This window comes from Emydura macquarii, unplaced genomic scaffold (assembly GCF_026122565.2).
Source record: "Emydura macquarii macquarii isolate MOO-44397 ecotype Brisbane River unplaced genomic scaffold, CSIRO-AGI_Emac_v2 contig_3278, whole genome shotgun sequence".
In the NCBI taxonomy this organism is placed as follows: Eukaryota; Metazoa; Chordata; order Testudines; family Chelidae; genus Emydura; species Emydura macquarii.
This window is the reverse complement of record NW_027133415.1, coordinates 535,630-795,892: the sequence shown is the minus strand read 5'-3', so window position 1 is coordinate 795,892 and position 260,263 is coordinate 535,630. Positions and strand designations below refer to the sequence as shown.

General features: G+C 47.0%; 8 protein-coding genes, 2 long non-coding RNA genes and 1 other non-coding gene across 18 annotated transcripts; 9 read left to right on the top strand and 2 right to left on the bottom strand.

Annotated features, from left to right (window-relative positions):
- Positions 1 to 17,484: 17,484 nt before the first annotated feature.
- Positions 17,485 to 57,153, top strand: TGFA (transforming growth factor alpha). Its single transcript, XM_067532346.1, has 6 exons — positions 17,485 to 17,883; positions 31,602 to 31,655; positions 45,074 to 45,191; positions 45,720 to 45,869; positions 48,757 to 48,866; positions 51,841 to 57,153. Exons 1-6 carry the CDS (start codon positions 17,844 to 17,846, stop codon positions 51,846 to 51,848), a joined length of 480 nt encoding a protein of 159 aa, XP_067388447.1. The 5' UTR covers positions 17,485 to 17,843; the 3' UTR covers positions 51,849 to 57,153.
- Positions 57,154 to 64,620: 7,467 nt separating this feature from the next.
- On the top strand, positions 64,621 to 124,386 carry LOC137142889 (uncharacterized). The gene is made up of 4 exons (XR_010917033.1): positions 64,621 to 64,669; positions 93,261 to 93,327; positions 122,099 to 122,190; positions 123,827 to 124,386. It is a non-coding gene; the product is annotated as an uncharacterized lncRNA (long non-coding RNA).
- Positions 124,387 to 137,181: 12,795 nt separating this feature from the next.
- FAM136A (family with sequence similarity 136 member A) lies at positions 137,182 to 141,044 on the top strand. The gene is made up of 3 exons (XM_067532350.1): positions 137,182 to 137,358; positions 138,128 to 138,268; positions 139,922 to 141,044. The coding sequence occupies exons 1-3, from the start codon at positions 137,272 to 137,274 to the stop codon at positions 140,108 to 140,110; spliced, it is 417 nt and encodes a 138-aa protein (XP_067388451.1). The 5' UTR covers positions 137,182 to 137,271; the 3' UTR covers positions 140,111 to 141,044.
- Positions 141,045 to 143,247: 2,203 nt separating this feature from the next.
- SNRPG (small nuclear ribonucleoprotein polypeptide G) lies at positions 143,248 to 146,240 on the top strand. Of its 3 annotated transcripts, none has more exons than XM_067532351.1 (4): positions 143,248 to 143,383; positions 143,870 to 143,892; positions 145,510 to 145,634; positions 146,045 to 146,240. In XM_067532351.1, the coding sequence occupies exons 1-4, from the start codon at positions 143,352 to 143,354 to the stop codon at positions 146,093 to 146,095; spliced, it is 231 nt and encodes a 76-aa protein (XP_067388452.1). In that variant the 5' UTR covers positions 143,248 to 143,351; the 3' UTR covers positions 146,096 to 146,240. The 3 variants fall into 3 exon arrangements, with proteins under 3 accessions (XP_067388452.1, XP_067388453.1, XP_067388455.1); XM_067532352.1 differs by lacking the exon at positions 143,248 to 143,383 and adding an exon at positions 143,494 to 143,585; XM_067532354.1 differs by lacking the exon at positions 143,248 to 143,383 and having other exon boundaries at positions 143,870 to 143,930.
- Positions 146,241 to 147,911: 1,671 nt separating this feature from the next.
- PCYOX1 (prenylcysteine oxidase 1) lies at positions 147,912 to 156,534 on the bottom strand. The gene is made up of 6 exons (XM_067532356.1): positions 156,386 to 156,534; positions 154,267 to 154,473; positions 153,238 to 153,412; positions 152,034 to 152,245; positions 151,459 to 151,611; positions 147,912 to 150,854 (listed from the first exon to the last, which is right to left on the bottom strand). The coding sequence occupies exons 1-6, from the start codon at positions 156,483 to 156,485 to the stop codon at positions 150,196 to 150,198; spliced, it is 1,506 nt and encodes a 501-aa protein (XP_067388457.1). The 5' UTR covers positions 156,486 to 156,534; the 3' UTR covers positions 147,912 to 150,195.
- Positions 156,535 to 157,646: 1,112 nt separating this feature from the next.
- Positions 157,647 to 180,042, top strand: TIA1 (TIA1 cytotoxic granule associated RNA binding protein). Of its 3 annotated transcripts, none has more exons than XM_067532362.1 (13): positions 157,647 to 158,262; positions 164,924 to 165,020; positions 165,448 to 165,546; positions 166,061 to 166,115; positions 166,288 to 166,320; positions 167,607 to 167,694; positions 171,655 to 171,730; positions 172,895 to 173,003; positions 173,813 to 173,908; positions 174,006 to 174,090; positions 174,659 to 174,782; positions 175,375 to 175,517; positions 176,832 to 180,042. In XM_067532362.1, the coding sequence occupies exons 1-13, from the start codon at positions 158,237 to 158,239 to the stop codon at positions 176,953 to 176,955; spliced, it is 1,155 nt and encodes a 384-aa protein (XP_067388463.1). In that variant the 5' UTR covers positions 157,647 to 158,236; the 3' UTR covers positions 176,956 to 180,042. The 3 variants fall into 3 exon arrangements, with proteins under 3 accessions (XP_067388463.1, XP_067388464.1, XP_067388465.1); XM_067532363.1 differs by lacking the exon at positions 157,647 to 158,262 and adding an exon at positions 158,879 to 158,897; XM_067532364.1 differs by lacking the exons at positions 157,647 to 158,262; positions 164,924 to 165,020; positions 165,448 to 165,546; ... (1 more) ...; positions 166,288 to 166,320; positions 167,607 to 167,694 and adding an exon at positions 169,793 to 171,181.
- Positions 157,648 to 157,718, top strand: TRNAG-CCC (transfer RNA glycine (anticodon CCC)). Its single transcript has one exon. It is a non-coding gene; the product is annotated as a tRNA-Gly (tRNA).
- Positions 180,043 to 182,464: 2,422 nt separating the features above from the next.
- On the top strand, positions 182,465 to 204,953 carry CUNH2orf42 (chromosome unknown C2orf42 homolog). Of its 2 annotated transcripts, XM_067532369.1 has the most exons (10): positions 182,465 to 182,543; positions 187,785 to 187,811; positions 188,159 to 188,993; positions 191,719 to 191,829; positions 193,282 to 193,386; positions 196,551 to 196,655; positions 199,545 to 199,652; positions 202,545 to 202,645; positions 203,112 to 203,274; positions 204,329 to 204,953. In XM_067532369.1, exons 3-10 carry the CDS (start codon positions 188,171 to 188,173, stop codon positions 204,535 to 204,537), a joined length of 1,725 nt encoding a protein of 574 aa, XP_067388470.1. In that variant the 5' UTR covers positions 182,465 to 182,543; positions 187,785 to 187,811; positions 188,159 to 188,170; the 3' UTR covers positions 204,538 to 204,953. The 2 variants fall into 2 exon arrangements, with proteins under 2 accessions (XP_067388470.1, XP_067388469.1); XM_067532368.1 differs by lacking the exon at positions 182,465 to 182,543 and having other exon boundaries at positions 186,099 to 188,993.
- A 1,414-nt stretch (positions 204,954 to 206,367) lies between these two features.
- On the bottom strand, positions 206,368 to 225,789 carry LOC137142893 (1,5-anhydro-D-fructose reductase-like). Of its 3 annotated transcripts, XM_067532370.1 has the most exons (11): positions 225,721 to 225,789; positions 217,067 to 217,234; positions 215,915 to 216,031; positions 214,585 to 214,662; positions 213,070 to 213,186; positions 212,828 to 212,934; positions 211,752 to 211,839; positions 211,468 to 211,551; positions 210,481 to 210,569; positions 208,227 to 208,287; positions 206,368 to 207,030 (listed from the first exon to the last, which is right to left on the bottom strand). In XM_067532370.1, exons 1-10 carry the CDS (start codon positions 225,787 to 225,789, stop codon positions 208,248 to 208,250), a joined length of 957 nt encoding a protein of 318 aa, XP_067388471.1. In that variant the 3' UTR covers positions 206,368 to 207,030; positions 208,227 to 208,247. The 3 variants fall into 3 exon arrangements, 1 of the variants encoding a protein (XP_067388471.1); XR_010917035.1 differs by lacking the exons at positions 210,481 to 210,569; positions 211,468 to 211,551; positions 211,752 to 211,839; ... (4 more) ...; positions 217,067 to 217,234; positions 225,721 to 225,789 and adding an exon at positions 208,500 to 208,706 and having other exon boundaries at positions 208,114 to 208,287; XR_010917034.1 differs by lacking the exons at positions 210,481 to 210,569; positions 211,468 to 211,551; positions 211,752 to 211,839; ... (4 more) ...; positions 217,067 to 217,234; positions 225,721 to 225,789 and adding an exon at positions 208,500 to 208,703 and having other exon boundaries at positions 206,885 to 207,030.
- LOC137142895 (uncharacterized) lies at positions 209,101 to 226,164 on the top strand. The gene is made up of 3 exons (XR_010917036.1): positions 209,101 to 209,244; positions 224,602 to 224,712; positions 225,367 to 226,164. It is a non-coding gene; the product is annotated as an uncharacterized lncRNA (long non-coding RNA).
- A 13,101-nt stretch (positions 226,165 to 239,265) lies between these two features.
- On the top strand, positions 239,266 to 245,996 carry FIGLA (folliculogenesis specific bHLH transcription factor). The gene is made up of 6 exons (XM_067532355.1): positions 239,266 to 239,445; positions 240,011 to 240,241; positions 241,530 to 241,682; positions 243,617 to 243,853; positions 245,221 to 245,269; positions 245,862 to 245,996. The coding sequence occupies exons 1-5, from the start codon at positions 239,326 to 239,328 to the stop codon at positions 245,239 to 245,241; spliced, it is 762 nt and encodes a 253-aa protein (XP_067388456.1). The 5' UTR covers positions 239,266 to 239,325; the 3' UTR covers positions 245,242 to 245,269; positions 245,862 to 245,996.
- Positions 245,997 to 260,263: the final 14,267 nt, after the last annotated feature.

The window sequence follows — 260,263 nt, the reverse complement described above, 5'->3', positions numbered from 1 at the left end:
GTTATACGTGTATTTTGGTGGTAGGTAACTATTCCCCCAATCAAAAATGGAAACTCTGACTTTTACTTATGTAGGCACCTGTTACCCCCCATCCTGATTTTTCACTCTTGCTGTCTGGTCACCCTAGCACAGTGCAGCATGGGTGTGTTAGCACAGCTGTGAGACCCAGGTCCAGCAATTGTAAATCCAGGTTTGCGATGTAGTGTGGACACTCAAGCATGGCCTTGGAAACACTGAGTCCACAAGCCCGGGTCCCACAGCCCCAGGCTTCATGTGCAGTGTAAATGTACCCCACGTCACAATCGAGCCCTTACTCATTTGCACGACACATTTCGTTATCTGGGTTTGTCAGAGTTAACATTGTGTAAATCAGATGCTTCAGGTCTTCTGTAAAGAGTTCATTAGAAGAACTCTCACTTAGGTGGGTGCTGTCATAATGGTGCAGGGGGAGCCAAAGTAGTGGGGTTCTTGAGTTCCCCCTCTCCCATCACCATCCAGACCAGAGATTCAATTGCATACGTTCCAGAGTTTTTGAAGTCTGGGGTAACTGTCAGATGTGTATTTTTACTACTACTTCTCTACTTCATTGTTCTTATTTGTATTCCAGGGGCACCTAGAGGCCTCATTGTGCTAGGCACTGTACAAACACCTAGTGAAAGAAAATCTCCACCCCGGGTAGCCTACATGGTAAGCATGGTAAGCATGGTAAGGCAAACAGAGATGGGAAGTGAGTTGCCCAGCGTGACACACCAGATCCCTGGCAGAGCCAGGAAGAGAACTGAGGTCCGAGAGTAGCAGTCGAGGGCCTGCTCGATTGGACAATGCTGCCTCCCAGTCCCTCCATCCAAGAAACATTAGTGACATCTCTGATCTCAGTGGGAGCGCCCGCTTTCTGAGCACCTTTGAAAAGCAGGCGGCTCAATTTTAGGTACCAAACTATGGATTTAGGAACTGAATTTTACGCACCCAGGATTGACAAAGGTTGGGTATCACCTGCAGCGCAAGGAAATTAGTTTCAGCATTCCAAAGCAAATTGCAGAGCTTCCTTCAGCAGTTCTCTGCTGCACTCTAGGGGCTCGATTCTCACTTCCGGCTCCTGTAGGCCACTCCAGCAGCTTAAAAGGGCCTTGAAAGTGGGTGTGAATTAAGCTGGAGATCTGGCTAGCAGATACATGATGGATATTCTGTGTGGCAGGGGCGTCTAGCATAGAACACATCAGGGGGAAGGAAATTAGTCCACAAATACATGAACACAGCAATCTTTCACTGACAGTAGAAACCATGCCAGAAGATTCCCATCAGTCAACCCAAGTGACTTTAAGGGCCAGACCTCCTCTGGTCTAAGTCAGTGCAGGCCAGTTTAGACCATCTTGGGATCAGGCCCTAAATACTTATGAGGCTGCAATTGACTAGAGCCCGGATGTTTTCTATCAGCACCACCATGAGGTAAAGGCAGTGTAACCAAATGGACAGAGTACTGACTTGGTTTCTGGTCCCTATTCTGCCCTGACCTGCTGAATGATCATGAGCAAGTCACTTCCCCTCCCTGTGTCTCCGTTTCCCATCAGTAAAATGGGTGGAATGATACTGCTCTCCTTTGTAAAGCACTTTGAGGTCTATAGATGGATTTTGTATAACTATTTTGGTTAGGGCTGTGATTTTTTTTTTTACTAAGATAGTTATACCAGTGCAATCGCCAACGTGAACCCAGTTGTACCCGTAGAAACAGGCTTTATAGTGAAATAGCTTATTCCCCTTCCCAAACAAAAAAATTCAGTTTGGGTCAAACATAATGTTTCATTTAGAGAAAACTGAAACATTTTGTTAAAATATTTTTGATTCTTTTTAAAAATAAACTGAAAGGAAAACCTGAAAATAAAAAGTCCTTTTGAACTGACAAATCTAAACATTTTCATTTTGAAAATGCCAAAACAAAACACTTTCATTTCATTGAATTTTTGTTTAGGTTTCTTTCAACCTAAACCATTTGAAGAAACTGACAGAAATTTGCAAAATGTTTTGGCGTAGCTGAATCTGAATTTTTTGCCACAAAAACTTTTGGCTGGAAATTGTTTTCCCGCCTGTGGCTTGGTTTACTGACTCGTATTATAAATTGGGGTGTGGAATACCCCCCTTGTTCGCTGAAGAAATTTGAAGTAATCCATTATGAAAAACTATGGGATGGGTATTGTTTTATTAATGTGTGTCATTCCCATTAATTAACTGGATTGTGTATTAATTAATCTCGATAGGAGCCAGGCTCATGCCGATGTGGTGAAATTCACCCCTGCACAGAGGGACCTGTACAAGACACGGTGAGTTTCTACACTAAAAAATTAATTCTACCCAGCTAAGTTGCTCACAGGTGTGAAAAATCCTCATTGACCTAGCTCCCAGTGTAGACAGAAAAATTCTTCCATCACCCGGCTACCACCTCTTGTGGAGGTGGATTAACTACAGTGACCCCTCCTGTCACTGCAGTGAATGTGCACACTGGGGAAAATAAGTGTTTCCAGCTGAACTTTCATTCAACCAGAAATAAAATACTTAATTCCATTTTTGAGTTTGTTTTACCATTTTTTTTAATTTTTAAATGAACTTGAACTAAAATTCAGAATGAAGTCAAGTCAAATTGGAAAAAAAAAGATGAAAATGTCCAAATGGAACATTTCCATTTCTTTCAGAATGTCTCCCCCCACCCCTCAGATGAATCAATTGAGCACATTTAACATGAGTTTGCAGCATGTTTCGGTCAAACCAAATCTGCATTTGTTGCTGAAAAATGTTGCCTGGCTCTAATGCTGAGAATACAGCAACTGAGAATTAGGCTCCAGGCCCCCGCACTGGGGATAGAATGAACATATGTGTGCAGGGCAAACTTCTATGGCCTATATCACGCAAGTGGTCAGAGTAGATGATCATAACTTCTGGTCTTAAAATCTCTGATTTGTGTAACAGAACATGCCTTTGCACACCGGCAGATGGCACTCTTCCCACACCAAGCTCCTCTGTGCTGTTCAAACTCAGGAGTATCCCATCAGTGCCAGGTTAGCAGTGTTTCACTGGATACATGGGTCTCATATTCCCCTTTCAGGCATCTGTTACATGGAGACAGACAGGCATTAACACAATTCTTTCTGCTTGTCTTAAGCTCCCAGAGAAGACGTGGTTCATTATCGCCTCGGACCACTGAAAGCTCTCAGATTTCCAGCCCTGGGAAACCACAGCCACTAAGGACAAGTCTGCACTACAAAATTAAGTTGACCTAAGTTACGTTGACGTACAGCCACTGCAGTAATTAAATCGCCTTTGCGTGTCCACGCTACGCTCCTGGTGTCGGCAGGGCGTGTCCTCACTGGGAGTGCTTGCGCCGATTTAACGGTCAGTGCGGGGCATTGTGGGACGGTTCTTGAAAGATAGCAACAGTCGATGTGAGCAGTGCAGGGTCTACCCTGCCACTGCGTCGACCCAACCCCATCGACCTAAGCTCTGTGCCTCTCGCAGAAGGGGAGTTATTAAGTGAGTGTACTGGGCAAGTGCACAGTCCCATTGATTTCAGTGTGGACTTAGGCATATGCTTAGGTGCTCTGCCGAATCAGTGCTTGGCTGCCCATGGGACAACTGCTCGGCGGTAGGGCGGGGAGAGCTGTTTTTGCTTCCAACAGAGGGTGCTTCACGGAGAACATCCTGCCAGCCCGCCCCTCTTGATTAAGCATTCAAACTCATGCCCATCCACTCATGGATACATGGCACTTCTCGTCCAATTGCCTCGTCCACTTTGCAAAACTAGTGGAATCCCCACTTTACACCCGGGGAAGCGGAGGTACAAAGAACAGAATTGCCTTGCCCAAGAACATCTGTGGGAAAGGTGGAAATAGAAACTAGGGGTCTTTTTCTCTAGCCATTAGACTTTGCTGCCTGCCTCCTGTTAGTAAGTGAAATATAGTATCAGAATAAACAATGCATGCAAAAAGCTTGAGAATATAATGGCTTAATCTGGGGGCTCTTTTGCTCTCAGTGAGGTGTGTTTTTAACTGGGTCTAATACCTTTCATTGCTCCGTGTGGGTCCCGTTGAAGTGAAATAAAGCACGCAGCATTGAAAACCCGTCTGACACTTCCCATTCCCCTACTCATGCTCTGAGAAGCTTCTTGCCCCATTCCATAGATCAGAGCCTCCTACTCCTTTGTGATTCTCTGGCCTGAATCTTATCCAGTCTGTTATCATAGTTACTAATTTGTGGATTAATGAAGCAATATGACACAGGAAATCAGTTATCTGCAGGGAACATCTGGCTAAGTAACAGCACTGGGTGATTAATGCCATACTGGGGTGTGCTGAGATACCATGCTGCAGCAGCCATGTAAATGCAAGGGAACTAGTATTCGAGAAACAGGTTTTTTTCACTGGGAACATGTACAGTAGCTATGAAAGTAATAACAGTAAAGAAGTAACATTAAAGAAGAGGGCTTTAAGGTGCGGCTTGACAAAGCCCTGGCTGGGATGATTTAGTTGGAGTTGGTCCTGCTTTGAGCAGGGGGTTGGACTGGATGGCCTCCTGAGGTCCCTTCCAACCCTTATCTTCTATGATTCTAACCAAAAAAGCCCAGCATTGCTCTGTCTGGCATGATCAATCTTTTGTAAAGCCATATTGTATTTTATCCCAATGACCGTTAACCTCGATGTCCTTAACGACTTTCTCTTTCAAACTTTTTTCCAAGACCTTGCATGCTGCTGAGGTCAAACTAACAGGCCTGTAGTTACCCAGATCACTTTTGTTCCCTTTCTTAAAAATAGGAACTATGTAAGCAATTCTTCAGTCATACGATACAGCCACTGAGTTTGCAGATTCATTAAAAATCCTTGCTAAGGGGCTTGCAATTTCATGTGCTAGTTCCTTTAATATTCTTGCTGGAGATTATCCGGCCCTCTCGATTGAGTCCCATGAAGTTGTTCGAGTTTGGCTCTTACCTCTGATGTGGTCATTTCTACCTCCATATCCTCATTCCCATTAGCCACCCTACCACTATCCCCAAGATCATCATTAGCCTCATTAAAAATGGAGGCAAAGGATTTGTTTAGATATTTGGCTGTGCCTAGATTATCCTTTACCTCCACATCCTCAATGCTTAGCAGTCCCACTTCTTCTTTCTTTGTTTTCTTCCTATTTATATGGGTAGAGAACCTTTGACTATTGGTTTTAATTCCCTTTGCGAGGTCCAACTCTACTTGGCTTTTGGCCTTCCTCACTTTGTCTCCACATGTTCTGACCTCCAGAGATATCTTTCCTTGCCGATACCTCCCATCTTCCACTCCTTGTAGGCTTTCTGCTTTCTCTTAATCACCTGTCTGAGATGCCTGCTCATCCAGCTGGGTCTACAACTCTTGCCTTTCCCCCTTCCTTGGCAAACTTCAGATAGTTCCTGCAACTTTGACTTGAAGTCATTCCAAGCCTCCTTCTCCTTGAGATCCGGGAGTTCTTAGGTCCAGTCCACTTCCCCAACTAATTCCCTTAATTTTTGAAGTTAGCCCTTTTGAAGTCATACCCTAGTCACAGATCTATTTTTGTTTATCCTTCCAGGTAGTTTGAATGGAATGAGCTCATGGTCACTCGAACCAAAGTTGTCCCCTACCACCAGTTTTTCTTTGAGGTCCTCACTACCAAATCTAAAATGGCATCCCCTCTGGTTGGTTCAGTAACTATTTGGTGAAGGAATCTGTCAGCTCTCACATCCAGGAAAATCTGGGCCCTATTATTACTGCTAGCACTTGTCCTCCAGTCTATATCTGGGAAGTTAAAGTCTCCCATGATCACACAGTTCCCGGTAGTATTCACTTCATTAAAAGCCTTCAAGAGGTCTCTATCCATGTCCAAATCAGATCCCGGTGGTCTACCTTACCTGAGCATCTTACTACAGCCATTAGTTCATTGACCTTCTTCTTTAGCTCAAGCAATGGAGACTCATGCTTTTGGCTATGTCGGTACTGGGCTTAACCCCACTGCCAGCCTTCTAAGTGTGGTTGGCTACCCTTAGTCATGTCCCTCTGTACCTCAGTTTCCCCATCTGTGGCATGAGAATCACAAGGCTTTGTAAAACGCTTGGATGAAATCACCATGTAAGAGCTGTTGATTTCTATTTTATTGTTAACAATCCTAGTGTCTTTTTTCGTCTCCCATTTTCTATGGTTCTATGGCAAATGAAATGGAACAAGTTACTTTTGGGGGAGAGGGGAGGGAGGACATTATAAAATTGGTGCTCAGGAGAAAGCTGCCCCTCTTCTGTTCATCACAGGGGCCTGGCTGTCCCAGTGGGCCCCTGATTCAGAAAGGTAATGAAGCATGTGCCTGAAAGTTTGAGCAGCTTTGTGAAAGATGGGCCATTACTCCTTCCATCTGGCTGGCTGGCTAGCTACTTACATGTATCCATCTGGCCTCACACCACTGTAGTGTCTGACTATTGTCTCTGTGCATAATTAGTCTTTATGGCCCCAGTCTAGAAAAGAATCTATGCTTAATTTTAAGGATCTGGGTAGTCCTGTTCACTTTAATAGAACTCGTGCTTAAACGCTCTCATGATTTGGTGGATCAGAGCTTATATATGTACTGTTCTCTCTCTCTCTCTCTCTCTCTCACACACACACACACACACACACACACGTATTACTCAGAATTAATTATCTTTTGGCAGAGGATTTGATTATTTATTATGTGCTTAGGAGCCCCCGTGACAGACCAGGACCTGATTGTGGAAGGCACTGTAAAAAACACACCACAGAAAAGCCAGTACCCTGACCCAAAGATCTTACAATCTAAGTAGATCTTACTCCCCGTTTTTGCTTGTCTACAGTTTAATTTATATAGAGCTCACCACATTCTTCTCTTGGGCACTGAGGATGCTAAAAGAGGCCCTGCTTCAGGAAAGCCCATAGCCACCTGCTGATCTTCATGCGCATGATTGTCCCATTGACCTTCGTGCTTTCCTGAATTGGGGCCCTAAACTATTCCCAGCATGTGTATCTTGCTGCTGCCTGCACCTGTGATCTGCATGTGAAACCACCAAAGAATATATATTTTTTTTTTAATTAAAAGTGGGGGCACTGTGTAAGTCTACTTAGGACCCAAACTTTCCTTTCCTGAGGTAAAGGAAGGCCAGCCTTACGCAGCATCCCAGGAGGTTGCATCTTGAGTTCTCCAACCGCTTGAGGATGTGTTTTTGAGCTTTGCAATTGAGCATGCAGATAGATTTTCCGCTAGATTTCGGCAGCTCCCGTCTTGCTGGCAGCCTGCTGAATAGTTTACATAGCTATTCAAAGGCTTTTCTTGTTCTGGTCCCTGGCTCCTGGAAACCCTTGAAGAAGGGCTCCTTTCAGAACCATGCATTTCCTAGACAGAAATTGTCATTTTTCAAACACAGCCTCCCTTCTCTTGGCCTGGAGCCTTTCGCCTCCCAATGTATTGACGTCAGGCGTCTTTTGTGATGCTCTGCAGAGTTTTGTGGTCTGGTTTCTTTTCAGTGGTTTTAAATGACTGCCTCTGATGTAGCTGGACCGCGAGTTTGGGCGCAATTGCTATTGGCTGCCCCTAACCCTGGCACGTTCTAAAAGGAGAGTGTTGAATTTGCACCTTCATCCCAACAGAGCTGTCGGCTTGAGAAAATAATCCCTTTTGTCAAAGGATCGAATAGGTACAGCGAGATTGGTGACACAGACTCTCGGTATTTGATGTAATATACAGGCTTGGGCATATGTGTTAAAACCACCTTCTGGTGGATGGAATGTCAGAGCCATGCACAGGTGTGTCCAAGCCCCCGTACTGTTACAGTTAAGGAGAATTCTCTTTTAAGTATGACAGTGGCCTTTTTTTTTTTAAACCAGAAACAGATGCACCTGAGTGTCATCCCTCCTTACCATGAAGTCTTGGGTAACCATAGTGTGTGGAATAGTGACTCAAGAGGTCATCTGGTCCATCTCCCTGTCCTAAGGCAAGATTAAATATACCTAGACCATCCCTATCAGGTGTTTGTCTCACCTATTAAAAAAATCTCCAATGATGGGGACTCCACAACCTCCCTAGGTAACTGGTTCCCTTGCTTAACTATTTTTATAGTTAGAACATTTTTCCTGATATCTTACCAAAATCTCCCTTACTGCAAATTAAGCTAGCCAATTTTTGCAGCACATCTGGATATGAGTGATGCTGTCCCCATTTTACAGATGAAGAAACTAAGTCTGCCAAAGTCTGGATCGGAGGTGTGGAATTCCTGGCTCCCAGTCCTGCCTTCAGGGTGCCAGGTGGTGTCTGTCTATCAAAAAATAAACAGCCTGGACAAGTACCCCAGGGTGGTACTGGGGGCAAAAGGATGCTATGAGTGCTGTTGAGCAGATGAGATGCAGACCCAAGGTTCAGAGAACTGGAGCAATTAAAACAACTCCAAATGTTAGCAGCAGTACTCTGTCCAAATGGTAGCTGAGTTTACTCCATCCTCCCTGCCCAAATTCCTCCCGTTACATCAGTTCTTCTCCATGGCCTGTCCTAAACTGCTGTATAGCATTGCTGCACAGTTTCCAATGGTACATTCCAGCCCAGAAGGACTGTATTTCAGTCGTGACTGCAATGTGATGCTTGGCTGTAGATGTCTGTCGATCGATCTCCATAAACACTCATCCATCCATTGAAAAGGCAGCGTAATCATGGGCGTATATATAGTTTCCTTTCTTGTGTGCATCATCATCAGTTGCTCCTAACTTTGTCAAACTAATTCCTGCCAGGCTGAAATTTTCCATTCTTGGTCACAGCCCAAGAGTGAATTTTGTTTTGAAACTTTGAGCAAAATCATTGCAGTGTTGCTGAGTTATGTGAGCATGCAAACAAAACCCAGCTCTCTCCGTCAGTTCCAACTGAAATGTTTGCACTCGCATGTTGTTCCCAACTCTGCTCACTGTTGTTCTATTTCTAAAAACACGGGCATGAGACGCCGAGAGGGTCAGGCCGTGCTGTGCGTCTGCAAAACACGCCGTGCTATGAAAGTGCACTCACAGTCGACTTGGTGCATATCATTAGGTTGGCTCCAGCTTTGAATAAGCTCTTCATTGATCTCGGGAGGGCGTGCTCCATTCCATTGCAAACAAAAACGCTGCCGATCCCATTTGCTTTACAGTGCTAATAAAGAACTCTGTATCTGCTTCTGAAACCAAAGCATGCAGCTCCTGATTCACTGCTACATCACTCTAGTCATGCCTTTGGCGTCAATGTGCTGACAGCAGCTTCAACCAGAAGATCACAGTGGCGAAACAGAAGCTGAACTGCTTACAACTGGTATATAGAAAAAAACATGTGGCTAAGTTTCCAGCCAGAGTCTTGGGTCTTCTCTCAGCTCTTATGGGGTGACTTTTTTTTCTTATGTTGAGGCCCCAAGTGGTGCACAGACTTTGCCCTGGTCCCCTGCATTGCAGTGACTTTCATCCCTTAAAATTGTCCACGAGGTCTTCAAAGGCACCCTGAATGAAATGCAGCTGCACGGCAGCAAAAGTTCTCTGAATCTTGTCTTCTTTCTAGCACCGTTTGGACTTTGCAAACAGATGCTTCCAATGGGCAGGTCAGATGTTTGTCTCGCCCACCTCGACAACGTCCCTGGCGATTTCTTATCCGTGCGGCTTACAAAAAATGCAGTCGTGCCACTGACCTGTGAGTTGTTTGGGAAATTCTCAGAGCAGAGAAATTCATCACAAAGTGCAGAATAGGACCAATACAGTGGCATAACGGAGGGCCTGATCTGGAGAAGGGCTGAGCGCCCTCCAGTCCCAAGTGAAGTCAGCGGACACTGAGCACCTTACAGGCTCAAGCCCAAAGCAAATTACTGATATAGAATAAAGGAGGGGCAAAAAATCTGCTCCCGGCCTGGGAAGTTAGTGAATGATTTAGAGCCAGCTGGAGGAAGGACACAGTGATTATAAAGGAGGCTAAGCTGTGGTATCTTCTTCTGGCCCCGACACCATGTGAATGACACCAGATTAACCTCCTCAAGGGTCTGTCTACACTGCAAAAGGAAAACCCCACGGCGATGAGTCTGAGAGCGCCGGTCCACTGACTCGGGCTTGCGGGACTCGTGCTACAGGGCTAAAAGTAGCTGTGTAGATGCTGCTGCTCAGACTGGACTTTCAGGGTTTGGGCTCCAGCCCCAGTGAGAAAGCGAACATTGCTCTGTTTAGCCCTGTGAGCCAGACTCAGTTGGGCCGGGCTCTCAGACTAGCTGCCACAGTGGTTTTATTTCTCATGTGGATGTACCGTTAGTCTCCGTTAAACTCTGTGGACCAAAGTCAGCGTATCTGTGTCAGTGACGTGTGTCTACGAGTCTGCAGGTAGTGTCTATGAGTCCGTGGTTGTCTAAAGCTCTGGCTATACTAAGGGTGCTGCTGTGGCCCCGATCTTGTAGACTCAAGCGGGTCAGAGAGCGCAAATAAGCACCTTGACCCTTTTGGGGACTGCTGCAGAAAAGCAAATGCCATCTGAATCTCCAGTGGTGTGTTAGTCTTTGAAAAAGCAAGTGCGGCACTCCGAAAGATCCCAGAGATTGTCTGTCTGCAATGGCCAGGGTTTTCCAGTTTCAAGGGTTTCCCTCCTCCCCACCCCGCCACCTGCTGAGTAAGTTCTCCGAGCACACCCAGACATGTTGCATATGCCGAGGGCTGGGACTCCCTGCCACACAGGAAATGGTGCCCAGGCCCAGCTGGCAGAATGAATTCCTACCATTCCAGTGTGTCTTAGTCACATGGTGTATCCTCCTGGCTCCTTCCTTTTGTGCTGGGAAGGTGGGTCAGGTGACTCATTCCTGCTGGAACAAGGTCAGGGCAAAGACAGATAAACAAAGCTCCAGCCTGCGCCCAGCGTTGTGACCTGGTTCCTTTCCCCTGCGCTGGAATTAACTGGAGACTGAAGGCCTGTGTTTAACCACAGGGCCTGATTTTCATGTGCACAGCGCCCTGGACACCACTGTGCTGGTGTAAAGGGCCCTGAAGTGGGAGCCAGAGCAATGGAAAGGGGTCTCGGTGGAAAGGCCCTGTATTATGAGTGTCCCACTAGCCTGTGTTGTGTGGGCAAAAGATCCCAGCAGCACAACCCCACTGACTCACCCATGTGCCGCCAACCCGGCACTGCTAAGGATGGAAGAGATTTCAATCTTCATGGTCCATCCAGAAATGCTGGAGAAATGCTATACAGGGAGCTAGGTAAAGATCTTCATCCGTTGTGTTTATCAAACAGATCATTGAGATGACTTGATTACAGTGCCTAAGTATCTTTATGGGCAGACAATACTGGGTACTAATTAGCTCTTTAGTCCAGCACAGAAGCTGGACAAATTCAAAGAAAGAATCAGCCACCAGTTTCTGATAGTGAGGGTGATTAAGCATGGAACAAACCACCAAAGGAAGTGGTGGATTCTCTGTCTTTTGATGTCTGTCTGCAACTCAAGACTGGATGCCTTTCTAGCAGATGTACTTGAAGTCAAACACAAGTTTGACTGCAAATAGAGGTAACCAGGTGAAATTCTATAGCCTGTGTTAACAGAAGATCAGACTACATGATGTAATGGTCTCTCTGGCCTTAAGATCTATGAATGATCTACAGTGCTTTGATATCCAGTATAGAGGAGAGTAAATGTGACAGACAATTCATTCAAAGGCAACTTAAAGTGATGGGAGAGCTACACTGCATGAATCTGGTCCAAAGACTCTAGTCCATACATTTTTAGGGCATTGCTCTGTGCTTTAGCTTCATGAACTGCCCTGAGTTTAATGGAGATGACATGGCTTAAAATGCTGCACCATCCCTTGAGCATTGAGGTATTTAGCTCAGAAGGAAAAAGGCCAATATACGGATAGGCCTATGGAATGGAAATATGTCCTCATAAATAGACAATGCACAACACAGCTACTGCATAACCTGACCTTTGGCATAATATTTAACGTAACCTAAAATCATTCATTAAAAAATAAATAGGGGAACTTCTTAAGACTCCATTGGTTGCTGTAGATTGATTGATTTTTAGTCAAGGTGCACGCCCAAAAAATCTAGCAGGCTTCAATTTGTTTTTATGCAAAAAATTGTTTGGAGGATGGGGGGATGAAAAAGTCAGTGTTTTTGCTTTTCCTCATTTTCACATTTATAATCCAAAATAAACACACGGCTGGAGTCTTTTATGTTGGGCAAAAACACACAGACCCCGTGTTAAATACTGCTTCAGTAGAGGGTATAGATGGACTTTTTCTTTTACTGCCACATCAGAGTATTTTAGATGCAGATTACAGGGATTTGTCTTGTGGAGGATAGGTGGTTTATCAATGGCTATTAGCCATGATGGTCAACGATGCAATCCCATGCTTTGGGTGTTCCTAAACCTCTGACTGCCAGAATCTGGGACTGGACAACGGGGGATGGATCACTCGATAATTGCCCTCTTCTGTTCATTCCCTCTGAAGCATCTGGCACTGGCCACAACCCCCCTGCCATTAATTTGATATCTTCTCATATGTGCCAAGAAGCAGAATAACATCACTGCTACCTGCACATTGGTAAATCCCCTCTAATCAGGTTTAAATTGTTAGGGCATCCACCCATACGAGTGAGCAGAGAGCAATGTAGACAGAATCTTGACTTCTGCATTGAGGAATGCAATGGGACTGTAATTAGCACAAGATTGTAGTGAGTCCCCTTACTTTGGGCATAGAGTAATTGTCACCCGATAGCTACTTTCTGGGAAATGTCCCAAGATGACTGTCTCCTTAAAACTCTACAGAGCAAAGGAGCCACTCCTATTCATTTCGGTATCCCGTTCCCCAATCTGTGAAATGGGGTAATGCTACTTTTCCTCCACCTTTTGGCTATAACTATTCTATGCCTTTCCGAGCAAGGAATTCCTCTTGTTAGTTGTATGTACAGCTGCTAGCACAGTGGGGTCCAAAACTCAAATGGGGCCCGTAGGTGCTACTGTGATAAAAATAACAAATCTCATCATTATAAAATAGTTTCCTTGCTTTTTAAACTCTCTGGGGAGAGCCATGGACTTCTTAGACACGATGGCAGCAGTTAGTTTTGGCCTCAATTTTGTCAGCTCTGAAATGGAACAAACCTTTGAGCTAAATCAGCCCATTGCCCTTTGATTCTCTCTTACCGGTTTAAAAAGTAGCTGTTCTAACTAAGAAACAGAACGAATCACTGACAAAGGCATGAGTCTGTGGGGAGAAAGTTGAGCAGGCTTCTAGCATTTCAGTTAAGACTTGCCAAGAGCTGGGGGGAACAAGTAAATAATTGTCTGTGGTTTTATTACAGTAGGAAACTGTAAAAATCCAAATTAAACGTACAAACTACCTGGACAAGCTCAGGTAACGGGCTACAGCGCCTTGAAAGTCTTGGTCTCTGGTTCAAAGGCAACCCAGACTGGTACATAGCCAAACTCAGGCCATCGGCCGGCTGTGCAGAATCCTACGTGCACTAAGTCAGTAGTAGGAATGCGTTCCTGTCAGAAACACCATCTCCGAGCATGGCAGTTCTAGCAGGAAGACCACAGATCTGGGCGTAGGCCGTGGAGACTGAGCGTCACTCCAGTACTACTCGGGATAGCATGTGCACAGCCACTGTCCTCGCTGCTCAATAAAGGGAGAATTTCAGTGGTCACGGGTGACAGGAGAGCTGGGCTTTCTTGCCCACTCTGCCACTAACCTGCTGGGTGACTTTGGATAAGAGCTTGCCCCTGCCCACCCCCCGTGCCTCAGTTTCCCCTTCTATAAAATAGGGCAACTGATACTGACCTTTTGTAAAGCACCTTGGGAGCTGTGGATGAAAAGTGCTGGGTGAGAAATAAGTGGTATGATTTACACACACGGAGAGTGCAGCTAGCTTCACAAAACTTTAAAGCCCCATTCACTGTATCATTCCCATGCTCTGGAGGGCGGCTGGGGGGCTGCTTTCCTCATCACTGCTGGTTATCAAGATAGCTCCCCTAGCCCGCCCCACCAAACAGCCTGGCTAATCTGCCCTGATTCACTCAGTATTGCTCAGTGATTCTGAGACGGCAGCAATTCCTTCCACAAATGAATCAGTCCAAGAGGCAGTGATGACAGTGGAGGAAGCCTCTGTTTGCAAATAAATGTGTGGCAAGCGACATGTTTGTGGAAGCCGGGGGTGGGAAGGAAATGGAGGGGGAAATAACAGAACTGTCTTTGCATGCATTTTAAGTGATGTTGCCAGCGTGGTTCTTTGGGATTGTCAGCCTGGGGTTGGAAAGTGAAGCATCTCTTGGGCAATCCAGTGTGGAGACATTTCATGTCACGGCACCACCAGGGAATGATCTCAGTGGCATAATGATCATGCCGTTATCAGTGTGACCACACAGAACATGATACCGCTGGGGCTTCCTTTGGCTCGGTAGCCTTCACAATCACCCCACCAGTCCCAGGTCTCCCGGTGACTTGTGGGGGTTTACTAAAGGAAGAAATGGAGCATGGCAATGTACTGATGACATTTTAAAAAACAAAAGACGGCCTAGGACTTGGAAAGCAGATTCTTGCTCCTGGAAGCCATACGGCCAGCCCCTGACATTCTAAAATTCTGAGTCAGGCCCTGCAAATCATGAGATTTCAAAAAGAAGTTGGGGGGAGGGAGGATGATTTGCCATCTAGTTTCTGAGACTTTAGGGTTCACATTTCCTGGCTTTTCCGCCTAGCCCAGAGACCTAGAAACCCTCTTTATTCTCTATTGCCATGAGCGTTCAGGAACTTTTGTAATCACGTGACTTTAGGGGCTGAGGCATTAAGAAAAACACCAAATATCATCGCAAGACTCGTAAGAAAATTGTAGTAGTTGGTAACAGCGTGCAAGGGAGGTTTCACGATGCCCTGAAGAAGGACCTGGTTTCACACAAGATGAGAGAGGCCAGCATGGCCAGAGGAGAATTCACCCTCCAGGGGGGATGGAAGATGGGAAGCAGTCACCACTTCGGCTATGTCCTTTTTTCAGCCAGCACCATCCAGTCTGAGGGTAATGCAGGCAACCTCCAGGGCTCCCTGATGGAGGGGGAGTTGCAGCCTCTTTGCATTGGTACAGTCTCTCCACCCAGCAAGTTTTCCAAATGGACTTCGCTGCTGGAATGTAGTGTAGTGAATTTGTCCCGGGCTGGCTTTGCTATTTACCCCGCTTCACAGAATCCAGCTGACTTACGCATGAAATGCTAGACAAACCCAGTCTACGTGGTGGGGAGGCAAGTTTTAAAGGTAGCTTGGGTCTACGCCGTTCAGAGCTTTGTCGTGAATTCCACCCAGCCGTCAACTGTCAGCCTGTTAAAAAAAAAAGTGAAGGATGTATTGCTGCTAGATGGCTCATCGACCCAGCAAACAATGGTGCAACCAAGGGGTGGAATCTGAAACTGGACAAATTTAAACACATTTTTAACCACGAGGGTCATTAACCACTGAAATAACGTACCAGCAACTGGAGGCTTCTCCATCACTGGCAATTTTTAAAGCCAGATGGGACGTTTTTCTAAAAGCTGTGCTCTCATTCAAAGAATAATTAATTCAGGGAATCCCAGGGCCTGTTTTATACCGGAGATCAGACGGGGGCACATCTACACTTAAAATGATGCCTTGGCACGGTTGGACTGATCTAGCTGTGCCCCTGTAGCGCTTTAATGAAGACAAGCTGACGGGAGACAGCTCTCCTGCCGGTGTAGTTAATCCAGCTCCTGGAGAGGCAGTAGTTATGATGGCTGGAGAAATTTCCGCAGACATAGTGCTGTCTACACGGAGGGTTAGATCAGTGTAACTACATCGCTCAGGGGTGTAGACCAGACCTCAGTGATCACAATGGTCCCTTCTGGCCTTATAAGCTGTGAAATGTCATGTTTTTGCCAGCCTGCCTGACACAGAAGGAATGCAGCTGCTTTCTGGCCTAAACCTGAGCTTCCAGGTGGCTTTCGTAGCTAGGGCCAGCCACAGCCCATTGCATTAGAGGTAACAACGGCACGGATCACCAGGGTAAGAGCTGCCGCTGAGAGGAAGGGGTGTAGTCACTCGGCCAACCCTAAGTGAAAGAATGTTCTTGTGGCTAGTGATGCAATCTGGGTCCGTCTGTGATACATACAGATACACAAAAGGAAGGGCTGCTCCCTGGTTTCCGCCTGGCCCCCACCTCCTGCAAACTAACCTCAGCCCAGATGGCAAAGCCCTTTCAGTATGGATTTGGAAGAGTTCTTTGCAAAGCTGAATGAAAGCTTCCCAGTAAGGCATGCTTTCCTGAGCCAGGCTCACATTGCATTTCCTATTTACAGTCGACGGATTCAGTATCGGAAGCTACCGTTTGTGACTAGCGCCTCTTTGGCTTTGAAACACTTAGCCACCTTAGACGTGTAAGCTTACATCTCATCATCTTTACTATAGATTTGTATCACAGTAGTGCCTGGAAACCCAGCCAAGGTGAGGGTCCGGTTGTGCTAGGTGCTGCACGTTGGGTAGTAAGAGACCGCCCCTGTTCCAAAGACCTTACCGTCCACACAGACAAAGGAAACGAGTCCTGTATTACAAATCTCCCCTCCACCCCACCTGCGCACTGTTATGTGGCGGCTGGTTGCCAGAAGTGGCTGCATGTCCGTCACCCTGCCTGTGTGTTGCTGTGAAGCCCTTTGGATGAAGAATACTTGGAAGAATCTGGCACAATCAAACCAGTCAGTTTTGAAAGTATAATTCTGCAATGCCGCCGGCAATGAGCACAGACCAAACGAATGCATTCGAGTTATTACTGCGCTGAGTTTGCTAATACATGGATATACAGATGGCTGTTCTGGTCTTTGGACGATATCTCAAGGAGGAGGTATTGATCCTGACTCCAGATTTGTCTTTATTTCTATGTGAATGGTTAAAAAAAAAATGTAAAATCCAGTTTTTACATTTGTATTGGTGCAGCTCCATTCACAGAGGGTCAGATTTCCTGGAAAGGGGCCTTGGGGACCTGCCATTGCCCACCCTCCGACCTCTCCAAATGCAGGGCGCTGCGGGCGAAAGGCGGGGAAACCCTCTCCCCAAGGGCGGTGGGAGTTTGTCTGTGGACAGGCCGGGCGCTTCGACGCAGAAACATCTCCCCGCGGAGGGGCGGTCACCCGGCCGGGTCGAGGAGCAAAGGCGACGAGTGCCTTAGCAATCCCAGCTGGGTCGGGCTGGCCGGAGCTGAAACCAGGGCGAAGAGGCATGTCAGTGCACGGGAGAAGGGAGCGAGAGAGAGAGATCTGGGGCGAGAGATGTATCCCCCCCGCCCCCGGCAGCGTGTACAGGCAGGGACACTCCTCCCCGCCCAGCACCCGCTGCTCCCATGCGGTAATGGTCACAGGGCCCGTGGGAGGGAGGGCGGGAAGCGAGCCACTGGGAACCGAGCCCGGCCGCCCAATAAAAAGCTCCACGGGCGGAAGGAGCCCCACGTGCTGCGCCGAGCAGAGACGGGACCGGACCGGACCGGACGGTGCTGCCCTGCCTCGGCTCAGTGGGTGCTTTCTCGCCCGCTCCGGCGGCCGGGCCCGGGCTGTGGGTCTCTCTAGCCCGCTGCCCCCCAGCCGGGGGTCTCGCTGCGCGCCAGGCGCTGCGCGCTGCCCCCTGCCGGGGACTCGCCGGGCGGGCGATGGTCGGCTCCGCTCGGCTCCAAGCGGTGGAAAGGTGAAGGCGGCCGCCGCCTGCATTTCCGCCTGGCGCGGAGGCGGCAGCAGCAGCAGCAGCAGCGGGGAGCCCTGCCCACCTCCCGCGGGGACCCGGCGGCGGCCAGCAGAGCGGAGCGCAGCGCAGCGGTCAGCGGGGGACGCCTGCAAAATGCTCAGCTCGGCCGGGCGGCTGGCCGCGCTCGCTCTGGGTAGGTGGAACCCGGCCGCGCTGCGCTGCGCGCTCTGCTGCGCGCTCTGCCCTCCGCCGGTTCCCTGCGCGCTCTGCCCTCCGCCGGTTCCCTGCGCGCCCCTCTGCCACTTTTCTCCTCCCCCCCCCTTGCCTTTGTGTCCTTCCCTTTCTCCCCCCCCCCCCCCCCCCCCCCCCCCCCCCCCCCCCCCCCCCCCCCGTCACTGGCTCTCCCCATGCCGCCCCTCACTCCTTCCCCTTCCCTCGGGCACGTCCCGTCCTCCTGTTTGTTTTGTCCCCTCTCCCCCGTCTGTCTGTCTGTCTGTCTGCTTCTGCACAGATCCCCTTGCTCGGCTCCGGCAGGGAGCCATAGACACCTAGACTTGGGCTTCTTTCTCTGACACCCCCCCCCCCCCGCCTGTCCAGCTGCTGCCCCTTTAAGAAAGGTGTGGGTGGGGAGGATTACCTGCATCCAGGGGATTTAGGGGGGGTCGTTCTATAAGCAGGAGGACAACATTAAAACCGTCCTGGGCGTGGGGAGAACCCGAGCCTTTGGGGTGTTCTCCTCTGGGGCTCGTTTCCCCCCACCCCGCAGAAAGCCCGGCATTTCCAGAGCTGGACCGGGCCGCTTGCTAATCGCCCCCCCGAGAAGAACCAACTTGTCTCAGCCCAGCTCCATTTACATTACCCCCACCCCAGGACCCTGCAGACACAGCCGCACCCCCAATGTGTGTGTCTCTCTCGGCTGGCTTTTAAGACTCTTCTCTCTCTTGTTTGCTGGTGAGGTTTCTGTTCTGGTGGTTGAACAGCAAGGTTGTAATGTCACTTCAGTGTGTGTGTGTGTGTGTGTGTGTGTGTGTGTGTGTGTGAGAGCGAGCGAGCGAGTGCCCTGGTGATTTTCCTCTGGAGTTTGTTCTTGTCAACACGCAGTTGAGTGAGACTGTAACCAGGCAAATGCCTTTAGGTATCTTTTGCCTGCCTCTGCTGCAGCTTGTCACTGGCCTGTTTGCTCCTGACCGAGTCTGGTTTGCACTAGAGGATTAGCAATACTAGTTTAAAATGTCAACCGGTGTCTAACCAGGGCTGGGCAGCTGCTGGAGAATTAAAGACCATGACCCGAAGTTTGGGGGGGGAGAGTGCCCCAGAAGAGACCTGAATTATGTTTCCCATGTGCAGTGGGAAGATGTATGAATGTTTCCCTTGTAACTGAAAGAAAGCACCTGTGAAAAGTGGAAAATTAAGGTCCCAATCCTGTAAAGGCTTAACCACATGAATGTTTACACTGCACAAGGAATTCCAAAAGAAGTCACTGAAGCCTGATCCTGCTCTTTGTTGGACTAGTGTCGATTGAGAGTAACTCTGTTTAAATCAGCAGAGTTACACTGGTATAAAAACACGGAGTAGAATTGGATGTTCTAGTTCCCATTGTCGTCAATGGGAACTCTGCATGGGTGGTTTCAATGTTATACTGCTAAAGGGGGCAAGGAGTCGTATTTTAATAGCCGGATCTGTGTTCTTTGACTGGGCCCAGTCTCTCTGCGGGTGAGAGTTCACCGTGGCTTGTGTACAGAAAGTGAAAATGTGAGGAAATGCACTGGGGGGTTGGTCCCTATGTGACTAAAAAACCTTGTAAGTTAACGCTTCTCCAGTGGGTAAGTCGCCTTACCAGCGACTACCTCCTGAGCGGAGTGGGTGCCTCAAATGTTTGTAGAGCTGTGGCACCTGCCCTCCTCTGCTGCAGGTCGTTGAAGGCTGGGGGTAGTAAGTGTGTGCACAGAAATCCCAAAAGACTGGAAACCAGGCTCTGGGCTGAGTGCATCCATCGCCTTCTCTCCTTAGTGGGTCTGTACGCTCCGAAACTCCTTGCCTGCTGTAGGGAAGGCATTGTCATGGAAATCTTGCTGATCTCACACTGGGCAGAACTTTTCAATGAGCTGTTGCTGTTTACTACTTGTTTGAAAAACTGCTTGTCAGGAGTTGAAATAACTTCTTTGCTCTGCCAGCCAGAGAGTTATGACTTCTAATTTGTATTACCCTAGCACTTAGGAGCCCTCGTTGTGAACCAGACACCCAAAGATGCTAGGCGCTGTACAGACATTGCCTCGGTTTACTTAACCGTGTTGAGTTCTTAGATTTTCTTCCTTACACCGGTGTAAATGGTGAAGAACTCTATTGAGATCAGTGAGGAAAATCAGGCTCGGTAGCCTACACCCACTGTCAGATTTTGATATCGCTTTTCAGTGGCAAATCAGGAGTAATTCCAGCAACTTTTGGTTTTACTTTTGTGTAACTGAGACTTTGCCTACAGGAAGGGTTTTTGCGCCAGTGTCGCTGTATCGGCACAAAATCTTTGCAGTTGAAGCCACATCAGTGCAGTGAGTACACTGGGAATCTTCCCCGAGGGCAGCCCGGCCCTGAGTGCAGCTTTTGGACTGTGGAGAGCTACATCTGCACAGAATGTGTGTGTGTGTGTGTGTGTGTGTGTTTAAATTAGCCAAGTGGTAAAAGTGGGGCTTGATTTTCTTCTGACTTCAACTGTGGTTGGTTGGCAGTAATGGCGTTATTGCTGATTTACGCAGGCTTGAGAGAGAGCGAAATCAGGACTGCTGTTCTGAGCCTGAATGCCATCTTCTGCAGAGGACTAAACTTACCAAGCTCAGTTAAAATTCTGGGTGCACGCTGAGGGGTGTGTGTGTGTGGGGGGGGGGGGTTGTTTTGTTTTTTGTTTTTACCTTTCTTCTGGAGAATCAAGTGTTGACTGGATGGGCCAGTGGTCTGATCCCATCTGTCAAATTGTGGTTTGGTGGTTTTTCAGAGGTGCTGATCGCTGGCAAGTCCTGTTGGCTTCGGTGTGAGCTGTAAGTGCTCAGCCCTTTTGAATGGAAACCTGCCCTGTGTCGAGTTCCCTCTTTATGCAAACATACAGATAAAACATACACGTCTCAGAGAACAGCCTTAGAGAAGTGGAAGTTCAGACCAGGTGACTGGTATTGCTAGTTAGATTGTGGTAGCTCTGGAGCAGGGATGGCCATCTAATGGATCATTTCCTTTAAAAGTGGAAGAGGAGGAAAGAGTTGGAGGGGGGGGGGGGTCTTAAAACATTTGAGAAATGAAAATCTTATTGGTCTGAATTTTTCTAGCTGAAGAAACTCTGTTGCTTTTGTTAAAAGGGACTGTGACCTCTTCTGTTTCAAATAGAAAGGCTTGATTCAGACCAATGAGACTGTAAAACACCCCCCATAATCATTGCCTGTCGCGCATGCCATGTGTGCTGCTCCAGTCCACAGCATGCTCTCATGTATTGTCTTTGCTCGTGGTGGCCAGGAATTGCATCTGCACCTGCTCTGAAAAAGCTTGTCTCTCCAGAAACGGGTTAGCGTTCATTTATCATTCGTAATTACAGCTGCTGAAAATGGGGCTGTGTTCTCTGGAGCGTGAAAATAAAAATAGAACAGAAGTTAAAAAGAAAATCAGAGTTCAGTAAATCTCCCTTCACCCCAGTGCATTATTAGCAGAATTGTCCTTACGGATATGAAGGCCGAATGTCAGAGCAGCGGTTCTGGGGAAGCACCCCGTTGGTACGTGCAGAGCAATGGAACTTCAGAGAGGTGCTGGCAATTCATTGAGTAGTCAAGGAGTACTCGGAGTTAATATTTTACCTGGAGTCCTAATTGCAAAACAACATTCCACCCTGTGCCTGAGTTCAACTAGAGCTCAGTTTTCTTGTGAGGTCCTGAACACCTTCAGCTTCCCCTGATCTAAATAGGAAATTCAGGGTATTCAGCATCTTAGAATCATAGAAGATTAGGGTTGGAAGGGACCTCGGCGGGTCATCTAGTCCACCCCCTGCTCAAAATCTTGCATGCGGGAGCTCTGGCTAAGCTATGGAAAGATGGGCTGTTTGAAAAGGAACTTGAACTGTTTACCAGGATATTATATTCAAAGCATTTGAGTTCTCAGGCAGGCGGAATGTAATTCTTCACATCACAGTCTGCCTGTGGTAGAGGCTTCCGCACCTCTGCTCTTGTGAAAAGTGCTGTTTGTTCCTTTGTCCACTGAAAGAGCCTTACAGTGCAAGTTTACGTGGCTCTGCGGGAGAGGCTGAGAAATATGTTTGTGTGCATAATACGTTCTGGGCGCTACAATTCGAATTGTGGACTGAGATTCATAGAATTCATTCTAGTCCGAATTCGATCAGCTAAGCAATCTCCAAAATCCTACTGTCAGTTGTTGTCTTATAGCATTACCAAAAACCTGTTCAAATAAGCAAGAGTTTTAGTATTGTGTTGCTACTTTATACAGTGCCTTATATTTTATTTTCCACCTCTTTATTGATGCGCACTTTGTGTAGCGATTGAAATGTTAAATAAAAAAGGGCACACAATATATTAAGGATATGTTTATAAAGGGTTAATAGGTGTTATGAGTGTGTTCCAGAGCAGTATGTGCTATAGATGGTTATAAAGCCATCAGATGGTGTCTTATAAGTATTTATAAGCACACAGTTGTAAGCAACCTATTGAACTCTATAACAATTTTATTACCCTTTTGGTAACCTTTAATATAAAGTGTGTCCAAGAAGAGTATTAATTAAAGCCAAATAGGTTCAAAAGCTAATTGGAAAAATTAAACAAACTAGTCCATAGCATTTGAGTAAAGACCTCCTTTTTGGGAGGGGGGGAGGATGGGAGCGCACTCTCTAGTCTGAGACCTATGTCCTGTGTTAAATTCATTCTCCTTCAGGCAGCTCCTTGAATAAATATTCATCACATTTAAAATCATGAGCAAGATCATTGCCCGCACCTTGTGTGAAGTCAATGGAGCCTGGCTGAACTACTCTATTGGAGGATCTGGCCCCCAGTTCTTTAATGGCAGCAGGGTGAGGTCCGCAGAGGCAGTTCTCGGCGCTGCCCTGAAGACCCAACCAAAGCTCCCACGGGCTTCAAGCGTCCAGGATCCAGATCGTGTATGAATTCGTGCTGATGCAGCCCGTTGTTTCATTCTAACGCTCTGGCTGTTCTGGTGAAATTGGCAAAGGCGCTCTCGTCAGTCAGGGGACACCCAGAACGCCAGCTCTCTTGCTGCTGCTTTGCATTTACCTTCTTATCCCAAACTTCGGTGAGAATTGAGAAAGCTAAGGTACGCAGATCCCTAAAGGAAGAGCCTGAGAGAGCTGCTACGTTCAGAATCCTGCGGATGGGCACCAAGCAAAATCTCCGTCTTGGAAGAAAAGAGTAAATTCTATAAAGGATTGTGGTGCTGTGGCAGGACCTCTGGGTTATTGGGTCTGACCCAACGCACACTGAAACGAATGAGAGTGTTTCCACTGGCCTCCACAGACATTGGATCGGATCCGTAATTGGCATAAGCTGTGACGTACTTGATCTGGTGCTGAGTGAGTTCAGAAAGGTCTTGAGCATCTTTTGGGAATGAGGCATTGACTTCCAGTCTAATCCTTAGAATTGAACACACACACACACACACACACTTGTGAGTAAGGAGCAAACACATCACTTTTAAAAGATGGGTTGTTTTCTGTGCCCCAATACTACAGCGATGGGCACGTTAGCTATGTGTAGATTGGAATGCTCATTACAACTGAAGAGCCAATCCCATTCCACGCCAGTACACAATGTGCTTTTAGCTGAGGTTTTTTCCAAGCTAGGGAGGGAATCATTTAGCCACACAATTCCCAGGGGAGTTGCTTGGTTTACAAAATCTCAACCATCATAAGCAAAATTTTGAAATTAAATATGCTAACATCATGTCCACATGGAAAGAACTCACCACAATACAGAACATGAAGGGCCAGTTTCTCACTTACACTAAGGACTTAGGGTCCTTTACACTAGTCTGGCCACGTACAAGAAATGAAAGAAGGTGTAGGTTTGGGACTTGGAAGTGGACCTCTTTAAAATGGTCTTGCTATGTCTTCTGGAACTTTAACTTAAGAACAGAAGAATGACCATATTGGGTCAGATCCATGGTCCATATAGCCCAGTATCCTGTCTTCTGACCGTAGCTGGTGCCAGATGCTTCAGAGGGAATGAACATAGCAGAGCAATCGAGTGATCCATCCCCTGTCGGCCACTCCCAGATTCTGGCAGTCAGATGCTTATTAACACCCAGAGCATGGGGTTGCATCCATAAGTCCATCAGTGGCTAATAGCCACTGATGGTTATCTTCCCTGAACTTTATCTAATTCTTTTTTGAGCCCAATTATACTTCTGTTCTTCACAACATCTCCTGGAAATGAGTCCCACAAGTTGACTGTACATTGTGCGAAGAAGTATTTCTTAGGTTTGCATTTAAACCTGCTGTCTATTAATTTCATTGGGTGACCCCTGGTTTGTGGAGTTTGAAGGGGTAACTAACATTTCCATATTCATTTTTTTTTTCTCTACACCATTCATCTTTTTATAGACCTCTACCATATCTCCCCTTAGTAATCTCTCTTTGAAACTGAACAGTCCCAGTCTCTCTCCTCATGTGGAAGCTGTACCTTTTCCCGTTCTAATATCTCTCTTGAGGTGGGGTGACCAGAACAGCAGGTAGTAGTCAAGGTGTGGATGTACCATGGATTTATATAGTGGCATTAATATGTTTTCTGACTTATCTATCCCTTTCCTAATAGTTCCTAACATTGTTAGTTGTGTGGGGTGGTTTGGTTTTTTTTTGTGTACACTGAGCGGATGTTCTCTGAAAACTATCCATGACTCCTCCAAGATCTTTCTTGAGTGGTAACAGATCATTTAGACCCCATCATTTTGTATGTATAATTGGGATTCTTTTCCATTGTACATTACTTTGCACTTTATCACCATTGAATTTCATCTGCTATTTTGTTGGTCAGTCCCTCAGTTCTGTGAGATCCTTATGTAACTTTTCACATTCTGCTTTGGACTTAACTATCTTGAGTAGTTTTGTATCATCTGCAAACTTTGCCACCTCATTGTTTATCCCTTTTTCCAGATCACTTATGAATGTTCTATAGTACTGGAACCACTACAGATCCTTGGGAGACTTTGTCTCAACTCTGCTGTAATCCTGGTCTTCTATATTTTTCACATTCTCATTTAATGCTTATGGAAGGAAACCATTTTGTAGTGTCAGTGATTCTGCTACTTAATGAAACTTCGTAACTAAAATTACATCCCTAACACACCATTGTAGGAATGCCTGTAACTGGTTTCTTTCACTTACTGCTGTGTACGCTAATACATAACTGAACAATGCACTTTCAAATGAGTAGTATCTTGCTTTATATTTTTATTAATCTGTGGATCCTTGGGTCTTAAATCTAACAGACACTTAGCTTCAATCCCTTTCTGGGTTATTTGCTCAGCCACTCCTTGCTTGCAGGGATGGTCTTTGATGATGGATTGCTAAGAGGTAGAACTGCCGCCCAGTCTCAATTTATTGCAGGGCAGATTTAATGAGGGGTTGTTGTCTGCTTATAATTAAAAGGACAGGGTGTTAATATCATGTTGCTTTACACGGGAACAGTAAACATGCTGGAATGACACTGTTTCTAGGCGGTATCTGCATCTTCATCTTGAACTGGAGACACAAGGTCTGGTCCAACTTCCATTGAAGTCAGTTGAAAGACTCCTGGGCCCAGAATCCCCAGAGGTTTTTTTGGCTCCTAACTCCCATTTAAATCTATGCAAGTTAGGAGCCTAAATACCTTTGTGCATGTTGGCCCTGCTGATTTTAATGGGATTTGGGCTGGACCGGTGTGCTGATGATCTGCTCACCCTATGTCACACTAAAGTTCAAATAGATGGGCTAATGTTTTAATGCTCTACCCTTAACAAGAGGCAGTGAAACATCAGGTAAGAACTAGAGAGAGTTTTTCCTCCCTGTTACTTAAGCTGCATATATTATTATTAATCTCCTATACTTCCAGAGCAACCATTGCTTTAAAGGATCCTAAAGTGCTCTACAAACTCCTTGCACACAGCAACACTGAAACGCAGCGACCTCTGGGGTAGAAAGCAGCAATTGTCCAGCAATGGTGTGCAGTCTTGGAAAGAATGCAAAGGATCCTTAAAAAATCCTTCGTGCTGCATGAGGGTTAATAACAATTTTCCCAGTGAGTTTTGCTAGCAGATACGGGCCCAAATTCAGAGCAGAACTGGCGCAGAGGGAGTAGAATGTACCAAGACCACTTTCAAAAAGGCTTTGGTCTGGCATTTGTTCCAGGAATTAGATGATTGCAGAGGGAAAGCTGGGTTGGGGAGATCTTTCCAAACCCCTCCCTGCTTGCAAGATTTCCATGTGACGAGTGTAACATGGACTGTAGCACTATTAATTTATGGAGGGTTGTTCAAGGGCTAGTGTTCCTTGGTCTGTCTCGTAGTCTCTCTTTTTTTAAATAAATAAAAGGGTTTGGAGTCCTCTCAGTCTCCCCTGGGACTCCACATAATGAGTGTGTGTGAATCTTCTCTCAGAACTGTTCCACTCGGACCAATCCCCACCCGCTGTGGTTTGTTCCTGAAATAGGTTTTCCGGTGTGGGACCTGGGCGCAGCTCAGCCATGGCAGGATCTGCTTGGGAGCTGAGCCCTGACTCGGTTTCTTGCATGGGAACCTGGCTCACTGTCCATAGCCAGCCCGCAGTGCCTCTGACTTGGCTTGGCAGAAGGTTGGCTAGGTTGGACCTGTGCTTTGTAAATGCTAGGGCTTGTGAGGGGGCTGACCCAAAGGGAGTAAACCATTGGTGCAGGAATAGCCCATTGTTCACCATGTATTACGCATCCCCCATCTGTGCTTGATCCACGAGGAGATGGGTCTGTTACAGTTCTCTGCGTGGGAGCCTGGGGCTGCAACAGGCTCGTATTCCCCATGGATCAGGCACAGAAGGGAACATGTAATGCACTGGCCAATAGATTACACAGGCGATGCCCTTTCCTGCAGATGTGTTCAGAAAAATAATGTATCCCATCGTGCTCTAGTCCCACCATGTTTCTTACTGGTCTCCTCCTCCCCTACATTGCTCTGCTTCTTCTCACAACCCCAGTCCACCAGCTCTCCCTCCATCTCTTATCAACCATCACCTCTTTATCCTCTCCTTCCTTCCCAAGGAGGTGGTGCTCTTGGCTTAGAGGACAGGCCCAGTTTTTCAAAAACGCCACCGTCCTCCTGAAAGGCAATGGGATGTGGGCTCCTAAGCCATTTATTTTCTTTTTCTGATAGGCCTTAGACTTGAAAAGAAATGCAATAGGAAGATAACTCAGGCCAGCAAGTGGCTTCCTGCAGTTTACGCTGAATGCCTTCTGGAGAGACGTGCGTGATTTCTGAGTGGTGGCTGCGTTTGATTCTCAGTGGCGGTTTAAAGTCCGCTTGGCTGTTTTAATAGTCGTTGGCCGCAAGGGAGCCGTGCTCTGTGGTGGTGGCAGAACCTTTCTAATGAGTTACGCCGCTGAGCCTGTGTCTGCACTGGAAACACTGCAGCTTCCCCGCTGTACTGCAGCAACGGAAGGAGTTCTTCCATTCTGTAGTCAAGCCACCTCTCCAAGAGGCAGTCGTTGGGTCAACAGACTTCTTCCATCAACTTAGCGCTGTCTACGCTGGGGCTTAGTTTGGTTTTACTATGTCTCTTGTGGGGTGTGGGTTCTTTTTCCCCCCTACCCACCCCTGAACGGCATAGCTAGGCTGACCTAACTTTCTAGTGCAGGTGCTTCTTTGAGCCTCAAGCCGTGTGTGTGTGTGGGGGGGGGGGGGTCTCCCATAAATCAGTGAATGATGGCTTGGGGTATTCATCTGCACTCACTTGAAATGGGAAGTGTGATAAATGGATGCAAATAGGGAACCTCTTTGCACCACCAGCGAGCGCTAAGTCATCTTAACATGTGGGATTCCTCCTACCCCCCTCAAACGTCTAGATTAGGACGTGTGCTCTGATGGTTTCACCACCCGAGCGATGGTCTCAGTGCATCCCTCTTGGCCATGTATCTATGGCAGGTCGTCAGTGAGGACTGACCCCTTCAGAGCCGGAAACACAACTGAAGTTACTCCTGTGGCTCAACTTGCAGCGACTCGTCCCTTTGAAGGCATAGGTCCTGGGTTCAATCCCAGCTAGCAACCCGTGGTGAGGATTTCATGTTGTAGAACTCAGCCTCCGTCCAGGGGAAGCTGAACATTTTTCAAAGGAGATGAAGGGTGTTAGGAACCAGATCCTGTTTGAATTCAATAGCCTGTTAGGCTACTTTGAAAAACCCGGCCTTGTGACATTCTATCTAATGCCGATGTCCCATCTAGGTGACTATGGGAAGGAGTCATGGTGCCACAGTAGACTGCATTACAGCTACCACGTTGCACGCACCTAAATTCAGCACCCTCGGTGCCGCGTGGTCGCACATGTCAGCCGTGGTTTGTTCTCGGTAACCTAAAACCACATTTACTCAGCTGCCAGGCCTCACTTGTGTGAATTGCTGACCTCAAGCAATCACAGGGTGACTGAATCCAGGCTAGTGAACATATTCTTTCAGATGCGGTGAGAATAAAAACCTAACTCGTGGAAGGAAGTGGAAAAGTCATCCTTTAACGTGAACAAGAAAAAGGAACGTGTGGCCCAATGGAGCCCTGGCAGATCTGTCATTCAAAATCCTTGCTGAGGAGTATGTACATCCTCCGGTTACCAAGAGGGACTGGGTGTTCATGTGGATGACAAGAATGTTGAGCGTTAGAATAGCGCTAAGCGCATGCAGTCTGCCTTGGTATATTTTCATCCAGGTGCTGCTCTAAAGGGAGGTGTTAGGCCCGATTCAGTAAAGCACACACTTAACTCCACGCTCTCATTGGCTTCAGTGCAACTTGGGCACATGCAACAAAAATCAGCGGTTTAGACAACATGCTCTATGAGGCAAGGCTGAAAGAATTGGGCCAGTTTTGTCTGGGAAAGAAGACCGAGGGACAGAGGTGGGGGAGCCATGCTAAGGCTTCAAATATAACAACCTTTCACATAAAGAGATCAATTGTTCTCCATGCCCACTGGCGGAGGACAAGAAGTAATTGTCTTAATTTGCAGCAAGGGGGTTTAGACAGAACATTCTTCCTAATAGCCAAACTCTAAGGATGGATGAGCACTGGGATAGGTTACTTCGGGAGGCTGTGGAATCCCCATCACCGGAGGTTAAGAACAGGTTAGACAAACACCTGGCGGGGGTGGTCTAGGTATAGTTGGTCCTGTCTCCGTGCAGGAGGCTAAACTAATTGACCTCTTGAGGTCTCTTCTAGCCTTCCATTTCTATGCTCCTCTGCGTCAGTGCCGTCCTGAATTGGGATAGATTTCTGAATGGTGGCTTAATTTAGATCTGGCTTTGGGGATTTATTTTTCAGTGGATGTATAAGGGGCATCCATACATAAACTCAGAGTATCCATAATGTAACTTGAAAGTATATTGCAAGTAATGCAGCACCATACAATTAGATAGAACCTGCCCCCTCAAGACAGATGAGTTAGAAGCTCAAATTTCCCCCTCTCTAACAATTCCCCAGCTTCCCAACCCTGCTCAATTTTCCAGCAGCTGGGGGGGAAAAGATGCTCTTTGCAACATGCCTTGAAAGTAATCCTCTTTGGGGAGCTTTCAGATGAAGAGGGGGAGAGAACTCCAAAGCGCGTGTGACGTAGCTCCAGTCTCAACCTGGCAGCTAAATGTTCACGAGGAGGCACCTGTTTGCAACATTCCCAGCGTATCTGACTTGTGTGTTCATTGAAGACCAAACTCACCCAGGGTTATGCGTCCTTTGAACAAGCAAGAGGCATGGAATGGCTACTGGTCAGAATCTTGGTGGGTTTGACCTAAAACCAGCAGGATTAGTTGGCTTAAGTTGAGTGTCTGGTTTAGGTTTGGGATTTGTTGTGACCCAAGACTCAGGAGGGGAGGGGATTCAAATGCTGCATGGATCAAAACCAGGAAAAGGTTAGAGAATCCTACAGACTGGAACAGTTGAGTTTCACACATGGCTTTGCTTAATTAGGAACCTCCAATCTGAACCCCTCCAAATTTCAGGAAGGGGTATTTAAATCCAGATCTCTGGATCTCAGCTTGCTGTTCTGGCCTTATTTCCAGGAGAGAACAAAAGAGCATCCGAATCCTTTTTTATTTTAAATTAAGGAATCTCCCAAGATGGGTTGTTCTTGCAAGATTCAGTTCCAAGGAGACCCATCTGTTAATCATGTGGGATTCCCTACTTAACCTTTTGCCAAATGAACGGATCTGGTGAAATAGACACCATTTCAGGCTGGTGTTTCATGGCAACCGCTCGAAAATTATGTAAGCCATCCAAACCATACCCCTCTTCATCCTCTGGCCTGTGATATACAGGAGATCAGACTAGATGAGTTGGTGGTCCCTTCTGACTTCAAACTTGGACTCTAACCAGCACCTCTAGCTGAACAAAATCTGGCTCGAACAACTGTTTCCCTGGGTCAATAATTCCTTTTATTAGAGCAGTGAAACCTGGCTTTAAGTTTCCACTGTGCCTGCAGTTCTAGAAAGGTTGAATCTAAATTAATCCGAATTTGTTTTCTGGATTTGCTCTTAGTTCTGCTTCTGGTGGTCAATTTCCTCCTCCTAACTGATGGCATAGAAAAAAGACTGACCTTCAGAATAGTGTGTCTGTCTGTCTGGCTTTTTTTCTTTAAAGTCTCTTAAAACAAGGACTGTTTCGAATCCTTCCTTTACATTCAGACCCCTATGGCTCTATAGGCGTCCATTTAGGATAGGGCTTACATTGTTACCACCATTCTGCCTTTCTGACACCCATTTTGTTCATTTTTATGGACCGTTGTTGTTTACAACTGATAACACAATGTGCTGGAACGCTGCTTATCTGAACAGACTTGGGGAGTGTGGAACGTATGCAGATACACAGGGTTTCGCATAAAGAAGGGCTTTTTAATTTTGCATGGTGGGGAATTTTTGGGTAAGACCGCTTAAGGTACACACACAGCTCTTTGAGTTTGGATAGATGAGGTGAGCCACAGGTTGGAGCAGGGAATTGGGAGTCCGGACTCCTGGCTCCTTTTCCCACCTCTGCAACTGACTTGTCCATTGACTGTAGTGGGCCCTGGATCAAATCCTAGCTGTGCAGTCTTAGACAAGTTGTTGTTTAACCTCTCTGTGTCCGCTTCCTACTATCTAACTGGGTCTAATACCAGTTATTCTATCTAACTGGGTCTAATACCATACCATGCCAGGGTACTGATGTAATATTTGTAAATCTGCTTTGAGATCGGAGGATGAAAGTTGCCATGGACGTTGAAAATATATATTGCTGCTCCTACTATATGGTTTGTTGTATTGATGGATGTATTTTTTTTCATGTGTGGATCAGGTGTGTATGTATGCATACTTGGATATCTTGGGTGTATGTATGTATGTGTGTACATACGATGATCCCTTCTGACTTTAACAGCTTTTGGGACGTGTGTGTGTGTGTGTATGTATGTATGTGTATGTGTATGTGTATATATATGTGTATATATATATATATATATATATATATATATATATATATATATATATATATATATATATATGTGTATATATATATGTGTATATATATATATAATTTTTTTTTTATCTCCTTTTAAAACCTAAAGCTCTCTTGGACTCTGACCCTGCAGCTAGAAACGGAAAAGTCTTCTGTGTGTTTCTATTTTGATGGCTTGAATCCACTGTTTGCTTGTTGCATTGTTTATCTGACCTGTATCTTGAAATTTTTCCCTAGGTATTTTAATAGCTGTGTGCCATGCCTTGGAGAACACAACATCTGCCTTGACTGGTAAGTTGACTGCTGTAATATATTAACCTTAGGCTTTGCATAGTAATTACTATTGTAATCTTCTGCATCCAGAGCTCTGAACAGTCGGGGCTGAATTAGCTCTCTCAGCCGCCACCACTGGCTTTCCTAATCCTACCCGGTGGTGCCCACAGATGTTGTCGTCATGCCTGTGCTCTGTTTGCTGGCCCTCTCCAGCTCAGATGGCACTTTCCCCGGCCTTCGCTGATCAGTAACGAACCGCGGCAGTTCTGTTCTGCCAAGTTCCATTCGCTTTGTCTCATGTTTCTTCAAGGCCTCTCCGATTTTTCTTTTCAGGGCTTTGCACGCTCGGCTGGTGCTCTCCGGTCTGGCTCTCTGAGCTTCTGCCTGGGTTATTTTTTCTTTTAATCCTCACTCTCCTAGGAAGCACAGTCTAGTTACTAGCCCTGTTCTAGCTGTGCCTCTAATGCTGTGACCTATGGCATGTTACTTAACATGTTTGTGCCTCTAAGAAGTACATAATACTTGCCTTCCACATAGAGGTAACTTTTTGTAAAATCTTCTGCAACCCTCAGATGAAAATCTATGTAGCGGTAAAGTAGAGCCAATTAGAATTTCTTTAAAACATTCGATTTTGATTGGGTTTTTTATTAAAATAATTTTAGCAATAATCCCCTCTCCACCAGCACTTTTTTTTTTTTTTTTTTTTTTTGGACTCTGCTCTACTGAGCTGCACTGAAATGGCTCGTGTGTGTTTACTCCTCTTCTGTTTTGGAATCAGAACTGCTCAACTCTGTGATCTAAGCCTTCTACAACTAGTGGAGGTTTCTCTTTTTTAGCTCAGACAGTAGTGGCCGGCTCCTTCAAGAGCCAATCGATTGGGAGTCCTAGCCCGGCTCTAACTGTGAAACTCCAGGTGTCTGTGGTGTGCAGCTTAGAGACAGCCAAGCTATAATTCGATGGCCTTTGGATTTGTTACGCAGTGAATGTTCACACCTACATGAAGGTGGCAAGCTGAACGGGGAGATGGAGGGTAAATGAGATGTCAGGCAGGCTGCACAGAAAATCAGATGCTTGGAGAGTGCGTCGGACGGAGGGGTGATGTTTGTGCTTGAAGGTGCCAAAAAAAAAATAAAAATCGTGGCATGGTTATCTTACGGCATGTAACGCTTGCCTCTTCCTCTGAGCGTAACTTGATTCTTGTTGAACGTCCTGCCTTTTAAATGCATTCATCTTGGCCAGGTTCATAAGTGGATTGATCACGTGTGTGATTCGGTAGGGCTGGTTTAAGAGAATTGTGTGGAGGAGAGGTCATGTCTTTTCTCGGCCTTGCATTCTATCCTACTGAGCTTTAAGCCACTGAGAGAGCGATAAAGGAGAGAATTCACTTTGTGGGCTACCTACCAGACAGAATAGAATCTCCCTGCACTCCAGCTTGTAATCCAGTGCCGACTTGGAGAAGATGTGAAATAAGGTCCTCTCCAGGGTGGGTGCTGGTTGTAACCATGAGCAAACAATACTGTTGCTTGCTATCTCTTTGGGGGCCTCTCTCTTGTGTTAGTACACCTAGCACAATCCCAGGTGAGGCTTTTGAGAGCTGTTGCAGTGTTAATTACAGGGTCTAGGCAGAGCCTCGCTGATCAGTGTGAATGGCATGCTAATTGCCCCATGTGTAAATGATCCCTTGGGATGTGGCCTTATTCCATGGTATCTGTGTCTGGGGCAGGATGGGGCAAGGCGGCTATTGGGTTATTACCTTCTTTTACACGAATGCCTCTTTTAGTGGGCTGGCTAGTGTGTGTGGAACATGACTACACTCTGCTGGATGGAATCAGAACTGCTCAACTGCATGTCATAGTCCTTATACTGCTAACAGATTCTTCTTCGCTCAAGCATTACATGTCTGTGTCTATCAGTGCTATGCAGGATTTGTTAGACTTACATACTGAAAAATGCTTAGGAAGTGTTATCTTAGACCAAGAAGAGGCTATCCCCTAGCTCTGGAAGGGCTGAGTTGTCAAGTTCATGTCCGGGTCTGAACTCCCTCCAAGTTCCAGTGGAGAGTTGGATCTGCTGGGTCCAGTGTTGCACCGTAGACCAGTACAGCAGGTTCGTGAGAGAAGTGCTGTGCTGGAGGGACACGGTTGTGTGCGCGCACACTGGAGTTCTAGGGAACGTGAGATTTTTTGCAAGATCTACTTTGTCTTGCAAATAGGTGGAACGTGGGCCAGCCAGACACCAGTCCCTGTGTGTGTGAGATGCGATTGCTCCATAGCAGGGTTTCCAAATTCCCCACAACTTCTCCATTCCATTCTCTGTCTGGCATCTCTCCCATTACGCACTGGAGCTGATCTCAAATTAGAAAGCTCACCTTTGTTGTGGAGGTTTGTGCATTACCTGCTCTGAAATGGCTGTGCCCTGACTCCTAAATGCTTCATTCTCCTTGTACTCGCAGCATTTTGATCACATTTCCTTCAGTGGAGCTGCCCTTGATTTGTACTGGTGTGAGGGGAGAGTCAAGCCCTACATCACTGAAGTCCTCTTATTTCTCAGCTTGGTTGTTTCTTGTCAATTTGAAAGGAAGCGTTTGGTGCCGGTTCAGTTAGTTGAATAAACAGCTTCTTTTCATTCCAGGCAGGCTGAATGGCCCATTGATAGGAATGAGCTGTGACTCCTGTCCTTGACAATGCCGGGGCTGTCCGACCCAAATCAAAACTACTTTTTTTGGGGGAAAGGAGGGGGGTTAATTCTAATCATTGGCCCTTTGCAGTTCTTTGGGCGTATGTGTGGTCTCTTCCTTTCCTTTTGCAGGGTCCCGCAATTCAGATGCGGCAGGGAGAACTTTATTTTGGAAGTGTTTGAGTCCACTATTGTGTCTCTCCCCCCCCCCATTTGTAGCATCCTTGTGTCCTCTTGTACTAAATGCTTGATCCTGAGTCCATTGAAGTCGGGCAAAACTCCCATTTTAAACACTTTGGAGCAGGCAGTGTTCTCTCATTCCCATGTTTGTACAGCACCTAGCACAACGGGGTGCTTCTTGGAGCCTCTAGGTGCCACCAGGATGCAAATCATTCATTTGGTACAGATACTCAAGAATCACTTACCTCTGAATGACCATTCATAACTCTGGTTTCTATTCTATCCTATTCAGCACTCTTTGTACGACCCCCGTTTATCATAACGGGGAAATACACCGTGCAAAGGATGGACATTGCTTCTTAGAGGTCACTGCAGTGAGATGCGGTGACTGTTGTTGTAAAAGATGCCCTCTCTTCCCCCACATTTGTGACTGCCTCGCCCTAATCAGTAGGGAGTCTTGTATGAGCTTAAGTGGCCGTTGTGTCTTGGTTTTTTTTCGTTTGTGGTTAGCCTGACTTCCCTAGGGGGGGACACAAGAAGCCGTGAAATGCTTTAGAATAAATAGTGGCACAGAGATCAGAGCCCGGAGCTAATCTGAGAGGTAATATCTTTAGCAGACAGGCACATCCGAGCAAAATTCCAGCCTTCTCTAACAAAGGTGGGGGTGCAGGAGGATATCCCATAGTTATTGGAGTCGTTCATTGTCTACACAATCACTGCAATCTTGCTTCAGCTGGTTCAGGCGGAGACCAGATTTCCAGCATGAGGATCAAGTAGATTTTCATATGGAGCGCAAGCAGTTGGCCCCAAAAGAGACCAACCATCCATAGATCCCACTCGCCTGCGATTTGGGGCCAACTCCAAAGGTTACCATCTAACAAAGCAACAGAGAGAGCCCCTTAGAGCTTGAGACAACATGGTGTGTAATAGATAGGGGAGCTGGCAGACCTGGGTGCACCACCACATCTCAGTGCCTCTGTTGGCCCTCCCACGTTGTGTGAGCTGTGTGTAAGCTTCTTGGCGCAGTGTCTGTACAGCACCTAGCACAATGGGGCTCTGATCTTAGCTGGGACCTCTGGGTGCTCTTGTGATGCAAGTAATTTAATGTGGGGGAAATGCTCTCTGGTGCCTGGGCAGTGTTTGGTCAGAAGGGGAGATAATCTAGGCATGGAAGTGTCAATCCCCTGGGCTTGAATTCAGCCCCCATTGTGGGCTCTGCCTTGAGGACAGAGAGCATTGTACGTGGGATTTAAGAGGGTCTGTCTACACACCAGCGGCCAGTTCTTCAGACTTGGACTAGCAGGGCTTGGAGTAGCACTCTAAAAAGAGCTGGATAGGCAGCGATTTGAGGTTGGAGCTTGGGCTGGAGTTTGCCCGTCCCTAGGTTTCACCCGGGCTGGGAGGCTCGCTATTGTAGCCTGTGTAGACATAACCTTAGGGTGAAATTTCACCCAAAGTGCCATTTTCAAAGGTGATGTAAGAGACTTGAAAGTCAATGGCCCCTAAGTCGCTTCTGAAAATGAGACTTGTCATCCTCAGTCACTTCGGTGCTTTGGAAAAATTCCACCCTGAATCAATAAACTCTGCCACAATAGTAAAGGAACGCTGTAGGGGCAAGAATTTTGTACCACGCCTGCACTACTAACTCTGCCTCTGTTTAGTGAAACTGCAAGAAGCCAGTAGATTAGATTTTTAAGATGCCTTCAGAGGTCTTATGTGGGCAGTGGGAACAGTCTAGTCGCTTTCACCTGGTGTACCCTCAATTTCTAGTCAACTTCTCTTTCATTTGCACTAAACCAGGTCTGCAGTGTTTGGGCTGCAGATGCTCCAGGGCACTATTTGGTTTAAAACACATGTTGCCACTTGAATGCAAGAGGAAGATTTTATTGAAATATTCCCCCTCTCTTTTTTTAAAGTAAAAGTTTAAAGGTCTCTTTCCCCTGAACTTAATTTTCAGGTAAAATTCAACTGAACGTCTTTCATTAAGTGCTTTAAAAAAAGAAACCACTCCCAGCCCTCTTTTTTTTTTTTTTTTTTTTTTTAAATCAGCATCTAAATGTTGGCTGTAAATAGTTTAGTATTTGTAGTGCGGTAGCACTAGGAGCTCGAGTCATGGATCAGGCTTGTGCCAGGTGCTTTACAAACACAGAACACAAAGATGGTCCCTGCCCCAAAGAATTTACCGTCTTAATTTCAAATTATTCCAAATATCTTTCTAAATTCATGAGTTTAAATTTCTGAAGAAGCCCTACAAACCATTTTTCAGGGTAATGGATTTAGTAGCCTAGTTCAGGAGGCGTGTCAATTAATGGATTAAGAACAACTCCTAGCTGCTATGTAGTACTTTTCCTCCATCGTTCTCAAAACATTTTACCAAGGAGGTCTGTATCAATATCCCTATTTTACTGAGGGAAAGTGACTTGCCCCAGGTCATCCAGCAAGTCAGTGGCAGGGCTGGGAATAGAATCCAGGTCTCCGAAGTCCCAGTTATTACTCTGTCCCCTAGCCTACACTGCTTCCCTCAGAAGTTTGTTCTCATGAACATTCTGGTCTGGTTTGTGTTACATTCCCGGATCAGGGACAGTCTTTTAAAAGCTAGTGTTTTGTTAAACTTAATATTAAAAAACGCACATGTAGAAATGGCACAAGTGTCCCTGGTGCTCGGTCCTTCCAGAGCTCTCCCCTTTCAACTGCTCAGCAGCCTTCAAATCCTTGAAGGGACAAAGCACCACTAAACCTCACCCTGACGATGCTGTTGTGAGTGCTACACTTGCCCACTTTGGATTTCGGGTTAGAGTCCGAAGGGGATGCTGAACTGAAATTCCCAGCCTTGGAAAGTTTGCTCGTCCCTTGTCATGGGTCAGCAGAAGCTGTGCATGGCTAACAGTGATTGCAGTATGCCACCACCATCACAGGGGGGTAGAACAGCTTCCTGCGTTGCAGGACAGCCGTGAGCAATGTAAGTGCGCACAAGGCGTTCGGGGGTTGTTTTAATTCATTTACTGGAAGCCCAGGAATTGGAATATGAGCCCGATTCTCCTATTGGATTTTTCCCACTTGTGCAACACAACTGATTTCAGTGAAGCTGCTCCTGGCTTACACTTCTCTACAGGAGGGGGGAATCAGGCTCTCTGTTTTCAACAGGCTTGCAGTGTTTTCGGGTACATTTCAGCCGCTAGGAAGTCTTGCAGCCTCACCAAAAAAAATATTTATAATACTTTGATTGTACCCAGAGAGTCGGAAATCTCGCTTCATTATAAAAAAGTCAGTGTGGAAATCAGTTTCCCCCTACCAGAGACGCAATTTGCACTGGTGTGGGTTACCCCGGTTTGAAACCAGTGTGAACCACGCTGCCGCCTACACTAGAGGTTTGTGCTAGTGCAGCTATACCAGCAGCTGGGATCTTAGCACGCACGAAGCCCAAGAACCAAATTCTACTTTCAGTGGGAGTTGAAAACAGGGTTTAGCAATAGCTGGCTCAATGGATTGGCCACGGGATTCGGCGCGAGGGTAAGTGAGTGTAGACGTGCCCAGGGAATATGCAGAGCGAGGCTAAATAGACTTAGGCGTAATCAGGTAAGGAAGGGGATAAAAATACAGCAAAGATTAAGACCGTATTAGATAAGGCAGCTAGTAAACATTGGCTAAGGGGTGAGAGGAGATTAGAAAAGCTCTGCTTATACAGAATACGCTTTTGCCTCCCTGTACTTTTCTCCTGACATAGGATTTCTTCTGTCCTATCATTTGTTCTCCAAAGAGGGGGTGTGGAGGAAGTTTTCTCCTCCCCGCTCCCCACGAGGCCAAAGTGGCGGGTAAGCATCCAATTCCTGTTGGCTGTCAGTCAGGCACCTTGAAATTCTCCCTCAGGACTAACCGCCCCTAACCTCCCCAAAGATACGCGTTGCCATGTGTACACGTGGTGGTCCCAAAGTGAATCTAGGAATGACCGGATCGGGTCAGACCAAGGTCCGTCTAGCTCCGCATCCTTTCTCCAGCAGTGACCAGTACCAGCAGACTGCTTGGAATAACCTGCTCCTAGGGAAAGTTTCCTCTTGACTCCCAATAGTTACAGGTGGGCGTGTGTCCTGAAGCATGAGGGGTTGTGCTTTCCACAGCCTCGGTGTGTATTTTTAATATTTATTCTTCTAACTGGGTATACAGTATGGGAGTCCCTGCCCCTGAACTCTTTCCTAAGGCATGAAATCGAACATTTTGTAATATCTGGGAGTGAACAGGAGCAATAACCTGGTTTCTGCAGTGGAAGCCAAAACCTTCTGTAGCAGGTTCTGCCGTGGGTAGTGTTTGTAGCAAACTCAGTCTGGTGTCTGAAGATGGGGTATCGGAAGCAGTGTGGCCTAGTGGATAGAGGCCTGGACTGGGGCTTGGGAGACCTAGCTTGAATTCCTGGCTCGGCCACTGGCCTGCTGGTTGACCTTGGGCAAGTCACTGAACCGCCCTGTGCCTCGGTTTCCCCATCTGTAAAACGAGGACAGTGATGCTGATCAGTGTTGTAAAGTGCTTTGAGCTCTGCTGATGAAAGAGCTCTAGGTATTACTATTGTCGCTTCCAGAGGCTGGGGGATATGTAGATATTCTAGATAAAATCTGGCCTTGCTGAAGTCGATGGGAATTTTGCCTTCTGATATTTTTCCTCCCGGTTTCTCCCTGGGGGGAGGGGAATGCTGCTTTCCCGGTCGTTCTCAATTTGGGTGCCCAATTGGAGGTGTACCATAAAGAGGTCTGAATTTCAGAGTGAGTGCTGAGCACTTTCTGAAAGCTGCTGGCTTGTCTACACACCGTGTTCGCAGCAGTGCAGCTGAACCACTGTAGACCTTCGTGAAGACACTACCTTAGGCATAGTTAATCCAAGAGGCGGTAGCTATGTTGACAGACGAAGCCCTCCTGTCGACATAGCGCTGTCTACACTGGGAGTTCGGTCGCTGTAACGGCATTACTCGGGTGTTAGGCTGACCTACGTTTGTAGTGTAGACCAGGGCTGGGTCAAAACCACCAATCGCTCTTGAAAATCATGGCCGATGATTTGGTATCCACTGTAAACCTAACCTCTTAATGCTGCCGTCCAAGAACAAAAGCAAGCCACAGAGGGGAACTCATCTCGTGCTGGAGCTTGCTGCGTGGATGCTTGTGTTGGAACTGAAGGAGGGTGAGGTTGACGCCTTTCTAGGGAGAAAAGGACATGTCTGTATAATGACCCGGCTGCCTTGCCAGCGGTAGGCTGTTGTGTGTTAAACGCACCATGGCTCCTGCACAGTTGTGTATTCGGCAGTGCTGGTTTGCCTCATAACGGATCGATTTACTCTAGATCAATGGCTTCATTCATAAACACTGGTACAATCAGCTGTGTTTTGGATTTCACTAACTCGTTTTCTTTTCCCCTCCCCCAGATAAGTTTCCCACTTCACAGAACCTCAAGTGGGTTTTATGAATGGACTGGAATAGGGTTTTAAAAGGGCTACCAACATGTCAACGTTTCTTTCTGGTGTCCTCTGATTCAAGCTTAAGAAATACGGCTTGTGCTGAGAGCAGATGTGTAGGGGACTTGTTCTGATCCATTGATGGAGACGTAACAAGCTGGATGTTTTTTAATGGTTTACTTGTGTTCAAAGTGTGGTGGGAGGGACTTCGGAGGGTTTGTAAGGGGCCAATTCATACGTACCTGATTATTTTTCCAGCACCACTTTGAAAGGCATTTGTGTCTCTTGGAAGTTATATTTGTAAATATCGCTCCTGGCAGTGGAATAAAACCTCCTTTCTAGCCTGGAGGGATTGGAGTCCAACTGCATTAAAAGTGTGTGTAAAAGGAAACTGTGCTCTCCAAGCAGAGGGGTGAGCTTGCCCCTGAGTTTATGGAGCCCTGCAGTAAAACCTCGCTCTGGACAGATGCTAGCAAAACAAAAATGGAATCTCGGTAAGAAAAGGTTTTTTAATTTAGAAAAAAAGAGGCATGAATCAACCCTCCTCGAACTCTGGATAGTTTTGTGTCTGAACCTCACTGCTCTGGCCCTTCTCTCTAACATGGGCTGATCCAAAACCGTTTTCATAGGTTCTAAGACCGGAAGAGACCCTCTGATCATCTCGTCTGAACTCCTGCAGAACACAGGCCAGAAAACTTCCCTGAATTAATTCTTGTTTGCGCTAGAGCAGATCTTTTGGAGGAAAGAGACTGCAAGTGGGAATGGTCTTTGTGGACTTGGAGAAGGTCTATGATCGTGTACCAAGAGAACTAATTTGGGAGAGTTTGTGATGGAGAAGTGTGCCAGAAGGATATGTCCATCTGATCCAGGATATGAGGGAGTGACTACTGCAATCAAAACCAAATGGAGCTACCCTAGAGAATTGTCTGTAAACGTTTGGCCTACATCAGGGGTCAGCAGTGAGCCCACTTTTGTCTCTGGGTGTCGTGGATGTGATAAATGAGAATATGGAAGGGAGTCACCTTGGAACAAGTTGTCCACTGATGATTTAGTGACGTGTGGAAGATTGTGAGACCCCTGCAAGTCAACTTTGAATAGTCGTAACATGGTTTTGCGTGGGCTGGGACTAGTGTGAAGGGAGTCCGACCCAAGGCTACTATCACTAAGGGAGGAGGACCCATCATAAAGTATATCCCAGGCAGAGACCTTAGCGTGAAGGAACTTAAATACCTAGGATCAATGGTTGCTGATGATGGAGCCCTCCTGAATGATGCCCGACGACATGCTAAAAGTGTGTGGTGCATACGCTGGGAGCTGATCCCAGTTCTCTGTGACAAGGGTTGAATTAATGGCTAAAACTGTCTGTTAATGTATGGAATGCACACTTGACCAGTCCCAGGAAAAGGAATCTGGTTGCTTTCCACCACAGAAATGGAGATGGTCAAAGAGTCGGATGTTCCATGAGAGGAAACAGAACGAGGTTGGGAGGGGTCTAGTGTGGATAGCTCTAATGGAGGACCAGCTGTAAACTCCAGGACAGATCCACAGCTGGCATAACTCAGCATGAAGCCATTGATGTTGATGCTTGGATGGAGCTACATGAGGTGAGGATATGGCCTCTTTGCCTCTTTCACACCTGTTTCAAGGAGGATAAATTAAAAAAGGGGGGAAAGTTGTTTCACAGGTGGAGAACACCGTAGAAGAAAAGATGTTTTTTTTAAATGCCTCATTCTAGTGGCTTACTGTCAGATTAGCATAGACAAACTTCAAAGAAGCATCCAAATTGCAAATCGGGAAGGTGCTTGTACTCCTTTTGAGTCACATATCCTAAACCCTAGTGCCCTGTTGCAGACTGCTAGTCATCTGAGAAGCATGCAGGTCACCCTGATGTTCTCAACAAAGCCAACCTTCTGTTACGTTTTATGCTGACTCAGCCACTCTATTTAGCCTCTTCTCCTTTGAGTGGAAGAGACGTGCTATGGTAATACAAATAATAACCAAGCTGTGCAATGAGTAGAGCTGGGAAGGAACTGGATCTATTGTTTTGCGGGAAAATCCCCTATTTCAAAATCTTGTTCTATTCTGAAATGGAATTAAAAGGCATTTTAAATATCCCATGAAAGGAAATTTTAAGAAGTGTTTGGGTCAATCAAAACACTTTGTTTAGATAAAAGTGAAACATTTTCTTTCTGAATTGTTTTCATTTTATACTATATGAAATATATTTTAAAAATTTGGAAGGGTCATTTGTATATGGAAAATCAAAACGTTCTTCAACCTGATCAAAAAAAGCTTTATTCAACTTTATTGAAAAAGCATTTTTTTTTTTTTTCCCCCCATGTTTTCTCTTGTTTCTTCAAAACAGATTTCCACAAAGAGCTCTGCTTTCAACGAGTTGGAACTTCCTGATGCACAAACATTGCGCTGGAAAATTTCTGACCACTTCTATCAATGAGCTTTGGTTATATGATCCTTTTCCAAACTTTCATTTCAGATGTTCTGTCATCCTCTGCCCTTGGTACCTTTTTAAAAAGACCCATTTGTGCTTAATCAATCTCTGATCATCGTTTGTGTGTATTTTTTGTTCAAATACCAAAAATTGTACGACACCTGGTTACCAATCGACTCGATCCTGATGTGAGGCTGTCTGGCCGCTTGGTTTGTTTTCTATGTAAAAGATTTCCCAAACTTTTTTCTCCATCCCAATAAAGTTGGGGGGAGGGGCGGGGAATCTGTCCTTTTTTTTTTCAAAAAAACAAAAAAAAAACCCAGTTATTGTAGGGTTGGCCACAAGTAGCAATTGAGTTATCAAGGTCTCCTTTCTCCATGATGGGGATATTCCCCCATCCCCAGATGGGGCTGAAGCTATAACCCCTGCTCTTTAGCTGACTCTGCAGGGCTCAGTGCAGGAATTACTAGGTGGAGTTCTCAGGCCTTTGTTTACAGGAGGTCAGACAAGATGCCCATATTGGCCCCTTCTGGCTTTAAAATCTATGGAGAGCTTCTAACCCAGGTAACGAGAAAATCTGGGCTGGAAATCTGACTGGAGTCTCCCACGTGATAACACTGCTGAACTACTGTACTCGTCCTCCTGCCACCGCGCCTCCTGATTTGAACAAAGCCTTTTCTCTCCAGAACTGTCGTTGATTAGCACTCAAACTTTTGAAAAATTTCCCTGCGGATCAAGGAGCTTTTGAGAGTTGTGGGTTTAATTATGGTGCTGCCCAGCCTGACATAAATGCATGGAAACAGGAACTCGCAGGGGCTCTGAAATGGCAGAAATCAGATGCACTTTATACACGTGTTAATCCAGAAGCAGGATATTTGTTTTCTGTATCGGCGGTGAATGAAAATTTAAAACCGTGCAGGGCAAAATGGAAAACAGCGTAGCAATTACTAGGGGCAGGGAAGTTGTTTGTGTCATCTGATGGATTCTTGTGTCCCGCTTCTTGCTCTGCTCTGCTTTGTCCTTAATACCAAGATTTCACTTCGCGTTTCATTGTATTGAATCACTGAGCTGGCTGTGTTCATCCCGCTCGGTGGAAGAGGTCCCTTTTTAAAACGGACCCCTTTCTTGAGTGTCTCCTTTCTGCACAGACCATCTCTGTGACCCACACTTGTATTGTTGGCGTATTCATAACAGGAAAACAAATGGAAGAGGCTAAACACGCGAGTCTTTGATTGTCGGCTTCATGCAGGCTAAGAATTTTAAGCTTTAAGCTGTTTAGCAAATTCTTCTAGTGCCACGAAGGCTTATTTGTGAGGGAGTTCAAAGATGACCCGCGATGGCCCCTTAAACATACCTGCTGCTTGCCTCTGATTTCATGGGGCTGGAAAAAGGAATCCAGATCCAGTTTAGTGGATAATCTCCCTTTTTCCCTTTTGGACTCTCCCAACTTTTCTCAGCCTGCAGTCTCTATCGCTTTCATTACAGATTCGGAGCCCAAGTCAGATTTGGTGTCCGTGGATGCAACGTCATTGTGCCCACTCTACGCCAGTCTGAGTGGTAGGATTGCAAATACCTGCTGTGGCATTAGCCAGGCTTCTCGGGAAAGGGAATTTGCCCTTCTCCTACAGCACTCTTCCCCTCCCTCTTTCCTGGGTACCCTGGAGTCTATGGAAGAGGGTAGTTGGCTGGCTCAAGTGTTTGGTATACAGGAAACAGAGCCCTTTGCCTCCAGGTCACCCACTCAAGCTAGCCTTGTAGTGCCCGAGTGTTACTCGGGTGACATGGTGGCCACCGTGAAACGAGATGGGGGACTCGGTGCCATTATCCATGGGTAAGCATCATTTGTGTAGAATAACCACCCAAGTGCCACTGACTGGCAGCCTTCGTTGGCAGCCTCAACCGAGAGGCCAAGAGCTGGCTGGGCTATGGAGACTGACCTCCCTTCCCATCCCAGAGGCTCCTTGGCAAAGTAGCATGGGGGAACCTTGCTCTGATGTTGCTCCATGCTGGGTCATGCCCACCGCGCCCGGGAATCAAGTAGTGCAGGTGAGGGGCACCGACGTAAGAGACTTTTTTAAAAACTCAAATCACAATGGATGAGTCTGTTTGTACAGCACCTTGCACAATCCGATCCTGGTCTGTGACTAGGACCCCTAGGCACTGGAAATACGGTAATTGAAATAAAACATAATAGTGATAAGAATCCTGCCGGTATGGGAGAATTGACTAAAGAGAGAGGTTGGGATTATTTTAAGCCATCTAAAGGATTTGGGTGGCCAGCTTCCATTCATACTAACAGGAAGCTGGTATCTAAATCTCCAGGGGCAGTTCTAACTATGATCTAGCAAAACCAAGAGGATTCTACAGAAATTGCTCTAAAAACCTTCCGTGCTTTATGGCGAAGGATAATGCCACTCTAGGTTTTCTGAACCATCCTATGGAGCTGTGTGGCAGGGATGCAATTCTCTAGTCAATTCTATAGGATGTTCGGGGAGGAGTTAATTCTTTTCTATCTAAACTCTGTAGGGCTTTACAATACGGGTGACGAATATTTGCGTGCTGAGCCCCTGGAACGCTGCATCATGAGAAATCTAAATCCTTGCTGAGCGCCGCCCTGTAGGCAAAGGATTGTCTCAGACTTGGCTAATGCATGGAGTTAAACGTGTCTCTCGTTTGTTTGTTGTCCATCCCATCTAGGTCCCCCGGTGGCTGCTGCAGTCCGATCCCATTTTAACGACTGTCCCGACTCCCACAGTCAGTTCTGCTTCCATGGGACCTGCAGGTTTCTGGTGCAAGAGGACAAGCCAGCATGTGTGTAAGTCTCTTCCCATGGCCCAGTGTTGTGCTCATGTGAGCACAAGTGAAACAGAAAAGTGATGCCTGGGTCAGCAGAGCTATGCGGCTGGATGGTGCCCATTGCAGCTCCCATGGGAGGGGAACTGGCACAAATCGTTTTGTTGTGTTATCTTTGGCACCACATGTTCCTTCTAAGGAAACAACACAGGCTGGTATTTTCCAAGAGAATTAAGCCCCAGCATCCCATTGCCCTTCATGGCACAAAGGGCAAAAACATCAAACCTGGGTGCCTGGAGCTGGCCTGGATCAGGTACAACTTATTTTGACTTCAGTGGGAGCTTTGCCCGAATAAGGGCTGCAGAATCAGCCCCTTAATTGGAGTCTGAAGTATTGCTAGTCTGTGTCCTGCTCTTTACTGTCAGGTGCCTAATTCCCCTTGGATTTCCCATGGGATCTGACTGCCAAACGCCTTTCTCTTACTGGGTGGTTCTATCTTAGGTGTGCACGGGCTTTTGTTCTTCCCTCTGTAACTCTGCTCTCTCCGCAGCTGCCATTCTGGGTACGTTGGGATGCGGTGTGAACACGCAGACCTCCTCGCCGTGGTAGCTGCCACTCAGAAGAAACAAACAATCACTGCCTTGGTGGTGGTTTCAGTGGTCGCATCAGTCATGCTTATTGTGGCCTGTGTTCTAATACAGTAAGTATTGGTTACCTGCGACTGTCTCAGCTTACTACTCGATTGGGTCTCGGTGGGTTTTTGTTGCTTTGTCTTAGCCGCGCATAAGTATCCACGCAGACTCATGCGTTCCAGAACCAGAGCAGTATGAATTGGAAGGGACCTCCGTAGGTCCTCGAGTCCAGTCTCCAGCACTGAGGCAGGACGAAATATTATCTAGACCATCCCTGACCGGTGCTTTTCTACCCTGTTCTTAAAACCCTCCAGTGACAGATTCCACAACATCCCTAGGTAACTTTTTCCAGTGCTTAACTCCCCAGACAGTGAGGACGTTTTTCCTGTGGTCTAACCTAAATCTCCCTTGCTGCAATTTAAGCCCATGAGTTCTTGTCCTGTACTCCGTTGTTAAAAAGAACAATTTATCACCCTCCTCTTTTTATAACAACCTTCTACGTACTTGAAGTCTTACTAGGCCCCACCTCAGTCTTGTCTTCTCCAGACTAAACAGACCCATGTCTTTCAATCTTTCCTTGCAGGTCACGTTTTTGGAAACTTTTTCTTCATTTTGTTGCCTTCCTCTGGACTTTCTCCAGTTTGTCCACATCTTTCTCAAAGGGGGTGGTGCCCAGAACTGGACACAACACTCCAGTTGGGGCTTTATCAGTGCTAAGTGGAAGAATTATTTCTCATGTCTTGCTTACAACACTCCTGCTAATACATCCCAGGTCCATATAAAACCTAAAGTGAATTCTCTTTCAAGTGGTCTCTTCAATTGTTTCAGAGCCATGGTTGGGAATTGGGAAGGGATAGATCCGGAGTATTTCTTACACCCAATAATCTGAACCACAAAAGTGGTGGTTTTCTGGTCGGGTGTTTGAATGCAATGCCACGGGAAAAATTTGTCTGAAAACCTGCTGACTTATAAGGCTATTTAAATGGATGAACCAGGTGTTAGAACTTAACTCATTACCAAAGTATGGGCCAAATTCACAGGTATAGAAGCGGGGCTCAGTTTACATCAGTAAATGGACGTAAGGGCATCTAAATCGTGTAACTTGCGTACTACAGGGCTGACAAAAAGCTATAGGTTACATTAACTTAGACTCCTTCACATTCCTCTCTGGACTGGCCCTATGCATGCGGACTGCAAAAATTGCTGTCCTGCCAGCTGCTGATTCTAGACCTGACCCAGAGCAGTGCTGAGCCCCTGACTGGATTGGCCCTGCGGTGGATTTTGTCCGAGCCAAATTTGATGCCATGACTAACACTTGAAATGGTGCACGAGATGAAACTTGCTATTCTGTGTCATGTGCTAGTGAATGGAACTGTTGCAGGGGAAATGCAGATCGCTGCACAGTGCTCTTGGAGGGTAGAAAGCTTTCAGCTTGCTATTCCGATACAAGAAACGTTATTTGTGGTAATGTCCATTTCTGTGAATAAGTGGAATGACCTGGAACAGCTCATTCCTACTGATGTGAAGTACTTCAATGTTAATTCTAAGGGCAGGTGGAGAATGATACCTATGTTGCAACATGAGTATCTTATTAAGATAACTATTCTGTCTTCACTGTGTAATTTAGAGGAATAGGCAAGTGTTGCTGTGGTTGATTTCCCAACCCGAGTGGCTTGTGTTACGAGACACATTGCTTCATAGTCTTTCTGCATGTCCTAACTCTTCTTTCAGTTACCTCTTAAACTCTTCATTCACCATGGGATCAAACCAGTCGGTACAGCCGCAATAAACCAGCGTGTTTGTCTTGCCCTAATTGTCACTTTTCTCACAGCTGATATATACTTATACATGTAAATAGATCTTTCAACAGCAAATCAATCTGTGCTGTTGGCTGCTGCGTACAATTTGTTCCAAATTCATGGAGAGCTTTTATCCCCTCCAGTTGTCTGAGGTCTAAACCACTTTCTGACCATTTGTGGCTTATTTATCTGTATGAAAGTAGCACCCAGAGGGCCTCAGATGGGATCAGGGTCACATGGTAGTTGGAGCGCTACAGATGCAGAATGATGAAGGTTGACAAAGAAATATTGCCATCACCCCCATTTCACAGATGTGGAAACTGAGGCACAGAGGCTGAAAATCAAGCCCAAACTTGTGTTTTCCTGTATAGAGGCCAAAGACCGAGTAGGTGACTCAGCTAAGATGGCATAATGAGTCTGACAGAGGTCGGAATTGAACCCAAATTTCCTGAATCCCAGTCTGGCGCCTTCATCATCAGGTTGCCCTTCCCCTCTAGACTGCCCTTCCTGTCTAGACTAGATCCTGACAGATCTCCTGGCACTTTTCCTAAGAGTAGAGTCTTGAATCTGTAATGTCTGAATCAAATTCCAACTCCGGTAACTAACCAGATCTAAATTCATTCCCGTGCATCAATGGAGCTACACCAGGGGTGAGTTTGTCCCATTTTGCCTATCTAAATTCCCCGTTGCTTTACAATAATTTAGGTATTCCTCGGCTCTTGCCTCCAGGCTCTCGTGTAGCATTATTGGTGCTGTAGTAATGCCTGCCACTTCCTGCCCCCAGCGGGAGAATTGTATTTTGGTGCTAAACCAAGTGAATGCTGTGTGTCCTTTTTCTCTTCTGATGCTTCCCAAAGGAGTGGTGCAAATAAATCTTCTGCACCACCATTCTCATTAGCGTAAACAAACAGAGGCAATGGACCGCATCCTGCTCTGTTAGTCTGCACTGGCATCAGTGTATTTCCACTAAAGGCGATGGAGCTTTTTGCAGATAGCTGAGAGTAGAATTCGGCCCAATATGTTGCTGAGACTATTATCGCTGAACAATAAAGACATCTTCACTGTTGGTTTCCACCCCCCGCCCCCTTCACTGTGCATGAGCTCTTTGCCTTGTCTCCATCCTAATACCCTGGCCCTGCCCTTACCTGCATTTCAGCTGCTGTAGGATAAGAGAACATTGTGAGTGGTGCCGAGCCTTCATCTGCAGACACGAGAAGCCCAGTGGACTCCTGAAGGGGGGATCTTCCTGCTGCCATTCAGAAACAGGTAAGAGGCGCAAGCATCATAGCAATGGCTTCCTTACGATAGTCATGTTGGTTGACCATGGAGATCCTGTTGTGGTGGTGCAGAGTTCCATTTAGCGGGTGTAGGTAGCAGGCAAAGTCCAAATGATCACTCTTCTGTTACTCTCTTAATTTATATTTCTCTACACACGTGCATGACTCTCGAAGTCTGAGAGTAGCCATTATTAGCCGCTTAAAAGGAAGGCGCAGGGAACCCTGCGTGATGGCCGCCATGTTGGTCAACACACTGGAGAATTGGACCAGGGACCTCTACAACAGGAACACAAGCTGCTACAATTGGAGTGAAAGAGTCAAGTCTGTTCAGCTACTGCTGTAATAGACCCCTATCCTCAGTGGATCAGGCACAGGGGGGGACCTGTGTTGGGAATCCCTCTGAAATCTTTTTCCCATTCAACTGCCCAAGAACTCAATTAGACTCCGGATTTTGTCACTCTGGTATCTTTATGTGGCCTACATCAAAGCCCAATGCTGAGTTGATCAAATTCAAGCATGGGCTGGGTATAGGGCATGCCACACATCCAAAGTTAGAGAGAGAACCTCTTCTATATACATTTACTATACATTGTACCACAGGTTTTGGGATTGGCTTGGGTACTTCAGATTAACCAATCCCTGTACAGCATGCTCATGTATACGCACTGTCCATGTACGCCTGTTTACCTCCTTTTACGTTCCAGGCTATCTTACCCAGGGAACCATTTACCATGGACGTTCCCCCTTATTGTAGCTAGTATGGCCATTCTCTCTCTTATCCTAGTTCTAGCACAGACATTCTGTTCCCAACCTCGTGATCCATTTACCTCCCTAATCCAGTCTCCCAAGAAATGAGGCCTCGCCCATCTCTAATTACTCATGTCAAGCCAGGCCAACAACCTGTAACACACTTCCCAGCAGACCATTATAGGAGCAGGCTCAATGGGGTCCTTTTAGGAGCTCACATAAAGCAATGTGAGCATCCGTGTGCTTCATCTATTGGCATGGTCCTGTTAACCCCTTGGAATGCCTCTGAGACCAATGTCTTTCATGCATTTGTTTTCCTTTTTACTGCATTCCTACTTTTTTTTGGGGGGGGGGGAGGGGGAGACTTACCTGGTAGGTCAGAACTGCTGAGCAACTTCGCTTCTTGAGTGAATTGAGCTGACATTTCCAAGATGTTGGAGGAGGAAGAGGATATCAAGCTCATTATCTCCATTTTACAGATGGGGAAACTGAGTCACAGAGAAACGTGACTTCCCAAGGTCACTGATCAAACCAGCAGCAGACCTGGGAGTTAAACCCAGATCCCCAGAGTCCCCATTCAGTGCCTTATCCACTAGACCACACAACCTAATGCAGTTATTTCACTGAATCTTAATGTTGCCCTGTCTGATGAATAAAAATCTTGATCTAAGGATCAAACTGAGTGATGTAAACTGGTGTTGGTGTAACACTGAATTGGGTCTGTTCATGTGAGCAAGTGTTGCTGGTTTAGACTCCACTCTGAGAAAAATGCAAAAAGTAAAGAGCACAAAGAGGCGAGAAGTAATTTCAAATTCCTTAATATAACCTTAAGCAAGGGAAGATTTTCAAATGTGCAATGATAGCGAACCAACCTTTGAAAATCTCTCCCCCTAAATATGCAATTTATTTCCAGAGTTTCCGGGTTTGTTTTTGTTTAACAGACCACCTGAATTTATAGTGAAGCATCTTTTGAATGCGGAGTGAGTTTTACAACCTTTAAAGTTGGTTTACAAACCATTTAATGTGCCTAGTTTGGGACACTGTCTGTATGTAAACAAGTCCCATTTGTGGCGCTCGGTGTGCATTGATTGCAAGCGATTTCCAATTACCCCACGATAAATCACTTCACCTTTTTAAGCATCTCTGAAAATAGAGCTTCTGTGCTTTTGGCAGTTTGGTACAATGTGTTCTTTGTCCGTGTAGGGTGGTTTTTTGTTTGTTTGCACAACACACGGCAATAAATTCAAGGTGACATATGACATACCGTCTAGGCAGAGGCCAGCGTTATTCTGGATCTTTTCCTGTTTTCCTTTAATTTTGTCTTTACTCTAATTATTTCTTAGTCAGCCTGAATTCTTCATTGCATTCATGAAGGGGCACTGAGAATTATGTAGAAAGCTCATACTCCTCTTATTGTTAGTGTTTTGCTTTTAGATGATCAAATCTATTTATGATAGCAGCTAAGATGCCTTTATTTGTCCTGGATTTATATAGTGGTCGCCTGAGCTGTTTGTGGCTATATCTGATGCTACGGATTGTAGGGGAGGTGTTTGTGTTTCACTTGATACTTCCATAAAGAGATGGGGGAGTCCTTATCCATACATCAAGCTCTGAAACAGCAATGTCATTTGAACATGAACAGGCATGAATAAGCAAGAAGGAAAAGGAGCTGTCTGCCCCCTGTTCTAAATAGTCAAATATGTGACGGGTGATTTTATTTATTTTTTTTTTTGGTTGCCCAAATTAAGTGGCTTGATTTTCAGGAAGTGCAAAGCACCCGTCCTCTGAAAATCAGACTGTTCTTAAATGCCATAAGTCGGGCACCCAAAATCATAAGTCATTTAGCCCCCTATGGTTACTGCTGTAATGGAATTCCCAATGTCTTCAACCGTGGAGGCTAGGTCCATCAATGGCTACTAGCCCAGATGGTCAGGGACGCAATTCCGTGCTCCAGGTGTCCCTAAATCTCCAGCTGCCAGAAGCTGGGATTGGACGACAGGGGATGGATCACTCGATCGTGGCCGTGTTCTGTTCATTCCCTCTGAAGCACCTTGGTGCCAGCCACTGTCAGAAGACGGGTGACAGAGCTAGATGGACCATTAGTCTGACCCAGTGTGGCCGTTTTTATGACTCATTCACCTTCTGCGGCTAGACTAGAGCCAAATTCTGCCCTCATTTGCTCCCACTGAAGTGCCCTTGTGTTTTTTATTCTGCAGTGGTCTGAAGGAGAACTGGATCGGACCAATGTATGTATTGCCATGGCCGGATGGTACTGCTGCAGTACAAAACAGGAGGCCTACACCATTCCAGAGAAGAACATTTTTCCATGGAAGAAAATACTCAGGGGGGAATAGCATCAAGCATACTCTACATTACCTTGACTCTTCATATGCACCCTGTATTATATGCTGAGATTTCAGAACCTTGCCAAACCTATCTACATGGGGCTATGCAATGTGAAGCAATGAAGTAATCAGCAGATCACATCTCAACAGCCATGGAATCTTAAAGACTGTTTTACAAGACTTCAAAGACTGACACGAGTGCTGCACGTGGGCCAGCTTCATGTTTATGTAGATGTGACAATTGTGTGTTGGGGGGTGGGGTTTGACACCAGCGATGGAAAAGAGCGTGTCTGGCTCAGGTTGGAGATCTATTGCTAGAACGGTCGGTCGGTATCTGTCCTGTTTTGTGACGTTCTGGAATGTACCTGAAGGCTGGATCTTTGCTTTGTGCATTTGTTACACATTAGTCTCGTCGTGTCTGTTTCAAAAGAGAGAGAGCAACAATTTCAAAGGAATGTCCTGTTTGCCTGACTGTGATTTCCTTTGTGCTGCTGCCATTTGGACATTCACCCGGCCAGGTGAAATCTGCGGGAGAATACAGGACAAGGTGGACTGGTCACGACTATCATTTCCCTTTCTGATCTTCGATTCCTCTTCATCGGGAGACCCCGTTGCAAGGGAGAAACAGCAACACTCAAGCCAGTGGAAAGAAAATGTGTCCAAGTTCCACAGACCTTTGCATTTTAAATCTGATGGCAGAAAACTTTACGAGTCATTGAGACCGAAAAATGTGTGTTGGGGGTGGGGAGTTAAATGTCTTTGGTGTTCTTGGAAAGCTGAAAAATGGGACACGGAGGTAATGATGGTAACAGCACGGCTGCTATAAGGGTGGTGGAAAGCTGTGTGTAGAGCCTGATCCAAAGCTTATTAAAGTCTTTCCAATGTCTGTAATGAGGCCAATGTTTTAGACAGGTGGCTTCTGCATTTCTTTGTGCTCGCTACGGACTGTTTTTTCCCCGAACTCTAGGAGTTGCTATGTTTATGTCAGCAGGAAACCTAGGGCTTCATCTTGCAAACCCTTCCCCATGGGAGTAGATGTAATTGACGTGAATAACCTAATGGGGGTCTCATTTTGATTTTGCTTACACTGGTGTAACTCCATTGGATACTCCTCGTTTACTCTGGGATGAGATGAAAATCAGGCCCATTTAAGTCAGTGGGCCTGTTCCCTGGAGGAACAGTACATGATGCAATTTGATAACAAACCTGACCGTCCCACCTTAGAAATATTCTAAATGTTGGTCTGAAGCTCGCTTCCAGATCGGCATGGCAAAATACAGCCTTTGAGCCAAATTCACTACGATGGGCCTGAGAGAGACCTCCCCCTTCGCTGATGTCAGTGAAGTTTCCTCTGCTTACACCTTTTGGGAATCTGGCCCTAGATTTGCCTTGATCATCCAAGAGCAGAATTTCATCCTTCTTGTTTAGAAGCAAAATGTTAAGGGAGGAATTCTTGCAACTAGAAACCAGATCCATAGTAGGGAAAATAGGAGCAACTTTTGTTTCCCATTTACCTTTTCTAGGGAAACAATTGCCTTACTTACTCATTTTCAAACTTCCTTAAGAGAGACACGAATCCTATGAGCTTCTGGTTTCCTATAATCTGACAACAGCCATCAGGTTGCTAGAGCAAATTTTGAAAAGGATACACAAGTGATGATGATTGTTGGATAATCTTAATTGAAGGAATTCATTTTGTTTAACCCTTTTGTTGAACCTTGACTCTGAGCCTGACGCAGTCTCTTACAACGGATCTGACTCTACATCTATTAAATCCGCTCCCCTTGATTTCCTATGCGGATTGACCCCCTAACTGATGAGATGGCTTTTGTCAATCTCCTCCCAGGATTTTTTTTTTTCTCCAACTCCTTTTAAGTCTAGGATTTATTTTTAAAGCAGATTTGAAAAATTAATTTTCACACAGTAGTCTCTGTGCCTCGGCTATGGATTATTACTTTTGACAGTGAAGCTGCAGACGCTGCATCTTGAGGGTGAGGCAGAATGGGATGGGGTCTGGTCAGTTTGAGTTGTGTGACTCCATCAGTGGTTCTAGGAATCTGTCAAAGGAAAAACCCAACCCATCCTAATGTCCTGATTCCATAAAGCAGCCCGGATCAGCCAAGCACGTAAGCATCTGCTTAAAGTCCTAAGCACGTGTTTAAGCACTTTCCTGAATCGGAGGCGGGAGGTAACTGCTGAACTACCCACATGTCTCTAATATCTTCTGAGACATCAAAGCACCCTCTCCTCTGTTGGCTCAAAACAACTGGAGGAGAAATAGCTGAAGGGATGTGACATGTAACTGTCCTGCAGCGGCTTATTAACTCTGCTCTGTCTCTGAGATCCCTTAAATCTCTCTTCTGTAGGGAGGGAGATTCTTGATGTCTGAGCACTTTAGAAAACTGGGGGTCAAATTCCCTGCTGGTGTAAGCGGCCATAAATTCTATTGATACCAGTGGAGCTCTGACCATTTCTGTCGGTGGCAAGTTCAGTCCTTAATATTGAAGCACTGTTGCTGATTGCTCCATGTCCATAATTAGAAGGGCTGCATCAATAGCTTAGCCCTATTTTTAAAACTCAGGCTTTAACCTCTGATGGATGGCTCCCAAGACGCATTGAACCTGATTTTTAGTGCCCTTTTTCACCTTAAAATATGGAGAATGCTCCAGCCATGTGGAGTGGGGACTGTTTTTAGCATCTCGCATGCTTTTTTAAAGTTGTGTTTAAAATGTCTTTGTGGAAGCTGTGCGTTTAGGGGCCAATCCCACAAAGTGCTGAGTATCTGATGTTACCTTGGACCAGCTCTCAGCACCCTGCAGGATAGGGCTCTCTCTGGTTTTGCTTTTTTTTTATATGGGAATAAGACTAAATTTTTTTTGTAGCCTAAATTATTTAGGCCTCTCTCATGCCTTGATTCACGTGTCCGTTGGGGCTCAGTTTTCATGATTTATTTCACCAGCCTTTTTCCTTTCATAGGACCTGACCCTGCAGCCCATATCCACACATGTGAGTAGAGGGATGGTTCTTGCAATTAAAGGTTGGACCTATAGTTCCCTCAGCGCCCCACCTTGTCCTTAGACCTTCCAGTGAAGATCCTTCTCAGGAAGATGTATTGCCATTAGAGCTGGGTGTGCACCCCCAAGAAGGTCGTAAGAATTCATTCAAAGGCCTGGATCAGATTGCTTTGTGGATGAAGTTCTGATACTTTTCACCCATTCCTAATGGTGATGCAGTTGTAAGCCTGACTGCTGCTTTAACATCCCAGCTCCGATCTTTCGTATGTTAAGATGGCACTAATGCACAGATAGCGGGGATCTGCAGCCAGGCAGATCTCAGCTGGGGGCAGCTCTGTCCCTCTATATTACCTAGATATGTATGGATAGGCAAGAAGTTCATACTTGCCTCCTGAGTTGACCAGCTAGTGAGAATGTTCATTCATCCACTAATCCGACCCTTAAAAGAAGGAGAACAGACGCTCAGCTGGTGTGAATCTTAACATATTTCTCATAACTTGAATGGTTCTGTGCCATCTTACACCAGTTCAGGATCCAGGCCGGGTTTGCAGACACTTCCTTGCACTGAATCCTTGCATTTCTTTTTCCATTGCCACCCTATGCAAGAGAAATTAGAATAGACACCTTGGCCTGTCTATCTCGTAATCCATTATTTGATTTGCTCTTTGCAAATATCTGATTTATTTTAAAAAAAAAAAAAAAAAAAAAAAGCAATGCTTTTAAGATGATACCTAGATATTTGACTCAGAAAGTGGAATCGCACTTCATTAATATGGAATATACTTTAAAAACAAACAAACAAAAAAACATAGCCTAGTTGAAGAGGGAGTGCTGATGACAGGGTAGAAATAAAGGCTCTTGTGACAAAGGGGTATTTGGTTCACAAATTTGAAATGAAGATCTGAATTCCCCTTTTCTTTCCCCACCACAGGCTTTTCCATACTCACAAGTATAGATGGTCCATCCTGAGCCATGTTGCATGCTTTAAATTAATTGAAATTGTTCCAGGATAAGAGATTTAAAAATTATGCTTGTTACTCAACTTTTCCTTCCCAGGTAAAGTTGCAATGCAAGGAGAGGGAGAACTGGGACATCAAATACATTGCAGACTTTTGATAGTAGGAAAACAAAAAGCTACGGGCTGCATCCTTGCTGTCAATGAAGTCTATGGAAGTTCGGCACTTGACTCCATGGACACTGGGATATGGCCCTACAATTCTAAAAACAATCTGGAATTGCTACAAAAGGATCTCGTTCAACTTAATGTTCTCTGCCTTGTTGGAAAGATGAACGCTTCTGAACATGAAATCCTGACTCCCCCTTGTTTTGCCATTGACCTTAGTGGAGCCAAGATTTCACCCTGAGAGTTTAAGTACAAAAGAAGACAGCATGGTGCTGATGACTCTATTAGACTGGTGTGAACTCCAGAATAACTCCATTCATGGGAAAGATTTAAAATCCAATGGGGCTAATCCAGATTTAACAGAGCAAAATTAGGGTCTATATAATTTAACAGCAGCAAAAAATCGCATTGGAGCTGGCATTTCAATACCAATAAATGTGGTTCTCAGTGAGGGGTGGGGATTTTTAAAGTCACAAAGGACCGTTAGGTGCCCAATTTCCAGACACCGTCCGTGAGAGTTGGGCACCCAACTTCCACATGTGCCTTTCGAAAAATCACCCCAGCATCTTTCTTTTTTGGAACAGATTTTAGCCCCATAGCTTGTGCTATTTCACCTGGTGTCCCTGATGATCTGACAAATTGCCTGAAAAGTGTAACTAGCATTTTCCCAAGTTTTGGGTACTTTTACCAAAAAACCTATTATGAGATTGATGTTCAGTTTTTAAAATATCACATTTATTCAGTCTTGAAATTTTATGGTGATGGGACAGAAAGACCACCTCACTGCAGGGATCATGCTCATTTGAGACTGATATTATCTTTAATAGTAAAACCATCTTTAATTCTAGGAAATGTCCTCCAGCCGGTACTCTAACCTCTAGCTGAATTGTTAACCATTTTCTTTAAAGTCTAAGTTTATTATAATAACCAACCTGAAGCTTTTTTTAGTCCTGGTTACTCTATCATCTGTATATGTTGCACTGAAAAAGTTTAATATTTAATGTTTTAATTTATTTTGTGTGGTTAAATTAATTTTGATTTCTGTAATGTTGTGATTGGCTGTTTTTCTTTTTCTCAATACCTGAATTCTAGTTATTTAAAGAGTGATGAAGTACACTTTTTTCAGATATTTTTTTTTTTTTGTTATTTTATTTATTGCTTTGAAGATGTCTTTCTAAAGAAAACCTCAGGCTGTTGGAGCTGACTTGAAACTCTGAATGTTCCTTGATCCCAGAATGAATGGATTTTTCTTCTCTGCTGTGAAAATGTTAAAATACATTGGGAGGGATTATTAGACAAGAGAATCCTAGAGGGAAGAGCTGCTAAAGCCTTTTATTAGATCCTCTGACTCCCAATCTTTTTCTTACTCTTAACCAATGTTACATCAGTAAAAATAGCTTCAGGCTTCCGTCTAGCCATACAGAAAGTGAGTGGGGTTAGAATTCCTCTTGGGATAGCGTCCTCCAGGTTGAAAACCCTTAGTCTAGTCCACACACCTGGCCAACGCAAGATTGTTCCTTAATCCTTCTGTTCACACGGAGCAGTAACATTGGGTCATTTCAAACCCATTTCCTCCAAAACCCTAGTCTATAACTTAAAGGCTCCATCCTAAAAAGACCATTGGCCATAGCTTTTTACACCAGGAGTTGTGTTAGGAGTCAGTAAGGCCATTCATGGTGTTAAATTCAACCCCATAAGCATTTTTCCATTTTAAAAAACAAAACTCAAATCAAAGCACTTCGCAAAAGTAACTGAAAACAGGCCTTTTTCAAAAATAAAAAAAATCCTTTTTAATTTGAAAAATGTTGACTAGTTCTAATGAAGTAAATTGCCATCCCGCAGGTGGGGAAGGTTGGTGCAATCGGTTGGCAGAGGCGCAAAATCACTATTCAAACGTTAAGGGATATGTGATAATACTAGTCAGCCGAATATGACCGCTGCAAAAGAAAACATGGATGCTGTGTGAAATTATAGGATCATTGTGGAAGAGGGTAGGAGGGCAATCTAAAATGCATTTGTCATGGGCTGAAATTGGGTTTAATTCCTCCACGGGTGGGTGGGTGGGTGGTTGTGTAAATGTGCTGCCAATGAGTGTGTGTTACAGGTCTCAGGTTGTGTCTATCCACGGAGGATAGGCGTTTGTTATACCCCCAGGACCCTTTAGCCTAAACTGTAGTGGTTTAGGCTTTTCGCTGGGGCGGTGCCTTATTCAATCCCTTCTGAGTCTGCCATGAGGGCAGCTGTCACAATGGCACAGTGAACAGGCATGAAGGTCTGTCTACACAGCACCCTGAGCTGGGGCTCTGACTCAGGTTTGAGCCCAAGCCCCGCTTCCATCCACACACACATCAGTCTGACTCGGGTCAGCAAGCACTCAGGGCTTGGTGGTAGGACCCTGTGAGGGGCTGGGTCAGAGCCAGAGACCCAGAGGACTCTGCTCTAAGCCCTGTCTTTTTGCAGTGTGGACACAGCTCAAGCCGCAGACCGGAGTCAGAAGGCCGATGTGGTACAGGACGGACTTGTCAGCACAGCTGGGAGACACGGGTCCAGCAACTATCAACCCAGGTTTACAATGCAGTGTGGACGCGCAAGCGCAGGGCTGAAAACACTGGGTACGTCTATGCCGCACTAGCAGACCCGGGGCATAGCTGCGGTTGGCCAGGGTCAGAATTTAGTGTCAGGGCTAAAAATTGCAGTGTCGATGTTCTAGCGGGGGCTAGAGCCCAGGCTCTGAAACCCCGGGAAGGAGGAAGGTCTCAGAACCTGGACTTCAACCCAAGCCCCAACCTCTACATGCCTGTTCATAGCCCTGAGCCCCAGTCAACTGACCTGGCCTCGGAGAGTTGGTGCCATGTCTGGTGGGGTTCTTTTTACATCTAGTGCAGTGTAGACATGCCCACCGACTCTCCAAGCCTGAGTCTCGCCGATCGGGATTTACAGTGCAGTATAGACATACCCCATGTCAACTTCAGCTTCTCTAGAGCAGATACTGAGAGGGTGTTTAACACAGACTTATTCCTCAGCCCCTTTTGAGTAACTTCCCTGCGTGTTTGCCCATGGACTCTTTCAAAACCCATGCAAGGGGTTCTAAACTGCTAAAGCCACTGGGCCTCGGAAAGGAAAGACCTCGTCAGTAAGAAACTAAATTTGCAGAGGACAAAAGTTTCCTCGGGCCTATATTCGATCATCCAGGAACAAAACTCCCTGGGTCTGAAGTCAAGGGGAGAGTTTTTAAAACATAAAGCCCGGCTTGGCGGCTGCTACAACTGTCCTGAATGCAAAGCATTTCCCTGTGAGTTTGTTCCACTGAAACAGTGCTGCAACCATAGGAAATGGCCTGATCCTGTGCGGGTGGGCTTGAGCTGCCAAAATAGAGCGAGAGATTTTGGGGGTTTCTTACCTAAAACTGTTTGTGTCGCTTTCCTCTGAGCCACAAAGGAATGTGATGACCTGCTTTTAAACACCTCGGCGAGCCAGGAGAGAATTCACGAGCGGGATCCAAATTGTGTGGGTTTATTACCCTGTGCTGAACGCTAATACGTGGAAATACACCAAATACATACATGAATAAAAACCTGTTGTTGCCTTTTTCCATCTTTCGCTGTCGTGACTTCGTTACAAGGAATGATCTTCGTTACTAGGGCAGAGGAAAGTCAGTTCTGTGCTGCTATTTAATTATGTAGATGAGGTGGGTGAGGTAATATCTTCTATTGACCAGCTGACCAGAAGTTGGTCTAATAAAAGATATTACCTCGCCCACCTTTTCTCTCTCATACTCTGGGCCCAACACTGGTTTAATTATGGTTAGCTGCAATTAACGTGAGGGAGGGGTTAGCTGGTTTAGGAAAGTGACGGTGCAGGTTTTCACAGCTCCACGACCATTCAACTCAGCACTGTCTTGAAAGTACAATTTTTCACTTCGGCGGGTGGCCCTTGGGAAACGGGTGGAGGGTCTTGCTGCTCTTCTTCATAATAGTCCAGTCTCTTTGTCTTAACTGAGAGTTGCAGCAGTAGGGCCGAGACAGGATTACCCTGGAATTATGGCTGTGTATAAATAATAATTAGCCTTTCAACTGCTGGAGGTTAATCCTTTCCCCGCAGGGCAAGTTTGAGGTCCTGTAGCAGGCCAGCACGGATGCGGTCTGTACTGCTGGTGCCCTGGATGAATCGCTAAAGACAAAATGCAATTCAAAGGTTGATGCTTTCCAGAGTTGGGGAGACTAGAAGCCTCGATTGGCTTCTTCCCTCTTTGAGATGTTTCCCACATTTACCAGCAAAGCCAGATTTAAAGAGAGACTAATCACAGCCCAGGCCGCACCGGTTTGATGGTGCTTAGCCCATATTGGTGGCATATTGGTCTGGAACAGAGAGCTGACGTCTTGGCTTGCAAGACCATGGCGAATGACTGTATAAGGAGTAACTGGCGAAATGTTGTTGTTTATACAGCAATAACACTCAGGAACCCCGGTCCTGGAACAGGCCCCCCTTGTGCCAAGCGCTCTGCGAACAGCTGAGGTTATTTGGCTGGCGTTATACAGACAGAATGATCACAATGGGTCATTCTGGCCTTAAAAATCTACCCAGCATGCTTAGCTCTTTCCTCAGCCACTCATTGCAAATGGGGTTTTACCCGGATCACGTACGGGCTGCTAGTAACCGCAAACGGAGAGCAGCGTTTCCATCTTTCTGTACGCTGCTCGTGAACAGTGGAGCGATTTTTCATAAGATACTGAAAAGGAGCTTCCCAGCTTGCATCTGGGAACGTGCTTCCCCGCCCGGCTCGCCAGCCGTGCGTCCACTCGGCTCAGGCTGTTGCACTACAAATAACAGAGGGTGGGTTTGTTCTCAGGCCACCAGCCCTCGCCGCCACCGGTACTACGTGGCTATTTTTTTAGTGTGCTAGCGCCATGGGACTGAACATGCCTGCCCGCCTGAGCTGGGACTCATGCCCCCAGCTGCAGTGTGTAAATGTATCCCTAGTGAATTCAGTGCTGGTGGAAGGTGGCCAGCGACCCCCGCGTCCTTTGCTTAGCGGCCGTGCCAAAGCCAGACGTTCTGCGGGGGCTAGCGCAGGTTTTTTGGGAGGTGATCCATTCTCCATTTAGAGCGAGGAGGAACCAGCCGCACCCCCTCACCACAAAGGCAGGCTGCCACGGCAGGCGTCAAATGAAGTGAGTGAGCGTCACGTTTCACGGGCCATGGTGACATTTGAACCCAGCGCATCCGAAGCTGGCGCTGTTCAACTCGGCCACCGACTCGCCTGGGAGTGTAGCTCATGCAGTCTGGATTTAAACGCCCCCAGGCGCTGGAGACGCCATCACTGAATCAGGGAGCCTCCTGGAGCATACCTTTGACTCCATCTTGTTATTAAGGGTTGTCTGCGTCCGGGATTTTTGGCTCAGAATAGCCACACCAGAGCAAAGCCTCAGTATGGATGCAGTGCATGGGCATGACTGGCCCAGGGAGAAGCAGCCTTGCATAATTTGTACTTTACGCAGGAGCAATGCTTCCATGCAAATGTAGACCAGCCCTTAGTGAGTATGTCTTTCAGTCGCAAGTTAATCCTTAATGGCAAATGAAATCAGCGTAGGTGGGCCCCAGCCATGACATTTAGAGCTAAGTGTGGGGTCAAGATTGTAGCTGGGGGTCTCATTCGGTCCTACCTTTAAAACAGAGCATAGAAAGCAGCCTGATTTCTCCCAACAGCGACTTTTCTCCATGTGGCGAAACCAGCCCTTGGCTCCCCAGGAATTCGGCATGATTCCACTGGCAACGACACGACGCTTTTCTAGCAACGCAGCACGGCAGAAGCTACATCTTTTTAAAAGAGAGAAATTGGTAACACTCTGTCCCTCTGCACGATTACAAACCAGAGCTTCCAAGCGAGGGGGGGGGGAGGCCTCTTGCTACAGAACGTCCCTTTGTTGCAAAAAGTAGCATGATCCTTCCCAGCCGTCAGGCTCCAGGCTGCTCTTGCTGCTCGAGCTCAAGGAAACTGGACGCAAACAAAGCAGGGCAAAGATTAGCTGCCACGGCTGGTCAGTCAGTCGCTCCTCCTTAGTTACTGTGGGCCAGAAAGAAGAGGCGGATGAGCAGAGCATCACCCCAACGCCAGGAAGAGGCAGGGCTACATGATTGCTGACTCCCCGCTGAGTTACACCGCTGCATACAACCCATGCACTCAGACAGTTTGCTCTTGTTCTCGTGGGGGGCGGGTGGGAGGGTCAATGGGTTTCTTTTGCTCGTGGGTACAGGACTGGGCCCTGCTCCAGCCAGGGTATGTGTAAGCAGGTGTGTCTGACGCTCAGCATGCAAGCAGGCCCGCCGACGTTAATGGCGGTACTCAGGTACCCCCGGTTAGCCCGTATCGACCCACGGCCTGCCGCTGTGACGTGCTGAGCGTGCACCGGGTCCCACTCTCCTCCCCAGACGCTGAAGGCCCCCTTAAGTTCACCATTTGGCACATGAAATCTAAATTCCCGGCCAAACCCCCTGGCCCATCTCCCTTGTCTAACCACATCAATACGCTCCCGGCAGAGAGACAGAGCCTCCCCAGCAGTACCAAGAGCTCCCTGCCCCCAGCTCGGCGCGTGGCCGCACTTTGAATTCCCCTCCCCGGCGAAGGCTGCCCTACTTTCTCTTTGTGCACGCTAGCTGTCGATAACGGGCACTGCTGCTAACGCTCCAGTGAATGGCGCCGGGGGGCAGGATGCTGGAGCCTGTTAAATCGCCAGAGAGCTCGTTAGCCTTGATTGGATGCGAAGAGCAACTGAAGCAGAACTGCACAGGTTACCCCCTCTTCTTGCCTGGAGGTCCCTCGCCACTGGCCGCCCCGTGCCGAACGCTGACGAGATGGGCCGTATTAAACGTGCTGCGTAACATGAGGGTGGATGGTTCTCGTGCCCTTTGGACTCTAAAGGAGCTGGGGGGGGGGGGGTGAAAAGAAGCAGCAATTCAACATTTTACTCCATCAGACGAGAGGCTGGCGATGGCCGGGACGGCTGCAGACACGTGTCTGACCGCAGAGCAAAGAGGCGGGAAATGCATCCGGCGAATGCTCAGCTTGGAAAGGCCCGGGTCATGCTACGGTTTTCAGCTGAGCCGCAAGGGGTGGGATTTGCAGCCTCGGGGGTTGGAAGACGCTGGGCATCGGCGATGCCTCGTTTGGGTACAAAACTCTAGAGCGGCTGCAATGCCTGCGGGAGGGTTGCTTTGGTTTAAAGCAGTGTCACTGAGCAAGAAGCAAGGAAGGATGATCCAGGGGTGCGGGCCATAGGCCACGTCCTGGTCCGCCTCAGGCTCCCTGTTTGACCCTGAACAAATCAATTAAGGTTCGTCCACACTAAACCTGTGGCACCGAGTCTCAGACTGACCCAGGCTCTGAGACCCTTCTCCATGGGCTCCATCACGAGCCAAGTGTCTGCGCTGCCTCTTCTAGCCCCACCGCGCCGAGCCCAAGTCAGCTGACCTGGGCCAGCTGCGCCTGTGCTGCGGTTCTTTTATTGCAGTGTAGACGTACCCGTCGTCTCGCTCTCTCTGTGCCGCTCTTCCCCACCTGTGAAGGGGGTGTTGGAAGGCTTGCCAGATCCTGCGGTAATGAGGGCCATATAAGGACCTAAGATAAGATAGCGAGCAGGATGCGGCGTCTGAACTGCTACGCGAAAGTGGATTGAGCTGAATCACCATAAACAAGTCCAGGCACGTCTCTTATTTGTATTACAGGTGACTAGAGAGAGCAGGTCCCAGTGGAGCTAGAATACAGGGCCGGCTCGTGCTCCCACGGAAGCCATGGGCAAGGCTTTCAGGATCAGGGCCATAGTGAGAGACAGTCCGTGGGCAGCAGAGTTTACAGTCTAACTAGACACATTAAACCAAAGACGAGAAGGGAAACATAGAGGTGAAATAACTGCCCCAAAGGAAGTTTGTAGCAGAGCTGGGACTAATAATAATAATTAATACCTGCCTCTTATGAAGCACCTTTCGTCAGTAGCTCTCAAAGGTGAGCCGGATAATCATCCCCATTTTACAGATAGGGAAACTGAGGCACAAAGAGGTACAGTCACTTGCTCAAGTCTCCTGCTTCATGTCCTGTCCATTAGATCATACTGTGTCCCATTAGGGCCTCAATTTACAAGCATGGCTATGACTGACTTGCCTAGCCCCACGTATCCGTTACAAGAAAGTCCAGGAGGTTCTCCTTTCTCTTGCCTTAAGCCAATCTGCATCCTCCGCCTTTCCCTTTTTCCCCCTCCATCTACAATACATTACCGGTGCTAGCCAGCAGGCAGGAGGGATTCCTGCACCGTCCACCTGCAAACTTTGTACAAAAGGATGTGCAAATAAAACACAACCCTGCAGTTGCCTGTTCCCTGGGAAGTCTGCAGTACTGCATTTCTGCCAGCACGCAGTGCTGTCTGAGCCTAGAAATCAGCTGCACTCAGCTCACTCCTGTTTGGCCTCCTAATCAGCTGTGCCTAGGTTCTGCTGATTTCTGCTCTGCTCCTGGAGTCAGAAGGGATATGCAGTTACAGCCAACTCCTTCCTTGAAGAAGGCTTCCCACAGGTAGGAAAGCTCCCAAATCTCCATTTCTGTAGCATGGGGGTAGTAGAAGGGGATGGAGACCAGCTTCTTCCCACCTCCCCCAGGGGTTTGCTTATCAGGTTGCGGGCAGGGCAGGTCCAAAATAGAATTAAGAGACCCTTGTAGGTTAACTTGTCTAGGTGCAGCATGGTGCCCTGCAGGAACAACAGCTTTTATGAGCAAGATAAGCCTGAACCTAACCCTCCCCCCTCCCAAATCTGAAGATTCCCCCTTCCGCCCCCCCAGCTTTGGGGGTTTTAAACTCTGTCTCCAAATTGTGGGTCTTCAGCCCATGCCTGATCAAAAGGTCTCCATGGACAGAGGTGGACATCAAAAGCCGTAGCAAGCAGGGGTGCGAAATCAGGGGCATGGCCTCCCACGCAGCTTTGCCCTGGCTGGGAGAAGGAATGGAAAGGTGGAGGATGCTGACTGGCTTCAGCCCAAGGGGGGAGAAACCCTAGAGGCCATAAGTAGCATGTGGCACTAAGCAAGTCCGAGAGACGCATGCTTGTGAAGTGAGAGCGCGGGGCAGGCACCGCTGAAAGCACGGTCTGTAGCAGCAGGGAGGTGGGCTCTTACAAGCCTGCTGAGGTCCCAGCTGCAGTCTCCGTAACAGAGATAGATGTGGTGGCAGGCTAAGAAAGAGGAGCAGGTGCAAGGAGGGTAAGAGGAAGTACCTGGAAAGGACAGGTTTATGTGCAGTACCACTCAGCGCCCCCAACCCCCAGGTTGTTGTTATTAAAAGCAACACAAATATGTGGCTTAGTGAATGGTTAGAAAAGGGGCCGGGGCTCAGGACTCCTGGCTTCTTGTCCCCTTTTTGTCGCTGACTTACTCTGTGGCCTTTTGCAAGGCATTTCCCGTCTCTGTGCCTGGTTTCCACATCGGTCCAGCAGGGCTAAGCCAGCTCAGGACCCTAGCAGAGCAGTGTTGTGAGATCTAACGAATGCGTGTTCTTGAATCACCATTGCACAGTTGGTTTCCTGTGCTCAGGGGATGAAATCAAACCCAGATGGCTGAATTCCGTGTTGGTCGCTGAATTTTGCAGCATGGCCTCTTCTCTAGCGATCGGGAGCTTTATGAGAACATAAGAATGGCCATATTGGGTCAGACCAGTGGACTGTCTAGCCCAGTGTCCTGTCTGCCGACAGTGGCCAGTGTCAGGTGTTTCAGAGAGAATGAACAGGACAGGGCACTTATTGAGTGATCCATCCCCTGTCGTCCGGCCCTTGCTTCTGGCAGTCAGAGGTTTAGGGACAACCAGAGCATGAGGTTATGCCCTTGACCGTCTTCGCTAACAGTCATTCATGGACCTGTCTGCCATGAACGTACCTAATTCTTTTTTCAACCCAGTTATGCTTTTGGCCTTCACAACATCCCCCAGCAATGAGTTCCACAGGTCGGCTGTGTGACGAAGCACTTCCTTATGTTTGTTTTAAACCTGCTGCCTATTCATTTCATTGGGTGACCCCCGGTTCTTGAGTTATGTGAAGAGTATCCTAAAAGGCCTCGAACCCCAAAATCCTGAATCATGATCCCAGCAACCCAAACCTGGAATGAGCCAGAGAGGGTGGAGCAATTTGTTTTTCTCTGTCACTCTGATCTATTTTTCCAGCCTTTGCAAAGGATGCGGTTTTGCCACTTCCATATGCTTATGTGACTAATGACCAGGGATTGTTGTAGGTGTATCAAAGAAGTACATTCCTACTCCGTTTTGGTTGTCACTTTGATCTCACGCTATACTTGGGAAACATATGAAAAAGTCCTTAAGAACGGGGGAAATAAAACCTTGTTGACGCTGCATTCATTTTTGACTTGTCTCTGTGAAATGGGACGCTGGATACGCCTTTCTCAAGTGTCCGTCCCTCTTGAGTCCGGTCCCTGAGGATTAGGAGAGTCAGTGTGTTCCAGCAGATTGGATGCGGAACTCTGGGGGGGGGCAGGAAGGGAGAAGGAAAGTTTTGTTTCTGGCTCTGCCTCTGATTCACTGTGTGGATGTGGGCAAGTCACTTTGCCTCCCTGTGCCTCAGTTTCCCCAATCTGTCATCTGGAGTTAATGATCCTGCCCCACTGCTATAAAGCACCTTAAGATCCTTGGATAAAACATGCTGACTCAGGGATGAGTTACTGCTAGTGCGACCTGTGCTGTTGTCACCTGCGACCATGCAGTCGGTTTGAAGGCCACCCCCTGGAGGGCACATCAACCTTGCGGCCAGGAGTATGAGCGGCAGGTTGGGTAGACATACTCACACGAGCTGTTCTCCAGCCAGCTCGGTGAAAACGGAAGCTTTGGCTTGCGGTCAATGGAGTTGCAGACCTCTCGGCCCCTCTGAAATACAAGGCCTTAGATTGTGTCCTCTTCCTTTCGAACACCCGTGCAAGCAGCCTTGGCGTGGTCAGAAAAGACTTAAGCAATCAGTGGAACCCCCCGGGTGGTTTGTTCTGAGCAGACTGAGAAGGAAGGGCAGCGCCTCTGAATTCTTTCCTCTTTGCATTAGTTCTTCCCTGGGCAATGATTCAGTGAGGGCAGGATAAAGCCACGTGCGGAGTGACGTCCCTCTGAGATATAGGCTTAGGACCATTCCCAGTGAAACTCCACCTGCAGATTCACTAGGGGGCATGGCCCAGATCCTCAAAGGTATTTAGAGGCCTAACTCCCACTGGTTTCAAAGGGAATTACGTGCTTAAATACCTTTGAGAATGTGAACCTGCATCTCTAGGCCCTGGCGGAAGACAGTGAGAACTGGGAATAGAGCTAAATGAACTGCATTGATCCGGGTCCTTGACATCGGGTAGCCCGGTGATGGTGGTTTGTGGGCTTGGCTAAAACATGAAACTACTCTGCTTTCAGTGACTTTTAAGTTTTGCAGGACCTTTCTGACAGCCCTGGCAGTGACCTGGTCACGAGGAACCCCAGTGAGAAACCCAATCTACCTCCCACTAGTCATGGAATCATGGAAGATTAGGGTTGGAAGGTCATTTAGTCCAAGCCCTCAATTTGTCAGTCCGGGGCTTCAGAGCTTTCCTGAATCAGGGCCTCTGTGATTCAGTTCCGCATCTGTAAAAATGGGGATAATAATACTTCTTCTGTCTTGTCTGTTTAGACTGTAAACCCTCTAGGGCAAGGGATTGTCTCTTAATATGTGCATGTACAGCGCCTAGCACCGTGGGGGGGTCCCAGTCTCGGTTCGGGCCCCTTACTGCTACTGTAGCACAAAGAATAGTAAGTCACTACTTGTCTGATGTGGAAGGGAGCCTACAGGCCAGGTGTCTTCATATCCCTGAGTCACCCACGCCCACATTTTGGGGGGCAGTAAATCGTAAAAGAAAGAACAATCGGGGTAAATGATAGTGGTGTGATCTCCATGATGTTAACATTGGAGGACCAATAAAAATAGAGCTAGCAACAGGCCTCTCCCCCCAGGAGCGATAAAACCTGAACCCCATAGCCATGTGTAAAGGAGGACAGCAACGGGGTGATAAAAAAGTTATAATTTAACACCTATGTGACACAAGCACTTAGCGCTACAGCAAGATGGATCCCGGCGGGCTAGGTGTTGTGCAGCCCTATGAGAAATGCCAATTATCTCTGGTCAGAAATGTTGTGTCAAAATAGTTTTCGGATGAAAAATGCCATTTTCATTGAAAGCAGCCTGTTTTACTAGCCTGTCCATTTTGATGGAAGGTCTTTTTTTTTTTCCCCCCTTTAAAAAAAGAATCTTTTGAAGAGGTTGACACTTTCCGTTTTGAGGTCTTCTGAGTGGCAAGTTTGCGTGTTCGTTTTGAAACGAAAGTTGTTGTGTTTCATACTTTGTAAGAAAGCATTTAGAGAAGTTTTAACAGGTCAAAGTCGGCACAAAATGTTTCACCGTGATTGGAACCAAATGTTTGATCGGCCCCATTTTTTTCCCCCTGAATTTCATTTCAAAGGACAGTCGAAATTTTGGTTGGTTTGTTTTCGTTCCGTTTTGGAATGGAAAAAATTTCAAAATTGTGGAATTTCTCATGACATGGAAAAACCCGTTCCTGACCGGCTCTCGTGACAATCCTGGTCTCAGAGAGCTAAAAAGACAAGAGTCAGGGTGGAGAGCGGGGGAAACCAGATAACCAACCTACTAGAGGACACACAATTCTTAACCAGTCCGTAGCAGTGATCGTAAGAAACTCCATTGACTTCAGTGGGGCCAGAATTTCACACAGAACTTTTCCCACAGTGCTTCGAAATGTCTGCACCTGTATGTCCTTCTATCTCTTGGTCATTTTGGATGCATTAAATGGGGCATTTTCTGGTCTGTGTGGGTTTTAAAATTGCACTTCCTCTTGCTCAATCTAGAGTGATTTATTAAACATTTTAGGTACAGAAGTTCCTGGAAAACTTCACCATTAGGTTCTCAGAATTCACTTTCCTGTTCAGATCCTGAGCATACACTACACAATTTTGGTCTTGAAATTGTAATGAGGGTTGGAAATGCTTGCACCATTTCCCTTGTCTTATGGTAACAAGATTTCTCGCAAGGAAGAAGTTATTTTAAGCCATCTTCTGCTTCAATACTATTTTTTCCCCTTTAGGAAGCGGAAACCACGTGTCTATTTTAAATAATAATAATACTCTGCTCTTACATGCACTTTCAACCCTAGACCTCAAAGTTCTTTCAAAAGAAGGCAAATAGCATTATCCCCATTTTACAGATGGGGAAACCGAGGCACAAAGCGGGGCAGTGACTTGCTCAAGGTCACCCAGCAGTAGAACCTAGGTCTCCTGAGTGCCAGTCCAGTGCTCTATCCACTAGGCAACACTGCCACCTCCAAATGACTCTCTGCAAGCTCTTGAGAAGGAGCTGGAGCCTGGAATTACCCCAGTGGAGTTAAAAGGGGGACAAGGCATGGATTTAAATGTGTCTACTTCTCTGAGCAAGGGGCCAGACCATCCCTGCATGCCAGAAGACCAGGCTAAGGAGAGAGAGGGCAGATTTCTACCTATCACGCACCGAAAGGGAGAACAGCTGGGTTATTGAGGAATTTCTGGGCTTCCTGACCGCAAAAGACCTCAGCGTGGCACCTGACAAGTGGCTGCCTCTTGTTCCCCAAACGTGTCCCTGAATCCTTTGTGCTAGCTACCTCCGCACTGCTGAAATGAGAGTCACAACGTGCTTGGGAGTTATAAGGACCGAGGCCGATCCTGCTTCCATTTAAAGTTGATTGATATTTTTTGCCGCTGGCGTTAGCGGGAGTAAATCTGGGATTACCAGCTTCACATAACAATTTTTAGCACTTACATACAGCTTCCCGTCCAGCGCGCTCTCAGCCTTTTACAGAGGCCAGTTAATGACAGCCTGGCCAGTGTACAAATAGGAGCCAGTGGGTCACAAATTGGTGAGGCAACGTGCCGGAGCCCCACAGGACGCGTGGGGCAAAAGTGGGATTTGAATCCAGCGCTTTTGAGTCCCCTAACCATTAGATAACATTAGATAATGTCTCTCTCAATCTCCAGTCCCTAAAAGAACTGAGTATACAAAGTTTTCTTTGTATTTTGTATAGAGAGAGAGACACTATTTATTTGGGAAGATGTAACCGGTTCACAAATCAGTGCCATGTAAACACCAGCTGTAAAACATTAATCATTCTGACACGGAATTGATCTTTCTGTTTAGAGAGCCATTCTGTAGTAATATAATCATCAGTCTCTCCATTTAGCAAGGTGTTACCTTATTACAGAGGGGGCCTCTTCAGGTCATGTTGCTTCTGGTGATTATTCAATGGAGTGAAACTACTGACTCTCCTGCTATTATTAGATCAGGTGTATCTTCAAACATTAACCTTCAAACTTTTTTTTTTTTTTTAAATTGGCTCAGACTTTGGTGCTTGTTCCAGGTATCTAAGATATTTATATGGCACCCGTGACTGGAGTAGCTGAGCACTCACATATTTGCCCTCCCACGGCCCTGCTGTTCACCCCATTTTACAGAGGGGTAACTGAGGCACAGCGAGACTAAGTGACTTGACCACGGTCACACAAGAAGTCTGTGACAGAGAAGGGAACCAAAACCACAGCTCCCAAGTCATAGGCTAGGGCTGTAACCCCTGAATCATCCTCCCTTTCATTGGGCCCTTTTTGGTTGCATCCAAATTGAACTCTAACAGCAAAGGACTCAGGGCAGCGGCAGCCACCTCTCAGTTGTGCAGAAGCGGGTAGGAAGCAGCTACCGCAAGCCACATTTACGACCCGCCACTGATGTTCCAGGTGCCTTTAAAAAGCGTTACTGAGAGGAGGGGGGGAACCCGTTAACGTTGCTCTTGCAAGTTTGGTTTTCAGGACGTTGGGCGGGGTAGGAGTCTGGCATGCTAATGAACCGATCTCGTTTTTCGTTCCGCCGGGACCCATGTCACATGCCTCTTGGTTAACAAATGCTGTTGGAAAGCTGTGCGGCATCTGTTTGTTAAGCATGATTGTTGGCATTGCTTGCTACTGAACTCCTTTTCCTTGCCCTGACGTGCCCTTTGCCTCTGCAAACCCAGGACGGCCTTCGGCATAAGAAAGCTGCTTTTAGGTGGCAGTGTGGCCTGGTGAGTAGAGCACTGGCTGGGGACTCAGGAGATCTGGGTTCTGCCGCGGGCTCTGACACTGGCCTGCTGGGTGATCCTGGACATGGCTCTGTGTCTCAGTTTCCCCATCTGTAAAATGGAGATAATGATCCTGACTGGCTTTGTGAGCTCTATGGTTTATAAGTGCTAGGAATGGTTATTTGGGGTCCCAGTGCAGTGACTCGCAACTCCTAGGCCTCTCACGGATTGAGGTCTGACCCCATCTCACTCTGGCAGCCTAGAGAACTACAGGCCACAAGCTCGCCCGGCACGTTACCTCCTCTTGGCGTATTTCTGTAACTTGGTCGATGTTAAAGCAAGTCACTCAGCACAATTCCTTGTGGAAGCCAGACAGGTTTGGGTTGCTGGCTCATGGGAAGGATTGTGAGAGTACATAAAGGTGTTGGCTGTTTCACTGCTGGCTCACCTCTAAGGGGAAATACGGGACAGCTCCAAATCTGCTTAATTTCTTGTCCGTGGCTGTTTTATTCCTCGTCTAGCTGGCACCACAGGGTTTGTTTCTGCATTTATCTTCTTTGGGGGGGGGATATAAAACAGAGGGAGCAGAAGATCTTCTTGTATTCTACTGACTGATGAGGCTTCTTGTCCAAAATATCCCCTTTTAAGGCATAGTTTTATGGAGCAAATTCTCCCCTGCTATATTAATTCTAGCCCACTGAAGTTAATAAGGCTTCTTTGGTGTAGTGGAGAGGAGACTTTGACCTGAAGTGCTGCCACGGATGGAGGTTAATGTGCATTCCTCAGAGGGGAAGAGAGCCTCATGTAAAAACTGTGTCTCGCACAGTATGAACTGGGTATGTTTATTTGCATCATGGTCGCACCTAGCCAGCTGAGATCAGGACCCCACTATACCCTGGGCAGTGTCAGAGTAAGAGAGAGATCTGCTCCAAAGAGCCTCTGGCCTAAATAGGCAACACAAGTGATGGGTGAAAGGCACAGAGTTGCCACGACTCGCCCGAGGTCAGACAGTGTCAGAGCCAGGTGCAGAGTGCAGGTCTCCTGCCACCCCATCTTGCGCCGTATGGACAAGACCGCACTGCTTCTCAGATAGTCTTGGGCTTCCAGGATCTGGCTGCCGTATTCAATCCATCGAGGGTCTTTCCACTGGCTTCCATGAGCTTTAAATCAAGCCTGATTGCTTACGCGTGGTGCGTGCTTAGTGACTGTGGCGCCTGGTGCCACTAGATGGACCGACGGATTACGGGTGGCCTGAGCGAGCTCTGGTAGAAGAGGCACCAGTGCATAAAATGTGTGCGGGACAGAGAGGAGAATTTTTCAAATCTTGGCCCAAGTGGAAAGGTTCACAATTCTCTTACCATAATAACACGGGCGCCTCTGCTCTAGAGTGCTTTATCCAAGGACCTCTCAGCACTTTACAGATGCTCTGTGGGATTAAGAGCGGATTATCCCCAGTATGCAGACGGGCAAACTGAGCCCCAGAGCGGCCGTTAACTGAGATTCAGAGGTGCTGCGCATGCGGCTCTCGTTAGCTTCAGCCGCCTTGGGAACGAATCAGGCCCAGAGCGAAGCCAAAAGCCAGATCCCACAGTCAAGCTGCAGAGCCAGAAAGCCATTCCCAGGCCTCCTGACTGCAGCTTCCACCCCGGGGGGGTTTCCCCAGGGGGTGCGACTCTTACATACGGCACGGAGCATGGAGGACGACTGCCGCGGCAGCTCTTGTGGCCTTCTGTCGCAGCAGGCGCAGTCCACGGGAGCGTGACAAGGGGGAAACCCTCACCCTGGAGCTCATTAAAAAAGCTGAAACTGGCACGTCGCCCTTGGCTCCGGTTCCTGAAACTGCGGGGACTCTCCCATTTGACTCCCAAGGGCATTGCCTGTTAGCAAGGAATGCCGGTGTGAGCGGAGATGGAGGGGCCCATGGCGTGACCAGGAGAAATATGTAACTGGGAGTCGTGCCTGGTTCCTAATTGTCGGGCACAGCAGATCAGGAAGGGAAATGGAAGCTCTGTTGGATGCCTTTCAGCTGACTGAGAAATGGGCAAGGGAGAGGCAGCGGCAGGTCACAGCCTTTCTGGCAGGACTGGCTGTGGCTGTGTGTGCATGGATCAGATTGGATTTTAGGAGGTGCATACCAAGTAATCGGCCACTCCTGATGCAGGGTGGGGCCCTAGAAGGAGCCTGAAAATTCTGCTCTCCCTTTAATAAGTAACTCCTGCTAGTCCCCATCGATGCACATATTGATTTGCCGTGGAAAACGTACTGTGAGCCTGATCCGGCGGGGCTAATGTGGGCAAAACTCCCTTTGTCTTCCGCGGGCGTTGTGTCTCATTGCAAGCAAAGTGAACAAGCCTTAGCATCAGTATCGACCAATAGCGCTTTGCTTCTGTAGCGTCTGCGATCAGAGTTCCAGAGCTGGCTGGCCTGTGTTGTGCGGGTCAGGAGAGGTGATCTGAATGGGCCCTTCCGGTCCTACTGTCTACGAATGATGCCTCTGAATTAATGGCGCTTCCTGTTTGAGCAGCACCAATGCTGCCAGAGGGTTTGGGGACACTAGCTGCCTTTCTCTGATCATCTTTTGTGCCTCTGCTTCCCCTTTTCCTCCCTTCCCATTTTGATACTCTTGGATGCAGCCTGAGATATTGAGAAGGCAGGGTGTGGGGCCACGGAGTAAAGATTGCACAGTTCTGCTCCTGGTTCAGGGAGACAGTGTGGTAAAGAGGTCAGGACAGCAGGCTGGAGAGCAGCAGAATCAGGACTCCTGGGTTGTGTGTTCCTGGCTCTACCTCTCTCTTCAGACATCATCCTGGGCCCATCACTTCCCTTTCCACGGAAAGTAGGGCTGATGAGACCCACCGATGAGTGACTTGGAGAAAAAGCCTCTGATCAACTTTGTATCCTTCATGTAAAAAAAAAAAATCCTGGCAGCTGCTAGAGAGAGAGAGAGAGAGAGAGAGAAGCTGATTATCTAAGGATGGATGACATAGCAGTGCTGTTTCTCTTCGGCAAACATTATCCTGCATAATAAAACGGAGATGTGCTGCGGATATTGAGGCAATAAAAAGAGCTATAAAGAACGCTGGTTTTACTAAAAATAGTAAGTAAAGGGGGGGGAAACAGGTCATATTGTCGGCCTTCCAGAGAGTAGAGATCATGGACATAGGAAGAAAGTCTGTTGTTCGAAACAACAGATACTTGGGAACTTGCCAGGTGCACTATAAACTTGGAGCCAAGCCATGCCGGCAGTTCAGAGATAAACCGGCAGTTCCCGAACTGCGGGACTAGGGGTTGTGCCACCAGGGACAGGATGGTAATCCCAACTGAATATACAAACCAGATCCAAACATGTCCAGACCTGCCCTGCAAAATGGCGTCCTCCAAGCGGCGTGACTTGGCACGCACCGTACACGCGAGGTCCCGCCGCGGGAGGAGGATGCTTTTTAGCACTCGGCTTTCTGTCGGGGGACCGCAGAGATCCAGCGGCCTAGTGGTGTCATCCTGGGATCACGGGAATCAATACGGCTCAAAGTAGGGTCAGGGCAGCAAAAAAAAGGCTGGGAACCGCTGGACTAGACGAACACCAAATAAACACAAGCCTGACTAATTAGTAGCAAAGGGGTCTTGGCTGGGGCTGGTAGAAAAGCACGCTGCAACTGCTCTAGCTACAAAGTCTGGTTCTAGGAAGAACACGCACAGGCTGCTTCACTTAGGGCCTGATCCAAACCCACTGTAGTCACTGGGAGTCTCTTGAATCATCCCCTAGAAGCATTTATGCTACGATCAAGTAGGTGGATGCAAAAATCCCATTGCTGCTCAGGGTTCAGATGTCGGTGGGTTGAGGGAGAAGTGTCGGATTCTGTGCTGCGTAGGGGCTCACGCTGCACCCCGCACGATGGGATCCAAATGATTGGGGGATTTGCAGGAGGTCCTGGGGATTTCAGCTCCCAGTGTGGTTGCCCTGGTGCAAACCCCTGGGGTATTGGTTGAAATCCCAGTGTAGGTGTGGCCTATGCCTCTGCTTTGGCAGTGTGATTGTTTAAGAACTGCAGGCTCAGGCTATGTCTACACCGCACGCTAAGCGTATCGGTTCGGTGTTTCCAAGACCACACTTGAGTGTCCACACTGCATTGTAAACCTGGACCGGGTCTCGCAGCCATGCTCATGTGTTCATACCGTTCAACACAGCCCTCCTGACTCGGATCTTCACTTGAGCTGCATCCACACTGCAAGCTAAGGGCTTAGCCCCACAACTCACCGGGGCTCAGGCTCTGACCCACCCCCCAGCATAGTCCTAGGACTCAGATCCTGAATGCTTGCTGACCCGACTCAGACTGATGTGTGTGTAGATGGAAGGGGTCTTGGGCTCAAACCTGAGTCAAAGTGCGGGCTTAGCGTGCAATGTAGACAGACCCTAAAAGGATGCAAATACACTGGTTGTGCTTAAAAATGTGTCAGTTTTCTCTTGGATAACATTGCCTTGGTGTTGTGCAGCTTGCCCCATGTTTCCCTGTACAAATACTGCAGTCCTGAGGAGTGTCATTCAGTTATCTAAAGCAACTGCTTAGATCCTAAGTGATACTTTTATATGTCTGATAAAATTCATAGCAATGGCCATATGAAAGCAGGAGAAGCTCAGACAGGGGACGTCAAATGGTGACTTGTTTGAACAGCCAAAGCGTGAAGTTTATGACCGTCATACCTACATTTTTCTGTACTTTTGTTTGCAGATGATTCACCGTTTGCTCATTTCAGTGCGATAAGGTAGTTCTGGCAGGTACACAGGGCAGTACAAAGAATATCTCCATGAGCGGAAGTGGCTGCGGCCACCAACTTGGACAGCTGGCGTCAGTAGAGTTTTGCCTGCTGACGCTAGACTGTGTTTGGCCCTCTTGCAGAAATAATTTCACTCCCCTCTGAAGTGCGGCCACCTCCGGTGTGAAATCTGGTGGCTGTTAAAGTGCACTCAGAGCACTTTGCAAAGGTGAGAAAACATTTTACAGATGGGGAAACCGAGGCACAGAGTAGTTAAATGAATTGTCCAGGACGATGCAGCTGGGAATCGCACCTAATTTCACTGATGCCTCATCCCATCCAATGCAACATGTGAGATGGAAATGCCATGTTCAATTAAAACTACCAGGGGAACTTAGCTAGGCAGAAGATAAAGGGATAGATAATGACCAGATTTGGAATCTGTCCAGGACACTAAAATTAACAACCCGACTCTTGCATAAAGGGCTCTGTGATCTTTTTTTGTTACTAATGGTCAGGACCTCCATTTTATACCTAATCCAAAAAATCCTTCCAGCGAAAGGCTCCATTTAAGGCAGCATATCCATGCTACAGGTGAAAAAGGCAAGGCTCATGGAAATCTTTTTGATGGGGACTATCTTTTTTTTCTGCATTTGTACAGCACCTAGCACAATGAGGTCCTGGTCCCTGACTGGGGATCCGAGGCACCATGGTAACACAGATAATAAAAGTGTTTGAATAAAATGTTAGAGGGCCAAAGAGAATCAAAGGGCTTCATGCCAGATGCAAATGGAACGTGGCAGGGTATTCTCCAGAGGTGCTAGCGATTTCTTGGTGGGTTTGTGTCACACCAGTAGCTGTGTTTTATAGCCATGCCGCCTATAAAAACAAACCCAATCCCTCCTCTCAATGGGAGAGGCTCACTGTTCTCCGGGTACCGTTCGGCAATTGGGGTGTGTAAGAAGGTGTCAGGAGACCTGGGTTTGCTTGTGTCTCTGGACCTGCACTGGGTCTAGGCAAAGAACCACCCGAAGCAGAGGAGATTGGCTGCTTTCAACACGAGCCGCTTCTGCAGGAGACCATCTCTCCCAGAAGCCTCTGTGGCTTGGAAAACCTTGTGCATCCTGCAAGGTTCTTCCCTGAGTCCCTGTCTGTGCCACAGCTTTTCATTAGAAAGAGCGAAGGTGCCCGTGGGAAATGTGGGCTCCCAGGTAGCACCAGATGTCTGGAAACGTGTTAGGAGCACACAGGGTGTCAAGGCGTCGAGGACACGAGGCGCTAGCCTGCAGGAGAAGCTGCTCAGTCACAGAGCTCGTGGCTGATCTCCAAACACGGGCTGGGCGCTGCTCTCGCTGTCTACCGGGCATCCAGCCAATGCTCTGTGCTCTCGCTGCCTCGGCTGGCGGGGGCGAGGAGGAGAAGGAGCAGCGGGAGGAGGAGAGCCGTGTGCATAACCTAATTACCCCGGGAGCTCAGTCAATATGGCCTTATCGATTCCTATATCTGAAGGCCATGGGACACTGCAAAAGAAAAAAACCCCGAAGGACAATAAAATTGCAAGCGTGCAAGGGCAGCCTGACCTCCTTTATTCCCGGAGTGTGGCGTGAAGGGCAAACCTTTAACCAAGTCCCAGTCGCTCCCCCAGTGCTGACACCAAGGGCCTGTTCCAAAGCCAGTTGAGACCAGTGGAAAGCCTCGGGTTGGCTTGAAAGGGCTGCAGCGTTTCAAGGGGAGAAAAGCCCGGTGTGCTGCCTTAATAGCTCTCTAACTGGGGAGGCAGCGTGACTTAGTGGTGGGAGCTGGGGGGACTATGACCAGTTGCTGTCGGGTTCCATTCCTGAGTCTGTCTTTGGACCGTGGGCCTGTTACATCAACACCGTGTCATTCCACCCCCGTGGTAAAACGGTGATAACTCATCTCCCTCGCAGGGATGTCGTGCGGCTCATGTCTCGATAAAGCTCTTTGAGATCCAGCGATAACCGGCTCCATAGAAATATAACAGAATATTTATTACCTAAAGCCTAAAATAAAACTTCCATGAGAAAGCCCAGACAAAGTCCAAGATCCCATGACCCCTTCCCTGCCCCCTCCTCCTGCATAAATGTGTCAGATTAATATAACAGGCAATGCTCTGTGTGCAGGTGATGTTCATCTCCTGAAATTAATCCAGATGCAATCATGCACGTTGACTGTTAGAATAATGGTCCTCTCACACAGACCTCGGCTGGTGCCAAATTGCGCTTTGCCCTTACAACAGCAAATACACCGCCAGTTTGGGGGAGCGAATCCCAATAATCTGTGATCAGTGACTTCATTAGAACCACACTTCACAGATCAGAGAAGGGTATATACAGGTCCAAATACTTTTGGGAAGAAATCTGGAGTCAGGCTAAAGCAGATTGGCTTTTTAGACGTGCAGATGTAAATGGCTGCAGAACTAGTGTTGACTGTGGTCATGAGGTCGCTCAGCAAAAAATTAGGAGTCAGGATTCCAGGGTTCTATTCCTGATGGGGCTAACTTGATGGGCAAACCTCTTAACTACAGATGGCCCCAAACAAGGCATTTGAATCTATACCCTTTCAAATTTCAGGAGTATTCAGGTTTGAAAGCCAGGTCGTCAACTGGAATAGCTCTGTTGAAGTCGGTGGAGCCACATTAATTGACACCAGTTGAGGATTTGGTGCTCTGTCTCTGTATACAGATCTGCCTGTGGAGTTTAGATTGCATCTGCAATCCAGAACCAGAAGGGGCCTGTTTTCTAGTTCTGACTTCGCTAGCTATTGAAATCACTCCAGAGTAGCCTTACTGCCAAGTTTTCAGCCAAATGTGGCCACCAGAACTGCTGATCTCGCAAGATTTGAACCAGCCACGGTGGCAGAAATCTTGTAGATTATCTAAATTTGTGAGTTTCCCACCATTTGGGTCCATAATCTTACGTGAGCAGCTGACAAGACTTAACCCCCCAGAGTCCTAACCCTGGCCCTGATTTGATAAATCAGTGAATGATTTAATTTTTTTTCCCATTATTTCACCAGCTCCAGTCTTCACTGAGGCAAAGGGGTCCTGAAGAAAATAAATTTTAGACACATGTCAAAGTGGGACATCTTACTCCCATTGAACTGTGGGAATTTTTCCACGGACTTCAGGAGGGGCAAAGATGTGCCAAATTTGACTGGCATCTAACTTCAGGGCCAAGATCAAAAGATCTATTCTCATTCGGGGATGAATCCACATGTACTCTTAGTTTTGCTGACGTGTATTTCACGCTATAAACTTGTTGCAGTACCACATCCCGTTCTGTGCGCTTCTCAACGTGAGAAAGATGGCAGCCAGTTGGAAAAAATTCAAAGGAAAGGAATTGGGGCTGAATCTTGCTCTCTTCACTCAGATGAACACTCCCATTGTCTTTGAATTCCATCAGTCTACCCACGTGCATAAGGTGGGAATGCACCCCTATGTGACTTGTGGGATTGATTTTCTCTCTGGGGCAGGGACTTTTTCTTCTTTGTTTGTGCAGCACCTAGCACAATGGGCCCTGGTCCATGGCTGGGGCTTTGGGACGCTATCACAATACAAAGAATAAAGAATAATTTATGGAAAATATAGATATGTATAACTTGGCAGAGCTAATGGAGGTGGATGGATGGCTACGCTAAGCCAAGAGAAGAACGTTTGAGGGTATAAGATAAGTAAGTGCAATGGGGTAACATTAAGAAAAGTAGAATGTTGACTCAATAGCATGGAAAATGGTATAGAAAAATGCTGGGATAAATAGCATGTGGGAAGCGGTGGAAACACAATCCTTGAAACACTTAAAACTGGATTGTCTGATGTCAGGAGCAATCCAGAGAGATGGACAAGATAAGCCCTCTTCATCACTAATGGTGCATAGCATGTTACACGTTTCGTCTCCAAGTTTCAACACACTTTGCCATGGAGGACAAGTGTTATTGTACCCATTTTATTCATGGGGAAGCTGAGGTGCCCAGAGTAACCCAACGAGTCACCAATGTAGCCAGGATTGGAACCCACTCTAGTTGCCCTATTCACTGGACCATGTTGCTTCATTGAGTTAGCTCTGGGTGCACTAAAGAAAACACAGAGGGGATTGTTTTGCGGGTCTGTTTCCCACAGTGTCAGCTTGCAGCTGCTATGCAGAGGCTGAGGGCAGAGGCTTCCACTCTCTAAATCCATCTTCTTGATCCTGCTACCACTCGCGCCAGATGGTGTGTAGGTGACTAAGCGGATATTGGGCTCACTGCACTGTCTTACCGAGGATCTTGGAGACAATGTGCTGTATTAATGGTCCGAAAGCAACGCCACCAGCTTACACAGCAGCTACTGATTCTCTTATCTGCTTACAGGGAATTTTCCTCCCCCTAAACCAATTGAAGCGCTCAGACGTTCTTTGTGCAGCAGATGGGTTAACTGCTAGGAGGGCAGCGCGTCTACCTTAAATACCACACAGTAGAGGATCACCCCGCATAAAGTCCTGACCTCTTAGCTGTGGCCGCGTGTGCGCCTCCGGTTTATCCTGCCTTGAAATTGTCAAAATCAAATGGCTGCCCAAGAAACTGAAGGACAAAGGCAGCTCAGTGCTGTCAGATGCCCTGGGACTTGTGCACATTAATGCTTGCCTGTCTCAGAGCATCAGTGCCCGCTGGGAACCACACCGGGCAAGCGGATTTAAAAAACCTCTGAGTCACTAGAAAAGCTCCGGGGTTAGTGATGAGATATGGAGGCTCTCATCTCTAGATCTCCCTGTCTGAATTAGGCCCGGCTCAGTGTCGGCCCAAAGGCAGCACCGTCTGCTGGCCCGTGGGTGCTCCGTGCGGAATGGTTTGGGTGAGATCTTCGTCCATTTCCCAGGGGGACAAGAGCCCCTGTCCCAAGAAATCTCCAGCCTCTCCGTTGGTGCTAATCAGCCCCCTGGTTGACAGCCCACACAGAGAGACAAGGGACCCCCTGGATTCTGACCTGTCCTCCTGTCTCCAGAGAGGATTCCTGCAGGGAAAATGTGGTGGTGGTGCAGGGAAGCCAATCTGCTGCTTCCTTTCGTCTGGCTAGACCGACGAGATGGGTTTCCAGGCCAGCACCTTTTCTCAGCAGGACAGAACCAAATCATTCTGGGGTGCATCATTCAGAGAACAAGGCTACAGATCAGCAAGGCACATAGGCCCGTGACGTGGCTACCTTTAACTGCGGGCGTAGCCTGATTAATGTATGCTCAAAATTAGGCGCATGCTTAAGTATCCTGCTGAATCGGGGCCTAAACCAGCCACCTCAGGGAGTGGCTTGCTTTGTTCGACGGTGGGTATGTATTTCAGGCATTCTAGGTGTCTACAGAGCGGGAGCTGGGATGGAGCAGGGACAACGGGAGAGGGCTGTATATGTGTGTGTGGAGTTCCTGTCTGGATTCACAACGGCGCTTAGCAATGTTCCTGATTCTGAAATGACACCTGACAGCTTCCATGGATCTGGGGTGTTTGTTGTTGTTGTTACCTGAGGTCGTAAGCTGCTGCACCCCGTGGAAAATAAAAACACATTGAATTTAGGGTCTGCCAGATCTCTCTCTCCTCCCTTAAAAGGGAAATTCATTGTACCGAGAGCACCATGCATGATTAAGACTTCACTTTCTGCTACGGATAACTGCTTGCTTGCTGTGTCTATCTGGGTACTGGGACGTGATTGCTGTGGAGAGGAAGGAATCGCACACCCAAGTTCTTCAGAGGCTTTCAAATCTCCACTTGGGAGACTCCTTACCCAGTCCAGAGATCAGGATCGGTTATGCTTGCAGCTGTGTAGTTACCTGCCTGTTACGATGTTATTACTCGGGGTGAGTGTCAGGATAAAAGGACTGTAAATGTCCACAAAAACGTTTTCCCCAAGTGTCAGCGGGGTGGTCTGTCCCTTCAAAGGCCAGGACCAGCCAGTCTGGTTTGACTATCCGACCCGGCTGGGAAGTGTTCTGGTGTTCCCTATAAAAGGGTTGAGACAAGGCTGGATCCTGTGACTGCCCCTGGAGCTGAGAGAGGGGATGTGAGCGATAGGCCTCTGGCTCCTGCACTGATTGACTGAGAGTTGTGTGGTGGTTTGTGAGTTTTGTTTGAACTGCCCTGGAAGAAGGGCTGGAAAGACACTGGATGTGGCAGTGAGCCTCACGCCAAGCAATCTTTGTTCTGCAGGGTTTAAAACAGAATGGCTTTTTTCATCAGACAGGAAGGATGGTCTTGTACAGTAGGAGGCCGTTGGATTAGCACTTGCCAGATTTCGGTTCAACTCCCGAGCTCTGCTACAGACTTCCTGCCTTGCCTGGGGCAAGCCATTTAATCTCTCTGTGCCTCAGGGTTCCCCATCTGTAAAATGGGGATAATAATCCTTCCTTCCTCCCACCCTGTGTGACTTCTCTATTTAAACAGTAAGCTCTTTGGAGCAGGGACCACCTTGCTATGTGTTTGTACAGTGGGTAGCACAATGGGGCTTTGATTGTCGTGGTAGCCTGCAGCTGCTACTGTGACACAACTGACAACAGCACAGCTCCTGTCACAACATCCTGAGCTTGGTTTGGTTCTTTGGCTCTTTCCCTGAGCTGTTTCACCTCTCCCTATTTCAGGTATACACGGGAAGCCGAGCGCTTAATGCCATGATGGTTCCCTGATCCCATTTGATAAACGTCTTCCTCAGGCTGAAAACCCATCCACTCTCCCTGCGTCGAGAGGGATGATTTACTAACAGAAGCCGCGCCTGTTTGTTTCCTTAATGCCCTAATGTTTCCAAGACTGTTACCCCTCACAGATGTGTGTAATAAACCCAGGATGCAGGTGTGAGCTTAGATATGCAGTCGCAGAAAAAGAACTCCCCTCAATGCTAAACGGTTAGTTCTGCTGGATTTCAGTCTGGGGTTTGCAGGAACAGGCATCAGGGCTTCTGGAAGAGTAACTGTGCCGCAGTGTCATAAATCTCTTTTACGCAGACACCTTTTTTCCTGACTTGGAGTAAAATAAGCACGTTGCCCAGCCGGATCTCTTTGCCACCCAGTACTAACCTTTCCCACTGGCTATTGCTTCTTGAGAATGACTGGTATTATGGTGACACTTGGTATAAAAAAAAGAGAGGCCAATGTTTGCTATGTTGACAGTCACTGGTCTGGAAATGGGGATACAGCGTTGTTTAGTGATCTAAGCAAGAAGCTTGGGAGTTAGGAATCCTGGGGCCTAGTATGACCTTGGACAGGTTACTTAAAACAAATAAATAAACAAAGCCCTGCTCTGTGCTTCAGTTTGCCCTTCTGTGAAATGGGGATAATGAAACCTAGTCATTAGTCTCTCAATTTTTAACCCTTTGGAGACGATAGGTCAAATTCTCCTCTGTTCTAAATGAGTAAAATGCCATGGAAATCAGTGTAGATATGTTTGTTTACACAAGCTGAGAATTTGAGCCTGTAACTCTTTGTAAGTATTTGTCTAACAGTTTGGAAAATACCAATATATATAGAACTGGGCAAAAAGTGTTTTTCATTGTGGGGAGGAAAGCAATTTAATTGAAATCTAAATGTTTGGGGGATACTAAACATTTTTTAAAACCCACAATGTTTCTTTCATTGTAGTTTTTTTCCAAAACAAAAACAATAATACAATTTCAATTTGATATGAAACAAAACATATTTTTGTTTTTGTCAAAAAAAAAAAATCCAACTGTTAGATGAAATTGTTTGCAAATATTTTTCACAAGTATAACATGGGATTTCTCTACAAGCGCACTGCTGCTGTGGTCTATCAGACAGAAGCCATAACCGTACACTAAGACTATGGTGATTAATGACTAATACCACCTTTTACATAGCCGTTATATCAAATTGCAGATTTGGGGCCTGATTGAGCACCTTACTGACACACTGGGTGCTCAGCACCTCTGGAAATTGGATGTATAAGTGCCCATTGAGCTCTGACAGCAAGATATGCTGTCTGAATAGTCTCTAGCATCTTCTCATGGAATTTGCTAGCATTACTGTGTCCCCCAAATAAAGCTGTACTTGCCCATCGCCTGCAAAACAATTCCACCGCCCCAAAAAAGTAATATCCATTTTTGCATCAAAAAACCCCTCAAAACTCAAAACTGAAATAGTTCAATTTTCAGGTTTTTGTTTTACTGACAAACAAAAAAAATTGCCAATTTTTTTTTAAAATGATTTTTTCCCACAGAAAATAAAACACATGTTTTCAACCAGATTTACTGGCCACTCATGCATATAGATCAGAAGCAAAGAACGAAGGGTTTTATTTTACAAACTCTGGAGCGTGTGAGTAACTATGGTGCACTGGACGGCTAACTGGAATAAAGTTCCTCATGTGCTTAAAGTGTTTGCAGGACCGAACCCTTGGAATTTACCTGGTTGTTGCTGGAGTTTATTTCTCTCTCTTAATAAGACATTAAGAGTAACTATAAGGATAAACCCTTTTTGTCAGGATGAAGCCCTCAATGGAGATATTTTTCTGTACTGCACGAAACAAAGCAGAGCACCAGAGATACATGAAAGCCAGAATAAATAGATGGAGGCCTAGAGACCTTAACACACAGAGCCTGCATTAAACCCAGGAGAATGTCTGATTGGCCTCCCCTCCCTACAGCCAGCTGAAACCTGGGTTTGTCCTTAGCCAGATGCGCACAAAGGAAAGCACCTGGTCCACCCTCCCCATAATAAATTCTGTCTTCCAGAAAGATTTGAGCTTGCATGGCGTCTCTCTCAGAAACGGAGCTGATCCCGCCCCATCCCCTGTGGTTTCGCCGGTCAATCAGTTTGACAGGGCCAAGCAACTGCTCCCGGGAGTTGGGTCTTTGGGGGACGACAACGCCAGGAGTTGTCTTGAGCCTGCGCAGACTTGTTCTGTCATCTACTACCATTGAGAACAGCCTAGCTCCATCCTCCCTGGAACCCCCTTTTCAGGTAGTTGAAGGCTGCTATCAAATCCCCCCTCATTCTTCTCTTCTGCAGACTAAACAAGCCTAGTTCCCTCAGCCTCTCCTCATAAGTCACGTGCTCCAGCCCCCTCATCACTTTTGTTGCCCTCCGCTGGACTCTCTCCAACTTGTCCACATCCTTTTTGTAATGGGGGTGCCCAAAACTGGACACAATACTCCAAATGCGGCCTCTCCAATGCCGAATAGAGGGGAAGAATCATTTGAATGCTTAAGAATGGCAATACTGTGTCTTAAAACACCTCAGACTTTGAGATGCTGAAAATTCAGATCTGGATCTAAATATGGCTCAAGCCACTTGTCTCAGAAGTTGAATGGACTTGTCCAAACCTCACGAGTCAAAGTGGAACAGACTGTTGTGCTAGAACAGGCTTTCCCATTAGATTTCCTGGTCGCGTCTCACTGGGAAATGCAAAAACAGAGAAACCAAAAATAGGGTTTTTTGAAAAACTGAGTTATCCAGGCTGTCTACAAGCTCGGAAATGGGCTGGTTCAATTTCAGATCTAAAAGGGCTTGTAATTCAAATCAGTCTGGTTAGCTGTATGTGGTGCTTGTTATCTGTAAACTTTCAGAGCACTTTGGTTGCGATTTTTAGGGCCATTGAGGCAGGCTGCACTCAGCATTGCAACCTCTAACTGGTTTGGGGGCGGGGGGATTGGGCTCCTAAATGCCGACATCCCTTTTGAAAATAAAAATTAGCCTCCTCGATGGGGGAGGCATTGCCACAGAGAGCACAGAAATGCCTAAACACCTTTAGAAATCCAGACCTCTGTAAAGAAAGGGAAGTATTGTTGGCCCTGATAAGGATTTCTCAGATAAGGAAACTGAGATCCTGAGAGACGAAGTGACTTGCCAGAGGTCACACACCAGGCTAGTAGCAAAGCTAGGACTGGAAGCTGCATGTCCAGGCTCCTAGTCCAGTTCCCTCTCCGTTTGGCTCACACTGCCTCCCTAGGTAAAGAGCTCTTAGATACATTGCAACACGGGATGCCACTTCACTGGCCCAGACGAAGCTTACAAGGCCTATGTGCTCACCGGCAGAGCAATCTACAAGTGCTCAAAGAGGTGAGAAAAGACTGACTATAAAATGAGCAGTGCGTTTCATGGCGAGCCAAGATACAGGACAGCTCCGCGCAGCTTTGGGCCCAGATCAAATGATAGGAGTAAACTGGAGTGTATGCAGACATCTAAACATTCCAGATAGCCAGCTCTTCCCACCCCTCCTCCCTGCTGGCGAAGCAGAATGAACGGGAAGGTCGTGCTTTTAAAACTGCCTGCCTCTCAGCAGGGATGCCGCTCCGCAGGGCAAGTTCTGCTCCATATGGTGCATGATGCCACATCGTATGTAGAATTACCCTGGAAGAGTTTCCAGGTCTGGTAAGACTCTGCTTGGAAGACATTTCACTTTCTACCTCTCACTTATAAAATCCTGATGTGTCATAAAAGGAACCTCAGAAAAATGGAGGTAAAATTAGGACATAGTAATGTTAGAGCATGGGATCTGTCATACCAGGGTAGACCCAATGATCCATCAGCCTAATAACCTCTCTCCGGCAGTTGTTGATGCCTGATGCTTCAAAGGAAGCATTGTGTATAAAGCCAGGTAGCCAGCTGTCCATTGCTGAATATGGGAGTAGAACATATTCCTTCCTGCCCCCCGCAGTGATCAGCTGGTGCCCTGAAGCATGAGTTGGTTAACCCTGTCAGAGCTCACCTGAACTGGATGGAATAGTAGGAACTAGATTGGGATGGGAGGGAAGGCCTATTATTTCGTCTGTCTCCTTGGGGCCACTGCTGGATTGTTCTTTTCTGTACCTGTGTTGTCCATGGTGGAATATAACATCCACTGCATGAGAGAACAGGGCATCTTGTCTGGAATCCTTTACTGAACTCTTAATGCCTCTGCTTGCAGGTAATTGCGCAGTCCTGCACACTGGGAAGAAATCTCTTCCTGGCCACAGCTAGCGACCAGTGTACACTTTGGGTTAGGAGGGCTGTGTCATTTGGATGCTAGCTAGTGTGCCATGTTACCGAGGCAGTCTGTGATGGTCTCCTGCCCGTCTGTGCACCGTCCTGTCTAACCTGAGAAATTAGCATTTCTGCTGCAGACTGGATCGCTGTGCCAAAGGCAACTTGCCTGCCTTTCATGATGCCCGGGAGACAACTGGCTTGTATTGCATCCGGACCCAGACCGCTCATGCAGTCATTTTCCAGCATTCTGGGAAGTGGGGGAGAGCTGACCTCTGCCGGTAGCAAGGAAACACAATGGACAAGCAAAAGTCCTGGGAATGCTACTGCTTCAATTAAAACGGAAATCTAGGCCCTGATTCACCAGTGCACCACGTGGAGCCATTGTAACTCGACTGAAATCAGTTTAGTACCAGCTGCATTCCATTGTTTTCAGGGGAGTCACCCTGGCATAAAACTGGTATAATTCAGTGGTGAATCAGGCCCATGATTTTGTTTTATTTTGAATAATATCCAGTTAAAAATCATCTAGAGGATAGAGCACTGGACTAGGACTCAGGAGACCTATGTTCAGTTCCTGGCTCTGCTACCAACTCCTTGTGTGACCGTGAGCAAGTCATTTCACCTCTTTGTGACTCCATTTCCCCATCCATAAAATGGGGGTGATAATGCACAGAAAGCTATGTATGAAAAGCACTGGTTGTCATTTGCGTGTGAAGCAAAATAACTTACCCTGCCATTGGGGGGCTTCTTGCTCAGAGTTAGAGGTTTTCCCTGCACCGTGCGGCACAAGAACGACTTGCCTGCCATATGTCGACAGAGGCGAGCACAGAGTAAGGATAGTGACAGGAAGGGTACAGTCGTGGAACTGAAGAGATGGAAAAGACCTAGCGTTTTGGTCGAAGCAGAATGTCAGGGAGCCTGATTCTGATCTCGCCTACATTGGTATAAATTCAGAGTAACTCCACTTAGATCTGTGTTACTAGTGTAAATGTTGTAGGACGGTAGCCTTGACTTCTTAACGTTACAAATCAGTCTTCGCGAGAGCTGGAATTTTAACCTTGGTGTCTAAGAATATGTCCACCCTGCAAATCAGAGGGGTGGCTGCAGCACGGGGAGACAGACCTGAGAGGCTTTGATCTCGCTAGGTGGAATAAGCTGTACGAGCTTGCCAGCGACCCTGGGTTGGTAATTGAGTGGCCACTCCTACGCTGCCACAACTGCATGGCTATTGTTCGAGCTAGCGTGGATATGTCTGCATGTGCTGCGGTCACACCCCTCCATTGCAGTGTAGACACGATACCCTAAGCAATTCCAAGCCTGATTTTCCCCCTGGCCTTTTACTTTATGGGCTCATTGATGCCTGTGCAAAGTGTCGGCAGAACAGGTATCATTTCCCACTTCTTTTGCATCACTTTTTAAAAGAAAATGTCCCTCCGGCTGGGACCTAAACTGGCAGTCTCTGGAACAGCTCAGACACATTTCTCCTTTCTTCTGCTGCTCCATTAATCAATATTTTACCCGTCTCCGCAGCAAAGGGCAAGTAATCTTCAGACAATTGGTTGCATTGTTTTCCCCTTCTTCACCCCCCACCCTCCACGAGCTGTATTTAATCCAACAGGATCTAATGTGGCAGAATTGGTTATCTGCCAAGTAATATGCTTTCTCAAGACGGAGCCTGCTTTTTGCCTCCCAGCTCTACTGGCATGAAGGGCGGGGGTGGAGCGGAAGTGTGCGCGTTCACTTTAAAAGTAGGCTTGTTGCAATCTGAACAAAGGACTTTGGCTCCTGTGTTGTGCGTTTTCCACGCGATTTGGTAGTGGAGCAGTGCAATTGGCTGGGCCACCACCACATACAGGCGGATGCTTCTCAGTGCAAATCATTAATTCTCGCGGCTAGTCTCTGACTACAGTTTATTAAAAAAATAAATAAATAAAAAAGTGAGGGGGGGCCAGGAAGGGAGAATATCTGTGTAAGGAGCCTGATCTCTCTTCCCCAGCTAAACTGCCATGCATTTGGTTATGGATGGGCATTCTAAGCTTGGCATTAAACCAGAGAGCAAGCAATTTTATTAATTAACTTTGTGCTCTCGGTGACTTTTTCAAGGAAACCTTGTGGCTTCCAGGGACACTGTGCAGAATTAGGAACATTGTGGCATAGAGAGAGGGGGAGCCCACGACGTCCGTGAACTCAGAGGCTGTGAAGTGGGGAAAGCCATCGCTGGAGACGTGAAGAAGCAGCGTAACTAATTGGCCGCGGGTCGCATGCCCCAGCTTCGTGGACGGGTATCCTATAGAAATGCAAGCCTTTTCTCAAAGCGCAGCTGTTTATCTAAGACCCTGCAGATGGTGAGGATTAGAAGGCCTCACGGTGGGCGTGAACTTAAAGTATTATATAGAAGGGGGGGAAGGAAAGCATTAATTGCATAGACATGCACTCCGTGGGGAGGCAGAGAGATGCTCCGCAGCCGGCACATGCAGAGGAGTTGGAGATCCCTGCAGGAAATCTAACCCGCGCTCGTCATTTAATCATCCAAACTGCCCCTTGTTGCTGCCACAGTATCCCCAGTGCAATTTTCATTTGACAAAGGGAAATGTACCGAAAGCTGCAAGATGGTCTAATGGGATTATTCTGTGTGTCTACCATGGCTTGCGGTACCTTTGAGGCCTGAGTCTCGGCTGTACGGCCCTGTTTCAAGAGAGCGCTTAAGTGTATGCTGGACTTCCATGGAACTGAAGCACATGCTAACAGTGAAGCTTCATTAGGATTTAAGCACCTACTCAAAGTGATAAGTCCCCTTTCTCGGGTTTTTTTTTTAAAGGTCCCGATCGGGTGTACCTCCATCAAAGTCAATGGGACGTGGCTTTTCTCAGTGAACTTTCATCTGTCCGGAATATATTTACAGGCCTTTCCTTAATTCACACTGAACCTTTTGGGGGTAGTTTCCGGTCCCCCTTGGTCCAGTTTTACACTGTTGTGACTCCAGAGGCTTCAATGGCCCTCTGATTTAGATGTGTGTAAGTGAGAGCAAACCAGATTGGGTTTTTTTGGCCTAATTCCACCCTCTGCTGTGAATGTGCAGCTCCTAGCAAGGGGAAGTCGGGGTAGGCATAAAGTCACCTATTGGCAGGGATTTCAAAGGAGCTTAAGGTGAGTCAGGTGCCCAACTCCCTTAGACTCCTTTGAAAAATCTCAGTGTACGTCTTTAAAGAAGAGAGCTTAGAGGTTTGAATAGCCCTAGAATAATGGAGGCCCTTAGAATCCTTGACATGGGCGATAGAATTGTTCCACAGGAGACATGATAACCGTTGGCTTGAAGCTTCTGGAGCACACCTGAGATACAAGGACCCGTCTTTGTGGGGCGTTAACCTTTGGGACAGGCTTGTTTGGTGAATGGCCTGAATGGCACTGATGCTATTCCGGTGCCCTCTTAGATGTGCTGGTCCAGATAAGGAAGGATGAAGGGCCGGTTTGACTCTCTGGTTTCAGGGTGTCGAGGTCTCTCTGCCCACGAAGCAGAGAAATGCAGAACACAGCTGCGGTGCACAGAAGGGGCTGAGCGGGGCGCTGCAGGGAAAGGGGTGTGGAGTTATCGTAGGCCTGAGAGATGCAGCCCAGGTCTGATGGTAAAAACAGGCATTAATTGGAGGCTGACAGGATAAGGAGAACACTTTGAAATGGCTATAGGGACGTGCGAGACTGGTTTACAGATGGTACCGAGACCAATTAAACAAATGGATTAACATTTTAAAAGAGACATTAAAGCGATGACTCAAACAAGAGAAGATTTCCGAGAGGTTAAGTCTTCCCTGGGAGCAGGCTGCAGGAAAGCAGCAGGGTGCAGAGGGCTCTGCCCAGTGCCAGGCCCCGGTGAAACCTGAGTTCTAATCCCCGCCTTGGCAATGAGTCTCTGTATAGCCTCGGGCAAGTTGGTTTCACCTCTGTGCTGCAGCCCCCTGGTCTGTAAAGCAGAGAGGATGCTGATTCGGGATGAGAGTCAGTTGATCTGTGCCCAGTGGCAGGAGCGCGTCGGGTGTAATTATTGGCATGATGCCCGGTGGGTTGGAGGAAGGATGCTCTTGTGTTTGAGTCACTGCGTTGGGGCTCAAGTGATCTGGGTCTGGTTCCCAGGTCCATCATAGATTTCCCTGTCACCGTGGGCAGTGACTGCACCTGTCGGTGTTCCCCATATCTACCACGGGGACAATAGATCTATTTACGTAAGTTCTCTGGGGCAGAGGCTGTCTCTAGGGGATGTGTTTGTATGGCAGCCGGCACAATGAGCCCCGGGTCTTGGCTGGGTCCTCTGGCTGCTGCCATAATTCTAGTGTAAAATGCTCCCGGCGCTTTGCTCAGGTGCCAACGGCCACCCAAGGGAGAAGGCCCTGGCGAATCAGGCCCCCGGGCACTGTAGAAGTGGTAATCATTGCTACCATCCCTTGTTAGGAAGGACGGGCAAGTGGGAGAATGGCGTGCAGTCCCTTTCCTGTGAGTGCAGCGGGCGGGCTTTGGCAGACCCACCTCACCGTTTCTATCAGTTCATCCAGTAATGCGACCTAGGGAGCCTTAAATCCAAGACTCTGCTGCTGGTCCGGCCAGGAATCCCCACTGCAGGGTGCAGACACTGAGACAACCATGGGAGAGTGGGGGGGGGGGGGAAGGTGTGTGTAAAAAGTCAGCGTTGTGTCGTTCTCGCTGCAGTGAGTCACCGAATATGCTAAGCACCGCAATTCTCGTCCCTTAAACTGGGAGGAAAAGGTTGTCAACGCCACAGGATAAATCCGGAATGACGACGGAACAGCAGCTAGGATAAGAAATGCAATTAGCCACTTTATTCTGAATTTGCAATGAATCACTTTTACACAATGGTAGCGGGTGGACTTGCTGTCTCCACTTATCTACTGCAGTAGGCAGAACAGCAGCATGCAGTGGAAGCTACCATCCCTGGCCGAGTTCAGATCATACATGTTCCCATGAAGTCCACAGGACGCGCTCCCCATCTACCTCTCGAAGGCCTGGTCTAAACACAGTGGTACCAGTTTCACACAAGGTGTGAGATTGAATTGATTTAGTTAAACCAGTGCAAAAGGCCATGTTGACGCTCTGACTTTGGTTTCAGCCGGGCTTAATTCAGTTTAATTTCAGGGCTTGTCTATATGGTGCCTGGCACGCTATGGAGAGTGAATTATAAACCACACCAATGTGTTACACTCTCACTGCCCTGTGTAGACCCTGCTGGCATGCATTAAAAGTTCCCTGGTGTGCTTGTGTGTAGAGAAGACCTAAAGGAGTGATGTTAATTTTGTTAATTTAATAAATTTTGTGCAACTTTGGGTGTGGACAGTCCTTTACATGATAGGTTTAAATTGATCATGTTGGTCCGACAAGCTAAGGCAATAAAAGCCGGGTTCAAACTGACGTGTCCACACACCAAGTTGCACCAGTATAACTAAATCAGGTTAACATGACATCTTTAGTTAAACTAGTGCAACTTCTGGGGGTTGACAAGGCTGGATTTCCCCACTGCCTTGCCCCTTGTGTAATCCTTAGCACCCGTGCACAACGGGTGTTGCGACAGATTTCTACACCCGCTGTGCCATCCCATTTCACAGGCCTTCACAAAGTGCTTTCCCTCTGTATAGCCCCCGCCTCTCAAGATTTTGATTGGGCCCATCACTTTTGTAGCTAATGACACTGAGAGAGGGGGTGGGAATGATTTTTTTTTTAAATGTAAGCCTAAAGCCAGGATATCTCTAGGAACGCTTTGTGGACTTCATACTCTCTTAGGTCACCAGTTCAAATCTAACCACAGGTACTTTGGATCAGATCCTCAGTTGGTATAAGTCCACTGAAGCCAGACTTACACCAACTGGATCTTTTTGATGGGGTTAGGTGTATCTGTAGCATATACACCCACAATGCAGAGAATGGTTGAACATGACTATAACGGGGCCTGATTCATCTTTTTCCCTTATGCTGATAATTTGGGAGTAGCTCCATTGCCTTCAGTGGCATTATAATGGTATAAGTGAGAGGAGAATCAGGCCCTGGGAATGGATTTTATAGAGACACAGGTCTGCACGCGGGCACAGGGTGAAAATCCATCATCTCCCTCCATCTGTTTATTGCAAAGAGGTGGAAAAAAATACCATAGTGTCTGGCAGACAGAGCCAGCTAGGGGCTTCCCGGTGTTTTGCCTTGGTTTATACGTGTTTATGAGGATACTTTGCTATTAAAAAAACAACATGTTTCTGTTTGATTAACAAACATCTAATGCCGAGGATCAGATGACGTTATTTTTCCATGATTCACAGGAAAGGCTTCGACTGGCTGCCTTAAGATGCCGAGATGGCCAAGCCCAGAGATCTGAGCGACCAGGAGGTGAGACACAGGGAAGCGTTGAGTTCTGTGGAAATGTCTGAATTTTGTTTCCAAAGAACAGTGTGGATCTAACCAATCTACTAGGCTGGAGGAAGGGGGAGAACAGCCTTTGAGTGTTTTTCTCAGGCTCTATGGAGCAGTGTTTGAGCAGGGTAGCTCAACTCTTCATGTGGAGTAAATCAGCTTAGCTCCATTGAGCGACGCTAAGATTCTGGCTCCTTGGTGTTCGCAGTTTTCAGTTGCAGCCCCGAGGCAGTCGCGCACCATGGGTACGACTGATTGCACGTGCTGGGCTTTGGTGTTGATCTCAAGTGGTTGATAGCAGCAGACGGAGCCTTTCACTGGTTCACATCTAGCCCTGCCTGGTAGCACCCAGAAGTGGGTATCATCAGAGGGTCGTTCTAGAGTCTATGGGAACAGAGCTGGTGCCTGCCATAGGCTACCCAGGGATGTGCCCCCACCTCCACTAAGAGCACCCTGGCCAGTCAGTATGCTCAGAGGCCATGTCAGCCGAGGAGCCAAGCATCAAAGAAGTCTGAGGACTGGTTATTTGCTTAGATCTTCAGAGACTCACCAAGGAGTTGAATGCCTGACTCCCTTCGACCGTCCTCAGCATAGATATGTGCGACCAAAGGCAAAGTGGCTTGGAAACCTGGCACCTTGAATTCTCTTTCGGAGGGGGTCGGGGAAGGAAATTCAAAGGACCAGGTTGTCCCCGACAACTCCTTTGAGGGGTTTCCTCTAGCAGTCCTGTCGGGAGGTAGGGGGGCAAGGGCAGTCAACCTGGGAGTCACAAATGGGTGTCAAGGGATCATGCACACACCCCCTGCCCACAAACACCTTTCCCCATATTGCTAGATACTGGCTATGTGACACATGTGCCCCAGGGTGGGGAAAAGGCGGAGAACCACTGCTTTACCTTCTTTAGAGATGCTGTTCAAGCTCATGGCCTCAGCTCACTGCGGGATAGAGACAGAAGCTTGTGATTTATTGTCGAGGAGGAAGCAGGGTGACCTCATTCTAATGAGTAATACCTGGGTTGTGTGCGAGTGAGGTATATGCCACCGTGCCTGTTGGGACAGGTGAAAGACCTCGGGTGGTACAAGGTGTTGGAATGCATAGAATGTGTCTGGTGCCAAAAGGGAAAGCAGCAAAGCATGTCTTCTGTGGAGAAAGATGGGGTGGAGGGGAATGGTTTGGTAAACTCCTTATGAGCTGTCCCATTCCCAGCTGAGATTCCTTCTCTCTCTCATAGCCCACTCTGCAAAAACATTAGAGAGACTCCCGTGCACAAAAACGGATGTGCGGTCTAGTGGTTAGTGCCGCAGGCCGGGCAGTCAGGATTCCTGGGTTCTGTTCTTGTTTCCGCCAGCGACTTGCTGTGTGATCTTGTGCAGGTCTCTTAGGGCACATTGACCCAGGGATAACAGACCCCCGGCATGGCTGTGGCTGGCCCGGGTCGACTGACTTGGGCTTGTGGGGTTTAGTCTGCGGGGCTAAATTTGCTGCATAGACATTCCGGCTTGGGCTGGAGATTGAGCTCTGGGACGCAAGCCCCATGCAGGATCCCAGAACTCAGGCTCTAGCCGGAGCCCAGTCCTCTGCACAGCAAGTTTTCAGCCCCACAAGCCTGAGTCGGCTGACTTGGCCAGCCAGGGGTTTTTATCCCCCTAGAAACACCCCCATTCACTTCAGCAGGGTCAAGATTTCAGCCACGCCTGCAAACTGGAGGAAGGTAATACAGCACACAGGTAAGTGCTGAGGGCAGTTTTGGGTATTGGGAATCCAGAAATTGGCTCCAGGTCTCCTGAATCTTAGACTAGTTCTTTAACCACTGCACCGCCCTTCCACTTCATGCTTTTAGTTGAGGCATCTCAGAGAAAGGCAGTGCTGAGTGTAAACCCACATGGCTGGAGATTGCAATGCGCTAATCACTGAAGTGGGAAACAAATTGACCGGCTTGCACACAAACCTGATTCACCAAGGGATTGCTCCACCCCTGATCCCTTTGCTTACCTGTGTGAGAGGAAACCTCCCATTACTCAGAGAGGAACCAAAACTGCCTGCATTGTGAGGACTGGAAAAGCAAGGGCTGATACAGGTTAGAGAGGATCATGATGCCCAGTGTAAATCTAGATCTGAGTCAGGGTTTCAAACACCCTGAAGTTTGAGCCGTGGTCAGGTCCAGGGTTTTGCTTTGTTGTGGTTACACTGCAGTCATGCATCGCACCCACTGTTCTAGCATCAGCTGCTGGATTTACAAAGGGAGTTAGGCACCTAGTGGAATTTACCACGGTGCCTAGAGTGAGTTAGGGCCCCAGACCCTCCTGCTGTTTGGGTGCCTAACTCTCATTCGTTTCCGTGAGACTTAGGCACCTAACTGGCTTAAGAGCTTTTGAAAATCCCACTCAGCACTGATCTGCATCTTTAGGTGCCTAAATACCTTTGTAAATCAAAACATATGGTGCTAGGTGCTGTACCAGCAAGTAGACGTACCTGCCCCCAAGAGCTCATCATCCAGTTTGGCGTGGGATTGGGAGGGTGTTTAGATCCTGGATTTTGATCCTGGCCCGTATCTAAAACAACTGAATCCCAGCAATAATTCTGTCCCCACGCTATGATACATACAGGACAAGGAAATGATTCAAGTGTTTGTTGAATGGGGCTTCTGAGCATTTCAGGGTATGGGGCAAGGAAAGATTAGTAAGACTTTCATACAGGGGATGAAGCAATAACCATATAAAGCCACATCCTGTTATTTAGTGTCCAAAGAGGGCAAGGAAACCAACCCATCCCCTCTGTGTAGGGACTGAACTGATGCATAGACTCTGTGCTGGCCCCTCTTCACGGGTGTAAATCTTACCCTTAGTGCATGAACCGTAGTGACTGTCCTGCTGCATCACTTTCTATTCAAGCATCTCAGAGCTTTACCATCCTTGCAGGCCTGCAACCAGTAGAATTACTTGCATGGTCGGGTGCTACTCCGTGTAAGTAAGGGTGACTCAGTCCAGCTCTAATAAAACTGAAGAGCCACCGGTTTTTCCTACTCAACCGTGGCACTGGGCGTGGCCAACCTTGCCTGTCATTTTTAACTGCAGCTATGAAGGTGTATCCCATCCACTGAGGACTGGAGCTGCTTTTTAGATAATAGAGAATCTAGCCTGAGTCTGATCTGAGGATTATGATCAGTTTGCAGAGGAAGAGGATGTCTGGTGTTTGCTTCCTGCAGCTTTCATGGATACCTTGAATGAGCTAGTACCTTGTCTGTCATGTCAAGCTATTTGCAGACACAATGTAATACACACACACACGGAGCTTGCTTTACACAAACATGAGGCCCTGCAGTGTACCTGCTGTGTTGTAATGTGCACATATCTTCCTCGAGGCGACTGCTGTACACTTTGTAATTAGCGGTATGTGTGGGGAGAGAAGCAGTGAGGAAGAATGTAATTTAAAAGTTACATGGCCTACCTGGCTCCATGCTTTGGTAGCGTGACTCGGAGCTAGTTTTCCCACACGCAGTAAGAAAGTTAGATGGCAGAGCTCTTATTTGGTAACTGATTTCTCTCCCCCCTCCCCATCCCCAAAGGCTGTTGTAATATTCTCCCCATTTTATTTGTACTGCAGAACTACCTAGAGGCTCTCGCCAAAAGCCGGGCCCCATTGTGCTAGGTGCTGTACAAATCTGAAGTGTTTACCATCTAAAAAGATGAGTCGGACAAAGGGAGGGGAGTTACTGCCCCCATTTTACAGATGGGGAACTGAGACACAATGAGATTAGGGTACCCAAACTCTCATACCACTAGCCCCACATCCCAAGGATCCTACCTTCATCTACCTCTATAATCCACTTCACCTGTCTGTTTGCATTACCAATCTGTACCCCGGATGTAATACTTACCTCTCAGGACAGAGATGTGAGGCTTAACTCGTTCATAGCTTTGACCGGCCTGGAGATTCTTAAATGAAAGAAGCTTTAAGAGGTGGGAAAACAACGTGTTGCTGGCTAGTGTGGATGAGAACCACTGCCATCTTCTGGATGGCATCAGAATTGATCCTCTGTGTCAGAGGTCCTATAATGCTCATATGTAATGGAGAGTCTCCTTTAGCTTAAGCCATAGGGCCATGTGGTTTTGGAGCAGGAAGAGCTAGGTGCGATCCCTGTGGCTGCTGCAACATGTTATGCTGCATAGTGACAACCATGAAGATCTTCACACTAACCGGCTATGGACTTGTATAGCACTCTGGCACCTAGACTCTCTGGATATCTGCTAAGAGCTGTGCAGAGCTTTGTAGCCAAGCACTGCTGAATGTAATCTGATCCAGAGCCTGGGAGCCGTCACATTTCCTGCTGTTCAAAATGCTCAGACACACGCACAGCGAATGCTGCCAGGGCGTGTGCGCACATGCACCTGGTTGCTTTTGGGGGACGAGTGGCACCTACCGATTGTGCAAAGTCAAAGGGCGTGTGCACACGAATGCAAATAGGCATGTTACCTAGAGATTCCCTTTGCACGCATTCCTGCTGTTGCTCGGGGAAGTTTGTCCAGTCAAACCGGATCAAGAGAGGCCACGCTTCCCTCGCACAGGCACAAACATTAATTTGCAGGCTGTTTTAATGGGCCCGAAGCATGGAGGAGGTCCAGAAAACAGCAAGATTAATGCCTTTTCCTGATCGCCCTGAAATTAGAGATGGATCTGGATCTAAAACTGAACAAACCTCTCATCCCCGCCCCAAACTTTATGGGGATGAGACTCCCAATGATGATACCCAAATGTGAATTTCACAGCTGACTTGTAGCTGTGAATCCTGGTTCCAGCAGCCCTGGCCTTTGGGTAGGTTTGGATCTGAATTCACAGCTGGCATCTGAACACCTCAGACTTCGGGGGAGTTTGTATGTGGATCAGAACTGTGCTGCAGACCACAGCCACTGAGCACTTCCCCCTGACTGCAGAAATAGAACTTGGATCCTCCTGCCTTGAAATCATAAAGTGCTGGAGCTGAAGGAGAATCTCCATTTTGTATCAGCAGTATAGGGGGTCTGTGACATACAGCTGAGCAGTTCTGATTGTTCCTAGTGGAGAACAGTAAGGTGCACGCACTCAAACAGGGTCATTGCAGTACTTGGCTTTTAAATATATTTTAAAGCACTGCATGACAGACAGCAATATGCTGGCATGAAAGCACAAAGGTGTGATACCACATACATTTTATGCCTAGGTAATCAGGATGATCTCATGGCTAGATTGCTGGACTGGGGCTCAAGAGACCTGGGTTCAATTCCTGGCAAGTCATTTAATCTCTCTGAGCCTCAATTTCCCACCTGCAAAATGGGGATAGTACTTTAGTATCTCATGTTGTTGTGAAGCTAACATCCATTAATTATCATGAGACATACTATAGGCATGAGGGTCATATAAATACCTAGCTAGATGTGATTGAAGCAGATTTGAGAGCTTATAGATTCTGTTCAGAGTCTTTATAGTCCAACCAGCTAGAAAGACACATGTTGCGGGCAGCAATGTTAATGTAATTAACCCCTGGCTGACGTAGAAGCTGTTTTTTCCCTTATTTCCTTTTTAAGTGAATTATCCTTCTCAGCAAAGGCGTCGTTTGCAGTAACTGCAGGTATGTCTACACTAGAAATGCTATGCTTCTGTCCATGTCTATCCCATGGTGAAGTGTACTGTGGTGATGCCCCGGCTCTGATAAATGCTGTGCTCTGTGGTGTAACAGCATGCGGCTTGACTGGGCTGGCCGGCACGCTCTCTTTTCATGCAGGCAGCTTTCCAAAAAAAGCGCAGGGATGTATTTTCAAGTGCTCCACGCCCATAATTGGGGCTGGGTTCTCAAAAGACCTCTGTTCTCATTTGGGCACCATTCGGCCATCTGTACAATGGGTATAAAACTTACATGTCCCCGGGCAGCTTAGGGAGGCTTAACTCATTGATAGCTGCTAAGTGCTGTGAGTTCTTGGGTCAGCTTTTTCAAAGAGGCCAGCACCCAAGATGCTGAAACTCCAGCCATTTATTTTGGTGCCTCAGTGGAAGCTGAGCGCTTGAAAATCTGACATATCCCCCTTGTGGACAGAGCTCCCTTCTGGGAGTTATAGTATATCGCACAATGCAACCGAGAAATCATCCGTTTGGGTGGCGTTGACCTTTCACTGTGGTACCCGTTCAGTGCAACATTAACGAGTCTGTTGGATTTGCAAACTATAACTTTGGGGGGTGGGGTTCCTAGTTCTGCTTGCAGGTGTGGGGGCTCTGTGTAGAGGCATCTGGAAGCAACGGTCAGTCTGCAGACCGGCTATAGTAAGGTGGGGGTGAGTTGCGCCTCTCTGTTTTAGGGCGTAGACTGCTTTGTCTCTCACTGGTTTTGGTTACTGTGTTTTTATTGTACTGAGTTCTTAGAAATGAAGTTGTGTTGTGTTGTGTTGCAAGCTCCCAGCAAGAGTGTCTATGTTTTCATCTGACTTCTGGGTGTGTGTTTGTAACACAAGCCATTTGTTTTAAATGCACTGGAGGCCAGTGTAGGAAGGCAGGGAGGGAAAGCTCAGATTGTGTATTTGGACCCAAGTGGCAGGAGTTGATGATGCCGTCGCTCTTGAAACGTGGCGGGCAAGACCTGAACTGCCCACCCTGAAGACCCTCTGCTGTATTTTCCAGTCAGCTCCTCTCCATCCTTACTGCAGAGGGGATGGGCTGCTGACCCATTGCTTGGAACTGGAGATTGGGTTGGGCTAGTAGAAGCCGTTGGTTGGGCTTTTCAAAGGAGCCTATAGGAGTTAGATGCCGAGGGGTACCTGACTCCCTTATTTTTCTTTGTTAACCTCCACCCACCAAAGAAAACCTCTTCAGCCATGTAGAGATGGATTGTCACCACCTGTTGTAAAACTGAGTACGTCATTCCAATGAATCAAGAGCACTCCACGTCCTGCTCATGGTAAGGGTGGCAGGAAAGGGTCCTTAAGTCTTGAGGTGGTCATTCGTTTCTGCCCCCTCTTTGATCTATCCTTTCCTCTCTAGGATGGATATTTAGGAAAACATTTTCCCTAGGAGGGTGGTGAAGCACTAGAGTGAGTTACCTAGGGAGGTGATCTCTTCCAGAGATCTGTATTAAAACAATGGATTAAGCTAGAACAGACCGAAGCCATAAAATAAGGTAGAGATAATACAGTAGCGGGGTTATCTGTGGCATCATTCTATGCATAGGCTCTTAGAACTGCACACTCACACCTTTGGTGGAGGAGCTGGTGATAAGGGACAAAAGGACTAGCCCTATCTCTGGCATGCCACGGTGTCCGATGGGCCAAGTTCCTCAGGGAGTTGCAGGGTTAGCTAGTAGAAAAGCAAGCAGCACTGGAAGAAGCCCAGGAAAGATCAAGCCCCGGACCACATGGTAACTCCCCTGTTATATGACCTGAGCATCATCTGTTCGTGCTCCGTCCTCCAGGCCCATATTTAGCTTTCTCACCCAAATAACACTGAGATTTATTCTAGAGGTTAACCGCCCGATACATGTAACTGCCACTTCAGCTCCTGATCAGACCCGTCAGCGCTTGTGCAAGCGGATGTGCAGTTGCCCCTTCCATGTTCCGTGCTGTACCACTGATTGGAACAGTCTAACGTCGACCGTGGAGCAAGCGCTCCTTTGTTCCCAAAATCTAAAGGTAACCATTAGGCCATTAATCTATGCCAAGGCTTACGACCTACTTAACTCCTACACTCATTCATGCTTCAGCTAGTATCTTACAGGATACAGGCCTGTAGGTTTCTTGCATTACGGCCAAATCTAACGCAAGCCGCTAAATACACTGAAGGTAAGCCAGTGAATATAATAGGCAAGCTTACCCTATGGGCTACAGACTCTGCCAGGGTTGAACCTGTGAAGGCAGGGAAATCCTAGAGGGTTAAAAACTGATGCCAGAAACAAGTGGCTGTGGGGGAAAAAAACTGATGCACAAAATCCCCAGTGCAGGTAATTAGCAGAGTCTGAATTCTGACAGCTCTCTGCTCCTCAAATAGCTAGAATATTTCTCCATGGGTTGGGCGGTAAATACACTGCTGGTGTGATGTATTTCATGCACAAGCCTCTTCGGACTGGTAGGTTTATTTATTTATTTGTGCTGGATTTCTTAGAAGTTACGGGGGTGGCCCTACAAGGAAGAGGATGGAATGAAATCCAGCCTTGTCCCGTCTAGTTTATGGGTTGCTCCAGGGACCACCCTGTTAATTTAGCACCAAGAACACCGGTTCAGGAGGGGGAAAAGGTGTTATTATCTGGTCTTTCATTAATTCCATGCCGGCGTCCCACAGCCTTCACCTCAACTGATCTATGAAAGGCAGCACTGCCAATATCTAGAGGGGGGAAAGATCTCTGCTGTACAGCTGGGCCATCTTTTTTCCACCCTGGAAAATCCATTTTTTGCCGTAAAATGCAGATGCAGGTTGGTTGAAACAATTCACAACTTTCAGGCCGGTTTTGGTGGATTGATTTGGTCTAATAAAAAAAAAAAAAAAAAATCTGGAATGTCCAAACAATTCGACTTTGTGTTTGGATTTCAGAATTTCACTCCATTTTCTAAAACAAAGGTTAAAAAAGCCTTGACAACTAAACGTTTTCATTGACCCTACATGATTTCTTCTTCTTTGTTTTTTTTTAAAAAACCTTTTCATCTTGCTGGAAAATTTTTTTAAAAAACGGTTTTGTGCCAAACGGACCCCCAAAGTCGTTTTTTTCACACCGCTCTATTCTGCTGGGCTGCAGGGCATGCTTCAGACTGCTGGCGAGACAGAGCTCTGTAGTGCATGGGGGTCTGCTCCTGAGACTATGGGCGTTTCTGCATTACTACTACTACTCTATGGCTTGGTGAAGGCTGTACGGTGGGAGAATTTGTCTGTCCATCCCACGGCACTTGACGAGCAGTGCTCTTAGCCTGCCATCACATCCTGCTGAACCGTTTTTGGGCTGTGCACACGCCCTGCAACCACAGCTGGCCACCTGGATTCTGATTTCACTCCTATCTTGGGAATCAGCCAGAGCCTTCATGAGACACTGGTGGACTTCTTGTGGCGGTATTTGTCCTATCCAAAGCACCTCTCGGTGGGGGGTATAGACATGGTGCTGGTGACCTGGCTGTTTTAGCTACCCAGCTATGCTAAGCTGCTCGGCAAATATCGATCACTCTGGCTCAGGGCTGGTTTGTGCCTGGGGGAGGAAGTGCATCCCTTTAATGAGAACACAGGGAGGCAGGCTGCCTTGGGGAGAAGCGGGGGGTCTTTGAGCCTGGGGCAGCCACTGTTGCACCCTTTGTTTAGCTCTGCTCACTCCCTTTCATGGGTACACGAGGGGGTGGAGCCGTGGTTCTGCCTTCTCGGCTGCCCTCTCGGCTCCCTTTCTGTGCAGCTCCCGGGCAGCGGAGAGGGGCTGACATTCTGCTTCCTTGTTACATGCACCTTGTCAATTGGTGGTGGGTGAAAAGCTCCATGCTGCATCTAGCGAAAGGCCAGGCAGAATCTAGCCCCCGGTACCTCCCCTCTGTCCCCCAGCTGTCCTCAGCACAGCACCCCACTCTGCTGCTGGGACCGGACTTCTGCTCAACAGCAGGCTAGAACTGGAGAGAAAAGCGAGGCCAAGCCAGACCCCAGACGTTAACGGGGCCCCTCAGGGTTCCCTCCCAGCCACGTGGGTCTGGGGTCTCCCCGTTGTGAAGGGGCTCCCCGGACTCGCGTGACTTTACTCTCCCGCCCCCTTGGGAACACACCGCCAGGTTTCGCTCAGGCCAGACTTTGGCTCACTGGGCATCTCCACCCGCGCACTGACGCCTCCGGAGGGCATCGCGTGGCTGAAATGCAGCACAGCAGGGCCAAGTCCCGCTTTTGCTCTATCTGCACGGCCCTGGAGACGTTCGGCTGTGACGTTTTATTGACATTTGCCCTTACGGAGCCGTATGCCGTGTCATTTACAGTGTGTTTCTCCTCGGTTCTCTGCTGAGGAGAGAGACGAGGCTTCTCTACCCAGAGATCCGTTCGGGCTCTGCTAACCTTCCTCTCTCTCCCCTACACATCCTTCTTGGGCTGCCTTATACCTGTTATGTGAACAGGCCAGTTTGCTCGTTCCCTGACCTTCCACTGCGAGCTCCTCTGGGTAAAAACTTGTTCAGCACAGCTCACCTAGGACAAAGGGCGGCTGTATGTAAATACATAGCATGGCGGGATCCGGTTATCCAGGCCTTGTATGCTTGGTTCCTCCTTTCTTAACCGTAATTCACTTGCTTCCAAAGTGCTAAATATTGTGAAATCAATGTTTAAGCAAAACTCTGCTTTCTTAGGAGCCCGGACATTGTGTGAAGAAACCCTTCCTGTCCACACGGGGTTTCGTGTTTCCTGCTCCAATAGCCAATGCTGGGCCTTTTGATTAGTCAAGACTTGTCCAGCCCCCACTGACCTGAATCTATTTCAGCTCCTTATTTATTAATCACCCTAGCATCTACCGTGACAACTTGGGGGGCCTGGTTTTTCACTGCATTGTGCTGTCATTTATGGATCATAGAAACACTGAAAGGGCCAGATCATCAATGCTGGTGTCTGTGCTGGCTGGCCTGGACACAGTGCCTCAGAAGGTGGCAAATGTGTTGCACATGGCTGATGGTGCCTTCTCATCATTTCTGATCTGCGGTGGTGTGAGGATGCGGGGAGATGAGGGCCGAGATCTGTGCTAACTCCTGGAATCTTTGATGACACTATCAATAACCAAGGCTGATTTAGCAACAGAAACATTGTAGCACTTGTAGAAAACAGGTAGAAATCTCTTGCAATGGGAGGAGCCCTAATGCACAAAATATGGAACTGATGCTACCATCCTTATTCACTAATTACTCAGTCCTTACTCAGGGTCTGATCCTGATCCTCTTACACTGAGTAGCATCTTACTCCACGAGTTGATGCTTGGAACTCAACAGGATGTGACACTAAGCACCCCAGTGTTCACACCCTACACACTATTGAAATAATCTTTATATGAAATATGACTTGTGGGGGTATCGTATCATTTGAAAATGAACAACTCGCTGATCATTAATATTCCTGCATGATATATGTACGCAATGGGTATGAACAGTTATGATAGATGCTGGAAGGATTACTAAAGTTTTGTGTTTAAACCAGACGTGCCAGGGGTTGGTAAACAGATCTGCCCCAGACAAAGGAATCTGTTTTTCCCACCAGGGAGTTACTTCCAAAGTACTCGGAAAGGCAGCGAGAATGTATTTACACAGCACATACACAGACCCATCCAGCTAACAAGGTGTGGAGGCAAACCTCACACTAACCAATGGGGGGAAGAGGGGACGGTATAGCATCTACACTCAGCGGAAGGGAAAAGCCTGGTCTACTTGGTTTTACTTTTCAGAGAATAAATTGCAAAGGTTTACTAGTCTGTAAAGCCAGGGAGTGCTGAATCTCAAGCAATAAGCAATTGAATCAGCTGATTGTATACAATATTACTGTATTACAAAAATGTACGGTGAGCGATTTTTCGAAAGCTAATGCCACACTAGATGTTAACATCATTGTGAAATGTCTGTATTAACACTATGTAAGGAATTATGGATACCCATTGGTGGTAGGCTGTAGGAATGGCACAGCTTTCTACTTGTCTCCTATGTAAACTAAGCATGGTGGAATCAGAAACCAGGGAAGCCCCATTTACACAGAAAGTTACACAGGGAGTTGGGAAGCCCACAGGAAATGGAGAACAGCATGAGGTCATCCTGCTTCTTGAAACAAGTTAATTGAGCTTTGGAAGCTATCAGCAAGGAAAGAAGCCATCTTTGGCACCCATCCCTAGACAGACACAAGGGAACAATCCTCTCGTGAGCTGAGAAATATGGGTCCTTCAGCCAAGGAAGGGTTGAAATCTCTGGAACTGAATGCAGAGGAGAAACCTGCTTAGGCAAAGATCTTTAACCTAGGAAGACAAGGAAAACCTGCCCCTTCTGCTTTTGGGGGCAGTCCTGCCTGAGGGAAAGTCAGCCATGGCTGGGCAGAACGACTGGTGAGAGGAACTATCTTGAACAAAGCCGGTGTCTTGCTAGATTAAGTTTTAGATTTTTAGATACGTATTTTCACTTGTAACCAATTCAAACTTTACTCTTTTTACTTGGCATCACTTAACCTATGTCCTAGTGTTAACACGTTTGGTTTAGTCTTACTATAACCCAACTCGGTGCTGTGTTTAAATGGAAGGAGCTATTTACTCCAACTGTGTTAATAAGTTCTGGTGTGGTTTTGTCTTTGTCCCACCTATGTCACCCGCCGCAGTCAGTGCATGTGATGTGGCCCCATTTCATAAAAATTAGGGGCTTGACCTGGTGTCTGCCAGAAATTTCCCGTCCCTCTTTGTGTTCTTCCACTGGTCAGTTGCTACATTCTGGTAGCACTGTGCAAGTGTATCTAGTTTGTAATGTGCGTTGGGGTCTTTCTTGATGAACGGCCATGTAGAAATGCGGAATATGATCGGAGGAGCTGTTGGGACAGACTTTCGTGCCCAGATTCTCCAAGGAGCTCAGCACCCAATCTGCTCAGCACCTGTGGAAAAGATGGCCACCTATTTTGTTGTCTGCATGGGAGCTGAGCTCTTGCAAGTCTGACCTGCCAGGAGAGATGGGGCATGGTGTAGTTCCTAAAAGAAAACAGATCCGCTACATATTGTCACCGTAAACTAAGCTGGGAATCTGAGGCAGGAAGAATGAGGATCCCTGGGTAGCTAGGTTGCAGCTGTGCAGAAACTTTACCCTGCCACTTTAATGAGTCCAGCGCGCCGAGAAGGAGCGAGAAACTCGGGGAGGCTTTGCACGCCCACTTCACTGAGACGGGAAGGAGATATTTTCTGCTATGTCACACATTCTCCAGATTTTTCCATGGCTTTCTCATTTCAGTAGCTTTGAATTCTTCACGGCAGCCTTTGTTAGCCACAGCTCTGAGTGCGGTGACAGAGGTTGATATCCCCTGGTGTCTGTCTATTCCACTGTGACAGCTTTTTATTCTCCGGTGTTATTCTGCCTTCCTTGTCGTGGTGGTTGGCTACGCACACTGTATAAGCAGTGCAGGTGAACCAAGCAAGTGGAATTAGCTTAGCTACTCATCACAGTCCGGGGATGCACTAAGTGAATAAATCCTGTCCCCGGCTATCAGCCCAAATAGCTAGCAAAGGGGACTGTGGATCTTAGCGGGATCAAAGCAGGGAAGAGATCCGTCAAGCCATGTAGCTGCTGTGCTTCTGCAGCCTTAGACTTGGAGTGGCTTCCACAACCCCTCTGCAGGGGACAGCAGCCGATGCAGATCCAAAGAGCTGCTGGGCAGCTGAGCTCTTTGCCCCTCGCATGGGTTCCTAAAATCTCGCTTCCCCTCCCTCCATCTGCTGAGCCTCAGCTGCCCTATTGCTGATGGTATCCTTTGCACCATCCGATGTAGACTGATGGGCTAATGGATCTAACCAGTGATTTCTAGGTACCCTCTGATTCCGCTGCCCTTTCCAGCCGTGGAACCCTGCCAGCTGCAGAGGAGTTAGTCCGGATTTACAACAGCGCGACTGAGATGGGAACCAGGCTGACAAGTGCTTAAAACAGCCACTGAAGTCCCATGAAACCCAAACATTCGACTTGTGGAATTCGCTGAGGTCATTGATACAAATACCAGGGCTGGATTTTTTTAAAGGTCTGGATAATGGCCACCTAATGGGTGACCTGACAAGTTCTGAGCATCTTACACCCCACTGAACGGAGTCACCCCAGGAATTGCGTCCGTGTCAGTGAGGACAGGAGCTGGCTCAGAGCCCCTATCTGAGCACTTTGGAGCTAGCCTCAGCTCTCGGTGACAGTGATAGGCTGGCGTAAGTGTGGCTACTCCAGACTGACACCAGCGTAACTTAGAGCAGAACCCAGCCCAGGCCTCCCTGTTTTTCAAAACGTTTACATGCGTTCGTTTCAAGGTCTGCTCTCAACACTTGGAAGACAATGGAAATTCAAGCATGTGTTCGGATGCCTCTTGGAACGGCAACTGGATAACATTATGGCCACTAATAACACAAGACTTGAGGTCTTGAAATCAGACTTGCCTTATCTGGGGCCTGATTCATCCCGTGTTTTACAAGTCCATCCTTTCAGTCCCCCTTCAGCTCTCCAATCGCCCCTCACCGCATGGGCCTTGCTGGCAACTCAATCTCTCCTTTTCTCTGCCTTTGGCATGCAGCTCTTGAGTTTCCAGAGGACTGAAATGCTTTGTGGTGCAGCAGCTCTGCACTGCTGGGCATCCTAGCGCTTTCCACTTTGCACGGGCTTCCAAAATCTGGCTTCCTCCACTTGGTCTGCTGAGCCCCAGCTGAAGTCATTGGCTCAGTATTTGGGTGAAATGTGTGGCCTATGTGTGCGCTATAGGAGGCCAGACTAGATAGTCCAATGGTTTCTCTGGCCTTAAGCTCTATGAAGCTGTGAAAATCAATGGCGTTCCTCCCGCATGTAAGAGGAGGAATGTCATGAAGGATTCAGCCCCGGCTATTTTCCGTTGTAGAGCTGCCACCACCCCAGCCTGCAATTTGACCGTTGCTACATTCTGCTGCTTCCATCCTGCCCTTCCACCAGCCTGTCACGGCTCAGCATGATGAAGCGTGGTCTGTCATGCCCATGAAGCATCCTCATGTGATGCTGTGACCCATTTGGATGCAACCTGAAAGACGTCATGGCACAGAGTCATCCAGACAACGTGATGGTTCGTGGAGCCCTATGGAGATTTGGACACCCAGCGGTTTGAGGATCACCCTGGTAAAATGGGGACCATCCCACACATTCTCTGGGGAGTCTCACCAGTGCCTGCATTAAGCTCTGAGCAGGTTCCAAGCCCATCAGAGGCCCCCACATAGGGTGCAGATGAGGGTGCAGCAACATGCACCACGGCTTTTCTCTGTGTTTCACGGGTCCCATGGGGAACAGAGCATAAGTTAGAGAAGTTCTGACTTCTGCTCCATAGAGAGATTTTAGCCCCGAGCCCATCTCTGAAGCCTGCTCCGTAGAGATCCTGCGTCCAGTGTGTGCTCACGCCTCGCTAACCTGCAGCAGGAGGACGAGGAGAGCTGGGATAGTGCAGAGCGGGGCATTTACATGGGTGACTTGCTGTGTGGCTGTCAACGTGAGGGGGCCATGCACGAAGAATTTTTAGCAGCTGATGCAGTCTGAGCCCAGCCTCCCTGCCCAAGTTATGCCTGGCATCTGGGAGCCAGCATTCTGCCGGCTTTATTGCCATTGGAAAACCTGCCTCCCATTTCACTTCACCCTCCCGGCCGAGCGCAGCCAGGGAAAACCCAAGCGGACGTCTGCCAGTGAAGTCATCCTGTGCGCAGAGGCTAGGAATGCAGCCTCGTAATTGCGGAGGGTGAACTCATGGGAAAGGCACGTGTTCAAAACCCGATCCCTGCGGTAGCGGCACGGGGTGGCAGCTAACAAGAAGCTAGCTCTCGCGTCCGCCGATAGAAACCAGCAGTAGGGCTGCACGGGTTCAAGTGAGCTGAGACTCAGACCCCACGTGTTGCTTTTGGAGAGGACCAGATTCTGCACTCCCCTTGGTATGAATCCAGAGTGGCTCCATCTAAGGATATGTCTACTCTGTACCTGGTGGTGTGACTACCGCCCGTGCAGACATACCCACGCTGGCTTTGATCTAGATCAAATAAAAACAGCCGTCAAATTGCACCAGTGCTGGCTAACTGCTGGAGGAGAGACCGCTGGTCCGAAGCGGGCTTGTACGTCCCGGGCTGCTGCAGCGTCATCGAGCCGCTACGCAAACCAGCGAGATCAAAGCCAGCTGGCGTATGTCTACGCATGCTGCAGACCCCCTCTGATTGCAGTGCGGACATATCCTCCGTCAGGGGAGTTAGTTGCACTAGTGTCAGATTGATCAGATTCAGGCCCAGAGGCAGTGTCATGACCCTGGGCTCTTTCTCCGCCCCCTTGCACCTTGTGTTGTCATTCGCACCAGGGCCGGCTCACTGCACACGGCTCGCCTTCTGTTCGGGTAGCAGTTTGCACTCACGGGGCCAGATCCTCCAGTCTGCGAAGGCCACTGTGTGCTGCCAAGAGGAGGTCTGCTGGAGTGGAGAACTGGGCCCAACGCATGGGTCTTACAGGCCAGCCAGCGGTGGGAAGTTTGGATCTGGCCTCTGCTCCAAACCCAAACTCCCTCCCTTCACTGAGTGCACTTAGAAAAACGCCCCCGGATGAGATCAGAAAGCTTTCATCGGAGCTCACGAGCCCGTTGAATGCACTGGGGAGAGAATAAACTCCGCATACAACGTGGGGCGCAATGGGCAGCCCCACGCTCCTTGAAAGCCTTCTAGCGATTCAGTCGCACCTTCTGTGTTTCCTTTTGATTCTGCCTCCTCCTCTGATCAGCTCAGGCACCAAACTGGCTCCCCGGCTCCGTGTCACCCGCTACTACCACCCTAACCCTGACCCTAGGGAGATTGCTGGGGCTATGAGGCAGAGGCTTGTCCTTTCAGCTGAATGCTCCTTTTACTGGCGGAGAGGGAGACCGTGATCAAAGAATAACGCTCTGGATGGGAGGGGTTTGCTCCCCATCCTGCGGCCACCGTAGTGGGAGCTGAAAGGATATGTCGACGCGGCAATAAAAAACCCCTGGCAGTGAATCACAGGGGCCAGGCTCGCAGGACTCAGGCTGTGAGGGCTAAAAACTAGCAGAGGGGGCGCTGGGGCTCGGGATGGAGCCCAGGCTCTGAGACCCCCCCCCCCCTCGCAGGGTCTCCCACCTGGCTCCAGCCTGAGCCCGACCGTCTACACTGGAGTTTTATAGCCCTGAACCCGTGAGCCTGAGTCAGCTGACGTGGGCCAGCCGCGGCCAGGCTGTGGTTCTTTTATTGCCCCTGCTAAATGCTGGAATGGGAGGTGGGCGTTTCCACACCTTGCCCTCGTCTCTTGCAGCTGCAGGTAGGTGCCTGCGTTTTGCTAATGCAGGGCCCGATCCTACAAACGCTTCCTACTGGGCCTGGGGCCTGATCCTCAGCGGGTGTAGATCAGTATAGCTCCATGGTCTCCAACAGAGCTGCAGTGATTTATGCCAGCTAGAGATCTGCCCCCCAGCCTGCAACCCATCTCCTGCTGATCCTGTTATACCTGCCTTTGGCTTTGTGCCTCCGGCCCCTGCTGCCTGGAACATCCTCTGACACCCCATGCACCAGCCACTCTCCCTCCCCTCTGTTTAAACCCATTCCAGCAATTAAGCTTTCCCTCCCTCCTTCGCTATGGGAAGCAATCACCCCAGTGCAGAGGGTTCAAGTGGTGCATAGCCATCCTGGTGGCCCGCCGCACAGGCATTAGCTTCACTTCTGGCTGCGTGTTCCCGAGCACATCCATCCAATCTGTCGTATTTGCACTGCATTCGTCGCTGTGTTATCTGGGCAGTTATCAGCTGCTATCCCACGCGCTGCCCGGTACATCCTAGTCTACGTCTTCCGCCTGCAGCACTCAGAGGCAGATCCAGGAAGTGTATGAATTTAGCCAGACCTAGGAAAGCGCCCTCACTGGAAGGCCCTGTCCTCTTTTGTTCTTTTCGTCCTCTTTTCCGATCTGCCTTTTCATCCGTCGCAGTCTGAGAACAACACCGAGCAGCATCCTCAGTCTGCACCATCCTGGGATTAGCAAACCCGGAGAACGTGGTGGTGTGAACAGTGGGCTGGAATGGTTCCAGCATCTTCCCATGTAAGGCCCGGCAGTTAGAGACGCTACGGTCGGGCCGCTGGGGCGTGAATATCCTCAGACAGAGTAGATTTGCGGGATGCTAGTGGGGCCACCTCATTGCACTAAATTTAGGCCTCACGCTGTCCAGAGACTGGGAGCTGCTGTCTCTACGATCAGAATGAAATGCCTGCGTGTAACCAGAGCTGTGCAGTTCCAGGGCCACTCCTACCTTGAGAGAATAAACATTCAGCAATGCTTTTCACTCTCATAGTGTTGTGGCTGTCAGTCGCCAATGTGACTCTTGCTCATTCTTTTAAAGTTATTCTGCAGACTGTCTACAGCCAGATCTGGCTGCCCTCTATTTCCAGCGGTGCGTGGAATATGCATATCCCTTGTGATTTCATACCACGCAACTCTCTGGCCATTACAATAACGCATTAGCATGGTAATATTAGCACCGGTAATTGCTTATATTGACCCAGCTCCTGACTAGCTAGATGTCCCAGCAAAAGTTATTTTGGTGTCAGGACTCATCCTTATTTTTCCTTCTTCCTTTGTTTCCTGTCCTCCGCCACGTCCCCTTGGTTTTCTTTACTTTTGAGTGGGGGGGAGGGTTTACATTTTTTTTGTTGCTGCTTTTAATGCACGCCTGTTTTTATTATTCACTGTATTTTGGGGTGAAAATCCCCCCTCTGCAGAAAGCTGGTGCCAGGCATGGGCACCAGTTAAACCCATTTTACAGGTGGGGACTGAGGCACAGAGAGAGGACTGGCCCTGATTTTCAGAAGTGCTCGGCACCCAGTAGTCCCCAGTGAGCATTTTTGAAATCAGTGCCCCAGAGAGTCTCTGGGTGTGTCTACACTGCAAAAAATGCAAAGCCCTGGGGCCATGGGTCTCAGAACCCAGGTCAACGGACTGAGGCCCACAGAGCTCGCGCTATGGGGCTGCATATAGCAGTGTAGATGCTTGGGCTGGAGCCCAGGCTCTGATCCCTCCCCCACTTATTTTTACCTCTCGGGGTCCCTTCCAGCCCTACATTTCTCTGATTCTCTAGCTGGCTTGCACCAAGGCGAGAAGCAGGGCCGGTGACAGAAGTATCTCAAGAGTTGGCCCCGTGTTATCAACGCTTTAAAGCTGGGATTTTCAAAGGAGAACCAGGGACCCAAAATTCCCACAGGCCCCTTTGACAATCCCAGCCTCAAATTTAACAGAACCCCACTAAGGAAAAGAGCAAGGGGGAGGAACACTTGCTTTTGAAGGAACTGATCCAGCCAAGGGACCAGCATCCTGTCCTAGAGAGGAGGGCGCTGAAGGTCCAGATCCTCAAAGGTATTTAGGTTTCTAGCTTCAGTGGAAGTTGCTCCTCTTCCATTGAAGTTACTGAGGATCTGGGCCTCAGTATCATGCGGGATTGATCCCTGTGACTGAAATACGTTTGCACCCAGCACGCACTTTGGCAGGGGACAGTAACATCACAGCCGGCTTTCAGCAGCCGCTGGTGAAGGGGGGACTAGAGCCGGGCCAGCCTCCTGGGGAGTTTGCATGACAGCCTCATTCAGGCTGATTCGCTGTATTGTTTTGTCCAGAAACCTGGAAGCAGCAGCAGCAGCCCCCTTTTTCCCTTGCCAGCGTGTCACCACGCTCCATTACCATGGCGACCTCCCCCAGGCCCAACAAATGACATGCAGCCTTATCGTCTCCACGCTGTGGGAAAGGCCCTAATTGAGTCCTGCCCTCGCTGAAATCTAAGCCGCGGGTTTGCAAGGGTGAGTTACTGGTGCCAAAAACCCACAGAGGCTCTGGGCAAGCCTAAGTGCAAATAAACGCGAGTCACTTGAAACCGCCCCCGGGGTGAGAGAAGATTGCTGGGAAGTGACTGGCTAATGTTAGGTAGGTGGGTAAAGTTAATCCGTGCCCCCAGCTATCCTCAGAGCTTTGGATTCCTTATTACAACCCAGAGCAGGGCAGGCAGAGCGGATGAAGGGCCCATGGCATCTCCAGGGCTGCCTCCAGCTGGGGAGATGCCTTTAAACTAGCTAGCACCTGTGTGCCAGCTCCGCCATGCAGCCAGCACAGAGTGGTCAGCTAAGGCAGCAGCATATTGCAGAGAAGAGGCAGTAGCTGGTTTGCCTCCAGACCCATGGAACCAGGCTCTGCGGGAGAGGTTAGAAATCGATCACAGGATTTCAGAGCCCAGCCCAGCCCAGGGCTCGGGGATGTTTGGATCAGCAGCTCATTGTAGAGAGAAAAGTCAGGGGCATTGGAATCTAGGTCCAGGGTTGGATTCTGAAATGTCCCCAGAGTTCAGAGGAAGGGTCCGTGTTGTGCTAGTTACAGCTGGGAAGAGTCAGTTTGGGTCACATGGAGCTGTAGTGATTTACCTGGAGGCAGTGTGTGTGCATGCATTTAATTATATTTTGCATTTGAACTTGTGATAGCAGCAAGTGCTAAAACTTGTGGAAACCCTCCTGAAAGTGTTGTCTGTCTTTAAAAGAGTTGTTATGGACAATATTCACAATTGCTTCATGGGTTACAGGAAAACTGTTATGTATTATATACAGACTGATAGATAGGTAGATTTAGTAAATGTTCTCCTCTATAGATTTTGACACTCTCCTATCAGAAATTTCACTTTCCATCCGTCTATCCATCCATCCATCTATCCCCATACACCCCCTCTAGCTATCTATCTATCTACCTATCTATCCCCATACACCCCCTCTATCTATCTATCTATCTATCCAACCCCATACACCCCCTCTATCTATCTATCTATCTCAAAGTCCTGAAAACACTAAAACGTGGACTCTACCACAGCAGAAAGGTAAACAAAGGTATAGGAAGTGGGAAAAAATGCTATACCTGTTATTAGCATATTGCTTTCTCCAAACCCATTGCAGTATTGCCAACCATCCAAATGTCATTGGTCAAACGCCCCAAAATCATAAGATTTTTAGAAAATAATAGAGGTTGGGGATTTTTGTTTGCCGTTTAGGACTCACATTTTCAAGCTTTTCTCTGGCTACACAACAGCTAGAAACTTTCTTTCTTTCTTTTTTTTTTAAATGAACGCTGATGATCTCATATAATCCTGGGATTCCAGTAGCTGGGGGGTTTAGGAAATACCCCAAACACCGAAGACTCTTGATAAAGTTGTGAGAGCTGGCAAAGCGCTAGGAACTCAGCTGGCTTTATCTCGTGTGGATCACCAGAGCGATCTATCAAGGCGTTTTTGCCACACTCACGACTATGGAATTTGCCTAGGTGGCTTTTAAGTCTCTAGCAGACCGGACACATTTGAACCACTGCTTGATAAGCAAAAGGTTCTGTAACCAATTACCAACCCCTGAGGTGTCCGGTGCTCCATCCTTTTGGATTTCCTCAGTTCCTAGATTTAAATTGTGTATTCCTGAAGCTTTTCAGGTTGAGCCTCCTTGACCCTTTCCAGCAGAAATCCTTGCCTCTGGTACTAGCCTGTGGCATGGCTGATTGCTCTGCATCAAAGAAATGGCAGCTCCATTGCTTGAGTCATTCAAAAGAGGTGTAGATTAAGCACTTGAGAATGTTACTACCCTGTGCATTATGGCTCAGGGGTGGCCTGGGTGACTTTTTAATAGGCCATTTCCATCTTGAATTTCTGTAATTCTATGATGTTAGCCTCTTAAATGTGTCTCCGCTTCTTTAAGGCAAAAGGCATAGCAAAGAGTGCAAGGGCGGTTTGGGCACTGTGCAGCTAGTAACGTATTGTCCAGGAAAACTCCTAGTTTGGCCAAGTTATGGTAGACCAGGCATGCTGCAATTGGCTGCTGTAACCTCTGAGTAACGTCACGGGCAGTTCAGCTCCAGGCAGCATCACTTCTGCCTTAAAGGATCCAGGATGAACTGCAGAAACCACAGTACTGGAACCAGTGGGACATGCCTTGAAAGCACTGGAGCAGACAGGAAACATGTACAATTCATTCCCCGTTCACAGCTAGCCTGTAGCCACTCCTGCTGGAATCCTGCATGGGCATCTGCTGCAGAGAGGCATGGCAATCTTGAGGCTACGGGTTGGAGGAGGAAGTTCAAAAGGTTCTATCCAATTTCAAGTTGGTTTTGGTTAGGCAGCAGAGCAGAGTGCTATTAGTATGGGGGAACAGCAGCAGCATGCTTGCCAGTTTTTAAAATGTGTATTTATTGAAGTTGGTGCCCAGCAGGTTGTGGTTTAATTTTTTTTTCTGGGTCTTAGATGGAATTACTGTGATGAAAACACTAGTTCCGAGTAATATTTCTTAGCAATTGTATAACCTCATGCCTTTCTGGGGAAAGTTAACAGCGGTAATGTCTTTGGGTTTGGAGGCAGAGCTGGGTAGATATGTCAAAACCCATTTCTGTGACAATTTCCTTAATTATTTTAGAAAAAAATCACCTTGTTTTGGCTGTTTGGATGCATCATTTGTGCCAATAATTCACCCCTTGTGCAGAAAACTAGCACAAGGACTGTGCGTTACTTAAGACCCATTTAACCCTTGGTTTGAAGGGTTAAGTGGGCTTTAAATGGTGGATAAACTTCATGTTCTGCAAAGTGGATTTCACCCTCCATGCATATTTTAGTGAATGAGCTCACTGCAGGAATGGCAGGTGGAAACTCTAAGCCAACGTTAAAGGGTACGCAGTGAGTATTCCTGTCGGGAACCTGATTCTTAGAGCTATGTTCATTGTGTCAAGGAACGGAATGGTACCCGTGCCGTGAGTGCTATGGGTCCCATCAGAACCAACCAGCTTGGTTTGAATTTTGGATATCAAGAATGAGCTGCAGACCAAGAATCTATTAATGAAAATTACTCAGCTTCGACTCCAGCGAATCTAGGCCAACTTGCACCCGCTGGGCATCTGGCTTCTGCGAGGCTAGTGCGCGCCTGTAGAGAGTAACGAAAAAGGTTTCTAAGGATCTTACTTTGTTTTCCTTATGTTGATTCACTCACCCCCGCGGCAGGATGTCGGATATCTTGGGGACATCCCAGTCAGTGCAAGCTTTTGCTTCACAGGTCCAGAGAACCTCGGCTGGTGCAAATCAGCGCTGAATTATTGACTTCACTGGCCCTACAGCCATGGGCAGCTGCTGAGCATCTGCTCCACGGACTTCCCAGAAGTAGCGTACAGAGCAGACGCCTGTTCACCGGGCAAATACGAGGCAGCAAAAATTCCTACCAGCCGCTCTTGGCCAGGGCCTCCTGGAACCAGCACAGCAGCACGCTATGAAGGAAATGAGCAGTGCCCACAGCGGGAATCCAGCTGGCACAGTCCATTGAGAGGGATCACGGGTCATCGGCTATTTCTGGTCGTAAAGAGTGCTGTCACGAGTGCCTGGGGTTCTCTGCTATTCCCATCTGCTCTGCAAGGGAATGGTTAGCCAGCAATGGCGTTCCCTAGGGTGACTTTTCACCTCGCCAGGCAAGTGGTTCCTGGGGGGTCGGGGGAGTGTCCCACTGGCCACATGATCCAGATGTGCAGCTTTCTCCGGTCAGACTGGTTCCTCTGCGTCATGGCGGGTTGAGAATGAAGATTGAGGAGATCGTTTCTGCGTCATATCACAGGGATTCCCTCGTGTTCTGTTATTTATTATAACTTGGTATTTGTCCTGCGGTAGCACCTGTGAGCCCAGTGTCAGGATGTGGGCTTGGGAGACCAGGCCTAGTGGTTAGAGCAGTGGCAGTGAGATTCAGAGTCAGGAGCCAGAGTCAAGAAGCAGGGAGTCCACCTTGTTGCACAGACACTTCCTGAGACCCCTCCTGGGCTTATGCAGGGCACCTGGACCAATGAGGAAAGCTGTCAGCCTGGCCTTCTGTAGCAGTACTCCCAGTGGCGTTTATCTCCACAGGGTTTATCCAATGATCCACACGGCCTTATCATGGCTGCCGGGTAGCAGCCTGGAGGCGTTGGCCATCCCGCAGACCTGGGTTCTAAACCTTGCAGGGCCTCACACCCGGTCACAGACCGGGCCCCGTTGCGCTAGGTGCTGTACAGACAAAAATTCAGGGCTTAAATAAAATCTGTTGCATGCCCAATAATGCACAGAACCAAGGCCAAGTATGCTTGCATCCCCGCAGCTCCATGCTGGTGCTCGCTCCCCGAAAGGATCTCCTAGAAGTTTACTCAGAAGAGCTGCTTAGCACGGCTTGTGCATCGCCTAAGGCTGAAAAGTCTCAGCTGCCCTTACTTTCCTATTGCACCCCTTTTGATCTGGGGCCCTGCGCTGGTAATGGCAGCCTCCCAATGTGATTGAGAAGGGCTGATTGGAGGAAAAAAGAGCTCCTGTAAGTCCTTTCGCTGAAGGGCCATTGCTACGGTGGGTACAGAAGAGACCAGAAAGATACACACCATCTGAGCCGAGCAGGAGAGGCGCTCAGGGGAGAAGCGGCATGTTCCCACCTGCCTGGAGATGCTTTCCATTGAGCTCTCGGCTCATTGCATGCGTTCTGCTCTGCTGCGCTGCCACGGTGTTCACCCGCTCCAGTCTCCGCTGGCTGCACAGCTGCCAAAGGAACGAAGGGTTTAGCTGCAGGTTAAGGCGGAGATTTCCCACTCAGCCACATGGCCGGCTGCCCTTTGGCAGAGAGCTATCAGCTGAAATGAGCCAGAAAAAACGAGGCGGTTTTTTGTATATGGGAGTTCTGTATATGGGAGTTTCAGGCGTTCTGCACGTCTTGGGATCGTGCTTCCCCTAGGGACATTGTGTTGTTTTTTGCATCTTCCCCTGAAGCGTCTGGTACTGGCCAGGATCCAGGAGTAGATGGACCCGATCCAGTCTGGCAATTGCTATGTTTAGTGGAATTCCCTGCAAGAGTAACTCGAGACATGACCACAGCTCTTTGCGGGACGAGTCACGACACGATGCCTCCTGCCCTGCATCGCCCGCAAGCAGAAAGAAGTAAGCACTTACTATCCAGCATTATGTCTGTTGTGGTCATGGCTCCATCATGCTAGGTGCTGTTTCTGTATGCCCAGCTTAGCAAATGGGTTTTGTCGAGCGCTGCGTTGAGCTCCACTGTTTCGATTAGTGGGGCTGGTTGACAGCTTTCCCCTTTGGATTCTGTTTGCGCAGATCTATGCTCCTGTCACTTCCCTCGAGTATCAAACGCACCCCAAAACTTAAAGTAAGGCTCAGTCAAAGCCAAGGAATTGGCCTGGATTAACGTCTGCATCCCCGTGACCAGAGAGAGACGCAAGCCACAAAGCATCGCGAGGGCTCCAGGTTCTTTGGCTCTGCGGTTTTGATTTGGGGCCATGCCTAGAGCATCAGATTTTTCATTGTTTCAAACTCCTGATCTCTCCCCGGGAGGAAGGTGAGTCGCTGAAAACTCAGCTGCAGGCCCATTCAGCCCCTCGTTCCCAAATCTTGCCAACCCTGGGACAAGTTGTGTGTTTCTTATAGAAATGCCGCGACGCTCTCTTACGATCTTATCACACCCCCACCAAAACTACGGGACAATTACACCCTTCAAGGTAAAACCCAAAAGGAAATAAAAGCCCAGTGATGAGGCTTTCCCAAGTAGGGTGACCAGTTGCCCCAATAATATCAGGATCGTCCCAATATTAGGGGCTTTGTCTTATATATGCCACTATACCCTCCGGTCCCTCCCCCCAAGAAGTGTCCCGATTTTTCACACTTGCTCTCTGGTAACCCTATTCCCAAGAGGCACAAAAGCAGCAGAGCTGATGACAGACTGAGCGGAGCTATTTTCCTGAACCCATGCTGCGTCCAGCCACGGGTGTATTTCGCTAGGCTAACTTTCTGCATAGTGCCCACTGCTGGGAAAGAGCGGCATGTGAAAGTGTGAATCCTGCGGGGTCTGGGACGCTGACCCCCCACAAGCCAGCGATCGTGATAAACCAGATCCAGCAGCTCAGCTCCTGGAGAGCCTGAGGCGGGCCAGACCTTTCCAATTTGCTTGTTTATTTTGAATAACCAGATAAATTGGTGGAACTGTCTAGCCACACCAAGCTCTCTGTACATAGGTTCTCATAAGGTCACCCATCACCATAGGCTCTGATCATCTCTGCCTCCTCTTGCCCAGCGGTGCAAGCTGGGCATACACCTTGGGGTACAAATTTAAACCCCAGTGGGTGGCTGCATTGCTCTGGGCACTGTGAAGTACTCAGCACACCCGTACTTCTGTGCTAGTGCCGATCATTCTATAGGAGAGGGAATGAATGAATGAACTGGTCCAAATAAACACTCCCAGTCCTGGGGCTGAAGAACCTTTTGTGCCCCTCTGAGACCTGGACTGAATTTCTGTGCGTGGGTTTCATTACCCTGGAAATCGGTGCTAATATCAGATGTACTCTGATCCCTCGAGCCTCTGACTAACAGCACCACTGTGAGAGCAAGCCGGACTTTGGCCCAGTTCAGGACCCCAAACTGCATTTGCTTATGCAAACACAACACACCCAGCTCCCTGGTATACCTGCAGGGGCCCTGACTTCACCCATTATGCTGTTTCCTTTTTACTTGTGGTTTCCAGCCAGCTTCCATAGGGAGAAGGCAGCAGGGTATCCTCTGACTGAGTCAGGAATCCAAAGCCTCCAGGCAGAGATTGCACCGACATTAAAAAATAGGTTGAAATTTCATTGGAGGTTGAAAAGTCTTTTTTTTTTTTTGGTCCGCAAAATACGTTTCGACCAAAATTTCAGGCAGCTCTGCTGACCGCACCCAGCTCAGCTATACGTTAACGATGTCCTCAGCAGAGCTCTTTGCAAACTATTCGTTAAGTCTCACAGCACGCTGTGGGGGACAGTTAAATCCTTTATGATCATCACTGTTTTGCAGATGGAACCCAATGAGGTGGGGGGGGGGCTAAGGCCCAGATATTTAAAGGTACTAGGCCAAAAGTCAGTAGAAGAGCCAGGAAGAGAACCCTGGTATCTAGACCCCCCGATGCCTTAGCTTTAACCATTAGACAGTACTTCCTTGCTGTACTTCAGTGATGTGGCTGTGGACTCTTGTGAGTGCCCTGTTTTCCCCATCGCTCACAGAGGTCAGTATAAGCTGTCTGTGGTGCTCACCCCATGACCCAGTTATGTAAAAACAGGTTTACCAGTATAGTCAAAGGACCTGGACAAGCCCAACCACAGAGTGAGTTAGAGGAAGCTTCCTTTGCAAACGCAGGCTGGACAGGAGAAGGAGGTTTCTAATTACCCAAGGAGGGAGGTTCTGGACTAGCCTCCCCATAGGAGTTGTGGGGGCAAACAACTTAATTAGTTCGAGAGAGAGCTGGACAAATGGATGCGTGGGACTGCGTGGCAGGGCTACTTCTGAAGGGGGGCTGGGCTCACGTCCGGTTCGTTTCTGAAAGCGGCGGATTCAGCCGGCCACCTGAAGGGTGACACATTCTCCCCGTCCCCTCCCCTCTTTGTCTCCTTCCTCTGACACATCAGGGATGGCCCTGGCTGGGGTGGCAGCCTGTTTTCTTCCTCTCAAGTGCCGGCTGGCTGGTTCTTGCCCACATGCCCAGGGTCTAACTGATCGCCATAGGAGGGGTCAGGAAGGAACTTTCCCCCGGGTCCGATTGGCAGGGGCTTGGGGAGTTTTCACCTTCCTCTGCAGTGTCATGTGTGGGTCGCTTGCCGGGATTATGAGTGTATCTCGCTTAATCCTTTCAGTGCTGTTGCAGGGGCCTCGGCCACTGGTGCCCCCGGTCCCTCCTTTTCTCTGCCTCTGGGACGTGACAGGTCAGTTTGCGGAGGGGTGTGATGCTTCCGTTTAATTTCAGTGGTTGGGTTAGTAGGCGGGTGCCGGGTGGTGCTGGTGGCCTGTGATCTACACGAGGTCCGACTAGATGACCTGGTGTTCCTGGCTGGCTTTAAACTCTGCGACTGTACAATGGCTAATTTTTCTTGCTTCCTTCTGTTAACATCAGGTTAATGATTTACGTCTGCCAGGGCCTTGTGTCTATTAACTCTGTTACTGGAGTAATTCTCTTAGCTGTGAGCCAGGAATCCCTGCTTCTTTCCAAAGATCGTGATGAACAAAGTCATTCCTTCATGGAAAAAAATGTAGAGCAAAAATGTAGAGCAAATCTATTTGCAGGCAGTGGCTGACCTTCATGAAGTGCTTTACAGGAATCTTGGAAGATACAAAGCAAATGCTCCATAGAGAAGAATAATCAGAGGTATTCAGGCAATATTGGGGGAGTTTATTTTATGTTCAGAGAGCTAAAGAAATGCGAGCCAAGATCAGGCTTATCTGGCTGCTTCTGTCCAGCAGATCCCGACCACAGGAATTCATTGAGTCATGCAGTGGTGGAATTAAATAGGGACTGATAACGCTGTGACTAATAATAACGTGCAGCGAGGGGGCCAGATTCCACTCTCACGTAAACCTGGGTCAATCCAGAGCAATTCCATTCAAGTCCTTGCTCTGTGTTCACACTGGTGAGAACAAGCTTTGGCCACAGTCAGGCTCATGCTTCCAGGCATTGGCCAGTCACCTGCAAGGATCCGGTGAGGATGTCTCGACGGTGTAGCGAGTTTGGCATGTGGGTCAGGTGCACTGGGAAAGTTTCTGTCGCTCTCCTCGGAAACATTACACACTGGCCACTGCTGGAGGTAAGATGCCAGACTTAATGGATCGATGGGCTGAGTGGGTATAAGAAATCTGACCTGTACGAAGCCTCTTGAGTACTGTATAAATGCTGCATTTGGAGACTCAGCCCATCCAGCTCATCAGAAATGGGTGGGCGGGAGAGCGAAGAGAGACCATGAGTTTAAACAGAAACCTAGGAAGGCCTGGTTCACCACTCACACGGATTTTACACTGGTGTAACTCCACCCTGTTACGCCAGGAGAATCAAGTCTGCTGTCTCCTTTCTTAACCGCAGTGCTCACTTCACCCACCACTGAAATGCAGCCACCTCTGGGGATGGGGGAGGTAGCTGTGCCAGCTGTCGAAGGGTACACAGCTGTACAGAGCCATCCCACCCGCTGATGGCCAGGACTCTGCTGGAATACAAACTGACCTATCACCACTTGTTCTTTCCCTGCAGTTTTCCCTGTGGCTGTTGCTAGAGCCTGACCCTGGCTCGCTGATGCCAATGGGAACTTACCTGGAAGGCCCGAGGGCTGACTTTGTTACCAGGTGAGGTTGGGGGGGGCTAAGAAAAAACATCAATGAACTAACTCGATAAATCGGACCCGACTAAATCTTTGCCTGGCCTGGCCTTCATTCAGGATTCTCCTCTTCACTCTCCTCGTTCCAGCGTTACGTGGACTGTGCACGCGGCCAGAAGCTTTCAAACTCTGAAGGAGCGCCGCGCCCAGTTTCACACGCCGCAGCCGTTGAGCGGCAACTTTTCCATCCGTTTCGAGCCGCCCCCCCCAACGTTTCGTTTTACTGGGGCAGCCCTGTGCAGTTAGCTAACGTCCATGCAGCAGGCAGAAGGAGGGCGAACGTGCTACGGGGGTGCTAAGTGATGCATGTTAGTCCGGGACTGATGGGGGTTTTTTTTTTTAGAACCGTTTTGTAAAATGAACTGGTTTGGGGCCCTCTCTTATTGGCTGGAGGGAGGAGAGTGATAAATGCAGCCAATCCTCTGAGCAACCTGATCCTTGCAGCTCCACTAAATCAAAGTGAAGTATGAGCAGGCAAAGAGCAGGTGGTTACAGGAGCCTTGAGTGCTCAGCCTCCCTGGAGAAAAATGAGCTCCATTCCACCGAGAGATCACATTACCAGGTTTACTAATATAATCCTCTGGACTTCCCAGGGCTCGTTAGTCAGATTAATCCTGCTGGAGGCCCGAGAAGACTCTGAATGCAGATTTAATGGCATTAACCGGTGATGGACGAAGCCTCAGTCCAAGCCTGCGGGCGGTGCGCGTCACAGGCGTAGCTTCGGGCTGGGTCCTGCAGTGCGGGGTGGGTGGGTGGAAGGCAGTGGAGCTGGGAGACTCTTGTACCGGTGCAGGATTGGCACTTTCTGGGGAGTTAGCCTCAGGAAGGACTGCAGGGGTTGGCCCGTGGCACTGTCCTTCGCAGCTTGCTCTGCCCCTGCCAAAGGCAGTAGGAGTCTGGGCATTTAATTTAATGGGAGCAGCCCCCGTATTCCTCGTATGTGTGCTCAGTGTCTCTTTTATCTAGCAGGCTGAGCGTGTAGCCTGCGGTTCTGTGCCCATCGGCACCTCAGCCTGGGTTCAAGGGGGAAGCCGTCCCAGCCGTGATTCTCTCCCCTGCACAAACCTGTTTTCTCTCTCTCCCACGCCCGTGCACAGGCCCTCTCGGCCGACACAGCGGGAGTGAAAACGGGAAGCTGCAGATCTAAAATCATGAGCTGTCGCTGGGGGCTGTAACATCTCATATCCTGTGTGGATGGGCATAGAGGGGGGCCTGTAGCCTACACTCATCCGGGGGTTATGCGCACACATTCTCCATCTTCTCTCTCACACACCGAGTGAAATGCAGGATTAATTAAAACTCCCCTCCAAGCCCAGGGCTTCCCAGGCCCCGCTCCTGGTCAGAGGAGAGCGTGTGGCTGTTAACAGAGAATAAAGCATAAATCCAACCCTGTGCTCACCCTGTCAGCACGGGGCCTTGTTAACTGAGGAACCGATAAACCTTGGGCCCGCTGAGAAGATGAACCAAGGGAGGGGTGCAGTGGGGTGAGCAGATGTCCCGATTTTATAGGGACAGTCCTGATATTCGGGGCTTTTTCTTATATAGGTGCCCATTACCTCCCACCCCCATCCTGATTTTTCTCACTTGCTATCTTGTCGTCCTAGGGTGCAGCCTGGTGAATCCGGGGCGAGCCAGTCCAGCTGGCCGGGGTCGTGGGAAACTCTGAGGAGCTGGCGTGGGTGTGATCAGCACACGGTGAAAGCCTGAGAGACTTGGGAAATGGGCTGCATTTGTCAACGAGTTGTAAAATCAGTCAAGCGTCAGGCTGCTTCACTCCCACAGGCCGGCTGGAATTCTCCTGGCCTGGACGGCTCCTCGGCCACTTGCTCGAAAGCTGGGGGAGAAATGGCCGTGAGGGGGCAACCTCCATTAGCCACCCGCCCCTGTCATCTGAAACAGGTCCCGTCTCTACCTTTAGCACTCCGGGGCGAGGAAACAAGGGATCGCCAAGCCGGCAGCTTGCCTTAGGCCAGCCAGCTCAGACAGCTGCACAGCTTTGACTCCTGGCTGTCTTAGAGTCGAGTCAGGCAACAGGCTTTGCTTACAGACACAGCGAGGATGGTTCCCCACCATTTCTGGGTGTCCCCCAGGGCTTTTAAGGGGCGTTCTACTCTGCTATCACTGGACAATGACTAGAAAGTGCTTTGAAGATATACAGGGCTACAGGACCGCCCATATTATTATTATTATTATTGCCATTTTACAGATGAGCAGACTGAGGGAGTGAATCAACTTGACCCACATCACAGCAAGTCAGTGGCAGAGGTAGGATGGGGACTCAGGTATCCTGATTCCCAGGCCCTTGCTCTAACCAGTTGATCACAGAACCAGCATCCAGGAGGTCTGTCTCGCAGTCCCCAGCCATAACCACTCACCCGTAGGCCTTTTGTCCAGCTCTAGTGTGTTCTTAGGTTGAGATTTCCAAAGCGCCATTAAAATTCATGGGAAATGGGCACCCATATCCCATAGGCGGCTTTAAAAATCCCTGCCTGCAGCAGGATCTAATTATGTCAGCCCATAACTCCTCAGTACGTGGGGCGGTGAGGAGGAACAAGCCCAGGAGTTATCCTGGGGATGATTGACAGAGACAGGTATAAAAACATACGTAGGTCCTGACTGTCAATGGTGCTGCGCACCCACAATTCACAAGAGAAGTCAAAGGGAGCTGCAGTCACTGAGCCCCTCTGAAGCATCCTCCCCATAGCGGCCATGTGTTGTCCTGGAGAGCCAAAGCTGCCCCTGATTTCTCCATTTGGACCAGGAAGGAAGGGTGGGCCAGTGCCGAGAAGATGAGGTGAGTTTAGTTTCTGGGTCATTTGCAGTCTTCTTGCATGGCCTTGGGCGGGTCTCTTAATCTTCCCTGCGCCTTAGTTTCCCCATCAATAAAACAGAGCTAATGCTTCCCTCCCCCACAGAGAAGTTGTTAAGATAAAATCCATTGATGGTTGCAGGACACTCCGATATTACAGTGAGGAGGGTCGTATAAATACCTAGAGATTTGCCTTAGATACAGGTTCTCAAATTGGGGGTTGCAAATATTATTTATTATTTGTGTTCCCATAACATCTAGGAGCTCTACTCATGGACCAGTGTGCTAGGTGCTGGACAAACACAGGATAAAAAGATGTCCCCCGCCCCAAACTCCTGACAATCTAGGTAAGAGTTTCAGGGGCCGTTACTGCTTTCCTTTCCTTTATGGCAAGAGGCTCCTGAAACTTTTTTTCCGCTGTGACATGGAAAAGGTTGAGACCCGCTGGCCTGGGATCCAAAAGGCGTCTTGGTAAGTGGATCTTTTGTATTACTGAAAATCACTCCGGAACCAGCCCAGCAAAACCCCGTCTCTCTTCCTCTCTCTCTTTCCTCCACTGTACATTGCCGGGAGGGACTGGGAGACGATGTGCTGTTTGTTCTTCAAGGGAGCTTTCACTGCTAACGTTTAAGTGAAAACCGTTACCCTCCGCTCCTGGGTCCGGGCCAGCCAAGGGATGTTATTGTGAGAAGCCTTTCATGGAAAATGCTGCAAGTGTTGCATTCCTCATCACTCGATTATATCTCAGAATTTACAGCGTCCCCGTGGGGATGTTTCAACACACAGGGGAGAAACTTCTGTAGCCCCCTCCCCTTGTTCGATCTATACTTGTCAGCTCTGTCCCCCTCCCTTCTCTCCAACACTGGCAGCATAGATGGGGCCACAGGCTTTTGTGACCCATGGGGTTGTCTCACCCTACTCTGAGCTGTGTTCAAACCCCTGAGTCTTGTCTCTGCTGAATGGAGAGGAAGGATGGCCTTATGGTTAAAGCATTGGGCTGGGACTTGGGAGGTCTGAATTCATTTTTCAGATCTATAGGACCTTGAGAAAGTCACTTTGATCGCCCTGTGCCTCAGTTTCCCATCTGTAAGTGGGGATGATGATGATCCTCCATATTTTCTATTCAGACTGTAAGCTCTTGGGGACAGGGACTGTGTGACTCTGTGGGTATGTCTTCACTGACGGCGGTGAATGCGCCGATGGGTACGCGTTTCCCATTGCTGCGGCGCAGTGGAGAAGGCGCACAGAACGGACTTTAGGAAGCCAGCAGGAGATACGCACGCTACTCTACGTCGCGTGTGTATCTCCCATCGACCGCCGCTGAATTTGCCTGTCAGTGTAGAGCAGGCCAGTGTCTGTGCAGCGCCTAGCACAATGGGGCCCTCTTCTCAACTGCAGCTTCAACCATAAATATCAGTGGTGGCAGGTGACAGAACAAGGAGCAATGGTCTCAAGTTGCAGTGGGAGAGGTCTAGGTTGGACATTAGGAAAAAGTTTTTCACTAGGCGGGTGGTGAAGCACTGGAATGGGTTACTAGGGAGGTGGTGGAATCTCCATCCTTAGAGGTTTTTAAGATGTGGCTTGACAAAGCCCTGGCTGGGATGATTTAGTTGTGGTTGGTCCTGCTTTGAGCAGGGGGTTAGACTAAATACCTCCTGAGGTCCCTTCCAACCCTCATCTTCTATGATTCTATCACATAAATAATTTCCCAGGCCAAAGAAAAGGCACTTCCTCACCCTGAGGGCTTTTCCCCCCGCAGCGTTTCAAAGGCCTTCTGCAAACCATGGAGATGCGAGAGTTTCTCAAAAAAAGGTTGCAAGAATCTTTTATCGTGAAAAGTGTGAAGCCACCTAAATACAGGGGTCACTACCAGCTCCCCCCCTTACTAATTAGAGAGCAGCTCCCCCGTGGACCATGTCTCAAAGAGATTACTCTCTAAAAAGTTTGCAGCTAGTATTTTCAAAGGAATCTAAGGGAGTTAGGTGCACAGATCTCATTGCAGTCCAATGGGAGTTGGGCACTTCACTCCTGAAGGAGGTGAATCTAGGATCCACGCCTACAGAAGTACCATTATTCCTCCTGCCAGGGTTACATGCCAACACTGGCTGTAACATCGGCCGGCCCAAGGAGAGGGGAAAGGACATACCTCTGTGCAACAATGAGCTTGTTTGTGGCACAGAAAGAGTGAGTCATGGTCCAAAGCGATGGCGAGATAGCCCATCGAGGCTGGTGTCCCCGCCCTTGGAAATCACACCGGTAGCTGTGTGATCCAAGGAGGGGAGAATGCACCTACCCTGCTATTAAAATCCCAAAAAATTACAGTGGCTGCGAAGAGCTGAAGACAGACAACAGCCAAAGCATCAGCTGAGCTCATTTGTCTCAATCAGATACCAGAGGATGCAGCTTAGCGCAAGGTTTTTCGTGGGAAGGAATCGTTTCCATTTACTAGTTAGTATAGCCACGTGGGAAAAGGTGCATTCTCCTTCCCCATCCTGCGAGGTGCTGAGCATCCTCAACTCCTGGTGAAGTCAATGGACACCCCAGGGACTCAGCCCCCTGCAGGTTTGAGCCCTTAGGCAGGAAAGGACGAGAAAGAGGTGATTCCTATCGAGGATATTTAGGTATTAGCCCATCTGAGCACCAACACACTCGTGACAGGTGTTGCAGAGAGTCCTGGGAGGAGGATAATCACACACATCATACTTCTGTAAATAGCAATTCCACCTGCTCTTACTCTGAGCTGACACATGTTGTATAATAAGAGACCCTGGAATTGCTGTTATCCGTGGTGTTAGTGGCTGCAGTCCAGTGAGCTACGTAAGCCAATCCTGAAGCTGAGCAGACACCTGGGACCTGCTGCTAGTGCCCTGCATAGCAGCAGTTGTGTTTCTAGCAGGGTGAACATCTCCCCCTATGGGCTGTAAGTAATATGGGGTTTCCCTCCTCTTACACCGATCTCATTGTGTTTATGAGAGCTCTTTGACATTTTTTTTTTGTCAATTTTGATGACGTTTCATTTAAAAAACATTTTTAAGGCTTTGAAAACGTGAAAACTTCCTGTTTCAACTATTTCAGAATGAAAAGTTTACATTTTCCATTTCGAAGCGACTTTTCAGATTGAAATGTACTTTATTTTATATAAAAGTAAAGTATTAGTATAGTTGAAATCAAAATGAAATCTTGCAATTGACTTAAAATGGAGGAAAAAAATCAAAATTTTGTTCTGAGAAAAATGTACCAAGTTTGTATTTTTCATCCCATTTGGGAAGGGGGGGGGATCAAACTCTTTATATATTTCACAGGTTGGATAATCTGTTTTCCGAGCAATGCTAGACTTTACAAAATGGAGACAACGTAATGCTGGGGTGGAAGCCAGTGGGAAGTAATCATGGGTCTTTCCTAGATTTCCAGGCTGAGATTCAAGCTGTTTCCACATAGACGGATGAGTAATTTCTGTCATTTATGCCTAGATCAGATCATCAGTTTACAAAGGCGACAAAGAAAACCTATTCTATCCGGTCTACAATACACTGCTGCATGGGGTGGGATTTTTTAAAAACTTTTTATTAAGACAAAGTTACAATAGAAGTTTAACATACGACGTGGTACGTTACTTATTACTTACTCAGGATCAGGTTAATATTCAAAGATCCTGGCCGAAGATTTGGAGCATGCTAAAAAAAAGGTGACCACATTTCTAAATACCTATTCTCTTTTTGGTGTTTCTCTTGTGTACGTACTTGGTGTGGAAGCTTTTCCATTAAAGGACAGTGGTATTTTTCTTAACTCCCGGCAGGTGTCCATGACTGCACCACTGCCCTCTACTGAATGGATTCAGATCTGCTCAAGTACAGGTCAGGCTAGGGCCTGTCCTGCAAACAGCTGACAAAGGCTCTCTGGTAGCAGGAGACGGGGGTCTCTGATTTGGCAGCAGAAGGAACTGAGCCCTCTCTTTGCTGTGACTATGAAATTCCAAACAGCCCCGATATGCAGCACAGCAACACCTGCAAAGCCAGAGGTGGTCACGGCGTTGATGTGCTTTTTCTCACTCCTAAAGAATCTTTATTTTTGCATGAATGCTTTTCTATTTTGTTTGGCGGTTTGGGGTTTGGTTTTTTTTTGTTGCTATTTGAAATATGACATGGTAAATTCTTCTGTAACAGAGGAAACAAGTCAAAAATCCGCTTTAATTGTTCTTGAGCAGGTTTCAGCGGCAGGTTTCTATATGAAAAGTACAATAGTACACTGCAAAACGTTATACAGCCAGCTATGGACTTAGATCAGATCCTGTGGTAATTCCCTGCACCGGCCTCCCTCTGACATCAGTACATGTCTTGTGAGTATTACAAATGTAGGATGTTGGCCAAAGTTGGTCAGGTGCTCTGATGCCAACTGTGCTGTGATGAGCAAAGGGTTTCATCAGCACATTTCTTTGTAGATGTGATGAAACATTTGTTTCCTTCCGGTAGAAATAACCCAAATGGTTGGCAGGAATTTGAAATGCAGGAAAGGCTGGGTATATTTGGAAACAGCTGAAAGTCACAAAGACAGGGAGGGTAGGGGATAGAATTCTATAAATCAGAAATGGAATTAAACTTAGATGAGGATTTCCCAATCTTTTCAGGTTGGCAACCCCTTATTCAAAGTCAAACATTTTAATGATTCTCCTCATCCTTACATTTACAATAAAAATAAGAGTAAAAAAAATGTGTCTGTTATAACAACGATAATCCTATATAATATAACTACTACTGCATTTAATGTGCTACATTTTGAAAGTTTTAAACACCCCAAAGTTGTTCTGGACTTTTATTTGCTTTGCTTTGGACTTGCAATAAAATTTTCAACATCTTCTTTGCTCTGATTGCCTTCCATGATCCCACACACCTGTTGGGGATCAGGAGGCACCGATCAAGAACACTGATTTGGATTATCCACTGCATTTCCCGGCCACGGCAGGACTGGTCCCTACGAAGCGTGTTCCGTTGTCCTAGTTACCCCCTTTTATGAAGCTCCCGTTTCTTCATCAGAGCTTGTCTCCACCCAGGAACCGCCCTGCTCCAGCAATTGGCGGCTAACTGCTTTGGTGCTGACTCTTCAGTACGGAGAAGCACAAAGGGGGTTCACGCTGATTAAGCGAAGGGGTAACTAGACAGGGGTAAGCCCCAAATACCTTAGTTGCTGCAAACCCAGACTTCAGTGTGATTTGGATAGTGTTCTGAGGATCAGCACAGTACAGACTGTGGGGTGCTCTGTTAAGCGACATAGATACGTCTACAATGCATACCACTGGTGGTGCTGTGTAGAGTAAGTGCAGCAGAGTAGGGTGCATCCACACCGTGGTGTACAGCTGCACTGCTACCAGAGCCTTTCTCTGCTGCTGACGTTTTTCATTACAGCAGGGAAGGTCTCCAGTCGCTCCCTGCTGGAGGAGCCTTTCCCCGCTGCCAGAGACTTCCATTACAGCAAGGTCTCCAGCAGCTCCCTAATGCAGCAGCTTTTCCTTGCCACAAGAAGTTGCTGGAGCCTTTCCCCACGCTCTTGCCTCTGCCGGAGCATTTCCCCATGTCAGGGAAAGGTCCCAGTAGCAGGGAGGCAGTGGGACAGTACATTGCTACAAATCGCCGTGTCGACGTGGGAGGCACTGCTTGGGCATGTAGAGAGCCATGTGGGGTACATACCCTCTAGGGTGAAGGTGTGTCTTTAATCCGCGCCCCATCATCTACAAAGCGTTTATACCCATTCTAGGAGGGTGTGCGGTATATGTACACTACACACTACCTTAAGAAGTGTGCATTGCAGATGTACCCATAGACAGAGAGACCACGCTGCAGTTTCTGCAGCCCCCGTGGCTCTGAAAGTTAAACCTACTGAGCTACATGACCAGCTATCAGTCCAGCACCAGCAGCGTCTCCATGGTCATATGTGAGACAAGGCATGTTATCTAGAGGAGAGGACTTGGAGTCAGAGCTCCTGGGTTCTGTTCCTGGCTTTGCCACTAACTCGCTGCGTCTCCATGGGCAAGTCAGTTCACCTGTCTGTGCCCATCTCTAAAACATGCCTAAGAGTTAACATTTACCTCCTTGAGCTATGTGGAGGCTTACCTGATTGATCACTTTGCAAAGCAAGGTCATTGGATGACAGATGTCATTGCCGAGTACTGCGGGTACTAGGAGAAGAAAAGAAAGGGAGAGGAAAGCAGCCTGCCCTTTGTGGAAGGGACGAGAGTGAAATCACCCAACACTGAGGCCCCAATCCTGCAATTGGATCCACATGGGTGAACCCACGGGGATCTAATTGTAGAATCGGGGCCTAAGACCTTGCATAATATTCTGTATATCAACCCAGATGAAGACCAGCACTGAAAGTAAAGGTAAGCTGTCTGACGACTGTAGAAAGAGGGAGTACATAGATCAGCCAATTGTCTCTAAAATACAGGGCATTATCTAATTTTCTTTCCAGACTCAGAGTGGAGAAGAATCCCTAGCTGGACTCCTTATCTCAAATGCAGAACAGGAAATCAAGGGTTTCTCTGAATGCATGACTCCCCTGATTCCATTAATTCCCTGACTGCATTCATAAAGCAGAACCTTTGCCTCTTTTAAAAAGAATTGTATTATAGTCTGGAACTAAAAAATGAGGCTGCCCACGTTTTGTCTGACTAGGATAGAGAAGCATTTAGTTATTATATTACACTGAACAGCCCTTTCCCATAACTCAGATAGGGATGGACCCAGAGGCAGTCGCACCAATGAATCAAACTTTGCGTATGTGTCTTTATCTGGGTTACACTGTTCTGTGTTCAAACCATTTCTGCCTCTGCCCTTTGTGCCTCATGCATCCTCTATGCTCCATGCCTCCATTTTCCAAAGGGCTTCTGCCCTTTTGCACCCATATTTTGGCACCTGATGTAAGGACTAAATTGGGTACAAGTTAGGTAGGTGGAGGCACAAGCTCTCGTATTTCCAGCCACATGTGCAAACAGCTGGGGCATCTTGAGGCTGATTTTTCAGAGGTCCCAAGCACCCACAGCTCCAGTTGAATCCAGTAGAAATTACAGTGTCTCGGATCCTCTGAAAACCAGGTCCTGTACCTGTAAAAAGGTAGGTCGGATCTCAGCCATTTTAAAAACGTATTCTGTGCAGGCAATGGCTTTCCTTGAGTCCAATGTGCTGCAGCAATTAATCTGGGCTTGGACATTTCTGTACTAGCAGCGTCTCCCAAATTCAGCAGGGTGAGGCCATGTCCTTGTTGGGTTTTAGTGGAAGGGTAGCTCTTGCTGTCTGGTGCCGGGAGGGGGTTTCTTTGGCACAGCCTGGCTGGTCCTTACTTTCCAATGACGTGGCACTTACAACCAAAGCAGCTACACTGGGTTGGGGGCTCTACATTCAGAACACAGATGGGCTCCTCCTAGGACAGCCAAGGCAACAGTTGGAAACATGGGCACGTAAGTGGTGGCCACAAAAGGCGCGCAAACACACGGGGTGTCTTTGAATGGGCACCTGCCCACCCAGGGGCTCGCTGGTGCAGACAAGCACACGGATCAGGCTTGCAACAGGCACGTGCCCCTCTTTTGCAACTGTGAGTTAGGAGATGGCATCTGAACATACTCCTGCAGGTTTGTCATTATAAGGCCCTTAGAACAATTCAACTCCCTGGTGGTCTCTGAGCACGTCTCTCTCTCCCCCGCCATGGCTGTGTTGTTTAAGGTTGAATAGAAGGTCCATGCCTAGTTAGAGCCATTATTGCATATTTCTTGCAGGGTCCTTGTGTCCTTGCATGATGCATGGGCCAGCTTAGCATTTCTGATCATCTGTCCCGTTTTTCTCTTCTTGGAATTGAGAAGCGAGACGTGTTGAAATCTCCCCCTTCAAGTGGCTCCTGATGATTACATCCGATTAAGCAGCTGGAATTAAAGACACCGACGCTACGTAACCATGTTGGAATTTGAAGTTCCATAGTTCTTTGCCACCACGTGACCCTGGGGTTCTGGAAAAGAAAGCAACAGTTCATCTTCAAAGAAGTCCCCTGGGAAAACGTCAATGCAGATGTATTTCTCAGGCGTCTTGCTGCTGAAGCTAATTTATTCTTTCTATTACCATTTGGAGTGATCATTAAATATCGAGACACAAAGTAGGCACTGGTTGGTCTCACCTACCTTCATTTCTGGCCTTGTCACTGCTTGGGGAGTAGAAAAGAACCCATGAATGGTTTAGTGGTTTCCTCTTTTCAGTAGTGGGGGTGAAGGGAGCTCACCCATGGTGCTTTGGGTTCCATGGTCCATTGTCTGTGGACTCGGAGATAAGGCTGCCATCTAGTGCTATGTGTGATGGTGCTTATGTAACACATTGGTGAGCCTGCATGACACACTCACCAGTGAGTTACACGTGCATGCTGAGAACAACCACCTCAGTTGCCATAACCTACCAAACGGCCATGAGATGGGGCTGGCGTCGCTGATCCCATGTACCCTTCCTTTATTGATTCTCGTTGCATTGGCTGGCCTTGAAGATGTCAAAGAGCAACAGGGGCAGTTATTCAGTCCATCCTTCATTCACCAGCCTCAGGCCACCCCACCCACATTGAGGATAAGGCACATCTGGCCCCAGCACGTTGGTATCCCCCTCAAGTTGGAGGAGGTGATCAGACCTGACTCAGTAGACATGCAGGAGGGTGACGAGGAAGGGAGAGATCAGATAAAGGTGGGAACTTGGGCGGGTGTAGAAGGGGAGGGAGTTTATTATCGCTCCCAGAAAACCTCATTTAACTCAGCTGATCTCGGCATAAAACACTGTGCAACCAGTATGAAAAGCACTCCTACCCGAGGGCCAGCCTGAGGCCTAGGCAGCCCCTAAGCCCACAGGCGGAAGGTAGCCACCAGCGGCAGCACATTATCCTGCTCCAGAGTGACAGGCTAGGCTAGTTCACTATGGGCTAGACTATTGGGCATCCCCACCAGGCCGTCCCCATCCAGATGTGATTGGTTCATAGACTCACAGAAGATGAGGGTTGGAAGGGACCCCTGGAGTCCATCTAGGCCAACCCCCTGCTCAAAGCAGGGCCAACCCCAACTCGTTCAGGTACCACCATCTTAAAAAACAATGTTGTGACGTGAATGGATGGTTGCATACCACTGTTTGGGAACCCCTGCTTAAGCTGTTCCTACTAGCCTCTGAGGTTTAGCCCATCAGGCCATTCCCACTGACCCATTCCCTCTATCCCATGTTCAGCCCGCTCACTCATCGCCTCCTATGTTTGGGGTTGCATGTTGTCGTCATCCTCTTCCCTTTCCAACATGCCCAGCTAGCAACCCAGCAAAACACTATTAATAGATCTGCACACGGAAGCCAGACATTTCCTGCGGGTCCGTGGAACCAGAGCGCCAAACCTTTTCTAGAAAGAGGCAGCTTCCTTCCTGGCCGGAGGGCTGACATTCAGTGTTTTGGGTGCTATGAAGAAATGTGGAGAATTCCCGGTTTTTAAAAATGCCCCACACCCAGGGCTGAAGCGGGGTGGGGGGGAAGGCAGCTCTACCTCTTTCTAGTTTCATCTAGTTTGAATGCAAGGGAATATTTTCTCCAGGAATGTTTTCCTTCCTTCCAGGGGTCCAGGACAGAACACACACACAGCCCACTGCCTGAGGTTATTTTCCCAGCCCCTCCAGGATGAATGTTGTCTGGGTAATTTCCTTTGCAATGCCTGCCAATAATATTCCTTAGCGTACCAGTTATAACCCATGCTGATGTAGTGTAGCTCTCTGGTTTCCCCTAGTGTCTAGGCCACACACAGCTTCAGGCCACTGCTGCCGGCTTGTTACTAACGAAGATGAATCTTTTAGAGACAGAGGGCTGCAGGCTGAACCCTGCCATGGACAACCGTGACGCTTTGGGATTTCATCCAGACCAATAAGGGGTTCTGGCAACGTTGATATGATCAAACCATGCTAAGATTAATAACTGGTATCTACGTACTTATATAGCAAACAGAGATGTCAACTCCAGCGATTTCTCAGTTGCTCACTGTGAATATGCATCTAGTTTTAAGCCACATCGCCTTCCAAAGGGCAGCAATACAGTGATCTGGGCCGTGTCATCTTTGAGTGAAACAGGAATCAAACGCTAGAGCTTTTACTCACACTGTCCCGCCCCTCCACGCGGTCACTGATTGTCTGCTGCAAAGTGTACACACAACAGTAGTGTTCTGGTTGGGTAGTGTGTCCTGCACATTCCCTTTGCACTAACGTAAATGAAAACACAAGGCACAGAGCAACACAGAGAATCGGGCCCTACAAGCTTCTTGACTCAGTCCCTTCCTGCCACCTAGTGACTAACTTGGCTACTGGAGCAGGACGTTCCAGGGCAGGGTGCAGTGCAAATACACGGGAGTAGCAATGAGTTGGGCTCACGTTCTGACCTGAGAAGTGCTACAGTTGAGATGGGGGGTCGCTGGGGGTGCAAAGATGTTGGGCCTGAAGCTGGACAACAACCAGATAGTAAAACTGCCAAGGTGAGGCAGCGCATCCGCCCCATTCGCCCAATGGTTGCACCTATAACTAGAACCCTGTGTCTCACCGTCACCAAGGGACCGGGGCGGGGAGGTTGTGCTCCATTTCAGGCGTCTGCCTTAGCCCATAACACAACAAGCTGTTGGTTTGTGCGATGTCTTCCTTACAAACTAAGGCTGGGGTCACCCAACCCACATCGGACTGCGATTTTGAACACACCCAAAGTTTGGTGGTGAGGAGGACGGTCAGCTTGTGGCAGGCTGTAACACACACTGCACTCCCAGCGGCTTTTAGAGGCGTTGATAAATGCAATTCCAGAGCTAAATAAGTCCCATCCCTATGTCTGAACATTTCCCAAAGAAACTGAGCAGAAGGAAAATAGCCAAGGGTCCCTTATTATTTTTCTGGCTTTATTACAGCAGCACCTAGAGACCCCGACCAACATTGAGGCCCTGTTATGTTACGGATTGTACAAGTACATTAGATAGATAAATTAGTTTCCCTACCCAAAAGTTGCTTACTATCCAAATATTACATAAAACTGGTGCCCACTGGGCTTTTATTACCCTTGCCTAGAGTCTAGGGTGATGAGTTGCTTTAGGCATGATGATAGATTAGTGATAACTCTTGCTGTATTAGAATCTAGAGAAGAGAGAGGGATAGATGGATAGATAGATTATATTAGATGGGGATAGAGAGAGAGAGAGAGGGGGATAGATGGATAGATAGATTATATTAGATGGGGATAGAGAGAGAGAGAGAGAGATGGGAATAGAGAGGGAAAGATGTATGGGGCTGGAGAGAGATGAGGATTGATGGATGAATAGACAGATGGGGAGAGAGATGGATGTATGGAGATGGGGAGGGACAGATATATGGGACTGGAGAGAGAGCAATGTATGGGGCTGGCTGGATAGATTAGGTGTGGACAGAGAGAGATGGATGGATGGATAGATATATAGGGAGAGAGACAGGTGTATGGGGCTGCAGAGAGAGAGCTGCATGGGGCTGGACAGAAGGCCAGCACACGGCTGCTCATTAGTACATGAGGATGAGTCGGGCTCTGGTTCTGACAGGAGAGGCGCGGGTGATGTAGAGCCGTGGTTCTCATCCCGGCCTGCGCCCCTGGGGGGGGGGTACCCAAAGAGAGGTCAGCTCCTCTAGATATTTGCCTGGTTGTACAACAGGCGACCTGAAAAGCACCAGCGAAGTCAGTGCAGACGACAATTGCACCCAGACAATGACCTGTGCATGAGGCTCCATGCAGTGTGGACACCGGATTTCTGGGCCACTCGCTTTATGTGACACCGGCGTGGTAAAGCCGAGCGAGGAAGCACTTTCCGGCACCGGTGCGCTGGGACCCGGTGGTGTTTCGCTGTCTGGTTTTGCAAGCCGGCCGTGGTGCCAGTGCGGTGACACCTGGGGGGGGGGATGCGAGACGAGCCAGCCTCCTGCAAGGAGCACAGCCGCCTGCAGGGACTGCCGGGCCCCTGGCGCAGAGCCCACGCGTGTCTCCGGCCCCGGGACACCAGCCCGGCCTGCAATGCCCCCAGGCGGCCACCAGGGGCTGCGGCAGGGGCGGGGATTGCGGCGTGGGGGGGGGGGGGGCGGGGCCGGGCCGACCCGGGAAGTGAACGACGGGGCCGGGCGGGGCGGAGCGTGGCCTGTCCTCTGGCCCACGTGGGCGGGCGGGCGCTGGCCGGCCGGCTCGGGGGCAGGCTGCAGCGGCGGGCGGCATGGCCGAGGCTCAGCAGAGCAGGATGCAGGCGGCCGTGGACAGCATGGTGCAGGGGCTGGAGAGGGAGAACATCCGCAAGATGCAGGTAGCGGAGGGGGGGTCCCCCCTCCCAAGCCCCCGCTTCTATGCTGCCCCCCCATTCTCCTGCCCCCCAGATCTACCTGCCCCTCCCCGCTTTCTGACCCATTGCAATGAGGGCGTCGGGGTCTGGGCTCAAATAGGGGGGGAGGAAACCGGGGGCCAAGCCTGCCCCCCCCCGCTCCTCCACCCCCCTCTGTCTGTGTGGAGGGGCCCTGCCTGCACCCCCAGGGCTCAGTGGGGGCTGCCCCCTCCCCGCTGAAGTGCGTGCACAGGGATCTGGACCCCTCCCCGAATGGGGGCGGGGAAGGGTCAGTGCTGTGCCCGGCCCCCCCCCCCATTGCAGGGGCCGTTTGAAGGTCTGCACCTCTCCACGCATGGGGGGGGAGGAGGAGGAGGAGGAGGAGGGGGGGGGGTCTTCTCTGCCCGCCCCCATTGCAGCGTCATGCCTTCCAAGGTTTCAAGTGGTGAGCGCGGGACATCCGGCCCCTGGGCCGAGCTGCAGCCCCACTGGGTTTGGGGAACCCTCAAAGAAGCCGTCCGGGGCAAACTGCCTGTCAGTCGGGTTGGGGGTCAAAGCCAGCCGGTTCTGTAAACCCCTGCTAGTGGGAGGTCTGCAATATACGCAGGAGCCCCCCCCCTCCCCCCCCCCCCCCAGCCCTCCACTGAATGGAGGGTGTGTATGGGGGAGGGGGTTCAAATGCAAGGCCACAGCTTTGGAAAAGCCCGGCGCCCTCCGCCTGATCCCGGTCAACTTTGCTTCCTGCTGTCTGCAGGGTCACATGTTCCGGTGCAGCGCCGACTGCTGCAAGAACGACAAGGCCTCCATGCAGCAGGTCCACCACTGCATCGAGCGCTGCCACGCGCCTCTGGCCCAGGCCCAGGCCGTCGTCACCCAAGAGCTGGAGAGGTTTCAGGTGAGACGAAGGTGACCGGTGACCCCGGCGCAGGTTAGCACTGTCGTTCCCTGGGGAAATAGCATTGACAGTGGTGATGGGCAAAGGTCTCTTGGGTCCCAGCTCTTCGGGGACTCTTCTCCGGAGCCTCAGCTAGTGTGGTTTAGTCTCAAGCCATGCACAGAGGATTGTAGTGGATGCACATGGGTCTGGGGTGAGCCAGGGCTACACCCGACCCCGTTGCACAAGTCATCTGAGCAAAGGGGGACAGCCCAAAGCAGAGAGTTTGTAAAGTGAACGGGGTATCTCATTTTGGAGAAGGGAAGGGCTGTAAGTGTATAATCAGGGTTCAGCTCTGTCTTAAATTCAGGCTCATTCTGCAGCACCAGGCTTGAACGCTCAGGTCCCCAGGAAGAGAACGTCCTGCAAAGAGCACGTGTATTGTTTGGATAGATTTTTTTTTTTCAATGCTCCAGTTCTAGTGCTGGTGAAAGGTGCTAGTCTGAAACGTGAAGAGGCTGGAGTTCTCTGTCCGTGGAGCAGCTACAGAGTAGGCAGAGGGAAAGCCTTGATCTGTCTTAGGTATTTTATGGCCTCTATTAGCGTAGTGTCTGAAAGCCTCCCAGTCTGTTTAAGGTGATTATCTTCACAACCCCCCATGAGGTAGGGCAGCTCTGGTCTCATTTTACAGAGTGGGAGCTGAGGCTCAGACAGTCTGTATCATGTGATCAAGATCACACAGGAAGTCTGTAGCCAAGCAGGGACTTAAACTCAGGTCTCCCAAGTCCTAATCTATGTTTTAACCACAGGACTATCCTCCTCTCTTTGCCACGCTACTGAATTTGACTCTGTCCTGCTCCAGAAGGGCTGCTTTTTGGGGTCAGAGAACAACGTGATCTCCAAGGGCGTTCAGGCCTTGGCCTCTCTCCTGAGAACCTCAATGGGGTGCTAGGATTGGTACAGCGTTTTTAATGAAAGGGGCACCTGCTAGGAACTGGGCTGAGACCAGTTCCCATAGCACTTCACACAGCCATTGCAACATGTCTAAACTGCAGCTGACTTGAGCTTGATTGGTACTGAGAACCTAGAGGTGAAATACTCTGTGTCAAACACACATCATTCAGTCCTCGGTCTTGAAGTAAACTGCTGGCCACTTGGGACAGTGAGAGTAATTAACCATTGGAACCACTTACCAAGGGTTCTGGTGGATTCTCCACCACCCTCAATTTTAAATCAAGATTGGATGTTTTTCAGAAAGATCTGCTCTAGGAATGATTTTGGGACGTCCCCTGGCCTGTGTTATACAGGAAGTCAGACTAGATGATCACAAGGGTGTCTTCTGGCCATGGAATCAATGAATCAGGCTGAGACACGCCGCCCAACTTATTGCATGTAGATCATCACATAGCATCTCATAGTTGTTTGGTAGCCTAAGCAAAATGAAGTTGGAGGTCTCATCGCAAAGGGTGATGAACTTCCAGCCTCCATCAGGCTTCATTCTTCTTCCATCCCCTCCATTATAAATAATTTTGTTCTGTGTCCTCAAAAGCATGACGTCCATCTCTTAGATTACAGTCTCAGAGCTTGTTTGTCCAGCCCATACGCCCCCCCAATGCATTTTGCTCTTGCTTACAGCCATGTGAACCTCTGATTGTCCTGAATTCTCATTTGCAGGACCGCTTGGCTCGCTGCACCATGCACTGTAACGATAAAGCCAAAGACTCCTTGGACTCAGGGAGCAAGGAACAGCAGGTGAAACAACAGCTGGAGAGCTGCATAATGAAGTGCGTGGACGATCATGTGCATCTCATCCCCAGCATGACCAAGAAAATGAAGGAGACTTTGGCAGCCATTGCACAATAAATCTGTGTCTGTTTTGGGGGAGAGCGGGAGACATGTAGTTTCTATTAAAAGAGAGACGTGTCCATGGAGATTCGTGTGGGAAATTGAGGAATGAAAACGGATGATAAGGGTGATTTTATATTTTCAGAGTATTGCAGTGGTCCATTCAAGGCCTGCTTTGGTTTAAGTGCTTGGTGGTCTGGGACTGATTGAAGGAGTGTCACCAGTTGAGGAGAGACCAGTGACTTGGCCCCAGTCCTCAAGCGGTTAATGGTTAGTGTATGTACAGACCTTGCTGATGATAGCAGTGTCCTCTGCTGACCTCGACTTCCCTCGGTTGTAGAGAATGTAGGGCTGCAGGAAGGCACCAGTTTGACAGGCCTGGAGCGTGAAGGGCCTTTGTCCCTAGGACAGGTATAACAGCAATGCAAGGTTCCTCAGTGCTCTTTAACCAACATGCTTCAGTGGTGCCCTGCAGGAGTTAAGTGCCGGGTTCTCAGCAGGTGTAAATCGGTGTCATTCCATCAGTGTCAGTGGAGCAATGCCAGTGTGAGCTCGCTGAGGATCTGGCTCCGAAAGTCCAGTCTCCATGTCCTATTCATGGTGGCGATGTGATGGGCTAGGAGGGTTTGAAGTGAAACTACCACTGGGCTGGATTTGAACTCATGCCCTGGAGTTCAAAGATCCAGTGTTCCAGCCTCACTTGTTTCCTGGACTGTTGTGATTTTTTTTTTTAAAATGCTTTGGGGACAATCCCCCCTCCTCGGCTGCTCTCACATCTGCAGACCTGATCATCTAGCGCTGACAGGTTCTTATCCCTCTAGTGCAGATGCCTTTCGCAGCTGGAAGAAACAATTTGAAAGGGAGTGTGTGCAATTTATTAGATGATCAATCTGTTTCTCTTACAATGTTTCTTCCACGAGGAGACGAGGAAGGCAGGGAGAATATTTTTGAATTGGTAGGTCAAGTCTCTGTAGTTAAAACATCTTGGGCCTGTATTGCCACTCACACTGGTATAAATCAGGAGTAATTGCACTGGAATAAATGGAGATGTGCCTGTGTGTAAACCCAGTGCAAGTGCGTGAAGAATCAGCCCCCTTGACTTCATCTGACCTCATCAGCTACCAAGCCTGCAATGACTGTTTAATTCTACTAAGAGAGCAGGGTCACATAGCCCAGTATGGGCTCTCTAGAAGCAATGAGTCACAAGAAGTAGCGTGGTCTGTTGAAAAGGAATGGCACTACCACTTAATGCTGCACTCCTGCTGGTTTTACACAAGTTTGACTCTATTGGCTTCAGTGGAGTTACTTCTGATTTATACTGGTGTAAGGAATAGCGGAGTAGGGCCCGAAGTCTCTCATTAAAAGTTATACCAGGTACTTTGTTCCATGCAGCAGGCATAAATAACTGCCCTCAGCTGAGCCTCTGCAAAACAACCACTGAAGGTATTAATAGGTGCAATCTCTCCTCCTTTTTGACCTGATGTACCTAATTAACTGCACAGAGAGCCTGTCTCTGTTCTGTTCTGTTCTCCCTCAGCTCAACATAAATCAGGAGTCCCTCTATTAAAGTAATGGATTTACAGCTGTGTAAGTCAGCCCACAATCAGACTCCGCAGCATGTTGCAGCTCAGACTTGAGGTGGATTTCAGATCTTGTTCTTCCCCAGAGCTGTAGAGACATGGAGCACTGCAGAGGAACTTGGTTTGAATGCTGGGGCAAGCTTAACGCACTCCTGAGACACAGAGCAGTATTGCTGGCTGCCTTAAATGTGGAGCAACTCAGCTACAGGAGGAGACAGCTCTAAATCTGATCCTCAAGGGAAATGAGCACAATACACAGAGACCAGAATAAAAGGGGGAAATGACATCCAATAAACAGCAGCAGCACCACCGTGCCCTGTCTTTGTGGCTGGACACACTGGAGTGAATATCCTAGGGTGGTTCTATTTATTGTGAGTTGAATGACCTGTTTTGTACCTTCTTGTGAACAGCTATAATTAACACAACCATTTTGTTCTGTCCTTTTAAAAACTGATCTATTTTCTAAAAGTTTGATTCAAAAATAAATTTTAGATGAAAATGCTGTATTTTTACTTACAACAAAGCTCATCATGACTACACAGTGAGAAGTGCTAGATTTGGATTGTATATATTATAAAGTGTTTGGCTAGCCTGCGCTCTTCATTTTGTATTATAGCTATAGCCAGTGGGTTTCACTGCTAACATTTCAAACAGCTCTAGTTCCAACTTGCTGCCTTGAAACCAAAGGACAAGGTTATTATTAATCATGTTTATTGTAGTGGGGGACAATGCACAATGGAGCCCCATTGTGCTAGGTGCTGCACAAACAAAATAGGGGAGTCCCTGCCCCAAAGAGCTTACAATCTAAATAAACAGGACAGGGATGTAACATATAAGCAGAGTGATGAAAGGGATGAGCAAATGTATGGAAGGTTTCGCCTGAAATTTCTGATTGTTTTTCAGCTACCACTTTCTTTAGAATTTGGCAGCTGGAAATCAGAGAGCAAGCCAAACTTTGGATGTGTTCGAAACCCGAATTTGCATCTGCATTTTAACTTTTTTAATGAGCCGAACCAGAAGCCTGGATCCAAGCCTCCTGAGCTTGGGCTGGTCTGGCTCTGGCTCCAGACTTTGAAGTTCCCACCAGGCCTAGTTGTAGCTGACGTCATGTATTTTTACAAGTGAGTAAGCCCAGTTAATAGGGTGCAACCACAAACTTAGAGGGGTAGCTGAAGGCACTGGCAATATGGAGGAGCGTATTGCCTTGTGGAGCCGCGCATCATTATTTTTGGTGCTTCAGTCTTTAAGCAGCAATGGTAAGTCCGGCCATGTGTTGAGTTGGCCTTGTGGTTATCTGCTCTCAGTGCCCGTTTTAAAACTACCTTGCTCCCACTGCTGCTTCTTTAAAAGTAGAGGTGGCCTCTATTCTGAGGAATACGGTGAAGGTGAGCCACGTGCCTTCTCTGATGCGCTGCGGAAGCGGGGGAGAGCAAGCGGCATGCCCCTCATTGGTCGGCGGGTTAGTGAGGTCACACGCAGGGGATCATGCTGATTGGGTTAGTGACGTCATACGCAGGCGCTCCCGGCGCTATCGTTCATTGGCTGCGGGTGGCAAGCACGCGGCCTCGGCGCGGGCCCGGATTGGCTGCGGAAGCCGGGACGCGGTGACGCCACAGGCTGGAGGGATCCGGGCGGACGGCGCGCCAGGCGGCTGAGCGGAGCGTGAGTGAGCGGCCACCATGAGCAAAGCGCACCCGCCCGAGCTGAAGAAGTGAGTGCGGCCGCGGGGAGGGAGAGGGGGTGATCCGGCACCGCCCGGGGGAGCGAGCGGGGACGGGCCCCGGCCCCGGCCCCGGCCCGGGGCAGGGGGCCCCATTTCAGTAGGGCCCACCGTTATTGCCGCCTCCGCCTGCATCCCGGCATGCACTGCGCGGCCCTTCTGCGCGGGGGGAGGGGCTGAGGCCCATTCTGTGGTACGGCCCCCTGGGTTAGCCCTGCCCCCCCCCCCCCGCGCGGGCATGGGGCACGCGCTGCCCACGGGCGCAGGAATCTCCCGGCCGGGTTCTGGGTCCCCTCCCCCCCCCCGTCTGTGCGGTTGGTTGTGGGGGGTGTCCCCGCCCCCCCCTTGCAGAGCAGCACCGCTCTGTGCCCCCCCCCCCCCCCCCCCCCCCCCCGCGTGCCCGGCTGCTGCTGTGCGCGTGTCAGGGCGACTCCCGCCGCCCGTCTTAACGCGCCTCTCTCCCCTTGGTTCTTCCAGGTTCATGGACAAGAAGCTGTCGCGTGGGTGACTTCCCTGCCTCGCTTTATTCCCAGCCTAAGTATCGCTTTCCCGTTCCCGTGTGCAGGTCTTGGGGTGGCCGCACTCAGCGCCTGGGTGGTTAGCCAGAGCACAGCCCCGAGGCGCAGTGCACGCCGGGTTAGCGGGCGTCCTGCGCCTGGCGCTCACACTCGTGTTCTCCGTGCCGCTGTTTGCCAGCGATGCGAACTGGATGTGTACTGTCCTACCAGTCTGTTCACCCGCCAAGTACCCCCCAGCGCTTTGCAAAACTGGTGTCCGCTTTTGCATTAGGAAATAGGAAACGTTCCAGGGCAAAATATATTAATGTTCTGCCCTGATGCAAGCTGGGGAGGTACCTTCATGGACCAGTACCTAGAATGCTAGTATCCAAAACAAAGGTGAAGGAACAGAATGATAAGTTAAGGAGCTGGTACCAGCTAGCTAGTGGGTTGGATTTTAGTTACTTATTGAAAGCTTTGTAACTTGTGAACTCATATTATAAATGCTGCCAGCTGAAATCTGTATCTTTGGAACACATCTTCTGTGTAAGGTGAACATGCTGCAAGAATTTGGCTTCCCAGGGGGGTACATATCTCTCTTTTTCATATTGTACTGTTTTGTCTTGAGACAAGAGGATTGGCTAATATTTCTTGAATGTTTTTAAGAAGTGTAGAGTGTAGTCAACCAATTGGTTACACCTTTGAGTCAATAGCTTAAACCTGCTGGGTTTGTGCTGTTTTCCAATGGAACCTTAATAGAATTGTGCAGCATACAGTAGCAAAGAGTTTTAATACAGCTGGATAATGTATGTGGGACCATAATAGGTAGCTTTGGAGGTTGCTGTGTTTGTCCCTGTTGGTCAAAGTATAGCTGAATAGCAGAAATAGGACTGCAGGGTGCCAAACATGCTAATTGCATTGGTTTCTGATCTCCAGTAATGGCTAGTATGCAATTACTTTTGTTTGCAACCTCATAAGAGAATGCATATTAAGGACATTTGTATGATTTTACATACACATTTGGCAGACTAAAAATATTCTGTGAATCTTCAGTCTCCTTTTAAAGAACTGAGTAACAACAAAAATGGTTTTGTCCAGATGGCTGCACCTCTACAAACACTTCTCATGGCTAATGCGTTAATCTTGTTTGTACTGTGGCAGGGCCTAAGGACCCCAATAATAGCCTCACTTTAAGCATTTGTACAAGCACATAACAAATAGAGGAGTTTACACTCTCTGTATAAGATGATCCAGAAGGGTACAAGGTAACAAAGCATGACAATCAGTGGTCACAACTACCTTACTACTATGAAGCTTTAATGTAACTTACCCTTCAAAATGCAGGAGTAATTAAACCTGCAATATCAGCCCACAATATGCTAATATTGGCCACCTTTCTCATTATTATACTTCATTTTTGCCTATGAAGCCTGTGGCATGGGGAATGCTAGTTCTAATAAGTGATTGTCCTTTCATATGTGGTATGCTTAAATAGTTTTTTTCAAACCATCATAGCATTAGAAGATCATTCTAAAGCTCCCATCTCTTTGTAATCATGAAAATTAAGTACTACAGCTGCATGCCAGTAACTTTTTTTTATTTACCAAATATTTCTTCTAGTGAAGTTGAATGGTGGCCGACATGTCCAAGGGATATTGCGAGGGTTTGATCCCTTCATGAATCTAGTGATAGACGAGTGTGTGGAGATGGCACAAGGTGGACAACAAAACAATATCGGGATGGTGGTAAGTAGAGACTCTTCATCCCTGTTGGGATGGTATAGGTTGGAACATTTTTAGAGGAGGAGGCTTTATTTCAAACTCTTTCCCCACCTGCTGCTATAACCCCAGTGTCCTGAGGAGCACCATTTTGCAGCAGCTAGAAAATGTGCCTGAACAAGCTGAATTCTAGGACATTAAGACAGTTCACACCATACCTGGCACTGAATAATCACCGAATGGCTTATGGGTCAAAGTTAATTGCTGTTCATGTTTACAGAACAGCTAATCTGGAGAAATATATGTGCTGAAAGACCGCTTCCTAACTGGGATTTTTTGGTAGTCTTAAATCCTCCTGATCTTTGTCCCATCTCTAGTTCTGCAAAACTTCATTGGTTGTTATAGAATTCTAATCTTTTTATATTCCCTATTTTTAGGTAATACGAGGAAACAGCATCATTATGCTGGAAGCCTTGGAACGAGTATAGATTAACCTGTGAACTCCTGCCTTGTGCTGTCATAAACCTCCTCTTAAGTCTAGTTGTCCTGTTTCCTAAAGAGTATTCTTCAGGAACTGTGCATTCCTCATGTAAACTTATTTTTGTTAAATAAATTTTGTTATGGTTAACATAACTTGAGTAAATGAATTCAATTTCCTCTTAAAACTGGTGCCAGTTGCCTGCGGAAATATCTTGTGCATATTCCAGAAAGTTTTGGCTCTTGAGTGCAATATAAGTAGCTGAGCCTTGTAGGAATATAGTGCTGTGGTAGTACAATAGCTGTACCTTTTTATTTGATCATTCTATTAATACACAAACTTTCAGGCCAGTCTGACTAGATACTTTTTATCTTTCCCTTCCATTCTTTCAAGTGAAAAATGTCTGGGAACAGGTCTCAACAGCCTTCACAGCAGAAAAAGGCCAGAATCGTAGACTGCGAAACTTTTCTTGCACTGTTACTAGTAGCACTGCATTTCAAACTGCCTCTTTCCCATCCATTTTGGCCTATTTTTAAATGTCTTTAGGGCAGAAAGGTCCCGTATTACTTACCTTTCTCCTGAGTCGGGTGGGGGAGGATTTAGCCTAAAAGCATATGACCAGATCAAAAACATTAAACATGGTTTGACTTATGTCGTGGTAAGATCAATAAATCTACTCCATTGTGGTGGTTCAAGCAGCAGTGTATTTACTGTCGTGGACAACTATAACTCAGCAAGGGGTTCCCAAATATTTTTAATAAACTTAACATCGATTAAAAATTCTCAAACAAGACTTAGACCACCACTCCAAAAAATGAAGTCGTGTCTATCATGATTCCAGCCTTGTTTGCCAGTGTAGATGATAACATGTACAATAGATGAACTGCAGCGTGGGCAGTTTTCTCATCTATTTCGAGATAGTGGAGTTACAGCAGCAGATAATTGGGTCTCTGGCTGTGGGATTCATATCTTCATTTTAGTACTGAGGTGCAAAACCTCTCTAAAAATGAAATCCTTTACTATGCTAGGGCTTGGCTGAAGCATTTGCCTCAACCCTTTGCTTTATAAATAGGTGCACCTATTTAATTATACAAAAATAAAAACTAGTTCCATTATGCCTGAATAACTTTCAGAGACATATTGACTACTACTACTGGAAAAAGACTTTTAAAAAAAATCCTGAAGACAGAATATGCCAATCCTAAGGATCTTCAAACGATTAAACTATCACTATCTAGTATTAACATAAATTTTTAAAAATGATTGTACAGAGACTTGAGAAACTTTCCTTGCATGAAAGAGGAAGGTTCCGTGGCTGTAGAGAAGAAGGCACAGACATACGACTCATGGAAGCAAAAATGATGGCATAGGTCTAAAAAGTAGCAAGGTTGGCCAATCTTCCCAGGAAATGCATCCACTGTTTAAAGGATGATCAAGCCCCTGATGCAGCTTGCCGCTCAATACCACTCTCTACTCTGGTAGTTTTGAAGAAATTTTTATCTATTACTTTAAGCATAGAAAATTCAGCTGGAATGATATTCAAATCATGTTAAGCAAATGTCTTTATGTTGCTAATAAGAATGCAGATTAGTAAAAGTGAGTTTAAAAAGCACACAGTTCTGAGAGAAATGCAAACAATAAAGAAGGCATAAATAGTGGAAGGCAATCTTATGAGAAATCAATGGGCCTAATCACATCCATAAGCGTTTGCAAGCTCAGGATCCTAATCAGTTTCAGGTTATTAGCGTTGCAAGGATTTAAAGCCTTTGGGAATAATTAATGGCTGAAGAACAAGTGTTGATTTTTTTCAATAAGGACAAGTGAAGTATTTCCATTAAGTTTATTTTTACAAAATAAGAGCCCCAAATTAAAAACATCATTATCAATGGTTTTTAAACCAAATTCCTTTTTGATAGAGCACTTTTAAAAGATTCCTTTTTTTTAAGAACAGGGTTGGAGGTTCTTTCCCTCCTGATGTCGTTTCAGCAACACATTGCCTGAGGGTAGGTGAAGGACTATGAAAAGGCGCAAAGTAAAACCGAAAACAATATTCTTGGTTTTTGTCATCTTAGCTTTTGTAGCCGATATAAAAGTTTCAATCAAATGTGGTATTTGTCAAATTAATAGTGCTCAACTAGGCACCTGGAATTTCTGTTGAAATTACATAGTAGGTAGAGTTATAAGTAAAAACCAGCAATATAAATGTATGCTAAGTATTGAGTATCGCTTTCTTTAAGCTACTTTTGGACTGCAGCTTACTAATTGGTTAAAGCAGCCTGATTTTGAATAAGCAACTGATCACTGAAAACCCTGTATTTCTACAAACAGTGCATAACTGATCTGGAGTTCTGGTATGGTATTTAAAGCAAATAAGATTTAGTTAAATTTGTTAGATTTACTGTGCTTGATAAGTCTGTGAAAGCTACCCAGAATTAAACACCCATACACAACATTTAAATTAGCCTGACTTGTAAAAAAATGTCTCTAGACCCCCATTTCCTATAAGCCAAAGAATTTATACAAGATGTGCAATCAAAAGAAATGAGACATTGCTTACAATTTACAAAGTAAAAGCCTGAAATTATTCTAATTCTCCCTTTCTACTGCATGGCCGGCATATCTTTGTGATTTTACTGACAGCTGACTTTCATAACGTTTCTATTGCCCCCCCAACCACTTTGATTAGTTAGGATTCTATTCTATTAATGTGCTTATCAGCATGTGTAGCATTTCTACTATCTCCCATTCTCCTGTAGCCCTCTATATAATTTTTCATTTCGCGCTCCTCTTGAACACTCTCCTGGATGCACTCATCTTAAAAGCATGCTTTAAAACAAATTACAGTAGTGTTTAATATATGCCGTGTCAGATCACTATTGAGGCCCATTTTTACTGTGTACTTACACTGTCAAAAAAGTAAGTTTCCAAAGGTGGTTGGGTTTTGCAAGAGGGATATCAGGATGGCGCAGCATTGGTTGGAAAATATCTGAGTGGCAGCCGCCTTGAATAAACTTTAAAAAATACAATTGCACTTCTTTGTGGCTGTGTTCAGAGCCGCATATTAATCTCAGCCGGGAGGAGGCCACATTCACTGTTCAGATTATATTCCGGGTTTGTGCTGCAGAACCTAATACTGCAGATTTGGCTGTTAAGGTTACAATAAAGCTGGGAGGACAATGATATAAAACAGTGTCGTTACAAAACATGCACATGGACCAAAACTGGTCCACACTTTAATTGGTTTTGAAGATTTCTTTTTTTGGGGGGGATTTAATTTTAATTCTTACTAAATCACACAGTCAACTGGAAATTTAGGAGAGGAGTTTTCAAAGGGTAGGCCATTCTGCTTGCATAAGACCCCTTTGGCAACGAAAGCAATTGCTTAAAAGGAAATCTGATATTAGGAAACCATGGAATTAATTTGTACTCCACTTAACATGGGTTAGCAGTTGGAAATGAGGTGAGCCAGTAACATGTGAGCAGACAGCCACTTACAAGCTAGTTTCAGAATTTGATTTTCTCATTTAAAAAAAAAAAAATTAAAATGACTAGTATGCCTGGCTCTACATCCATCTGCCATTTTCCTATATTTAAGAGTTTCTCCCTCCCTCATTGCTGTATAAAACCCTCACACAAATCACAGAACTAAGGCCTGTAGCCTGCCAAATACTTAATCACATGCTTAAGTGTCTGCAAGATTGGGGCCTAACTGATTACATATAAACAGGTCCTGATTCAGGAACATATCGCTATTCAGGACTGCACTTAAGCACGTGCTTAGCTTTCAAAACTTGCTGAAGTGCTTATCTTGAATAGGCATGGGCTTTAGCACATGCTTAAACGCTTTCCTGAACTGAGGGCAGAATATATAGGGGAAGGATCAATTAAAAAATCTGACACCTCTGGAATTTGTCCATCTTCACTATTGTGATAGGTAACATTTGTGATGAGTGCATCGGGCTACAGAAAAAATATTTCCATATATTCATTTTTAACAGTAAAGTGGGCAAGAAAGATTTAGCCTTTGATCAATTCCATCATACATTTCTTCTGGGCAATCGAAACTCTTCCATCAGCCACAGCGTTTTGTGGCTCATATCAGCGTGAAACTCATAACTCTGTTTTGAGTTTCTCATTTAAATCCTCCTGGTCAATCATGTCCATGTTTCCATTCCAGTGATGGTAAGAAAGGAGAGCTGCATTTTTGGCTGCTATGGCGCTCATCTCCATGGCACTTGCTGCCCACTCTATGCTATTAAGGTAGTATATTCTATCATGGAGGATTAGAGGTGGGCTTTTCTTGGGGACAGTGTAATGCGGGTAAGCCAGCCATTTCTTTTCTTTCACAGAATCATAGGATGAGAAAAGCAAACTGATTTGCTCTTTGGTAAGAGATTCTTTTGAGAACACTTTCCAAATAGCAGGTCCGATCGGTTGCTTCAATTCCTCTTGTCCGTTTTGGACAGGAGATACAACACTTAAACTGTTGATAAAAAGTTTGGTATTTTCTGTTGTGAAAATGCCAGATAAATGAAAGTGGGACGGGTCCTTGTAGCCAAAGAAGGATGCATTTATGCACCCATGAACAAAAGTTGCCACCGTCTGATGGTAATGGTTTGAGACCTCTGGGATGGCAGGGTTAAAGTTCTGGAAAGTGATGCTGGACATTTTACGATTCAGGGGTGTAGCAATGAGAACTATATCATACATGGCTGTAGCAGGCCCTGATGTAGCATTGTAGCTCACTTCATACAGCTTAACTGTACCTCCTGAAAAAAGAAAATATTTAAGAAAATGTAGAATTCTCCTGGCAACAGGGCATGAGTGTAAATCTTTTTTTCCTTTTGTAAATGAGAATTGTTTTGGTGGGGAAAGCAGAGGGGAATTTTCGTTATGGGGCTAAGAACTTTTGCTTCATATGTTGCACGCTGGATCCTTTACTGAAATAATCTGACCAGACCCCTCCTCATATTGATCTTTGTAGAGAAAATGGAAAACTTGAAGTACACCCAGAAATTTTGCTGTTGGTGTAAATGTTTTTCATTTACAGTAATTCACTGACTGCAAGTCAATTGTTTTGTGCTAATTTGTATAGTCAAGATTCTTCTTTTAGTTATTGACTTATATGTCTATGTTGCACGCTGGATCCTTTACTGAAATAATCTGAACAAGTTTTTCAGACTAGTGATTTTTGGGTGCCCAATTTGATCCCGTATAAGGAGCCTAAAAATCAGACGGGCCGTATGTGAATATAGTGATCTGAATACCAGATGTTCCCACTCTTGAGATTGGCATGCAAATGTTTCAGCATATGCCGATCTCTAGTTTTGAAGGCTTTGCCTCTTACTTCCAAAGAAAGCGAGTGCACCTCACCTGTGCGCTTGGGCCGCGTTCTCTCCTCTACAGAAATAACCGTGCCAGAGATGAATTGGGCTTTGGAAGCATAAAGAAGGCCAGTGCAGACGAGTTTGTTGCCACCTTTTACTGACCAGAGTTCAGAGTTTACACCTGCCAGAGACACCGCACCTGCCAGGGAAGAGAATGAAATTCCAAACACATTGTCCTAACATCCCATTCACTGAATTAGACGGGATTGATCTTCACTCAGGGCTGCTAGAATGGTAAAGTGGAGTTAAGAAAACTATAGGACTGCGACTGGAAAGTGACACACAAAACACGCTGAAAAATAATGGTACCAAATAGCAACTGAACAGTTTGCTTTCCTATCAAAATATTACAGTGAGAAAGTTACTGTTGAGCAACGGAAGTAATTCCCCTTTCCTTAGGGGCCTTTAAAGCCCACCCAAATCCGGGAAGCAAGAAGCTACGAATGAAACCAGAATTTTCACTGTAACACAGCAAAGATTACAACACCCAGCCCTTTAATGATAGTTTCATCTGTCAGCAGAAACAGATACGTAAGCTTGGGAAGACAATTAAACACTCACCTACAAAACCATTAATGTTGGTACCTTGGCCGTAATTGATTCTCATTGCCGGAGTAACTACCTCATTGATAAACTTCTGGGAGAAGCCAGCTTTCTGCATAGTCTCATCAATGGTCTGATTCAGCATTTGGATGAAGTCATTCCCTCCGAGTGCATGAAGCAAGCCCTCTGTGCTGCTGAAGGCATAGTCATGAGACTGGTAGCGGTAGATTCTTTATCCAAAAGGAGAAAGACATATAAGTCAATAACTAAAAGAAGAATCTTGACTATACAAATTAGCACAAAACAATTGACTTGCAGTCAGTGAATTACTGTAAATGAAAAACATTTACACCAACAGCAAAATTTCTGGGTGTACTTCAAGTTTTCCATTTTCTCTACAAAGATCAATATGAGGAGGGGTCTGGCCACTTTCGATTTTGTCTCTGTCCCACTACTCCCTCTTGACAACTGAGATCAGCTATGGTGCTCTTCCCAATAGTCCTTGGAGGTTCGTTCTTGGGAACTGGAGCCAAGGGATTCTCAATGGAGTGCTTCCAGTGGTGGGACCATCAGAATCTCTGAACCTTTATAACGAGGCTCATCTTTCCAGCCAAACCTTAGCTAAATACATTTACAACTAAAAAAAAGCCCTGTTGTAGCTTTTCATAATTTTTCTGACTTCTTTCCTAGTGGATGAGTACTTTTGCTCACCGCAGGCCGTTACAAATCAATGCCTGCTTCTGTGTTTTATGCGCCCAAATGCCAGTGTGATGGACACAACATTAGGGCAAATTGTACTGATGGTCCCTTTCGCACAAAATGATATTGGCTGGATTACATTGTATCATGTACAAGTGGTGATTGCTGTGTTTGGGCTTACTGTTACAAAGTAGCACTGTTTAAACTCTAATCCTGTTTTAATTAGAACGGTTTAAAAAGTAAAAAGAGCAGGCAACAAAAACTACTTATAGAGATTACCCCACTGCCATGAGAAAAGAGTCCTGGGTTGCCCTCGCTATAGTGCGACATACTGTCATAGGAAAAAAGACCCAGAAAGATCACAGGAGAGAAACAGAAAGAGGGGCAAGAAAAAAACTGAACTACCCCATCTTTATTAATATTTTTTTCCATAGCATTCATCACCACTGATAGTATCTACCAGTTTTTTATCACTGCAGTAGGACAAGTCATTTAGTTCAGGCTTTACAGATTACATCATTACCTCATAAATTTATCCAAGATATCTTCCACCCACATGTTCATTCGCAGTGGGTTGAGTCCATAATGCCAGAGAAGTTTCAGAATGTTGATAATGTACCAGCTACTCTCCTCAAATACAAACTCATCTCCATTGTAAATGCCCATAAGGCCACCATGGTTCTCAGGTACAGACAGTCCTGCAAAAGGGAGACATATCTACCATAATCTAACAGGGCTTGCTGGCATAATTTCAAAAGGAACAGGTCTATCTATTGCACTGTACTGCTTCGGGAAGCATAAAAGGTGCAACAGTATGAACAATGACAAGTGCAATAATTCTGATGTCTCAGTTCAAACTGTCTATCTAGATTTTTATTATTTCCTTTTTAAAATCTTAGCAACAAAGCTGCCTCTGGAAAATTTGAGTAGTGCCCTAAGAGTGCAGGAGTTCAAAATGACTTCCTCTAAGATTATACCAGGATTATTTGAACTCAAGTAAATGATAATGTAATGAGCAGGATCGTGTGTATGTTCAGTATTGTCCTTGGCTGGATAGAATCAAAGCTACTCAAACAGGTCCTGAGTTGCTAACAGAGATTCCCTTTCCGCTCAAGCACCATGGCCCTGTGTTTTGTATTGGGAAGCTATGAGTTCTAGCCTACACGTGGCTTTGATATTGAGATTGGCTGTGGTGTACAGTATTGCAATAACTAGGAAGTGCATGGAGTTGTTACAATACATTTCAATATTTTGCTGTGGTCATCCCACTTAGTCAAGAGGACAAAAACAGTACCTAAAAACTTAGAAGGAACAAAAGGATCTTGCAAAAAAATTTAAAAACAGAAACCAAGAGGTCAAAACCCACCCAAAATAACATCCTGAGTAGTACACGATTGGTTTTGTTTATAACAATCAACAAACTGAAGCTTGCCAGCCTCAAAACCAAGGAGATGCTAAACAGTTTTGTTAGCTGGGCAGATGTGATGGAATACACCCCTGTATTCACATCCAACACAGTATTGTATTTACTCTTCAGGAGAAACTCACATACCTAGCTCCTTGACAAAATGCTTCATATGTAGGTTAAGGGGATGGATGATGGATCCTCCTGCTTCATAGTCTTTTCCTTCCACATTTATAGTAGCCAAACGGCCTCCCACTGTGCCTTTCTCAAACACATCAATCTGTAGGTCTTTCCCAAATTTCTGGCGTAGAAAATAGGCTGCTGATGTGCCCCCAATACCAGCTCCGATAATGGCTGAAGAGACATTTTAGAAGGAAGTCATTTTAGTTCATTTCCGCAGATACATTCCAAGTCTCTGAATTCAGGCAGCTCTCATGTTAGTGTCAGTTGTGGCTCTCTTCCTCCAGCGCTGTCTCTATCGTTTGGACTATGGGGACTTAGTTGTTTTCATTTTAAGGGTAGAATTTTCAAAACTGCCTACGTAACTTGTGCGTCTCAATCCATGTGCTTTTGAAAATCCCACCCTAAATTCTTTAAAACCACAGCCCTTCAGCTGCATATTAACTGGGGAGAAGCAGGAAACTATTCCAAAAGCTGGTCTACAGTAGAGAATTGTCAACTTAACTATGCCACTCAGGGGTGTGACAAATCCACACCCCCTGATACCTAGCTATACTGACCTAACCCCCCCTCCCCCCAGTGGAGACAGCGCTAGGATGCCAGAAATGTTCTACCACCTTTCGGGGAGGTGGGTTACCCATGCCGATGGGAGAAGCACTCCCATCCGTGTAGCTAGTATCTACACTGGAGCACTACAGTGGTGTGGGTGCAGCCGCGTAGTTGTGCTGCTGTACCATTTTAAGTGTTGACAAGCCCTTGGGCTATTCAGACAACAACACACTGATATGTTGTAGGAGGTACTAGTATAATACATTCCTGACGGTTTGCGTGTCACTCTCTAAGGACTGGCCTAAACTGGAAAGTTAAGTCAACTTAGCTACATCACTTAGGGGTATGAAACTGCTGGACTATAGGATCCAAAGGGCAACAAAGTTAATACATAACTCTGAATCCAGCAAGTATTTCAAAGCTCAGTAACAGACTCACATGAACTTCAAAACCAGACAGCCAGCCAACATCACATGGGTTTCACCTAGGTTTTTGTTACAGACGGACGGGAATTCCCCTGTCTATGAACTGTGGGGCATTTTCTGAATGTTGTGGCTACCTATACGATTCTGAAGAAGAGAGCTGATATCTCTGGAAAGCTTATGTCTACGAATATTAAATGTGTTAGTCTTTAAGGTGCCACAGGACTCTCCTTGTCTTTGCTGTACACAGACTAACGCGCCTGCCCGGCTGGATCTATAGGATTTTAGTGGGTGGATGCAAAACCATGGCTCCTGCCTGCTCAAAACGCCAGGCTGCTCTCGGATAATTATGTTTTTATGCACACTGCCTGTGTGCTGACAGTTGGCTTGAAAGACAGGGTCTGAAAACAGGATGGGGGATCCGCCTGGCAATAGGTAGGAGGGGGGATCCGGCTGGCAGTAGGTAGGAGGGGGTAGGATGAGGGATCCGGCTGGCAGTAGGTAGGAGGGGGTAGGATGAGGGATCCGGCTGGCAGTAGGTAGGAGGGGGTAGGATGAGGGATCCGGCTGGCAGTAGGTAGGAGGGGGGATCCGGAGAGTGGGGGATCCGGCTGGCAGTAGGAGGGGGATCTGGCAGGAGGTAGGAGGGGGATCCGGAGAGTGGGGGATCCGGCTGGCAGTAGGAGGGGGGATCTGGAGAGTGGGGGATCCGGCTGGCAGTAGGTAGGAGGGGGGATCCGGAGAGTGGGGGATCTGGCTGGCAGTAGGAGGGGGGATCCGGAGAGTGGGGGATCCGGCTGGCAGTAGGTGGGAAGTTTATGATGCATCTGCCACCTCCAGGCGCAGATCGCAGACCCCACTCCGCGAGCAGGAGGGCGGGAGAGCCCGAGGCCTGAGGCCGGGCTGGCTCTGCAGGCAGAGGCTAGGTGAGGCACCCCCAGCAGGGGCTGCACGGACCCCGCTCTGCTCGGCCCGGTCCCTAGCCCCGGATGTCCCCAGCGCTCCGCTCGCCCCCCAGTGCCTGTCCGCCAGACCCCGCCGCTGCTGGCCCCAGCAATCGTGCCGCCGATCCCCGGCATCCATCCCCCCCGCCGCGCCCCTCGCCCCGCGCTCACCGATCCGGCCGGGCGGCTGGCGCAGCTCGCTGGCCCGCGGCGCCCCCCGCCAGAGGCAGGCCAGGAGCAGGAGCAGCGCGGCGGGCAGGCGGCTCCGCATGGCCGCGGCGGGCAGGGCTGGCTGGCTGCACGGCGCTCCCCTCCTTCCCTCCCCGCGCCGCCGCGATCTCCCCGGGCGGTGGCTGGGTCGGGGGGGGGCGTGTCCGTGCGCAGCGCTCGCTGCCCCGCTGCGGTGGGGAGAGGCCGGAGGGGGACCAGGGGGGGCTGCCCTGGGGCAGATGTGGGGGGGGGGGGGGGTGAGGGGAACAGCAGGATGGCAGGAGAGGGGGCAGAGTGCGGGCCCCTGAGGGTCCCAGAAGAGCTGGTCAGAGCCAGATAGGCCTGGGTGCAGCCGTGTGAAGAATTTGCAAACATTATTGTACTGTTTTAAACTGTCAAGGCCCCAGTCCTGCAACTGAAGCTACATGAGTGGCCCCTTACCACCGGCACAGAGTGCCACTGACGTCAACTGAATGTACACACTTAACGTACACACTTGTTTAACATCACACACAGTAAATAAAGTTACGTATATGCGTGGATCTTTCAGGATTAGGGCCATCTTTGTGTGTGTAATATATATATATATATATGCTTCTACACTGACAGATACTTTATATATAGAAATATTTTTGCCTATGTATTAATAGGAATAAATGCATTTGCAAATGTGCTTCTACCTTTTCATTATCTTACATGTACCTTTGAATATATTATGAAATACGTGCAATTACATTTTAATATGTAATACTCTATCATTCATTTGCATGTTTGTTTTTGTACCTAAATATCTGCAATGCATGTTCTTACAAGTACCTGGATCTGTTGGCATGTATGTGAATATACAATTCCAGTTACACACTGGTGTCCATATATGCACCTCTTAAATGTTGGTGCCTCAAGCATAATTATTCTGCACAATGCATATATATATAATTCTGTATTTACAGAGAGGAACATTTGGTACATAATTAGCTCTATTGCATGTTCACACTGTGCAGACTTATAATTATATGCAGTGCATGTGTGTATTATACCTAACAGGGTATGATGGAATTTGCACTTAGGGACTTATTGGGGTTTATAAAGCAGAAATGAACACACGTGTGCAAACAGCTTCTTTGCATCAGTATTACACACACAAAGCTATATGAATATCAAAGGTTAGAATTAAATTAAGTTGCAAAGCTCATCAGCGCCGCAGCCAGCACTTCATCCCATCGGCGCCGCTGGTGTAGTGGTATCATGCAAGATTCCCATTCTTGCGACCCGGGTTCGATTCCCGGGCGGCGCACGGCTCTTTTTTTTTTTTTTTTTAAACCTTCGCCTTCCTAGAGCTAAATATAGCCGCAGAGGCGCCAACCGTAGCCGCGCGCCGCCCGCCATGGCGGAAACGGATTGCTGTAACATTTCGGGAGACCGGAAAGGAAGGAAGAGCCACCACAGGGCAGTGCGCATGCGCCGAGGGAAGGCGGCGAGAAAAGAAACCGGCGGAAGCAGCGAGAGAAAGTGAGACGTAGTGCGCATGCCCGTGGCCGGGCAGGCGGAGGGAACTGGTTCAGAGGTCTTTGTAATGCGCCTGCGCTCTGGCGCCGGTAGGCCGGGCTGTCTCCTGCGCATGCGTCGTTGCTTCCTCCTCTCGGCCGGCCCGCGCCGGGCCCCCTTCGCCTGCCGCCGCCATCTTGTGAGGAGCGTCGGGGAGTCATTGTCCGCCGTGTGGGCGTCGCGGGGCCGGCGGCGCGCGGGCTCCCCAGGCGCGAACTGGGCCGCGGGCGGCGCGGAGACCCGGCCGGCAGGGGCAGCGGCGGAGCCATGGAGGACGAGATGCCCAAGACCCTGTGAGTGGGGAGGGGGCGCGGACGCCCATTGTTCGGCCCCGCGGGTCGGGTCGGGTCCCCCCCCCCCCGGGCCCGGCCGCGGGGAGCTGGCGCAGGGGCTGCCCCGGGGGAGCGGGCAGCGTTTCACCCCCCTCCCCCCACCGATTCCTCCGTCCCCCGCCTCCTCCGGCAGCTGGGGGTGCTCCCTCCGGGGGGGAGGGGCTGCGGGGGGAGCAGAGACTCGGGGTGGGGGTGGCTGGGGGTTGTAGTTCTGTCCCGGGGGGGTGAAAATGGGGCCCGGCGCCCCCTCCCCCGGGAGCTGTGGGGCGGGGGGGGCCAAGGCAGGGCTGGGGGAGAAGGCGCTGATTCAAAGCGCACGGTGCCCTCCCTCCATTCACCAGCTGGTTTGTTGCCTCGGTTCGTCGGGCTTTATTCTTTCCCGCTGCAGAGTTTCCCTCTCACCTTTCCTTTCTCTGCCTCCCTCTGCCTGGTGCTGAGCGGTGGTGCTGGTTGCAGCTTGGTGGATGAGCATGCGGCTGCATTGGTGTCTGCTTACGTCCGTGTTTGTGTTAACACGACTTGCACACACGACATTGGACATGTGTTTCAGATCATCCTGATTTCTAGTGGCGTGAGCGCTCCGAAACAATAATCCGGTACTCGGACATTACAACATAAAGCTTTGCATGAAAACTGCCCGTAGAACTGTTTAGGAAACCTACAGGAGCGGTCAATCGGTGTAGGTTCAGAGGCATTGGCTGTAGTAGGGCAATGTGCTTTTAACATAACCTGGGATAGAGGGGTGCTGGTCAATTGCCTTGTAATTTGGATGCCCTTAGTACACAGCTGTGAAAATCTGGTAGCTTTCAAACAATCAACAGTTGTTCACACAACTGGCTCCATTTGAAATACATGGGAAAGCCGGGGGTATAAATCTTGTCTACATTTCTTCCCCCTTCCTATTCCTGACATTTTTATCTGGAGCCGTTCCTGATGCTTAGACTTCATGATTACACTGATCTCTAGCTTTGCAATTCTATTAACTTGTTCTCTCATGTAGGCTGCTGCCACCATCTATCATGTGTTACCCTTAGAAGTATTGATATTATAGGTGGGGGTTGAGAGGAGGAATCAAAATCTTGTGTCCTGTGCCAACGGTTAATTTTCCTAAGTGATAAAGTGAACACTACTAAAAAATATTACGGTTCCATTATCTCTTCAGTTTGTCCTTTTCAACTGCTTGAAATGTGACCTATTTGTTTTCAGAGCATTCTCACTCCCCATATTATATTTGAACTTCTTATTGTTGTGCTCATTTTTTTTCCCCTGAGTTTCTCATATGGAGTCTTGATTAATGGTCTCACTAGTTACTTTGAGTGCACTGCTTCTGCTTTAGAGAATGAATTATCTGCACTCAAATACATGCAATTTATTGCAAAGCCTGAATGTGTTTCTGACCTGCCAAAATAGCTATTGAGCAATATACTGAAAATAGTATTTTCTTGAGTCAGTTTCAGGGAAATCAGTTAGATCATCTGGAATGTTGTCACTAATTTAAAGTTCAGTCTGCAAAATTCATGTTTTCTCAAGATTTTGACTATAAGGCCACTTTCCAGCATATGAGTCTAGAGTTTATTTGGAACATCTTATAGTAATAGGATTTTTTATTACAGTTTTACTAAAATTTGCATCCAAGGAGAATTAAATTAGTGTTCAGTCACACTGTCTTGCTACAGTAGGATAGGATGCTAATGTCTCTGGGTGTTTGCCAACTTCTAAACTTTATCTTTCTAGTTTTGTTAGAATAGTTTTTAGTAGATCTTTCTGGAGAACATAGGTTGTTTTTAAACAGCTTTTTCTTTATAATATTCATGTAATTCTAACACTTTGATATGGGGTTGTTGAAGCCTTAATACTTAGAAGCTCATCTGAGCTGGATTGATAGCTATATTGTTTAAATAACTCAGTCACTGAATAGCCTACTCATTGTTACATAGTTAGCTATGTAACTACAGCCTTTGTTTAAACAAATGTTTGAGCATTCAAGTTTTAGGGTCAGTTGCAGAAATTCACAGAAACAGTAGCTGTTTCTTCAATATTATCTTCAAAAGATCAGTTTCTATTCATGTCTAGTTGTTTGGCAGTACACTTTTCAAGAAGATGCATACTGCAACCTACACTGAGGAAATAAATACCAGTTAGTTAATGAAGAGGAATATAATTAAAGTATAGAAATCAATAGAATTCCCATATCTTGAGACACTTTCCCTCCTCTGATGGAATTCAGCCAGTCCAGTTCAGAAGAATCATTGATGTTCATGCCTACTCTTGCAGTTGTTGCATGTGCATGCTTATTTTTTACTTCAGTTGAGTTACACTCATAAGGGGTGCAGGACTGAATCCTTAATATATTTAAGACAACAATGGACAAGTAATAGATTATTGTAGTTTTATCTTCTTGTGGAAAAAACCTGTAGAAATGATAGTGGAGTGTAGAAATATCTATGGGTAATGACTGTTAACCTGAATATTAGCACAGATGAACAGTTATAATGTAGCAAGTGAGCCTAATCTACGCTCTGGTGTACATGTGTGATACCAATAAAGCAGGGGTTCTCAGGGTGAAGGGGTGTCACGACCACTGTGTCCTTATTTTGCGGAATGGGTTCTTGAGTGGATGGCATTAGTGAGAACCTCTTCAGTGGAGCATAGTGTCCTTTCCATACCATAGATGCTGCTTTCATTTTGCAGGCACACAGCATAGTTAAGACCCATTTTAAATTTCACTAGTTGTTCACTGGCTTAACTCAATGCCCTATACATTTTCAATTCTGTATTGCCTTTGTGAAGGCTCTTCAGTCCATATGCATTATAGCAACTTACTTTGCCAGCTGTCATGCTCCAGTTACTCCAGATAGGGTATTGTTTAATTTTTCTATAAAGCCATCACATCCCCCCAGTAATTCACGTGACATGCTTTAGAATACTACCATTTATTTTATGTCTTGTGAATTTGACATGGACACAGACATTTAACACTAGGAGTAAATTTTTTTTTTTTTTTTTTAAACTTGGCACTACTGGCAACTGCCGAACAGTTAGTAGGATGACTTAATTCATTGTCACCAAGCAATACTGTCTTTCCCCAGAGCTACTTTTTTAATGATTACATGTTTGCTGCTGCCCCAAATCTTAAACTAAACCACCCTATGAACATGTTACAGACTTCCTTTTGCACATTTGTAGTAAATATGGAAAAAACATCAGTCTACGTCTAGAAATATTGGTGTCTGTCAACTTCAGAGTGGAGTAGTTTTTCTCTGTTGGAGCAATGTGGCTATGGAACACTGGTTTTCCTACCATGTCTTATATTGATTAGAATTTTGGAATTCTTTATTTCCAAATGCATATGAAATATTCCTCTAACAAATCTGTTTTTAGACTCTTACTATGCATGCATAATTTTTAAGCATAGTTTCCCAATTAATATGGTAGCAACTGGCCCATTTTATGAACTCTACACTTATGAACACTTTCACACCTTTGCTTCTTGTTAACTCTTTAAGCACAGGCTTTAATATTCTAAGAATCCTTCATACCAGTCCAGAACTTTGCATGCCTTTCTTTAGCCAATAAGGGCAAAAAATCTGCCAAGTTATTAACTCTTGAGAATAGATAGTGGAGGTACACAACACTTTTTGCATGCCTATTAAGACATTCTGCATAGGTATATAGAAATTCTAGATGTCTGCACGGAGAAGTGAGTTTTGATATTTGACATTACTGACACTAAAATGTGAAAACTTTTGTATTCATGTTGCAGATATTGATCCTGCAAGAATATATTTTTGCAGCTCCAACTGATGTAAAGTTTTGTATGGCTGCTAAGAGATTATCCAACATCTTAGAAACCTCTTAGATTGCTATGTAATTGTGCAGATGAAAAGGTGATATTGTTCACACAGTGGTCAAATTATATATATATTCAGTTTCTAGGAAACACTGACTTTTATGCTAGCCACTAATAAGGCTAAACTTTGGAAGCAATGAAAGGCTATAAGTGCTTAAATAACTTGAATTATTTAATGTACAGTAGTACTTAAAATCCAACTCTAAATAAGTCACTAGCTATTAGTGCAGGATTAAATTTTATGTGGGATGGGAGTTGTTACTCAACCTATCATTGCACATATGGACTCTTATATAAAAACCTTTCTTTAAATTACTCAGCCTAACATCACTTTAAACATTACAATAGCTGCCCTATTTTTAAGATAAACTTTAATCATTAAGATGCAGGGAAATCCTTGCTTGAGTTAAAGCAGCAACACGCCAGTTACATTCTGATCCCAGTGAGATTTTCCATGTGTGCAGCTCTTTAAAGTACAGTCCCTGGGTCATACTTAAGGTTGCCATTTTTCTTAACCTATTACTTTTTTATTCATGCTTACAGATAGCCAAAATGCATTAAATTCCCATAGGTGTTTATCAAAGGCATGGTAGCTGAGTGGACAAAGTGTCTACCTGCTGCTACTGCTCACATACTGAGTTCTATTCTGCTGAGGTTTATAAGTTATTTAAGCCCTTTTGTTCAAAACATGCACTACTATAAGTAGCTCTACTACAGAATTCCTAATGAAGAGATAAAAAGCTATTCACAGTCCAATTGTTTTAGCCAAAGTACAAATTCATCCTGAACTTGCTATGACTGTGGGAAATTTAATAGGAAGCTGTCTGTTTATCCTTAACTTATATTGTTATATTTTATCATCAAACCACTAATAGGACACAACTTGCATCTACTGGTGCTAATGGTCATTGGCATACAAACATGGATTGAGCAGGAAATTCACTACTTCTGTTGCCTGGGTTTTATTTAGTATATTTTGTGCCTGGCACCATTTTCTGTCATGGAAGTTTGCCACATTAACTTTAGTTTGTAAGAAGGTGCTGTCATAGGAATTTTTTTAACTCTTTGGAGTAGAGCTTAAATGAAATCTGTACTTTTCTGTACACTTTTCAGAATCTGGGATTTTCTGTTGGCCTTCCTTGTGGCATGACTGCCTTCTACCATTGCTGAGGTTGCAAATATGCCTTACAGGCACCATTCTAAAGAAACTTGGTAGTGACAGTTGATTATTATGAAAAATACTTATAGACTGGTCATCTCAAACACAGAACTAAGATGGCTTCCCAGGCTTGTTAGTGTTAATATGTTGGCACTAGCTACAGTGAAGCACATTTTATGGGAATCAAGAAATCATGACTCCTGTCAAAAAGGAATTAACAAATCTTAGAATTTTGTGGTGGTTTTGCATGATCATCTTGCTTATAATGTCAAATGGAGTTGTTTAAGATCACATGGAAGGCTATGCTGATTGAACAATTAGCACATATTTATTTATTAAACACACATGTACAGAAATCAAACTGATTATAGGTTTAGTCAGTTTAACTAGCACGTGTAGTAGGCTACCCCATCTTCTGTCCTTTGCTCAAACATAAACCAAAGTCAGGTTCTAAAACAAGTTATCTATTCCCTCTGTCTAGAAAACAAACACTTATTTTTGTGCTGTTTGTGTCAGAAATTAGTGCTTTTGGATCAGAATGATGGATCTTATGTTCTGCGTTGAATTGCCAAGTATTGAATAGGTAACTTGTTAAACTGTTAGATTAGTAACCATTTTCTTTAGGTCACTTCTGCTAATGGATGTTCAGTATGTAGTAAAAGCAGGCTGATTTTTGTATTTGATATGTTTGAAATAATTAGAATTTTAAAATATTTAAAATCATCTTCAATTATTAACCAGATGATAGAAAATTGTGGCCTTTATTAACTAACTTCCTTTGGAGAGGTGGCGGTCTCGCACAGATGGTCACCGTAGGTTGTGTCTGTGCTGTAGGGTTATTGCCATGGTGTAGATACAGCCTTTGTCTTGGCTTCTCATCTGTAAACGGGGATAATACACCAAGGGTGGAAGAAATGGAGTATCTTCTTTATTTATAGTGTTAGCACTATAGGTCAAAGACTTTTATGTTTTTGCTCTGTCTGTACAATACCTGGCATGATGGGGTCCCAGACTCAATTGAGGGCTAGGCACTACTGTAATACAGGTATGTATGGAGTTGGTTCTATACTTATCCAGGCCAGAGTTGAAGCACATTGGGGGGGCAGAGCATGGGAACAGTCCACATTAAAGTTCCAATCTTGTAAGGAGCATCTCATGGGAGAGTCCTGTGCTCATGTGGAGCCCCACTGAAGTCAACGGAGATCTGCTCAGGCACAAGTCTGTCCACATGGATCCCTTTGCAACATCTGCTCCGAGCTGTTCTTTAATCAGCGGATGACTTCAGTCTCCAAAGCTCTCAATCCAATATTTCTTGCAAGCATTAAAGTTAAATGCTATTTAGTTTTTTATATTGTACTCATCACTGTAATATCTGAACACCTTTAATATTGGAGCAGCTCCATAATCTGAAGTTAGAATGAGTTTGGATGTACATATAATTGAAACTAAAAACCTTTCAGAACTGTTGAATTTGCTAATTCATGTAATAAAATATTGTGCTGAGTTAAGGGATTGTTGTTGGGTCAGCAGAAGTTCTTGTTTCCATTTTTAATAATGTGAAATGGAGTAAATAAAAGGAACTCGTAAATATCTAAACTCTTTGTATCTTACAGATATGTAGGGAACCTGTCAAGAGATGTGACTGAAGCACTAATCCTCCAGCTGTTCAGCCAGATTGGACCGTGCAAAAACTGCAAAATGATCATGGATGTAAGGGCCTTTTACTTGGATAACTTTACCCACTCCTTATAGCATGTCAGTTGAAAGAAGTTCCCATATGTTTAACTTTTCATGAGTACAATGAAAAGATTTCAAGAAGGATGCTGGGGAGTTTAACTTCAATTATGGTTGGATTTTGTAAAAGGAATAGAGCATATGATGTAATTGGACTCAAATGTTAGATTCTAGTTTTTTGTTATATCTAGGGGTGGGGGCACAAACATGCTACCAAGATGCCTGCCACAGCATAGTTTTAAAACATTTTTCTAATATGTTAATATTTTGACTGGCTTAAAGTCTTACAATAAACTTTGTCTGAAAGTTTTAGTAATTTAGAGAGAGACATAATGGGACACCAGCTACAATCCAGGTAAAATTTGAGGGCCTGGTAATGTTTAATAATGTGCTTTTTTAACAGACAGCTGGAAATGATCCATACTGTTTTGTGGAGTTTTATGAGCATCGTCACGCAGCTGCAGCATTAGCTGCTATGAATGGACGGAAGATAATGGGTAAGGTAAGCTGTCAAGTCTAAAGGGTGAGTTGCACTGGAAATAACGTGTTGATGTATACAATTATGTGGATGAAACATCTTTAAAATAAACAATAACCCAAGCAGAACTGAGCCACAAAAGGTAAACCCTTTCTCCTGTTTTATCTTGTAAATGAAGTTACGAGTTCTTCACTTTGAGCTTTGTGATTGTGATAGTAAAAACTGAATATTGACAGTTCAGAGGAGGGCTGGGTACAGAAGTGGGGCAGGAGCAAAGTCAAATGGTTGTAATATTTTAATTCCATTGATCTGGAAGGTGAGAGACTAGCAGAGTAATAAAAGATAGGTTAGTGATGTTCACTGAAAAATGGCTTAACATAGCTTGAAATAGAACATTTTACCAAGAAACTTAAGCCATTTAGACTCTTTCACCACAAACTTGTGTACCTTCTGCCTCTGCAATATAAAAGCGAATTGCTAATAACATCAGAATATAGTTCGTTTACTTGGATATAACTTTAGCAAATATTATTTGTAGGAGGTCAAAGTGAACTGGGCAACAACCCCCAGCAGCCAGAAGAAAGATACCAGCAGTAAGTGCCCTTTATGCTTTTGAGTACTTTTTATATTTGCACAAATAGTTTTTAAACGTAAGCAATAAGCATCATACAAATGTTTGCAGTAATGTTTTGATCATTATCCTAAGATGATATTTATTGTGTTTGTGTTAATAAACTTAAGAACAAATCTAATCTTTGTCATCAGGTAGTACCGTTGTCAGCACACTGCGTTCACAAGGTAATTGTATCTTCTTAAACATAAAATGAAATCTCTCAAGGGTATTCACTAACCAGCTGAAGCTATTTTGGGGGTTTTTTTGTTCTGTTTTGTTTTCGTTTGTAGCAAGATTTCCCTCTCCTTTCCCCATTGCATCAGAATGTGGTTTGTTGTCCACTGTTTCATTCTGGTGCTTCTTATAGCCCTTTGACCCCATTTGTCATGACTGCTATTCTAGAATTTCTCCCACTGTGAGGGCAAGATAATCAGCTTCCTTCAAAGTTGTTGTCTGTGCTGCTCCATACAAACTCATCTGGAGTACTTAAATTGCTTCTGAAATTGGGTTCTTTCCTTCCCCTTTCATGGCAACCCAGTGTGTTGCTTCTGTACTTGGCCAGCCTTAAACTGCTTTTAAGACTTTGCGGTTTAACCAAACTAGTATTGCAATGGATTTATAAGTTTCACACCTGTTGTTATACAAGTGAGTTTGTGTAGTGTTAACTATTAAAAGATATTTTATGAAAAATGTTTAATCAAAGTGGAAAAAATCCTGAGATGTGGGATCTTTTTCTCTCCACTGCTCTTTTTAATGGCTCTGACATAAATTGAAGGATTACTGTTTCCATTCTGTTGCCTTCAGTCTTAGTTCACTTGCACATGGATTCACTTATATTGAATTCACATAGATTCACATGATGTAATGGCTGGGCAACCAAAACTGTGTGACTTTTGAGAAAACTGTCAAATTCTTTAACTTCAAACGGTTGCGATGCAAGGTATTTCTTCATTCTTCACAAAATATGGTTTAAACCAAGCATTTTGTAGCTAGGTTCAATATCCATCCAACTTTTTAGCAAATTTTATTCTACGTTGCTCACAAAACCACTAGATGCTTTAGTTGGTGAAGTTTTGCATAGTTAACGAATATCTGTAAATATGTTTAATTTTAACATTACTACTATAACATTAAGATTTTAAAGTAAGCTTTGGCTTTTAAGTAAACAGTTGCAAGTTTCATATGGTACGGTAGTGACTGGTTATAAACATAACTACAAAAATACCAAATTCAAGTTAAATACTGTACATCACCGTAGTATCCTTAAAATTATTGCTTTTGCTATAGTGTCACCAAGTGATGGCTACATTTGAAATAGTGATAAAATTATCTTTGATAGGGAAAGGATTTTAGTTTGCCATGTAGGTCTCAGATATATGGAAGTTAATGCAATATAAAGTTGCTATACTGCTTGTGTGTCCGGGAACATTCTTCAAACTTGTAAATTATTTTTTCTTTTTTTCCCAATAAGACCATTTCCATGTCTTTGTTGGAGACCTCAGTCCAGAAATTACAACTGAAGATATAAAAGCAGCGTTTGCACCGTTTGGAAGAATATCGTAAGTAATTTCTTAGGGGAAATTACTTAAATATTCCCTTTTATCGGAGGCAAGCTTGTGTTTACAGTAAGTAAAAGTCTAGTCCAAGTTGCAAAAATGACTGCAACATTGAACCATACATTTATTTTTGTGTTATAAAGAGACATCAGAGTTCTAGTAGTTGAGTAATAAGTAGAGATACATAACAGAATTACTCACCACCTGTCAGTTTTGCTTTTTTAGAAAAATTCAGTGTATATTTAGCTTTGTTTTTGTATTATAGAAATCCTTGTAACTTGGAGGATATCATATTGGAAGTTTCTCTGACTTGGGTCTTATTTTTCATTTGCCACTAAATATAATCATTCATGTAATCAATTTTTTATTTTTTTTTTTAAAGAATTTTAATGTGGTTCAAATTCCATGTGTATATATTCAGGTCCAGTCAGATTTTGGCTTTTTGGTGATAGTCTAGGTATTTAATTCAAATGTTCTGTTAAATAGAATAGTTTGTACTTCTAGTTTAATCATCAGTTTGATTGTTGGAACACTTGCCTTGTGGAAGCATCTAAAGGCCACGATGTGGTTGGGCTTCATTGTACTGGTCACTATGCAAACATAGTAAATAACAGTTCCTGGCACAAAGAGTTTAGTCTGAAAGACAAGATTTAACAGGTGGATGGGAGAAACAAGTGAGCTACAGTGAGGTGGAGAGATGGGTTAACAAATAGAACGTGTGAAGTCGTAACTGATTGGTAGGAGTGATCACAGCTCTCCTCTTGCCTCGTCATTATTATTTGCTGTATTAACATACAGAAGTAGTGGTAATAGTTTGAAAAGCATATAAAAATACGTGCTTTGTAGCAGGGCTAAGAGCAGCTTGTTTGTTCCTTCCTCCAAACTTAAACTATTCATTTACCTATAACACTACTTGAACTTGGCATTGTTGCTCCTTGATGGTGAGGTAACCAAGATAAGAGCGCTTTGAAGTGTTATGTGGGGAAGCTTTTAATTGAAACAAGTTTTTCTTATGAAGTCCAATCCTAGTTTCATTTCTTAAAATAGGGTTTTAAAACTTGATCTGGAGGAGATTTTTCTCATTGTAGAGAACACTAATTTATATTTTAGGGTTTTTTTAATTTTAGTCAGTCTCTCTAGAGGTAGCAGGTATAGTTATTTGTAGAGAAAGAGGTCCAGTGCTTCACACAGCTGAACATCTAGTCTCCTAAATGACAGGTGGCTTCTAAAATAGGTCTTATCTGGTCCTCATCCAGAAGGATCAGTCTGGGAAGAAGCAAGTAGTACACTGAAATTTAGGAGGGATAAATTTAGGCAGATCCTCTTTCAGAGCTTCAACCATCTTTCCACCCCCAAAATACCGGTGTAGCAGTCAACTGCACAAGGCTTTTTTGGGAGCTGGCTTAGTGCTGGTCCCACTGAAAAGTTACATCGGCATAGCTACATCTTTCAGGGGTGTGAAAAATCAACACCCCTGAGATATGTGGTTAAGCCAACTGAACCCATCCGTGTAGACAACACTAGGTCAGAGGAAGAATTCTTCCGTCGACCTAACTACTGCTTCATGGAGAGGTGAATTACCTGCAGTGACGAGGACCCCTCCTGTCACTATGGTGAGTGTCTACACTGAAGCGCTACAGTGGTGCCAGTACAGCTGTGCCACTGAAGCGATTTAAGTTTAGGCAGACCCTTACTCTATAATTGTATACCTTTGCACTCTGGGTATCGAGGGGGGTTAATTCCACACACATGCTATTTTAAACTTGCTGCCTTAATTTATTTTTTCAGTTCCTGTGAAGGGTGGTTATGATGATATAAAATAACTCTTAAAACTGTACCACATGTCTGAAAAATAGCAGGATTACTAGGACTCTATATATCATTCACTTTGTTCCAGAAGAGATTCTGGTAGTGGTGATTTACTCTGTACAAGTAAAGTTTCAAATACCTTGTGTGGGTGACTCTTATCCTTTTTCTTTGTGGTATTCAGTACATAACTGTGGGCTAATTATCTGAAAAACCTTTCAGGTCATGTTTGCTCAAATATGACTTATTGTGGCCCCCCCGTGCCGCGGCGCCCCCCCCCCCCCCCCCCCAAAAAAAAACAAAAAACCAAGGAATTTTTTAGCCCGTAAAAGTAACTGATTTAAGATCCCTCTTTCTTTGTTGTAAACTGTTGTCCTAAAGAAGTAAAGGGCTAATAGTAATAGAGTTGACCTTGATTTCACACAGTTACTCAATTAGATTTGTGAAGAATACTCATATTTATTAAATAAAATAGGGAAAATACATTTTTGTGTTTTTAAGTCTTCTTAAGCATTGACTATTTCCTGGGAAATGTGAATAAATATTTTTTTTAGATTTAGCTTTGTAAAACTTAATCTTTATTCAGTGTAAATATATACATCTTTTTTGCGGTCTCCCTTTATATTTGGTGTATGCATGTTTTCACTTGTTCAAGTCTTATTTTCAAAGTTTTCAGTTGAGGGTAAGTATAGCATAGTTTTTATTTCCTTTTTAGGCTGTGCAGAGCAAACTGATCTAATAAGATTACACAAATGACTGTTCTCAGGCAATTTGTAACATATTACCCAAATTCGAACTTTTTAACACAAGTTTGCAAGCAGTTTAATACTTCCTTTTTCATGAAGGATTAAGTACTTTTCATTCTGTAGTATGGGGAAGTGGTCTTTTAATTTGGGCCTGTCAGTGATCTGTAACTTCTATGGACATATGTGTAGAAGAACTAGGTTTTTAATACGGAATACAATTATTGCAAGGTTTTAAAACTGGCATCATAAAACCTTACCTTAAGATTTGTCTGCCTGTCTTGGAATACCGAATATTGTGCTTATATTACGCTAGTTGATCTAAACCATATTTTATAAAGCCTTTACATTACACTGCATGACTTGCTGACTGGTTTTATTTGTCTTATTTTCAAAAGTGCCTGTATGCTTGTGGGCTGGGGAAGAGGGTGCGTGCGTGCGTGAGAGAGAGAGAGAACATCTTGATACTTGGCTAACTGTACTCAAATTGCCTGAGAAACACCATTTAATAAAATCAGACTTTCCACAAATGGGGTTTAGCTATTGTAGCTGGGTCTCTTTTTTTACTCAATCTCAAATAATAGGGCTCTGGTTATTTTGCAGAGTGTCTCTGAAGAATGGACAGAATTGCCATGGCTAACTACAAGCTACAGTTCACAGTGGACAAACGTTGTAGTTTTCTTATTTACTTTTATAAATTTTGCTTTTTATATCTTGTAGTTTCCAATCAATCCTGTATGATTGCTGTTTACAAATGCAGTTTAAAATTCTTTATAATAGTATACATAGTTTAAAACGTAAATGTCTTTAGTGTTTTATTTTCTTCAATAATGCAACCATTTCTGAAAATGTCAATTTTTCAAAATTTACAGCTGCCCACAGTCCAAAAAGGGGGTAACGAATTGACCTGAGAAAATTAAAGAATTCAGTTAACAGGCGACGTATGCCTTTTAATTCCTATTTTTTCATTTTTCTATTTTATATTTTTAATGAGTAGGTAGAATGTGTTGGGAATTAGCAAGCTATAAATTGCATGGTTAAAGAGAGCCATTCAGCTAATGTTAGTCAGCTGTATGGCTTAAGTGATTCATTTGAATAGCTGCTTTGACCATGCGTAGTGTCTTAACAGTATGTAAAAGACTTTTGAACTGGGAACCAACTATTGTAAAATGTGTTTATTAGAGAAACTATTGATTTGCATGTTTACAAAATTAAGTTTAATTTTGCTACTACATGACAAAACACTAGTAATGTTTTTTGTTTAGAAAAGGAAAAATTTGCTTTGAATATGTTGCTGGTCCGTTAAACAGTTCACTTTAATAAAAGTGAAATATGAAAATGAGCTGTGAAACTCACTTTCATTTTATTAAGGTTTTTTTAAAATGCTAAACTGGCCATTGCTTCTGCTTTTTAGAGATGCACGAGTGGTTAAAGATATGGCAACAGGAAAATCCAAAGGATATGGCTTTGTTTCCTTCTTCAATAAATGGGTAAGTAATGGCATTATAGGTATTATGAGCTCTGAAATCTTGGTAGTTGCTTTCAAGAAAACGCTGTGTAAAGCAAGTGTACTTTGGTCCCTTTTATATCTGGTATTGTATCCGTTTCTCCTTCTATAAATAGGTAAGTAGTAGTATCTCCATCTATCATGTGAAGGCCTCATTCTTGTTAATAAAGTACTTAGCACTTTCCAAGTATCATCCCTCTGTAAGTGCAAAGGGTTCATGTGCAGAGATGAAAAATAGAATACTCACTCAGACTGACACTGCTACCTGAAAATTTTACTTTTTTCTTCTTGCATTAAATACACATTACTTTTGACTGGGTTATTTGGCTCTGGTAGAGTGGAAGTGTTGTTTTAGTGCTTAAAGATCTGGTGCGCTTATCTGTTAAAGCAGCTTGTATTTGGAAATACTTCTAAAGGATTTGCATTATGTAGTTAATCAGTTTTTATAGAGCCTTATTAGTGGCCTGGGGTGGAAGGTGTTCTCCATAGAGATGAAAGTGGAGCTAACCAGTTTAGTATTAAACATAAAATAATCAAACATTCCACTTGCAGCTTCTTTATGGTCTTTATGATTGTATGGCTTCAAATCTCATCTCTCTCTCTCACACACACGCAGATAATACCCTTGGGAGGGAAGGATGGGTAAGGCAAGCTATTGTGTTCTCAGTATATTTTGAAAATGGGACATTTGGGGGGGGGCGGGGTAAAGCACATACTGAAAAGCCAGACCAGATTAAAACATTAGGTACGAGACATTTATTCTGCATGGAGATGAGAGGGAGAGCTGTAAACTCAGTTGAAGGAATGTTCCTACACCCTTTCAACTTAATGGAGCATCTGCACAAACAGGAAAAACAACGAGATTCTTGTAGCGCTTCAAAGACTAACAAATTTAATTTCTGCAGGCATAAGCTTTCGTGGGCTGTAACCCATACAAGAGCATATAACTCTCCTTGGGATACATTCAGTTTAGCCTAAAATAACTGTCTTAATCCCTTCTTTTAAACATCTCTTTTTGAAGCAAGGATTTTATTTAAGTATTTTTTATAAGTTGGCAATATGGGTCTGACAGACCTACAATGATTCGCTTTTAGTATGGTGTTGCTCAAAAAGGATTTGCTGAAAAATGTTTTTCCCCTATGGACAGGATGCAGAAAATGCTATTCAACAGATGGGTGGACAGTGGCTTGGTGGAAGACAAATCAGAACTAACTGGGCAACACGAAAACCTCCAGCTCCAAAGAGTACATATGAATGTAGGTTTTTAGCTTTCTGTCCACCTTGCCTCCACCCAGACAAGGAAGAAATAAAACCTCATTCTAGCACCAAGTATTAGAGCTTTTATCATGAAAAAGTTCTCTGTGCTGTTGAATTCAGAAGTAAAGATTTTGGTTGAACAAATATATTAAATTATAGCTTTAAACACTTTTTTTTTTAAATATGATACTAATGTTGAAACTTAAAGTGCTTTAGTTACGTTGCAGCACTTAATCAGTCTTGCATTTCTGTCAGCTTGGACAATGAAAGTAATGTGTTTGGTTTAATTTGTTCTCATTCTCTGGCAGAGTTTGTTTCTGTGGTGCAAATTCTGGGATGGGGAGGAAGGAGTGTGTTTAAATCTAAACTGATGGAAGAAAATATTTCCATTAAATGTACTTAAAAGTTAGATTTATGAACCTGAATTTTGGGCTTCATTTAAATGACATCCCTTTATGCATTTTATGCACCAGCAATCCACTCCATTCATCATTAGGAATTTACATGTTCCTTATTTGAGATCATCATGTATTTTGAATGTAACTTTCCTTCTGTCATGCCCTTTTGTTTCTGTATTTTGCTAAAATCACTCTTATTGGGAAACCTCACTGACTTTCATGTCCCCTTTAATGCTTGTAGTTCTTTGATTTACATGGTAAAATTAAGGTTTACAGGAGAACATGTATTGGTGTGATTTAGGCATCACACCGAAAAACCCTAGGAATCCTTGCTCTTTGTAGACTTCTGAAGACAAGAGGGAAGTAAATCTTTTAAGTGAAAAACTTCACTTTTTTTTTTTTTTTTACAGCAAACACTAAACAGCTGTCTTATGATGATGTTGTAAATCAGTCCAGTCCAAGCAACTGTACTGTGTATTGTGGTGGTGTTACTTCAGGACTAACAGGTATGTCATCTTCTAACTTTTGGGTATTAGGAGGAAAAGACCTCTAAAAGTCAGCAGTATTTCCTAATTTTGATTGTCTACCTTTTCTACGCTGCAGAACAGCTAATGCGCCAGACCTTTTCTCCATTTGGGCAGATAATGGAAATTCGCGTCTTCCCAGATAAAGGGTACTCATTTATAAGGTAGGTTACATTTTTGCTCACTTTTAAAAGTAACACTGTTTAACTTTCCCTTGAAAACATGTTAAGTACTGGTGTCAGATGGCCTCAGAATGTTTCTAATAGGGAACTAGTCTAGACAGACTTAGATTATCCATCAGTGCCTACAGTTTAAATTATAGTCTTGTATGTGTGGTAATGATGATCTGAGTTAACCAAGGTGTACTTCTTTTATTTTTATAAATTCATCCTTGTAGGTATTGGGTGTGATGATTTTTGCAGGTTCAGAATCCTATTTTTAAATGCACTTTCTTACATACTTTCTTTTCACTGACAGCATTGTCAATAATAAAAAATGTAGCTTAAGACAATCAAATTTTATTTACCATCCATTCTACTTACTTCTTGCAGCTCATTCAAGGTGAGATGATGAAACTAGATTAGTCAGTTTTACTTTCTGAATCTTCTGTACTGATAGAGTGCTGCAGCATTTGAGTGTGCCTGCACTGACAGTCTCCCTTTAAGTGACTTGTCTATAGGAAGGTTCCCTGGAAGGTGCGTTTATATTGATGTTCCTTTTGCATCTTAACAGGTTCAATTCTCATGAAAGTGCTGCACATGCCATTGTTTCTGTCAATGGAACTACTATAGAAGGGCATGTTGTGAAATGCTACTGGGGCAAAGAAACACCAGATATGATCAATCCAATCCAGCAGGTCAGAGAACGAATTTACACTAACTTGTAGGATGATGATTAGTGTCCTCTTATAAATGAGATTCTTAACAGATTTCTAGCACAGAAAAATGCATATTAATTTCAGGGTTGTGGATTTCAGGTCCATGTGACTTTCCAGATTAGTTCTTGTTTCCATGATATCTGCCTTTTAAGATACTTGATCAAAATTAAACTCTATGGAACTTGTTTTGCTCAATGATGGAGATACAGAGAACAGCTTTCAGTGTCTTAAAAATTCTTCCACTTCTGTCATACAGCTAATAGTTTAAACTTTGCTCTTTTCTGCAGTGCTCTCTGGAAGAAAGTTATCTCTAATATTAGCCTGCTGTACTCCAGAGAATAATCAGCTAATGTGTAGAGGGGGGGGAGGAGAGAAGTTTTTCATGTATCTAGCATTAGAGGGAGTTGCCCGATTAAATTCTAGAATAACTTTCAAAATGAGACACTAGAATACAAGCTCTTTGAAATTCTTGATTAAAGGCTAGCTTGATAGGTAGGATATGCTTAGTTTCTACATCAATAGATAAAAATGGATGTGTTTAGTGTATTCAGTATCGCAACTTTATTTGCAGAATCAAATCGGATATCCCCAGGCGTATGGGCAGTGGGGCCAGTGGTATGGAAATGCACAGCAAATTGGTCAGTACATGCCTAATGGTTGGCAAGTCCCTGCATATGGAATGTATGGTCAGGCGTGGAATCAGCAGGGGTTTAAGTGAGTATGCATACTAACTGATCTGTGTGCTATAAATGAATTACCAAAAATGATGCTGCATTGGGGGCAATCATCAGTTGAATTTGGGATTCATAGAAGCCCCAGGAAGTTATTCCATTATAAACTGGTGTAAAAAGATCAGGTCCCGTTTCTTTTTGAAAGTACAAGAGGAATTTTAAGTAGGCAGAATAATTACCAGATTTGAAATATTTTCAGGGTGCAAGGGACTTACTATCCTTGCAAAAATGCTAGGACTACTTAGAGTAGGGGATGGTTATGCCAGTGTCCTGGTCAAACTAATACCCTCTTTACTCACTATCGTCTTGAACTTCTTCTGGGTATAGGCATATTTAGTTGGCTTTGTCCTAGGCAAATTCTAACTCTGGTAATTACACTATGCCTACTGACAATTCTTTTGAATTTTAAATTAGATGACTATTTAGTTACTTCTAACAGCTGCCGTTATTTCCCAGTGGTAGGTGAAATGATGTCTGCATATGTACTCATGTTTTGGGATGATGCATTCTACATTAAATGTGTACATGAAAATTTGGTTTCTTACACAGAATACTTAAGCGCACCTAGGGATTAAATGTTGGATCTGTTAACCAGTAGTAGAACTCAAATCTGCTTTAGTGACCTAAAATTCATTGAATTCACCCTTCTGTGTGGGTCCGGTTGCAACAAGCCACCTGAGCTCTCCCCCCCCCCCCCCCTAATGCCAGCCCAGACAAATGGTATAGCATCCTCCTACTAACATAACTGCAGATGATGTTGTTGTTTTATAAAACGACCCGGTCCTCTTTTAAAATTCAGCTACATATAGCAGCAGTGAATTCCTGTGAGAATTTGTTTTTACACTTACTGCCCTTTGCTTTCAGGGGTTTTCCTTTTTTCTTGTACTTATTTCTGTACTTTGGTGTTACTTAAATATTCATAATCTAATTCACAAGTGTTGAGGGACTTTATCTTCTCTGAACTTGTTTGTTTCCCCATCTGTAATGGGCCTGAACTTTTTTTCAGAAGTGCTGAGCACCTACACTTCCAGCTGACTTCACTGGAAGATGCAGGTGCTTGGCGTGTCTTAAAGTAAGGTCCTAAATGACTTGTCCAAAGCCATAACATTAGAGCCAGAGCTGTGGTTACATTTAGGAATTTTTTTGTTTACTAGACATGGTTTTATTGGCCAAGATTTGGAAATATCTAATTAGCTTTCCCTGTAGTGTGTCAGTTCTTTTCTCCAATCTCTTTATGTAAATTTTTTGGGGACTATGAATTTTCTGTAATCACTTCTTCCCCCTCTTCCCACAACAGTCAGACACAGTCTTCTGCTGCATGGATGGGTCCAAATTACGGAGTTCCACCACCTCAGGGGCAGAATGGAAGCGTGTTAACTAATCAAACTGGATATCGCATGGCAGGTTTCGAAACTCAGTGAGAGAAAAGGACTCTGGAACCTAACACCAGTGACTTGAGGCAACAAGAAGTGCTGTAAAGCCTTTGTTTACTTAAAGATTTATCAAATCAAGTCAGTGCAAATGTCAGATACAGTGTATTTATTTTAAAAAAATCATTTTTAATCATGAAACTATTTGTCATCCACATTGTTGAAAAAAAACAAAACAAAAACAGGAAAAACTAGATGCTGGATGTCTGCCAACTTTTGCCTTCTTTTCCTCCTTTTGATGTGTGTTTCATAAAATCCTTGTTTGAAACACAACAAATGCAGGGATTACTGTCACCGTTAATTGGGGCAGAAAATTACACAAAGTCCAACTTTTTTCCTATGAAGTAGTGTGCAGTTTTAGTTTGCATTCTTAAAGATTTAAAATGTATTATAAGCAGTTGTACAAAAAAGCCAAAACTGTGTGAATCCTGAAGATTCTTTACAATCTTCAGTCTGTGCGCAAATTTGTTTTAAAAAAGCCTATTGTATAAAGTGTCCATCTCTCCACTTTTGTTTATACCAGGGTTTTCAAATATAAATTATTTTACATTTTGTATCTAGACATTTTTCAAACAGTTGTCTGCCTTATAACATGAGGAAAATGTGATGCTCATTATAAAATCGTGTGCAAAACTCAGATGGATCTAACTGAAGTCGCATTGTGTTCTGTGTGAGAAGGTGCCTAGAGAAATCTCTGTTGGACTTGTTCTATAGGATTTTAATCTTCAGTGATAAACTTTGTGTCCTAGGAAATATAAAACCTGTTATAAATACTACAATGTGACAAATTCCTATGAACCAGCTTTTTTATCTGTCAATATTTACATTTACACGTATCCATTATCATGTAAAATATTTTGGCAAACTAATATTTTGCACAAAAGTTAGCAAACTTTGTATGTTTTGTTATTTAAAGGTAGGATGCAGAGTCCTTTGACATGATTTATGCGTAACATTTTTAAGGGTTTTTTGGTCTTGCATGTGAATATCAAATACACACTTTGGTAGTCTTTGACTGCAAAGTCATCTGCTCTTGTTTTTAAGAAACTGTAAAAGACACAAAGTTGTATGTAGAAAACAAATCAGTCTTGCTGTTTACTGAGAGTAAATTTTACTCAAATAGAGTAAGTTGACTTGATTTTAACATGTACAATTAGAGCTGTGAAAACTGTAGCATTGTATGTGTGAGCATCAGGCATGGGGTATGTGGAGTGCTCCAAGTTAACCTGAAGGACCAGCTGGGCAAAGCATTTTTAAAAGTTCAGAGGCCAAAAAACTTTCTATCCTACCTCCTTGACCAGCCTTCAAAGAGCAAAAAATTCTTCATTGTGTAATGTTATTTATTATCCCTATTAAGCTTTGGCTTCTGGAGTTCCCATGTTCCTTTTCTTTTTCATTAGTTGCACTTGGGCAACTCAGAGTATCAAGGGATTAAACTTTTGCCATATTGACAGTCATGTGACAATGTATTTCAGGGTCTTATATGAAGTAATAATGGAGAAAGGTGGGGTTGGGACACGAATAAGGTCAGGCTTCCCTCCCATCCCCCCACTGGGGGTATAATATTGGGCTGGCTAAAATTTTGAACACTTTTTTATTAGAAAGTAGAAGAGGGGGAAGGCAGGCAGGCATAGGGCAAATCTCTTAGGAGACTGTTGACCTATATCTTGTCTTGTAGCCAACATCCTGTAAAGTGTGTGTGGGGGGTGGGGGGGCCTGAATGTGTGTGACTCTCTGGAGAAACTATTCTATGCAGCTGTTTTTAAAACTTGGCTTTAAAGATAGGTGAATACAAAACAACTTTTTTACTTGGAAATGTTTTCCTCCTTGTAACTTTTGCAAATAGGACACGCAATATAACAAGCAGCTTAATAGTGACATGTTTCACAAAGCGTATCAGTATCTTTAACTTCTATGGATTATTCTAGGTTAGGGCTCTATTCTGACTTTAATTATGCAAACATACATTTTTACTTTCTGCTTGACTAGCTGTGCTGTATCATATTCTGCCCAAAGAACAGCCATATCTCTCAGTAGGCTCTGGAGTTTAGCTCAATGCTATATTTGAATACAGATTTTAAAAACAATATATGCATACTGTGTATTTTTACCTCTTATTTTGACTGCATGAACAGAATCTGTCTAAATTTTAAAAATGTATTGTGATTCCTGTCATTAAAATGTACACATTACTGCTTGGTTTAATTAAAAGCAGAGGGTGGGAGGGCTTTCTTTGCTGGCTTCTGAGAACTGCAGTACCTCTTGCCTTAGAATTATAGATGCCAAGAGACAAGGGGACACCTTATTAATGAAACAACTGAGAGGTGCACATGCAGTATGCAAAATCTAATCTGTAGATGGAGAAGATACTTCTGTTTCTCTGAGGCCTAGAGTTGTGAAGAGTATTATCAGAATGAGACACATCTTGAATTCTCCCAACACAATGGCTTTTTCCTTGCAATGGCCTTTGTGTAAAAAGCTTTATAAAAAGCTTGCTAAATATACAGTGTGGAAGCTATGCCATTCTATTTATCAACCAATGTTTAAAACAAACCTACTGAGTGAAATAACTTTTTTGATGTGCTTTCTCCTGAGTCTTGCATTGGGAGCTACAGAGAGGGCTGTAAGTGCTAATTGTATTAGTGTTGTATTCCTTTTGTATCCACCTCTCGACAAAACACCTAAAGCAATATTGAGGTGACAATCACTTGAACACGTTCCTCTGTCCTACCAGTGCTATCCTTTCTTCTTCCCCTTATTTTTCATTCTGAGTATTTGCACTTCTATCAGGCTTTGGTGTTTACAGGAATGACACGGCTGCCTTGACATGTAAGGTATGCATTATAGAGTCCCAAACACACAACAAAAAAGGATAGAAATAGCTTATTTCCAAGGTAGCAGCCTGGAATGCTTTTGCGTTAGTAGCCCACTTACTTCATATTTGTATGAAACAGAGAAAACTTCATTTGAATGTGAATGTATTTTGATATTTGTGGTTAGGAGTACAAGACTCGAACTCCACCACTGGTGACTCTTTTTAAAGCGATTTAAGGATGTTAATAAAGCTATGTGAACTTGCATATTCCCAACCTTATCGGTTTTTTATTTTGCTTGTCACAGTTGAGGTTGCAGTACTTCAGGGGAAAATCAGGCACTTAGACGATGCTTCCTTTATTATAAGCCTTATGCCAGAATGGAGTAAAGATGTATGTACTGGCAGTGAGTTGTTTTTCCTGTTTCCTGAGAGAGAGATCATACTAGGTCTGGCCTTCTTTATGATTAAGGATAGATAGCCTTGGGTCTGGGCTCATACATAGAATTTTCTTTATTTCATACTTCTCCTTTGTGCTCCAGCACACCTGACCAGTATTCTTAGTACGTGACTCGTAAATCGCTATGTGCAGGAGTTTAGTAATTCAGTGTATCCTATGGGATGGAATTAAATTCTACTCTTCAAACAAAGTGTGTGTTTATGCAGTGATATTGGTAATGCCAGTTAGCTGTTCATGTTCCCCAACCCTTTAGGAGTACCATACCAAAGGTGTGATGAGCTTGATGTTACTTTCACAACTTGTTCACTTTTAGTTGGATTGTTCTCTTTTGCGAATGCATTAATGGTTTGTGCATGTGTCCAGGGTAGAGGTCATGGATAAACTAAATGTTTCTAGCACTCCAAAATATTTAGATTCAAAACTCCGCGGATAACCAGTTTGTCACTGTTTGGAGGAGAGAGGAAAGTAATTTAAGATCAGTTTATGAGCAATACTTAATTTTAATGTAGAAAATATTTATATTCATGCAATCAATAGTGTCTGCTTCTGCGTTCATAAAAGATGCAATTACCTTATTCATGTAAGTAGTGTTGGCTGAAAATACTCAGCCCCTAGCATGATCAGGCAGCTACAGCCTAGCACTAACCTTTGTCACATACTAGGACGTTCTCTAGCATTCCTTTTGCAGGCATAATTCCCATTGACATTAATGAGGATTTGTTGTTTGACTGTCACCAGAGTAGGGTAGGCTGTTAGGATGTAGCAAGTAAAATAGCTCATCAGTACTGCTGGCTAAGAGGGCAATAGCAATAGCACACTATTGTGATATTTGGAACTTGGGCAGGCATTAGAAGTAGGAATTTTTCAACAGGAAGCCCAGGAACTTTTTTAACAGCATAAGAATTTTCTGATGGACTATAACATAACTGAACCCCCTTCCAGTCCTACGCTTAAAGTAGCTTTGCCATTCCTTGGCTCTAAGATTGGGTGCAAGGGAGGTGTGCAGGTGGATAATTGTTGCTTCTATTATCCGCAGGAATTTTTGTGAATGACTTCCTGTAGCAATCTATGAGGACCAGAAGAAGACAGTGATGCACTGGAGACTTATACAGGGAAAAGAATTCCCATGTAGTGTTTACCATCTAAATAAACACTGCAATATGGTGTTACTGCTTTAAACATTCTTGTCAACTCCTGACTTTAACAGGAGTCTTGCTTTGTTTTTCTTGAAACTATAGCGCATGGAATTCACAGCTTTCATCACCCCCCCCAAAAAAAGTTTCTAGTTCTGTGGTAGAGAAAAGCTTAACCTCTCTCTACCCTTAAGTTTCAACAATTAGAAGTCAAAGGAAATGGACACAATTTATTTTTGTGAGTTACTATTTTAAGCTAATCAGGGTTGTGTGGAGTGCCTGATTCATGGTTTTTAACAGTAGAGGTGGACAATACTTGTATATATGTATGCTTAGCTCCTAAAGTTATTTAGCCTCCTTACTTCTGTTGAAATCAGTGGAAATTAAGAGTCTGTGTTTGAAGATCTGGCTCTAGTCCATTGTGACTGTGTGCTCTTAGTTCATATTACCTTGGAAGATGATCAAACTGAACTGCAAAAACCCACTTCTTATGGAAGAAGTGTTCATGCCTGTCTTATGGGATAGGGATAGGAGTAGAGTAGCTTGATAGCGGTACAGCATAATTACATACCTGCTAAAACTTTCTTGTTTAGACAAACCCCCATTCACAGCCACAGCTCTATCTACACAGAGATGTAACTACCCTAGGGAAGCTCCTAGGGTTGAGCAGCTGTAATTCTCAAACGTACAGCCATGCTGGGGCGGGGGCGGGGGGGGGCAGATGCTTCCAGGGCAATGAACAGGACACGTGGGAGCGACCTCTTCTCTGTCAGCCAGTTCCAGCGTGTTGCAGGCGGAGGTTTAGGGCTAGCTGGAGCATGGGCTTGGGACTTGCGTTAATCACATTAATTACACTCCCGCGCCCATTCATGCGCTCACACACTGATTCACGCTCATTCATTAACTAGTTTAATTACACACACGCGCGCGCGTTAATTAGCTGCAGCCCGGCGCGCTAGATCACTCCAAGCGTCTCTCTGCTGCAGCTGACCAGGAGGAACTACATTTCCCATCATGCTGTGCCGGCCCACCACGTGACGACCGACGGTCCAATGGGGGCCCCCGTTACAGCCGAGGCTCGCTGGCCGTTTGTAAGGAGCCATGGCGGAGGCCGCTCGCTGACTCCCCTCGCAGGCGGCCCGGCTGGGACCCGAGGCCTGGGGAGGCCGCCCAGGTAAGGGCGAGGCGAGGCCGCAGTCTCGTTCAGGAGGGGCCTGGCTGTGGCCCCCTTCGCTGGTGCTCACAGGAAGTGACGACAGGGAGACCGGAGAGGATACTGGGAAATAATAGGGGGAGGGGAGATGGGGGGGACACGAGCCCCTCGGGCCCTGGCGTGGCAGAGGGGGGTGACCTCAGCACGTCACTGCGGCCCAGGCACCTGTGTGACGTCAGCGACGCCGTCGCTATGACGTGGCCACGGCGCTGTGGCACGTGCCCCTCCGTGACGTCATCAGCGCGGTCGCTGTGGCTCGGCGGTGTCGTCACCGTGTGCCCCGGTGTGATGTCATCAGCCACGTCCCGGCAGCGGAGCGGCCTAGCCCTGGGGCCTGTCCCCAGTGGCCGCGTGCCCCTGGACGGCCCAGTGCGCGCGGCCACGTGTCCTAGACCCGGGGCGGTCGTGACGTGGCCGGGGCCCGTGCGTTTTGGTCACATCGCCGCCTTCGGCCGGTGGATGCGACGGTCAGGGGCCAGGCCACCGGGCTGTGCGGGTTTTCCTCCTCTGTTGTCGTCAGGGCATCGTGTTGCCGCGTCACGTCGTTCGGCATCGTGCTGCGACGATGCCCCGAAGACGCCATGGGGCGGTCACAGAAGTATGGCAGCTTCCCAACGTCGCTGTGCATCATTGCTGCACTGTGACGTCAAAACGCTGCCCCTGGGCGCTCACAAACCCTTGTATCATGATGCGGCATCACCATGAAATGCCGGCCCCGGGAAAGGTCAACCTGTGCTGTAATGTGACATCCTCCAACCCTCAGAGGCGGTGACTCCCATTGGTAGGGGTTTTGGGGGCAGAACTTGCTCATCTCTGTTAAAAGTGATGCAGCTCCTTGATAAAAACAAGGAGAGTTCTGTAGCACTTTAAAGACTAACACATTTAATTTCAGCAGGCATAAGCTTTCCTGGGCTTCAGCTCACTTCCCCAGATGCAGTTGGTAGAAATGATACAGCTCCAGGATAGTTTTAGTACAGATGAACAAATGGCCTGGGGGCATTTTAAGCACTGTGGTGTCTAACCCTGATCAGAGCACCTGCTAAATGATAGGGTTTTAAAAACGCTGGAAGCCTGGTCTACATTAGTGTCTTTACTGTTGTTAAAACCCGCACTTCAGTGTTAGCAACAGTGGGCATTTTTTTTGTCAGAAACTCCCGGTGTAGACAAAATTGAGTTACCCACATGATGATACGATACAACATTCTGCACACTTCTTCAACACTTGGTGATGTGATGGTGCAAAGGTTGTTATATAACAGGATTTTTGCCTCACGTTCATGTCATCAATACAGAGTGGCAAAGCAACAGGAAGTCTATCCTGAAGAATGCTGGATCAGGATATTGTGTGCTGTGACTAATCTGATGTACCAACCACCCTTCATTATTAGAGCCTGGGTGCAAGCTGCTTTGTGATTATGCTAAATAGGTGCAGCCCTTGGGCTCCTGGCATATTGACAATGCAGCAAAATTTAGATTCACCTGATTTAGAAAGATCTAAAAGCTCTAAATGATTTGGATCAAACTGGTCAGTCTAGCTTGTAAAATATCTTTTTATTTTATTCAACCCATCTGTGGCTAAGGAAGGAAAGACACCTAGCTAACAGCTACATTCAGACACGCTGCTTACAAAATACAATCTGCACTGCTATGCTGTTCGTCTGCATCTTTTTAATATATACAAATACAAAGCAAGGAACAAAGACCAAATCCCTCAAAAGAGTCTTTCAACTATCTGAAATTTTCTTCTTCACTGTTTTCAAAGCTCTTATTATCTCTGTGTATCAGCTACATGCTTTTTTTAAAACAAAACTATAGAGATTCCTCTGAACCTGTGATATTATAAGATTACTTTACGTAGCCAAGTTTGTACATGTTTGGTAGCTGTTATTCAAAGATCCATAACTTCTCATTCTTTCCCGGATGCATCTGTCATACTACCAGCCTTATTCTATTAAAATCCTTCCTCAAGACTCATCTCTTTTCGAATGTTCACAAGAAGTGAATCAACAATATTATGTACAAATAAAAACGAACATCCTACTTATTTTTTCATCTGGTTCCCAGTGTCTACTCTATCTGTCTTGCTTAGACTGGAAGCTCTTTGGGGCAGTACCTGGCTTTATTTTTGTCGCTCGTCTTCTGCCATGCACGTTGCTGGCACTGAACAAATAAAAAGTTACACTTCTGACAAATTCCACATCCTGTGAAATAAATTGACATAATCCTTTGCTCCATCATAAGATAGCTCTGAGCACAAATAAGTGAATAGGTCTCAGTGCATAGTGTTTGTGTAGTTGGAGAAGACTCAGTTCAATTTCCTATCTACAAAACATTGGCAGATTTTAGTTTTCTTACAAAGTTCATTGGGCTGTTGCTAATGGTCTTAATAAGGACTTGTTCTCTTACTTGGTCATTTTTTTTCAGTAAATATCAGTAAATGTCTATTTCACTGTACACACACAAGTCAATGCAATAATATTTCCATTGATGATAATCAAAATTTGCAGATAGGCAAAGTAAGAAAAGTGCTATTTTGAGATCTTATTAGAGTTTGACTTAAGGGTATTTAGTTTGTATATTTCGACGTGATGTTGACAATTTGTGTTTAACAGTTATAAAACTTTACTCTTTTGAATCTCAACATCTACTGTCACTAAATCATTTTTGGTCTGACCACCTTCCCACCCACACACACACAATTTCTCGCAACTGTGAAAATTTAAATAAAAATTTAAAAAAAGCTTACAGTGAAACATTGATATTATCCATCAAAGTTATAAAAAAATAAAAATCTAATTCTACCTGGCCTAGTTTATTTCATTTTGTATAGTAAAAGCCATTAGATCACTTGGTCCTCTCATTCTTTTGCCAAAGTCCAACACCCATCATTCATTTAAATCCTAGTCTTATACATTATACTCCTGGCTATTCAGTATGTTCCAAAGGTCACATTCGGCTGGATTAATCGTAGATCTAGGTCCCACCCTCTGTGCAGCTCTGCTCTATTGTGACCTCACAGCAACATCATAACAGTTTGCCACCAATGGATCAAACAGAACTTTTGTATTATGACACCTCTACATTTAGAGGTTAGACACTGCTCAGAATTCTAGGAAGACTTGAAAGTGTCAGATCTCACCTTTTCCCAATCACCCCAAACACAGAGCCCACGTGAGACATTCTTAGCTGAAGATGTGAGTACAAGTTATATCCTATGTGTTTTTCCTCTGAATGAACTGTCAGCAACATTATTGGGTGACATTGTGGTGGTGTGGAAGAAGGGAGAGATGAGATTTATAAGCCTGTTGTAATTAATGTTTACTTTTTTTCTGCACACCCTCCCCCCCAGTATGCTGGGAACTCCAGCTGTAGTGCCTGCAGCTATAATCAAACGTGGAAGATAGTTGCTCACACAGATCTTCACCTTTAAGTCTCTGCACAATTGTTCCCTCATCTCACTACCTTTACCCCCCCCCCCCTTTCAATTCTGTGTTTCCTCTCCCATCATTGCTTCTTGTATCTCGTTTTCCCGCTCTCATCTTCACCTGATCTTTCATGTCATCCCTTTATTTTCCTATACACATGGAACTGACTCACACTCTCTTAATAACCAAGAAGGACTTATCTTTGCATTTCTACAAAGGCCTTTCCTCCTCCCAGTTTACCATCGACAACTTCCTGCAAGCCACATGCTGAACTCTGCTTGTCAGCCCCATATATACAGGCAAGAATCAAGGCATTCACACTTGAAGGGAGGCTGCCATCGGGGCAGGAGGTCAGCTGTCATTCAGAGAACCGGTGTACAATTCACTGCACAGCAATGGGGAGAGGCAGATTTTGGCAATGAACTTGGAGCAAACTCTTACTGCTGGGGGATTTTTAATGTCCAGGTGGAGCAGAAAGGAGATGATACATCTATACACATACATAAAGGACGCATTAAAAAGACCCCTGATAACAAGCTGTATAGGAGTCAATGTTTCTGCCTGAGAAAGGCTGAGACAACCCTGCCAGAATTTGATACCTGGGCCCAGATCATCAAAGATATTTGGGCTCCTAACTCCAATTGCAATCCCATTTAGGTGCCTAAATACTTTTGAGGCTCTGAGTCCTGGTGGTTAGAATACTATCCAAATTGTTATCTAGGGGGTCACGATTCCCTAATTTTTGCAGCCTTTACTCCGAATAATCTCATGGGGCACGATTTGCCTCTAACACAGTTTTACACTGGTATAACTCCACTGACATCAGTGGAGTCACTCCTGATTTACACCTGGAGAGGGGAGACTGTCGTTAGCAGACCTAGTTGTGAGTTAGGGCTGAAAGATGAGATCCCTACATAGTAAGAATATCTGAACAGGGTTTTAAGTTCAGGCCTTGTCTACACACAAAAGTTGTACGGCTTTCCTTATATATAGCTGGTATAGCTAATACAGTACAACCCTCCCTGTTTGATGCATTTATATCAGTATAAAAGTGCTTATCCTGGGATGGCTTTTTCCCATACGGGACAACGAGAAGAGGAATTAGCTATCCTGGTATAAGGCACCTTTATATTGATGTAACTGCGTCTACACCAGGGGTTGTACTGGTATAACTGTATTGGTAAAACTCAGACCTCTAACCAAAATAGTTATAGTGGTACAAAAACTGCATGTAGACTAGGCCTTGGTGGAAGTGGGGTAGGACTACTGATATAGTAGGGGTCTCTCAACCATACTTTCTCGTGCACTGAAGAGTCTGAAAAGAATGTATAGAGTGAACATGATGCTCTGCATGTGTGTGTGTGAGAGAGAGAGCATTGTCTCCGTGGAGCTTTTTTCGAAAGAGTTCCCACCCTCACTACCCATGCACCTCCAGCTAAAGAAGCACTAGGGTCAATTGGCCACCTCTATTTTAACCAACGTGGGTGAGATTTTCAGAGTTGCTGAAGGGATTTGGACACCCAGTTCCCAAGGGAATGTAGGGGAATAGGGCATCCAGCTCTCCGAAGTGCCTTTGAAAACGCTCCCCCACCTTCAGTGCTGCTCTGAGGGTTAGATGACCTGGTGGTGAAAATACTGGTGTCTGCTCTTTACTAGTGCCCGTCTTCACCAGTCCGAGTCTCTCAGCTTGCAAAATGGCTATGTATGCATGAGGCTGACTGCATCTATTCTGGGCCCCTTGGAAGATTTAGTGCTAATTTCTTTTCAGTTCTTTCAGCAAGAGAAGCTGCGATGAATAACACAGGTAAGGGTGTTCTTTTAAATAGAATGTTGAATCCTTTATTATAATCAAATAATTTGAAACACCCGGTGTGGTCTAGCGGATGGGGCATTAGATTGGGATTCAAGAGACTTGGATTCTGTTCCCAGCTCTGCTACTGACCTGCCGTGTGATTTTGGGCAAGTCACTTCCCTTCTCTCTGCCTCTGTTTCCTCTCCCACCTTTTGTCTGCTTAGATAATGAACTGTTGTGTTTGAACAGTCCCTAGCACACTCGGTGCTACTGTAATACAAATCATAATAACTTGAGCAGCTAGAGAGCGAAGCAGCAAATCCAGTTTGGTTGACTCCTTGCCTTCTCCGGTGTTTCAGGCTCCCTGGAGGATGGAACCGAACTCAGTGAGGACTAAAGTCCCAGCCTTCTTATCGGACTTGGGAAAAGCTACGCTCCGAGGAATCAGGAAATGTCCCCGGTGCGGCACTTACAACGGCACTCGAGGGCTGAGCTGCAAGAACAAAACCTGCGGGACGATCTTCCGCTACGGCGCTCGGAAGCAGCCCGGCGTCGACGCCGTTAAGATCATCACTGGCTCGGATCTGCAGATCTACTCGGTGCGGCAGAGAGACAGGGGGCCAGACTACCGGTGCTTTGTAGAGTTGGGCGTTTCGGAGACCACCATCCAGACCGTGGATGGAACCATCATCACGCAGCTCAGCTCTGGACGCTGCTACGTTCCGTCGTGTTTGAAGGGAGCCACTCAAGGTGTGGTGGAAAACCAGTGCCAGCACATCAAGCTGGCTGTGAACTGTCAGACTGAGGCTACCCCTTTGACCTTGAAAAGCTCCATCTTAAACTCCATGCAGGCCTCACCCGAAACGAAGCAAACCATCTGGCAGCTGGCAACGGAGCCCACCGGCCCCCTGGTTCAAAGGATCACCAAGAACATTCTGGTGGTGAAGTGCAAGGCCAGTCAGAAGCACAGCTTGGGGTATCTCCACGCCTCCTTTGCTCAGAAGATGAGCAATAAGAACGTGCCAGAGCACAGGTTTCTCTGCTCATGCCAGGCTCTGAAATCCAGCAAAGCCAGCTCTGCCAAGGAAGAGGCTGCCCAGAGATGCATTCATTTCTTCGCCTGCATCTGTGCCTTTGCCAGCGATGAGACTTTGGCACAGGAGTTCTCCGACTTCCTCAGTTACGATTCCAGCGGTAAGTGGGGCTAGTGCAGGCGTGGGCCGGAAGGGAGGTTTTGAATGACCAGGGAGCAATGAAAGATGGGGGCGGGAAATGAGAGAGCCCCGGGTTTGGTGAGCAGTATTCAAACTGATGGGTAGCGTCTGCATGGGGATGGATTTCCTGGACTTGTCTGTTCCCGCATCTGACGACTGCTAAACTATGCCAGTCGCGAAGCATTTCTATCTCTGGCTTGTAAAACAAATATGGCCTGCAGGAGATCAGAACCAGAGGGGGATGTCCCCCCCTACCCAGCTCCCCAAGGCTTGTCGCTATGTAAGTAACTCATTACAGGAGGAGGCAGAAACCTTATATGGATGGTCTGGGTAGGTGTAATGAATCAGAGGCAATAGCACAGCTGAGCATTGCTGGCTGGCTTCCTTCCTGCTAGGCTACCTTATGTGGAGGAAAATCAAGAACCCAGGAAGAGTTTCTCTTGGGGGAGCTACACTGGGAGGGAGCATCTGTCCACTCAGGGGTAAGGGGTACACGCGACTAATGGGTTTTGAAGGGTTTTTGTTTTGTTTTTTTGAGGGTAGGGAGGTGGATTTGGGCTTTAAATGCTGTATGTTAAGCTATGACTGTTTAATTAACCCTGCTTACATATAGCGTGGTGCTATTTTGGCTAGAAAAGAATCTATTCCCACAGTCTCTGTAAGCTCCTTACTCGCCTGAGTTAGGGTTGATAAGTTGTTTATTTTGCCGGGAAGAGTGCCTGGTTTGTGAGAGGTTAAAATGTTTCACTAGAGTAGGGATATAGATGCCTGGACGAACTTCAGTTTTAACCTGAATTTGGATGTTAGCATGAGGGATAAGCCCAAAGCATGCGGCCAGAAGAATGAGATAATGAAAAAGAAGGGTTGTGTGTGTTAAATCAGTAGTGACCCTTGACATACCAATATTATCTTAAGGTTTTGGTTGAGGTGAAAAAAGAAGGAAAACATGGATAATTGGGCAGAAAACCTTGAGGAGAGGGGCCCAGCCACTAATCTTGTCTGAACCAGGAGGAGGAGAGGACAAAGTTCAGCCCTAAACTGCCTCTTCTGGGGTTAGCTAAGGTCCGATAACCAGCAATAAAATCATTTGTTTATTCCAGTGTATAAAAGGCAAGGGTTAGGGGTTGCTTAGTCAGAGCTGTTGCTTTCCCTCCCGGAATCATGCCATGATGTGAAGGTGTCTCCCAAGGTATGCAGTGGTGATGAGTATTTGGCCAGGGCTTAGAACTGTATTGTCGCTGGGATGCAGAGTAAAAGGGTGCCTGTTTGTGTTTGTATTTTGGATGTGATGAACACTTGTGTGGAAGCTGAGTAAACGTATTAGGGAATTTATTTCCAACATCTAGTGAAACCAGACCCGCTGCGTGATCATTAACGGCTAGATGTTTGTAGCTAAAGATAGAGCTAGGTGCCTACTGGGATTTTTAAAAAGCACCCAGTTGCTAATAGAAACCAAAGGGAGTGAGGCACCCAAATGCTCTTGAAAATTCCATTTGGCATCTAGCTGCATCTTTAGGTGCCTAAATACCTTTAACAGTTTTGTCCCTAAGGGACTAATTCTGATTTATGCAATTAAGATCAGGAACAAACCTATGAACTGGAGCTGCACCCGTGTAAATTATTATTTCTATTCGGGAGCAAGGGAGAGACCCCATCATGGATCAAGGTCGTATTGTGCTAGACGCTGTGAAATTGGTGTGAGATCAGAATCAGGCCTTAAGTGCCCAGACTACATTAACACAGCCTTAACGCTACTGCTGACTTGTTGTGTGACCCTAGCCAAGTCCCTCACACCAGCTGTGCCTCAGTTTCCCCATCTATAAAATAGAACTGACCATACCTAGTAACTTTTGGGACTTCACTGATTAGTGAAATGCTTTGAGACCTTTGGGTGAGACCTACTAAAGAAGTGCAAGGTATTCTGGTTGTTGTCCAGCTGTCGGTAAGTGGTTACTGTGTCCATTTCCACCACCGCTTTGCCACCGTGTACGTACTGGGCCAGGTGAATCTCTGACGTAACACCATTGAACCTGGTGGGGCTATGCCCAGGGAGAAATTGGCCTATTTAGTTCTTTAGCTCTTCACCACCCCCCCCCCCCCCCCCCCACCGCTACTTTTAATACCCTAATATTTCCTTAGTAGCAAGTGGTGGAGTTCAGATGGCAAATGCTTCGCCTCCATCCCTCACTCTATTTTCATTTTAACTTGTCAAATAAGTCTCTTTTGGCCAAAAGTTGTGTGGTTTTTATTTTATTTATTTTAATCCTTACAGTCTTATACATGTGGGAAAGGAGCTCTTGTCTCACTGTAGAAGTTGCCACATATTTTTTTCACACTGACAAGTCAAGGTAGCTGAACTCTGGAAATGTGGAGTGCTGACAGTCCGTGAGCCTTACTTGTGTGGCCCAGGATTACTCATGTGAGTAAGGATTGGCAGAAACAGGCCCCGTGTTAGTGTGGTGGGGGAGAAATGGTTAGAAATGAACAAAGCTGTGAACGTTTGAAAATACAGACTAAGTTCACGTCTGGCACTTTCATGTGAGTAATCTCATGTGGGTAGTCCCACTGAGTTTAGTTGGACTACGCACACAAGTAAATTTAAGCACGTGCATACATGTTTGCAGGATCAGGGCCATGATGTTGCTTACACCTTGCACTTAATTATAATTGTTTAGTTATAAAGACTCAAGGGTTGTTTTTTCCAGGTCTCAAAGGGATCATAGTGCCCCAGTTAATTTGCCATCCTGAATCCACCGTGCAGGCTGGCGAGTCCACTACTTCCAAGCCAAAAAAGAGGAAAAAGGATGAAGCACCTGGTAAGGGACTGTTCAGTTCTTTAATAGGGGTTTCAGTGGGTGTCTGTAGATTGGATCAGGTTATTGTTGATCTGGGTGAACATTTGAATCTTTTAACCAGCATGTGATTTTTAACGGGATTCAGTGAAACTAGATGTTGCCTCTGTCCTGTCTCTGGGTGCACTCCCAGGTGTCAGACGTCAAGCGTTCTCCTCTCCTGGGAAGAATTAAGCAATTCTCCCTCTCAGACCGGGCCTTCGGATGCAACACCCTAGGTATGCCCTGTGGTTACTCAGCAGGTCCAACTGGGTCCAGCACCTGTGGTTCTTCCCTTTAGGAGTGTGTGACCAGTGACGAATGTCGTGACCAGAGAGCCTTCTTAAACCCAAGGATTGTTTGATCTGAACAGCAGGAATAAAGCATGTAGAGAGAAGGATTTTCAAACAGGATCTGTACATATGTCTGTCTTCCCTACAAGCCTAGCTGGTAGGCGGGCAGGCTGCTTCTTCAGTGGGTCCTAGGTGTCCACCTAGAGAGCTCCCCAGCAACTGCCTCTGTCTCCGCTGGACAGAGAGAGTCTTTAACTGCTTCTAGTCTTTTTGATCTGCTGGCTCCAGATCCAGTGTGGCTGGAACCAAGAGGTAGCATCTTCTGAGCTAACTGCTGAAGGGTTAACGGGGTGGTGGTAATGATGATGGTGGTAGTTTATCTTAGCCATTGATTTGTTTCCTGCTTATTTTAATCATCATTCGTACGCTAAACATCCCACTAACCAGATCACCTACAGTATTTATAAATTATTACAGTGCAACTGTACACTAGACACCTGATCCTATATACCCTTCCTCCTCCAACCTGTTGACCTCAGTGGGATCACTCATGTGAGTAACGTTTGTCTGATCTGGCCCTCTAGTATCCAACAGAGCTGTGCAAAACATTGACAGTAAAAGTCATCAGCCTGTTGCCTTCACTCCCACCGGTAATCCTTCCTTACACCCGTATTTCCACTGCCTTCAGTTGGGAATGAATCACATTGCCCCATTAGCACGTTATTCCTCACTCACCTGGAGGAAATTGCCTCCTGGTTTGACAACAGCAATGACACGATGCGGGTTGGTGGAGAGTTCCCTTCTCTGACTCCAAAGTAGGATTTTAAACCTTTTTCTCACAAGGTCCAGGGCAGGGTTTACCTGGCACATAAAGAAATCATTAATAACTAAGAAATTCAGAATCAGGGGGCATTGTAGTTAATTGTCTCCCGTGGTCTTCAGTGTAGTGTAGCAGTTGTTACCAGCACTTGGGGTGCTGGTTGCTGGAGGTGGAAAGCATCTCGTCAGTTCCATCCCTGTGCAAGGATGGAGCCCCCGGGGATCTCCGTTGTTAAACCAGACTGTCAGAAGCTACTGTTCTAGCTCTGCGGGTCACGCACTGCATGTCGCCAAGGTGTGGAAACTAAAGCTCTTTTAAATTAAGGTACACAAGGAAATAGTCCACTCCTGGCTCAAGATCCGGTCAACAGCAATCTGAGGAAAAGTGGACTGAAAAAGCCAGCCGTAGCCTCTTCACTAAAAAGGCAAGGTAAGTTTCATTCCTGCAGTCTCTTTTCTCAGCCCTTAGAACAGCAGAAATACAAAAATAACTAGTGGGTGGGAAAAAATGCTGCACGCCAAAGGCCAGATCCTCAGCTGGTGTAAGTTAGCAATAGCTCCATGGAAGTCAACAGAGCCATGCATATTTACACCCGCTGATGATTTGGCTCAAGTTGTAATAACCCTTGTGAAAGAAACTTTATGGGCCTGGTTCTCCTCTTGTCAACAGTGGAATAACTCCAGGTTTGCAGTGGAGTGAGATGAAAATCCGACCCGAGGTTCCTAAACTCTCTTACTGCAGTTTTGTAACTCCTCCTGTGTGCTGGCAAAACTATGCACCTGAATAACAGCGTCTGCCTGAAAGATGGTGCCGGCTCACTCTCTTGTATAGCTGCTTGGATTTCGTCCTCCTAACTCTGAGTTTAAAACAAAATGTTTGTTGAGGGGATAGTGTCGGGTTTATGAAGTATTTTTTTGTAATTAAAAATTGTTTACAATGAAACTAAACGGTTTGGCCAGATCAGAATAGAAAATGGACTTGAGCTTTATTCTGGCCTTTGTCACTGTCTTGCCACTGTCTGTGCATCATCTCCCAGCTGTGTGTCTGTGTGAGATGATTCTTTGCCAGAATCAGTGAATAAATGCATTTTACAACCACACGGTGGCAAACAGTTGTTCAAAAGACAAGCCAGGTTCTGTCTTCTGTTCTTCTAAAGTCTGGGGGCCTGATTCGCCTCTCCTTTACTCCTGATTGACACTGGTGTAACTCCATCAAAGCCAGTAAAGTTACACCAGTGTAATCGCAAGGTAAGGGAGAACCAACGCAGTCGTTCTGACTGGGGACATGCCAAGCACAAATGGCACTGACTCAAATAACTCCTGGCTTCCTTTGGGTTATTTATACATGTATATTTTAGGACTATTTATTTACATATCATTTTAGGATTGCTTATTTCTCTATCTATTTCGGATTATTTCTATATTTCCAGGTACTTAGGGATTTAAAACTCAATCCAATTCCCATGGAAACCTGTGGAAGCCTTTCCATTGACATTAATGGTATTTGGATCAGGCTCTTATAAAATAAACACATTCTTTTCCTATTTATTCATTTTTCTTGTTCACCTGAAACTCCTGATTACCTTCTATGGTTTTCCTAATGCTCTTCTCGCGTTACGTTTTCTAGGAACGAAGTAAAGACAGAACAAATCAATTTTCCTTTTCGCTGTTTAAAAGCAGTTACTGCAATCTCTATCTCCTTGTGTCTCTCTGTCTCATCAATTCTCAGCTGCAAATGTCTTTGTTCCTTGTCTGTGCTTCTTAATTTTTCTTATTTTGGGGCCTGATCCTGCTACAGTTCAAGGGGATTATGAGCAGTAGTAAGGCGAGTTGCCCGTTTTTGACCCGAGTGGATAATCGAAGTTCAGGCCTTAGTGATGTTCCATCTGGAAGTAGAAATTGATGGAGTCTGGTATTTTCTCTGATGCAATCTTGTTTATTTACAAGGAATGAACAAAGTCCTGCTCCTCTGAATGCAAGAGGAACCAAGAACAAAAGAAGTAGTTTCTTAGCTTATAACCCTCAAGTTTCTTTGGCCAACACTAGACCCAAAAACTCTCTCTAGCTTTTTCTAGGGCCATGTTGTTCTTACAGGCTCCAGCTTGGTTATCTTGCTTTTTGTCTTCTCTGCCCTTGTCTATTCTCAGTTTCTCTGTGTTCTCTCTTCCCACACACACACACCCCTACCCAAAACAATACTCAGCCAAAATAGGAGTCAGTGAGCACATTCACACACACTTTTTGTCTTAGGTGAGGGGCTTATGCTTACAGTTATGTTAACTGAAAGGTGAGTTCATGCCTATCAATCTTGACAGGGTTTTAACTCAATCTGTAACAAGGTTTCTCCGAGGTCATAACAGGTGCTTACCCTTTATTGAAAGTGCTTTCACCTCTGGGTTGGATCTATATTTATGTAATATCACACAGCAACAGCACTACCTAGAACAAGAAGCAAAAAGCACCAGAGCCAACTGAAATTTCAGGGAGGATTTAGTTAAGCAAAATGTGTCCCAAAACCTGCAAAGACTTACACGTTTGTGACTTGTCTAACTTTATGCGCTGTGTATAGTTCCACTGGCTTCAGTACGACTTCTTGCAGCATGTACAATTAACCACACACACGTCTTTGCAGGTTTGAGTTCCAACTCTTATTTTGGGACACAGTTGATATGAAAGTTGATACACAATATGAAGGGCCTGATTTTTCTGTGGTGCTGAGTGCATGCAGCTCCCATTGAGTTGTTGGTGCTCAGCACTTCTGAAAATCGGGTCTAAAGTTGCAGGTATGGGTGTGTGTGTGAACACAAGCATTTGGCTGTACTGGCTCCAATGACTTTTAACAGGAGAGCTGACTGAATAATGGATTTTATGGCAGGGTCTGAACCGAAAAATCTGAAAAAAAATCTGGTTTGATTTGAACCAAAGAGAATGTTTTCATCAAACTGACCCAAAATGTTTTGAGTCACCCAAAACATTTTTTTTTTAATTCTTTGTTTCAATCTGGGCATTTTTCAACCTTTTTTTATGTTTGTTTGTTTGTTTTCTAAAGCTGACCAAATTTAAAATCAAAATGCTATCTTGAAATGAAACAGTTGAAACAAAACATTTAAACTCTTTTGAATTTTTTCCCCCAACTGAACCTATTCATCAGATTCAACCCAAATTCAGCAAATAGTTTTGGACCCTGAAAAATGCATTTGTCAGCAAAAAACATTTAGTTAAAAAACATTCACTCTGCTGTAGTTATAAAACCCTGAAAACGGGATGCATAATGGAAATAACGTCTTCACCACCACAGCAAAAATGTCGCTGTTCATTGATCTCATGTCCTCTGCACCCTATATTTCTGCTTTGTATTTAGTGAAGAGTATCAAGTCTACGTATTCTGGAAGCTGTCTAATAAATGTAATGCTGAAAACACTTTGAGATTATATACATACGTACACACACAGCGTCTGGTGTGAATCCAACATGTGTCTAGACTTTCACTGCTTATTGTTTCCTTCGGGAACAGCATTGGGGAAGTGAAAAACGCTTATCCTCTCTGTTTAAAGACAGCAGTTGTATTTAATGAAGGGTTTCCTTTTCTTTTAGCCTGTAATCAGCTGCTGGATGAGTCACAGGTGACCTTATCCTTCCAGGAATGGCTGACCAGTGTCACCGAACGCATCCATCAAACCATGCATTACCAGTTTGATGGTAAGTATTCTCTGGGAGCCACCTCATGACAGCCTAGCATCTTGTCTCGTTGCTGCTTCGTTCTTAAAGCAGCAATAGTTAAGCAGCATAAATTGTGATCAGCTTTAAATATCTGCTGGGTCAAAGGGAGAAGAGCATATGGCTGGGAGGGGGGCCAGCATGTCTTGTGATTTGGGTGTTTCCTTCAGTCTTGATTCTCCCTGTAAACATCAAATGTGGTCAGAAGTGTTGCATAAGGCTTTGTGCTGGCCTTCTGTACAGGGATGAGTTTTGCCCTTAAGGTTAGATTGTGCCTTTAGGAACAAGCCTGAAAAAGGGGCCTGCATTAGCTGCAGTGCCACAGGATGCACTCTGCAGTTACTCTGCGTAGCTTGCGTAACTCCCGTCGACTGGCACCCAATCGCCGGGTCAGTGTAGAGTCTAGACCAAGCCATAGAAGGCAATCAGGTTGGTCAGGCATGACTTGCCCTTGGTGAATCCGTGTTGACTGTTCCTGATCACCTTCCTCTCTTCCAAGTGCCTTAACATGGATTCCTTGAGGACCTGCTCCATGATTTTTCCAGGGATTGAGGTCAGGCTGACCGGTCTGTAGTTCCCTGGATCCTCTTTCTTCCCTTTCTTGAAGATGGGCACTATGTTTGCCTTTTTCCAGTCATCAGGGACCTCCCCTGATTGCCACAAGCTTTCAAAGATAATAGCCAATGGCTCTGAAATCACATCAGCCAACTCCCTCAGCTCTCTAGGACGCATTGCATCCGGCCCCATGGACTTGTGTATGTCCAATCTTTCTAAATCGTCCTGGATCTGTTCCTTCAGCACTGAGGGATGTTCACCTCCTGCCCATTCTGTGCCACCCCATGCAGTAGTCTGGGAGCTGATCTTATCTGTGAAGATAGAGGCAAAAAAAGCATTGATTACCTCAGCTTTCTCCACATCCTCTGTCACTAGGTTGCCTCCCCCATTCTGTAAGGGGCCCCCACTTTCCCTAATCTTTCTCTTGTTGGTCACATACCTGTAGAAACCCTTCTTGTTCCCCTTCACGTCCCTTGCTAGCTGCAACTCCAGTTGCGCTTTGGCCTTCCTGATTTCATTCCTGCACGCTCGAGCGGTATTTTTATAATCCTCCCTACTCATCTGACCAAGCTTCCACTTCTTGTAAGCTTCTTTTTTGCATTGAAGTTCACCAAAGACTTCTTTGTTAAGCCAAGCTGGGCACCTACCATATTTGCTATTCTTTCTGCACATCGGGATGGTTTGCTCCTGTGCCCTCAATAAGGTTTCTTTAAAATACAACCAGCTCTCTTGGGTTCCTTTCCCCCTCATATTAGCCTCCTAGGGGATCCTGCCCATCAGCTTTGTGAGGGAGTCAAAGTCAGCTTTTCTGAAGTCCATGGTCCGTATCCTGCTGTTCTCCTTTCTTCCTTTTGTCAGGATCCTGAACTCAACCATCTCATGGTCACTGCTGCCTAGGTTGCCACCCACTTCTACTTCCCCCACCAAATCTTCCCTGTTTGTGAGCAGCAGGTCAAGAGAAGCACGGCCCTTAGTTGGTTGCTCCAAAAACTTCCTGGATTGTTTGTGCTCTGCTGTATTGCTCTTCCAGCAGAAGTCAGGGTGATTGAAGTCCCCCATGAGAACCATCTCCTGTGAACTGGAAACTTTCCCTAGTTGACTGAAGAAAGCCTCATCTACCTCGTCCTCCTGGCCTGGTCTATAACAGACACCCACCACGACATCATCCTTATTGTTCTTGCTTCTAAGCTTAACCCAGAGACTCAACTGGCTTATCTCCAGTTTCATACTGGAGCTCAGAGCAGTCATAGTGCTCTCTTACATACAGTGCAACTCCTCCACCCTTTCGCCCCTGCCTGTCCTTCCTGAACAGTTTGTACCCATCCATGACAGTGCTCCAGTTGTGTGAGTTACCCCACCAAGTCTCGGTTATTCCAATCACATCATAGTTCCTTGACTGTGCCAGGACTTCCAGTTCCTCCTGCTTGTTTCCCAGGCTTCTTGTGTTTGTGTAGAGGCACTTGAGATAACTGGCCGAGTGCCCGACTTTCTCAATGCAGTTCCAGAGGCTTCCCCTCTTGCACCCTCCTCCTTCTGCTTCCTCCTGGTGTTCCACTTCCCCACTTACCTCCGGGCTTAGGTCCCCGTCCCCCATCGAAGCTAGTTTAAAGCCCTCCTCGCTAGGTTAGCCAGCCGGTCTGCAAAGATACGCTTCCTTCTCTTGGTTAGGTGAATCCAGTCTCTTCCTACTAATCCTTCTCCCTGGAACAACATCCCATGGTTGAAGAATCCAAAGCCCTCTCTCCGACACCACCCGTGTAACCACGCATTTACTTCTGCAATGCGACGGTCCCTACCTGGGCCTTTTCCTTCAACAGGGAGGATGGACGAGAACACCTCTTGTGCCTCAAGCTCCTCTCCTCATTTCACCCTCTACTAAAAGCAGATATGGCAGCTTATTTAACAGCACACAGCAAAGCGATATAGCCATTTAGAACAAGAAGCAAAAAGCTCCATCGCCTATTGAAACTGCAGGGGCAATTTAGTTAGGCAAACTGTAATTGCCCAAGCAAGAATTTAGCCAGTGTCTCTTAATTCCATGCTGGGATGCTGGTTTGGTACTGACACAAAACCTGCAGCACCCAGTGTTATCTGTGGAGACCTGCCTTCCAGGTACTGATCAGGCCAGAGCGTAGCTTATGAGATCTGACAAGACCTTGAAGGGAAAATGAAACCAATGATGAAACTTCTGTCCTAGTGAAATGAAATCCTTGTAGAAGCACGTAAGAATATTTATTAGTATGTCCCATCCCACCTGTTTCCTATCAAACTGCTCCTTTTTGTTCTCCTCTAAGTCCTTCTTGGTTTAACGTGCAGGCAAACCAGAGCCACTGGTGTTCCATATACCTCAGTCTTTCTTCGATGCTCTGCAGCAGAGGATTTCCGTAGGAAGCACAAAGAAACGGCTACCTAATTCCACTACAGGTAAAAGATCTTATGAGTTCATAAGCACAAAGCTTTGGAAATCTGAACATTGGGAAATCTCTGTTTGTTCCCATGCACAAATCAGTCTAGTTTAATGTTTTTAGGCCATGCATTGGGAGTGTGAGACCAAACAGTCTGCTATAGCAACAGGAGTCAGTGTCATTAATACTCCGTGTATTCCAGGTACTGTTCTCTGCATTCATCCTAAAAATCCTTATGCCCAGTGGGAGAAATTCACTTGTAAGCAATGGGCCTATATCTCTCTTGAGGTGTGGTGCTGGCCCTCTCCTCAGGGATGAATTACATGCAATGTCCATTCTACCAGAGCGGTAACTGCTTTGTAAATATAGTATTTCTGCCCTGGTAGTTTAAAAACGCTGAATCAGAGGCTACGGTACCCTGTAGAATGTCATCTGTGTTTGAATCTTCACTACACGTAAGCCCTAATTAGAGGAGAATAGTAAATTGGGTAACGAGGGGAAATATTTTACGAGTCACGGGGATTCTGACAATCATTCTGGTTCACATAGCAGTGTAACTTATCTGTTTCCAGCAACAAATCTCAGAGGCATTGTTTGTTTGTTTGTTGTGAGGTCTTCTGGTTTCACCCCTGGAATTGTTTGACAAGTGACTTGCTCAAAGTCTCATTGGTGGTTTAGCCAGTTTGAAGCCAGTTTGAAGCCTGATCTCCCTGCCTCCATGGGCACTGTGTATGCGGAAAAGCTTTTTCAATATAACCTAAGGCGTGAAGGTAAAGCGATGCAGCTATACAGGTGTAACCTCCCATGTGGACACTCTATTCTGGTATAAGAGCAGCTTTTTCCAGTTTAAAGCGTATGTGGCTTGGGAAGGGTTTTAAGCTAAACCAAAAAAGCTCTTACACTGGAATAAGAGTGTCCTCAGAGACAGGGCACCTGTCTAAACTGTAGCCTTGTCTACATAGGGCAGTTTTTTAAGTCACTTCCTCCAACCTTTAGACCACCCAAAATATATAGTGGAAGCAGCGTAGTCGAGTGGCAGGGCAATGGGCCCGAAAAGCAGGACTCCTACGTCTAGTCTCAGCTCTGCTGTGTGAACGTGGGGCAGGCTGGTCCAGTTTGTTACCTGTAACTTGGGTATGACAACGCTGACCTAACTCGCAGGGGTGTTCTGAGGCTTGGTTTCATGTCTAACTCCTTTGAGACCTGAGAGTGAAATATTCAAGTGCAAATTCCGCTTAGTAATATTTACCAGGCTACTTGTGTGGTGTCAGTCCTTTCCTCAACAGGAGACCCAGTGGGGAGAGAGGAGCACAGATGCTTTAAAACCACACAGTCTTGGTTTCCTAGACATTGAGCACGTTGCATCTACAGTCTCCTTCAGTATCCCTGTAGGCCAGACTACATAGCTGGTGTTTCTGACCTCAGAAGTGAGCTTCCATGGCAGGAAACAGTAGGAGGAACAATTCTCGGGAGTCTGTAGTCAAAGCAAAAGGTGGCCTCGAATAGCACCGTAGCACACGTTCAGGTGCCCAGACTTGTTACAGTTCAACAGTTCCTCCCATCTTTGCAACTGCTTTTCTGTTTTACGTTTACCAACATCTTGTAAGAAATCTGTGTATTTGCACAGCTTTAAAACCAGACTGAGGTAGCCCTAGGGCAGTGTTTTTCAACCTTCTAAGTAGCAAGTACCCCCTAACTTCTGACAACTTTAATAAGTGCCCCAACACCCAATTTTCCACGGGATTCTATATTTACCGACTCATGTGAGTCGTATGTTGGAAGAAGGGCTGAGTATATAAGGTCGTGATATGACAGATGTCAGATCCAGTGTGGGTAGGTTTACCACCTTTACACCAGAGGTGCACAACTCAAGTATGTACCTGGGCTAGAGGTGATGTTGGCCAAAGCTAGGAGGCTTTGAGTGGCATGCCAATGCTGGGGGATATAAAGCGCAGCGCCAAATTTTTTGCCATAGATTTGAGAGGAGGAAGGGGTGAAAGAGAGACAGGGAAGGAGGTGAGAGAGAGAGAGAGAGAGACAGGAAAAGAGGGTAACTGGTAAATCTGGGGCTGTCATAGTTGTCAATTTCACTGTTCAGCTAGAGCGGTGAAATTGACAATTTTTCTGGGCCCTGGACTTTGAGCCAGGGAGGGGAGCTGCCACCTGGGCAAGTTGCAGGCGCCTGGCTGCCAGTCCCGGAGGTGTGCAACTGCACCCATCCGAGCAGGGGCAGAGGAGGCTTCCGAGCTGGCTGGGACCCAGGGATGTGGGCAGGTGGCTGCTGCCCGTCTTCAAGCCGGGGCGCTGGAGGCTGTCTCTTGGCTTGGAGCCGGGGAGTGGGTGGCTGCCACCCAGCTGTGAGCCCAGCTCGCCAGATGCAGGAGGCTGCCGCCAGGCTCCCACCTGGGATCTGCGACCGGGTGGGAAGTGTGGGGCTGCCTTCACCAGAAGTCGGCAGCTGCCGCCCGCCTCCCCTTCATTCTGTTTTTCCCTGGATACCCCCTGCCTGTGTCTTACAGGGGAATGAAATGAGGCAGAGAGAAGATAAGCGATTTGCCAGGGACATGCACTGGGTTAGTAACAGAGCTGATGGAAAAGTAAAATGTTATTTGTGAAAAGCCGGGGCTTTGTTTTTTTAAACCAACGTGCCCATCCCAGAACTGCGGTTTATAAACCAAAATTAAACAAATTTCCATTTAAAAATGCCTTTCATTGGAAGAAATCCAGTGTCATCACCATCAAACTGGTTTGGTGCCAGCTAAATTGCATTTTTTGACTGTGTTAGTCGGGTTCCCAGCCGTGGCCTTGACCTTTCCTCCCTCCTCGTGTTACTAGATTGGTTTGCCATAGGATATAGAATAGCAGTAGCCCTACAGCTTCAGCATCTGTCATGTGCTCTTCCTGTTCACAGCTTTTGTCCGGAAAGATGCCCTGCCTTTGGGTACCTTCTCCAAATACACCTGGCACATCACCAATATCCTGCAGGTCAAGCAAATATTTGACACTCCAGAGGTAAGTCCAGTTTGTTCTCCTGGTTCCTCTTTAAAGACCAAGCCTGGTGCCCACCGGATTAGGTCAGCAGGCTGGGGAGCAGACAGGGCAGAGGTAGACGGAGCTCCCACAAACACAACCATGAGTAATCACACGTTAGTTCAACAGGGCTGCTCCCCCGTGTAAGGTCAAATCCATGCAACAGAGTTTTGTCGGCATGGCTCTGTCAGGTAGGTAGCAGTCTGAAAACCCTCTGTGTAGACTCCTCTTACACCAGCAAGTGTCTTTTTGCCAGCATAGCTTGTGTCATTCAGGGAGGGGAGGTGGCTTAAGTTGGCAGGCATGTATGAAAGCTGAGGCTGTACGCCCCGGCTCTGCCTTGTTACGGAGAGCCTGCAAGCTAAGGAACAGTACAAGTACAGCTTGGTGGTGGTTGAGAGCCGTTAATGCTCCTTGCTCATCACCTCTGCCTGGCTTCTGTTGAAAGATGCCCTTGGAAATCACACGCAGCTTCATCCAGAACCGGGATGGGACCTACGAGCTGTTTAAGTGCCCCAAGGTTGAGGTGGAGAGCATAGCGGAGACGTATGGTCGCTTGGAGAAGCAGCCCATTATCCGGCCCTTGGAACTCAAAACCTTCCTCAAAGTTGGTAAGTTTGTAATAGAGGGAAATAAACCCAAGTAGCTGTTACCTCCTGGAAGGTTCCTACCACTCTTGTTTGAGAACAGAGAGAACTGTCCCCCCCAGTGGTCTGAGCATGAGGGGGACAGACAGGACACCTATGTTCATTTATGTTTGAGGAGCCCTTAGTTCTGTGAAGAAGTTAGGAAGTTTTTCTTGAGATTTAGTCTAAATCTGTTGAGCTGTAGTTTGAACCCATTGCCTCTTGTCCTGCCCTCTGTGGCAAGAGAGAACAACTTTTCTCCATCCTTTTTATGGCAGCCTTTCAGGTATTTGAAAATGTCCCCCCTTAATCTCTTTTCTTCCAAGATAAACATACCCAGTTCCTTCAGCTTTTGCTCACATGGCTTGCATTCCATCCCTTTGATCATCTTTGTCGCCCACCTGTGGAGCCTTTCCAATTTCTCTACATCTTTTTTATACACATTGGTGACCAAACCTGGACCCAGTACTCCAGCTGAGGCCTACCTAGCGCCGAGTTTAGCAGTACTACCACCTCCCTTGACTTGCACGCTACGCCTCTGTTAACGCAACCGAACATTGCATTTGCTTTCTTTTTTGCAACAGCTTCCCCTTGCTGACTCATGTTGAGGTTGTGATCCACCACAACTCCCAGGTCTTTCTCAGCAGCGCTGCTGCCAGGCCAGTTATCCCCCATTCATTCTGCATTTGGGTTTTTTCCCCTGAGGCAGGCCCTGACCAAAAAGCTTATCAGACAACAGCTGGAAGAAAGCAAGTGTTGTTCTACTGGAGGGACGGGGCACCGAGTCACAGGTGACATGGCTTAATTCAGCGTCAATAGAACCAAGGAATTCTGCTTTGGGCCTGTGTTTGTGTGCTTTATTTTTTAATAAATCTTCATTATGGCACAATTAATGCCACTTGGACATCTAAATGACAGGCTATGCCCACAGGTATTTATCCTTAATTGTCAGCCTAGCTTTAACCAAGCTTAAGATGTTACCTGCCATTTTATTACCTCCATGCTCTGTGATACTGATGAAATGCTTCTTTTCCCCCAGGCAACACATCACCTGATCAGAAGGAACCAACACCTTTCACAATCGAGTGGATACCGGATATTTTACCCCAGTCCAAGATTGGTGAGCTGAGGATTAAGTTTGAATATGGCCATCACAGGAATGGCCATACCACTGAATACCAGGAGCAACGCCCTTCACTGGAACAGACCCTGGAGCTCACTCCTCTGACCACCATCACCTTTCCTTGACCGAGCACCCAGCCCCTCTCACAGCTCAGGTTGCACAGCTCTGCTCTGTGGTTTCTCTGCCAGGGGCATTATTAGCATTGAACTGCTCCCTCAATCTGATGCTTTCCAATCTCAGAGTAGCCACAGGGCCTACCCTAGAAGAGACACCTCACCTGCTCTATAGATAGTTTTCACTCCATGTGTGCTGTATTCTGAGCACATTTCTGCATTCCCTTCACCAGGATGCAGTCAATCCACTTTGAGTTGTAGTTTCCTTCTCTGACGTCCCCCTTGAAAACAGATTTATCTACAGCTCACTGCTGGGAGGAGACCATCTCTTATGAAGTAAGTTATATCCTTGTATTACGACATGGCCCAGTCTGACTCTGGCATATTTTAAAGTATTTTTTTTTAAAATAAAGCACACTAGAAAATGATGCTGCTGTTTGATTTCGATCTCTTTTGAGGGAGGAAGGCAATTTTAAAATGGGAATGTATTAAAGGGGTTTTTCCATCACCCACTCTTTCTGTAGACTTCCAGTGCTGGTAGTCAGCCATGCCTATGAGGGGGGGTGACCCCCACTACAGCCGTGCTGCACTGAGCAGCACAAAGCAATGAACTGCCCTGCTCCTGCCTTTTCTTTTCTGTCCCCTTTTAGAAACTCCTCCAAAGGCCAGTGATGTCTGCGTCTTTGCACAGCCTTCAGGGGGCTTTAGTTCAGTCCTCCCCCCTCAGCCGCGGTAACGTCTTTCCTGTTCAACATCTTGTGTGTGCGCAAAACACTCACGGGTGCAGACCCAGAGAGGCAGGATTTGACCAACTCAAACTAAACCAGGCAGAACTCACTGGCTGGAGGAGGGTTAGGGTCAACTCCCCCCTCTGCTTGAGAAGGAGGATTTGAACCATGAGCACTTAGCGCACCAGCAGATGGCCTCCATGCTGCTCTCGGCCATAGTGTGATGTCTGGCTCCCTCAGTGTTTCCTTTGGATGCTGCGCCTGGTTCATTACATAGTCACATGGCCAGCGGGTCACTGTCACGCCCTCTGTAGTCCTGGGGTGTGGGTGCTCCCCCCGCAGCAAAGTGCTGCCTGAAATCCCTGTTCTGCTTCATCCCCTCACTCAGGAGTTGCACCTTAACTATATATTCACTGGAGCAAAACACGCTTCCACAGCCCTCTGTGGTACAGGGGTGAGGGGCTCACAGGGGGGTGTGGGTGACCCTGGTTCACAGCCCCCCCTCTGCTGTGTGAGAGCAGAGTCCTTGTAGCGGAGCAAGGAGCGTTTCACAGCCCCTCTTGCTCTTGAATTAAAGAGGAATTGCTGCCCACTGCTAAAATGCCCTTTTGTCCACCATGGTCTGGATCCGCAGCCAGGCTGCAGCAGACCCCCGGGCCCCCCGCTTCCACCGGGAGGGGTGTAAACTGAGGGAGAGTCACTGGTGGGCAATCCCTGTCCAAATCCCCTCTCTTTCCCCAGGGGACCATGGGCTCCTGAGACAGGTGGTTCAGACAGGGATGTCCCACCCCAAAGGGTGGTCACCACCGAGGCCAGAAATCCCTGTGCAAACCCCTGCCCAGCAGGCAGACTGGGGATTTGAATCAGACTCTTAACAACCCAGGTGAGTAGCCTAACCCCTAGACTACAGAGTGAGGGCAGCCGTGGGGCTGGCCCCAATCACCTTTCATTCAAGTAGATTAGCTCCCCCAGGCAAGAGGTGGGGCCCCCCCACTGCTACACTAGCACCCCCAGGCCACACACGTGCACACACACAGGCAGATTTGAACCCACCTTCCCCCCAGCACACAGCCCAACCCCTGCACTAGAGGGGCTCACAGAGCTGTCAGCCCAAACCACATTTCAACAGGCAGGAGGGAGGCTGCCTGCCCTAGATGAGGGCACACCCAGGAGGGCAGCATTGGACACATGTCAGGGCCCTTCCTAACACTGGCAGAGGGGGGATTTGAACCCACAGCCCAAGCACTGCACTGGAGGGAGCGAGAGCAGGGTCTTTACCCCAACATGTTCAAGTCAAGTTGAACGGCTGCAGCCAGGAGGGAGCCCCCTATGGCTCTACCCAAGAGTGAGGACACAATGCAGGAGATGCCTCTGAGAAAGAGAAGGGGACAGGATTTGAAGCCGCATCTTCCACCGGCCAGGCAAGCAGCCAAACCACTGGACTTCACAGTAAGTCTTGCCCTAGTTTGGGTCTGTTCAATTTGCACAAAATACAGCCTCAGCCTTCCCTCCGCACTTTCGATGAGAGACTTGAACATCCCCCCGCCCCACCCAGTCATCCCACCCAGCTCCACACTAATAGCTACCTGGAGGTAGGTGCATTTAAAGCACCAGCTCTTTGAAGGGAGGGGTGACACATGTAATCATATCTTTAATAATAGCTCCAATTCCAACAGCTGTGTGTCCTGGCTGGAGTATGAAAGGAAGCACTGCTGTCATCTCGCTGCATCCACTCAGCTGATTGTGGGCGGGAGTTTGAGTTTTGCAGGTTTCAGACCTAAAGATAAAAGGTTTTGTAAATTACAACCACAGCAGCAAAACCTCAGGCCTCCCAGAACAGCCTATCACGGCTCCACTTTTTCCCAAGGCACAAAGGGCAGCTAGACGCCCTATTCCAATTGACCAGACACATCACCCCACTGTGCGCCTTTGAAAATCCACCCCTGCTCTGCAGTACCAGCCTGGATTATTGTTGGTACCTCCCAGAAAACTTTAGTTGAATAAAGAAAACCATCCCTTGTACCATCATAGCAGGGATTGTGTCCCATTAGGTCAAGTTCAGCATGCTATGCTGTGCACCCCACTGGGATGGGCTGATTTCTGTTGCACATGCATACATTGAACTAGCCCCTTTGCTGAGCACTTGAAGGGAAATGGTGCTCCCCAAAAAGCAAGCAACAGGCAGTGAAAATCAGGACTCTTGCCACATCCGGCAGAGGGGCTAAACATCACTTAAATCCCACCTAATCAGGAGTGAGGGGCCAGAACAGGCATGGCCTAAGTTGGACTGGAGTGATGGGGTTGGTCTTCTGTACAGGGTGAATTCTGCCCATAGTAAAGTCGTTTGTGACTCCCATTGATCGGAATTTTTTATTTGGCATGCCTCTTCCTCCCAGAGTAAACAAACGGATTTATAGCACGGCCCTGCCCAATAGAGCAGAGCTGAAGTGTTTAAATTGCTGGAGATTTTGAACAGGAGCAAGACGGCAAATTCCGCCTCACATCAAGCGCAAAGAGCTTTGGTACAATCTGCTGTTTAACAAAACCCCAGTGCTTGGCTGAAAAACCTCTTAAAAATGAACACAGGGATTGGCAATGGAGCCTCTGGAAAAGCTAACTGCTGTCACTGGGCAGCTGGGTTTTATGGTTACTGAAAGAAAAACAGCAGCAGACCATTACAGAAGGGTTTCTTTTTTTGCTTCCACATCTAGAAACCGTCTCAAGATCCCCCTGACCTTTGCTGAGCAGATATTGAAAAAAAAAATCAGCCTCATAAAAATCATCTCATCCATTCACACGTCATGTAAAACGGGCAAATGGAACATCGTTAGTTTTAGCCCCAGTGTAGATTTTATTTTACCTTGCCTGGTAAGTGTTCATCAGCATTGGGCAAGGCTGATAGGGATCATTTCAAACGCTTGCCAATGCATGCAGCTGATTCCTGGTAACCGGCTCCTCTCAGGATTGACTTACCATGTCTCTAGGCAGCCATAGTTACTGGTCACCAAATGGGAAGTGTTTGTGTGTCTCCATCCTGGAATAAAAGACAAACAAATCCTAAGTAAATAACAATCACAGCAATACAGAGTCTTCTACAGAGAAGCTTTTTCAATAGTGAAGGCAGCCATCTCTTCTGGCATGTGATGGAAATAGCCAGATTATGGACTTGAACTGGCAGCAAACCTTTAACTTAGAATTCATTAACACAAATACACACAAACTAATCCCATCTCTCTCTGGATTTACCAGTGCATCCTGCTTTCTCTCTGGCAGGTACCTTCCAGCCACTGGATCTGCTAGTACTGGGGATCTCACTTGGGCCAGCCAAGGCATTTAAAGCTCTCTGACAAAAAAAGGATGAGCCTCTCCTGCTTTTTCACTCCTGTTCCATTAAAAGACTGCAGGCCCCGGAGCAGGGAACTGAGAGATGACCCCCTAGGCAGCCACCCACCTGCTCCTCCAGCCTAAATAGCGGAGGGGCAGCAGAGCTGATTGGCTGGGCTATTACCTGAGGGCAGGCAGCTGGCAGTTTACGCAGGCTAAGCCCTTGTCCCAGCTTGATTACGCAAGGGCCAGCAGCTGCCCAGCTGACCCAGAAGGGTTTATATGCCAGCCCAGCCAGGCACTAGAGGGAAGGGAGTGTGGAGGTTTTGCTGGTCACCATACACAGCCCTAGAGACTGTGGGGTGAAGCATTGCACTGTGGTGGGGAATTCATGAGCACTTTGTAAATAAAAGCACTGGTGATTGCAAGCTGCAGGGTCTTTGTTTGCCAGAGGGGAACCAAAGCAGAGAGGCTGGGGTGGTGGTGAACCCTGTACAGACCCATGGTCCCAATGAAGTCAATAGGAAAAACTCCCATTAGCATCAGTGGTGCTAGATCAACCTCTAATTACAAAGAGAGGCTCAACTTAGTGGGCTACCAATAGGGTTTGGTTGTGAAACCCCTGCTCTTTCTGGAGCATGGCTGCCCGGACGGGGACCCAGGAAAGGTGAGGTTCTGCCCTTGGCTTGCCAGTCACTTTGGGCTAGATTCACAAAGCTCGGGGCTGAGGATTCAGGGCACCCTGGGTGTAGATCTTGGGGCACTTTAGTGCTTTCATGAATCGGGAGCTCTGAGATCTATTGCTGAAAAGTGTTTTGTATAAGGAACTAGATGGTATTAGATGGTAGAGGGGACCCGGGAGGGAAAAGGTTGAGACCCCCTGCCTCCGCTGGTCAGTGTCTTCACCAAAAATGCTGCCTTCTGTCATTAAATGTGGCTTTTTGATCAAAATGAAAATGTAATTTGGTTGAAATGTTTTGGTTGCTGCAAACCAGAAGTTCTCTTTCTGGGGGCCCTTCCCCTTTGAGAGAGGAGGGAGGGGGGATTTCTCCAGTTTTCCTATAATCAAAAGACAAGTTCTGTAGCAAGCTTTTCAGGGCGAGGTCCTTTGGTTTCTAGCTTCAGAAAGAAAGATGCAGTTTTATATTTTAACCAGCTCTAGGGAGGATTGAAACATCTCTGTGGACCAGCCACTAGAGGGCAAAAAATTCACATTCTCCTCGCTTGGGTTATGCTACCACAGCCCCCGCTCCAGCCACATGAAATCTCTTTCGGGTCCCTTGCTGGACTGTCCCATTTCAGGATTGGGGCCTTATTTGCAGATTTTATTGTGTGTATTGCGCAGGTCCAAGCTTCAATAAACAACAGCAATGCTTTGCACGTTACACTAGATCTCCAACGTGCTTCCGAAACCTTTGCAATTTATCCTTGCCTCTGTGTAGGTTAGCATCAGGTCCCCCTCTCCCCCCCGGGGGAGGAAGCACCTGCCTTTCAGCCCAACTGAAACTAAGGGGGTTTGGCCCCTTCCCTTCTTCACTGTGGATTAATGAATGTTGGGAAAGTGCTTTGAGATCCTCCCATGAGCAGCCGCTACTGAATACCTAGCTCCTATATAAGGCCTTGAGCCCTGTGGATGAAAAGTGAAGGATCATTAACTCCATTTCACAGCTAGGGAAACTGAGGCACAGAGTGGGACGTGACGGACCACAGGTCACCCAGCAGAAATGCAACCCAGCTTTCCTGCATTCCAGTCTGGCCCCTGGACTACGGAACTGAAAGCACCCACTATTTCCTAGCCTGCAAGTCTCCCGGTGTAATACCGCTAGCCAAGCCCTGAAGGCTACAACCCAGTTACGTGTTGCTAGGTTTTTTTTAGTTCAACAAGCCTGTTTTAATAACTCACCCCAGTAGGTTCCATTTAATAAATCGCGCGTTGCAGTTCAGCCCTTCCAAGGTCTGGATTTCTTTGTCTGTCAGGTGAAAGTCGTATACCTGCGGAGAAGAAACGGCCTTTGAATTCAAGCCAAGGGCTTTCTGTGCTCAGAGGTTTGCAGGGAGATGCGATACCGCAACAAAGCGTGAGAGACGCGGGCGGCTGTTCTGTGAGGCTGAGAAATGCAGCTACTGTGCGTGATAGCAGGAGGCTGGCTGGGGGGAATGGCAGGGTGTGAGCGTGGGAGGTTACGGCGTGACAAGCTGCTGTGCTGAGATTCACCCCCAGACGCTTTGTGTGTCTCTCTGAGGCTAAGGCAGATCTGCTGCTGAGCATGTGTTCAGTGCAACTCTACTAAACGGGCATGGCTGCCCGCTCTAATCCGCAGTGAAAGGAGAAAAATTCCACCTCCGGACGCATGGGAACCGCTCCCATTGCGGCCACTGGGCCAAAATCTATTCCCACAACAGCTTTGCCGACCTGGGAGTGTTTATTTCATCTCCCGCTTTCCCTTTCACCCAGATTGTCACAGCTGAGCAGGGACGAGAATCACGGTGACTGTTTACAAATCACTATGTTAACAGGCTTCCCAGGGACTGTGTGACAGCCAGCCAGTGCCGCCTTTCAGAGGGGTGCAGCGCCAGGCTATCAAAGCTGTCCAGTCTCGCTCTGTCATATGTAGTGTACCAGGAGCAAACCCACTTAGATCTCCATGCGGAGACCCTACAAGTGTATCACTGATCATGCAGGGGCTCACCCTCAGCTTAGCAAGATTTAAAGGTCCCTTGAACGAGCCATTCAAATCCTGTTGGGGACAGCTCAGTTTTGGCACAAGTTCCCAGCAGTGGCTTGTGCAAAGCTTTTCAGCTCACTCTGGTGATGCTAAGGCAGCCACGTGCCCGAGGTGTGGAAAAGGTCTCTAGGGGAGAAAGAAGGGGCCCCTACCATCCCCATTACCTGTGCGTTCTCCACAATGCGGGAGGGGGTGATGCTTTTCGGTATGGTGGCGATGCCCCTCTGAATGTGGAAGCGGATCAGAACCTGCAGAGAGGGCAGAAGGAGCTGGGGAGCCCGGGTATGTGGCTGGCACGGTGGTAAGGAAGCGCACAGCCGGTGCAAAAAGACTTAGACCCATTTTTCCATACTGCGCCCACAACCTCCCCTCTCTCCGTGTAGGCTATGGAGGATGTTGTGTGTCTATATAGAGAAACACCACAAGGGAGTGTGCTGTCACCCCTCACCTGAGCGCTGGTTTTTCCATGCTTCTGAGCAATCTCATTCACCGTGGGGTTCTCCAGGAGGGGCTCGGGCCTGTTCTCCCCCGGAGGGCTAAGGGGAGAGATTTGGAGAGTCCTGAACAACGGCTGCTGCCTCCAGGAGAACAAGCCACACTTTGCAAATACAAGGCCAGTGTTTTCACAGCGCCACTGGGAGGCAGCAAAGCCTCACGCGGCTGGTTTGAGACATGGGGATGGCAAGGGTGGATGCATGCTCAGCGGTGCAGTGCAGCTGCTAATAACGAGCACCGCCCCTCTCTGGCCCAGTTCGCTCTGCCTCTCTCACGAGAGGAGAATCCAGCCCCAATAGCGTAAGGAAGATTCTCAGCCGCCCCTTGGCTGGGTGAGCCAGGGTTACGGGGACAAAGCGCTGGAAGAAGAGGACCCAGCTGGTTTCTCAGTGCCCGCCCAGGTTGAGTCTGCAGCCAAGGCAGCCCCTAAGAAACATCCCCTTGCCAGCGCTCAGAGACGCCAGCTCCCACTCGCTCCATGTGCCAGTCAGCGAGCCCTGCGACGCCAGTCCAGGGCAGAACTGCCCCTCTGTGCTGCAGCGATGGGCTCGGGGTGTCTGAGGATCTGAGTCTGGATCCTGCAGCAGCAAGACCCCCGCCCCTTTCACCCCCTGGTTAACTCAAGGGGTGGTCCCCCCCTTTACAGGTCGCTTTCGGAGCGCAGTTCTGCTCTGAGAAACCGACATCGCTGCGGTCCATGCCTTCCGCCTCCCCGTGACTCCCGATCACCCGTGGGCCGTGCCCCGCTCACTGCCCTGCAAACTTCGCCCCGCCACCCCGGAGCCAAGCCAGGTTCATTCCGGCTCGCAGGCCGGCAATAGGGTTCTTCCCGCCGGGATGGAGGCCGCGGTTCCCCCAGGGGTACCTGAGCCAGGCTGGAGTCTGGCGCCCGCTGCCTTAGCAGGGCTGAACAGGGACCCACGCGGAGCCCTGAACGCTAAGCAGCAGGCAGGGCAATGAACGGCCCCGCCTGCGTCCAGGGATCTGCTCCCTGTGAGCATCCACCCTCCCGCGGAGGGGGGAACTTACGAGGGCAGGGCAGGGCAGCCAAAGGGACTGTAGGCGGTAAGGGCGATTCCCTTAGACTTGCAGTACTCCACCAGCCGGGGCTGGGTCAGGTAGGGGTGCAGCTCCACCTGGTGGACAAAGAGTCGTTATGGCTCTCCCGGTCCCCTCCTGGTCTCTCACATCCTGGACCAGCCCAGCTCCAACGCCCGCAGCAAACACCGTGACAGGCGTCGCTCAGCCGCTGGCCGATGACAAGCCTTTACCTGGTTGACGGCAGGCTGGATTCTGCACGCGGACAGCAGCCTCTCCAGCTGGGAGATGTTGAAGTTGGAAACCCCAACGGATTTCACCAGGCCCTCCTCCACCAGCTCCTCCATGGCCTGGCAGGGAAACAAAGAGGTGCTGCAGCCAGGTCAGAGGCTGTGCCTGCGCCACTGGGGCAAACCAGGGGGCCTCTGGACTAGCAGGCGAAGGCCAGTGCACCGACTGGCTTTGCAGAGGTGCTGGAACGCGGGCAGCTGCCGCCGGCTTCCCCTGGAGCGATGGGTGCTCGGCAGCTGTGTCAGACTAACCCCAAATCCACAGCTTCCTTGGGGACGTCGGCCCAGCTCCTTGAAGGGAGCGAGGTCCCGGTGCCTGAATACCCGGGAGGATGTGGGCCAAGGTGCATGGAGCAGGGCCAGCGATTGGTGCTCTCATGCACCATGGAAGATCCCGCCTCCATGCTTATTCTGGCAGAAAAGGGTCCCGATGGCCTTTCCCACCATTCTGTCCCCCGCACCCAGCCCAGGGCAGGAGTGCAGCTCCCGGGACGGCTGCGAGCGATCGGATTCAAGCGGCAAAGGGCTGATCTCCATCTCCCCACGTATTTATGGCACTATCTCCGGGCCTTCAGGCAGCGCCAGGAACCAGCATACAGCCTCTGCCGTGTGCACCTGCTCGGGACGGATTTATCACACCGGCTGCCGTGACGGGCACGAGTTCTACCCTCTGCACACGCCCAGAACTGCCGCATGACTGAGTTTAAAGGCCTCCTGGAAAATGGGCTAGCCAGCAGAGAGGGCCAGGGCAGCTGGGCTAGAAAGGTGGGATAAGTCAGTGGCTGTGTTCTTTTGCTCTGATGCCTGGCAGCTGGACGGAAGAGTTTCTCTATGTGCCCATTGGAGCAGGTTTAGGAATATTCCCATTGGCACGCAAGCTCTGTCTGTCTCCTCTCAGGACCAATTAGCTCCTTCTCAATGAGGCTGTGCGCGCTGTTCCATTGTCTCCAGCCAGAATAAAAACCTGCCCCATCTCATGGCTCTGAACCTCTTCGGTAATTGCCAATTTATATGGGGGCAGGAACTCTCCGCCTGCCTCTCTGTCTCTTGCAGCCAGAGAGCGGAGGCTGCTGGTGGAAAATATGGATGAGGAACGTGGGCCAGCCATAAGATTGTTCCGCCTGGATGGGGCTGGGCAGCGGATACACTATGGACAAGCCACTGAAGTCCACGAGAGTCTTTCTAAGGTCTGCAAAGGGTTTGTGTGCGTACGGGAGCCATCTACAGCACGTGTCCCCATGGCATGAGAGAGGTGGGAATCAGAACTTCCCCTGGTAAAGGACGCCTGCAAGGAACACCGGGGAGACCCCCTCCAGCCCAAATATCTCCATAGAGATCATGGCATTAGCCCTCCTTTAGCTCACGTGGGAGCAGCCCAGGCTGAGGTGTTGCAGATTCTGTCCCTGCTCACGACCCCAGGGAACATCACTGCACTTGGCCTGAGATGCTGCATCTTACCCTCCAGGTGTTCACATAGTCCACATCAGACTGCAGAAGCAACCCGTCCTTTTGAGGCATGAGCTCCCCGTTGATATTCTGCAGGGGAACAGACCAAGGGCCACTTTCTAGGGTGAAGTATCCCACGTGCCTCTCTTAGGAACTGCTGCCAATCTTCCCCAAGCTGACCTGACCTGCCAAGAACTGGTGGCGAGGCGTCAAAGATCCCATCTACCCCGTTCATCCCTGGGCAATGCCCCCGACACCTCCGGCAGGAGTTCTTCCAGTAGAAGAAAGGGCTAAAGAAAGGCGGGTGCATTTAATGTTTTTAAATAGATGCCGCAGTGTCAGTGAGGTCTGCATGGGGCTTTTCTAGAGCGTTAACACCCCGGCCAGTTTGCGTGACCCGTCTCCCGGTATCCCAGTCACGGGGAGGCAGGCCAGGCTCACAGACTCGACGGATCAGGGCTTGGATAGGAGACGCCCATGATCCCTTGTGGTTGAGTCAGTACACGTCCAATTCAGTACTAGGCATAATCACCCCAGTGGAGTTGAGCACTAGTCCCCCTCCTCTTACAAAACTTGGCTCCTATATCACAAATGGTCAGGATGACCCTTGTGTCCCATCCAGAAGACCCATCTACAGTAGCACAACCCGCCATCACCCTTGCTATCCTCTACAGTTCCAACCGGATACTGTCATCTCTTCATTTCCCTGCCTGTTCCTTGGCTGTGAAATAGTTGCTGTGCTCCACCCCAGAGGTGGCAGCATTCCAGCAGTGAGGAAAGTGATTTCTTATCTGTCTCCCACGAGGCAAGTTCTCTGTCGGCTTATGCCATCCATCCATTGAAATCAGACAATGCGGCCCAGTTATTCCATGTTTCTACAGCTCTTTGAGCTACTTAGATGGAAGGTGCAATAGAACCTTTAGCTAGGTATTTACATCACCATTGTGTCTGAGCACCTCACCCCCTGGGAGGCAGGGCAATGCTATTCTCTCCATGTTACAGAGGGGGAACTGAGGTCCAGGATAGATCAAGTGACTTGTCCAAGGTCACACTGTAGGTCTGTGGTTGAACTGGGAATTGAACCCAATAATCCTGTGTCCCGGCCTAGCGTTTTAGCCACTAGAGCACGCTTCCCAGAAGTGCAAAAGGAAACCAGACACCACACTAAGATGCGGTGGGCCTGCCATGGCGGGACAAGCCAGCCTACCTTGTTTTGACTCTTGGTAATTACAAATGGAAACCCAGTTCGGTCCTGTCCTGACTCATCACTGTATAAACTGCTGTGTGGCTAAGGGGAAGAGAGGAAAATAAATGCCCTCAGGTCAGAGAGAATCCACCTTACCGGAAAGCCCATTGGGGAGTGCATGAGATAGAGATCCAGGTAATCCAGCTTCAGCATCATCAGGCTTTTCAGGAAAGCCGGCTTCACATCCTGCGGAGCGTGGAAGCTGTTCCACAGCTGCTCAGAGAAGATTGTCACAGTATTAGTTATATTCCAGTAGCACCTAACCAAAATCAGGGCCCTTTACGTCAGGTGCTAGACAAACATGTAGAGAGAGGCAGTCCCTGCCCTGAGAAGCTCACAGTCTAAATAGAAAAGACAGACACAGGGTGGGAGGAGAAAGAGAGGGGAGTGTATTGCTCAACCTCCCAGAGCAGTTCAGAAGCAGAGCTTGGGAGAGAGGCCAGGTTTCTACACTCCCAATCCAGAATCTGTCCTACTGGACCAGACGGGTGTGTGCGGTCAGACAAAGAGAAGGAGAATGGGAATAGCATGAGCCCCGTTGTAGAGATGGGGAACCGAGGCACAGGGAGACCAAGTGACTCACACACAGGGAGGGTGTGGCAGAGACAGATCTCCTGAATTCCAGTCCCGTGGCTTAACCCCGGGACCATCCCTTTCTCCAGCAGTCTGCTCTACACGAATTGCGTGCGTCCACAGGGCCCCACAGCAATAAGCGTTCGGGAAGGAGTCAGTCAAACGTTACTCCTCTTTCCATCTCCCCACTCCCATTGGTCTGTTCTCCTCCGCAAGAAACAAAGAGGAGGAGCCAACCCCACGTGACTCTCAGGGGTACCCAGCCTGGGAATCTCTTCTACAGCATTCCATGGCCACGACTTGGTGCAAGTGCCTTTGTTACTTGCACCATAAATATCTCTTAGATATAGCTTAGGGATGGTCAAGGTTGGCTTCATGAGTCCGGCCTCCCAAAACCACGAGATTGGTTTAAAAAGCATACATTTAGGGTCTTATTTGCCTTCTGGCCTTTCGGGTTCTCATTTTTCAGCTTCTGTAAATAGCCAAGAGGGTTAGGAAATGTAGTTTTTATTTAATAGAGGCTGAAATTTTCACTGAATCACATGAATCCAGGAGCTGGGGCTCTGAGAAGAAATACCCACTATCACAAGTCCTGTGATCACCGAGCAAGAACTGGCAACTCCTGGCGTTGGGGTAGTCTGAAGTAGGTCAGTTTGGAAAGAAAACAGGGCTCACCTTGCTCGCGACATAAAGCTCATCTCTCGCCAGCCTCCCTTCCCCCAGTTTCTTTTGAAACGCTGCTCCGATCTCGGCCTCATTCTGGTAAAAATAAGCACAGTCGAAGTGCCGATATCCAGCATCTAAAGCCACCTCCGCAGCTTCCTGAACGACCCCCGGGGGAGCCTGGAAAGAAAGCAATATACGCATCGCTGCTTGCTAGCTAATCTTCCCGACAGCCAGACTCCTGGGGCTGACAAGCTACACCCGTCTACACCAGCCAAGCAGGTGGCTCAATATCTTGAGATCTCTCTCACGTCTCACACAGGGCCAGGCCTTGTCTACATTTGGGTTGGAGACCCCCGCAGGGAACGGCGAGGAGATGCGAGGGTCCCACGCGTTAATGCATGCACAGGCTTGACAGCCTGATCCTGCCGCTCTGCAGGGCCAAGACTCGGGGGACGGTTTGCCGCCTTGCAGACAAGAAGAGCTTTGGGTGCGTGGGCCGGCAGGGGCAGCGAGGTTGTCCTGGAGGTGCTACGGCAAAGCAAATTCATACCGAAGGCTTCACACCAAGACATTGTTCATGCAACTCTCAGGGCGTGAGTCTATAGCTATTGACCTGGCATGTTTCCCCCCAAATGCTCGGCCCTCCCCTAGTTCAGTTCTCTTGGTGTTTTGCTGCACCGGTCCCCGGGGGCTCAGAAGCCAATTACCAACAGCCAAAGGCCCATAGGCACTTGAAACATTAGTTTCTCTGTGCTCTCCTGCCCTAAATGGCTTTGCAATAAACTTTCCCACACTTCCAATAGACCAGGAGTCTTTGTCTCTTTGCTGCCAGCCCCAGAACGTCTTAGGAAATCACCATGTTCTCTCTCCAACAGTCTAATCCCGCGTCCATTGAATCCACTGGGCCTCTTTCCATTTAACTTCAAGGAACTTTGGATCAGGCTGTCAAGCCTGTGCATGCATTAACTCAGCCTTGTACACGGCTCCGTCTGTGCCTGGCCGCAGCCCGGCCGCACCCCGGCTGCTTGAGAAACAAAGCTGCCGAGAGCCCTTTCTGTCCCCAGCCGGCGTGAATTAAAGCGTTTACCCAAGAGCTGAGGCCGGCATGCCTCTGCCTGCAAAGAACGCCGAGACAAAGAGCAAAGGCCGGGGCTGACCCAAACTGATTAAGCAGCACTTATGCACAGTTGTTCCTGCCTGGGCACAAAAGGAAAGCAGGTGGGGAGAAGTGTGGGCCCGGCAGGAGTTCTGCCAAAAGGTGGGATTCCTGGGGTTGACTGAACCCAGCTGCACTCATCCCTTATAGTAGTAGGACGCGGGGGTTCCCGAAAACGATCAGTGTTTCAGCTGCACTCGGCCCCTGCTGATCAGCACATCATGCCACCACACCATCCAAAGAGAGAGCCCGCAGTTGGGGAGCCTCGCTCCCTATCCTCGCTAGCCAAAACACAAATGCTGAAGTCCTCCATCACGCCGTCCCTCTTCTCCCAGCTCCCACCCCGTCGCTGGCTTCCTGTTTTGTGCCTCTACTTCCAGATCCTCTTGCTTTCAAGACTTTGCAAACACCCACGGCTCCGTTCCCCTGACTTCCTGCGCTCCCTCTTATTGTCGCTGGCTATCCTCTCCCTTGTGGGCCAACGCCGGCCTTTCGATGGCAGGACTAGATCCCTGGAACTAGAGCTGGCTACAAAACATTGATTCATGAAGATCGGGGCTTGTGCTGTGGGTGGCGTGATGTGTTGGGACACTCGCACAGCGGATGCCCAGCCTGTACCTCTCCTATGGGCTGACAGAGAACCTCCCATCTCGAAGGCTGCTAATCCAGCAGTCTTTCAGCAGAATTCAATTTCCTTCAAAGACCTCTTTCAGAGGAGATTAAAGTCGACAATTACCTCTCCCAGCTCTCGATCAGCTCCTGCAAGCGCCGCTGGCTGTACGTGCCTGAGACAAGGCTGACAGAGCGATCAGACACCCCAGGAGCATCCGTGTCCCAGCGAAGTTTATTAAAGGATTAAATCTCTACGGATTATTTAATTGCACAACAGAGCACATGGATCCCCATCAGCCTCCATGCGACGCCACTTCCCTCCACCACGAACAGAGCTCAGCCCTGGCGTGGAGACATGGAGACAAGGGGGAAGAAAGATCCTTTGTGAAAGAAAGGACCTGAACTGGGGAGCGTCTCTGTGTATCCTGTGGCCACAGTAGCCCAATGGGCTACCAAAAAAAAAAACAGTTTTGCTGGCCGCTTTCTAAACTTTGGTAGCCAACATAGCTTCATGGATTGATCTTAATGGAACTACTCCCCTTGACTTCCATGGACTATGGATCAGCTGCTTGAAGTGCCTTTTTCGTTTTGTTTTAGATGCCTTTGTGAGGAAATGGAGAGTTTTGCAAGAAAAATCCCATTGTTGTAAAATTTGTTGACCAACAAAACAGCAGCAGTATTTGTTTTAAAACAATCAAAATCCCCCAAATATCAATGAAAACGTTTGGCTGGGGGTTTTCTTTGTTTTAAAACAAATCCTGCTGCTGTTTTGTTGCTCAACAAATTTTACAACAATGGGATTTTTCTTCCATTGGGCTTGGTGAAAAAGTTTCAGAACAAAAGCCGTGCTCCTCGGAAAAGACCTGGAAATAACCAGCTGTTGCCAAGAATACTGCTGCCATCCGTGCCTGAGAACACAACTGTGGATGCCTTACCAAACATGGAGCATATCTGCAGGGACAGGACCGCCCGAGCTGCTGGGCTGTGTGAGTCTCTGGGGTCAGAGTGGACATGAATCTGCTGTTTGAAAAGACTGCGCGGTGCCATGGAGGGTTTCAACTCCAGCAAGAACACCAACATTCGGCTAGTGCCAGCCTCCAATGCCCCTTGGTCATTAGGCCCTTGGGCGTCTGGGGTTGTGTCCTCTTTTGTTTTGGCAGCTTTGGTTTTAAATGCACAAAGGGAGGAGGACAAGAGACAACTGGGCTACGGATCCACCGAAACATGGCGAGGGCAGCACTGACACCAAAGCAGACGTGTTCACGTGGATTCTGCGTTCCAGGAGCCCAGAGGCGCGTGGCTTGGATCGGTGGTCCTGCTCCTGGCCTGTCTGTGTGCGAAGCTTGACCTTCTTTTGGAGGGTACACAGAGCAGAGTCCCCATCCTGAAAAATCGGCTGCTTTAATTCAAGCCACCTTTGTTTATATTTACTCCAGAGGCTTCACCCGGATTGGGGCCAGGTGCCCCCGGGAAGGCACTCTGCACCCTCGGCTCATGGTGCGGGGCCTGTAGCGGGATCAGCACGCTGCAGCAGGGTCAGGCCCTCGGATGCTGAGCCTGGCTGGTGGCGTGCACCCTCAAGCTTTCAGTGGGAGTGGAAAGCACCTGGGGCGAAATTCACCGTGGGCCGACGGTGCTGCAATGCTGAGCTTTGCCATGGCGAACGCCGAGGTGCCAGGGCTCCCCAGGCATTATACGGGGAAAGTTAGGGGCCTCACGCAGGGGTTCTCAGAAGCTGCGCAGGCCACGACCTACGTAAGCTTGGAATGAAATGCAGAGAAAAAGGACAGGGGCCCAGATCCACAGTGGGACCCAGGTGCCTAACTCCCATTGGCCTGGGGCTCAGGCGTCTGGCTGGCCAGAGGAGGTGTCTCTGTCTGCTCAGGAGGCTCAGTTGTGAACCCTGCCTGGGAGTTAAGTCTCTAAGCCAGGTGAGCCCTTTCTCATGGAAAAAACCAAAAGGAGAAAAGACCTCCTCCCCCCCTCCACAGCCCAGCACACGCAATAGTGAGGTCACTCAGGTGGGAAAGCCGGGTTCAAACCCCTGCTCCAAAACAGGCAGAGCTGGGGTTCAAACCTGGGACTCCCACAATCCAGCGAGTGCCCTGACCTCTGGTCGTTGACGGACACGGACACACACCGCCGCCTGCCGGGCGTGGGGGTGTGACTGGCGTGCTCGGAGCATGTCTCCGGATCAGGCCCAGCGGGCTCGCTATGCTGAGGAACTCCTCGTCTGAGAATCCCACTGGGGTTAAGGCAGGAGCAGCTTGTGCCAGGGGGTGGTGGCAAGATTTAGTTGGCTTTGCCAAGGCCACCGGCAGGGCGAGGTGGCAGCTGAGCCATGATGTGGTGAAAGTCCATGGTGCCTAGCTGTAGGCCGTCAGCACCTGAAGAGACAGGTACGGAGAAATCCCTTTGTGAAATCAGCCTTTACCAGGACCACTCAAGCATCAGGCCCTAGAGGGGCGCTGCCCATCACCGACTTCTCGCTGGAGCTGTGCGCGCATTGGCTCTTTGGTTGAGCACTTGGAGAAAACTTTTTAAAAATCTCGGTAAAAAGGGGGAGCGCCCCATGTCCCTTTTTCTGGGGCAGCCACCGGCAGTCCAAACACCTGTCGCCTACTCACATCCAGCTGGCTGGGCTAACGCTTCAGCTTGGATGGCCCCTAATGACTGACAAGGCGACGCAAGATGGAGTCCAGCCAAAGCGGGAATGTAAACCCCCCGGAATGCAGCTAGCTCTGGGGAGAGAGGGGAGCAAATCGACGGGAGGCGGCTGCAATGACTCATTAGCTTTGTTGCTTTCCTTTGCGCTAGCCGCCCGGTCCTGACAATCAATGTTCAGATACGCCTTCCTGGAGCGGCTCGTCATTTGTGCAATGTTATTATTGCTAATGTCCCCGCATCTAAGTGGAACAAGCCAGAGGCAATTTCAGGGCTTTACATGAAGCAACTCAAACACAGAGTTAATTCTAACAAGGCAGTTTTTGAACCGGCCACAGATTAGAAGTGTTGGTGTGGCACTATGCAAGGGATGCCAAAGGAGCTTTCTATGGGTAAGCCTTAAAAAAAAAAAAAAAAAAAGGGGGGGGGGGGCTTTCAATAATGAAGTCAGTGGGTCATCTACAGCATGTAACTTCATCTTTTCATGCGTGGAGTTTGATTTTGACCCTGGTGTGACTTCCACGGCTAGCCACCCCACTGCTAAAGCATTAAGTACTTGTCTGGCTCCCTTCACTGTAGGGTCTGAGCACCTCCCAGTGTTTAATGGATTTATCCCTGTCAGGTTGGCTAGTTCTATTACACCCATTGTACAGATGGGCAACACTGAGGCAGACAGCCTATGCTAACTTGCCCAGGTTCATACAGGAATAGAACCTAGGGTAACCGCACCCCGTGCTAGCATGCTAACCACTGGCCCACCCTTTCTTGGTATAGCTAGTCAGATTTCCAGCTAAGTGTGTGAAGGGCCAAATATCTAACTGGCGTCACGAAATGACCCCCAAGCCAAGTATCAGCTCCTCCTATGCGAACGGAGCCAATACTTCCTTTGCCTGTCTTACCTAGTCAAGCCACGGTCCTGCAAATGGTCAGCTGCTGTTTCCAACACAGACCCCCAGTGACGCCAGCAGGGCTCTGCCCGTGCATGGCTGGTTGCAAGATTGGGACCGTCGGCTGGAACGAGACATGTTCACAGACAGCCCCGAGCGTGGATGGAGCCTCTACACGCTGCCCTCATCCAAAGCATTATTATAATCCTTTGGCTAGCTAACAAAGCTGTCAGCTGCCAAGTTCTAAACCTCGCTGACCTTTTTGATAAGTCTTCCGCTCCCTTGGGATTGAGAGAGATGTGGCAAATACATCTGTGGAGTGATTCAAGTGCATAGATTTCGGGTCAAAAGTGAATTCTAGGGCTAGCGGAAGGGGTTGTACTTAAGGGCCTGATCTTGGAATCACAGTGGTCATCAAATGTTTAGTCCTGCGCATGCCCATCTGCTCCGTATACCGGGCGTCTCTCTCAATTGCCAGCCAGCCATCAATTGACAGGGCTACATGTGTTTGGACAGACTCCCTGGTTTTGAAGAACGTCGTGTGGCTCACAGATTTAGCAGTGGCAGGCAGGACTACGGCTGATGCAATGATGGCCAGCACACACGGCGCCAGTATTTAGCCAATAGCCCCATCGCTTTTTGCTGACTGTCGGCTTTTATATTTAAAACATTCTAACCCCTGATAGTTGGAGATCATTTCCCCAACCTGATCCTCCACAGTGTGGGGTTCCTGGGTCTTTAGCTAGAAATATTTCTAAAGCAGTGGTTTCAAGAGGCTTGGATGCCCCCATTCAGGTCACTTGTGAGTTAACTCTGAAACCTACTGACAAACTACAATGCCAATTTTTCAGCACTCTTCATTTCAGCAGAAGCCTCCAGCTATTCTGGGGGAATGGGTGTTGTTTCAGTGGCACCGTTTTCTCCTTCCCCATCCAATGGCTGATAAAAGGGTTCTTTTGGCAGATGCCACTCAGGATATTTTAATGAGAAGTCTGGGCAGCTCATTAGAAGGCTACTGCGTCTCAAAGCATATTGGGTTTGAAGTGCGAGCTCTCACGAGAACCGGGGTAGAGAAATTTAAATGCATGGAGCTACAGGAGACAATGTGAACTTTAATTACTTTCATGGAATTAATTTTAAAAAAAAAATCCAATGCACATTGAAAATCTCCAGTTGAGCAGACTGTCTTATCTTGCCTGTTTGACACAGAGCCGGGCAACTAGGACTCATGGCTTGCTACCTGATGTACTGCCAGACAAGCATGGCAGTGTCTGAAGACTCAGAGTTCTAACACTGGTGGTGGGGGAAAGGGCTTTGGGTTCCACTGTTAGATACAATATTTTGCCCTGTAAGAACCCAATTTGGCCATAGATCTCAAGCTGCTTTAAAGCTGGTGGCAGTTATTTAATAGTTAGTGGGCAAATGGCATTATTTGTATTGCAGAGGCACCTAGAGTTCCTAGGCTAGATCAGCCCCCCACTGCGCTAGGCACTGCACAAACGTATTAAAAAAGATGGTCCCTGCCCCAAAGAAGAAAGCTGTGGTTTGCCCAAGGTCTGGTCTGCACTAGGGTGTTTTACAAGAGCGTCCCACCCTTGCAGCATTGCTGATGGCTATGTGTCAGCTGCCAGTTTGCCCAATGCGCTGGGAATGGAACCAGGGACCATCGGAGCTAAAAGAGCCAGATTGTCTAGCTGCAGGTGTAACGGATTTCCATGCCGTGTAGACTTAGCAGAAAGATGGACCTGGGGCACATTCACAGCTGGGTTCCAGTAGCGTTGGTGGGAGCCCAGTGTCTGATTTTAGGGAGAGCCCGGCGAACAGCAGCTCCTGTTTCTCTCTTCAACTACGTGCTTAAAGGAGAATATGGCCCCCTACTGTAGCTCTAAGTCACCAGCCTTTTAAGCACCGTGTCAATTAGTCCTCCTCTGCACCGAGCTAGGTGGCCGTAATTGCATTTTAAAAGCACAAACCTGCTTTAATAGGAGCATTTCCCATACTCCCCTCCCAACGAGCAGGGGGAGTAAAGGCTCTCATTGCAACATTAATTTGCCCACAGTGTGGTAGAGATGTGATGGCAGATTCTTGGTCAGCTCTTTTTTTCTGACCAAAATAATATTAAAAAAACATCAGTTTTTGCAGAAAACTCATTGCCTTTTGTATTGTATTTTAGTTTTTTTCCAGTGAAAACTCAGACCATAGTTAAGGAAAGTTTCCTTTGTCAGCATTTTTGGGCAGGAATTTCTGGACCAGCTTTAATACCAAAGCATGCAACGTTAGACCCCGAGCTCCAGAATTCAGCAGCACAGCCATTAACGTGGAGGAGAATTTCCCAGGTAAAGACTTCCAGCTCACGCCGTTTCCCCCCTGACTACACAGACATGCAATGTGGGCAGATTAACCTTGGACTGAGAACCTTGAACTGTTTTCCTTCGCCTTGGTCTGTCCGATTCTCACCTACACTGAGGCCATTTGGCGTCAGGCTGGCAAGGCGAGGCAGCCTTGATGTGGTAGTGAATATTTACACTGAATTCCCACCCCTTGGCCCTGCTGGAGTTATGTGAAGTGGCCTATAACATGCTGCCTCCTTCACCAATCTTGGGAATTACCAGCCACACCGAGGGTCTCTTTCCAGACAGAGGAGTAGTATCCACATCTAGGCAAAATGCACAAAAACAGCTCCTCAGCCCACCCTGGGCTACAGCTCCCAGGAGGTTTTCCCCAGGGCCCTTCTCAGTCTCTGTGTCAGCATCGATTGCTAGACACCCCCTTGCCCTTTTCACTGCCTTTCTTCCCAGCAGGTTCCCACTCCCCCTTCCTTATCAACAACCTGGCTCTTTATAGTCCCCCTGGCTGTCCCACTTTCTTAACTGGCCAAACTGGGAGCACATTGTTTAAAGGGGCCAGCCACCCTGTGACATGGCTTCAGTGTAAAGTTTAGCTCGTTATGTTTCCCATTGCTTTCATGCTGATTTCCACCCTCTCTCTAGGCACACTCAAGTGATCCCGCTCAGGAATTAAAAGAACAATTAGAAGCACATAACTGGATGATTTTAAAAAAACAACTTGCCTGATCCAGCCATCTGTGGGGTGTGGGCTGTTCTTACCTGCTCCGAAAGCTTGCTATTGATGTATTTCTGTAGTGCTTTTCTCCCTTCAGCTTTCAGCTGATCACTACTGCATTAGACACCTCTCATCAGAAACCTAACTGTGCTCCAAGTGCAGAAAGTTACGATGAGATTAACTTTGGGTATGTGCCTAGTTTCCTGGGAGCCAGACCACTACTAATGTTTTCTTAGTCAGGAATGAAACAGAGACCAGAGAAGTGCTGCCATGGCGCTTACCTGCCAGGTCCCTAGGCCCAGTAAAGGCATGCATCTCCCAGACAGCAACGTCACAGCCTTAGAACTCATCATGATGCTTTCAACGTTTCAGTCTCAGCGCCACGGTCTCACACACAGAGGCACCGTTTCAGGCACTGGAGTTTTTATTCATCAGCTAACACAGCCTAGACATGCCCATAGGTCTGGGGATAAAATAATGACACCTTTCATAGTCACTGGCTGCAGCAGCAGCCAATGGGAAAGCTTAGAGGTGTTCTGTGGCCTTGGGAGTCATGGAATGAAAATCTTTATAGGAGCAGCTATGCAAACAAAATTCTGTCTTGCAGGGCAAAAACCCTCCTCCAGCAGCATCTGCCCAGAGAGGTTACCATAAGGTCTGACAGGCAGCAATACCAAGGGTTGGCAGGAGGGGAAGGGGAGAGTCACTGGATCATTCCTACAGCTGAAGGTCTGAAAGGAGAGACGGGTGGGGAATTTTTCAAGGCAACATCTTTCTGTTGAAGAATACCGATTCGTCAACCAGCAAAACTGTGCAAGACAGGGTCAATTTCCACATGATTGCCTAGTTCCCCTTTCCCTTGATCTGTTTCTCCAATGGGGCAAACTGTCCAGGGAACTCCAGCAGAGTTGTAGGGGGCGATACAGGCAGTGCTGATGCAGGAGGCATGCAGCGCTGAGCAAGGGAGTGAACTGACAATGAGTGTGCTCAGTACATCACACATGCACAGCACTGAATTCAAGGGCAGTAAGCATGGGCTCGCTCAGTCTGCATCCCAGGCACACAAAGCCAGATCCACAAAGGGAGCTAAGCCCAGCTTTAGGTAACTCTGTGCTCCACAAAACCCCTCCTTGGCTGGAAGCACCTGCAGTCACTTGGTGTCTATGTTTCTGCCGCTGAGCACATGTACTCCTGCCTCGCTGGTGCCTGAGCCCCAGACCTGCCTGTCTTCCCCAAGGGACTGGATCTGGGAGGCTCAGCAGGAGCCTAACTCCACACAAGGTGGTTGGGAGTAGACAGCCTCCCTTGTCATGTTTAGCACTGTGGTTGAGACACTCACCCAGGCAATGGGAGAACCTGGGTCAGTTTCTTCTCGCTGCCTGCTGGGCAAAGGGATTTGAGCATGGCAGTGCGAGCTCTCATGTGAGGGTCCTAATAACTGAAGTCAGGGCTAGGCTGATGTGGGTTTCTCTTGTTGAGGGTGTTCCATTGTAATTAAATAACTCAGTAGTAATTGGGCCACAGCTCAGATCAGGAGTGCTAGCCTGGTGCCGGTATTTGGGTATTTACCTAGCACGTGGGACATGCAGACTCAGTGCCCACGCTGAGCGAGGTAAAGGGCTTTAGGCAGCAATCTGTCGCGCCAGTGACCAAGTGCTGGGTTATGAAGCAGGGCTCCTTTAGTCCTGCCTCTTGAGCCGGTCCTCTTTAATGAACTAATAAATGGCCCCATCCATCAGGAGTTCTCTGTAGTACAGTGACTGGGGCAGGTGCCTAAGATGGTGCAGGTCGCTGGTTCAAGGCTAGGGTTTGATTTCTTCTTGATGCTGGTCCCCTTTAATTGTTTGTTAAGTAGGCCAAGGCAAGAGTGAAAAATAAGAAGTCCTTGATAGGGCAGGGGTTCCAGTCCCAGCTTGGGGCGCTGGAGAGCTGGGTTCAAGTCCTGGCTCTGCCAGCTGAAGTCTTTACTATTAGAGCCGTTCCACTGCACTTTAACTAGCGACTGGGACAGCCCCACAATCAGTATCACTCTATAGTCCGGTGGTCTGGAGACCCACCCTGGAGATTCTAGGAGTAAGTGAATCCTAGTTCGAATCCTCTCTCTGCCCTTAAGGCCTTTGGAGATGGACATCCTTAAACTTCCCAGGAGACCGAGGAGGTCGTAAATTGCTCTTTAAGAGCCCTCCTGTGCGATAGTGGGGTTGCGCCGTAAGGGGGCGGAGGGGTGCGCCGTAAGGGGGGCGGAGGGGTGTGTGGCGGTGTGGTGTGAGTGTGTGTGTGTGTATGAGTGCTTGCGTGCGTTCGCGGTTGCGGTTTGCGGAAGGTGGTGGAGGTGTAGGAGGAGGGGGTGAAGAGGGAGGGGGGGGGCGGTCACTGGGAGGGGGTGAGGTGGCCACAGGGGACAAAAGAGAGATACTTTTAACTAAGTCCCTAAGGGGGCCCCGGGCTCTCTTTTTTCAAAAATAAAACCCTCTGTTTTCTTAGCTGAGACTTGAACCAGGAACAGCCCAAGCTCTCACAGCCCAAGCCGCCACTCTAACCACTGCCCCATGCAGGGTTTCACACTTACAACACTCCCGTGGGCCCAATGACTCGTTAATTACAGTGCAGGAGCAGCAAGAGGGAAGACTTGAACCCAGGGACTCAACTTCCCAGGTACTTACCCTAGTCACTGTGCCATAGAGACCTTCTTACAACAGCCCTGCCACAGCCACTAAAGTCCAATTCCTGCTTCTCTCCAGCCAGCCACAGCGGATGAAGGGGGAGATGCTGCAAACAAACACATAGAGTCGTTCCTCTGGCTGAGCGTGCCAAGCAGTGCATGATGGGAGACAGACGTGTGCTCATTGCAACCCAGCCACCACCTCTGTTATCTTCACTAAACTTTATCTTGGGGTTTGTGCTCAGACTGGAAACAAACAAGCTCTCAGGCCCCTGCTGCTGCTGCTGCTTGGTGCAGGAATGAGCTCAGGAAGTAGGTTCAGGATCTGAAAGTGAAGACTAGGTTGAGGAAGGAGGGTATTCAGACATCAGGGACTGGCTTCCCCCCTGTGCGACTCCAGCTCTATTATTCACATTCCAGTAGCAGCCAGAGGCCCTGCCAGAGCTCAGGGCCCCGCTGCACAGTAAGAGACAGTCCCTGTCCCACAGAGCTTACCATCTAAATAGACAAGAAATACAGTGGGAGGGGAAACAGGCATGGAGGAATCATGACAGAGACAGAAAGAGAACACAACTATCTTGAGCGTCGACCCATTGCCTGGTCCACGGCGCCACATTGTCTCTGACTAGCTAGTGTAACCCCACTGATTTCAGAGGCCCTGCGCTAAAGTCAAACTGAGCAGTCACCCTCTGGAAATCAGACCCTGTTTAGTGTCTCAGGTTAGGTGCCCAAAATTGCTTATTACTTTTGCACTTCCTACCTGCTGTCCAGACCAGGAGCTGGGATGCACATGCAGGGCACGGTGGCACTAGCAGGAATTGAATCCAGATCTTCTGGGTCCGCGTCTTCTCTCTTACCTACAAGACACATCAAATAAACCAACGTTTGGCTTGGCCCATCTCTGCTGGACTTTCATCAACCCTGGGCCAACTTTTGCAACCCAACCTTGAAAGCAGATGAGCTTTGCTGAGTTTCAGGGCTTTCTTTCCAGTTCTCTTTGGCCCCTTCTCCGGTACCAGACACATCCTGTGGTCTCGCCTGTCCCACAGGTTAGGCCCAGGGAAGCTGTTTATTTTGAGGCACTGCGCGGGATCGACAATCTCCAGCAATGCAAGCCCGGAATGGGTGCTGCTGCGTAGCTGGTCCCCGTTGCGCTGTGCCTCATGTTTCCACTGGGGACTCACTCTTGGGTGACAGCTGCTTGGTCGGGAGAGTAACTGTACATGAACTCTACCCCCAAACCTGAATGTATCTATACAGAGACCTGCCCTGTGGCAGTGCTGAAGCAGAGCCTCCCCCTGGCCCTACCTCTCACTCAAATCCAGACCCCAGAGCTGCCGTCTGACACGCTCCTCTGATCCCTGGCTCTCCTGGCCTTGCCAGGTGGGAACTGGCCTCTGTCACGCCCACCATAAGAGCACACATCAATCCAAACGGAGTGAACGTAAATCTCCACTCCACTGATGGGCAGGGTAATGCAGCTGGCATTGGTCGGGTGAGATGCACAACCAGCAGTGAGATGGGATTTCCCAAGTCAGGGATTTAACCCCCTACAGTTGCATGGAAGTATTTGGAGGTTGAGCCTGAAAACTCCTGGAGCCCAGTTACCCGAGAACTGTCTGCTTCCTTTGAATTACAACGTGCCAGTGGCACTGGTGACAGCGCTGGACGCTGGGCTCCTTTGCTTATCCAAAGGCCATGTAGAGGACACTGCGCATATACCTCCATGCACACTCTCACATTCTGACTTGGAAGGACATTCAGACCCGACCTTCACAGAAATCCACGAGCACTGGGCACTTAAATACTTTTCAGGAGCTGGGCCTCAGCTTCTGTAGCCCACTCAGCCTTTGCTGAACCTTTTCAGCGAGGGGGCCAAGTACAGTGGTGACTTTTGTGACCGGTATATCTGTCCACCAAGAACTGAGCTGACTGCCGCTACCAAGTCATTTTCCACTGTCTGCTAACTGGCCCTCGATCCTTGCTTACCACCGTCCTTAGAGACCGCGGGGATGGGGGCTACAAAACACCAGAGCCAGATAGTTGGCTGGATGGTGTCAAGCAGATGGCTTAGGGATGCAATTAAAGGCTCTGTAGCTTACAGTTAACATTCTGAGCCATGTTGCTTCACCAAACCCACTCTGCCAACAGAGCATCTTAAATCAGGATGGCTCAAGACTTTCCCCAGGGTGATGTGATGGTTTGGAGGAGAGCTAGCTTCCAGGCTCCATATTACCCCCCGACTGACCTCACCTGAATCTCACAGCATCGGACCAGAGCCCAAGAAACTTTCCAGAGAAGCATGTTCATCTTTTATGGAGCGTGTGTCAGCTGCGATCCCAGTCATTTGAATGCTGTCGTCAAACGGTTTCCTCTCGCCACAGCTTGCCTGCACGTGTGAATAAATCCTTGCTGAATCTTTCTCACACACGCACACATCGCCTCTTGTCGGGGTCTGCTTTTTATCTCCGTAGGCTCATCTTTTTTATTTCACTCACTTGTATACTCCAGTGTAAGGAGTAAAATGGTGTATAAAACCTTCACTGCACGGCTGTGTTCACCGTTGTCAAGCTGCAGAACTGGGGATGTAAAAGTTAGGGAATGAAATCAATCCATCCTTATTGGATTTATAGCGTTCCCTGCCTGCAAAGGCCCAACGAGCGCTTTACATTTTAATCAGTGCGGAACCGTATCAAAACTCCTGCAAAACACAGGCGAGACAAACCAAACACCCCGGCAGTGCAGCTGGAGGCTGTGTGTGCCTGTTCTACCCATTGAAGGGACGTATCTGACCCTGGTCACCACAGCCTCTGACCACCTGACGCTCTGTAATATTGCTGCCCCTTTGTGACCTGAACAGCTGGTCAAATTTCAGGGCCTAGGGATGTTCTGATCTGAAGGAGAAATGGCTGAGTCTGGTGTTTTCTTTGATACCATCTCCTTTATTTACAAGGAATGTACAAAGTCCTGCTCCTCCAAACACAGGAGGAGCCAAAAATAAAAGGAGCAGTTTCTTAATCCTCCAAGCCTCCTTAGCCAACCCCAGACCCAAGAGCTCTCTCTCTGGCTTTCCTCAGGGTCACTCACGCTGCGCTCACAGACACCTGCGTGGCTTTCTTGCTTTCTGTCCCTCTCGCCTGCCGCCTACGTGGTGCTAGTTTGGGGGCAGATTCCGGTAGGTCTTTTTTGAGGTGTGGCCCCTGACATGTTCCTTACAACTAACTACCTCACACAGCTGTTCACACATCAGTTCGAAGGAGTTTTGAACTCAACCCAGAACAAGGTTTCATGCTGCAGACCGGAGTCAGAAGGTCTGTGTGGTACAGTACGGATGTGTTAGCAAGGCGGAGAAACTCAGCTCCAGCAATTGTAGACCCAGGTTTACAGGGCAGTTTGGATGTTCAAAGGCTGCATGTCTAACACCAGAAAGGGCTTGATCCTTGGCTAGTGTCAATCTGCTCTTGGCCCACTTACTTCAGAGGAGATCCATGAGCTGGTGTAAACCAGAGTACTTCCTTTGAAGCCAACGGACCAAGAGCAGATTGAAAATCCACCTGATTGCAATGGTTTGCTCAGTTATACAAAACCAGTCATCCATAGCATTATACTCCCTAAGTGCTGCTTTGTGGGGCATGGCATTTGTTAGGCCAGATTTCCTTCTTTTGTATAACTAATTTACTGGGAGATAGTGTGGCCAGTGACTAGGGCACTTAAAGGGGAATTAGGGAAAGGTGTTGTATCAGCAATCTGGTTCCATGAAGGCGTTTAGTGGCTTCTTACAACTATTTAAAAATGGGGGGCAGCATTGACACCCCCAGTTTCAATGAGATTTATCCCAACCCAACCCAACATTTTAATGAATTGGAAAGGGTAGACGTGAAAACCTTTACTATGCAATGTGACCTTCCTTTGCTTTGTTTTTAATTAGGATCCAGGGGAGCATGCACTTCTCTCTGTTGGTTATACTGGTACAATTTGTGTTTCACTGAGTTACCATTAGGTGACCTCTGCCTTGCATTTCCCTCCCCACCAGTGGAGTTAACCATGCCATTCTATATGCACAACCCAGCTCCTGAAATCTGTTGAACTATTAAAGGTCTACTACTCTGATAGATTGGACCTAGGCCTCATCAGAACAGAGGAAGCCGTTTTAACGAGATGCTGCATTCACTACAAATGAGATGCTGACCACGCTAGTATCGCGTATCACAGATCTGCCAATGTTCTGAGGCACTTTAGCTTTCAGTACATTAAAGAGACTGTCCTCACAAAAGGCAAGGTCTAATTTGTTCGGTAGGTCTAAAGCAATAGAGATATTCTCCTCCCCCCGCTATTCTTGGCTCTCCTAGGAATCAAGGGATTTGCCACATCAGAACAGACCAGTAGCCCTATCAGATCCCAGCTGTGGTCAGAACTAGATGCTCCAGGGAAAGGCAAGAGAAGGCCAAATGCCCCTAGCTAGCTGTGCAGTGCTACACGTAACAGGACTGAATTCCTACAGACAAAGCATGCCCTGAGACGTAAGATGTGATTACCCTAATTTTAGTATCCATAATTTCAAACCGTAATGGTCATAAAATAAACCAGTCCCTTCCCAAGCCCAGCCCCCCCACTACTATTTGACTGGGCAGCTTCGAACAGCAGCACGTTCTCTAAGCATTGCTTTCTGCTCCTTTTGTTTGCTCAACACTGACTTTTGACCAGGCGACATTAGTTACGAGATAATGTACCAGGCTAATGGGTCATCTCAGTTGCTAATACACATCATCCTGCTGTCTGATTTGTCATTATACATCTATACAATCCTCTCTAGAAGGCAGATGTACTTGGTGCAATGAAAGAGATGCCGGGGCTCGAGCAATTTTTTTACTTTTCATAAGGGAGGCAGCAAGGCCAGAGCGGGCAGGGCTCAGCCCTGTCACAAATGAAGCACTGGATGTACTTATCTAGCTCTATTTAGATCACCCAGGGCTTTATTTAAAAACTGTAAGTGACCAAGATCTAAAAGCCTGGGTCTTCTTAGCCATTCTGATGGGCTTTTCAAAATACCAGTCCTGTTTGGAAAGTAGCCAAAGCAGAAGATAACAACGATGGATCAAGGCAATTTCTGAGGGGCGTAACAACTCACCAAATTCTGATCACCAGCCTCCAGTTTGCAGAGACTGCTTACTAAGGCCACAGTTATCTATGCTCCAGGAAATTACAGCAGTGCACAAGTTTTAGCATCAGTTCCGTCTCCCCAATCCACCCCCGGGACAACCTGTTTGGTTATTTCTAACAACACGAACACAAGTCAAAGGACAGGCGTGTTCTTTAGTTGAAAAGAAAAGGCCTCTATCATTTGTGGTCCCACGGATCAGTGACAAAGAGCTCTGGTTGTTTAGTCATGGGTCAGGAGCTGCTAACAGAATACAGCGAGCCGGTGCATGCGGGGTTACCAAATGTACATGCACCAGGCCAGGTTTCCAAAAGTGGTCAGCGATCGACAGCTCTCACTGAAGTGCACGTCCTCAACAGCAGCTGCTGGATGCTGAACCCTTTGGAAAAAAGGTGCCTAAATGGGAGCTGTTGCGGGGCCGTGCTGCCATCACCTGAGAATCTGTCCCCATGCTGGATAGTCAAAGATGATTTCAACTGAAGTCAGCTTTAGTCTCTGCCACTCACTGGTCAATCCTTTCACTACAGACCATAGCACAACATTACCATACAACCTAGAGGATTTCATCCCAGTCAGGAGTGACCGTCCATTTGCACAGGAGCTGTCTGTGTTTTTCAGAAGTACAGCTCCTGTGCTTCACTGAATAAAAGACACGCAATTGGGGCAGACCCTTCATTTCTCAGTCCTCATGCTGGCAAAATTCACCTTCAAGAGTCAAGAGTGCAGGGACTGGCTCTTGGTTTTCAAATAAATGAACCCCTAGCTGTCATATAGAAGTCACCAACTTCCAGTTATGAACAGACTATAGTAATAGGATACACTAGTATCCTGTAAAGTACTTTACATCCATTTACTATCAGCTAGAGAAGGGGTGATATTATTGTTCCCTAAAACACAGAACCTGGAGTGGACGCCTAGATTCTAGCCTCCAATCTGGCACTGACCTGTGCGACGTTACGTAAGGGCTGGTAAGTGCCTCCGTTCTACTAGAGAAGGATTTCAGTCTATTGTCACAACACAGGAATGAGTTTCCAGCCTCCAAGAATTAGTTCATGAGGTTATTTTATTCACTGATAATTGAAGGACCTGTATAATATCATGGATTTTAAGTGACAGCACTTTTGAATTGTAACAGCATGACTGCAACACAGTGATAGGAAATATTTTTTTAATCCTCACTGTGAGTGGTAATGTGTTTGTCATTGTGGGAAGAAGGGAAGGGAGCAATATGGGCAGAGTACGTAGAAAATAGGCAGGTAAAATAGTGACATCTAGTGTTACATTGCTGCTATTGGCAAAAAATCCCTCTCCCTAATAATCAGATCCTCAAAATAGCAAGATCTGTCCCTAAATTCTCTATTTGGGAGATGATCACCTTTACACGCATGTTACGATCCACAGAACTCTTATATTCAAGTCAGCCGGCAGATCACAGCAAACTGTGAGTTACAAAATTGAGGTCAAAACTCCTGAAAAACTTGTATAGCAAATTGACATGTTGCCAAATTGTACATTTTGTGTGTGTTATGGATCAATGTCAACTAAAGACTAGATCAAAACAGCCAGAATCCTTTTAACTGTAATGTTAGACACATCTGAATCCAGGTCTCCTGCAGTAAATATTTCCTTCATCAGTTAAGGAATTTAAATCAGTTCTGATCTGTTAGACTGTAATAAATCTGGAGTAACTCTATGGAACTGCACATTTACACCAGTGTAAATGAAACCAGAATCTGGTCTTAATCGATACTGGATATCATAAAACCTTGGCCATGCAATACATTGTCAGAGCAATCCTAAAGAGTGTGGGGAAGTGCAAAGGGGTAGCACCCACCTCTCATGAGCGCCTCCTGTTGATCAGGTGTGTCTGCAGTCTTTCAGTTCTACTTCGAGTGATTGCTCATATCCATTCCAATATAGGGGTTAGCCACCCCCACGATCGGTACCTTAATGCCTGGGGGGGGAGAACAAACAGGAAAGACAAGTGTAAGATATGCAGGGCTTTTAACCGTGGGCTCAGAAGGACAGAGAGATCAGGTTAAAAGCCTTGCTCTTATGGAGGAGCGCTCTGCCCAGCGTCTGAGCCGTCCCCCTCCATCTCGGCACCGAGTGTCAACTCGGGGCAGAGGGCACCGCTGGCACTGGACTCAACTCAGCACCGAGCAGCGGTGCCAATGAAGACGAAACGCGTGGAGTGCGGACACTGCCCTGCACCGTGGGTACGGGCAGGGTCGAGGGGGAGATGCACCAGCACCTCTGTCAGTGGTTTCTCGGGCAGTTTGCAGTGCTTCGCCCTTTTGGCCAAGTCACACACACTCTCTCTGTGAACAACCCCTTCCGGGAAATACAGTCCACCAGGGGCCTATCTCTGTTCCCCTTTGTTGGTGTCTCTCTAGCCCTCCAGCCCTGGTATGGGGCCATACGCCAGGACTTCCTCCCTGGGGACACTATCTTCCTGCCACCCTCTCCAGGCTCAGTCTTAGCAGCCAGCCAGGAGCACCTTCATTACTCTCCCGGACCCTGCTGGCAACTATCTGTGACAGGACCATGAAGCCTAATCCAGCCCATCACAGGAAAATAGAAGTATGATATTTAAATGATTAATTGTTTTAGCTATTATTTGTATTACAGTAGCATTTAGAAGCCCTATTCATGGACCAGGACCTAACTGTGCTAGGTGCTGTACAAACACAGAACAAAGAGACAATCCCTACCCCAAAGAGTAAAGATATTTGGAAGGGTTTTAGAGCAAAGGAGGAAGTGTGCTGTTCGGTCCCCAAATACAAGGATGCATGCACACAAAGGGTGGGATCAACCCATGTCAGAATTAGCCAGACGTGTGCATGTTGCTGATTGTAAGGGGGTTGAGAAAATCAGCACCACACTGGTGTCAGTGCATTAGATCCTTTTCTGCAATTAAGGAGAAGCAGAAAATTTGCTGCCTAAGCAGAAATGGACTCAGGCTACAAAGTTTGGACGTAAGATCTCAACCTCCCTTAAAGCCTGAGGAGCGTTGTTTGGATCCAGAGTTTTGGTTCAGGCCCAAGGTTTGAACAGATGTTTGTCCAGGTGTGAAAACAGGGGATCTCTGGTGTATTGGCCTAGAAAGAGAGTAGCAGAATTGTGCCCTATTAGGGTGGATGATCTGTGAGTAATAAAAAAGAATAGCAAGAGAGAATTTGCACTGCCACTGTACATACTGTAACTATTCTGTGGCTAACCAGGACTTTGGTCTCCAGGACTATCCATGTGGGAGCTCACAAGAGCATTACATGTAGTGGAAATGTAAATATTAATACGTTGCTCGTCTATTGCATCTTTCATCTGAAAATCCACAAACAATTAAGTCTTACTATAAACCTGTGGTGGGGGGAAACTGAGGCACAGAGGAACTAAACGACTTGCCAAAAGTCAGAAGTGGAACCAGGAATGCTACCCAGATCTCTGTGGTTTGGTCCTGGTCTTTATTTACTAGATAATGCTGCCTCCCATCATTAAGTAAAACAACAGATTTGATAAATGAGCGACAGAGAATCTGCCTGTAATTTCTTGGCTGCAGTTCTAGCCACTGTAGTGAAAGTGAATGTTCCCAGCTCACATCAGCCTTCGTATATGCTCTAGTTCAACTACAAGATATATGGGTTTGATGCATGAATTGCTGGGTGAGATTCTATGGCCTGTCTGACTAGGTGATCATAACAGTCTCATAGACTTTTAAAGCCAGAGTGGACCACTGTGAGCTTCTAATCTGACCTTCTGCACATGGCAGGCAACAGACCCTCACCCTCCCACAATAAGCCCGTAACCTCTGGCTGAATTACTGGAGTCCTCAAATGTTGATTTAAAGACTTGAAGATACAGAGAATCCACCATTTATGCTACTTCAAGACAGCAAGTGGCCCATGTTTGTCCAGGTGTAAAAAGGAGAAAACCCAAAACCCTTTGGAGTCTCTACCAATTTGATCTGGGGGAAAATTCCTCTCCGACTCCAAATATGGTGACTAGTTAGATGCTGAACATATAGGCGAGACACACCAGCCAGACCCAGTCCCTTCCAGCCGATGAATATATGGTGCAATAGTTGGCTAATGAATATAGTAAGTTTAGAATCACACTTGTAAAGCGTGCACATTTCTACACACTCTTTAAGACTGAACAGCAGCAGCAAGTGGGTGGTTCTTTCCTGAGCTGTTTCAGCCACATTCTAGCCCACTAACAGTTTCATGCAGCCTTTATTTCATGTTGCGCTAATCCCAGTAATCCAGAACAGACTGTGATTTCCTGTTTGACCCGACGTAACTCTTTGGAGCACTCGGCATCTCATCATTTGAGAGCTTCTGCCTTTCTTTTTAACTGAACGATTCCCATTGACCACTAGCTTAATGCAAACCAACTGCAATGCTGTTTTTGCAGATACATTGGTCCTGGCTCCTCAAAGGGATTTAAGTACCTGACTCCTATTGATTTCAATAAGTGTTAGGTACCTAAATCCCTCTGAGATGGGCCTTAGTGGATATGGATCCGATCCTGCAAACTTCTGCACACATGTGACTACTCTCACCGATTTCTGTCTATGGTCCCCTTCACCATAATACCTGAGTGCATCACACTTTTTCATGCATTTATCCTCCAAACACCCCTGGGAAAAGTACTAGTTTCCCCATATTTCAGCTGGGGAAGTGAGGCAGAGAGAGGCATTATTAGAAGTTGGGTCCCCAAATCCCTTTGAGGAACTGAGCTGAAGTGACTTGTCTGAAGCCCACAGGAAGTCTGCTGCAGAGCAGAGACCTCAGGGCGGGTTGCCTGCATCACAGAGGCAAGGGCTGCTCACCCCTGGGCCGCACCTCTTCATTCCAGCCGGACTGCTGCGAGGGATGAAATTACTCACGCGGATGGGTGCATTCGGGGCCGGGGGCTGTTTTAATTCTGGTCCCACGCAGCCTCTCCCCTCACTTCCTCTGTGCATGAGCTGAAGAGGAAAAGAACCAAACAGCCCCCATTATCCACTGGGGGAAGGGAACGTGCCCCCAATGCAGGGTCACAGCCCCCCATTATCCACTGGGGGAAGGGAACGTGCCCCCAATGCAGGGTCACAGCCCCCCATTATACACGGGGGGAGGGGACGGTGCCCTCAATGCAGGACCGCAGCCCCTCATTATACACTAGGGGGGGAACGTGCCCCCAATGCAGGGCTACAGCCCCCCATTATCCACTGGGGGGAGGGGTGGTGCACCCGCTGCAGGGCCGCAGCCCCTCATTATACACGCGGGGAGGGGAACGTGCCCCCATTGCAGGGCCGCAGCCCCTCATTATCCACTGGGGGAGGGGAACGTGCCCCCAATGCAGGGCCGCAGCCCCTCATTATACACTAGGGGGAGGGGTGGTGCCCCCGCTGCAGGGCCGCAGCCCCCATTATGCACTGGAGGGAGGGGAACGTGCCCCCAATGCAGGGCCGCAGCCCCCATTATACACGGGGGGAGAGGACGGTGCCCCCAATGCAGGGCCGCAGCCCCCATTATGCACGGGGGGGAGAGGACGGTGCCCCCAATGCAGGGCCGCAGCCCCTCATTATACACTGAGGGGAGGGGAACGTGCCCCCAATGCAGGGCCGCAGCCCCTCATTATACACTAGGGGGAGGGGACGGTGCCCCCAATGCAGGGCCGCAGCCCCTCATTATACACGGGGGGAGGGGACGGTGCCCCCCCCCTGCAGGGCCGCAGCCCCCCCTTATACACGGGGGGAGGGGACGGTGCCCCCAATGCAGGGCCGCAGCCCTCATTATACACTGAGGGGAGGGGAACGTGCCCCCAATGCAGGGCCGCAGCCCCTCATTATACACTAGGGGGAGGGGAACGTGCCCCCAATGCAGGGCCGCAGCCCCTCATTATACACTAGGGGGAGGGGAACGTGCCCCCAATGCAGGGCCGCAGCCCCTCCCCCCCATTACAAAAAGAGGGTCACACCCCGCCCCACCTTTCCAGCAAGCAGCGACGGGATCCTGCCCCCTTGGCTCCTCTCTGCTGGGCCCCCCGGCCCAGCCCGGCCCGGTCCGGCCCGGCCGGCGCATGACGGCAGCCCAGGTGCAGGTGCAGCTGCTCCGGGACGCGGCACTTAGCGCGAGCCGCGAGCGCGCCGGCCGCCCGGGAAGCTCCAGGGACGCCCCGGCCCGTGCCCCTGTCGCCCAGGTAACGCCCCGCGCCCCTCCCCCCCGTCTCCTCTGCACTCCTACCCCGGGGGCCCCTCCCTTGACTCATGCCCCCCCCGCCATAGGTCAGCCAAGCTCAGGGGGTGGGGGTTCTAGGGTCCCCCACTGCACCCCAGAATCCCAGCTGGGCAAGCTGCCACTGTCCCCGCCCCCTGGTGTGTTTTCTGGGGGCTCCTGTGACGGCCCCCCTGGCGAGCAGTGCCCCCCTCCATTGCACCGCCTGGGGAACACCCACTGTGTCCCCCCCCCTGCAAATAACCCCCAGGGGAGCTCTGGGTGACCTGGGGGCAGGTGCTGGTGCCCTCTGCACTGCTCTCCCTTGGCCCCGGGGCACCATTAGACCTGACCGGGCAGCCATGCCCCCCTTCGCTGTGTCCTCTGGGGGGTCCCAGAGGCTGATGTTCCTCCCCCCAGGTGAGCCCTGCGCCCTGTTCCCTGGGGCAGTCAGCTGAGCAAGGAAGGCTCCCCCCCCCCCCCCCCCCGCACAGGTGTCTCCTTGCCTTGCTGGCCCTGACCGGCCACTGGTTTCTTCTGACACCCCACAGATGTCTGAGGAAGAGCAGCAGCAGCAGCAGCAGCAGCCCCGGTTGCCTCTGTTGGCGACCCCCGGGCCTGAGGTGCTGGGCGATGTGCTGAGCCAGCAGTTTGGCCCTCTACCTTTCATGGCAGCCATCACCAGGATGAAGAGGCAGCCCTCAGGTCACTACCTCTCCACAGAGAACCTGGAGGAGGTGCTGGGGAGGAGACAGGCTGCGAATGCGAAGGAGAGAGAGCGGGTAAGGGAGCTAGTGATGCCAACCGGGGCCTCTTGTTCGCCATCCAACACAAATTGCTGCTTTTAAAGCGTCCGTGAGGCAAATGAGCTGGGTTGGCTGGAAAACTGGGAGGGAGGAAACGTGTCCAAATGTCTAATTTTGTCTCTGTAGCCTTCCCGCGGGGTCCAGTGTGCAGGGCTCGTGATGGGAACAATGACCCGGTCCTGATCCATGCTTGAGTCGCTAGGTGCTACGGTATTGCCCTAAATTGGGATCAGATCCTGCACACACTTATGTATGAAAAGCCCTTTTGGATTTAGCAGAGCTGCTCACAAGTTACTTGCTTGGTGTAAAGTTGTCTATAGTATTGTGGCCTAAGGCCCAGATTTTTGGAGGTATTCAGGCATTGCTGCGCTCAGTGTATCTCAATGCTAAACTGATTTAGGAACCTAGGTCTCATTTTCAAAGGGAGTTAGGCATGTTGGCCCAAATCCCATTGGCCACTACTGGATTTTGGTTCCTTAGTATCTAAATCCTTTTGAAAAAGACACAGGCTCCTAAATCGATTTAGCGTTGCACCGCTGCATGCAGCAACACCTGAATATCTTTTTAAAATATGGGTCTAAGCACTTGGTGAGCTTAAAGTTTTTACATTGGATCTGCAGCAATCAGACTCGTGATTGGTCCTAGGCATTCTGTTCGTAATGTACCTTGTTGTTTTTTAAGGCTTTGGCTGTGGCCTCTTAGCCTTCCTAATTTTTTATTTACTTTTTATTTACTTATTTATTTACAGTATTTATTTGCTGTCATTATGCTCCTTACTACTGGCATCAATAGAGCTCTAGTTCTGTTTTCTGGAAGATACATGTGTGGGTCAAATAACCCCTTCACTTTTGCCATTTGATCATAACTGTGTGGTTCCCCTCATTTTTCCCAAGGGGATGTACTTTCCCACATATATAGTGACTAATTCAGTTGCACTTTATATTAAGGTTCCATATATAAAGGGTTAATAAATTATACACCTTCTAGTACGGCACATCAGTAGAAGGTGTGGCAGATGGTTACAAGCCACCTATTAATGGGTTAGACTTTACAATAATTGATTAAGCATTCATTAAAACTGCATTTAATCTTTTAGCTTAATAAAAAGGTGACCAATTATTCTGAATGCAGAATGTGTGCACTTTTAACTGATCTGTCATTGTAGAATGAGCTGCACTTAAAAGTTGCCTCTTTTGCCACTGGGTGGAGTTCTGCAGCGAATGGACTGAATTTTGTTTAATTTCCTCTTCAATATCTTTGATAGATAAAAAACTTGAACAGCGGCTTTTCAAAGCTGAAGACCATTGTGCCATTGATCCCCAAAGACCGGAAACCTAGTAAGGTAGACACGCTGAAAGCAGCCACTGAATATATACGCCTACTCCATTTGATTTTGGAGGAAACTGGAGGCTTTGAGGTAAACAAGGACCTTCCCCTCTCTGTATAATAAATCTGCAGTTCTCTCAGAATGTATGTGAATGCAATGTGCAATGACACTCTTGTTAATGTCATCATGGACATCTGACCAGAACTTCAGCTTAAGGCAGGTGTATCTTGCATTCAATATAATATCTGTTAAAATAGCATGTCCTCTTTCTATCTGTTTCTTCTTCTTAGCAGACTTCTAATAGCAAAACAGAGCAGGAACTTAGCAATTGAAAAGCTGCCACTTTTCATGTTAAATGTGCCGCATTTGGGCATCTCTCTCTATTGGTCATTGATCAACAGGGATACAAAAGTAGCTGGGTTATGAAACTAACCTTTCTTATGGGTTAAGTAATGACCCTCCAGCTCTAGCCCTGGGTAGCTGGCTGAAAGCTTTCAGATGAGCTTTTTTTGTTGGAAAATGCAGGGTTTTTTTCAAGTAATTTTTTTTTTTTTGGGGGGGGGGGAACATTTTTGAGAATTTTGTTTTTTGGCTTCTGATAACTGAAGAATGTATTTGGTTTTTAAGCCTTTCTGTTCTTTCCACTGCCCCCACCCTTCCCCAAATAGGCGTGGGAATAGGGTGACCGGATAGCAAGTGTGAAAAATTGGGAGAGGAAGGGGGGAATAGATGCCTATATAAGATAAAGCCCCGAATATCAGGACTATCCCTATGAAATCAGGGCATCTGGTCACCTTGGGTGGGAGGGGAAGTAGAACACTGGAAGTAAAGAAAAAGCCACTGGAACTAAGTATGTGTATGTGTGTGGGGAGACTCAGTTAAAGTAAGTTTATTTTCTTGTACTTCCCCTCCACTTTTCAAGTGGAAAAAGTAAAAGGGGAGACTGAGATTTTCCCCACTTTCAGTTTACCTTTATCCAGTGGCAAAAAAAAGAAGAGGAGGAGGGGGAATTTCAGTGCCCAAACTTTTTGTTTTTTCTCAGAAACTGAAAGGGGACATGTTTTTTATTTGCAATAAAAGCTTGAGTTTTGAAACTTTCTATTGTTGAAAGAACACACATTTGTTTTGTTTTTAAAGTTGTTTCCCCATGGAGAGGGAAATGGAGTGGATCCCATTATTTTTTTTCTACCGCTTTTAGTCCATCCATCATCCAACCATCTGTGCAAGATTTGGAGGTAGCTTTTGGATTAGCTAGTTCAGAAAATACCTTCCCTAAACTCTCAGTGAAGAGAACAGGGTGAGGATTTGTATGGAGAAACCCACAGAGTGGAGCAAAAAGTTGGAGATGCACTGAGCCAACATGCGAAGGTTGGACCTCCAGTGGTTTTCTGTTGGTTTTTGTATTTTTTTTTAATGCACTGTAGCATTTTGTCATGAGCTGCAAGTCATAAAACTCTGCATGTGTATAAAGGAGTTTAAGCTGGCATAATTTACATACTGAGGATCTGGAAGGTCTAACTTTGAAGCAGGGGGCCACTTTCTTTCAATTCCATGTTCTCATATCCTCCTCTCTCCTGGCCTCTTGGGAATTGAGTTGCAGAAACTTACCCTCCTCTATGCCCAATTTGACAGTGAGCCAAACTCAGCGGTGATATGCACAGCGGAGTGAGAATTTGGTGGTATCCATATCTGCATAACCTGTGTCAGTGGGGGCTAGAGTGTGGTATAACTTACCCCATGGGATCCTTCTCACATTTCTCAGACTCCACTTCTGTGATGACACCTTCAGCCCTCATCTCTCCTATTTAAGGTTATAGAGATAATTCTTTGTTACCCTCTGTTTTAGTTCTTTCTGGCTCCCCTGTAGCAGCTGTTGCCCTCTTTCTTAAGCAGGCCAGTTGGTTTGACATCTTAGTGTTTGTTTCTCTATGTAATGACGTACTACGGGGGTGACATCTGCAATGCTTTGTTTGGAGGTGGTTACCTAAGCTGTCCTGTCTTTCTCCCCCTCCTGTTGCTTCTAGAAATTGGACGACCCTGTTGATCAGGAGTTAGCCAGCAGCGCTTCCATGCCAGTCTCCTTAGAGGAAGGCTTTGTGGGGAATGCACTACCGCAGAGCTCCGGCTGTTATATCAGGACTGACAATGATCTGAGCGTAGCCTGGACAAGCAATGCAGTGGAGAACCCCGTGTATGTGTGGGGCCGGAGCATCCTTCCTGCTTATGTGGGGATTGTACAAATCCAGAAGAATGGAAGACTGGTAAGAGTAAATGTCTAAGTTTTATAGATGTGGTGCATGGGGGTGTGTGCTCTGCTTGCTCTGTAGGGTAACTAGATCGTAGAATTGTAGAAATGTCAGGCTGGAAGGACCTCCGGGTGGTCCGGTCCGTACCCCTGTGCTGAGTGAGGCAGGATAATGTATACATGCACCATTTTTTGACCTATAGAGCCCTAAATGTCCTGCAACCTTCCTACTTGGGAGATTTGCTCTCTTTGGGTGACACTGCCAGAGCTGTGATCAGCACAGGTGCTTGGACTGAAAGGAAGTAGGTGTGGCTCTATTCATGAAATGTCCTTAACTTGCAACTCTCTCCCTTTCCTGTTGGTCCAGAAGCTCTTGAGTCTGTTGACCTCAGTCTAAAGCATGTTGCAAGGTCCATCTCTTCTCACAGGCCTTGTCGGGGCAGGCTTGGGTTTGGGGGGTGGAGAGGGCAGCGTATTTTTGTTTGATTGAATGGCCTTGGCTGGCTGGCTTGATGTGGACAAAGTTTTTAGCTTTGTTTTTTTCGGTACACTTTCATGAATTCTAGTAGTTCAAAGTTTGCAAGTTTGTTGAGAGCTCATGTGAGACATCTCCGATCTAAAAAGTGAAACCAACATTGAGAACTTGTCAGCCTAAATTAATAGGCACCTAAATAAGCGGCTCCTTTTTTATCCCTAGAGGTCCCGTGCACAAGCACTTCCCCAGGACTTTTACAAACTGGATGCTCAGTAATTCTGAGAACCCAGCTATGCAACCAAGCACCCTTGCTTGAGAGCATAAGGGGGCTTAAAAATTGTGCATCCTTCTTTAACAGCAGGCTCCTGAGTTGCTCCATCCCAAGAATCTTACTGTAAAGTTCACCTTGCAGGGAAAGATCCATTTTTTTTAAAGGGCTGTAATCATTAAAATAACATAGGGAGGGCACTGTGAATTGGCCAGGCCTCCAAGAGGGCTGCAAATCATGTTTCCAATCTTGTATTTTAGATTGTACAAAGTAGACCGTAGAAGACAGTAGTTTACACAAAGAAGTACTAGGCTGCAGGCAACTGCGTCTTATCTATAGTTGTAATGGATGAGCGCATGGGAGGAAGCCTCAGATATTGATTTAAACTACTACTTGCTTCTGTTAGCTGAGGTTTTAATAACATCATTCTTTCATGAAGGAATGTGACTAACGGCAAACCCTACAGCTCTTATAGCATACATAGAGTTCAGGTCTGTTACGCTTGTGCATTTCTGATAAAAACTGTCCTGCAGCATATGTTCTCAAGTTTGATTTAATACAATCCACAGAAGCAACTTTATGAATATCCTTGAATAAAGTGTCTGAATTTCTTTCTTTTTTTTTTTTTTTTTTTTTAAAGGTGTATCAGACAAATCACTAAAGTGGCAAGCTCTCCTGAATAGTCTGAAGTAAGTTGTCTGTACTATCTAATACCTGGTGCAGGGCCTTTTTAGTTTATTTGCTATCAGATTACAGTGCATGAATCTTGATGCTACAAATCCTTGTGCAGTACTGCGTGGGAAAGCACAGGGTGGCTGATCTCCACAGAAAGTGGCTTCTCTGGGCCAGATTGTGGAGATATGCTGATTTACACAGGTTGGGGATTAGGGACCTAGGAAGGCTTTTTTTGCCTTCCTCTGCTGTGTGGAGTGCGACTTCCCAAGATTATCTGGGTATATTTCACTTAATCATTTCAGGGGCATCGGGCATTGATGCACCTTGGTCCCTCCTATTCTCTGCCTCCGTCACATAACAGTCTAGTCTCCTGTTAGCTGTAATATTTTGGTCTCCTTTTGGTTGCTGGATTTAGTGTGCAGGTACTGGGTGGTGACGGGGGGCTGTGATATACAGGAGGTTAGACCAGATGATCTGGTGTTCCCTTCTAGCCGTAAATTCTGATTCTTTAGTAGCACGGCCACTAGATATTTTTTTTCATTGCTGGATAACTTTGCTTTCTAAAACCGCTCCAAGTTACGGTCTCTTAATCACACTCTCTTTCAGGTGTCAAACACTATGGAGATGTGGATGATCTTCTTTTTCAAGTGAGATTTAATGAAAACTTGAGTTTCCCTGGATGGGTTTTTGTTTTATAAATACTTTATTTTAAAAAAATAAATGAAACCGACTAGAAGCTGAGTATTCTCTCCAGCTTTTGTTTTTTCAGTCTTGAAGCAAAAAAGTCTTAGGCAAAAGTTTCTTTTGTGACATAAGACACAGGACTCGCGTGTGCACAGATTTGCACAGAAGTAACTAGAGCTGGTTGAGAATTTGGTGACAGGTTTTTGTTGGAAAATGCAGATTTATTGAAATATAAAATGTTTTGTGGAAATGAACAGTTTTGAGACTACTTTTATTGGGGAGCTGTCTCCGGTCTGGAGAAGATAAAGGGGTCGAGGTACGGGGAGAGACCAACTGACACTCCTACCCTACAGTGTTTGGAGCAGGGACTTGCACCTGTGTCTCCCACATCCCAGCAGTGGGCACTAACCACTGGGCTATTGGCTATTCTGGGGTTGCTCTCTCTTTTTTTTTTTTTTTTTTTCGAGGGGGAGGAGGAGAACTTATTTTTGTTCCAATGGGGAGCAAAATCACTTTTGGAAACCCCAGTGTGTCATGTAATGCAATTTTTTTCCCAGCCAACCCTAGAAGTAACAAAAGGGGTGAATGAAAACAGATCTAATTATTTTGGTGCAAATCTGTGTGTAGGCCAACGTGAATGGAATTGTTATAAAAACTTCCTCCTGTTACATTAAGTTAATTTCTATCCCTGCTTTTTGTGTTGTAGTTTTGAGATCCCAGCTCTTAAACACCATGATCTGTTTGTTCAGACGATATGAGCACCTGCAGGGCTTACTGATTTCAGACAAAATGGGCTGCTTGACACTTTGAGATGATCACAATAGTCCCTTCTGGCCTTGGAATCTATGATTGGGGCACTAGTCTATGACTTGGGAGACATTGGTTCAGTTCCCTGCTCTGCCACAGGGGACCCTGTGTGATCTTGGGCAAGTCACTTAGCCTCTCTGTGCCTCAGTTCCTGATCTGTAAAATGGGGATAATTGCACTGCCCTATCTCACAGGGGTGTTGAGGAACAATAAATTGAAGATTTGGAGGTGCTCAGATACTATGTTAACTGGGGACATGTAAATACATTAGATAGAATGGAGAGGCACCATCTATACAAATGTGCCTTGCTGGCCTGATTTTTTTCCCCACAGTCGCTTGGAGGTGGAGAGTTATGGTTTTAACTTCCTATCTGTTTTAGGGCTTCATGTTACTACATATCCCCATAGTTTGAGTGCTTACCTCAGAATTGCTGTAGTCTAGACCTATGTCCTTCCAAGCCGTAACTCCTGCTCTCAGGGACACATGGCTACTCGTCTTCTGCAACAGGCCATTTTGCAAGGAGCTGGTTTACTCGTCCGCCTCAACGCTTGCCCTTGTAGCAGAGGTCATAGCGGTGCTCTCCACTACCCTCACAGTTGGTTCCTAGCCAGCGTGCAATTTGCGTTAGCTGCTTCTCATGTGCTTTACGTAGTAACATCATCTCAGCAATGGTGCAGTCAGTTTGCGAGTGTTCCTTCAGGGAGAAGATCTTGTTGCAATAATGGTTTCCCAGCTGCACTTCCATAGAAATGGCACAGGTTCTGAGGTCTTGCGAGTACGTTTTCTCTTCTTGATCATAGGCAGAATTTGATGTTTTGATGTTGAAAAACAATAGGTGACTTAAAAGAAAATTGTGTGTGTGGCGGGGCAGAGGGTGGTAAATAAGAGAGGGTTATGCATGGTATTCATGGAATAACTCTCACCCACCTGGCACCTTCCCTCCGCTAGTGCAGGATTGTTCAATAAACGGATATTCCTACTGCTTTGACTCGGGCCATGGGCCTTGCATCATGTTGCTTGAGAGACTATTCCACAATCTAACTCAGTGATGGGAATGTTTTTTCAATGCCAATATAAAAAATCCAGTAGATAAAACTCCTGCTCTCAATAGCTTTTTAAAAAGTTTTTCATCTCTGGTGGAGGAATTAATTGGATGGATGCATCTGTATAAAAAAATACATGGTAATAAAAATGCTTCATTGCATCATTTTGCCACACTGCAGCAGGAGAGAGAAGGTAAAGAATCGCAGTCCCTAGTCCATGCTCTGCTGTTATGCCAGTAGAGGGGGCCCGGAATGCATAGGGAGTTGGCCTTTTGTCATTAAAGGCATTGTCAAATAGACGCCTTCCACTCAAATATCATGTGAGCTCTGGATTTAATTTTGATGCCAACGTAAGGAGGGTGGGAGGAAGTGAAGCCTCACTTCTGCATTTTTCTCTCCGGGTGTATTTGGCAGCCCTGATTCTCTTCCGACTCTGTCTGGGTGATATTGGCTGGAAAGTGGAATAGCAGGCAGGCGTGGTAAGGAAACTGCTGCAGCTGACCTGTCAAATCAGAGAGGCTGCAGCATGGATGGAACGGGCTCATCTGCTTAGCTGTTTTGATTGGGAAAGAACAGGAGAAGAGATTAATCACTGCAGATATTGGGGCTGGGAAACAGATGCTAGAAGATGCTTAAAGGGGTAAGTGATTTTGGACTAATGTAACCCCTCACTCCTTTGACTGCCCTGTTTGCATATCTAATATATATTTGCTTGATTAAAACTAGGGTTCCCTGCTCATTGTTAAATCCGCACAGGTCTCTGAATGCCAGTGTGCCTGGGAGGTTTCGTGCATAGTGATGTTTACATGTTTGAATTTAATTCCTGCAAATTTAACATGGTGCATTATCTGCTGCCTTAGGTGGAGTCTTTCAATAGCTAATAAGGGAATTCTTCAGGGCAAGTAAGGTGACAGTCTGTGTGATTCGCCTTTCTTGAAATGGAATGCTCCAAAAGTATAATTTGCAGAAGACCGTTTTCCCCCATCTGTCTCATGTTCCAAATTTCTGTAATAGAAGACCTGGGTGCACATTTTAATGGGAATACAGGAGAGCTCCTACACATCAAATAGCTGAGATTTTCCCCTACCCCTCAATTGCTTTTATTTAGAGAGACAAATGTTTTTAGACCGGCCAGGCTGTTCTGTGGCTTCCACATCGTTTGATCTCAGGGAATCCCTCTTGTTTCCTAAGCAGCAATTCATGCACTGACGCTTGGGTACAGAGGGGCTGGGCTGGGTGTTGTGGAGCGGCTGAAATGTTAAAGCATTTAATGTTGAGACTGATAGGAATAATTCACTGTACTATTTATTGTGCATGTGCCTTTTCCAGGGCAGTTGAGAGAGTTTTTAAAATCACTGGCTTTATTATTGTCCCTTCTGGATTCTTTTTTTTCTGCTTCTTGGTTGCAAATATCTGGGTTTGGCCTTCCCCCGCTGAATGCAAATCACTTTCTTTTGTCCTCCCCTTCTGAAGCTTGATACATTTATCTCTGTGACACAGGGTCGCTACACATCTGCTCACTTCTCTTCCCCCCCTCCCCCCCCACTTCCTTACAGTTCTATAGAGTAAAGTACTATCAGATCAGCTGTTCCCCACTGATGATCTAAGCCAAAGATGTATAATGTGCCTGAAATTGGCACTTCTCATGTTCTAAGCCCTAGAGTGGTCAGCGCTCTAAGACGTTACAAATGTGGTAGGGAATTTAAATGAAGCTGTATCTGCCCATTTATATCAATACTTAATTATAGGTTTTTGTAAGTACTCGGGGATATGAAGTTACTTGGAGGCATATTTTGTGGTTCTCTGAATACCTGTAAACTGGAGATATCACTTCTGTTCGTCCTGCCTCTCCCCTGCAGTGTGATTTTTAGATGAATTCTTGGAAAACCATATCTCAAAGTAGAACTGGAATCTCTGGTGCTTCCAGGTGCTGAACGTGGGGCTTTTGAGGGTGGAAGCTGAAGTTTCTATGCACTGAAATATTGTACGTCTGACAGGTCTGGGTTACAAGGCTTTGTCTGCCTGGGCACAGTGAGCGCCCGCAGCTCACCCTGACACAGCTTTACAGGGTGTGGCTAAGCGGGATGCTGTTGTGTAGACTCGGGTGCTCTTACCACCATATTCTCTACTCTGAGGAGGTTTAGGGGACACTGATAAAAATGTCAGAATCTTACCCACATGCAGGCCCTGCTGAGAGAGATCTGAGCCCCCGGACATCATGTTCTCTACATTTCATTTTATTTATGCAGATATTTGGGGATTAGGGGTACCTGAGCACTGGGCCCCAGTGCAACTATCCTCCCTTTCCCCACTCTTGTCAGCCTCGTCTACAAGTCCTCTTCCATGTCATAGTCCAGTGCCATAAAGATTGGGTGTGTCACCAAGACCTCATGGGAAGGACAATGTCTTCTGTGAACGCAGGGGAAATGACCATGTCACTAGCCTAAAGTTGCATGTACAACCTTTTGGGTAACATTTATTTTCAAAAGAGCCACAGGGTCTTAGACTCTCGAATCTCAGTGCAAAGTTCAAGCTCATTCAGAGTAAAGGGATTGAGGCTCCAAGATCTCAAATCCTTCCAGGCATTTTGCCCTTCATCTTTCTGTGTCAAAAATATCTATCCCCGATTAAAAAGTGAGTTGTGACCATACTTGGCTCTCTTCTGTCCCAGTGCCCCTTAATTAATAATTTTATGACAAATCTCTGTTTCCATGTCAATTCTTTGATTAGGCGTGTGGATGTTACCTATTCGCTTCTCCGGTTAGGGAGAACTCATTCACTCCTGTCAAAAGGTCTGTTCCGGGAGAACGTAAATTCTCTTACACCTTCTGAGTTAACAATGGGTGGTTGGGGCATGGGGTTGAACAATGTCCTATGTTCGTGTCAGATGAGCTTCTGGCATCAAAGTGCTCCAGAGGCTAAGCTCAGCCATACACAGGTGTTTCTCCCTAATTAATGACATGTAGGAATAAGCAGTTTGTGATAACCTAGATGTGAACTGGTTGGCTGGAGTTTGGTCAACTCATCTTGATCTCCGTCATCAGAGCCGCATTAACACTTGAACCACCTATTAGGAAGTATCCTGTTGAGTAGGGTTTTTACTGTGGAACAAGGAAGCATGACTAATCAAAGAGCTTCGCTTGGGAGTGTCCGGGCATTTGTGTCTTTCTCCGGAATTCTAACCGCATACAACTGAAGTCAGGGGAATGGTTGTATCCCCAGGACTACAAAGATGTAACTAATCAGGTTATCTTGAGGGCTGGAGGTGAACATGTGTGTATGACCTTTAGGACAGCAAATCACAGGGAGGAAAAGAGTGTGTGTGAGAAGAGACCCGTGGCGCTGTTAGATCCGGGATACATGCTGTATTTCACTATAGCTGACAATGAGAGATGTGATTTACGTCTGTGATCGATATGAAAAACAAAAGATCATTGGGTCTCGGTTTGTTGCTAGGCTCTGTTTCTCTGAATCTCAGACTCCGAATTGGTTCTCGCTGATCTTGTTTACAAAGGCCTATTCTCCACACCTTCTCCCCTGCTGATAAATATGGGGTGAGAAGCTAATGTGCCTTAAGCCCAGTAAACATACAGGTGCAACTTTCTATGGTCCTTATTCTTTATTTCTATTACACTAGTTCCTACAGATCCCCCAACTGAGACCCCATTGTGTCTGGCCAGCTCTTACCACAGGGGCTCCGGATCCATGACTGGGCCCCTAAGTGCTCAGTAATACGGTAATTAATATGGTGCTAGTTGCTGTACACACACACCCAGTCCTTGCCTCAAAGTTGACAGTCTCTACAGCCGAGACAGGTGGATGGAACAAGTTGCAGGCATAAGTTAAACTATGAATCTCTGCCGCTATTTAACACGTGCAAGTGACAGCACATACAGTGCCTAGGCAGGAGGTGACTGCACCAATCTAGTATTAAGTACTGCTTTGGAACTCCTTAGATTTGCTTATTTAGTATAACAACCTTGCAGTTTTTTAATCTGTGGAACCCAGCTCCAAGAATAACTATACGACTGACTAGCTGCACAAATATTGTTTCCAGGGGCAACAAACCGACCAGCCAGGTGCTGTCAAGAGGGTGACTTTTTAAAAAAGATTTATTGTGCTTTGCCCTAAAACCCAATTCATCATAAAGTCATGCATTTCAGGCACTTTTCTAACCTCTGAGTCAACTGAAGATGGTTAGTTGGTTCCCTTTATCCCTTTTCTGTGACTTCTTGGTCACTGCATTTGCGCACACCCATGCGTGGTCAGTGATAGGCAGTGACGCCATGTAGCCAGTGACTAAGCTGGATTCTCATCCGTATTCTCAGTGAGGAGATCCCAGATGTGTGTGGAACTTTGGGACTAAAGAGATGTCCCGCACAATCAGGGACACTGGAGAGAGACATGACTGGAGGAAAGGGGACTAAAGTCAAGCTAGTGAGTATCCTTGAGCAGAGGGGGCATCTTTCCTTTTCTTTAACCTGGTGCCTCACGATGCTTTTTCTCTGACTGCTGTTCAGAATTCCTCCTACCCTATGTGATCCTGCAGCTACTTGCCTTGTTTCAAGTACATCTATCTTAAGTCAGGTTTTCTTTTACCTTGTTCTTGGAGTTGAACAACGAGCCTTAAAATGTGTGTGAAATATATACTTTGCTGAAGGAAGTTTGATGCAGTGCACTGGGCTATGTCAAAAGGCCCTAACAATCCTGCTTTCACAGCGTTTATATTTAGTAGAGAGTGGAGCAGGGATCTCTATGTTAGTGCAGCTCCCAAAGCAGAAGGGCCCTGATCCTGTCTGAGGTGTCTGGTTACTACATTAATTGTTCTCAGTGTGCAGGAGGGAGCCTTCTCATCTCTCTCGGTGGGTACTGGGCTCTTTGGAAAATCTGGCCACTTTCATTTAAGTGCTTAAATGGGTGCTGGGTTCTTTTAAAAATTTGACCCTAAACGTGGGTGCTGCGCACTTCTGGAAAATCTGTCTGGTAAAGAATAGGTGTTTGAGTCGTGCACTCTAGTTTAGGCTGATCTGTATATAAGCATCCGTTCTCCCCAGTCTAGTTGCTCTTGTGGATCCTCATCAGGCTATGGGTCTCATCCTGACAGATCTTCATGGGCTCTCTGTCTGCTGCATATTTACTCTCCTGATTTCCAAGACCCTGCATAGCGCTGCTTCACTTTGCTTGGTTTATAAATGCAGCTCAAAACCCACCGTATCTGCTGCCTGAGCTCTGGAATCAGGATACCAGTCTTCCATGGCGATTGATTATCTTTCGCCTCCCATGCTCCAGTTATCACCCTCCCCTGTAACATGGTTTGGTTATTGCTGTGCGTGACGAGGCAGTTGTATTAAGGCGATGTTTCTCCTTCCATTGTCAGACTACTTCCATGATGTGGCCCAGTGGATATGCACTGGACTAGGCTTGGGTCCTATTCCTGGATCTGCCACTTGCTGGTTGGGTGACCTTAAACAGGCTGCTTTGCTTTGTCTTTCCCTAGCTGTAAAACGCAAAACCTCCAATGTAAAATGCCTTGGTCTATGGGTGACAAGTGTGAGAAGAGCTAAGTGTTAAGGTAAGCTCTGGAGCATGAGGATTGCTAGACCTTCTAGATAAAGCTGGTAGCAACACATATCTGAAGGTTGCCTCTAGTATTTTCCATGTAGCAAGCAGAGTTGGTTGAAGCTTTTCATCCCCATTTTGATTGAAAAAGGGGGAGTGGTGGTAGAACGCACTATTTTCTTAATAAATGCCTCGGCCATGATCCTGCAAACATTTAAGTGTGCGTTTAATTTCAAGCATGCAAGTAGTCCCAGAAAAGTCACCATTTCATTTGGGTGTCTTAATGGGAAGTGAACTCTTGAGACAATCTGGCTCCAGTTGTAGGTGCTGACCCAATGAGTCAATGGTGCTTGAAGGTACGTATGCATTTGCATGCAAGTTGGGGGTTTTCATCTCTTTTTATGTGCCATGGCCTCCTTTCCCACCCCAGATTTCTCCTTTAACCTAGCCAGGGCCTCCTTCCCATTCAGTAATATCAAAAGGGCGGGGTGGTCACCATCCAGTGATTCTTGTTCGGCTCACAACGCCCATGCTGAAGTGTTTACAGGATCATGACACCGTGTTACGTGCTGATCCCATTCTGGTCATAAAATATCCCATCCCTTCTGCACAGCCTCGCTGACCACTTCTCGTTTCACATGGGCTGCCTGAACCTGATGCTTTCTAATACTGTATTAGCAGTCCTAACATTTCCCATTTCTTTCCTTCCTTCCCCCTTCTCTTTGGCAATCTGATCTCATTGTTCTTGGATAGAGACAGATGCAAAATAATTACCATCTCACAGCTAGACCTTTCCTCCAATGTGCCTGCTCTAGCCTTTAAAAAGAGCACATAGTTTTAGTTACTAGACCAATCTTGTTTCCGTTTGAAGCTCTACTCCCTTTTTGGGTGTGTTCTTCAATGGTTTATTCAGTGTTTAATCTGTCCAGTCTTCTCACCTGCCAGACTCTTTGCAGCTTCTAGAGCCTTTCGTTTTTTGGTCTGTGCTGTAACTTAAATTGTTTGCATTCCCCCATCTTTGTTCCGATTTGTCTCTCCATAATTAAAGCTCAGCTGTCACTTCCTCTGCCCCCCACCCTGCTTCCCTCACCCCACCCAGACCGCTTGGCCTCATTCTTCCCACTCTGTTCTGCATCCTACCCCAGGTACCCTGCCACAAAACTCTCCCCATTCCTTCAAATGCCTCCTTTCAAATTCACTTGGACTTCTGTCAATGATCCTCACCCACTACTGTGTTCCCAAGAGGACTGCTGCATGTACATTTACTGACTCGTGCATGCAAGTGTCTAGGTGCACCGACCCATTTCATGCATGGTCACAGCATTGTGCACATAATCTAGATGCCTAACAGTATGTCTAAATTGCCTACAAATCATGCCTTTTGTGTATATACATGGGCTTTTACATAATCCAGGCATACAACTGTGTATCTAGATTGTGTGTCTGTGATTCGGGTACTTGGGATTTTTTTGTTTATAATCAGGTGCTCAACTATCAATAGCGTCAGGATTTTTAGTCATGACTATCTTGTTGCAATCCATAAGAATGTTTTCTAGTCTTCATGTAATATTTCCTTATGAGCACAATCTTCATTCTGCAATGTGCATAGTAGGCTGCTTAAACCCTTTTTTTCTAACCATTTCCATCTAACCACTCAGTTCTTGTACCTTGAATCAATTATTTCTTTACTTGGAAATTCTGTCTTCCTTCTGATTGCAACACATCCTCCTACAACTCTAGGCTCCATGTTCTGATTCCCTAGTTGGCTAAATGAGGAAGATCGTCTTGGTTTCCATGGTTATTTTGTATCCAACGGAAACTCTTTAGCTTCTCTCTGAGCAGAGCATATGTTGAGTAAAGCAGGAATTGCCGGGTCTCATGTGGACTCTACATTTTAAGAGGAGGTGGTTCTGGCTAGGCAAGGTACTAAAGTACCGTTTCTTGGAATTTTACCAAGATGGTCCATGACAAACTTTAACCTTGACCCCAATTACATCATTGTCTCATTGTCTGTCAAATTTGGGTCCTGTCCTGGGAACTGTTATTGGTGTGATTAATTCTTGAAAGCAGTTGTGTTGTAAAAAGGTGAGGGGCTGTTCTTACGAGTCCAGGTTTGAAACGAGTGGACCCGTGATGTAACCTCTTTAGGGCAGAAGCATTGGGTAAAATTTGCAAAAGCACCAACGTCCTCTCTTCAAGAGAGGCTAAACCACATAGCCTAAATCCCATCGACTTACATTAAAACTAACTCTCTCGCGTGCTAAGTCACTTTGAAAATGGGTCTTTGATGCTTTTGAAAATTTGATTACTTGTCCTTTGTTTAAAAATTGCCATATGCTTTAAGACATAATATAAATAATCATGTGTTTGCTATTTGTGTCAAACTATGACAACTCTGTTTCTGTAATGGTCTGACCACCCCTCCTCTCCATGTCCTTCTGCTTCTCCGAAGCTCAGCTCCTATTTCGCAGCTCAGGCCCATCTGTATTTTAAGCAACAACCTGTTTCCTTCCTGAATATTTTCCTCTTATCTCCCCCCAAAAAGAAAAGAGCTGGGCAGGAACCAAATCCCCATGGGCAATGGAGGGAGAGATCTTCATTAAGGAAATAGATCTGGGTTTTAAGCATTTCAGGTGGCCCTATGTAACAGTGGGGAGAAATTTTAAATGATGCGAAAACCACCTTGAAGGCTGTAAACCCTTTGCTGGTCAGTCTCATTTTTCTCTGGGAATGAGCAGGAGCCAGATCAATCTTGGAAAGCTTCCTAGAAAGTCATCCTGCTGGGTGAAGTGTAAGAGTGGGGTGACTGGGAGGAACATACTATAGTGTAGATGTTAGGATGCTTTCTGCCTTTTTGGTTTACATCCATCCAACCCTATTGAAACCAGCAACTTAACAGTGTGATTTCCACTTATTCTACTTTATCGCTAAGTTATAATGCCCCAGGGTCCAGAAAGACTGGTGGCTTCCAATCTGCCACTCCTTATTCACTTAAAGAAGTCAAAATTTTAGGTACAAAAGGAATTTCATTGCATTATCCCCCATTCCAGTGCTAGATCCTCCTGGACCCATTCACTTCTTGGACAAATCTACATTTGACTTTTTCAGTTTTGTTAACGTGTAACTAACATGATTGTACGTTCTAGCATCACCACTTCATGCATGTGTATTCCTGTTCATGTAGCTAAGGTTGAACACAAGTAAGGACAAATATTTGTGTAGTGTGTACACTACAATCAATTCATTACCACATGTTAATTAGTAATTAACATGTGTTACCATGACTGAAAAGTCAAGTATAGACACATCCTTTCAGGGCAAATGGTGTGTTCTTGCCAGCTCTAATGGGCTGACAGAGGTTGCTTGCTTGAAGCCTTCTGAGCAGGTGCTGTTTCAGGTTCTTGGGCCCCTTATCGGAGCTTTGTGCTACGACACTACAGAATCACGACACCAAGTCCTTTGCCACCTGAATATGTTCAGCAAAGCCGTTCCATTTCCTGTGTCAACACGCACAAAACATACAACCTGGCCCCAGCCGAGACGTAACGTGGACCTCCTGAGACTTGGATTCTGTGGAGCAGAAGCTTGGGCTGGATGAATAATTGATGCTTCCGCCTGAAGCCAGAAAGCACTCTGGGAAATGGTAATAGAAATGCAGCTTTAATCAATGATGAATTTGAATTAATGTGGGGAAAGGAAACGGCATGCCTGCTGGTCTGGGAAACTCCTGCGTGAATTCAATGCTTGTGACATGGGCGAGATTGACAGTTCTGAAGATGGATGCAGTTCAGGTGCAGTGCGAGTTTCCTTCACACTTCCCAGGCCGCTCTGCCTCGTCCCTATCGTGAGGCATCATCTCTAGGGGCAGAGGGGACGCATTCAGTTGTTGGTGCCTCTGCTGAGGCTGCCAATACAGGGTGGAGCTGTTTGATGTGGACAGCTAAGTACTGGGATCTGAATGGATAATGCTAATTAAAAAATATTCCACTGCTTTTATTAAGGGGTTCCGCAAAACCATCCTCCCAAGCCAGTGTTTGAGTTAATACAATGTCCCTTTATCAGTGTTCTTCCTGATTTTCTAACTTTCTCTGCAACTACTTACTCCTTGTTTACTAGTTGTAAGAATAAGTTTTGGGTGACACCTTCAAAAAAAAACAAAAAAACTCCAAACTTTCCGCGGAAGCAACAGTTCAATCAAACGGGGAGAGAGGAGGCTTAAATGCTTTCTGTTGCTCTCTTTCTAAAAACCATTGCAGAAGCTCTTGTCTCCAGTAAAGCACTGTATTACTGCATTCCCTTTAACAGCATGATCGACCACTGTGGGAAAGAAGCTCAGTTGGGTTCTGAAACATTCGGAATAAAATCCAGGATGATGTTATCAGGGTGGGCACAGGTGATGTCTGCTGGATGAGCCCTAAAGGACCCTATGACTATGAAAGGATTGCATTTCCATCCATTTCCAGCTCTTGTGAATAATGACTGGAGGAGATTAGAAAGACAAAACACATTCCATTTAGTTTACTGTGAGATCTTTATTCCTTCCCCATGTTGCTAGATGGGTGGCATACAATGAGGCTGCCCCTCCCTCAAGGCAGACCATAGCTACCAACTAGTCCTTGAGAACTGATTTCCAAAGAGCCCATCCTCCCCTTTCCTCACAACTGGCTCTGAAAATGGAATTTCTAAAACTGGTGCCAATGAGAGATGGGTTTATTTCCCTAGCCAGTCTGCCCCTGATTAACTTCAGTGGAATTACTCCTGCAGCAGGGCAAAGTGAGTAGATTTCCACCAGCATGAAGCGAGTCAGGGCCTGTGCCTCTGGTGTCTAAATCACAGCACTTAGTGCATCTGCCTGGTACAGGGCCATGTTGCAGAATTATTAATACACTTATAAAAGGAACCAATGTGAGTGAGCATCTATGAAAGATTAATCCGGCATCAGACAGAGCACACAATCACTTTCTCTCTGGGCTGTGATGGTGTCAGCTTGCACAGGCTCAGCGTGGTTAGGTGTGGTCTGTACTAGGAGGAGAGTCCATCACGTAAGCCCAGCAGGCTGCAGAAAGCGACGGTTTATTTGGCAGCACGCTTGCCTCGGACTAAGTTCTGCGTCAAAGCCTCAGCATAGCGGTGGGATGCCGATGGACATTTGGAGGGACCCTCTGTCATAAAGGACCTGAAAGATTGTACGTGACTTTAAAAACCCACTGCAATCTTAGATGTTGAGTTCCTTGCCAGGAATCCTAGACAAATTCCAGGATGGGTTATTCTGCTCCCTGGGGACCTTATCTGTAGCTTCAGTTGGATCCAGTGTTCTCCACCTTCTGTCTTTCCATGGTTTTGTCCTGCATTGCTGAACTGCCTCTGTGTTCCACCCGACATGTGGCTGTATGTCAGTGCTGGGTAAAACAATTCCCCTGTGCTTAATAAGGTCCTGTATGAATAGTGCTACGCTCCACAGGTCAATCAGTGGGCATAGTTTACACACTGAAGTCACAGAAATGTGGGGTTGAAGCAGAAAAAAAAAGTGGGAGATTAAAAGGCCCTCTTGTTTTACCTTCCACCTCTCTAAACCCTCTTCTTGGTGGATTTTCCTTCTACACGCCCTTTCTCCCTCTTGACAATACAAGTTGTATTCACCACTCACAATAGCTTATGCCATTTTACTGCTGGGCAATTTACATGGCTGTTCATGCCCCCTCTGAATCTGGCCTTTAAGCACAGTTGCTAGCTGCATGGGAACATCGTTTCCCTAATTGGTATAGATAGGGATGATACATGCTAATACATTGTACTAATACATGCTATTCTAGTGTATCCATACCTGCCTCCCCAGAGGTAACTATTTAAATGTCTCTTGCTAACCTGGTTCTAGTGGGAGCAGAGGTGGAGGTAGTGTGCAAAGGTAGCTCTGCTGAATGTCTTGGGGGAGGGGGATCCACGAGGGACAGGTCTTCAGAACTGACTTCCTGGTTCAGCAGAAGGAAATTCAGGACCTTGGACAAGGCACCGTCCCTGCTAGGGTATTTATAGGTTCACTGTAACCCAAACAGCGATGCTCAAGACAGTAAAACAATCAGACGTAGTCCCTGGGTGTGCTGCTGTGCTCGCTCACCCTTCTCCCTTCCCTTGTCTTTCTGTTCAGCAGATCTGCTCCGAACTAAATACCACCACTGACCACAATAAATACACACACGAATCAAGGAACTAACATGACATTTGCTGCTATCACAGTGATCATTCTGTCTGCATGTTCTGTTCCTCTCCCCCACCCTTTGTCTGTGTAGAATGTCACTTCTGCAGCGCAGGAGACTGTCTGCTCTTGTGTTGGACCGCCCCTACCCCCATGGGGCCCTGATCTCAAGTGGTCCATAGGCACTTCTGTAATAAACATCAGTTAGAAACTCTGGCGCCCTGTCAAAATCTAAATCCAACCTGGGAGGAGGTAACTATGGCTCCCTGGTGCTTGTGCACAGCTCTCCTTAATCCCGGCGGGAGTTCCATGCACAAACCAAGGACTATATGGAATCTCAATGAGAACTGCTGGCTGGGGGTCTTAATGAGGATCTTATTTGCTAGGTTCCAGAAAGACAGGTAACAGCTGTGACTGAGCTGTTAGCTCTGAGGAAGTTCAGCTACAGTTTGCATGTTGAAGACCATTGTGCTCATTTAGCTAATTCTGCCTTTTGTCTTAGACAAAGACAACGTGGCCTTCTTTGTTGTTTCTTTACATAAACTTCACATTCACTTCTGCACCTAAGCTGCTGGTTTTAACAAGGGACTTCCACAAAAATATTCCTCCTGAGCCCCAGTGTCTCAGGCGTGGGAGGAAGTATCAAATCTATTGGTTTATTTCTTGATGAAATAAACACCTCCTCATAACCACAGCTGAGGAGGGAAGCGTTTCTTTTTGG

Bases quoted from the DNA above. Each gene is read 5' to 3' on its own strand.
- TGFA (XM_067532346.1), top strand. From the start codon at position 17,844: ATGCTCAGCTCGGCCGGGCGGCTGGCCGCGCTCGCTCTGG. The intron at 31,656-45,073 runs GTAAGTTGACTG...CATCCCATCTAG, and splicing joins CACAACATCTGCCTTGACTG to GTCCCCCGGTGGCTGCTGCA. The intron at 45,870-48,756 runs GTAAGTATTGGT...CCTGCATTTCAG, and splicing joins GTGGCCTGTGTTCTAATACA to CTGCTGTAGGATAAGAGAAC.
- FAM136A (XM_067532350.1), top strand. From the start codon at position 137,272: ATGGCCGAGGCTCAGCAGAGCAGGATGCAGGCGGCCGTGGACAGCATG. The intron at 137,359-138,127 runs GTAGCGGAGGGG...TGCTGTCTGCAG, and splicing joins AGAACATCCGCAAGATGCAG to GGTCACATGTTCCGGTGCAG. The intron at 138,269-139,921 runs GTGAGACGAAGG...TCTCATTTGCAG, and splicing joins AAGAGCTGGAGAGGTTTCAG to GACCGCTTGGCTCGCTGCAC.
- SNRPG (XM_067532351.1), top strand. From the start codon at position 143,352: ATGAGCAAAGCGCACCCGCCCGAGCTGAAGAA. The intron at 143,384-143,869 runs GTGAGTGCGGCC...TGGTTCTTCCAG, and splicing joins CACCCGCCCGAGCTGAAGAA to GTTCATGGACAAGAAGCTGT. The intron at 143,893-145,509 runs GTGGGTGACTTC...TATTTCTTCTAG, and splicing joins CATGGACAAGAAGCTGTCGC to TGAAGTTGAATGGTGGCCGA.
- PCYOX1 (XM_067532356.1), bottom strand. From the start codon at position 156,485: ATGCGGAGCCGCCTGCCCGCCGCGCTGCTCCTGCTCCTGGCCTGCCTC. The intron at 153,413-154,266 runs GTATGTGAGTTT...TCCCTTTTGCAG, and splicing joins GCATTTTGTCAAGGAGCTAG to GACTGTCTGTACCTGAGAAC. The intron at 150,855-151,458 runs GTGAGGTGCACT...TTCTTTTTTCAG, and splicing joins AACGCGGCCCAAGCGCACAG to GAGGTACAGTTAAGCTGTAT.
- TIA1 (XM_067532362.1), top strand. From the start codon at position 158,237: ATGGAGGACGAGATGCCCAAGACCCT. The intron at 166,116-166,287 runs GTAAGTGCCCTT...CTTTGTCATCAG, and splicing joins CCAGAAGAAAGATACCAGCA to GTAGTACCGTTGTCAGCACA. The intron at 167,695-171,654 runs GTAAGTAATTTC...TCTGCTTTTTAG, and splicing joins GCACCGTTTGGAAGAATATC to AGATGCACGAGTGGTTAAAG.
- CUNH2orf42 (XM_067532369.1), top strand. From the start codon at position 188,171: ATGGAACCGAACTCAGTGAGGACTAAAGTCCCAGCCTTCTTATCGGAC. The intron at 199,653-202,544 runs GTAAAAGATCTT...TCCTGTTCACAG, and splicing joins GCTACCTAATTCCACTACAG to CTTTTGTCCGGAAAGATGCC. The intron at 202,646-203,111 runs GTAAGTCCAGTT...TTCTGTTGAAAG, and splicing joins AAATATTTGACACTCCAGAG to ATGCCCTTGGAAATCACACG.
- LOC137142893 (XM_067532370.1), bottom strand. From the start codon at position 225,789: ATGAGTTCTAAGGCTGTGACGTTGCTGTCTGGGAGATGCATGCCTTTA. The intron at 211,840-212,827 runs GTAAGTTCCCCC...CTCTCCCCTTAG, and splicing joins GGCTGCCCTGCCCTGCCCTC to CCCTCCGGGGGAGAACAGGC. The intron at 208,288-210,480 runs GTGAGTTATTAA...CTTTTATTCCAG, and splicing joins ATTAAATGGAACCTACTGGG to GATGGAGACACACAAACACT.
- FIGLA (XM_067532355.1), top strand. From the start codon at position 239,326: ATGACGGCAGCCCAGGTGCAGGTGCAGCTGCTCCGGGACGCGGCACTT. The intron at 240,242-241,529 runs GTAAGGGAGCTA...TATCTTTGATAG, and splicing joins ATGCGAAGGAGAGAGAGCGG to ATAAAAAACTTGAACAGCGG. The intron at 243,854-245,220 runs GTAAGAGTAAAT...TTTTTTTTAAAG, and splicing joins TCCAGAAGAATGGAAGACTG to GTGTATCAGACAAATCACTA.